The sequence below is a fragment of the Hyperolius riggenbachi genome, chromosome 1, assembly GCF_040937935.1.
Source record: "Hyperolius riggenbachi isolate aHypRig1 chromosome 1, aHypRig1.pri, whole genome shotgun sequence".
In the NCBI taxonomy this organism is placed as follows: Eukaryota; Metazoa; Chordata; class Amphibia; order Anura; family Hyperoliidae; genus Hyperolius; species Hyperolius riggenbachi.
Genome location: NC_090646.1, coordinates 660876653 through 661146421, shown reverse-complemented (window position 1 = coordinate 661146421; position 269769 = coordinate 660876653). Strand labels below are relative to the sequence as shown.

Sequence of the window (269769 nt, the reverse complement as noted above, 5' to 3'; positions counted from 1 at the left end):
TGGGCTTCATTGACGGATCTGTGCGGCGAGAGGTTGGTAAGCCTGTTTTTGGTACCAGCAGTCTCCTTAGGGGCCATAGACTGCTGGTACGCAAGTAGGAAAATATAAGTAAAAATTGTGCTGACATAACCGATGCCGTCACCCTTTACAATTAACGTTCATGAGGGGAGCAATGTCACCAATGAATCTCAGTGCACGTATGATAAAATGTGCATAATATAAACTGGCCAAAATTGCATTCAATTCTAGCTGAGGGGGGGGGATCTAACTTTCCCTCCCCATTACTAATCAGTACACTAAATGTGAAACCTTGCCCAGATGTAGTATTAGATTACTATTAGCAGTATGCAATCCAATTAACCACACCTCTCATGATCCAAACCAAGGTGTGCTGAGTTAAAGGGAACCAGAGATGAAGCACCCTCATGTATTTTATCCATATAGATCAGTGGGAACATTAGAAAAACACCTACCCTGCTTTCTGTTTCATTCTGCACTTCACAGCTTGCTTCCAATCAGCCCTGATAAAATCCCCGACTGAGCATTCAGTCTGGCTTTGCTCAGGAATATTTATAGCTCAGTCTGTGTTCTCTCATGTCTTTTCAAGTCCAAGTCTGCCCCCTGCTGGCTCTGCTTAGGAATCATTATAGCTGAGTCATTATAGCAAAGCCAGACTGAATGCTCAGTCGGGGATCAATCAGGGCTGATTAGAAGCAAGCTGTGCCGTGCAGAATGAAACAGAAAGCATGGTAAGTGATTTCTCTAATGTTCCCACTGATTTATATGGTAAAATACATGAGGGTGCTTCGTCTCTGGTTCACTTTAAAGGAACCTGAGGTGACCAATGTCCCTCCTCGATCCTAAATGTATTCTACCCAGACCACCTGACCCCATGCAATAATATAAACGCCCACAATCACGGTTGCAACATGTTTCGCTTAAATATTGAGGCTTCGGCAGGAAAGACGTAGCTGTAATGGATAGATGGGGTGGTTTGTGTATATTGTGCTCCATAAAGTGGCCAGAAAATGCTTAGACAACACACTGAATACCACAGCATCCAATTACAGATGAACTGCAAATCCCAGCTACACAGTACATTAAATGCAAGTCTCAGGTGTTGCCGTTGGCTGACGCAGCTTAATGAGCGAACACTACACTCCGAGTAGAATACTTACAAGTCTCCACAATGTCTTCAGCAAAGCCAATGAACTACAAGTTCCAGCGGAGTTACAGGCCTCAGAAGGATAGTCGTAGTAGTAAGCTTCTAGCCAGGTACTCGGCCTCAGCTCTCGAGCCCCGATATGCTCAGCAGCTCTCAAGGACTGGGGTCTTCTGACCTGACACATGAAGCCCACCGATGCTCTCCACTGTATCAGGCACAATACATGACCTTAGCTCAACCCCCTGATATTCTACTATCACTTTACCTAACCTATGTCTTAGACTAACCCTCTACATACTCATTAGACTAACCCCCCCCCCCCCCCACACACACACACCCAACACTAACCGTCCCCCAACCTACGCGTAACACTCCCCTACCCCCCCCCCCCCCCCCCCCCCCTCCCTTTCCTACTCCTAACACCCCGCCTAGCCCAACACTATTTGTGCAGATGTGCATTGAATTACTGACACCCACCGATGCTATTTTTCATGATCTGGCACTTTCTGCTCCTCTGGCACCCAAATGATACAGTAGGCACTGGCAAAATTGAGGAAACTCTGGCACCACCACTGCATAGTCCAAGGGAGCAGGAATCACGGGTCTCAAAACATGTATTCAGGAAAGGAGTATTCTGCTACACCAAGGCTGGGTATAAAACGTTTCTTCAACTTCATTTGCACATCAGTAGACAGATACAGTAAGCACCACTATAGCCACAGTTAAAATTGCGGTCCAGGCGGTGCCGCCCCAAATTACCAGCTGCCCTAACTAATCACTCTGGGCTTGTAGGAGCATGTCAAAAGTATGAACTTTTGTTTTGACAGAAAAAAAAAACAATTTAAAAAAGTTCAATGAAAAAACGTCTCTGAACTCTGTAAAATGACTATTTGTTGCAGTATAATTAATATAGAAGATTCAGAACTGTATATACAGTAAAGAAAATAACCAGCCTGTTGTCCAAGACTGCCCCCCCCCCCCCCCCACCACCATTTTCCCAAATCTATTCAACCCCTTTTTGATGTAGCCAGAAACCGGAGGTCGTGGGTCTCTGCTCCCTGAGCTACACTAGCCCATTATGGGACATGCTATGAAAGGGAGGGGGGGGGGGTCCAGAAGAGAGGGGCAGCAGATGTGTGTACCACAGCAAAGTGTCGTTATACTAAGTTTAAAGAAACTTTTTTTTTTTTCTTTTGAACTTTTTAAAATCTATTTTTTCAAAACTTTTTTTTTTTTTGTGGTTTTTATTATGATCTGCTCCTACTAGCTTTTACATAAAATACAGAACCTAACAAAATGGTCACGATAGCATGTATGGGGCCTGGTTCACAAAGCGGTGCAAACTTTTTCGCGGACTTTTTCGCGCGCAATTTGCCGCGATTTGCGCGATTGCGGCAAATTGCGCGCAAAAAAGTCAGCGAAAAAGTTTGCACCGCTTTGTGAATCAGGCCCATAGAGGCTTTGCAATTAACCACTAAATCTACACCATTGACTTATGGTTATACACACACCACACACACACTCACATAATAATCAAAGACTGGTAGTGGAATACTTTCTAAAATACAAGACATGCAGTACCCCCTTCTATGCAACAGAGAACTCACAAAAATTATTGCTTAATTACAAAAATATAAAAATTTATTGAATGCTTCACTACACACACTCGCCCTCTTTCCTGAAATTAGGACGTCCCCTGAAAGTAAGCCCTAGCAGGAATTTCTAGCATGCTTGAACTATAAGCCCTACCCTGAGGGCTGGAACCCACAAGAGCGTTTTTTGAGCATTTTGGCAGCGCTGCGATACGCTAGCGTTTTGCCAAAACGCTCAGCTGATGTTAATGGATGGGGCAACTTCCACAGGAGCGTTTGCGTTTCCCAGAAACGCAAACGCAGGACCTGCAGCATTTTGGGAGCGTTAGCGCTTCAATGTTAAGTATTGAAACGCTCAGAAAAACCTAAACTGAGCGGTTTTGCTAGCGTTTTGCGGTTCAGCACACTGTAACAAAATTAAAAATAATTCACAGGACCAATCAGGATAAAAACGCGAAACGCAAAACGCTACACACCCGCTGAGCAAAAAAATACACTGTTGCAAAACGCGACCGAAAACGCCCATGAATCCGCTTGCAAACCGCTCAGACAAAACGCTAGCGGTTGCGTTTTGCATTTGCGGATTTCAGTGGGTTCCAGGCCTGAAAGTGAGCCGTAGCAGCAGTAAGGAGAAAAAGTATGGCAACTTGTGTTTCTACTGCAGCCCATGGTCTCACGGGCGGGACCATGGCTCCGTCATGGGGCCAATCACTGCACTCGCTGCTACACAGCCAGTGCAGTGATCGGCCCAATAAAAGCCATGGTCCCGCCTACGAGACCATTGGCTCCAGCAGAAACACAAGTTGCCGTACTTCTTCCCCATAGGCTGAAGATCGAGGACACAGCAGCTGGGGGAAGAAGAGGATTAGGGGGACAGCGTGATATGGAGCTGGGGGTAAGAGGAGGATGCAAGGGGACATTGGAGGATACGGGGACATTGGAGAATACGGGGGACACCAGGAGGACATAGGGTTACATGGGACACGAGTTTAGGGGATAGAGGAGGACACTAAAGGTACAAGGGGGACACAGGGACACACAAGAGGTGGCTCCAGCAGAGGAAGAGGTGGCACAGTGGGGAAGGCAGGGGGACACACAGCACAGGAACTTGTGTGTTCATAGAAATATAAGACATCCCCTGAAAATAAGCCTTAGAATAACATTTGATGCAAACATTTATATAAGACACTATCTTATTTTCAAGGAAACCTTATATATTAATGAAACTCCAAATCCTGATGCCAATACTCAGTGCTGTGGAGTTCCCCTTTAAATGCTCAGTTTCTGGGGAGGCCGGCGGGCGCTGGGCGTCCGTTATGGGAGGGCCAGGTAGCTTGGCCTGTCTGGCACCTATTATGGTGCTGCAGCCCAGCCACTGTTAATATCACAGGTCTCTCTATCATGCTGACACTTCAGCCGCCTCCATACATAGAGCACGCTGACTCACAGGCAATGAATAGCAGCAACTGTTTGTGCTGACTTTTTCCATTTTGTACTTGAGAAACATGACAGGTCCTCACTTAGCGTGATTAAAAGCAGAACGATCTGTGCCAGCAGCGAGGCACATTAACCCCGCCAAGAGAGAAGAGCCCGGACTCCAGCGGCGCCGCACAGCATGTCCTGATTTCCACCGGAGTCTCTCTTCATCTTGTCTCTTCCGATTTCGCAAGGGAATCGGTCTATTCCCTGCAGAGCTATTAGCCTCCACTAAAGCTAAACTTCCATCACCCCAAATAACAGCTAATGTTGTTTCTGCTGCAGCTCCGCCTCCTGCTCACTCCCCCCTCCCCTCTACACAGCACAGAAGAGGCTTATTGCTTCTCACTGTGCACTGATCACAGGTAAACTGTCACCCCAAGCAATCATTCAAAATCACTACAGGTGTTATTCATTCCCAGTGTATTTATAACTTAACGGTACATACACACGTGCAATATTGATTGGCCAATTTTTACACCTCTATGTAAAGCAAAGTCCCTAGTATCTGCACAGACGGGGATTGCCGGATACGTGTGCTTGCCAGTTGCCTGAGCAACCAACTGACATACCACAACTCCATCTTCATATGTCTTCCCAGCCACTTTCTGCTCTGTTACTGCTGCCCTTCTCCACCCTACTCCTGCTAACACTAGTGTTGTCCGGATCATGAACGATTCGGATCTTTGATCCGAATCTATTTTGTGAGTCGAATCATCAAAATGAGTGATTCGGATCGCAAAAGGGGCGGGGCCAGGAGCGACACGCCCCCTCTTAGCGGGCAGCGGGGTCCTGGAAGCAGAGCAGGGATGGATCCCTGAGTTGGAGGGGATCCAGCCTTGCAGCCACAGGTAGATGAGAGAGAGGGGACATGGGTGCCACTGCCAGATATGTGTAGAGCACACATACTGGCTATAACAGTGCTGCCCATTATAGGCTGGCTGTTCCTTAGTGCTGCACAGTGATCACATTGGAAACTTTTGGCTCAGCTCAGCACAGCTCAGTAACTTTGCAGGCACTGATTGCAGGGCAATATGATCAGCTGCACTTATCTTCTGGGAATGCTTTCTTTCACAGTGTGCGACGTTTCCATTCAAGGTGTACAGATGAACATATAGGTGAAATATAGGTAAAGCATATGATTGCAGCATGTGGGTATTGTGTGCAAACATTTCTGCTCGCTGCTCGTCCCTCCTCCCTTCTCTGTCCACTCCCTGCCCTCTGTGCATCTTCTCCCCTTCTCTGTGTGTCCACCCCCCTCCCTTCCTCCTGTCCTGCTAGTCATTTCACCCCCGAATGCTTCCCTTGTAAAATGATCCGAGATTCGGATCAAAGATCCGGATCTTTTCAATGATCCGATTCGAATCATCCGGATCATTGAAAAGATCCGAACTTCCCATCTCTAGCTAACACTGCAACTCCACCTTCATATGTCTTCCCAGCCACTTCCTGCTCTGCTACTGCTGCCCTGCTCCACCCTACTCCTGCTAAACACTGCAACTCCACCTTCATATGTCTTCCTAGCCACTTCCTGGTCTGCTACTGCTGCCCTCATCCACTCTACTACTTCTAAACACTCCAACTCCACCCCAGCCACTTCCTGCTTTGCTACTGCTTCCCTGCTCAACCCTACTCCTGCTAAACACTCCAACTCCACCTTCATATTCCTTCCCAGCTACTTCCTGCTCTGCTGCTGCTTTGCTGCTCCACCCTACTCCTGCTAAACACTCCAACTCCACCTTCATATGTCTTCCCAGTTACTTCCTGCTCTTCTGCTGCTGCCCTGCTGCACCCTACTCCTTCTAAACACTCCACCTTCATATGTCTCCCCAGCCACTTCCTGCTCTGCTGCTGCTTCCCTGCTCCACTCTGCTCCTGCTAAACACCCCAACTCCACCTTCATATGTCTCCCCAGCCACTCCCTGCTCTGCTACTGCTTCCCTGCTCCACCCTACTCCTGCTAAACACTCCAACTCCACCTTCATATGTCTTCCCAGCCACTTCCTGCTCTGCTACTGCTTCCCTGCTCCACCCTACTCCTGCTAAACACTCCAACTCCACCTTCATATGTCTTCCTAGCCACTTCCTGGTCTGCTACTGCTGCCCTCATCCACTCTACTCCTTCTAAACACTCCAACTCCACCCCAGCCACTTCCTGCTTTGCTACTGCTTCCCTGCTCAACCCCACTCCTGCTAAACATTCCAACTCAACCTTCATATGTCTTCCCAGCCACTTCCTGCTCTGCTACTACTGCCCTGCTCCACCCTACTTCTGTTAAACCCTCCAACTCCACCTTCATATGTCTTCCCAGCCACTTCCTGCTCTGCTACTGCTGCCCTGCTCCACCCTACTCCTGCTAACACTCCAGCTCCACCTTCATATGACTTCCCAGCCACTTTCTGCTTTGCTACTGTTGCCCTGCTCCACCCTGCTCCTGCTAAACACTCCATCTCCATGTTCATATGTCTCCCCAGCCACTTCCTGCTCTGCTACTGCTGACTTGTCCTTCCCTACTCCTACTAAACACTCCTATGATTTATGGTTATAATTTGCATATGACCCTACGGTATCCATAGGGATGCATTTCCAGTAGCACTTTGCTGTCGTCATTATAACCCGGCACGCGGAGCTTGCCTGGACTCCAGACCTAGCACGTACCCTTGTTGATGCCCCCCGCTGGCCACGGTCGAAATCCGAGGAGTGGAACATTGAGCATGTGAGATATGCTTGCAAATTTATGCAATCATGTACGTGCATTTCTTTTGAAATTTGCAAACTGAATTAAAGGTATTGCACCATAGATGTGCTCTCTTCTCTCTCCTTTTTCTGATATAAACACAAGTCCCACCACTGAGAGCTGCACTGGATGCTACCTTCCTCCTTTCATTGTCTGACAATGGCATTGAAGAACTGATTTACTTTGGACATATCCTCTACTCCTGGCTGTAACATACAGCACCCATACAGTATATTTGTCTATTGTGGAGGCAACCTTCAAACCTGACACAGGTGGAGCAATTATCTCAGGAAAAGCAGATCAAATAACCTGCTGACAGGGTCAAAAGTTTTGAGACTTGAGGAAATGATTGTTGCTTGCCTATGAAAGTTTGAGCAAAAAGATACTGGATTGAGGTTCACATCATCTCCAGAGTCGAAGAGTCTGAGTAATTTTTGGGTACCTGGAGTCAGAAGTTGCATAAGCTAAGGAGTTGGAGTCGGATGATATTTGTACCGACTTCACAGCCCCGATCATTTCCATCCATTCCTTTTTTTATTATTTGAAATATTTGGTTGAGAAAAAAACTTTAAAACAATCTCTGATTGTTGCTAACTAAAGAACTACGATGAGTGCTAGTTGCTTTCGGCAATTTCAAGTTTAGAGTCAGTTGACCATTTTGCATGTTTTCCCAAAAAACCCTGATCTGTAATCAAGATATCTTCCTTATGGGCCACAGTGGATGCTACATGAGTGACCAAGCCATCTGATGCTTCTTCCATGGGTGTCCATGCCACCACTTCTGGTCATTAGAGCTATGGAGAGGTAAGAGGGTGGGTAGCTGCCCTGCCGACTGATGTCCCTTCCTATAGTTCCTTTTACCAGAAGGGATGCTATGCTTAGTCATTTTTAAAGAGAGGTCGGAGGCCCTCCATTGAGGTCTCTGTGGAACTTTGGGGAGAAGAGCACTTTGGGTTACAAAAGAGGATGACCAGAACCATCTGAAATCTTGGAGAGAGGAGATTATGACATCTCTCTGAAGTTAATTTAGTGTATAACGAACAAAGAGTCACTGTAAGAGGTCAGTTATGCATTATTGATGTTTCGCTGTCCATCAGGAGGAGTGGAGGCTGCTCTAGAAAGCCATATATTAGAAGTCATGGACATTCGAGAACTCCAAAATATAGATCTCACCAATAGATAAAATGAACCGGGACCTGATTTAACTGTCTACGATCCACAAAACCCTGAGACGTCAGTCCAGGGTGGACCAGCGCATACAGCTTAGGTTGGACATAGCTGTTATGAAACCAGCCAGGCCCAAGGACAGCATCGTGGCTACCTGTTGACATGTCTCGCTGCAGACGTGACGAGACCCGATGGTATAATTAGCTTTGCAATTCCTGGAGTGTTACAAATAGTAACCGTGACACATCCGAGGGTGGTGGTGGGCATCTCTCTAATTCAAGCTCCACTTCCAGGAAGGGATTAAAAGGTCATCTGCTCACCTAACTTAAAGGAGAACTTCCAGCAGGGAATTCACCATAACATATCCCATACCATCTGGTGTGTATGTTGTCAACGTGAACTGTGCTATGGTGGGTCAGTGGTTGCAACTCTCGCTTGAAACTCTAGAGTCTCCGATTCAAATTCAGGGCTGGGTACTATCTGCTTGGAGTTCCTATAGTCTTCCTATTTGTGGTTTCTTCCCATAAGGTTGGTTATCTTACTTCTCTGACAATTGCCTCTATATGATGACAGGGCCATTAAATTGTGAGCCCTGATATTGTGGTCAATTTTGTTAAGTGGCCATGCCTACCAGGCCCTAAGCATACGCCTAGGTTCCTCATGCTTGAACCGGCTCGGACAGGGTATGGAATAGAGACTTTGTGATGGAAGTTGGGGCTCCTGCTATGTGCAGCTGTGACTTGTTACCTGTGTGGGAAGATAGAGCAGAGATTCCAGGCTTGCAAAGTAATTGCTGATAATTCACTGACATTTTTAGATCTTTTATAATGCACACCTGGAGTGAGAGGGATATTATTATTATTGATTTATAAAGCGCTAACATATTCCGTGACGCTGTACAAAGTAAGAAACGAACATGTGGTACATAATAATACAGACCATAGTGTACACTAATATACAAGACTAGCCAACCCGCGTCGTAGCATACGCCGCATCTATCTATCTAATAGAGTATGTGCCTCAACCTTGAAGCAAGAAGAAGTAGGCTTTCCATGAGAAAATGTATGCGTGCTCAAGAACCAAGTTTAAAGAGAATCTGTATTGTTAAAATCGCACAAAAGTAAACATACCAGTGCGTTAGGGGACATCTCCTATTACCCTCTGTCACAATTTCGCCGCTCCCCGCCGCATTAAAAGTGGTTAAAAACAGTTTTAAAAAGTTTGTTTGTAAACAAACAAAATGGCCACCAAAACAGGAAGTAGGTTGATGTACAGTATGTCTGCACATAGAAAATACATCCATACACAAGCAGGCTGTATACAGCCTTCCTTCTGAATCTCAAGAGATCATTTGTGTGTTTCTTTCCCCCTTCAGCTCTCATCCACTGATGTGTCAGGCTGTTTCTTCCTGCAGAGTACAGACAGCTTTGCCCTTGTCTGTAATTCTTCTGTATGTGAAAGCCCAGCCAGCTCAGAGGAGAATTTATCCAGCTTGTAAAAGATAAGAGAGAAGAGAGAAGCTGCCCTAATCTAAATAATACACAGGCAGTGTGCAGAGAGGGGCCTGAATAGGGGAGATGCATCACAGAACCACAACACTGAAGAACTTGGCAGCCTTTCAGACACAGGCCTGACAAGTCTGACAAGAGAGAGATAAGTTGATTTATTACAGAGATGGTGATAGTACAAAGTGCTGCAGTAAGCCAGAGCACATTAGAATAGCTTTTGGAACATGTAGGATGATAAAAAACAGGATGCAATTTTTGTTACGGAGTCTCTTTAACCCTAGCAAGTCTGGCTTTGCAAATCCGGCCTAATTGGCTATTCTTGAGGCAATGCTCATGCAAATATGCATTTGCTTTCGCATGCCAAACTATGCAGGGTCCAAAAAACAATACCGCAAAGCGATCGCCCTGCGGGTATTAGTTCATGCTACATTAGCACTATCCAGGAGCGCCACGGGGAGGATTCCGAATACCCCCATACAACCGGGGGACTGCGGGGTCCCAGGCTCTCTTACTGCCCGGGATCCACAGTGGCACCCCGGAGGGGGAGGCTGGGTGGCACAGCTGCACCCCCCCCCCCCCCAAGTGTGGTCAGCGCCGGGAAGAGCCATCCGCACCCACCTCCCAATATTAAAAACAGGCACTTACCTTAACGTCCATTGCGTTCTGCAACATGCACATTAACTTGGGGGCACCACATGAGAAAGGAGTGAAGCATGGGTCACCCCGAGCTTTAGAGCTCAGGGCTGGCTCACATACAACCAGAGGCGTATCTAGAGGGGTGCAGGTATGGCTCTTGCCATGGGCGCCACAGCACCATGGGCACAATGTCTGCTCTTGTACTGTGCCACCATACCTGCCCCTGTGCTGTGCCCCATGCCTGCCCCTGTGCTGCGCCCCATGCCTGCCCCCATTCCTTCCCATCATTCAGACCTAAGATTAGATTAAATCTGGGAAACATGGCTACTTAATCTAAGTATGATGGGCGCACTTGGCTTAGTGTTAGAAGAGGATAGAGAGGAAATGAGAAGAGACATTTATAAAAAGGTAACTTTAGCAATGTCCCAAACCAAAGAACACAGGCAGCAATAACATAAGTACACAAGAAAGGATGCTGTTTTCAGAGAGGAAGGGGGCTCTAACCAGGGAAGGGAGAGGGCGCAATTTCAGTGTTTGCCATAGGCTCTATATTACCCAGATACGCCCCTGCATACAACACTCCGGGGTCGGGGGAAGACAGGCGCAGACAACTCACTCCAGGGCTCACACCACCAGAGCAAGCCATCCACCACCTGCCTCCAAAGGATACAACTGCAAAAAATGCTTTCCATGAGAAAAATTTTGCGTGCTCAAACACCAAGTTTAACCCTAGTAAGTCTGGCTTTCCAAATCTGGCCTAATTGGCTATTCATGAGGCAATGCTCATGCAAATATGCATTTGCTTTCGCATGCCAAACTATGCAGGGTCAAAAAAACAATACTGCAAAGTGCTCTCTCGCTGCCTGGGAACCACAGCGGCACCCCGGAGTGGGAGGCTGGGTGGCGCAGCCGCCCCCCCCCCCCCCAAGCGTGGCCAGCGCTGGGGAGAGCCGTCCGCACCCACCTCCTAATATTAAAAACAGCCACTTACCTTAACGTCCATTGGGTTCTGCTACATGCGCATTAATTTTCTCATGGAAAGCATTTTGTGCAGTTTGTATCCTTTGGAGGCAGGTGGTGGATGGCTTGCTCCGGTGGTGTGAACCCTGGAGTGAGTGCGCCTGTCCTCCCCCCCCCCCCCCCCCCTCTGGAGTGCTGTATGTGAGCCAGCCCCGAGCTCTAAAGCTCGGGGTGACCCATGCTTCTCTCCTTTCTCATGTGGTGCCCCCAAATTAATGCGCATGTAGCAGAACGCAATGGACGTTAAGGTAAGTGCCTGCTTTTAATATTGGGAGGTGGGTGCAGACGGCTCTCCCCGGCGCTGGCCACACTTGGGGGGGGGGGGGGTCGTCCACGCCACCCAGCCTCCCCCTCCGGGGTGCCGCTGTGGTTTCCAGGCAGTGAGAGAGCCTGGGACCCTGCGGTCCCCCCAGTTTTATAAAAAGGGGGCATTGGGAATCCTCCCCGTGGCGCTCCTGGAGGCCTGGAGCACACCAAAAACTGCTAGCAGATCCGCAAAATGCTAGCAGATTTTGAAACGCTTTTTCTTATTTTTCTGTAGCATTTCACCTAGCATTTTGCGGTTTTGTAAAGCGTTTTTGGTGTAGTAGATTTCATATATTGTTACAGTAAAGCTGTTACTGAACAGCTTCTGTAACAAAAACGCCTGCAAAACCGCTCTGAACTGCCGTTTTTCAGAGCGGTTTGCGTTTTTCCTATAATTTACATTGGAGGCAGAAACTCCTCCGCAATCCAAAAAATGCCTCACCTCGGGAGTATGCGTTTCAGCAAAACGCCTCCCGCTCTGGTGTGCACCAGCCCATTGAAATACATTACCCAAGCGTATCCGCAGCCGCACATGGATCGCAAAACGCTGCCGAACCGCTCTGGTGTGCACTAAACCGGATAGTGCTAATGTAGCATGTAGCAGGGTGACTGCTTTGTGGTATTGGTTTGTGCATGCATTTGCATGAGCATTGCCTCATGAATAGCCAATTAGGCCAGATTTGCAATGTCAGACTTGCTAGGGTAAGGCCTCTTTTCCATGGACTGTGAATAGGCAGTGAAATGGCTCTCACAACTGCTCACTGCTGCCTGGTAACTGCTCACTGCTGCCTGGTAACTGCTCGCTGCTGCCTGGTAACTGCTCGCTGCTGCCTGGTAACTGCTTGCTGCTGCCTGGTAACTGCTTGCTGCTGCCTGGTAACTGCTTGCTGCTGCCTGGTAACTGCTTGCTGCTGCCTGGTATCTGCTCACTGCTGCCTGGTAACTGCTTGCTGCTGCCTGGTAACTGCTTGTTGCTGCCTGGTATCTGCTCACTGCTGCCTGGTAACTGCTTGCTGCTGCCTGGTAACTGCTTGTTGCTGCCTGGTATCTGCTCACTGCTGCCTGGTAACTGCTTGCTGAGCACACAGCTCAACAGTCCGTGGAAAAGAGGCCTTAAACTTGGTGTTTGAGCACGCATAAATTTTCTCATGCAAAGTACTTCTTCTTCTTGTTTGAAGGTTGAGGCACTTATGCTACGTACACACATGCGACAACGATCGTTCGTTGAGAACGACGAACGAACTTTTAATTGATTAAAGAACGACCTATGTAAAGATAGTTTTAAAAGGTGTGTAACGATCTGATCGTTAGAACGAACGTTACATCATGTAAAGCAACTATTGCGCCTGCGCATAAAAATGAGAAGTTTCACAGAGAAACAGTGAAATGCGCATGTCAAGCCTAGTATGAACGACCGTTTCCAACGATGTACTACTTTTGCAAACGATCGTCGTTGGTTAAAATCCGCCGAGACAGAACTTACTTTTGTAGCGATTTGGCTCGTTCGTCGTTTGCCTTAATAGTCGGTGGTTCGTTTTTTGTAACGATCGTCGTTGGTAAAGATCGGGGAACGATCGTTACAAACGACTATAGTCGCATGTGTGTACGCACCTTTAGTCTATTATATATATAGATACATAATTAGTAACAATATACAAAAATGATATAAAATACAGAATACAGAAGTGGTAATGACAGTGATAAAAGTAACATGATAAATAAAATGTATAATGATTTCCAAGACACAGAAGGGGGAGAGAGCCCTGCCCTTGTGAGCTTACAATCTAAAGGGAATGGTGGGAAACAAGAGGAGGGGTAGAATACAATAAATATATAGAGGCAGTGTGTTTTAGGATACCTAGTAGGAGTGCAATTCGGTCTTAGTACAAAGGGAAGTGGCCTAAGGTAGCGCATATGCTTGTTGGAACAAATTAGTTTTTAGAGAGCGTTTAAAGTTAACAAAGGGTTGGCGAGTGACAGATGTGTTGTGGGAAAGCATTGCAGAGGAGGGGTGAAGCGTGTGCAAAATCTTGTAAACGTGAATGTGAGGAAGTGATTCTAGAGGAGGACAACAGAAGATTATGTGCCGATCTGAGATTGCGATTGGGTTTGTATCTGGAAATTAGTGAGGAGATGTACCGGGGAGGGTATATGGAGGCTGCAATATTTGTGTGGTTTTTTTTTTACACAATGCAGATTGCCTGGCTGTCCTGCTGATCCTCTGCCTCACCCTCTAATACTTTTAGCCATAGACCCCGAACAAGCATGGAGGTCATATTTTCTGGCTGCATCAGATGCATGCAAATTCCACTAATAGAAATCAGGGGGTTTTATATGAACAAAACTTGTCTTTTATTCTTCATTTAATAAATCTTCAAGGTTGTGGACAAAACATGTGGACACAACTACAGTATATGGTATTGATATTTATTTTATATATGCAATTTTTTAGATTGCGGTGATCTATTCTGGGTCTACTGTTGGTAAGATTATGATTTATTTTTCTGGCCTTTGTATCCTGATGTATGCATAGATCTTATATGGTATGTATCACCTTATGCATATTGCAGGGCTGTGGAGTCGGAGTCGTGGAGTCGGGCAATTTTGGGTGCCTGGAGTCGGGAAAAAATGCATAAAATGTTCTATTTCTCAGATAATAGTCATTAAAAATAATGTATAAATACAGTAATAGCTGTGTTTAGTCCACAAAAATGAAATAAACCAATCAAAATTAGTTACTTGTGCTGCTTCAATAAAGCAGTCCCCGTATTTTTAAGGTCAGATATACACATCTGATTGTGACTGTATATATGATGTGTACACATTAATCTCTTATATATACTAAATAACATCTATGCTGTAAGAATAAAGCCTGAGGGCTCGTTTCCACCATAGCGAATCCACATGCGGCGACGAGATGCGGATTCGCTTGTTACACTGAAGTGGCCGGGGCTGTTTCCACATGTGCGGCGTGCGGGAGCGATTTGGCGGCGGGCCAAATCTGCACGACGGGACCCACAGAATTCGCCTGCGTCGGGAATCCGTGCGAATCGCCGCTAATGTATTTAATAGTAAAAACGCATGCGTTTGTTACATGCGTTTTTACCCGCGATTTCGCACCTTTTTCAATGTTATTTTGCCCTGGCAGTGTCATGGTTAATTTCGCATGGCACCCTGCCATGCGAAATCGCACGCGAAATCGCGGGTAAAAATGCATGCGGAAACGCATCCGCATGCGTTTTTACAAGCGTCGGAATGCCGGCGAAATCGCGTCGCAACAGTGGAAACGGGCCCTGATGTGTAGCTGTGTCACTAATAGAGATGGTCAACGAGATGGAAATAATTCTGCATTGATGCTGATTTATGCAAATGTATGCACTCCCTTTGCTGATGAAATCAAATAATTTGATATGTTGTTAAAATTTGGTTTGGTGACTACAAATTAAAGGGTAACTGAGACGGATGAAAAGTAAAGTTTTATACATACCTGGGGCTTCCTCCAGCCCCCTTCAGGCTAATCAGTCCCTCGCTGTCCACCACCCCGATCTTCTGCTATGAGTCCTGGTAATTCAGCCAGTCAGCATGCCGCTCCCACAGCCAGGAACATTCTGCACCTGCGCAATAGTGCTGCACAGGTGTAGTATGCTCCTGGCGGCGGAGTGTGTGCATGCGCACTACGCCCGACTGGCTCAAGTGCCTGGACTAATAGCAGAAGATCCGGGTGGCGGAGGAGGACAACGAGGGACTGATTATCCTGGAGGCGGCTGGAGGAAGCCCCAGGTATGTATAAAACTTTAATTTCATCAGTCTCAGGTTTACTTTGTTACACAGTAGTACTATACTCTACATATGCACTCTCCACAGAGCTGCAGGGAATCCACTGAGAATGCTGTGCACATTGAACACAGAGGTGTTGTCTGTTTACAATCTCCTCATTCCCCTGCTGACTCTGAGTACCTGCACATCGCTCTTACATGTACCCACACTTACATTGCCTAGGGCCTGATAGATGTTCTTTGTTCCGGTTTGTACCTTTTACAAGTACAATTACCAAGGACTAGTTTTAGTCTAAAGGGAATAAATATAGTAGTCTACATATCCTTCACACTTCCGTTGTCTTGTAAAATTCCTAAGCGTTGGCAGTTAGGAGACAAATTTCATGTTACATACTTTTATTCAACAAAATTGTAATATGCAAATTAGAGGAGTCGAAGTCGGTGGAATCCTAAACTGGGGAGTCGGAGTCGGTGGATTTTTGGACCGACTCCACAGCCCTGGCATATTGTACTGTATGTTTTTAACAGATGTGTGTATACTGCATGCCTCTGATGAAGCGGTCTTTGGCCGTGAAACACGTGTCAGGCATTCTCTTTGTATAATTTGGAATTCTGAAGAAGTTGTGTCCACATGTTTTGTCCGAAATCTTGAAGATTTAGTGAATGAAGAATAAAAGACAAGTTTTGTTCATATAAAACCCCCTGATTTCTATTAGTGGAATTTGCACAATTTACCTTGGGGGTGGAACAACACTACCTTTTTTATTGTGATTGTGATTGCATTAGATGCATGCTTGTTTCAGGTGTGTATACCTCCCAACTTTTTGAGATAGGAAAAAGGGATAATTTAAAGGGGAACTGAAGAGAGAGCTATATGGAGGCTGTCATGTTTATTTCTTTTAATCAATACCAGTTGCCTGGCAGCCCTGCTGGTCTATTTCTCTGCAGTAGTATCTGAATAACACCAGAAACAAGCATGCAGCTAGTCTTGTCAGATCAGACTTATAAGTCTGAACCACTGAAACACCTGATCTGCTGCATGCTTGTTCAGGGGCTATGGTTAATAGTATTAGAGGCAGAGGATCAGCAGGGCTGCCAGGCAACTGGTATTGCTTAAAAGGAAATAAACATGACAGCCTCCATATAACTATCTCTTCAGTTCCCCTTTAAGACACGCCCTGCCACACCTCTAACCCCGCCTCCACCACACCCCTCGCCATGCATATCACAAAGAACTCAGAATCAGACGGATGTAGTTTTATCATTCAGATCATGTTGGTCATGTCATCATATATCATCAGTAGTCTGTCTTCAGTTTAACATTTGGAAATAAGAAATATACCAAAGTCAATTTTCAGTAGAAAAATACATATATTAACACATCTGTAAACTAGTCTCATACCTCCCAACTTTTTGAGATTAGAAAGAGGGACACTTAGGCCACACCCCTGTCACACATCTAACCACGCCCCCGTCACACCCCCAGTCACGCAGAGCATAAAGATTTCATACGAAAAATATGCTTATAATCCAAACCACACTGATCCTTTCTATCCTGGTTCATTTTCCTTCATATCAACATATGAAAATAAGAAATACATCAATGTAAAGGATGGAGATCAAGTTTAAACGTCAAACTCATTTTCAGTAGAAAAATACATCTATTAACATAAATCTAGATGTACAGGAGTCCTGAAAGAGGGACAAATGAGGAAGACAGAGGAACAGAGGGACAGCGCTCCCAAAGAGGGGGCGGGGCTTTTGGGCCTCAGTTGCTCGGCAGCGAGAGGGGCAGTTATTTGTCACAGAGGGTATTTGTGTCTCCCAGGACTCATCAGCAGCTCATGAGCTGAATTAAACAGCCTGACGGGCCTGGAAGAGGCAGCAGCTGTATATAGTCAGTCAGTGTGCTGAGAGATACTGGGAGCTGTACATTAGTCAAAGTACATCTCATGAGATCAAACCCTTCTATACATAACCAATGGCAGTCCTCTACCCTCCCCCCTCCCCATCTCTATTATCCCCCTTCAGTCACCCCCCCCCCCTTCCTCCCATACCTGTCTCCTCTATTCACATCCCCCTTCTGTCACCCCCTAAATCTCCCATACCTGTCATACTGTCTCCTCTATTCCCATCCCCCTTCTGTCACCCCCCATCACCACTATACCTGTCATACTGTCCCCTCTATTCCCATCCCTTTTCTGTCACCCCCTCAACCACTCTATACCTGTCATACTGTCCCCTCTATTCCCATCCTCCTTCTGTCACCCCCTCAGTCTCCCATACCTGTCATCCTGTCTCCTCTATTCCCATCCCCCTTCTGTCACCCCCCACCACCACGATACCTGTCATCCTGTCCCCTCTATTCCCATCCCCCTTCTGTCACCCCCTCAACCCACCTATACCTGTCATACTGTCCCCTCTATTCCCATCCCCCTTCTGTCACCCCCTCAACCCCCCTATACCTGTCATACTGTCCCCTCTATTCCCATCCCCCTTCTGTCACCCCCTCAACCACTCTATACCTGTCATACTGTCCCCTCTATTCCCATCCTCCTTCTGTCACCCCCTCAGTCTCCCATACCTGTCATCCTGTCCCCTCTATTCCCATCCCCCTTCTGTCACCCCCTCAACCCCCCTATACCTGTCATACTGTCACCTCTATTCCCATCCCCCTTCTGTCACCCCCTCAACCCCCCTATACCTGTCATACTGTCCCCTCTATTCCCATCCCCCTTCTGTCACCCTCTCAACCCCCCTATACCTGTCATACTGTCCCCTCTATTCCCATCCCCCTTCTGTCACCCCCTCAACCCCCCTATACCTGTCATACTGTCCCCTCTATTCCCATCCTCCTATCACCCCTATACTTGTCATCTTTTCCGATAACCGGCACTGCACAAGTACCACACGCCCTCCCCCCACGAGTGAGATCTGAGCACTGCCACAGCCAGGCTCAGACTCGGCATGTTGCGTTCCTCCGCCGCCCAGTAACGACATCAACGCCTGACAAGTGTGGTGATACAACCTCTGCAATGCCGCTGCATTGAAATTGAACCGAGTTGCACTGGCGGGTGGCAGACAGGATAGGATAACATTAGCAAGAGCTTTTAAAATCAGAGGCGCTTAGAAAAGTTCTTGTAGTGTGAACCAGCCAGCCCTAAGGGCCCCTTCTCATGGGCAGTTGAACTGCGTGCTCAGTAAGCAGTTACCAGGCAGCAGAGAGCAGTTACCAGGCAGCAGCGAGCAGTTACCAGGCAGCAGCGAGCAGTTACCAGGCAGCAGCGAGCAGTTACCAGGCAGCAGCGAGCAGTTACCAGGCAGCAGTAAGCAGTTACCAGGCAGCAGCGAGCAGTTACCAGGCAGCAGTAAGCAGTTACCAGGCAGCAGAGAGCAGATACCAGGCAGCAGTGGGCAGTTACCAGGCAGCAGTAAGCAGTTACCAGGCAGCAGCGAGCAGTTACCAGGCAGCAGCGAGCAGTTACCAGGCAGCAGCGAGCAGTTACCAGGCAGCAGCGAGCAGTTACCAGGCAGCAGCGAGCAGTTATAAGAGTTCGACAGTCTTTTCAATGCCTAGCAACTGCTTGTGTGAAAGGGCCCTAATACACACCTCATGCAGCTTGGAACTTGGCCAGATTCTGCAGGAAGTCTATTGGAATAGCCCATCTCCAAGCTGCTGAGGGGGACCAGTGAGGCACAAGTCATTCAGAGTTGATTCAAATTTTGTGATGATGTTTTGCAAATGTATGCCTTTCGAAAATGGACCAATCAAATGTTACTAGGAGGAGGTAGGCTCTGTTCACATCTAAAATCGCAAAACGTTTTGCGGGAGTGATTTTCCCGCCATTAACGTGGAAAAAATCACTGGAAACTGCGGCGGTTTTGGAGCGATCGCAAATTAGCATGCTATGCATGCTATTTGCGATCGCTAAACGCTAATCGCCGGCAAACCGCTGCATGTAACACGTTTGCGGTTAACGCTAACCGCAAACGCGGCAGTGAGAACTCTGCCATGTGTTACATGCTGCAGCGGTTTTTATAAAACCGCTAGCGATTTGCCTTGAGCTGGAATCGCGCGATTCCCGCTCAACTGAGAACGGGCCCGTAGGGAAGGTCTACTCTAGGAGATGCAAATTAATCCCTAATTTGCATCTCCTAGAGTAGACCATCCCTACCTCCTCCTAGCAGGGCCGACATCTGAAATTTTGAAGCCCCTCACACATCATCAGGCCTGGCCCCCCCCTCCCTGGACCCACCCACTGGTTGCTGTGCCCGCCCACTAGCCACCCCACCCATGTGTTCGTGCGCGAAGAGTGCTGCGGAGAAAAATGTTCATGGCTCCGACACTGAAGAAAGCGGCATGCACAGTGTGATGCGACATACAGGTAGTCCCCAGTTAACAAATGAGATAGGGACTTGTAGGTCCGTTCTCTTTTATCCCCCTCTTTTCTTCCTGTGCCTCTTTTGTCCCCCTCTGTCTCACCTCAGTTTGTGCCTCTTTTGTGTCCCTCTGTGTGACCTCATGTTCTCGTCTCTTCTATTTTCTCCCTGTGCATCTTCTGTCCACCTCTGTTCCCCCTCTGCCTCTTTTATCCCCTTGTGTTACCTCTTGTCCCCTTCTGCCTTAGCTCGTCCCCCTGCCCTAGCCAGGTATAGGTGCCCCCAATATAGGTAGCCATGTTTAGGTTCCCCCAGTATAAGTAGCCAGCAATAGGTGGTGCCCCCAGTATAGGTAGCCTGGTGTAGATGCCCCAGTATAGGTAGCCTGGTATAGCTGGTGCCCCAGTATAGGCCAGCAAGATACAGGTGCCCCCAGTATAGGTATTCAACTATAGGTGGTGCCCCGGTATAGTTGCCCCAGTATAGGTAGCCTTGTATTGGTGGTGCACCAATATAGGTTAGCCAGGTACAGGTGCCCCCAGTATAGGTAGCAAGCTCTAGGCGCCCCAGTATAAGTAGCCAAGTATAGGTGGTGTTCCAGTATAGGTAGCCTGGTATGGGTTGTGCACCAGTATAGGTTAGCCAGGTACAGATGCCCCCGGTATAAGTAACAAGGTATAGGCGCCCCAGTATAGGTAGACAGGTACAGTTGGTGCCCTCAGTAAAGGTAGCCAGGTATAGGTGGTGGCCCAGTATAGGTAGCCTGTAGCCAGATATAGGTGGTTCCCCAGTATAGAAAGTCCGCTGTAATGAGCTCACTCATCTGCTCTCCACGTTCAAGCGCTGATGTCACTCTTCTCTCAGTGCTGGAACGTGGTGTGCTGGTGAGCAAGCCACAGGCCCGCAGCCAGCACATGCGGCCTTTTCAGCACTTTGGGGGGGCCCAGGGTCCCTCACTGCAGTATCAGTTGTCCTCCCCTGATGGCTGCCCTGCCTCCTAGGATCAATGAGATGCAAATAATTTCAAGTTGAAGTATTATGCAAATTTTGTATGCAAATATATGCAGCTTGAACATGAACCAATCAAATCCTGCTGAGGTAAACTTTGATTGGTCAGTTTCAAACTGCATACATTTGCATGCATAATTTGCATAATACTGCATCAACACAAAATTATTAGCATCTTATTGACCACCCCTAATGCAAATAATTCCACATTGATGTAAGATAATGCAAAGTCTGTGTGCAAATTTATGCATCTTGAAAACTGACCTATTAAAGGACAACTGAAGTGAGAGGTATATGGAGGCTGCCATATTTATTTCCTATTAAGCAATACCAGTTGCCTGGCAGCCCTGCTGGTCTATTTCTCTGCAGTAGTATCTGAATAACACCAGAAACAAGTATGCAGCTAGTTTTGTCAGATCTGACTTTAAAGTCTGAAACACCTGATCTGCTGCATGCTTGTTCAGGGGCTATGGCTAATAGTATTAGAGGCAGAGGATCAGCTGGGCTGCCAGGCAACTGGTATTGCTTAATAGGAAATAAATCCTGCCTGGCAGTCCTGCTGATCCTCAGCCTCTAATACTTTTAGCCATAGCCCCTGAACAAGCATGCAGCAGATCAGGTGTTCCTGACATTATTGTCAGATCTGATCTTAGCTGCATGCTTGTTTCTGGTGTTACTCAGACACTACTTCAGCCAAATAGACCCGCAGGGCTGCCAGGGAACTGGTATTGTTTAAAAGGAAATAAATATGGCAGCCTCCATATCCCTCTTAGGCCTCTTTTCCACAAACTGTTTCTAGGCAGTGAAATGCCTCTCAAACTTTCACAACTGCTCACTGCTGCCTGGTAACGCAGCAACTGCTTACTGCTGCCTGGTAACTGCTTACTGCTGCCTGGTAACTGCTCACTGCTGCCTGGCAACTGCTTGTTGCTGCCTGGTAACTGCTCACTGCTGCCTGGCAACTGCTTGCTGAGCACACAGCTCAACAGTTCGTGGAAAAGAGGCCTTACTAAAGTTGTCCTTTACGGCCTCTTTTCCACAGACAGTTGAACTGTGTTCTCAGCAAGCAGTTACGAGGCAGCAGTGAGCAGTTACCAGGCAGCGACAAGCAGTTACCAGGCAGCAACAAGCAGTTGTGAGAGTTTGAGAGGCATTTCACTGCCTATCAACAGTCCGTGAAAAAGAACATGAACTGTTGAGCTGTGTGCTCAGCAAGCAGTTACCAGGCAGTAGTGAGCAGTTACCAGGCAGTAGTGAGCAGTTACCAGGCAGTAGTGAGCAGTTGATAGCATTTGTGAGGCATTTCACTGCCCATCAACAGTCCATGGAAAAGAGGCCTTAATCCTACCAAGGTGAAATTCAATTGGTCAATTTTCGAGCTGCATAAATTTGCATAATCTACTTGGACTTATTTGCATCTCACTGACCATCCCTAGAAGCTGTATACAACTTGCATATCATTTGCATGCAAGCCAGAATTAGCATCTCACTGACCATCTCTAGAAACTGTAAAAAATTTGCATGCCAGCCAGAACTAGCATCATCTCTAAACATGCCAGCCAGGGAACATGTATTCTCAGAATGGGGGCAGCAGCATTGTCTATACGGAGCTATGCTGCTGATCCCAGTCCTGGAGCAGAGACTGATCATCAGCTCATCTGTCTGCTGGGTGACCCAGCTCCCTGATCCGTTCTCCGGGTTTTGGGATTGGTGTTGCCTGTGCTCTCTCCCCTCCCCCATCTTTCCCATTCCAAATAGTAAAGTGTCCAGCAAATGCAATGGTGTCCATCCCTCCCTCAGTGTTTCCCTTAGCCAGGGGGGTCCCTTCCTCCCATGATGCTCCACTAGTAGAGGGTAGGTTGCCCTTGCAGCCCTCTCTGGCTCTTCTTGTTTTTATCCTCATCCCTTGTGTGCTTCTGCTGTTTTTCCTCAACTGTTTCCTTCTGCTCCACCGCCTGCCGATCCTTTCCCTGAAAAAGCGGGACAAGCGGAGAGGTGGACAGAGAGGCAAATCTCCCTGGCCCAGGACAACCCAAGGTCCGCGCAGCAGGGTGCCGGCTGGCTGTCTACCTGCTCCCAAGCCACTGTGTGATGGGTGCTATAGTAGCATCAGCCATGGTTTGGAGGCCACCCTGGCGCTGGGCGAATGTGCTAACGTGTCCCAGGAGAGGATTCAGTCCCGAGATTGGTTCCATAGACTAGAGGAGACCCCAGAACGTCCTTCCTCGCTGCACCCGCTCTGGGCAGGATCCAGCAGGCCTTGCTCCTTGTCCCGGTCTTGTGGCACACCTCAGGACAGGGGCAGAAGCTGGAATGAGGTGGAAGATGATGGAGGAGGTATGAGGTCCTCCAGTGATGAAGAAACCAGGTGTAATGTGGCTCCTCCAAACACACCATCGGCAGCCCTGGCTAAGAAGGTGAGTCCACCATTTCTCCAGAGCACCTAATGAGAGATTACTGATGGTTGTGTTGGTGTGGGACACACTGGTGGTCCAAACTAAGGGCTTAAAGGGAACCTAAACTGAGAAGGATATGGATTTTTCCTTTTAAAATAATACCAGTTGCCTGACTCTCCTGCTGATCATGTGTTTCACGTCAGAGCTTGCGTTGGAGAACGCTCAAAGCATACGTTTTAATGCATTTTGATATGCGTTGCACTGCAGTGAGTGTGCGTTTTCAATGCGTTACAGCACAGGTAATTTTTTTTTTTCTTTTTAGTTTTCAACTTTCTACATTGTTCCTCTGTTGCATTCTGGGACTGATTGCCTGCGTTACCGGTTTAAAAACACGCATAGTGTGCGTTTTGCATTGACTAACGTTGTAATGCATAAAGCTAGCGTCGGCTGAAAAACTGTGCCTGGGTGCAGTGTAACGCAACGCACAAAAACGCAGCGTTATATGTGAAAGCTAAAATGAAAGTCTATGAGCTTTCATTTTACCTTGGGTAACGCAAACTTTACCCGTTGCGTTGAAAATCTGCCCTAATGTGAAAGAGCCCTAATACTTTTAGCCACAGCCCCTCAGCAAGCATGCAGATCAGGTGCTCTGACTGCAATCAGACTGGATTAGCTGCATGCTTGTTTCAGGTGTGTGATTCAGCCACTACTACAGCCAAAGAGATCAACAGGACTGCCAAGCAACCGGTATTGAAAATCGCTCCTAATGGGTTCCAGTCCTAAAGCTGGGCACACACATGAGATAAAAGTCTTTGGAAAATGAAAGATTACAGGCCATTTTTACTATCTCCATGTAGTAGGAGAGCCATACTCTAGTCTACACAGTCTATTCTATTGAGCTGAGTACCTCCATCAGATACAAATCTTTGCAAACTAAGGAATGTATCTGCCACATAGGTCTGTCAGGGAGGTTTGTAAGACTTTTTAAAGATGCTGTACACCTGCAAAAATTCAGTTCCTACAAAAGATCAGTTCCTGCAAAATGCATTCATAGGCTATCATTCATAAAGCATTACCTCATGCGGTAATGCTGAAAACAGCTGACTTTACTGAGAGCACTTAGCAAAATGTCAATTCATAAAAGCTGTTTCCGCATGAAAAGCTCAAATTACCGAGCAGTGAGGTAAATTACCGCCTTGTGATTATCTCAACACATGTTCCTAAATGTCAAATCATAAATCTTAGAGCAGGCGGTATTGGGATGGAGAATACCGCTTGCTTTGAAGATGTGATAAGCATGCTGATAACAACAAAGTTAATGGAGACAGATCTCTGACAGCAGCTAGAGCAGAACAAAAACGGCTTTCCATAATACCCAGGCTGTGTTTTTTTTAACCTCTTGGGTACCTGTTTTCATGTGTTTGGTTTATTTTACATCAGAAAGCCTGCATGTGTAACACTTGAACTTCTTCTAAGCTGCAGCAATTAAATAGATTGTTTAGAAAGACTAATAGCAGATTCAGAGAAGATTCAGGGCAAGGAGAGGCAGTTTAAAAAAAAAAAAATAATGCACATCTAAAGGGAAGCTGGGGATGCCTCTCTTATTGTAAGGCTGTCTCTGCACAGAGAAAATGTATCCACTCAGGCAGCTTCTCATGTTACCGCCAGCCTAGTTCACCGAACTTCTATCGCATTCGCAACTGTAAACATTTTATGAATGAGCACACAGAAGTCTAAAATTACGGTAATGCGGTATTTTCCCGCCCAGATTTTTTTACCGAACACATTTTTATGAATGATAGCCAATGTCTATAATATCTGGAGATCTCATACACACTCAGACATTCATCGGCAGATCAGATCCACCAGGCTGGATCTGAAAGATCGAGCGACAAATATCTTTCATCTGGATCTTTTGAGGTCTTTTGTGAATTTTTTTTTTTTTATGAAGATTATCTGCAGATTTATCTTTGATCTTTCAAAAACTTTAATCTCGTGTGTACTCAGCTTTAGTATTCAAAATTTGCTGGCCCTTCTACTACTATATGGATGCGGTAAAATTGGCCTTTCATCTTTTATTTTCCAAAGACTTTTATCTCGCGTGTGCCTAGCTTAACTGAATATCACAACTAGACATGTTATCAGATTTCCAACTAGTCTTATTATCGGAAAAATGCATGTTTTATTACAAGCGGCTTGCAGTCGGGCCAGCAAAAGTCAGCACCAACTGCATTTTATTGTTCCAGGTTTGCATCACATTCAAAACTTCGACACTAGTCTAGTTTAGTGGACTCAGCAAGGAAATCTTATAGGAAACAGTTCACCAATTGCAGCTCCCTCTACAGCATGAAGTGATGTGATTGGTGGGATCGTGTGGGCGTAGTTTACTACCACCTATTGGAAACCTGGCAGTTCGAGAGGGTGCTGTCAACCCAATCATGTTAGCGGAATTTCCAGATGAGGTTTCCTGCTAGGTCCCCTAAACTAGACTAGTGGCAAGGACAAATCAGTAGAGAATAGCACCAATTTTAACAATTCCCAGAAAATGGAATGCAACAAAACTTACTGACCCGGGCGATTGGGCTGTAAAATCTTGTTCTGTAAAAAGCGGAACTCCAATGGCTCTGTCGGGTGCAAACATTCGGTACAGGCAATGCAGCCGCGCCCCTCCTCTGCATGTACATCTGGGTGCTAGTCCAAGTGACCAAGCAGGAAATTCAGCTAACCTGATTGGAAGCTTATGAGGTTTTAAAAGGGCAACATTTCTTCAAAATACCACGGCAAACTTTTGCAGTACATAAATGTTTTTTTTTTTTTTTTTTTAAAACCTCATAAGTGTTTAAAAGTGGGTGTAGTGGATTACCCTATTAAGGATTAAGTAGTTTTAGCCCTTCCCGTTGAAAGGAGTCTTCCCAACAAGGCCGTTTCTTGAGCAGGGCGAGCGCCCTGGGCTCAGACAAGGTAGTAGAAGAAGGTGGGTGCAGGCAGAAGGACATAACCGCTAGGGAGCTGGTGACACATGGTGCAGCCAAATGGAAGAAGAAAAAAAGATTACGAGCGATCACCTTCCTTGACTCCTCCTGGGCTGCCTGCGTCAAACGTCAAGTCATCATCACGTCACCACCGCCTGAGGACACCTGATGTCCTGTATCGGTACTGCAGGTTGTCAGTGCTCGGCGCCCATGGAGGAGTCGGCTTGCCGGGGCTCTATTCGCCTGTGTGTTTTCCTGGTCCCTGCACTGCTTCCTCCTGGATGAGCGGCTGGTCACTAGTAAGTAGGCAGATCTAACTCGTGACCTGTGGCTGTCCCTAAAGAGTAAGGGTTCCTGAGTCTACAGGGTGGGGGGGGGGCACAGTTTTTACAGCCTTGCCGTGGGTACAATTTAGCCTAGAAACTGCCCTGCTTCCCGAATACATAATTTTACAAATGTGATTGGGTGGGCGGCATCCTCTCAAGCTGCTATGTTTCAGATAGGTTGTAGTAAACTACGCCCACACTATTCAGCCAATTACAAGGCTTTATGCTGTAGAGCAGGGGTCTCAAACTCAATTTACCTGGGGGGCCGCAGGAGGCAAAGTCAGGATGAGGCTGGGCCGCATAAGGAATTTCACAATCGCGGCGCATCGCCGCCTTTGCCTGCCCCTCTCACTCTTCCTTCACAGAGAGGGGCGGGGAGAGGCGGCGATCCGTGCGGCGATTGACATCAGGAGGGGCAGAGCTGAAGCTGAAAGCTCTGTCCCTTCCAGGAAATGCCGGCGGATTGCCCCCGGGCGATTTGGGGGCTCTGCAGCCCTCGTTTAGCGGCGGGGATGCGGCGGATTACTTGGGAGCACTGAAGCGAACTATAAGGAAGCTTTTGCCAGCGAGGGCCACAAAATATTGTATCGAGGGCCGCAAATGGGCTGCGAGTTTGAGACCCCTGCCGTAGAGGGTGCTGTGATTGGAGAACTGTTCCCTATAAGGTTTTCTGCTGGGTCAACCAAACTAGATAAGTAACTTGTATCTGGGTGGGGTTTCTTTCTCTAATGATGTCCAGGAGAACTACAGTAGATCAGGACCTTTGTGTTTCATATACGAGTCTTGGGTTCTAGGCCTCTCCTGCTGACCACTGTACTTCCTGCTGCCCACCATGCCACCAGAATGTCTCCGGGTTGCTTCTATCTCCAATGATCACTCCTGAATAACATGGCTGATGATTCGAGCTAGCAGCCAATCCACCAGTACTGCACATATCTCCTCCATATCTGTGCAATCGAAATGTATTGGCTGAAGTTTGCATTTTATCTTTTGCATGCAAATGGTATACAGCTTGGGCATTGGGCCAATGAAATTACTCCTGGTTTTTTTTTTTGTTTGTTTTTTTTTTTGTTTTTTTTAACTGGCCCAATTCCAAGCTGAAAAAAATGGAGCTAGTATGGTTAGGAACCGTTGTCCAATCACAGTCCCCTCTGCAACTTGAAACGTTGGAACTGGTTGAATAGTGTGTGGCAGTTGTAATCACTACAACCTAACATTTCTACAGGGTGGTGTCATTGGAGAACTGTTGAAACAGCAACAGATCACATTACCGGAATGTCCCTATGAGTTTTCCCACTAGCGCTGGGATAATTTGTATATCATTGATCCTCTCTAATCATGCGTCTGTTTTATTCTAGGCGGTAACGCCGAAGGTCAAGTTTTCCCGTAAGACCAGTACTCAGAGGAAACGTCCTCCTGAGATCAGGACCTTCACTCCACTGGGCTCTGCCATGTTTGAGAATGCCAGTAGCATCCTATCGGGGGACACGTCCACTCTGTTTTCCCCAAACAGCAGCTTACCTGGCCCAGGACTGGACAGCGACTTTGGGGTCAGTGCAGGTCAGTATTTAAGACCAGAGACAAAAACTTTTACTTCTATAAAGTCTCTATTGAAACAAGTCCAAGGTGTAACAACTAATCCTGCATAACTGGCAAGAGTCCCCTTCTCTTCTGTCCAGTAGTGATGGGCTCAGAAAAGTATCCAAATTCATGATCCTAATGAGGCTTAATTGCCTCAGGTGTGCGGCTGGGAGAGAGGGGGTTAATTACCAAGATGTCCGGGGGCTTCTATGCGTATCACTCTTGGACGCGTCCAAGGGGATGCGTTCCACGACTCAATACCGCGCACTTCCTCCTTCCCTGTTGAGTTGTGGAATGCATCTCATTAATCGCGTCCAAGAGTGATACGCATAGAAGCCCCCAGACATCTGGGTAATTAACCACCTCTTTCCCAGCCGCACACCTGAGGCAATTAAAGAGACTCTGAAGCGAGTCTAAATCCGCGTTTTTAACTTCTATTTATGTAAAGCACTATAGCTAGTGCTAAAACGCTGCATCCCCGCGGCAAAATGAGAGGTTTATACCCCCAAATCCCCTTGTCTAATTGCGGGGAATGCTTCCTGCTTGAGGCAGAGCTTAGGGCTGTAGCTCTGCCTCTTCTCGCATCAATCCCCGCTGATTGCCGCCTCTCCCTGCCCCTCTCAATCTTCCTTCACTGAAGCAGGGAGAGGCGGAGGACCGCGGGCAGATTGACGTGCATGGAGGCAGAGCTGCAGCTCAAAGCTCTGCCTCCCGGGGCAGCAAAATCTGCTCTCACCGCCAGGGCCGGCGGTATCATTAAGGCAAAGAAGGCAGCTGCCCCAGGGCCCCAGAGCTTGTAGGGGCCCCCAGTGGCTACAAGAGGGAAAAATGTTTTTCAAATCGGCCTTATAGTTTTTGAGAAAATCGATTTTAAAGTTTTAAAGGAAAAAAAAAACACATTTAAAAACCTGCCGACTTTAATGGTTAATAGCAAATCCACCTTAAATGCTAGAAACCCTAAATTTGCAGGATATGTTAAGGAGATCATTAGAAATAAGAGGAAAAAACAATTTTTCAAAAAGACCTTATAGTTTTTGAGAAAATCGATTTTAAAGTTTAGACGGAAAAAAGTATAGTTTTTAAATGCGGTAAATGTAACTTTTAGTAGCAAACCTAACTGTAGTGTCATTTTACATGTATCAAACGAAAGCGCAATCAATTTACTGACGGGGTTTCCAGGGGATCTATACGCAGCCGCAGCGCTTTGGCCAGGGATCGCTATACAGCCGCAATATGGCTGTATGAAGATCCCTGGAATTTTTTCCTATTTTCCCCCCAAAAAATTTTATGTTTAGAGTGTGGGAATTTTTTTTAAAAAAAAAATTGTGGGGTCCCCCCTCCTGAAACTTTTTAACCCCTTGTATCCCATGCAGGCTGGGATAGCCAGAATGTGGAGCTCTGACCGATTGGGACTTCACACCCTGACTATACCAGCTGCAAAAAAGGTCCCCTAATGCCGATTTTTGTTCCGGGGTATATGTTGGGGGGGGGCCCCCCAGGTTTATTTTGCCCTAGGGCCCCATTGTTGCTTAAACCGGCCCTGCTCACCGCTGCCACTAAACTCCAAGGCGGTGTTAAATACTATTGCCACAACTCGGAGGCAGATGTAATTTGGGGTCTGGCAGCCGCCAGTGCCCTGAATTACCGCTACGCGCCCCGCGCAGCATAGCATTGCTGCTATGGGGCGCCCAGTTTCGGCACTCGGCTTTCAGGTCCGCACGCCAAAATCAGCTGATCCGGTCTCTATGGTTAGAACGCCCTCTCTCAACACATGGGAGAGGCCACTGTAGTCATGGAGACTGCAATGCCTGGAGGCCGTAGTTCGCCAATGGAGCCTGGAAAGGTAAGTCACTTCTTCTTATGCTCCCCTGCCCTGCATCTGAGGGGCGAGGCCCAGCCGAGGGTGTCCACGAGGCCCGCTGTGGACCTCTGGCCATGGGCCACTCACACTATGGGCCCCATAGCAGCTGCTATGGTGATCCCTATGCCACTGATGTGGCATCTGGACTGTTACATCTGGCTCACGGGACTGTTTGCTAGTGTGGCTTGTGGTCTGGCCCTTGTGCGGAGTAGGCGGTACACACGTCAGATCATGGCTATGATAAAGCCAGCTCTTAAAGGACAACTGAAGAGAGAGGTATATGGAGGCTGCCATGTTTATTTCCTTTTAAGCAATACCAGTTGCCCGGCAGCCCTGCTGACCCTCTGCCTCTAATACTTTCAGCCATAGACCCTGAACAAGCATGCATCAGATCAGGTGTTTCTGACATTGTCAAATCAGCTGCATGCTTGTTTCTGGTGTTATTTAGACACTTCTGCAGCCAAACAGACCAGCAGGGCTACCAGGCAAAAGGTATTATTTAAAAGGAAATAAACCTGGCAGCCTCCATAGTCTTCTCAGTTCAGTTGCCCTTTAACATGCGGACCCATCTCCCCATATGCGTGTTTGAGTGTGTGGTGTATGTGGGGTAAGAACCTCGTGCTGTGGAGCTCTCTATTGCTTTCTGGACATACTTTCAATTAGTTTAAGTGAAGCAAGCACCATTCATGGCAACCAGGGCATCTCAATAGCATATTAAAAATGCATGCCAACAATGTGGCTTGTTTAAAAAAAATCAGTTACCTATTTTTAGATTTAAAAGTTTAGCAGAGGCCTTTGTTGCCCAACTTCTGAGGACTGCAGAAATTTCAGGAAGATAAGAACTAATGCAATTTTATTGCACACATTACCGTAAAGCAGACAAAACCTTTTGGGGGTATACTTTTTTTCTTTAACATTTTACTATTAATAAAGGGAAACCTATTTCTACTTTTCCATTGTGTTGAGCTGCTCCAGTCTTTTTCTATTGGCTCACTCTGTCTTGTGGTTACAGTTGATAACATAGAATGGAAGAGTTGTTTATAAATCATTTTGCAGTGATGGTCGTGGTGAGTGGAGACTGGTGGAGGGGTACTGGTGGTGAGAGACTGGCTGGTACAGATAGTGGTAAGTTGTGGTGGTGACCTAAAGGTTGTTAGTGGAGGTAGCTGGTGGGTGAAGTGGTGGAGATGGCTAGTAGAGATGTGTTGCAAAATTTGACTAGGCAGCTTCTTCTGCTCTACCAAGAGTTTGCACTCCCCAAACACTGAAGCCTTGAACACACTATGAATTTATAATTGGCCAATGATTGGCCAATTGTACCACCTCCAGGTAGTATGGGAGCTTACCTGCAGTCTGCTCATAGTATTTAAAATCTTTTGGCCCTCATACTGCATGGAGGTGGTAAAATTGGCCAATCATTGGCCAATTATAATTGCTAGTGTGTACAAGGCTTAACTGATACTTGATTAATCAACTGTCAGGTAATGAATAGATTCCAAATCGCATCAGCCCCGTACAGAGCTCTGGTTCTGCCCATAGACTTTCTGCATCCTTGGTGGTTGAGGCAACTACCTGTATGTAATGAGGTTGAGATGGAGACAGTGGTTGGCACCTAGGGCTGCCATAATGGGGTCTAGGCACATTTTCTGAGATGTTGGTAACCGCTGTGGTCAGAAACTGAGGATGAGGTGTTGGTGGCAGCCAAAATCAGAGGCCAGAGCTGAGATCTTGGAACAGCTGTGGTCAGATTCCCGGAGAAAAGGTTGTGATAACAGCTGGAAATAGTGGTGGTAATATTTCGGTGCTAATGCAGAGGATGCTTCTAAGCTGGTCATATTATGAATCCTCTTTGGTGGACTGAAGACCTCTTCTTGAGGTGACACTAGAGGCAGGATGATGAGGTGAATGCCGGGGCTCAACCACTAAAGCTTCAGGCATTATACAGATAGTCTAAGCATCTTTTCTTCTTCTGCAGGTATCTCTCTGCACATCCTGTCCTCGGACAGCGACTCTGGCTCTCACTCCTGGACCTCGGGAATGGAATGGGACTACTACGACCCTTGTTACATGCGCAAGAACCGGCTCCGCATGGAGAAGAGACAGAACCAAAACCTCCCAGTCATCTGCAGCAAGCAGTACTGGGTCTGACTGGAGAACTATGTTCTGAAGAGCAATACCGACATGTGCAACCACCCGGGTTTCACCTACACTCCTACCTCCCATCTAACTCTACCTTGTATTGTCCGGTTTAAGAGAACCTGTTGTCAAACATATCCTACATCCTCTCACGCTACACCTCTCTGACCCAAACAATGTTTTTTCCATTGATTCTATACACACTCAACACTCTATTCCAACTCTGTCTTCTAGAAGTTCCCTACACTCTTCCTTGTCCTCACCTGCTGTCCCACCACACAAAATGAACACTTTGTGAGCTCCTTACAATGACCTAACCTATAAGGACATCTCTTTATTACATAACCCTTTTTGCTCCCACCACACAGTATCCCTTATTGACCCACCACATATTACCACACAAGATTTACTAGCTAGAAGAATAACTTTTTGATGTTTGCGGAACCCAGTCCTCCTGAATCTCTGCACAGCTGGGAGTTCTCAGAGCACCCCTATTTCTATGTATAACTTGCTAAGGTCCTCAGTCTTCACCTCTATACTCACCTCACCAGACTTGTCCCTCCACAAGTATTTATCACTGAATCTTCACTTTTCCATTCACGCCCTGACATCACTTGGTGGAATATTACATTTGTTCTTATACTCAAATATGTTTAGATGACTCCTGACTCTCATCTTCACGTTCTGGATTAACAGTCCACCTGACCCCTCTATTTTCCACTGATCCCAACCACTTATGGTGACCTTTGGCCAGCCTATCAATGTCACCCCCCCTTTCATTTAATAGAAGCACTTGCGTTACCCTGTTGCACAATCCCACAGTCTTCCCTATCGCCCAATTGCATATTTCACCCTATCCATCGCTGCTTTTTTACCCTGTACCCCTGTACCTGTTACTAACACTTACAAGTCACATTCTAATCTGCACAGCTGATGCCTCCAGCCTTCTATGGAAATTGCACTTCGACAGTTCTGTCTAAAAATAACGCCTATATTCATGTTGGGTGGAATACAGAAGGGTTAGAATCTCTCTCGGGTTTTTATTGTGGTCTAACGCCATTGAGAAGAATTTCCTTCACTTCCCCCTCTCTCTCCTGGATGTCTAAACAAGGGTTGGCCAGAGCAGGGCTGTAATATCTACTTTATACTTACTCTGAAACCTCTCTGAGGATCCGATACAAAGAGATGAATATTAGTAACTTTTATTTCCTCTGAGTGTCATTTATAGTGGTTCCTATCCACAATATTTCTTCAGTAGATTTGGCCTCTGCTTGACGCATACCATTCTTCCAGGGAATTGTGAAGTTCAATGGCCTTACATTTTAAGATGTGGAGCGAAAGGGAGAAACTTTCTCGATGAGGTAGTGATGAGCAAAATATTAGCACAACATGCAAATTTTAAGTTTAAATGGGCAGGGCTAATCAGAATTGGGAACAGGTGATCTATACCTTGGTAGCCTCAATTAACTGACAGTTGCCATTTAATTGAGGCTACCAAGTTCTAGATCACCAGCAGTTCTCGAACCTGGTTAGCCCCTTACATGTGTCTGAAGTAAAACTAAAATTGCATTTATGAGTCATATTCTTGCTCATCATCACTGAGGAAATGGATACATTTTACTTTATGTGACACTTTGTTGGGTAGTCCTGACTTTTTACGTGTAGTTGAAAGAAACAAATCTATGCAGACTTTAAATCTGTGAGCTTGTGTTAAGTCTGTGTAATGGTCACTGTAGAAATGTCATGTCATTGTTTTTATATGCTTATTTTATATATGAAGTGTCTGTATTTTACTTTGGCTTGCATGGTTAGGCAAAGTACCCACAGTAGCCAATCATAAATCTTCATCCAGTGAGGTCACTTCCTCTGGTGACGTCCAAATTTTGTGTCCTCCTTAGGTGACACCGTACAGCGGATTTGGATACCTTGTATAGGACTGGACAATGATTTGCAATTCCGAGTTGATGCAGGAATTGCAGCTTGAAAATGGATCCATTGAATTCCGTCAAGGTGGAATTAAACCATTTTCCAGCTCCATTAATTTTCATACAACATTTTTGTAATCAATCTTGCTTCAAATTGGAATTATTTTTTGCATTTAACCAACTTTCTTGGGAACAGGGATTTCTGATACGTGTAGTTCAGCAGCCAGCCAAATTGTCTCTTTTAGACGAGTGTTAGAGAAGAAAAAGAAATGATCACATTGAACTGTTTGCAATCTTTGACAATGTATTAAGTATTTTATGTTCTTAATCCTCTCTGAACTTTTCTGACTTGTCTTTCTGTCACCACAGCTGTAACGGGCACGGGGAAGTAATATGAGGGACGTACACATCAGATATTGACCTTATTGCTATGCACATCAGCTCACTGACTCTACCCATATAGATGTAGGTTTCCCAACACACACTGGAGTATTATCCATCTGAAGTGACATCCATTTTTCAGTTGCTAAGTACTAAAAGTTCTTAGCTTGGTGAGGCATGCTCGGAGTTGTGGTGACTCTAGGTAAATGGCTACAGCTTTATCCTAACTTTCACCAGCTTGCCCATCCTATTTTGCCTCTTGAAACTGGAGGAACTTGTCTCTTGTCAGAGAGCCACAGCAGAGCAGTTAGTCTTATCTTGTTCCCAGCTAGTCTGTTGCACTTCCTCCTGTGGTTGTCTTTATTTCTGTGTTATGTGAGTAATATATTTGTTTCACTTGTTCTGTTTGTTTTGTGGATTTATATGTCATTCTGTATATATGTCACAGTAGGCTGGCTTTAGGATCTGTGAAAAGGCTCTTAATTCTGGTGTATTAGATGTCTTATTTATAGTACTTTTTATTAAAGATTCTGGAATTCTTACTTGATGTGATTTACTTCTTTTTTTTCTTTTTCTTTTTCCATTAGTCACAGATGAGGGGGGATTAGCAGGGCCGGCCCTAGACTTTTTGCCGCCTGAGGCAAATTTAGGATAAAATTGCTGCCGCCCCCCCCCCCCCCCCCCCCGTCCGTCCGTCCGTCCGTGGGGGGGCGCCGAGCCGGAGGGGTAGCGGGCAGGTCGGGGGTATTGGGCCTAGCGGTGGGGAGGGGGGTCGGACCCCCCCTCCCTCGCCTGGGTCCCCCGATCTGCGCTCCCCTCCAGCTGTAATTAGGAAGCAGCCGCTTGCAGATCGTAAGAGGCAATGGGCGGGGAGGACTCACCTTATCCGCGTTCCATCGTGCGCTCCACTGACGTCACTTCCTGCATCGCCGTCCACTTACAATACAGTGGGCGGCGATGCAGGAAGTGACGTCAGTGGAGCGCTCGCTGGAACGCGGAAAAGGTGAGTCCTCCACGCCCGTGCCTCTTACGATCTGCAAGCGGCTGCTTCCTAATTACAGCTGGAGGGGAGCGCAGATTGGGGGACCCAGGTGAGGGAGGGGGGGGTCCGACCCCCCCCCCCCCCCCTCCCCTCCGCTAGGCCCAATACCCCCGACCTGCCCGCTACCCCTCCGGCTCGGCGGCCGGCCCCTAGAAGTTTGCCGCCTGAGGCAAATGTTTCACCCCGCCTCATGAGCGGGCCGGCCCTGGGGATTAGACAGGCGAAACTCTCTAAACACATACAGGGTGAATTTCTCTCTGTTTTCTGGCAAAAAAAAATGACGGGTAGTTTAAACAACGTACACAACACACTCCAAAGGATTATATTGTTCGAAAACTGGGCCAATTGATGCACGTGACATGACCAATTTCAGTGTGAAATTGGTTGCACCGTTGATCAGGCTTGCTTTAAAGTGTACCTGCTGAGACAAGTAAAAAAAAAAAAATTATACATACCTGGGGCTTCCTCCAGCCCCGTTCAGGGTGAATGGTTCCTCGTCCTAATTTCGCAAATTGGTGCAGGGGCTTCCCCATCACGCTCCCACGGATGGAAGCACACTGCACCTGCGCAATAGAACTCTTCTAACCCGCCGCGCCGCCCCCCCCCCCCCCCCCAGACCCCTTGTGCAGCCTGGCCTATCAGCGCCAGGCAGCACTGAGGGGTGGATCGTCTGACGATCGTCGCCATGGCGACGGCGGAAGCCAAACAGGAAACCCTGTTCTGAACGGGATTTCCTGTTTGCGCTGATCGCCGGAGGCGATCGGAGGGGGTGGTAGATGCCGCTGCACAGAGGCTATCATGTAGCTAGCGCTAGGCTAGCTACATGATTTAAAAAAAAATAATTGCAGTGCTGCGCTGCCCCCTGGCGGTTTTAATAGACCGCCAGGGAGGTTACGTTGTCCTTTAAATCTTCTCATGGACACTTTAAGTTGCTGCAGATTCCAGAAGCTCAGCAGGTGAGGTAAATGAGGTGCTAATTTTGGGTTGATGAAAATTTTTATTTAATGCAAGTAGATCAAAGGTGCCCATTATTGGTACAATCTCCTGATCGATCACATCAGGTACTGTTAATGGTGCTGGTCAACTACGAACAATAGTTCTATCAATCGTTCCCTTGATCCGAATTTGATTGGATTGCTTATCATTTTCCCCTCCATTGGCGGGCTAGAACAATCGTTTCCAATCTATCGCAATGATAGTCGATCAAATGATACCATAAGGGGCAACTTAAAGGAATCATCAAGGGAAAAAAAAAGGTCCCCCCCAGCTCTACTTACCTTCCTCCAGCCCCTTGCAGACGACATGTTCCTCGCTGCATCTCTGCACCCACCTGCGGCCCAGTGTCCCAGCCAGTACAGAGGCTGACCTCGGGGTCGCCATCGTATTGTGCCTGCACGAGTGCCGCTGTCAATCGAGGCCACGTTGTCCGCAGCCAGTGTACTGCGCAGGCACAGTAAGAGGAGGTCAGTCTCTGTACTGGCTGGGACACCGGGCCGCAGGTGGGAGTGGAGATGCAGCGTGGGACATGTTGTCTGCAAGGGGCTGGGGGACCTCCTTCCCCCCCCCCCCCCCCTCTTGATGAGTCCTTTAACCAGTTCACCCCCAAGGGTTTTTATCCTAACGGACCAGAGCAATTTTCACCTGTCAGTGCTCCTCCCTTTTATTCCCTAATAACTTTATTACTACTTATCACAAGAAAATGATCTATACCTCGTTTTTTTCGCCACCAATTAGGCTTTTTGTGGATAGTACATTTTTGCTAAGAAATGTTTTATTCTAAATGAGTTTTAATGAGAAAAACAGAAAAAAAAGAGAAAAAATCATTATTTCTCAGTTTTAAGCCATTATAGTTTTAAAATTAAACATTCTCCTGTGGATAAAACAAACATGTTTTATTTGCCCAGTTTTCCCGATTATTAAACCGTTTAAATTATGTCCCTATCACAATGTATGGCGACAGTATATTATTTTGAAATATAAGTGTTATTTTTCTGTTCTGTTTTTTTTTTTTGTTCTGGCCATAATTACAAGCCCCTATGTAATAAATTAAAATTAATTTTCCTCCATAAAATATAGATTAAAAAAGCTGAGTCCCTAAGGTAAGTATTTTTTTTTTTTAAGCTGATTATTTTTTTTATTTTTTTACAAGTGTTTTTTTTTTTGGGGGGGGGGGGGGGGGTTGGAAGTGTAATTTTATTAATGAAGTGTATGTACTTGAAAATGTATGTATTTTGTAGATGTAATTTACTTTTTGGCCACAAGATGGCGCTAGTGAACACTTGTTATAGGAAGTGTTCACTTTTTTTTTTTTTACACACTTTATTTAATTGTTACATTTCCTGTTTATGTGAATGGACGTAGCCGCTGTTCGCGGTCACGTCCATTCACTCTAGGCACTGCGATTGTTCCCCAATCACTCAGCACGGGATCCCGATGGAAACAGCGGCGGTAGCGGCGCGCACATGGCGGTAGCAGCGGCGGGAATGCGCGACGTATTAAAACGTCATGTTGCCATTAATAGAGGTAAACATGACGTTTTAATACGTTAGGATGGCGGTAAATGGTTAAAGGATACCCGAGGTGACGTGACATGATGATAGACATGGGTATGTACAGTGCCTAGCACACAAATAACTATGCTTTTTTTTTTTTTTTTTTTCCCTTTCTCTGCCTGCAAGAGTTAAACAGCAGGTATGTAAGTGGCTGACTCAGTCCTGACTTAGGAAGTGACTACAGTGTGACCCTTGCTGATAAGAAATTCCAACTATAAAACACTTTCCTAGCAGAAAATGGCTTCTGAGAGCAGGAAAGAGATAAAAAGGGAAAATAGTTCATAGATTTTAGCTCTGGCATACTTCAATGAATGTGTCATTGAGCAACAACAATAAAACAGTTAAAACTTAAAAAGTAGATTTAAACTCATTTTTCTCTTGAATTGATCATAATGGTACATGCTAGGCTGGCTTCAGCATGTAGTGTGGTTGGTGGTATAGGGGTTTAGTCAGATACCTACCACACACTGAGACCTGGGTTCAATTCCCAGCCCAGCCTGGGTTCAATTCCCAGCCAAGGTATGTAAGCTGGCTTTTGAAATTCTACAATTCCCTGGAAGATGAGATGGAGAGAGGAATATAAGGAACAATTAGCTAGGAACAAGCCTAACTAAACTCTCCCTAGCAGTCTGTCAGCAGCTGTCCCTTAACTAATTAGTGTAGGCAGGCTAGTGTGTAAAACGGCACAAGGACCTTGCCTTGTATAAGGGGGTGGGGTGGGGGGGGTCTCCAGGAGTGCGTGCATTCTAATTGGTAACAATGTGCCTGCTGACTGTGATGTAGAGGGTCAAAGTTTTGCTTAATAGAGCATTATGGGGCGAATAGTACTTCTGGGAAAGTTCGCCTTCGCAGGTGAATGCGAACCACCCAAAATTCGTCTGGGTTCGCCGGCGAACCGTAAGGGATATCTCTATTGACCATCTGTACTCTGTATAGGATGGTTTTGGTTCCTATTTTCCTTTTCATTTTGTTCTGCTTACAAAATCCACATTTTTCTCCCCGATTATATTTATATAGTTATTTTGGTTTAAAAAAAAGATATACTATATGTCCGAGTTCAACCAGAAAATAGTACAACATCTATTTGTAGCTCCCTCACATATCCCCAGGCCTGGATTTACATCAGAGGAGCCTATAGGCACAGATGTCCTGGCACCTGAGCCTTCACTGTCCATGAACCTACAAACCCCGCCAAACTGCACTGCAAGTATGCTGGCTGGCCCAGGTGTCACTTCTACCTTACTACGCCTGCCCATTATAGGTAGCTACAGGTGCCTAGAGATATCTAGAGATGCCTCCAAGTATAAGTTAGCTAGAGGAATCTCAGTAGTAAGTAGCTAGAGGTGCCCCTGACTGAAGAGTAACCTCTCATTTACACTCTCATCAGGGCTCTGCATAGGGAAGGAAGAAGTGAGGCGCTTGGGGAGGGAATTGAGCCGCCTTTCCATCAGGTGCCTGTAGGCATGTGCCTACCGTGCCTTATGGTAAATCTGGCTCTGCATATCCCTGTTGATCCAGAGGAAAGTGAAAAACTCTTACAAAGCAAGGCATGGTCCATTTAGCTCCAAAGGGGAGGAAAAAACATCTTTGCTGGTTCCAGATGGCAATCTGATAAAATCCGTGGATCACCACCAGCAGGCATGACCTAGTAATTATAGCCATGGATGATCTTCAGTACAAGGAAAGCATCTAAGCCCCCCTTAGGGCTCGTTTACATTGCGTTTCGCTCGCGTTGGGCTTTTTTTTGTCACCATTTTTTTTTCCGATTCTCGGTGCTTGGGTGGGTGTTCTGTTTTTGTGAAAAGCGCTTTTCTAAGCACTCTTCCCGAGCAAGTCAGGAAGTGAACTCTTTGACCCGGAAAAAAATAAACACAATGGCTATCATTCATGAACAGGCTGTCGGTAAAGAGAATCCGTGCGGGAAAACACCGCTGGCGGATTTTTAGACTTCTGGGTGGGCATTCATAAAGATGTTTCCATGTGCGGAAGCAGTGCGGAGATTCCCCGAGCTAAGCTGGCTGTAGGCAGGTGGTAGGCTTGCGGAGACATGGAAGCTGCCGAGTTGATACATTTCTCCGTGTTCCGCTCTGCTGCAGCTGCCTGGGAGGTCTGTGTGTCTCCATTCACTTACATTGTTATCGCCACATCAGAGGGAGCGGTACTTCCCGACCTCACACCGCTTGCGGTGATCTTTATGAATTAACATTTTGCTACATTTGTTCCGATAATCGCCGCACAAGGCGGTGATTTATCACGCTGCTCGGTAGTGTCATTTTTCCATGCGGAAAGAGGCTTTATGAATGCTGACTTTGCCGAGTGGTCGGTAAAGTCAGCTGTTTTAAGCATTTCCGCATGATAGCCAATGTATTTATTCTTAAAAATGCGAACGCAATTGCTGCACAAATCGATTTTGTGAGCGTTTGCGGTTTCCTATACCTTCTATTGAGGCTGATTCATCTCAAAAATAGTCCAGGCACTGCTTTGCTGCCCGCACAGTGCACTGACCGCGCTGATAATATGAACCTTCTCATAGAGATTCATTGCACAAGCGGTTTGTGGGCGATTTTTAAAAATTGCCTGCGTGTGAAAAAAGTCCGAAAATGTCCCTAGTATGAGTGAGTCCTTAAAGAAAACCTGAGGTGGGAGTTATATGGAGGCTGCCATATTTATTTCCTTTTTGAACAATACCAGTTGCCTGGCAGCCCTGCTGATCCTTTGCTTCTAATACTTTTAGCCATAGACCCTGAACAAGCATGCAGCAGTGTTTCTGATGTTATTGTCTGAACTGACGAGATTAGCTGCATGCTTGTTACGGGTGTTATTCAGACACTACTGCAGCTAAATAGATCAGAAGGCCTGCCAGGCAACTGCTATTGTTTAAAAGGCAATAAATATGGCAGCCTCCATACAGGGTTGGATTTGTACTCTTCACCACCCAAGGCCACTGTTACCAGCCTCCCTCCTTCAGTATAGGCAGCCAGATGACCCCTCCCCCCTTCCCTCCAGTATAGGTAGCCAGATCACCCCCAGTATAGGTAGCTAGATGATCCCTCCCCCTTTCCCTCCAGTATAGGCAGCCAAGAGACTCCCTTAATCCCTCCTTCCTCGCCTCCCCCTTTAGTTTAGGTTGCCAGCTCACCTTCACACCTCAGCAACAGTCAGTGGCACTCATTTCTCCACTCATCTGCAATGCAGAAGCTTCCTTTTTCTCTCAGTCTCCAATGTTGCCCAAGTCCATAGCCACCGGCCACAATGCAAACGTGCAGAGAGAGCAAGGTGGCTGCAGAGTATCGCGGTCAGGCGCTTGCCTGAACTCCCTGCATTGCTGCATTTGTAAGCTTGCAAATGCTGCACCTGTTTAGCTTGCTGCTGTGGTGCCCTAGGCCGTGGCCAGTGGCCTAAACCCGGCTCAGCCTCCATATCGCTCTTACCTGGTTTTCCCTTTAAACGCAGATATAGAATTTGCCATAACTACTTCCTTATTTTATGTAAATTTACATTGTGTACATTTCAGCTTGCAGAGAGTGTCTATGTCCAAATTCAGCAATGATTCTGCAGGAATTTATAGAATATAACTAATGACCTCTTAAAATAATAAATTGTGTCACTGTATCTCATTTCTTCTGAATTCCCCAGAAATGGAGTCATCAGATTTGTGTTATTTCTGGGCGATGTAAGGGCTAAAAATAGTCATACAGCCAATCATCATGTGGTAAGGTCGGGACAGGCTGTTGGGATCATGTAAGGTTTGGTTGGGTTAAGTCGGGACATGTTGTTGGGATGATTGTGGGTTTGAAACTGAAGAACCACTAGCTTGGCTCAGAGATAGACCTCAGCTTTATGCAATGCTACAGTATAAAGTTCTGTGTAGGCACACTGCCCACTACTGGGCATAATAGGATAAGATGCAAGATGCTGAATACAGATGAAACCTGAAAAATTAGATTATCGTGCAAAAACTCATTTATTTTAATAATTCCACTTAAAAGGTGAAACTAATATATGAAATAGACTCATTACATGCAAAGCGAGATATTTCTAGCCATTATTTATCATTTTGATGATTATGGCTTACAGCTTATGAGAACCCAAAGTCATAACCTTGGGCAATTAGAATGTCGTGAAAATGTTCCATATTCTAGAGCCAAAAAGTGTCTTATCAGCTAATCAATCCAAAACACCTGCAAAGGGTTCCTATTTCCTATGAAATAAATGAACTTTTGCACGATGTTCTATTTTTTTTGAGTTTCACCTGTAGTAGGGTTCACACTTTACATGTAAATGTGTAACAGCTTGTTTACCTCACATCCAGGCCAGGGCTTGCTCTGGACATTTTGCTGCCTGAGGCAAACTTGTGAGGATGTGCAGCCAATAATCCCCTAGTGTTAGTGAACCATGGTTTAGTCGGAGACTTTCTATACAGAGTTTCTCTTTAAAGGGAACCTGAGACGAAGCACCCTCATGTATTTTACCATATATATCAGTGGGAACATTAGCGAAAACACCTACCATGCTTTCTGTTTCATTCTGCACTGCAAAGCTTGCTTCTAATCAGCAATGATAAAATCCCCGACTGAGCATTCAGTCTGGCTTTGCTCAGGAATATTTATAGCGAAGTCTGTCTTCTCTGGTGTCTTTTCAAGTCCAAGCCTGCCCCCTGCTGGCTCTGCTCAGGAATCATTATAGCTGACTCATTATAGCAAAGCCAGACTGAATGCTCAGTCAGGGATTATATCAGGGCTGAAACAAGCAGGCTGAGCAGTGAAGGATGAAATAGAGAGCATGGTAGATGTTTTCTCTAATGTTCCCACTGATATATATGGTAAATACATGAGGGTGCTTCATCTCTGGTTCACTTTAACCACTTGAGGACAACAGTGGTAATCCCCCCTAAAGACCAGTCCAAGTTTTACTAAAATTGCCACTGCAGCTTTAAGGCCAACACGAGTGATTCTGCCGCTGCTGTTTTTTTTTTTTTACCATTTCTTTATTTTTTTTATTTTTTACGAACCCCCTCCCTCCACCCAGCTGGCCAATCCTGTCGATCAGCTGTCATAGGCTTCTGCCTGTGAGAGCCAATCGCTCTTTAGTGCCCCAGGGGGACAGTCGTGTTACATGGCTGTCCCCAGTACAGCGCTGCTGTGGATCGCAGCGCTGTACTTCGTTCAAAGACGTCATCTTTTCGCCGTCTAACAGCAGTGATCGCCACTCGGAGACTGCAGGTGAGGCGGAGCTCTGCCCCTCAAGCAGGGGATGTGTTCACACCCTGCGCACGTTCTCCTGCAGTAGCCAGCCCCAGGACTTGATGCTAATTGGTGTTAGGTGGTACTGGGGCTGCGGCCACGCCCTTTGGCGTGACGCAGTTGTTAGGTAGTTAACCACTTGAGGACCCACCCTTTACCCCCCCTTAAGGACCAGCGCTGTTTGAAGGGATCTGTGCTGGGTGGGCTCTGCAGCCCCCAGCACAGATCAGAGGGCACGCAGAGCGATCAGATCGCCCCCCTTTTTTCCCCCCTACGGGGATGATGTGCAGGGGGGGTCTGATCGCTCCTGCGTGCAGGCTAGTTGCGGGGGGGGCACCTCAAAGCCCCCCTCCGCTGCGACATTCACCCCCCTCCCTCTCCTACCTCTCCCTCCCGGTGATCCGGGCTGCACAGGACGCTATCCGTCCTGTGCAGCCAGTGACAGGACGTCACATGGAGGCGATCCCCGGCCGCTGATTGGCCGGGGATTGCCGATCTGCCTTACGGCGCTGCTGCGCAGCAGCGCCGTACAATGTAAACAAAGCGGATTATTTCCGCTTGTGTTTACATTTAGCCTGCGAGCCGCCATCGGCGGCCTGCAGGCTATTCACAGAGCCCCCCGCCGTGATTTGACAGGAAGCAGCCGCTCGCGCGAGCGGCTGCTTCCTAATTAATCAGCCTGCAGCTGGCGACGCAGTACTGCGTCGATGGTCCTGCAGCTGCCACTTTGCCGACGCACAGTATAAACGTGCGGTCGGCAAGTGGTTAAAGAGAAGTTCTCTAAGGCCCAGTGCACACCGGGTGGATCCGCCTGGCTAATGTAATTGAATGGGCTGGTGCACACCGGCGGTTTGAGGTTTTTAGCAAACTGCAAACGTGCCTCTTGCTGCACGTTTGCGGTTAGCTAAAAACCTCAAACCGCCGGTGTGCACCAGCCCATTCAATTACATTAGCCACGCGGATGCTCAGGTGGATCACATGCAAATCCACTCGGTGTGCACTGGCCCAAATCTCTGTCATCCGCACCCAAAAACGCTAGCGTTTTGTGGATCTGCTAGCGGTTTTGGTGTGCACTGGGCCTTAGAGAGAAATAGAGACATTGCAAGAAGCACAATGTTCAGTAGAGTATTGTGTGTGTCTAACACAAGGCCGGAGCGCGGTATCCGCTCAAGATGTACCGGCGTCTAGGCTGCAGCGGGGTAGACATCAAGCGGTTTCATATTTCCTAAAGGTAAACAATGGCCAGGGAACAGAAAGCAATGCTTTCCTAAGAATAAGGGAACAGGTTACTGGAAAAGGGGATTTGCAGTAAAGCTTGTGCTGGTCATTCCATCACATGATCCTGCCAGCCTACCAAAGGCTGAGTACCTGATTGACAGTGGACTCCACCTACTAGGGGTGGACCCCAGGGTTAACCCTGGCTGTTTAGAAGGAAATTACTCTTTCTACTTCCTGACTTTCACTGCTAGGCTCTTCTAGCTTATAATTCCCCGTCTGTATGCTGTACATAGGCCTAAATGCTGTCTTAGGGCAACATAGCATAGATCTTCATAAGAGGAAGCCTGGGCTAGTCACAAGGACTAGCTCAAGTGCAGGAAATGCTTAAGATGACTTACTAATGATCGATTGCTTTGCTGAGGTATTGAGCATGTAATGAAGATAACTGATGCACACACCTGTATCTATCTTGTCAAACTTCTTAAAGTTTGGAGACTGCTATCATTTCTATCTCATTTGCTGCTACTGTGACGAGTGTCAAGTAATCACAAGTTCTGTGATATGGTGCCAAACAAAGGTGTGGTGTTAATGCCCATAGCAACCAATAAGTATTTATTACATGGAGGTCTCGTCTGCATTTATTTCCTGGGTCACCACAGGCTAGATTATCACCAGCATTAACCCATTGGGAGACAGGGTACTATATGGCGAGGCAGGAAAAAAGGCCGCAGGACATTTGGACGCCACCATAGACTATATAATGTTAACTATAGCGGTACTCAGAGGGCAATTTAGGTGCCGGTAAAATACGGAGCCCAAATTACAAAAAAAAAGGTTCAATTTGGCCGCCAGCAATAGCTGGGAAATGGCTGTGAGGCAGAGACTAGTGCACCACTCACCAATCCGCGGTGCACTAGCCTCTGCCTGACGGCGATTTAGCTCGTCAGAAAGAGTGAAACGGCCGTCAGGCCCGAAGAAGCTTCAATGAACGAAACAGTCTCCTGCAGTTTATGACTATCTTTTGTTTCCGGTCCAGAGCACGCGATTTTCAGCCAGTGGTGGTCGCAGATCGGGGACCTCATCTGGTATTGCCTCGGCCATGCACTGACACCTGATGCATGGCCGAGGCTGTACAGTCTCGGGGTTCAGTGATATGGGGGGGGGGGGGGGGTATGTGCAGGCAAACTGGGGCTCAGCTGCCTCTCCTCCCTCCCTTTGTGCCACACTTTCCCTCTCCTTGAGGATATATGGATTAATATAGCACTAGCAGACCTAAGCCCATTTAAAAACAGGCTCTAGGTCACCCTCACAACCCCTCTCCCCTACCGCCTATACCCCTGCTCCGCCTGCCTGCACGCAACCACCCACTCCCCGTTCTCAGCAGACACAGGGGTTTTATTAGGTAGGAATACTGATCCAGTAGCCAGTTACTCTAAAGGCTCATACACACATCAGACCATAGTCTTTGGAAAATGCAAGATCACAGACCAATCTTACCACCCTTCCTGTAGTATGAGAGCCATACTCTACACAGTCTTTTCTATGGAGCTGAACTCCACATCAGACAGGAATCTTACCACCCTTCTTGTAGTATGAGAGCCATACTCTACACAGTCTTTTCTATGGAGCTGAACTCCCCATCAGAAAAAAACCTTTGCAAGATGCTGCACACAAAGATGCTGTACAGACACAAAAGATCAGTATCTGCAAAAGATCTGTTCCTGCCAAAAATCCATTCCTGCAAATTGCAATGATAGTCTATGAGATCTGCAGATCATCATATACACATGATTTAACTGACATTCATCTGCATATCTGGCAATCATCTGCAGATCTGAAAATCCATCCTGGTGGATCTGATCTGCAGATGAGTGGCAGTTAAATCATGTGTGTATGATGATCTGCAGATCTCATAGACTATCTTTGCAATTTGCAGGAATGGATTTTTGGCAGGTACAGATCTTTTGCAGATACTGATCTTTTGTGTCTGTACAGCATCTTTGTGTGCAGCATCTTGCAAAGATCTCTGTCTGATGGGGAGTTCAGCTCCATAGAATAGACTGTGTAGGTATGGCTCTCATACTACATGAAGGGGGGTAAGATTGGTCTGTGAGCTTTCATTTTCAAAAGACTATGGTCTGATGTGTGTATGTGGCCTTAGGGACCTTTCCCACTGAAAATTGTTGCAATATTTTCATGATTTGGTCATGATTGGCAGTGCATTTGTGTTCTGCACCAGTGGAAACAAGGCTCTGCAAGTATGGGCAGCACGGTGGCGTACTGGTTAGCGCTCTCACCTTGCAGCGCTGGGTCCCTGGTTTGTACTCCAGCCAGGGCACTATATGCAAAGAGTTTGTATGGTCTTCCTGCGTCTGTGTGGGTTTCCTCTGGGCACTCCAGTTTCCTCCCACATCCCCAAAACATACAGATAAGTTAAATGGCTTCCCTCCATATTGGCCCTAGACTACGATACATACATAGACATGACTATGGGAGGATTTGATTGTGAGCCCTTCTGAGGGACAGTTAGTGGCAAGACAATATACTCTGTGCAGCATTTCATGTTGATTTTCACCACATACTGCGTGGTTTTCTGTAGCATTTAAAGAGATACTGAAGCAAAAAAAATGATGATATGATTTGTATATGAAGTACAGCTAAGAAATAAAACATTAGGAGCAGAGACATAAGCCTAATATTGTTTCCAGTACAGGAAGAGTTAAGAAACTCCAGTTATCTATGCAAAAGAGTCACTGAGCTCTACTTTCAAAGTCGCAGAGAGCTCTATCTTCTGAAGCTTATTATCTCAAGTGTCTAACTGTATTGTTTTTTTCCTGCAGAGAACAGGTCAAAAGTACACTAGCCTGCTCTGTAAAATCGTTTAGAATGCGGAGTAGGGTGTAAACTACAAATATTAGAGAATGATGCAATGTTATAAAAAACACTATATAACAAAATAAAAATATGAGAATATTTTCTTTGCTCCTTATGTTCTAGTAATTATCCGTACTACACAACCAATTCATTATATCATTTTTTTTTCGCTTCAGTGTCTCTAAATGGACCTGAACTCTTGCACAGGACAGAAGGAAAACACAGAGAAAGGCACCCTGTACGTATTTAGAGAGTTTAGCCTAATTCCCCTTCATCTGTGACTAATCGCCATTGTACTGTGTCAGCTCAGGAATCTTAGCAGAGCAGCTAATGTGTAAACACAGGATGTTAACCCTATGTCTGCTTCCATGAAAGCAGGAAGTAGACATACTGCAGATTTATATCAGCTGTAACAAATAAATGTTTTTCTGTGAAGGTCATTATGCTGTTGCTTATCTTTTAGAGCAGAGAGGAAGTTCTGAGTTCAGGTCACCTTTAAATCGTAAAAATCTGATCGAATGATTGCATCTGAGGAAATGATTGTACTGTTACTGGGCATCTTTAGGATTCTAATCTATTGGAAAACAACCAGCGACGGTTGGTGTAGAAAGTAAAGGGAAAGGAAGCCCCATCTCAGAATTACACAATGAAAGAGGCGGAGAGAACAGATACATCCCTTCATGCAAAAAACACTCCATAATACAAAGCGTTTCTGGCAAATCATATATATTATATGTCACAAGGCATGATAAAAAAAACATCCGGGGAGGGGACTGTCTGAGGGGATCCAGGATTAGCTCTGGTTCTGCTCCTCTGTCTCTAGGTATCGGCTGACCGGCGTGTTGGCTTCAGCCGGGCGACTCTTCGGGGGTTTCTGAGGTAAGTTTTTGGTCAGCGTGCCGTAGATTCCCATAGCCTGAGTAAGAGAAAAGGAAGATGAGGAGTACGCCGAGCTGCAGATACACGCCTCGTGCTGAGAAGGCGGGGCACTCACCTGCGTCACCATACTGCTGATGTCACCTGTGTTTGTGGGCAGGAGGATCGTGTTGGACTCTTGCGCCAGTTTGGAGAAGGCCGACACATACTGCTCCGCTATCGCCAGAGAGGCTGCGGCATCACCGTACTGGAGAGAGAAATACAGCCGTCAGTGCCGGGAGAGCCAGAGAAACGCTTAAACTGAGGGTGAGGGGAGTCACATGACTGCATCATAAAATGGGGTTAAACTCACTAATATCAGTATTATGCAACTACCCTGCATTAAAGGGAAGGTTCAAGCAAAATAAAAAAATGTGTTTCGCTTACCTGGGGCTTCTACCAGCCCCATGCAGCCATCCTGTGCCCTCGTAGTCACTTACTGCAGCTCCAGTCCCCCGCTGGCAGCTTGCCGACCTCGGAGGTCGGCGGCCCGCATTGCGTACGTTTTTTACGCATTCCCGCTAGTGCAGGAACATTAACACATACATTTTTACACGTTACTGGTTTAATGCGTAAATTTTTATGCATTGAACCAGTAATGCGTAAAAATCTATGTGTTAATGTTCTTGCACTAGCGGAAATGCGTAAAATGTACGCAATGCGGGCCGCCGACCTCCGAGGTCGGCAAGCTGCCAGCGGGGGACTGGAGCAGCAGTGAGTGACTACGAGGGCACAGGACGGCTGCATGGGGCTGGTAGAAGCAGAACTAGCTGCCAGCGGGGGACTGGAGCAGCAGTGAGTGACTACGAGGGCACAGGATGGCTGCATGGGGATGGTAGAAGCAGAACTAGCTGGCGGTGGGGGACTGGAGCAGCAGTGAGTGACTACGAGGGCACAGGATGGCTGCATGGGGCTGGTAGAAGCCCCAGGTAAGCGAAACACATTTTTTTATTTTGCTTGAACCTTCCCTTTAAAGAGTTCTAAGCCCAAAAAAGACAGCAATCAAAATAAGTAAATATAAACAGTACAAAAGCAAAAAGCTGGGCAGGATTTGTGTTTCATGGACTAAATATGCTGCAGCTACAGTACTGCTTGCTTCCTCTCCTCTGAGTACAGCAGGTGGGCAGGTCTATGTGACATTCAAAGCAGGAACAATAGCTACCAGACTACATTTTCCAACGTCCCTGCATTAAAATAGACAGTGTGCCCCGTCCAATTCAATTTTCTCCTAAGTTTTTTTCCTAGGAGATACGTTTTCATCTTCTGTAAAAGTACCAAAAAGTAGGTGAAAAAGTACTGTCGAAATTATTTTCAGTATTTTCTTGCTTGCTGGCAGCTTAAAGAGACTCTGAAGCGAGGATAAATTCTATTTTTTAATTTGTATTCCTGTCAATGAGTATAACAGTTGCTAAACCGCCGAATCCCCGCGGCAAAACGAGGGGTCTTTACCCCCCAAAATGCCCCCTGCAAAATCCACAACTTTCTTGGTCGTGGATTTTGCTCCTCCTGGAGGCAGAGCTTTCGGCTGCAGCTCTGCCTCCATGTGCGTCAATCTGCCCGAGGATCTCCGCCTCTCCCCCGCCCCTCTCTGTGAAGGCAGATTGAGAGGGGCGGGGAGAGGCGGTGATCAGCCGGGATTGACGTGCTGAGAGGCAGAGCTACAGCCATTAGCTCTGCCTCATTCAGGAAGCGGTCCACGGGCACCATGGAGGGGATTTGGGGGGTATAGACCCCTAGTTTTGCCGTTTAGCAGCTGTTATGGTCATTAACAGGAATACAAGTTAAAAAATAGAATTTATCCTCGCTTCAGAGTCTCTTTAAAGGCATTTTATTGACAAGGTGTAAAATTATCTCCTAGGAAAACACGTGAATTGGATTAGGCCCAGTGTGTCTACTTGCAGGTCAGGAAGTAGGTGGAGAGCCTCAATCTGCTAAGAGGAAGCTAGACAGACAGACCGAGGTCTGAAGACCATGGATGGGCGCACAGCTGCAGGGAAGCAAAGCTACACAATGTTTTCTTCTTCTTCTAATTTTAACCACTACAGATTCTTTGATGTGACTTATTGACCACCCTGAAAATTTGAGGATGAGATCCTCCCATCCAGCACTAAAAGCCACCACCGTGGTCGTGCACCCATACAATAGTGAATGACTGCTGCCATAGCAGCACTCAATCTTCAAAGTTTTTTTTTTTAAACTTTTTTTTTTAAGTGACGAAGTTGCATTAAAAAATACATTTGTTTTTTTTCTGTAGTCAGTGTTAACATCTACCTAACTAATGACCCCTATGTGTCACACCTATACTTGGCCTTCAAGCGTACCAGAGATGAGATTACCTAAAAGTTTTATACATACCTGGAGCTTTGTCCAGCCCCATCCACACGGATCGCTCCCACGCCGCCGTCTTCAGTCTTCTCCAGCTCCGGTACCGGGTCTCGTAACTTCAGCCAGTCTGCGCAAGAGAAGAGCTGCCGCTGGAGAGATACGTACAGGGACCACTTCTCTTGCGCAGACTGGTCGCGACTGGCTGAAGTTACGGGACCCGGTACCGGAGCTGGAGAAGACTGAAGACGGCGGCGTGGGAGTGATCCGTGCAGATGGGGCTGGAGAAAACGCCAGGTATGTATAAAAAAACTTTTAGGCAATATTAGTCTCTGGTTTCCTTTAAAGATATTGTCAAGTAAAATTAAAAAAAACAAAAAACAGTTGCTTAAGGAGAAGGAAAGCTCTGGGTCCTATAGAGCCTTCTGGCTCCTCTCACGGTCCCCTCGTTGCAGCGCTGTCATCTCATTCCAATCTGCCACCACGAGAGGCATTGGAAGTCTTCGGGAGCCCGAGTTCTTGTGAAGATGGGTGTCCCGTACTGCACATGCGGGAGCGCGCACATCTTTGGGAGCACTCTTGCTCCTGATGCCTCCAGCGGAGGCACAGAGCAGTATTCGACCAAATACTGCTAATGGGAAAGTGACAGGGCTAAACAAGGGGACCATTAGAGGTCTATAGTGCCCAAAGCCTTCCCTCTCCATAGGTATTTTTTTATTTCACTTTACTGTAAAGAAAACCTGTAACAAAGAAAAGTTTCCCTGGGGGGTACTCACCTCGGGTGGGGGAAGCCTCCGGATCCCATCGAGGCTTCCCTCATCCTCCTGTGTCCTACGGCAGCGGCGAAAAAGCTCAGAGAACGGCGGGGATGTAAACATTTACCTTCCTGGCTCCAGTGCAGGATCAGCTCTCCGCTCGGAGATAGGCGGAAATAGCAGATCGCTGTCGGCCTGCTCTCCTGCGTCGTGCAGCTGACCCGACAGAGATCGGCTATTTTCGCCTATCTCCGTGCTGAGAGCCGCAACAGCGCCCCCGCTGGAGCCAGGGAAGGTAAATCAATCAGCGCTTACCATGCTTGTCGAGGGAGGATTGCCGGAGACTTTGGGGGAGCCAGTGCTGGATTGCCTGCAGCTACAGGGGAGGGGGAAGCCTCATTGGGACCCTGAGGCTTCCCCCTCCCGAGGTGAGTACCCCCAGGGGAACTTCTTTATTTTTTGTTAGAGTCTCTTTAAGATTCCTGGACACCTGTAACGGCTGCCACCCATAGCAATCGGTTGCAATCCCTAAACCGACAGTTCGGGGACCTAATGCTGTATACTTACATCAGTAGGTTGTTGCCTAGCAATGCATCTATACAGCACTGGGGTCCCCAAACTGTGCACTTTAGAGACTGCATGCAAACGCTACAGAAGCACAGGCTGGTGAGAACGGTACAAGCCAGGCTCTTATGCAAATGTAATGTCATTGGCATCTATTGGCCCAGATCTAAGCTGCATACAATTTGCATTAGCCTTGCATGGAATGGCATTATTAGTAGGTCGTCGACTACCTGTATTAGCAAGCTGTATCACTTCTTATTACTTCGTATTTATATAACCGTGACCTCTTTTGCAGCACTTTACAGAGTACATAGTTATGTCAGTGAGCTCACAATCTAATCCCTACCACCTGACCTATGTCTATATCAGGATTGGAACCGGGGACCCAGCGCTGCAAGGCGAGAGAGCTAACCTCTACACCACCGTGCTGCGTACTTGTCCAGCAATTTCCTAACCTCCCCTCTACCTGGGGAAGACAATGGGCAATGCTAGGACTGAATTATTCCCCCATTGTTAGTGCTAATCTTTGCCCCTCAGTGACTCACCAATGAAACATGGACTTCTGCACATCTGTAAATACTGAGAGGTCACTCTGATAATGTGGAGGAAAAAGTGAACGGAAAAAGAGAACGGTTCTTCCATTATGTCCATGCGTTGCGTTACCTGCTCTGTCAGTGAGTCCGCCACCAGGCGAATGGCTTCCCCGCGAGCCTTGGCCTTCGCCAGAATAGCATTCGCTTCACCTATTATGAGACACAGAGGAGGAGATGTAAGCTCAGTATCCTGGGGAGGAGCTCTGACTGCCACAGCTACAGACTGCAATCTTCTCGCACAGCTCAGTCTGGGCCCCGCCTGCTGGACGCACGCACGCGCAGCCCCGCCTGCTGGACGCACGCACGCGCAGCCCCGCCTGCTGGACGCACGCACGCGCAGCCCCGCCTGCTGGACGCACGCACGCGCAGCCCCGCCTGCTGGACGCACGCACGCGCAGCCCCGCCTGCTGGACGCACGCACGCGCAGCACAAGTATACAGAGCGTCCTTCCAGCACTTCATTGTTTCCAGTGTGCTGGGGAGGACATGGGGGATCTGGAGGGTCTACCTCCTCACACTTGATCTAGAAGGTGACCTGGAACCGGTGGCGAAGAGCAGGATCAGTGCTAGCCCACACGCTGTAGCTCTGTTATTACAAGGCACTGTGTTCTCCTGGAGGGAGTCAAAGTTCAACACACTGATCCACATACGGGGACCAGATCTGGCAGCGGCGTCCCTACAACAAGCCCAAATGCACCCACGTTATATTTACTTTATGCGGTGCAGCGGTGGGGGATGGGGCCGCCAGCGATCAGAGCGTCAGACTCTGTCCAACAGTTTGATCTGAAGAGGATGATGCTGTGCTTGATTTTATTGGCAACAGTGCCATCTACTGGTAGCCACTTTTTTTCTGCTTTCCTATGGTGCATGGAGGAAAAAAAGCAGTGCATGCGCGTCTTCATTCTACTGAGCCTGTGCAGACTGCCCTCACACATACACAGTACTGACACGCTTGTTCAAGGCTGCGCTTGCGCTCACATATACACAGTACTGACACGCTTGTGCAAGGCTGCGCTTGCGCTCACATATACACAGTACTGACACGCTTGTGCAAGGCTGCGCTTGCGCTCACATATACACAGTACTGACACGCTTGTGCAAGGCTGCGCTTGCGCTCACAATCTAATCCCTACCATAAATATGGCAGCCTCCATATCCCTCTGACTTCAGGTTCCCGTTAATGGCCTCTGAATGTTGTGGCGTCAGATCTGCTGCTGCTATATTGTAAAGCATGATGGGAGATATTTTTCTGTGTGATCGCCATGTCTGAAATACGCCGCCTATACCCTCTATTTCTTTGCACTTTTGTTTTGGTAGCTGCAGCAGAGTAGGTAGAGTCACCCAACATAACACTGTCTCACACATAGGATTTCCACCAGTAACTGCAGAGCTGCGCTGACAGCCTGTGGCCAGTAGGGGGGGATTAGTAGAATAGACAGGCTGAGCTACCCCAGCCATACGCTCTGAGTGTTTGGGCAGGAATTATGGGACGGCCATTCGCAGAACAGGGTCAGAACTTACCAGCAGCTTGGTTTATCTGTTCAGCTTTCTCAGCCTCAGATGCCAGGATCTGGGCCTGCTTCTCACCCTCCGCCACATTAATGGCCGACTCCCTGGTCCCTTCAGACTCCAGCACCATGGCCCTCTTCCTCCTCTCTGCCTCCACCTGCAGGACAAGAGCGGAAGCCTTACACACAGAATTCAATTCAAGGCACCGGGGGAAAAGGAAAGCTGTCCAGAAACTGCAGCAGAAGGTCCACACTCTATGCAATAAAAAAAAAATGTAAATTCTTTGTTTCCATCAAAGTTTTGGCGTGCTCTAGTAATCCTTCATCTAGACTTATGACCCGAGACCTATGAAATGAACTCTTGTATTCCCCGTTCCTTATAAATGTCAGTAAATGATTTACACTGCTGGACACCAGAATTTATCTATACATGGATTTAAACGATCTACTTGATTTCAAAGTGAACCTTAAGTCTGCCCAAAAAAAAATTGAGATTTACTCACCTGGGGCTTCCCTCAGCCCCCTGCAGCCGATCGGTGCCCTCGCCGTGTCTCGGAGATTTTCCCGTCCTCACCGGCGACCACTTCCGGTTTCGCCGTCAGGACCCGACAGGCTGGGAACGCGAATGATTCTTCGCGTTCCCAGCCACAATATCGCCCCCTATGCTGCTATTGCGGCTTCCTGGCCGCATAGGGGGCGATATTGTGGCTGGGAACGCGAAGAATCACTGACGGCGAAACCGGAAGTGGTCGACGGCGAGGACAGGAGGATCTCCGAGACACGGAGAGGGCACCGATCAACTGCAGGGGGCTGAGGGAAGCCCCAGGTGAGTATATCTCATTTTTTTTTTTTGACTAGTCCATTTCTTCATGGGAGACTCTGTATTTAATTTATTCTTTACAAAAAGTACTCCCTGGAAAGGATCTATACAAAGATGCATCTTACTTAGAACAGAGGAGAACACAGAATTAATAAAGGGAAGAATTCCATAGAGATCATCATCACATTTCACAGATAGTGACCTCTTGTGGTTGTCTTACTATATTGCAGTTTAAGTAATAATCCTGTTGATACTTCCAACACCCTATACTGTGGGGATAGAGTAGTAGGGAGGTCTCAGACACAGGAGACAAAAAAAGCGGGAGCCCAACAGAGCAATATGTTTTCCTATACGGGATATCAACGGGTAAAGTAATTGTACAACTCACAAAGGTGGGTTGCAGAGGAGCAACTGACCACAGGAAGCAGGTGGAGACAACAAACCCGACTCCACTCAGGGTGGCCCAGCCGGACCTGGGTGTGGTCGCTCTCCTTGGTAATAGTGACAGATTATTATAGCTATGGTTTAAACCATGTGTGGTCTGTCTAGACCCGTCTAACAGGGTATGCTGGAGTACATAAAGCACAATTTGGGTAAAGAGGCGTCCCAGTGTGAATAAAATTGGATTTAAAACAAGATAAAATCGAAAAAAAAAAATGGTGGCTCACCTCAATGATAAGATCTTTGTATAAACAAAGAAATATTTATTTCGCACAGGCAACGCGTTTTGCGTGTCTAAGCCCGCTTCCTCAGGCCAATAACAGTGCCAATTGCAAATAAGCTTTGCTTTGCTGATCGGCTATTTGCAACTGGCACAGTTATTGGCCTGAGGAAGCGGGCTTAGACCCGCGAAACGCGTTGCCTGTGCTAAATAAACATTTCTTTGTTTATACAAAGATCTCATCATTGAGGTGAGCCACCTCATTTTTTTCGATTTTATCTGGTTTTTAATCCAATTTTATTCACACTGGGGCACCTCTTTACCCAAATTGCGCCTATACTAGGGGGCTACCTGGAGCACAAAAGTACCTGTCCTCGGGTATCTAGCTATGCCCCGCCCACAAGGATGGCGCTCCCCACACTGCATGAGGCAAGGTATAACATGAGGTGTGACAAGATGCAGCATTACTCTGCAGTAGGCGAGGCACGGGGTTAGGCCACATTACACAAGACACGACGTTACTCTGTGTTACATCAGTGGTGGAATTCTGCAGATTACTCCGGGTTACATCAGAGGCAGCACAGAGATCCAGATCTTCCCAACACTCAGCAGCAGCCACAAACACCTGATACTAATTAATGTCTTACTAGTCCCATAAAACAGCAGCACAAGAGCTGTGGCTGGGCGGTTAACCCTTGGCTGACATGCTGCATTCCTCTATCTGCAGAAGTACAGACGGCCTGGAAAACAGCTCAGGGCAGGAGGAAGGGAGGAAGACACCAGAGAATGCGCTGGCGGTGAACACAGAGACATAACACAGGTCTTGTTACACAAGAAGGTCCAGTTATGTCACATGCGTCTCACTCAGGCAAAGGAAACTCATGTATTTTACAAAAATACATTTTTTCCCCAAAATCTTCCCAAAAAAAAACAAAACATGTAGCTGCAAAACATCTGCTATCCACGGCCAATCATAATGCTGCATTCTCCTTCACGCTGCTGTACAATGTACAGGAAATGTGGTGGAACTGTAATCACCCACACTGGTCTCTCAGTAACTGCTCTTAAAGTAAACATGAAGCAAAAATAAACTTATGAGATAGTGAATTAGCTCTGCTATTAAAGAGAACCAGAGATGAAGCACCCTCTTGTATTTTACCTTATAAATAAGTGGGAACATGACAGTAAACACCTAATCTGCTCTTTGTTTCATTGTTCTCTGTTTAATCTGACTGTTATCACCTCTGATAAGAATCCCCGACTGAGCACTTAGCCTAGCTTCGCTACAGAAAGATTATAGCTGAGTCTGTCTTCTCTGGTGTCTTTTCAAGCCCAAGCCTGCCCCCTTGTGGCTCTGCTATAATGACTCAGCTATAATCATTCCTGGCAAAGCCAGACTGAATGCTCAGACAAGGATTCTTATCACAGCTGATAACAGACACTTTTAGCAGTGAGGATGAAACAGAGAGCATGGTAAGTGTTTTCTCTAATGTTCCCACTGATATATATGGTAAAATACACAAGGGTACTTCTCTCTGGTTCACTTTAAATCTAGAACATTAGCAGCAAAGAAAAGAGTCTCATATTGTTTCCAGTACAGGAAGAGTTGTAAAACTTCAGTTATCTATGCAAATGAGCTTCTCTGAGCTCTCAGACCCAACATAGAGTTGAATAAAGTCCTGCTTTCTGAAGCACTTAATATCAACCTGCCTCTAACTGTTTCTTGTTTGTTTAAGGTTTTACTGCAGGAAAGTTCAAAGGGTCATTAGCTCTGCTCTGTTTCATCATTTAAAACGCAAAGTGTGATTTGTAAATGGCAAATATCAATGAATCATGCAATATTATTAAAAAAAAAAAAAGAAAAAAGCTATAACACTGAAAAAAAAAATATGAGATGCTTTTCTTTGCAACCAATGCTCTATTCATTAACTATACCACACATACAATTCATTGTATCACTGTTACTTATAACTATACTTTTATTTGTAGGTACTATTATATTTTTCAATAAAATTCCATGTTTGTAAAAAAAACAAAAAAAAAAAAACACTTGCAGTGTGAAATGACTCTGGCTGCAGGAGGGCTGGCCTCTGCAACTCCAGGGGGATGCTTCAGGAGACAGCCAGGACTTGGCGAGTATGGAATGGACACCTCGACCGACCTCCACCCAGCGCCATCATACAACACCAAAGTGGAGATCTTTCATAGCTTCATTACTTATCTACTGCAGCCAAAGTTGAGCTTACAGCATCAAGCTGAGTCAAAAAAGATGATTGCTTGAGGTGACGTGCATCTTGCTGTTTGACAGCACCACTTTCTTATTTCAGCTTAGCCACTTGAGGACCACAGCGATTAACCCCCCTAAAGACCAGGCCTTTTTTTTTGTGAAAATGGCCACTGCAGCTTTAAAGAACACGCGACACCCATGCTAACCTAGTAGTAAAAAACACATATATAAGTAGATAAATACTACTCCTACTTACATAACAGATGTATTGTGCTATCCACGTAATGATTCCTGTGAATTTTATAAAGGAAAAGCAGAAAATCGTATTGCAGGCAGTGGCCATTTTGCCAAGCTAATGCTGACATCATATCCTCCCTGACTCTTGTTTTCCCCTCTCCCTTCTCTTGCTCATTGTGCATTCATTAGCTGCCCTCCTCCCACAGTTTTTTTTTTTATTTTACATATCCAATCACTAAGTCACCTCAGCCTTGCTTGTAAACACGTGATCAGCTAGGCAGGGAAATAAATGGAAGAGGAGGAATATATTATAGATAAAGAGAACACCCAGCATTCAAAAGAACTCCCAGCATTCAACTTTTTGGCACTAGGGCCAGTGCTCCTAAAGTATGTGATAACTCCAAACCTTAACAGCAGAAAAAGTTTTGAATGCAGGATTAGCATCTTTATCACTTAATACACTCAGACCAGCTGCTGTTGAAATTTGATTTTTACGGTGACAATAACGCTTTAAGGCCTAGCTGTAGGGCCGCACAACATAGCACACAAGTGATCCCCCCCCCCCCTTTTCTCCCCACCAACAGAGCTCTCTGTTGGTGGGGTCTGATCACCCCCCAGATGTTTTTTTTTTATAAATATTTGTTTATTTTATTATTACATTCCCCATCACTCCCTATCCCAGTCAGCCAATTATAGCGATTGGCTGTGATGGGCTTCGATCACCACTCGGAGACTAAAGGCAGGGCGGAGCTCCGCCCCCAATTAGGAGATGTGCGTGCAGCTTGTGCGTGATCTCCTGCAGTAGCCGGCTCCAGGACCTGATGCCAATTGGCGTTGGGCGGTCCTGGGTTGTGCCGCCGCGATCACGCCCATTGGCGTGATGCGGTCGTTAGGTAGTTAAAGAGAACCAGAGACAAAGCACCCTCATGTATTTTACCATAATATATCAATGGGAACATGACAGTAAACACCTACTCTGCTCTTTTCAAGCCCAAGCCCACCCCCTGCTGGCTCTGCTTTCCTGCTAAGAGGATACATAGCAGAAAAGCAAAGCCACAAGGGGGCAGACTTGGGCTTGAAAAGACATCCCAGAAGACTGACTCCGCTATAATCATTCGGGGCAAAGCTAGACTGAATGCTCATTCGGGGATTCTTATCAGAGCTGATAACAGGCAGATTTAGCAGAGAAAAATGAAACAGAGAGCAGAGTAGGCGTTTACAGTCATGTCCCCATTAATATATATGGTAAAATACATGAGGTTGCTTCGTCTCTGGTTCTCTTTAAATCTGAGATAATATTGGCAGTTCACAAAAACAACGGTTCTCAGAGATGTTCAGTATCAGGAGTCCAGAATAGCGCCCCCTCCTGGACTCACCTGCATCTGCATGGCCTCTCGGACTTTAGGTGGCACATGGATGTCTTTGATCTCGTAGCGCAGACATTTGATCCCCCAGTAATCGGAAGCCTGGTTTATGGCGTCCACAATATTGGCGTTCAGTGATTCTCTTTCCTGAAATGAAGAAAATATGTTGAAAGCCAAGTTCCAGAAATTATTTTTAACTCACAATCTGATACTCCCCTCAACGTCACCCAACCACCACCACCAAAAACATTGCAGCTATCCCCCCAAACATACCCCTACTCTAGTTTGGTGGTCACATGACACCTTCATTCTAACGTCATTGCAAGCTATATCTTGTGTCAGCGTGGGATCCTGGCTTTCTGCTTGGACTCCGCCCCAATCCCACAGGCCACACCTCCATGGGCAGGAAAATACTGGAGCGGAAAAGAGGCACCCTCACAATGCAACTAAATTCTATCTACACCAATGACATTATTTGCATCATTATATGCTTTACAGACTACCGTATTTTTCAGCATATAAGACACTCCGGACTATAAGACGCGCCTAGGTTTAGAGGGCAAAAAATATATATGCTAAACCTGGTGAAGCCATGGTCCAGGATTGTCTTGTAGATGTTCTCCCCCAATTATTGTGTCCTCCATGTGTCCTCCTCTGCCCTCGTGTACAACTATCAGAAGTGGCAGCATGACTCACCTAATCCAGCGGCGTTCAGAGACCTCCTCCCGCCCTGCAACCATAGTGCCGGCTTCTGCTGATCGTGTCATCAGCAGAAGCCGGCAATAGAGGAGTCGGGAAGCAGAGGAGAGGTCTGTGATCGCCGCTGGAGCCAATGGATTAGGTGGGGACTTCCTGTATTCAGCATATATGATGCGTCTTATATGCCGAATACAGGCGCATCTTATATGCTGAAAAATACAGCACCACAAACAATTTACACCGAGGGCTATAATCCACCGAGTGCATTTTGTGATTCGATCACAAAACACTAGGTACACTTTGAAGTTTGAACTAATTGAAATCGTGCAGCGATGTTTCCATCAGTGTTCTGCGTCTGCAATGTGATTTTTTCCCCCCATCGCAATCCTCGTCATGCCTGCAGCACTTTTTGTGCGATTGGCTTCCTATACAAAGTATTGGAGCACAGGGGGGAAAAAAATTAATAAATAAAAATATCACATAGCAGTAACACCGCCATGCGATGTTTCCATGATTCTGCCAGTCTTTTCCCCTCCTATCCCAAATCTCAAATACACCATAATCGCACTGCATACCCGACAGATCACAACGCAATTGCTGTAGTGGAAAACGTGAGTAATGTGATCGAAACATTGTGTGATCACAATTCTCAGTGGAAAAAACAGCCTGTAGTGCAGGGGTCTCAAACTCGCGGCCCATTTGCGGCCCTCGATACAATATTTTGTGGCCCTCGCTGGCAAAAGCTTCCTTATAGTTCGCTTCAGTGCTCCCAAGTAATCCGCCGCATCCCCGCCGCTAAACGAGGGCTGCAGAACCACCAAATCGTCCGGGGGCAATCCACCGGCATTTCCTGGAAGGGGCAGAGCTTTCAGCTTCAGCTCTGCCCCTCCTGACGTCAATCGCCGCCTCTCCCCGCCCCTCCTGACGTCAATCGCCGCCTCTCCCCGCCCCTCTCTGTGAAGGAAGAGTGAGAGGGGCGGGCAGAGGCGGCGATGCGCCGCGATTGTGAAATTCCTCATGCGGCCCAGCCTCATCCTGACTTTGCCTCCTGCGGCCCCCAGGTAAATTGAGTTTGAGACCCCTGCTGTAGTGCATCTCAGTGGGCTCAATCTATAACAACCACACCACAGTCTAGGAACAACATTAGGTAAGGCCAGTTGGGCGGTAGTGATGGTCATGTCTAGGAGAACTCATGGAGAAGCATGTGATTTGTTTGATAAGCTGATTGAGACTTACATATCTATCACCTGACCAAACTGATCACATGCTTCTCCATGACTTCTCCAGTCAGCCCTCCACTCTCTGGTGAGGATATTGTACTATGAGCCAGTGATCAAATCTGCTGAAGATTGATGCCCGAACATGTCACTTGACTGTGATTTTGATGAATAACTAGCATAAAATGACCAACATTACCAACCAGACAGGACAGTTTCTTGCTGGTTGGTGTCCAGTCCTGTCCTGTCAGTTTCTGATAGTTGACATCAGTTTTCTATGGCTGTGTTCACACGTAAAAAGGTGTAAAAGTTCCAATCCTAAGAACAGAAGATGTCGGCACACCAATAAGCTGAAGTGTGCAATTTTATTGTAATATAAAAATCATAATCCTCAGATGATGATTTTTATATTACAATAAAATTGCATACTTCAGCTTATTGTTGTGTCGGCATCTGTTAGGCTGCGATAGATCTGTCTCGGATCAGATGTCAGTCAGAGAGGAATCGATCTTTTGGGCACGTTTGGATAAAGTCTGCTCATGTATAGCAAGCTTAAAGGACACCTAACAGGGATATGGGGGCTGCCATATATAGACAATGCCAGTTGCATGGCTATCCTGCTGATCAGGGCTGTGGAGTCGGTACAAAAATCAGCCAACTCCTCAGTTTATGAAACCACCGACTCCGACTTTAGGTACCCAAAATTGCTCCGACGCCACAGCCCTGCTGCTGATCCCATGCCTCTAATACTTTTATCCACAGCCCTTCAACAAGCATGCAGATCAGGTGCTCTGACTGAAGTCTGACTAGATTAGCTGCATGCTTGTTTCAGGTGTAAATCAGGCGCTACTGATGCCAAAGAGATCAGCAGGACTGCCAGGCAACTGGTATTGTTTAAAAGGAAATAAACATGGCAGCCTCCATATGCCTCTCACGTCATATGTTCTTTAAAGCGGACCTAAACTCAGAACTTCCTCTCTGCCCTAAAAGATAAGCAACAGCAGGATAACCTTTAAAAGAAAAACATTTGTTTTACAGCGGATAGAAATCCTGCCAGGAATCTGTAGTGTGTCTACTTCCTGCTTTCAAGGAAGCAAAGGGTTAATATCCTGCGTTTACAAATTAGCTGCTCTGCTGAGGCAGCCAGTGGACATCGCTGAGAGATCATATTACACTTGTGATTAGTCACAGATGAGGGGGAATTAGACAGGCTAAACCTTCTAAATACATACAGGGTGCATTTCTCTAGGTTTTCCATCTGTCCTGTGCAAGAGTTCAGGTCCACAAGGAAACCAGAGATGAATGCTTTGGATACAAAATAAACATCTCCCCCGATAGATTTTACTAAATAAATACTATACCTGGTATTTTCATCGTTCTGGAATGCAGTTTTTTTTTTTTTTTTTACTAAAACTCCATGCAAGACACAGTTCATCAGAAAAGCATATTATTTAGTGGGCTGTGTGCAAAAATGAAATCGCCATTTCTAAAAGCCTCTTATGACAAATAGATAAAAAACTCCTTCCTCTGCACCAGCAGCTCCTCCCATCTCATCACAGCTCTCTGCGATGCTGCAGTATACAGAAAAGGAAAGCAGAGCCAGCAGGGTTGGGCTTGAAAAGACATCAGAGAAGACTCAGCTATAATGATTCCTGAGCAAAGCCAGACTGAATGCTCAGTCGGTGATTTTATCAGGGCTGATAACAAGCAGGCTGAGCAGTGAAGGATGAAGCACGGTAGGTGTTTTCTCTAATGTCCCCACTGATATATATGGTAAAATACATGAGGGTGCTTCGTCTCTGGTTCCCTTTAGGCCTCTTTGGACAGCCATGTGATTTGTTCATTGTTCTTAGTAAAGCGCAGGAGAGAATGTTAGCACCATAAACATGTATAACATAAGTAAATACACCTTCCTCATACATAGCAAAGTGTGATTTCAGGATCGGTGTTTCTACATAGGGGGGACAGCTCATTAATACGGGCAAGATGTGTAAACCTGGTGAAAGCACAAACTCACCCGGAACACCTTATCCAGCGACAGTTTCCCCAGTTCAGAGCGCATGGTGGTCTGCGCTAGCTGCGTCACCGCGTATTCCGGGTCCTCCACCCCGTAACTGGCCTGTGCACAGAGAGGAACAGAGAGAAAGCATAGAGAATTCATCATAGATCAGCATACTAACAGACTACCACACATTTTATTCTTATCACAAACACTGATTTGCACGACAGCCGGGGGCTAACTGCAACACACACAAGTGCTCACTCCCAGCTAAAGCAATTTCCTACCTTTATTTGGTCAGCAGGCGGCAGTCAATCAGGTGTACTGTCATATACCCTTTGCCTGCCGTACTAAATCTGGCAGGAATTGCATAATTTAGGTAGCATTCAGGTGGGAGGCTTTGGTTGGACGTAATCGTAGATTATGCCGCTAGCAGGACCGCCCCGTGCAGGCATCCCTCCCACAGGGGTCCCTCCCTAACCACTCACCTCTCACCCACATCCTGGAAGCTGCAAAAAAGAAATTAAAATCAAACACTGGTTCGCAAGACCCCGACTGTTGTGCGAACCAGCGTTTGTGACGTCCAACCGAAGCCTCCCACCTGAATGCTACCTAAATTATGCAATTCCTGCCAGATTTAGTATGGCAGGCAAAGGGTGTATGACAGTACACCTGATATAACAGTGCACCTGATTGGCTGACTGGCGCCTGCAGACTAAATAAAGGTAGGAAAGTGCTGTAGCTGGGAGTTAGCACTTGTGTGTGTTGCAGTTAGCAATAGTCTTCATTCTTGTCACAGCACTGTCACCGATCTCGTGATAACAGGATACCCAACGCTTGGCTATATATATATATCACAGAATCTGGGAAAGTTCTGCAACATTTAACCACATTGAGGCACTCTAGATTTACTTACTTTGTAAGGGTCCATGATACGCAGGTACAGCACGCCGTCTATCTGTAAGGTGACGTTATCTGTAACACGAGATACAAGACAAACCTTAGTCAGTGCTACTTTTGTGCAAATGCTGCTTGAAATCCCACCAATCAAATGCAGCAGCTGCCGTGACATCACACAGGCAAGGCTCTGCACACAATCAATTCATAGTGCAGTATTCAAAATCTGCTGTCCCTCATATGACAGGACTATGGTAAAAATGGCCAATCGAACCTGAACGTGAGAACGCACCCTAAAGCCAGGTACTCACCTTCCATATCTATCTATCTATCTATCTATCTAGTTTACCTACACAATCTGTTTGTAGTATGGCCCTCAAACTACATGTGAGGTGGTAAAACTGACCAATCAAAATTGAAGGTGTGTATCAGGCTTTTGTGCATGGCCAATTTTACCACCTACATGTAGAATGAGGTCCAACAGATTGTGGATACTACTGTATAAACAGATTGTTCAGGAAAGCTCTCACTACTTGGAAGTGGGAAAAATTGGCCACTCAAAATTTGATATGCGTACTCACCCTAAAGCTAGACACACATCGAATTTTACCAGGAGAATCGATCATTTTGATTGAATCTGCCAGTTATCTATGATGCAACGAGGCACATTGATCGTAATTATTTGTGCGTGTGCGCTGGGGGATGAAGGGGGTGGGGGGGGAATTCGATCCATCTTTGATCAGGTCAGAGCGGTATTGAACTGTTTGCCACATTGGGTGGCAATCTGAACGTGTATGGCCAGCTTAAAGGGAATCTAAGGTGAAGGATTTCTATGTGTAGTACAGCTAAGAAATAGAACATTAGTGGCAGAGATATGAGTCTTATATTCTTTCCAGTACTGGAAGAGGTAAAGAAAATCTGTAATGAAAAAAAACTCCCCTGGGGGGTACTCACCTCGGGTGGGGGAAGCCTCCGGATCCTATTGAGGCTTCCCTCGCCCTCCTCGGTCCCACGGCGGCAGAGAAAATCCTCCCGGAGCGGCGGCGATGTAAATATTTACCTCTCGGGCTCCAGCGGAGGCGCAGTATCCGCTCTTCCCACGGAGATAGGCGAAAATAGGCGATCTCCGTCGGGCCGCTCTGCTGCGCAGGCGCAAGTCTCCTGTGCAGTAGAGCGGACCCGACAGAGATAGGCTATTTTCACCTATCTCCGTGGGAAGAGCCGTAACAGCGCCCCCGCTGGAGTCTGGAAAGGTAAATATTGCACAGGCTGTCGGATTTGTCACCTGTGCGTTCCGGGGGCTGCAGCGAGACCGCCGTGGGACACAGGAGGACGGGGGAGCCTCGATAGGGTCCAGAGGCTTCCCCCTACTGAGGTGAGTACCCCCCAGGGGAACTTTTTCAGTACAGGTTTCCTTTAAGAAACTTCAGTTATCTATGCAAAAGAGCCTCACTGAGCTCTCTGATCCAACTTGGGTCGCTCTTTTCTGAAGCACGTATACACCAAAGAAACAGTCAATGATAGATTTAGGTAACATTTGTAGTCCTGGGAAGTTGAAAGGGTCATTAGCCCTGCTTGCGTTTTAAGTTTAAAATTCAGAGTGTGGCTTGTAATTAGAATTACTATATATATATATATATATATATATATATATATATATATATATATATATATATATATATATATATATATATATATATATATATATATATATATATATATATATATATATATATATATATATATATATATATATATATATATATATATATATATATATATATATATATATATATATATATATATATTCTTTGCTACTATGTTCTATTGATTATCAGTACTACACATACAATTCATTATATCATACGCTTCTCCTTTAAAGGGAACCAGAAATGAACGTTTCACACAAAATAAACATATCAGTTGATAGCTTGTAAAGAATAAATGCTCTACCTGATAATTTCGCCGCTCTGATGTGCCTTTTAGTGTTTTTTATCCATTATTGCTCCAGGAAAAATCCAATATGGCCGCCGGCTCATGTCCCTTCTGCTTCCGGGTTATGAGTTATTCTGGATGTGCTGTCTAGGCTATATGAGAAAGGCTGCTGCAGCCTTTCATCTGTGTGCTTTCATTTTGGTATGATGTGCAGCTGCCTGAAGGAAGTGTCTCTCATAGGAATGAAACTGCAGTCATCATTATCTATGCAGACAGAGTGCACACAGGGATCATATTGCATATTGCTCTGAAATCTTGTCTGTTTCAGAGATTCTCTCTCAGCAGAAGCAGCCCCTCCCATGTCATCACAGCTTTCTGTATGCAAAGCAGGAAATCTAAGCCAGGAGGGGGCAGGCTTGGGCTTGTAAAGACTCCACAGAAGAGTGACTCATCTATAATGTTTCCAGGTCAAACCTAGACTGAAGGCTCAGTCGGGGATTCTTATCACAGCTGATAATAGACTAATTAAGCAGATAAGAATGAAACTAAAGCCCCATCTACACGATACGATTCTTTGTGCGATTCGATTACGATTCTATTTACAATCCGATTAAATCCGACATGTCCGTTCGGGATTCGATTCAATGTGATTTGCCATTGTTTTGCAATGGCAAATTAAATTGCATCGAATCCTGATCGGACATGTCGGATTTAATTGGATCGTAAATAGAATCGTAATTGAATCGCATCGTGTAGATGGGGCTCTCAAGCAGGGTAGGTGTTTACTGTCATGTTCCCACTGATAAATGTAGTAAAATACATGAGGGTGCTTCGTCTCTGGTTCTCTTTAAGCTATGCGATTGATCTGGATGGATAAGTGATTAGGACAGTGCTGATGGATTTTCCGACACCATAGTCTGCGCAGTGATATGGAGTTACAATCACTCACCTAGCGAGACAGCTGACTGCTCGGGCACATTGATGACGATCTCTTTCAGGCTCTGCACATAGCGGATTCGGTCCAGGACTGGAATGAGAAAGTTCAGACCCTGCAGAAGAAAAATCGGACAATGTGGAGGGCGATTGGACAACCAACTTCTGATCATTCCACAAACTGCTAACTACAGTTATTAAGTGCTGCTGTACAGGCTGAGATACCGACATGGGTGGGCTACAAGATGAGTACATCTGTACCGCGCAGACACAAACCTGGACTCAGCGGCGTATCTTGAGGGGTGCTGGCATGGCTTGTGCCATGGGTGCCACAGCAACATGGGCACCAAGCATAGTTAAAGTACACCAGCGTCATAGCCAGATACATGGACTCATAGCAGGACTTGAGCAGCATGCCGGAGACACTTGCTAAAGCAAGAGACGCAGCTTAAAAGACACCTGAAGTGAAAGGGATATAGAGGATGCCATATTCATTTCCTTTTACACAATACCAGTTACCTGGCAGCCCTGCTGACCTCTTTGGTTGCAGTAGTGTCTGAATCACACACATGAAAACAAACATGTGGCTAATCCACTTCAGTCAGAGCACCTGATCTGCATGTTTGTTCAGGGTTTAGGGCTAAAAGTATTAGAGGTAGAGGATCAGCAGGCCAACCAGGCAATATGCATTACTTGAAAGGAAATCAATATGGCAGCGTCCATATACCTCTCAATTTTGGTGCCCTTTAATACACTTATCACAAACCAGAAAAAGCAATATCCAATATCTGGAGCACGGATAGGGCAGATTATATGCCTGCCTGAAGTGGTGAGCTTTGAGGGTGTGCTTTAAGGTTTCAAGGGTTGGAGAGTGATGGGATGTACAAGGAAATTCCAGAGCAGGGGAGAGGCTTGTGAAAAGTCTTGGATGTGAAAGCATGAGGGGGTGATCAGGGCCGGGCCGAGGCATAGGCTGGAGAGGCTCCAGCCTCAGGGCGCAGTGTAGGAGGGGGCGCAGAATTCATTCAGCTGTCATTCCCCTATTGTGTTTGAAGCAGAAAGAAATAAGAAAAGGGCATACATGGCTGTGGCTGCAAGCCAGATAACTAGATATTAAGGTGTTGGGGAGGTTGTGGGCCCTGTGGCCCTCTTAGTATAATAGTCAATCAGTGTGTGACGGCTGGGGTGGGAGGGATGGAGGGGCGCACTTTGCTGTCTCAGCCTTTGGTGCTGGAGGACCTTGTCCCAGCTCTGGGGGTGATCAAGGTGGAGGACAGAATACTGAAGGTTGGGGTGGTATCTGGAAGTGTGTGAGATGTATGGGGGGGGGGGGGGGGGGGGGTAGCAGAACTGGATACAACTGGGGGTATTAGCAGATTGAAGCAGCATCAGAGCAGCACAAGGAAAGGTGATGGACCAGAATGGCTGAGTTCAGTAGGAGTGGCTACAGTCTGTTAGCTGATCTGCCACACAGGAAGTCCAGTGCAAAAGTCCAGACAATATACTGGACTTCCTGTTTGCATTTTTGCAGCATTGTGTGTGACTAATAGACAGGTGTATTTATATAGCTAGTGGTAGTGTCTGCCCAGTTCAGTAATCGGATGTCAATGAGTAGATCACAGTGATATCTTCACCTATCTATGCTCAAAACGTACTACCCCATAAGTGTCTTTTCCCCACATCATTGGAGAGGGTTTTCAGTAGGGGGCAGTCAGCTGCCTCATCGGTTTTCTAGTGAAGGGAGCAGTACAAATATTCTTCCAGCCATGGATTCCTCCAGACACACATGGTTATAGGATGGGAACTTACCGGCTCCAGTATCCTGTGGAAGCGCCCCATGCGCTCTATCACCCAGGCCTCCTGCTGGGGTACAAACAGCACCACGGTGTTCATCGGCTGCCCGGAGGCCAAACGCCGCACCTCTGAGTTCCACACTCGGGGGGCTGTAATCTGGGGGGCCTGAGGAGAAAGAGAAAGTGAACACTACTGCAGCAATGGCTGAGGCTGCTGATACCCAGGCAGTAGCCAGAAAAACAGAAGCCATGGCTGTGCTGTATGGCTGTCCACCAGGTATGTGGTCACTAATGCTTAGTCAGAAATCAGTGTGGAGTCAGCACTCAGCGTCAGAGGTCAGCCCGGAGCCAGCACTCAGCGTCAGAGGTCAGCCCGGAGCCAGCACTCAGCGTCAGAGGTCAGCCCGGAGCCAGCACTCAGCGTCAGAGGTCAGCCCGGAGCCAGCACTCAGCGTCAGAGGTCAGCCCGGAGCCAGCACTCAGCGTCAGAGGTCAGCCCGGAGCCAGCACTCAGCGTCAGAGGTCAGCCCGGAGCCAGCACTCAGCGTCAGAGGTCAGCCCGGAGCCAGCACTCAGCGTCAGAGGTCAGCCCGGAGCCAGCACTCAGCGTCAGAGGTAAGCCCGGAGCCAGCACTCAGCGTCAGAGGTAAGCCCGGAGCCAGCACTCAGCGTCAGAGGTAAGCCCGGAGCCAGCACTCAGCGTCAGAGGTAAGCCCGGAGCCAGCACTCAGCGTCAGAGGTAAGCCCGGAGCCAGCACTCAGCGTCAGAGGTAAGCCCGGAGCCAGCACTCAGCGTCAGAGGTAAGCCCGGAGCCAGCACTCAGCGTCAGAGGTAAGCCCGGAGCCAGCACTCAGCGTCAGAGGTCAGCCCGGAGCCAGCACTCAGCGTCAGAGGTCAGCCCGGAGCCAGCACTCAGCGTCAGAGGTCAGCCCGGAGCCAGCACTCAGCGTCAGAGGTCAGCCCGGAGCCAGCACTCAGCGTCAGAGGTCAGCCCGGAGCCAGCACTCAGCGTCAGAGGTCAGCCCGGAGCCAGCACTCAGCGTCAGAGGTCAGCCCGGAGCCAGCACTCAGCGTCAGAGGTCAGCCCGGAGCCAGCACTCAGCGTCAGAGGTCAGCCCGGAGCCAGCACTCAGCGTCAGAGGTCAGCCCGGAGCCAGCACTCAGCGTCAGAGGTCAGCCCGGAGCCAGCACTCAGCGTCAGAGGTCAGCCCGGAGCCAGCACTCAGCGTCAGAGGTCAGCCCGGAGCCAGCACTCAGCGTCAGAGGTCAGCCCGGAGCCAGCACTCAGCGTCAGAGGTCAGCCCGGAGCCAGCACTCAGCGTCAGAGGTCAGCCCGGAGCCAGCACTCAGCGTCAGAGGTCAGCCCGGAGCCAGCACTCAGCGTCAGAGGTCAGCCCGGAGCCAGCACTCAGCGTCAGAGGTCAGCCCGGAGCCAGCACTCAGCGTCAGAGGTCAGCCCGGAGCCAGCACTCAGCGTCAGAGGTAAGCCCGGAGCCAGCACTCAGCGTCAGAGGTAAGCCCGGAGCCAGCACTCAGCGTCAGAGGTAAGCCCGGAGCCAGCACTCAGCGTCAGAGGTAAGCCCGGAGCCAGCACTCAGCGTCAGAGGTAAGCCCGGAGCCAGCACTCAGCGTCAGAGGTAAGCCCGGAGCCAGCACTCAGCGTCAGAGGTAAGCCCGGAGCCAGCACTCAGCGTCAGAGGTAAGCCCGGAGCCAGCACTCAGCGTCAGAGGTAAGCCCGGAGCCAGCACTCAGCGTCAGAGGTAAGCCCGGAGCCAGCACTCAGCGTCAGAGGTAAGCCCGGAGCCAGCACTCAGCGTCAGAGGTAAGCCCGGAGCCAGCACTCAGCGTCAGAGGTAAGCCCGGAGCCAGCACTCAGCGTCAGAGGTAAGCCCGGAGCCAGCACTCAGCGTCAGAGGTAAGCCCGGAGCCAGCACTCAGCGTCAGAGGTAAGCCCGGAGCCAGCACTCAGCGTCAGAGGTAAGCCCGGAGCCAGCACTCAGCGTCAGAGGTAAGCCCGGAGCCAGCACTCAGCGTCAGAGGTAAGCCCGGAGCCAGCACTCAGCGTCAGAGGTAAGCCCGGAGCCAGCACTCAGCGTCAGAGGTAAGCCCGGAGCCAGCACTCAGCGTCAGAGGTAAGCCCGGAGCCAGCACTCAGCGTCAGAGGTAAGCCCGGAGCCAGCACTCAGCGTCAGAGGTAAGCCCGGAGCCAGCACTCAGCGTCAGAGGTAAGCCCGGAGCCAGCACTCAGCGTCAGAGGTAAGCCCGGAGCCAGCACTCAGCGTCAGAGGTAAGCCCGGAGCCAGCACTCAGCGTCAGAGGTAAGCCCGGAGCCAGCACTCAGCGTCAGAGGTAAGCCCGGAGCCAGCACTCAGCGTCAGAGGTAAGCCCGGAGCCAGCACTCAGCGTCAGAGGTAAGCCCGGAGCCAGCACTCAGCGTCAGAGGTAAGCCCGGAGCCAGCACTCAGCGTCAGAGGTAAGCCCGGAGCCAGCACTCAGCGTCAGAGGTAAGCCCGGAGCCAGCACTCAGCGTCAGAGGTAAGCCCGGAGCCAGCACTCAGCGTCAGAGGTAAGCCCGGAGCCAGCACTCAGCGTCAGAGGTAAGCCCGGAGCCAGCACTCAGCGTCAGAGGTAAGCCCGGAGCCAGCACTCAGCGTCAGAGGTAAGCCCGGAGCCAGCACTCAGCGTCAGAGGTAAGCCCGGAGCCAGCACTCAGCGTCAGAGGTAAGCCCGGAGTCAGCACTCAGCGTCAGAGGTAAGCCTGGAGTCAGCACTCAGCGTCAGAGGTAAGCCTGGAGTCAGCACTCAGCGTCAGAGGTAAGCCTGGAGTCAGCACTCAGCGTCAGAGGTAAGCCTGGAGTCAGCACTCAGCGTCAGAGGTAAGCCTGGAGTCAGCACTCAGCGTCAGAGGTAAGCCTGGAGTCAGCACTCAGCGTCAGAGGTAAGCCTGGAGTCAGCACTCAGTGTCAGAGGTAAGCCTGGAGCAGGCGTGGAGCTAGGGGGGGTCGGGGTAGGACAAGTGCCCCGGGGCGCCTGGTCCCCGAGGGCGCCCTCAGCCTGGCTGAGCTGCGGGGTATTTTTTTTTGCGGCGGAGGGGAAGGGGGCCAGAGCTGTGCGGACGGTGGGGAAGGGGGGCCATCTCCCCCCTCCTTCCCTCACCTTAGGTGCTCTCCCTCCCTCGCTGTCCCCTCCAATGTCCTCCGGGTGGCTGGCCTGGCAGCGGCGGGCGGAACTCACCTCCGTCTCGCTCCAGCGCCGGCCGGAAGTTCGGGTGCGCAGCCGCTGCTCTGGTCTGGACCAGACCAGAGTAGTGGCAGATCCATCCGGCGCTGCGACGAGACGGAGGTAAGTTCCGCCCGCCGCTGCCAGCCTGAGCCACCCGAACATTGGAGCGGAGAGCGAGGAAGGGAGAGCAGCTCTTCTCTGCGCTGCTCCCCTCCTGCTGGGGAGGGGGACACCTGACCTGGCTACCTACTCTGGGCACATATACCCTTGGCTACCTACTCTGGGCACATATACCCCTGGCTACCTACTCTGGGCACATATACCCCTGCCTACATATACTGGGCATATACCCCTGGCTACCTACTCTGGGCACATATACCCCTGGCTACCTACTCTGGGCACATATACCCCTGGCTACCTACTCTGGGCACATATACCCCTGGCTACCTACTCTGGGCACATATACCCCTGGCTACCTACTCTGGGCACATATACCCCTGGCTACCTACTCTGGGCACATATACCCCTGCCTATATATACTGGGCATATACCCCTGGCTACCTACTCTGGGCACATATACCCCTGGCTACCTACTCTGGGCACATATTGCCTGGCTACCTACTCTGGGCACATATACCCCTGCCTACATATACTGGGCATATACCCCTGGCTACCTACTCTGGGCACATATACCCCTGGCTACCTACTCTGGGCACATATACCCCTGCCTACATATACTGGGCATATACCCCTGGCTACCAACTCTGGGCACATATACCCCTGGCTACCTACTCTGGGCACATATACCCCTGGCTACCTACTCTGGGCACATATACCCCTGGCTACCTACTCTGGGCACATATACCCCTGGCTACCTACTCTGGGCACATATACCCCTGCCTACATATATTGGGCACATATACCCTTAACTACATATACTGGGCATATATACCCCTGGCTACCTACTCTGGGCACATATACCCCTGGCTACCTACTCTGGGCACATATACCCCTGCCTACATATATTGGGCACATATACCCCTAACTACATATACTGGGCATATACCCCTGGCTACCTACTCTGGGCACATATACCCCTGGCTACCTACTCAGGGCACATATACCCCTGGCTACCTACTCAGGGCACATATACCCCTGGCTACCTACTCTGGGCACATATACCCCTGGCTACCTACTCTGGGCACATATACCCCTGGCTACCTACTCTGGGCACATATACCCCTGCCTACATATATTGGGCACATATACCCCTAACTACATATACTGGGCATATATACCCCTGGCTACCTACTCTGGGCACATATACCCCTGGCTACCTACTCTGGGCACATATACCCCTGGCTACCTACTCTGGGCACATATACCCCTGCCTACATATATTGGGCACATATACCCCTAACTACATATACTGGGCATATACCCCTGGCTACCTACTCTGGGCACATATACCCCTGGCTACCTACTCAGGGCACATATACCCCTGGCTACCTACTCAGGGCACATATACCCCTGGCTACCTACTCTGGGCACATATACCCCTGGCTACCTACTCTGGGCACATATACCCCTGGCTACCTACTCTGGGCACATATACCCCTGCCTACATATATTGGGCACATATACCCCTAACTACATATACTGGGCATATATACCCCTGGCTACCTACTCTGGGCACATATACCCCTGGCTACCTACTCAGGGCACATATACCCCTGGCTACCTACTCAGGGAACATATACCCCTGGCTACCTACTCAGGGCACATATACCCCTGGCTACCTACTCTGGGCACATATACCCCTGGCTACCTACTCTGGGCACATATACCCCTGGCTACCTACTCTGGGCACATATACCCCTGCCTACATATATTGGGCACATATACCCCTAACTACATATACTGGGCATATATACCCCTGGCTACCTACTCTGGGCACATATACCCCTGGCTACCTACTCTGGGCACATATACCCCTGGCTACCTACTCTGGGCACATATACCCCTGCCTACATATATTGGGCACATATACCCCTAACTACATATACTGGGCATATACCCCTGGCTACCTACTCTGGGCACATATACCCCTGGCTACCTACTCAGGGCACATATACCCCTGGCTACCTACTCAGGGCACATATACCCCTGGCTACCTACTCTGGGCACATATACCCCTGGCTACCTACTCTGGGCACATATACCCCTGGCTACCTACTCTGGGCACATATACCCCTGCCTACATATATTGGGCACATATACCCCTAACTACATATACTGGGCATATATACCCCTGGCTACCTACTCTGGGCACATATACCCCTGGCTACCTACTCAGGGCACATATACCCCTGGCTACCTACTCAGGGAACATATACCCCTGGCTACCTACTCAGGGAACATATACCCCTGGCTACCTACTCAGGGAACATATACCCCTGGCTACCTACTCAGGGAACATATACCCCTGGCTACCTACTCTGGGCACATATACCCCTGCCTACATATATTGGGCACATATACCCCTAACTACATATACTGGGCATATATACCCCTGGCTACCTACTCTGGGCACATATACCCCTGGCTACCTACTCTGGGCACATATACCCCTGCCTACATATATTGGGCATATACCCCTGGCTACCTACTCTGGGCACATATACCCCTGGCTACCTACTCTGGGCACATATACCCCTGGCTACCTACTCTGGGCACATATACCCCTGGCTACCTACTCTGGGCACATATGCCCCTGCCTACATATACTGGGCACATATACTCCTAACTACATATACTGGGCATATACCCCTGGCTACCTACTCTGGGCACATATACCCCTGGCTACCTACTCTGGGCACATATACCCCTGCCTACATATACTGGGCACATATACCCCTAACTACATATACTGGGCACATATACCCCTAACTACATATACTGGGCACATATACCCCTAACTACATATACTGGGCACATATACCCCTAACTACATATACTGGGCATTTATACCCCTGGCTACATATACTGGGCACATATACCTCTGGCTACATATACTGGGGACACATACCCCTGCCTACATATACTGGGCACATATACCCCTGGCTACCTGTTCTGTGGACATCTCTACCCCTGGCTACCTGTTCTGGGAACATCTATACTGCTGGCCACCTATTCTGGGGACACCTATAGACCTGGGGCTACCTATTTTTGGGCAAGCACTGCTGTCAGATTGAGTGTATTTTGGGGAACTGCTGCCAGGTGAGAGGTGTCTACCATATTAAGGGGACATTCTGCCTATTTATGTGAAATGCTGTCTATTTATGTGCCTCATGACTGCTGAATTTGTCTTGTTGGGGGCCTCATGGTTACTGAATTTGTCTTGTTGGGGGCCTCATGATTTGTTGGGGGCCTCAAGATCGCTGAATTTGTCTTGTTAGGGGCCTCATGATTGCTGAATTTGTCTTGTTAGGGGCCTCATGATTGCTGAATTTGTCTTGTTGGGGGCCTCAGGATTGCTAAATTTGTCTTGTTGGGGGCCTCATGTTTGCTCATGATTGCGGAATTTGTCTTGATTGGGGGGGGGGGGGGGGGGCTCATGATTGCTGAATTTGTCTTGGAACATGCTGGAAGGTACATACTGAGGGAGGGTGGGTGAGCGTGAGCCTGCTAACCTCCATGTACATTTGAAGGGGCGTGACCAAATGTGGAGTACCCATAACCACGCCCACATTTGGTCACGACCCTTCACCTTAGGGGGCGCATTAATAGTCTTTGTCCCCGGGCGCTGAAAACCCTAGCTACGCCTCTGGCCTGGAGTCAGCACTCAGTGTCAGAGGTAAGCCTGGAGTCAGCACTCAGTGTCAGAGGTAAGCCTGGAGTCAGCACTCAGTGTCAGAGGTAAGCCTGGAGTCAGCACTCAGTGTCAGAGGTAAGCCTGGAGTCAGCACTCAGTGTCAGAGGTAAGCCTGGAGTCAGCACTCAGTGTCAGAGGTAAGCCTGGAGTCAGCACTCAGTGTCAGAGGTAAGCCTGGAGTCAGCACTCAGTGTCAGAGGTAAGCCTGGAGTCAGCACTCAGTGTCAGAGGTAAGCCTGGAGCCAGCACTCAGTGTCAGAGGTAAGCCTGGAGCCAGCACTCAGTGTCAGAGGCCAGTGTGGAGTCAGCATTCAGTATCAAAGGCAAGTATTAAGACAGCAGTCAATATCAGAGGTCAGTGTGGAGTTAGCACTCAGTATTAGAGGTAAGTGAGGGCTTAGATGTCAGCATGCGAGGTGAGTGTGGGGCCAGCACTCAGTGTCAGAGGTCAGTGTGGAGTTAGCACTCGGTATCACAGGTCAGCAGTTAATAGAGGTCAGTGTGGAGTCAGCAGTCAGTATGAGAGGTCAGTGTGGGGTCAGCAGTCAGTATTAGAGGTCAGTGTGGGGTCAGCAGTCAGTATGAGAGGTCAGTGTGGGGTCAGCAGTCAGTATGAGAGGTCAGTGTGGGGTCAGCAGTCAGTATGAGAGGTCAGTGTGGGCTTAGCAGTCAGTATGAGAGGTCAGTGTGGGCTTAGCAGTCAGTATGAGAGGTCAGTGTGGGCTTAGCAGTCAGTATGAGAGGTCAGTGTGGGCTTAGCAGTCAGTATGAGAGGTCAGTGTGGGCTTAGCAGTCAGTATGAGAGGTCAGTGTGGGCTTAGCAGTCAGTATGAGAGGTCAGTGTGGGCTTAGCAGTCAGTATGAGAGGTCAGTGTGGGCTTAGCAGTCAGTATGAGAGGTCAGTGTGGGCTTAGCAGTCAGTATGAGAGGTCAGTGTGGGCTTAGCAGTCAGTATGAGAGGTCAGTGTGGGCTTAGCAGTCAGTATGAGAGGTCAGTGTGGGCTTAGCAGTCAGTATGAGAGGTCAGTGTGGGCTTAGCAGTCAGTATGAGAGGTCAGTGTGGGCTTAGCAGTCAGTATGAGAGGTCAGTGTGGGCTTAGCAGTCAGTATGAGAGGTCAGTGTGGGCTTAGCAGTCAGTATGAGAGGTCAGTGTGGGCTTAGCAGTCAGTATGAGAGGTCAGTGTGGGCTTAGCAGTCAGTATGAGAGGTCAGTGTGGGCTTAGCAGTCAGTATGAGAGGTCAGTGTGGGCTTAGCAGTCAGTATGAGAGGTCAGTGTGGGCTTAGCAGTCAGTATGAGAGGTCAGTGTGGGCTTAGCAGTCAGTATGAGAGGTCAGTGTGGGCTTAGCAGTCAGTATGAGAGGTCAGTGTGGGCTTAGCAGTCAGTATGAGAGGTCAGTGTGGGCTTAGCAGTCAGTATGAGAGGTCAGTGTGGGCTTAGCAGTCAGTATGAGAGGTCAGTGTGGGCTTAGCAGTCAGTATGAGAGGTCAGTGTGGGCTTAGCAGTCAGTATGAGAGGTCAGTGTGGGCTTAGCAGTCAGTATGAGAGGTCAGTGTGGGCTTAGCAGTCAGTATGAGAGGTCAGTGTGGGCTTAGCAGTCAGTATGAGAGGTCAGTGTGGGCTTAGCAGTCAGTATGAGAGGTCAGTGTGGGCTTAGCAGTCAGTATGAGAGGTCAGTGTGGGCTTAGCAGTCAGTATGAGAGGTCAGTGTGGGCTTAGCAGTCAGTATGAGAGGTCAGTGTGGGCTTAGCAGTCAGTATGAGAGGTCAGTGTGGGCTTAGCAGTCAGTATGAGAGGTCAGTGTGGGCTTAGCAGTCAGTATGAGAGGTCAGTGTGGGCTTAGCAGTCAGTATGAGAGGTCAGTGTGGGCTTAGCAGTCAGTATGAGAGGTCAGTGTGGGCTTAGCAGTCAGTATGAGAGGTCAGTGTGGGCTTAGCAGTCAGTATGAGAGGTCAGTGTGGGCTTAGCAGTCAGTATGAGAGGTCAGTGTGGGCTTAGCAGTCAGTATGAGAGGTCAGTGTGGGCTTAGCAGTCAGTATGAGAGGTCAGTGTGGGCTTAGCAGTCAGTATGAGAGGTCAGTGTGGGCTTAGCAGTCAGTATGAGAGGTCAGTGTGGGCTTAGCAGTCAGTATGAGAGGTCAGTGTGGGCTTAGCAGTCAGTATGAGAGGTCAGTGTGGGCTTAGCAGTCAGTATGAGAGGTCAGTGTGGGCTTAGCAGTCAGTATGAGAGGTCAGTGTGGGGTCAGCAGTCAGTATGAGAGGTCAGTGTGGGGTCAGCAGTCAGTATGAGAGGTCAGTGTGGGCTTAGCAGTCAGTATGAGAGGTCAGTGTGGGGTCAGCAGTCAGTATGAGAGGTCAGTGTGGGCTTAGCAGTCAGTATGAGAGGTCAGTGTGGGCTTAGCAGTCAGTATGAGAGGTCAGTGTGGGCTTAGCAGTCAGTATGAGAGGTCAGTGTGGGCTTAGCAGTCAGTATGAGAGGTCAGTGTGGGCTTAGCAGTCAGTATGAGAGGTCAGTGTGGGCTTAGCAGTCAGTACGAGAGGTCAGTGTGGGCTTAGCAGTCAGTATGAGAGGTCAGTGTGGGCTTAGCAGTCAGTATGAGAGGTCAGTGTGGGCTTAGCAGTCAGTATAAGAGCTCAGTGTAGGGTCAGCAGTCAGTATTAGAGGCAAGTATGGGCTTAGCAGTCAGTATTAGAGGTCAGTGTGGGGTCAGCAGTAAGTATGAGAGGTCAGTGTGGGGTCAGCAGTCAGTATTAGAGGTAAGTGTGGGCTTAGCAGTTAGTATGAGAGGTCAGTGTGGGGTCAGCAGTCAGTGTGAGAGGTCAGTGTGGGCTTAGCAGTCAGTATGAGAGGTCAGTGTGGGGTCAGCAGTCAGTATGAGAGGTCAGTGTGGGCTTAGCAGTCAGTATTAGAGGTGAGTAAGGGCTTAGCAGTCAGTATGAGAGGTCGGTGTGGGCTTAGAAGTCAGTATGAGAGGTCAGTGTGGGGTCAGCAGTCAGTATTAGAGGTAAGTAAGGGCTTAGCAGTCAGTATGAGAGGTCAGTGTGGGCTTAGCAGTCAGTATGAGAGGTCAGTGTGGGCTTAGCAGTCAGTATGAGAGGTCAGTGTGGGCTTAGCAGCCAGTATGAGAGGTAAGTATGGGCTTAGCAGTCAGTATAAGAGGTCAGTATAAGAGGTCAGTGTGGGGTCAGCAGTCAGTATTAGAGGTAAGGGCTTAGCAGTCAGTATAAGAGGTCAGTATGAGAGGTCAGTGTGGGGTCAGCAGTCAGTATGAGAGGTCAGTGTGAGGTCAGCAGTCAGTATGAGAGGTCAGTGTGGGGTCAGCAGTCAGTATTATTATTATTTATAAAGCGCCAACATATTCCGTGGCGCTGTACAATGTAAGAAAACAAACAAGGGATACATAATGATACAGACAATGATATACATCAAATATGAACACTGATACAAGATACAGCACTGCTGATTACAATTTGATTTAACATGATGACTAAAATGTATAAATGTCTAACAGTGTGCAAGAAATTAAATTAATAACATTCCATGACACAAACGGGTGAGAGCCCTGCCCTTGCGTGCTTACAATCTAAAGGAATGGGGTGGAAACAAGAGGTGGGGAAGTATACAGTATATGTACCGGCAGTGCGCAATTAGGTTATTTAGTGGGTGCATGGCCTAAGCTAGAGAATATGCTTGTCGGAAAAGGTGGGTTTTGAGGGAGCGTTTAAAGATCTCAAAGGTGGGAGAGTGGCGGATGTGTTGTGGAAGGGCATTCCACAGGAGGGGTGAGGCACGTGAGAAGTCTTGTACATGTGAATGTAAGGAGGTAATTGTAGAAGAGGATAGAAGAAGCTCGTGTGCAGATCTGAGATTGCGGTATTAGAGGTAAGTAAGGGCTTAGCAGTCAGTATGAGAGGTCAGTGTGGCGTCAGCAGTCAGTATAGGAGGTGAGTAAGGGCTTAGCAGTCAGTATGAGAGGTCAGTGTGGGGTCAGCAGTCAGTATTAGAGGTCAGTGTGGGGTCAGCAGTCAGTATAAGGGCCTTTTTCCACTAGCCTGCGATTTGCGATTTGATTCTGATCGCAAATCGCAAGGTACATTAAACTAATGGAAACTGCAGCAGCAATTTCCATTAGTGCAATCTGATTGCGATGCGATTTTGGGCAAAGCGCAATCGTCATTCTGCCGCGTTTTGTATGCGAATGAGCTGTACTATGAGTATAGTAGCGCAATCGCATGGTGGAAATTGAAACGCGATTGCAATCGCGATCGGAATCATAGTGGAAAAAAGCCCTAAGAGGTCAGTGTGGGCTTAGCAGTCAGTATGAGAGGTCAGTGTGGGGTCAGCAGTCAGTATTAGAGGTGAGTAAGGGCTTAGATGTCAGCATGCGAGGTCAGTGTGGGCTTAGCAGTCAGTATGAGAGGTCAGTGTGGAGTCAGCAGTCAGTATGAGAGGTCAGCGTGGGGTCAGCAGTCAGTATTAGAGGTGAGTAAGGGCTTAGCAGTCAGTATGAGAGATCAGTGTGGAGTCAACAGTCAGTATTAGAGGTAAGTAAGGGTTTAGATGTCAGCATGCGAGGTGAGTGTGGGGTCAGCAGTCAGTGTCAGAGGTCAATGTGGAGTCAGCACTCAGTATCACAGGTCAGCAGGTCAGTGTGGAGTCAGCAGTCAGTATTAGAGGTAAGTGAGGGCTTAGATGTCAGCATGCGAGGTCAGTGTGGGGTCAGCAGTCAGTATAAGAGGTCAGTGTGGGGTCAGCAGTCAGTATTAGAGGTAAGTAAGGGCTCAGCAGTCAGTATGAGGGTTCAGTGTCAGAGGTCAGCACACAGTATTAGAGGTAAGTATGGGCTTAGCAGTCAGTGTGGGCTCGGCACTCGGAGTCAGAGGCCGGTGTAGCCCCTCTCACCCGCAGGAGGGCTCCCCCGACCCGGCTGGCAGCTCTCAGCATCTCCTCCGCTGTCAGTGCAATCAGTGGGCAATCCCCTCCGCCGCCTGCCAGTGACGTCGCCCGGCTGAGGCTGCAGCAGCGTGTCTGGACGCGCAGTGATGACGACACTGGAGGACGTTTCATAATGAGGCTGGCGCGGCCATGATGTGGCTGGCAGAGGAGCGTCATCGGCTCCATATTGTGGATGGCAAAAAGAAAGAACCATCCCGAGACGCTTCCTAGGGGACTCCGTGTATTATTCTGCGTATCCCCCCCACCCTGCTGTGTGCTCAGGAATATTCCACCGACAGCTGGGATTACTGACGTCACACATGCCTCAGCAAGCACGTGCTGAACCAGAATAATAATGTCCAGTGATAATGGTGACCCTCGCTGCTGTCTGTGTCCCATCATGTGGGGGAAGTGCCATCACTTCCTCTAACAGGGCCAAAGACAGCAATAAAGCCTATAGAAGGGTGGTAAGAAGTTAGATCTTGCAGAACCTAGTATTGCTGCCCCATCTCCTGTCCCCAGGGGCCCAGCACAGCCAGCAGGGGTCCAGGGTCAGTAAGGGCTCATTCATGGTGATGACATGGCGGTTTTCATACATTCAGCAATATGTGCGGTGCAATTGAATTGCAATTTTTGTGAGGTGTTGGTGAGGCTGCACAACACATAGGGAAATTGCATAGTATCTCGATTTTCCTGAGCTTCCATTGGTTGTACCTAAGCGCAATCGCGCACAAACTGTAGCAGGCAGTGCGATTGCGGTTTTGTAAAAAATGTCAACGCATGCAGTCGCCACAGTGGAAAATGGACACCACAATTATTGTGTTAATCACGATGTCCCTGCAATTTACCGAGCATCACAAAAGCACATGCGATCTGATCTTCGGATTGGAATGCGCCTGGTGGAAAAGGTCTCTTAGTATACATTAAAAACAGTGCAGGGGAAACCATTGTATATTTTGCAAATTTGTCAAAGGATGTCCTGTCTTAGCCCTCTTTCAGATGGGAGGCTGTACTGCGTGTTTGCCAATTCAGTCTCCCGTCTGCCTCCCACCAGTGCGATTCAGGGGCAATTTATATGCAGCTGATTTGCAGTGGTTGTAACACCACACGTGTCAATCGCTTATACGCATGTCACGGCTGACCATGGCGGTGGCTGTGCTCAGATCGGACTCAATGGGGGAGGATGGGGCAGCCTGCTCTACGTCAGTATAGAGTGCTAACAAGCGCCCAGCCGGTGCGGGAGAGCAGCTGACAGGAGGTGAATTTACAACCTTCAGCTGCCCGTCTGAAAACCAAGGGAGAGGGATATATGGATGCTGCCATATTTATTTCTACCAGTTGCTTGCGTGGCTATCCTGCTGATCCTCTGCCTCTAATACTTTTAGCCATAGACCCTAAACAAGCATGCAGCAGATCAGGTGTTTCTGACATGATTAGTTGCATGCTTATTTCCGGTGTGATTCAGACACTACTGCAGCCAAATAGATCAGGGCTGCCTGGCAACTGGTATTGTTTAAAAGGAAATAAATATGGCAGCCTCCATATTCTCACTACAGTTTTCCTTTAAGGCCCTGTTCACAGTGCTCAGTTGGGTTGCAGAATAATTTTGCATGTCAACTCATTGCCCATACAGCTCTATGGGCCTGTTCACTGCGTTGTTACTGATCACATTAATCTAACTTGGTGCATGCAGGCTTTGTATTAGGGCTCCACCACACCAGAGCTGATTTCCAGCGTTTTGACACAAACGCTGGAAATCGCTGGTTGCATTAACCTCGGTAAAATCCATAGACTTTCATTTTTCCTTTCACATCCAACGCTGCGTTTTGGCACATTGTGGTTACGATGCAGCCAGGAGCTTTTAATCCTCAGGCATCGGCATTTTCCCGTCGGGTGAATTAGAACTACCGCTGCTAATCAGGGTCGCACCTCAAAATCCCAACGTCCACGCCGCAGATCATAACGCTTGCAGGAAATCGGCTCTGAAAGAGCCCTTAAAGTCTATGTCTATGTCCAGTCTCCTTTGCAGTTCACACTCATGATAACGCATTTGCTATGCAACTGACCACTATAACCCAGCCTAATATGTTTATCATCAAAGGTTCAGAGTGTGGGAAAGGGGCAGAGTGTGGGAAAGGGGCAGAGTGTGGGAAAGAGGCAGAGTGTGGGAAAGAGGCAGAGTGTGGGAAAGGGGCAGAGTGTGGGAAAGGGGCAGAGTGTGGGAAAGGGGCAGCGTGTGGGAAAGGGGCAGAGTGTGGGAAAGGGGCAGAGTGTGGGAAAGGGGCAGAGTGTGGGATAGGGGCAGAGTGTGGGAAAGGGGCAGAGTGTGGGAAAGGAGCAGAGTGTGGGAAAGGAGCAGAGTGTGGGAAATGTATCAGCGGCAATAAATCTTCATAGACAAAAGAGAAGTACAGAAAAATATTGTTTACGCACTTTTTACTTATTTATGTTTAACATATTTATTTGGTTATGTGGGAACAGTTGTTCAAAGCTCCCGTGTTTTTTTTTTATATTTAAAAAATTTTATTAGATAAGATAATAAAGGCTCATAACAAAATTGTTTCCAATTTACACTTGTACAAGAGGTTACAGTGCAATAAAACACAGAACATACCAAGACTCTTATCTGTTTGGGTAACTATCTAATAATAGGCATTTTCTGTAAACTATTATATAACATTCTCAGCAGAGTTCCACGTTACCCTTCAGCGTATACTATTGTGGTAGTGGAACCGAAAAATTATAAAGTTTGAGCCTCGTGAGGCCTAGTGGTATTCAAAAGTTAGGAGAGGGTGTCTACCCAGACACTCCCCGCCTATCCCCGTAGATCAGAAAAGAGAAGAAGATAGAGAAGAAAAGTTAAGAGAGGAGTCAACCATGAGACCATTACCTATTCCAGGTAAACCTAAAAGCATAACATTCAAAAGGATATATCACCCCACACCTTATTGAACACATGCATTTTACCTGTATTCTAGCAGTCAAATATTCCAGATTATATACATATTTAATTCTTGCTTGAAATTCTGACATAGTGGGAGGCTGTGCATCCTTCCAATGCTTAGAGATCAAACAGCGTGCTGCTGATAAGAAATGATTTATCAATCTGGATGAGTTATTTTTAATTTTGGGCATGGGTTTGGCAAGCAAACAGATCCATGGATCCAAAGGGACCTCAATTTCAGTAAATCTTTTGATGAAGGCCAGAACTTGTGTCCAAAAGGGTTGGATTATCGGGCAATCCCACATGATGTGGTGTAACGAACCAGTGTCTCCACAGTTTCTCCAGCATGCCGGGGATATTGAAGGTAGCCATTTGTTAAGACGCACCGGAGTTTTATACCACAACATCATAATTTTGTAGATATTTTCCTTAGTTTGTATGCAAATGGATGTTTTTGCTGCGTTCTGCCAGATCTTTAGCCAGGATTCTGGTGTAGTTGTTGTGTGAAACGCTTGGTCCCAATATTGCATATATTTATGTTGAAGATCCGGGTGGTGTCTCTTGGGGTCATTTAGCCACGTGTAGAGCATGGAGATAAGGCCTTTTTGTTTGGGGCCTCCTTCCCAAATTGATTCCAGTTCCGATTTTTGTGGGAATTCCACGGAGGAGGACACAGTGCATATAAAGTGGCGGATTTGTAAGTACTGTAAATAGTAAGAGTCAGATAGATTTAATTTTTCTTTTAGTGTGTCGTATGAGTACAGTTTTCCGGTGAAGGGGTCTAGAAGGTCCCTTATGCACAGAATGTTCTTGGTCTTCCATATTGAGGTTGTTGCTATTTTTTAAACCTGGGGTAAATGCAGGATTGCCGAATATAGGGATGTAGCTGGAGTTCCTAGTAAACAAAGTGATTCGTTTCCCTAAAGAGAACCATAAGCGAATGTTAGAAGACACAGAAGAGTAAATTTTGTATGGTAAATAGCTGTTTCCTATCTGATTCCAGAGTAAGGCACTTGGATGATATGGTTTGAGGACCTGAAACTCTATCTGAGCCCATCTAGCATGTGGGCCACGTTCCCACCAGGCCACCATCTGTCTAAATTGCCCAGCAACATAATAATTGTATAAGTTTGGCACTGAGAGTCCACCGGCATGTCTTTGGAGTGTAAGTATAGGTCTGGCAATGCGGGGGGGTCTGCAGTGCCAAATAAATCTGAACAATGCTCTCTGTAGTGGAATCAGAAATGATTTGGGGATCCAAAAAGGAATTGCTGAGAATACATATAACAGCTTGGGGAGAGAATTCATTTTGAATGATGCCATACGGCCAAACCAAGAAATATGATAATCTTCCCATCTATGGAGATCCGAGATTATTCTGTTTATAATGGGAGTAACATTGTGCTTTATAAGATTTGAAGTAAGTGAGGTAACCTGGATACCAAGATATTTTATAGTAGACTCTTGCCATTTATATGAGAAGCTAGATTTTAGGGTATTCATGGTTTGTGGCGTTAAGTAAAAAGGAAGTATTTCCGATTTAGTGGCATTTATTTTGTAGTTTGATAGCTGGCCGTACCTGGAGAGCTCTGCATGTAATACAGGGAGGGAGATTATAGGATTTACAAGGGACAGAAGGACATCGTCCGCGTATAGTGAAATTTTAAAGGTGGACCTACCTATTGTGATGCCCATTATGTCAGGGTTGTCCCTTATCCTTGCAGCCAGTGGCTCTATGGATAAGGCAAAAAGCAATGGGGACAGGGGACAGCCCTGCCTGGTTCCATTGGAGCTATGGAAATAATTATTAGGATTGGTATACGGAATCTTTATAGCTACTTTAGGATTTGAGTATAATTTATGGATAGCGTTTAGATAAATACCTCCTATACCCATTTTATCCAATGGTTTGGAACAGGAAATCCCAACTTAGCCTATCAAAGGCTTTTTCTGCGTCCAAACCAAGGAGGACAGTTGGAAGTTTATAGAAATTGATATGATCAATTAGGTTAACTATTCTGCGGATGTTATCTCCTGCATATCTCCCAGTTATAAATCCGACTTGGTCGGCATTAATTAAGGATGGCATCATGGGGGAGAGCCTGTTGGCAAGGATTTTTGAGAATATTTTCAAATCTGCGTTCAGGAGAGAGATTGGTCTATAATTTGTCATCTCTAGTGGGTCCCTATCAGGCTTGGGAATAAGTACCATATGTGATTGTGTCATGGTCTCTGGGATATTTTCTGCCCCCATGAAGCCATTAAAAAGGGTAGTCAGTTTGGGTGTGAGGATTGACTTAAATTTTTTATAATAGGCCACTGAGAAGCCATCGGGTCCTGGCGCTTTATGTGGTTGTAGGTTTTTGAGAACCTCAAAAACCTCTTCATTGTCTATCTCTTGGTTGAGGGCTTCTAATTGGGCCTGAGAGATGCGTGAGAGCTTACAAGATTCTAAATAATTAGAGATGTCAGTTAACGCTGGAGAATGTTGACCAGTGGAATCAATTAAATTGTATATAGATTTAAAATAGTTTTTAAATAAAGTTGATATGACCCGTAGATCGTAGTGAGTAGTGCCTCTTTTATCCTTGAGTGCAAAGACTGCATTTCTAGATTTTATGTCCCTCAGTTTCTTTGCAAGGATTGTATGTGCCTTGTTACCCCTTTCATAGAAAAGCTGTCTAGTGAATAAAAGTGCTTTTTCTATCCTGACATATTGCAGTTCAGCCAATTCTTTGCGTTTTAATTCCAATTGGGCCAGGGTGGTTTTTTTCGGGGATTTTTTGTGGCTTTCTTCTATTTCCATAATATTATCCAGTAAAACTTTAATTTTCTGGTGATATTCCCTGTTTTTTGCGCTAGCTATACCAATTAATTTCCCTCTAATACAGGATTTATGGGCTTCCCAAACTGTGGAAAATTGGGGGACCGAACCTTCATTAATGTCGAAATAATTTTTAAGGCTTTCTTCAACACTAAGAACTGTTTCCTCATCCGTTAGTAAACTATCATTCAATCTCCAGACTGAGGGAATCTGAGGGTTACGTGCTAAATTTAAGATCAGCTCCACCGGGGCGTGATCTGACCAAGTTATTGGACCAATCTTAGAAGAAGTTAAAGTCGAGAGTAAGTTTGGAGAAATAAAAAAATAATCAAGTCTGGAGTATGAGGACGAAGTGTGTGAAAAGAAGGTGTAATCTAATTCCGTAGCATGCAGAGCTCTCCAGGCATCTATATATCCAAATTGTTTTAACAGGGTCCTAAATTGGCGAGCTACTTTACAGATTGAGGAGAATGAGAGCGGTTGAAGATCAGATTTCCTATCTTTAGTAGGTGAAATTATTAGATTAAAATCACCACCCAAAATGATGTTAGGGCACCTCAGTTTTTCTATTTTCAAAAGGACCTTTTCTACAAATTGCAATTGATGGTCATTGGGGGCATAGATGGAGGCTAAAGCTATCTGAATGCCGTGCAGGGAACCTTCCACTATCAGATAGCGTCCCTTGGGATCGCTGTGCACTTTAGAAAGTATGAATGGACATTTGTGATGTACTAAAAGGGCTACCCCCGCTTTTTTAACATTGGCACTAGCTAAATAGGCGGTAGGGTATGTTTTGCTTTTTAGGTAACCAGGTTTCTGGGAGGAAAATCTAGTTTCCTGTAGGAATATAAAATCTGCTTTGGAGCGTTCCAGATCCTTTAAGGCTAGATATCTTTTACGCACAGAATTTAACCCTTTGGTATTTAAGGTTAGTACTTTTACCATTTTGTATTATAGTGGAGTGTAGCTGAATGAATGCCTGGATCCCAAGGGAGGCTTAAGGCAGTATAGGTATTATATGTTTGGCAGGCCCCATGGTTGACAAAGGAGATAGAAGAGAGAGGAGTGAAGCTAAGAGAAGAAGATAAAGAGAAAAGAATACCCTGGGGGTAAATTACCCCCTGGATTAACACGCTTAGTCTAATACATTTGCTAACTGCATTCAAACCTGTAAAGTGAAAAAAGATTAATTGCAACAAGCAAAGAGCAAATAATGCAGTGAAAACAGCTATAATATTAAGTATTGCAAGGGTGCCAGCACTCCCTGCTTGGGCACGACCCACTTCGTGCCACATAGGGGGTAGCATGAGGACTACGTCAGAGTCAGGCCTTTCAGGCCCACCGCGGCGGGGCCGCAACTACAATAGGAAAGAGAGGAGTTCCCATCACATTTATGATTAAAGAGCGTCGTTATTGATGATCGGATCCAGCAGTATAGCTCAGTCAAATGTGTGGTTTGGAGATCTATTTGAAGGAAGAATCGGAGACACATTTCCTTTCGGTGTAGGAGATGTTGCTTTTACTGTCTTCGGCATTTTTAGACCCAGTCCTTTTAAGAGATCCGGTGCGTCTGAAGGGTCAGCTATAGCATGGTAGGTGCCCTCTTTAACTGCTATTAGCTTGAAGGGGTATCCCCAGCGGTATTGAATTCCTTTATCACGCAGTAAAGTGGTTACTGGTTTTAGCTTGCGGCGTTTAGCCAGCGTGATTGGGCAAATGTCACTAAAGATCTGTAGATCGTGGCCTTTAAAATTGTAAGAAGACATGTTCCTTATCGCAAAGGATATAGCATCTTTTGCCTCAAAATAGTGGAAGCGGGCCACTATGTCTCTTAATAAGGGAGCTCCCTCGGGTCTCGGGCCTATCGCTCTATGCGCCCGATCAAAGCGCCACATAGATCGGTCCATATCCGGGCAGATTGTGCTGCAAAGCTCTGTTAAGTATGTCTTAATGTCCGCAGGTTTGACTGTGTCCGGGACCCCCCTGAATCGTAGATTGGACCTACGGTCACGATTCTCGTGGTCTTCCTGGGCCCTTTGCATGTCTGCAACTGTGTCAGTCAGCTTACCGTTCTCCTCCTCGAGCTTGGTGCAGCGTTTCTGAAGGTCCTCTACATCCAGCTCAACTTTTGAGGTGCGGTTCGCTACCAGGGAGACTTCGGACCGGAGGTCAGCAAGTGCCGCAGCCACTGCTTCCTTCACGGTCGAGGAGATCGTTTTTTAAAAATCCGCCAGGCAGGCTTCAAGGACTGGTTTAGTAACGTAGTCCACGGATTCGCCCTTCTGTGCTTTGGACGCCATCTTTGATTGCGCAGTAGGTTGTACAGGCCTCAGGAAGTATGAGTCTAGTTTGCGACTTTCAGGGGCGGCCAGCCGTTTAGAACGTCTCATGCGGGATCAGCGGGTTGTCACAAGCCCGAATCCGGAGGATTCAATCCTGTTGCGCGGGTTTTGAAGCTGAGCACAGGCTTTATAGAGCGGCCACGCCACGGAGCACTTAGCCTAAGCAGCCATCTTCCTTCGCGCCGCGCATGCGCCCTCCAAAGCTCCCGTTTTTATTTATGTGGAAATATGCAGATGAGTTCCTGCAAGAGTTTTGCAAATGTGAGCTTTCTCAATGAGGAATCCTATGTGCTGTTCAAAAAAATAGTGCTGGTTGTACCTTTTTTTTTTAAACAGTATATAAGATTGCAGATGCCTTCTAAAACCACAGCCGCCCCATAGGCATAAGTTGCGTTTTTGCATGCGATTAAGCATTGAGGCAAAAAGCCTGCGGTATCAACAAGTGTGACCCTGGCTGCCCAGCAGTCATAAGAGTGCGCTTTGCACTGCAAAAATTCTTACTTCCTGGTGAACCAAGTTTTTATGTAATGATGAACTAATCACTCGGTTTGGATTTATCAGATATCAAGTGAACAGTTGGCTCTTTTAAAGTGGACCTGAACTCAGAACTTCCTCTCTTCTCTAAAAGTAGCAGTAGGGTATTGTACAGTGTTGGCCATCAGTAAAAGCAAGAAGTTTTACATCAGGATGATACCATTTATTGGCTAATTCTTTTTAGTTAGCCAATAAATGGCATCATACTGATTTAAAACTTTCTGCTCTAAAATATAAGCAACAGCATAATAACCTTTAAAGAAAAACATTCCTTTGTTACAGCTGATACAAAACCTGCAATCAATCTGCAGTGTGTCTACTTCCTGCTTTCATGAATGCAGACACAGGGTTAACATCATGCGTTTACAAATTAGCAGCTTTGCCATGGCAGTCAGCTGACACAGCTGAGAGTTTAAATTACACTTGTGACTAGTCACAGAGGGGGATTAGACAGGTTAAACTCTCTAAATACATACAGAATGTATTTCTCGGTTTTCCTTCTGTCCTGTGCAAGAGTTCAGGTCCACTTTGTGATGGATTTGTGTTGGAAGCAGGGAAAAAAAAGAAAGAGTAAGGATCTAAGGGACAAACTCTAAGGCTAGAAACGCACTAGGAGAGCTTTTCTGAGCGCTTTGTGATTTGAAAAGCTCTAGCTAAGGTAATGCTATGGGTGTGATCCCACTTGAGCGATGTGATTTTATAAAAATCCCCCATAGCATTGCATTACCAAGAGCTTTTTCAAATCACTCACGCTTACAAAGCGCTCCTAGTGGGTTTCTGGCCTGAGGGTCAGAGGAAGAGGATCTCCAAAATAGCAGGTCTGAGGAGTTCCTGGTATCAGTGGTACCTACTAAGTCCTATTTCACATGGCAGGATGAAGGTGGTGATTTCACCGCCTGTCAGTGGCTCACATGCACAGCCACCGCATGCAGTCACGTTTGAGCGTGGCTGCACTCGCACACAGCGTGATGCGTTTTTTTTTGCTGATTGGTAACCGCACCATGCACAGCTCCCAACTGTCCTACTTACGGATCCAAATCCCTCTGTCCTTCTTTCAGGACTGATGTACACATCTCTGTAATGGTGGCCATACATGGTACAATTTTTTCTTACAATCTTACCATTTCTTTGTAGTATAAGGGTAAATTAAGTGAATATACTGAAAGGAAAGTTTAGGCAGGTCCCTTATACTACATAGAATTGGTAAGATTGGATGAAAAAAATGTACCATGTATGGCCATCATAAATGAATTTATCTTTCTACTGAAAAATATGTTTAACTGACTCTAACCTTATTTCTAATTTCCAAATGGTAAAGGACCACTATCGCGAAAAAGTAGGCAGTTAAAATCTGACAGAACCGACAAGTTTTGGGCCAGTCCATCAGTTTTCAACAGCATTTCCTGAACAGCAGTTTAACTACCAAAATCGTAAGATACCAGCCAGCCTCCCTAATCACTTGCACACTAATTTGTCAGTTAGGCCCTGTTTACACTTTAACATATAGTATATATACAGTTATAACTGAGGGGACAACTGATTTTCAAAGTAAGTCCCATATTTTCCTATGACACCTTTCACACTTAAAGAAAACCTGAACTGAACATTAAAAGTCAAAATAAACATACACAAGTCATACTTACATCCTGTGTAGTCTACTCCTCAATTTCTTGTTCCTCTCCTGCGTCCTGTTTGTCCACTGTGATCAATGGAATTCTCCGTCCTCCATTTTGAAAATGGCTATTACCCCATAACAGCTTCCTGGTCAGCACACTGTTAAACTGTAACATCGCCCACTTGAGCCATGGGGAAACATGGACACATCAGTTCTCCTCTCAGCTATAACTGACAGCAACTGATATATAACTGACAGCAACTGATATATTTCAGATCTGACAAAATATTGTCAGAACTGGAAGGGATCACTGTCAGAAGAAAATGGTGAGCTTCTGAGAGGAACTGATGGCAAGGTAACTATGTAATGTTCATTTGAAGTTACCTCATGTGTTTATTTTAAATAATTTTACTCAGTACAGGTTCTCTTTAACGCGTTTTAACTGAAATATTTTTCACATTGCACTGCTATGGAGAAGGGAAAAAAAAGTGTACCACCTGATTAAGTGGGGCCTTAAAGTGAGTGTCCAGGGAAAAAAAAAAAAAAAAAAAGGAGATCCACTTACCTGGGTCTTTCTCCAGCCTGTGGCAGCTGTCCTGTGCCCTCGTTGCAGCTCCGGAGGCTTCCGGTTTTCTCTGCTGCAGAACCCAACCTCGCCAGGTTGGGTTCCGGGCTACGGCGAGGGCACAGGACGGCTGCCACAGGCTGGAGGAAGCCCCAGGTAAGTGGATCTTTTTTTTTCTTTCCTTGGATGTTTCCTTTAAAGCTTTTCCTAAACAGCAGTTGCAAAGTCTAAGGCCCTACTTCTGGGGCAGGGTCCTCCTCATGTGTCCTACCTAATCACGCATGTCCATTACCATACACCCATCAACTCCACTTGCCTAATCTCCATGCTCCCATCCAGTGACTAAGCATTACCTGGTACTCATACTGTGCTGTGTGATCTCCATGCTCCATCCAGTGTCTAAGCATTACCTTGTACTCATACTGTGCTGTGTGATCTCCATGCTCCATCCAGTGACTAAGCATTACCTGGTACTCATACTGTGCTGTGTGATCTCCAAGCTCCATCCAGTGACTAAGCATTACCTGGTACTCATACTGTGCTGTATGATCTCCATGCTCCCATCCAGTGACTAAGCATTACCTTGTACTCATACTGTGCTGTGTGATCTCCATGCTCCATCCAGTGACTAAGCATTACCTGGTACTCATACTGTGCTGTGTGATCTCCATGCTCCCTCCAGTGACTAAGCATTACCTTGTACTCATACTGTGCCATGTGATCTGGTTTTCTTGTATTCCTGTATTGTCTTATTGCTGTATGTCACCCCTAAATATTGTCTGTAACCTAAACTAATGTCCAGCGCTGTGTAACATGTTGGCGCTTTATAAATATAACAAATAATGTCACTGTGTTGACAGGCTATCCACATCACATGACACTAGGCCACTCCATTCTATCGTAGTTATATTACTGGGAACCTTAAAGGACAGCTGAAGTGAGTAAACTATAGAGGCCGACAGATTTATTTCCTTTTTAACAATACCAGTTGCCTGCCAGCCCTGTTGATGTATTTGGCTGCAGTAGTGTCTGGATAACTCCAGAAACAAGCATGCAGCTAATCATGTCAGATAATGCCAGAAACACCTGATCTGCTGCATGCTTGTTCAGGGTCTATGGCTAAAAGTATTAGAGGCAGAGGATTAGCAGGATAACCAGGCAACAGGTATTGCTTAAAATGAAATAAATATGGCAGCCTCCATATCCCCCTCTTTTCAGTTGTCCTTATCTCATCTCCTCCCACAATCCTCTGCTCCTAGATTTAACCTAACGTCTGCACGGGAAATAATGAGATCAGCAATACAGGAACCAATAAAATAGGACATTTTAATAGAAGACTCTTGGTTTTAGTATACAGAAAATAAAGACTGAGTAAGACAGTCAAGTGTGTTCATATAGCCAGAAACTTAGAGCAGCAATTTATCATCAGGCAGAGGAGGGGCCTGTCAGAGGGGAGGGGCTTGTGACAATTTCTCCAATGCGAAGTAAAGTAAGGATGGGTCAACCTCCCTAGGGCTGCAATGCAGGCAGGAAGAGCTCATAAGCACCAGAGGTGGGGTAACAGTGCCTTTAGTGTAAGGCAAACAGGCAGTTGCCTAGGGCTCAGGGAAGATGAGGGGCATAACATAAAAACTGAGGTAGGGGAATGACATCTGTGAATGAGGCAGATATGTTAATACAGAGATCTGGTGAATCTTGGCATCATTTAAAATACATCTTGTTCAAAAAAAAAAAAAAAAAAAAAACATTATCAAGAAAGCAGGCTGAACACATGGATGTCCAAATTAACATTATCTATAGTCCTGTGCAGAAGTCATGAGCAAATTAGAATTTATGACTACTTCATGTTGAAGCCGTCCATGACAGAATATGGCCACTTATGTACAAAGTGGTAAAAAAAAACGAAAAACAAAAAAACAAAACTGTTTTGCATGGCGGTCAATTGTACATGAAAGGCAGAGGTGACACAGAGCTGCAAGATACAAAAAATACTGTGAAATCTCCCTGACCTGTACATAGTGCTGACGTCATTGGCAAGGTGGCCACACCCATGCAGTAAAAAAAACAGGCAGCAATTCAGCCAATGGGAGAAAGTATGATCAAAGCATTCCAAATGCTGGGAATGCAACATGAGTTTTTTTTCAGCAGATAATAGATGGCTCAATAGATCATTTCCGACAGGTCCAATCTGATTTCGATCATTTTTCTGATTAATTTTCTACAGAATTGAATGGAAATCGATCAAAAAAATCAATGGAAAATCGATCGTCCAGGAAATCTGCCAAAAAAACTCATTGTGTATTCCCAGCATTGGGTGAAGGCCTGCTTTAAGAACACCTTGACAGAGCATTAGGAGGACCACATTTGAAAACCACCGGCCTGTTTGCCCCATGGTTTCACACACAACAGAGTGGGCAGTTGTGATTGTCATGCCTAGGAGGACTCCTGGAGAAGCATGTGATCAGGTTGGGCAGGTGATAGATAGATATGCTAGTCGTGATCCTGTGCTAAAGCAGCATGTGATCACAGCAAATGAGAGCTTTGCAAATCTGTCAGATGATGAAACATCACATGTTCCTCCATGACTTCTAGACATGACCATCACTGGTGGGCGAGGTCCAAATCTGCCCTGGTCACCTCCGCGTGATATGAAGACAACTGGATAATGATGATTGGATTTTCCAATTAGCACCTTGGTAGAGATTCTGACTGCTTCCTATGAAGAACGCTACAGCTTGTATTGTGTTTTGTGTAGGTTTGTTGTGAAGGGGGTGGAGCTTGTCATGTACTTCCTGCTGTCAGAGGCACTGCTGAAATCTGCCCTTGCTTTCTGTGCTGTGGGCCTTCACCTTAGGCGGGTTCCAGAGTGGTATGGTTGTAACTGCTAAAAGATTGGGAGATACTAGCGTAGCACATTTCAGTGACAACTGTGATAGGCAGCATTTCCTCTTCCTTTTGCACCCCACTGACAGTCATAATAACCTAATAGAAGTTTTAACCCATCCTCATAATCATTAACTCAAAATAAAATAGACTTGCACTGACTACGTTTAAATGAACGCCTACTTTAAATCCCCAAATTGGGATACAACAAAAAAAAAGTAAAATTCTGCATTGTATGGAAATGGATCAGTGCCCGCTAAGGTTTTTATTGTCGTCTGTGTCCCCATCAAAAATAATTTCACTTGCTTGCTGCTTGAGTTAATCAACGAGATACTAGTCATTAAAGAGGACCTGTAGTGAAAATAATGTAATAAATAAAATTGCTTATTGTTTTACAATATTTATTTATAGATTATTTAGTCAGTATTTGCCCATTGTAAAATCTTTCCTCTACCTGATTTACATTCTGATATGTATCACTCGTGGTGACAGCTTACGTCCTGTCAGGTGCAGTTGTGCAGAATGTTTGTGTATCCTAACATCTCCTCACATTTTGTTCTGAAGCCAGTAGAAAATATACCTGGTCTCCCAGAATGCTGTGTTGGAGAATTCCGCATAATAAACAGCTTAGGCTGCATCATCACTGGGAGGGGGATAGAGATATAGGAGGCGTTTCTGATGCTGAAACTAGGATAATTGAGATTAAAATAGGTATCCTGAATAATTACCTTCATTCTACTAATGTTACTACTAGGCCTGTTTAAAGTGGATTCGAGATAAACTTTTACTCATTGCATAATTGTGTTCCTTTCATATAGTTTATAGGGCATTCCTCAAGCCAAATACTTTTTTTTTGTTTTAATACTCTAATTCCCTATATGCTAAACAAGCCTCGCCCAGAGCTCCTCCAGTGCCTTGGCACTTTCAGACTCATGTAGCAAGGGCTTATGGGAGCTCAGTCTGGGCAGGAGGTGGTGTTGCTAGTCAGAGATTTCAGAGGCAGAGGGGAGGTGGAGAAGGGAGTGAAGTTTTCACAGGCTGAGGGCTGGAGATGCAGAGCAGCTTGCCCGTGTGTCATGTTTAGTAGCAGAAGAAATAATCATAAACTGTTAAAGCTGTTTGCAGCTACATTTGCTGTGTAAACTATCTAAACTTTAGATAAGATATATAGACAAGTTACTTGTTATAGTTTGTTTTTCATCTCAGATCCGATTACATGCACCTTACAGGAAGTGGAAAACTCTCTCCAAACAAGGAGGACACAGACAGCAACAAAAACCAAGTTTTTTTTCCCTTCCCTCGTTTCCAGTCCTTGGGGCTGCTGGGGTTGATATGAAAGCCATGCAGGTTCCAGGAACAGGAGAAGAGGCAGAATCTGGTCAGAAAGGTAACAGACTGCAGTAAAACCACTAACAGTGTCTTTAATGGCCACACGAGTCTGGATTTGAATGCAGCTGTCTTCATTTAAAATAATCATGAAATAATCTGCAGTTGTTGGATTCCTTCAAAAAACGATCAATGCAATCGATCCAATAACATTTTTCAATATTTTCCAATCGACAAAAATATCAGAATTCCTCTATCATTACTCTATCATTCTTAAACAGTTAGAGCACTTAATGTTTTGCAATGAGGCCTTGATAAATAACACAATGTAGATTTAAGTACCATTTTATAATCCTGGCATATCACCCCTAGTATGTACAGTATAAACTGTTACTCTTGGTCTATCTATACTGATAGTAAAGTAGCTGCAGTGTGTGCTGATCTCTGCTACCTCCAGTATGTACAGCATAAGCTGTTCTCTGGTGCCTGTGCTGATAGTAAACTAGCTGCAGTGTTTTCTGGTCTCTGCCAGCTCCAGTATGTGCAGTATTATTATTATTTAGTATTTATATAGCGCAGACATCTCACGTAGAGCTGTTCAGAGTATATATAGTCTAGTCACTAACTGTCCCTCAGAGGATCTCACAATCTAGTCCCTACCATAGTCATATGTCTATGATACATGTACTACACGATACATACATAGTCTAGGGCCAGTTTAGGGGGAAGCCAAATAACTTATCTGTATGTTTTGGGGATGTGGGAGGAAACCGGAGTGCCCGGAGGAAACAGACACAGGGAGAAAATACAAACTCCATGCATCTAGTGCCCTGGCTTGGATTCGAACCGGGGACCCAGCGCTGCAAGGCGAGAGCGCTAACCACTGCGCCACTGTGCTGCAGTATAAGCTGATACTCTGTGCCTGTACTGATAGTAAACTAGCTGCACTGTGTGCTGGTCACTAATACCTCCAGTATGTACAGTATAAGCTGTTACTCTGCGCCTGTAACGATAGTAAACTAGCTGCAGTATGTAATCTGTTTTCCATTTGTTTTGTCTGTCTGCACAGCTGAGTATAGAGTATTGAACTAGTAATGAGTCATTTGTAAGGCTTAAGCCTGGTACACACCATGCAATTTCCCATCAGATAGATAGGTCAAATAGATAATTTCCGACAGGTCCAATCTGATTTCCTAATTTCTGATCGATTTCTATAGTAAGTAATGAGAAAATCGATCAGAAAACGATTGGTAGTCCAATCAGATCTGTCGGAAATTATCGATCCATCTATCTGATGGGAAATTGCATGGTGTGCACCAGGCATTCGTTCACACTACTTAAATCCCAGCTGATTGCATTTTTCAGCCCAGCGGATAAATACCATGCTTGTTCTTTGGGGGGGGGGGGGGGGGGGGGTCGCACACCTGATCAGAACAGTGTGAGTTGTATGCCAGTATTTTAAAACAGAGCTAAAATGAAATAAAAGAATAATGCATTATTCATTAGAGCCTCAGTTTAAAACATTTTAATTACACTTAAGTGCTTGAGCACTAAGCTTATAGCCTGACGTTGGGTAGATGTGACCGCTGCCCGACATTGGGTAGATGTGACCGCTGCCCGACATTGGGTAGATGTGACCGCTGCCCGACATTGGGTAGATGTGACCGCTGCCCGACATTGGGTAGATGTGACCGCTGCCCGACATTGGGTAGATGTGACCGCTGCCCGACATTGGGTAGATGTGACCGCTGCCCGACATTGGGTAGATGTGACCGCTGCCCGACATTGGGTAGATGTGACCGCTGCCCGACATTGGGTAGATGTGACCGCTGCCCGACATTGGGTAGATGTGACCGCTGCCCGACATTGGGTAGATGTGACCGCTGCCCGACATTGGGTAGATGTGACCGCTGCCCGACATTGGGTAGATGTGACCGCTGCCCGACATTGGGTAGATGTGACCGCTGCCCGACATTGGGTAGATGTGACCGCTGCCCGACATTGGGTAGATGTGACCGCTGCCCGACATTGGGTAGATGTGACCGCTGCCCGACATTGGGTAGATGTGACCGCTGCCCGACATTGGGTAGATGTGACCGCTGCCCGACATTGGGTAGATGTGATTGCTTCATTGAACTGATCGTTTCGTCCTACCTCCGCTTCTCAACTAGAATACACAGCTGAAGGATAACTGAAGTGAGATCAATATAGAGGCTGCCATATAAATTTCCTTTTAACCAATGCAGATTGCCTGGCTCTCCTACTGATGCTCTGCCAGTAGGTGGGCACAAACGATACAATAAAATGATCCGATTTTACAGAAATTTGATAAAAACGATTGGTTGTACAGAAAAGTCACAAGTTTTTTTTTCCCCTTCTATTTCAGTGGAAAATCTAATCAGAGTTCCCATTTGAAAATTGGATGGTGTAGGGCAAAGTGTCAATTTCTTAATGTATAGATGCTTTTTTTAGCGTTTTCAATCTTTTTTTTCATAGCTGGGGAAAAATTATACACACGTGTGTATGTGTGTGTGGTACATTGTATTATTTGAAAAATCTGACCAATCAATCAAAAAAAATCAATAAAACAAACAAAAAAAATTAATTTTCTATTCAGTTCAAGAATTACAAATTGTACGGTGTGTGGCCACCTTAAGCCATAGACTGAACAAGCATGCAGCAGATCAGGTGTTTCTGACTGGATTAGCTGCATGCTTGTTTCAGGTGCGTCATTCAGACACTACTGATGCATAAAAGATCAGCAGGACTGCCAGGCAACTGGTATTGTTTAAAAGGAAATAAATATGGCAGCCTTGACATCCCTCTGGTGTCCTTTAAAGAGAACCAGAGATGAAGCACCCTCTTGTATTTTACCTTATAAATCAGTGGGAACATGACAGTAAACACCTAATCTGCCCTTTGTTTCATTGTTCTCTGTGTAATCTGACTGTTAGCACCTCTGATAAGAATCCCCGACTGAGAAGTCAGGCTGCTTCGTCTAGCTTTGCTACAGAAAGATTATAGCTAAGTCTGTCTTCTGTGGTGTTATTTCAAGCCCAAGCCTGCCCCCTTGTGGCTTTGCTATAATGACTCAGCAATAATCATCTCCAGCAAAGCCAGATTTAATTGCTCAGTCTGGGATTCTTGTGACTGCTGATAACAGACACGTTTAGCAGTGAGGAGGAAACAGAGAGCAGGGTAGGTGTTTTCTCTAATGTTCTTACTGATATACATGGTAAAATACACAAGGGTGCTTCGTCTCTGGTTCCCTTTAAAAACCAACTTCAAAGTATGGTAGCCCTCTGCAACCAATGAGAGTTCAGGACATTCTAAGCCATATCCCTAAATGCTGCAATTTGATTGGCTGATTGATGGGATAAGGTTCCTGGCTTCTTGAACTTATTAAATCATGGCTCTATCTAGCCAGCTCTCTCAGCGCACACAAAATCTACATCCTGGTTCATTCCCATGTTTTGTTTTTTACAAACGTCATCCCTCTATTTTTTTTTATAGCCACACCATGTTTGGATAACATATCTATACATGAATCAGTATGACGAACAAAATGATCCTGGTTTCAGCAAAGGAGGATTATTTTTCTTTCTTTTCTCCATTTTAGGGCTCCAGCTGAGAGGATTTGGGGCTCCGCCTACAGAGAGGCGGGTGTCATGGCGGAGTTGGGGGCATTGCCTGATTTCCCATTCTTTCTTGGGAGACAGCAGGAAAGGCATCAGCTGCAGAGTTCCGGGGCTGGGAGAAGCAGGGGGGAGGGTAATAAATAAGGGGGTGTGCAATTTGTGGGGTAGGCGGGGCTGCAGTCTTATAAACGGGGCAGGATCGGGAGTCTCGTTCCATCGCCCCGCGCTCCGGTCTCACGCCCGCGGGGAATATTTGGGGTTCTTGGGGGCTTCCGTGAAGGATTTGAGTTCGTAGGGGATGCCAGTGTCCAACTCGATGGATTTGCGAGAAAACAGCAAGCGAATGTCTTCGTTGAGGTAAATTTTTCCAGATTTTGACCGCTGAAACCTTCAATAAAAACACAAACGCAGCGTTAGTAATCGGCAAATGCTAAAAAGGACAGTGACATACTTGGCAGTAGAGAGACTGAGGCTAAGTTCACAGTTGACGTTGCGTTTTTGGTGCGACGTTAAGGTCGCACCACAGGTCGCAGGTTTATAACTGTATACAGGCAGCCCTCGCTAGGCCACCAGCACTGCAGCATGTCTCTCAGGAAGCATTCAGCAAGCCAGAACGATCTGTCTCATCATGGCAGCCCTCCTTATTATACAGTGGGGCTAGCCAGTGTTCCTTTCTGTGATTGGTTGCTAGGGCTTCTGCTGGGAGCCCTCTGATTGGCTCCAGGACGTCATCACCTTAGTTACAGTATTTTGGTTTCGGATATCCACGGATATCCGGATCATGCATCAAACTATCCGCAGATAGCTATGCGGATTTCTATAGCTATCCGGGATCCGGAATCTGATCCGGATAGCGTAAAAATGGTCGGATATCCGGGTTAACCCGGATTCCGGATGAGCATCACTACTGAGCGTTTTATTTGTACAGCGCTTTTCTAAGCAATTCTGTTTTTTTTTCACTTCCTGACGTTAGTCAGGACGAGAAATCTTTGACCGGGAAAAAATTAATTACAATGTATTTATTGATGAAAGCGCTGGGGAAATCGCTATACAAAGCACTCTTTCAAGTGTTTTGCTATTTCCCTATACCTTCAACTGAGGCGAATCGCCCTGAAAATGGTACAGGCAGTGCTTTGGTGAGCGGATCGGAAAGGAACCGCTCAGATGTGAACCCTCTCATAGTCATAGGGAATCGCTGCACAATCGCTTTTAGACGATTTAAAAAAAAGGCCGTTGCTTAAAAAAAAAAAAACCCCAAAAGCGCCCTTATTGTTCCAGTTCAGTTATAAAAGAACTCAAATGCAGCAGAATCTCATTATGGGCAGCACAGTGGCAAAGTGATCAGCACTCTCGCCTTGCAGCGCTGGATTCCCGATTTGTATCCCAGGGTACTATCTGCAAGGGGTTTGCATGCTCTCCCTGTGTCTGCGTGTGTTTCCTCTGGCACACCTGTTTCCTCACACATCCCAAAAACATACAGATAAGTTAATTGGCTTCCCTCTAAATTGGCCCGAGATCACAATACATACATTACACCATACATGCATAGACATAGGACTGTGGTAGGGACTAGATTGTGAGCTCCTCTGAGGGACAGTTATGTGGCAAGACTATATACTCTGTACAGCACTGCGGAAGAGGTCAGCGCTATATAAATACTAATAATTATTATAGTAAACTCTGATTATGGTAAATAAATATCGTAACCTCAGTCCTCAGGTCCCGGACATGCTCCTGTATGAATATACAATATATGACCAATCCTGACATAGCAAACTTATTTAGTAAGCTAATTGACCAGGGCCCTTGACATTTACTATAAGGAGATTTTACTGTAGTAAGTTTTCTGGGGACCTGACCTAAAGATCTAAAAGATAAGCAACAGGATAAAACCTTAAAAGAAAAAACGATTATTTGTTACAAAGGAATGTAAACAAAAAAGATAATGCCATCACCCCTGATGCAGCCAGAAGCTGCCCACTGAAGCAAGGAGCTCTCCACTGAAGAACAAAGTGCTGTGTTTAACTGTTTGAATGCTGTTCTGCATTGTAGTAGATCTTATGCTGTAAATAATCTTTTAGAGCAAAGACGAGATGCTGAGTTTCATACAACGTTAAAGAGAGTCCTCTTTTTATTGCCCACTTATCTTAAGCATTAAGATCAAAGTGATTCACCGCATCCCAGCGGCAGAACGAGGTATTAATCCCCCCCCCCCCCCCCCTAAATCCCCAGGGCAGAATTCTGCTTCCTGGTAGAGGCAGAGCTGTGTGCAGTAGCTCTGCTTTTGCTCCAGTCATTCTCCGCCTCTTCCTGCCCCTCTCAGTGAAAAAAGACTGAGATTGGCGGGGAGAGGCGGAGACTGACTGGACTGGAGGCAGAGCTACTGCACACAGCTCTTCCTCTCCCGGGCAGCTAAATCTGCAACTTCAAAAGTCGTGGAATTTTGCCCCGGGATTTTTGGGGGCCAAATACCTTGTTCTGCTGCGGGGATGCAGCGAATCAGCTTTGATCTTAAAGAGACTCTGTAACAAAAATTTCATCCTGTTTTCTACCATACTACAAGTTCCTAAACCTATTCTAATGTGCTCTGGCTTACTGCAGCACTTTCTACTATCAGCGTCTCTGTTATAAATCAATGTATCTTTCCCCTGTCGGACTTGTCGCCCTGTGTCTGGAAGGCTGCCAACTCTTCCGTGCTGATCTGTTATGCACGCCCCCCCTCCAGGCCCCTCTATGCACACTCCAGTGTGTGTGTTATTTACAGAAACCAGCAGCGTCTCTGCTCTCTGATATCAGTGAGAGAAGAGAGCTGGATAAAAATCCTCCTCTGTTAGGCTGTGAAAGGAGCTGGCTGACACATACTGAGGAATTACAGACAGGGCAGAGCTGTCTGCAGGAAGAAACAATCAGCCTGTCACTAGTATTCAGTGGAAGATAGCTGCAGGGGGACAGAAGGTAAACACACAAATGATCTCTTGAGATTCAAAAGGAAGGCTCTAAACAGCCTGCTTGTGTATGGATGTATTTTCTATGTGTGGACATACTGTACATCAACCTACTTCCTGTTTTGGTGGCCATTTTGTTTGTTTATAAACAAACTTTTTAAAACTGTTTTTTGACTACTTTTAATGCGGCGGGGAGCGGCGAAATTGTGACAGAGGGTAATAGGAGATGTCCCCTAACGCACTGGTATGTTTACTTTTGTGCGATTTTAACAATACAGATTCTCTTTAATGCTTAAGATAACTGGGCAATAAAATAAGGTAAATTAAATGGCTTCAGACTCTCTTTAAATAGTAAAAAAAATATATAAATCTATAAACAGTAGTAATTCCTCACAGCCACCACTAGGTGTCACTGTAAGGCATGTCTGACCTCAGGTGCATGAGGTAGCAGAGGATCCTCTTAGCTTTCTCCTTAGCAGCATCGCCATTGGCGCTCTCCTGTCCGCCATTTTCCTCTTGGCTCTCCTGCACAGGCACTAGGAAGATGCGGTGACGCAGGAAGGTGACGTGGTTCACTGGCATGTCCTTGAAGTCGTACGTGACGAGGAACATCTTCACCACAGTCTTGTTGGGGTTAAATAAGGTCTGGGAGGAGAAGAGAGGTTCATAACGTTACACAAAACACTTCTACTGAAAACAGAGCTGCAGTTACACAACATGATCTGCTGGCGCGAACGTTTGATGCCTTCTCACCCCTCCCCACCACAGATACACACCCCTAGTGCAGACCCCCAAACCTCAGCCAGTGGGTTCATCTGCCGGTATGATGCTCCCTACCAATAACAAGTGTTGCTCCAGCACTTGCTATGGCAGGGGAGCCTGAAATAAGACGGGAGATGAAGGACTTGGCCAACTCTAGGACCCCCGTGACTGCAAGGGTCATCCACCTCTGGCCAAAAGTACAGCCTAGAGAAACCAGGGCCATTCTTTGGCACAGACAAGCTGGGTGGCTCCCTAGGGCATCACCTGCTGGATAGGGGTACCTGAGAACACGACACGCACTTTTCTTAACATCTTCCGGACGCAGGTAACTAAAATCTATGCCCTGTTCGGAGACACTTATTCCTATCAAGGGTGGAGATTTCAATGTCCCGTTGCCAGACACATCCATCACCATTGACACCGCTGCACTCCGTTGTCTAATGACAGTGGTACACCTCACATTTGGGCCTAAAAAAAACTGGGCAAGTGCAGTGAACCACTGATAGGCTCAAACTCCATCTGTTGACCCTAGCCTTCCTATGCAGAGTGCGCATTTGAAGCGTACTGGAAACCACATGACAGTAAGCCTGGAGCCATCACTGCGGTCACATGACCGTGAGCCTGGAGCTATCACTGCGGTCACATGACAGTGAGCCTGGAGCTCTTACTGTGGTCACATGACAGTGAGCCTGGAGCCATCACTGTGGTCACACGACAGTGAGCCTGGAGCTCTCACTGTGGTCACATGACAGTGAGCCTGGAGCTCTCACTGCGGTCACATGACAGTAAGCCTGGAGCTCTCACTGCGGTCACATGACAGTGAGCCTGGAGCTCTCACTGCGGTCACATGACAGTGAGCCTGGAGCTCTCACTGCGGTCACATGACAGTGAGCCTGGAACTCTCACTGCGGTCACATGACAGTGAGCCTGGAGCCATCACTGCGGTCACATGACAGTGAGCCTGGAGCTCTCACTGCGGTCACACGACAGTAAGCCTGGAGCCATCACTGCGGTCACATGACCGTGAGCCTGGAGCTATCACTGCGGTCACATGACAGTGAGCCTGGAGCTATCACTGCGGTCACATGACAGTGAGCCTGGAGCTCTCACTGCGGTCACATGACAGTGAGCCTGGAACTCTCACTGCGGTCACATGACAGTGAGCCTGGAGCCATCACTGCGGTCACATGACAGTGAGCCTGGAGCTCTCACTGCGGTCACACGACAGTAAGCCTGGAGCCATCACTGCGGTCACATGACCGTGAGCCTGGAGCTATCACTGCGGTCACATGACAGTGAGCCTGGAGCTATCACTGCGGTCACATGACAGTGAGCCTGGAACTCTCACTGGGTCACATGATAGTAAGCCTGGAGCTCTCACTGCGGTCACATGATAGTGAGCCTGGAGCTCTCACTGCGGTCACATGATAGTAAGCCTGGAGCTCTGGTGGCGAGTTCCAAAACTGCCGGGCAGACACAAGGACTGGAGCGAGGAGAGGTAGCTAGAATTTCCACTATGTTTTTACAGGGCGCTCTGCATATGGGGGGGGGGGGGGGCAGAGGAATGAAAAGGGTGTATGTGTGTATATCGTCTGCACGGTTGTACCAGTGAGCAGCATTAGGTTTCGCCAGCAGGTCATGTGATCCCAGTTCAGCTGCTGATTGGCCTTACCACTTGTATGGTTCCTGTGCTGGGGACGTTGTACCCCTTCCTGCCGACACCGTCCAGATCGATCACACCCTGTAGGCAGAGAAGATGCATCATGTGATCTGTACCAGCCATTCACCGAGTGCTACAATGCAGTCCTACTGCCACACAAAATGCCATCCTACACATGGAACTTCAGCAAACTTTTGTTTTATTTTTTAGTTTAAGTTTTTGAAAAGGGAACATTTGAAGAATGTCAGCATTCAGGTTTATATTTTCATGTAAAGACAAAACCCTCTTCCCACATTCTTATCTCAGCTGCATTTCGTGCTATCACCATCACCTATTGTGGCTAAGTAGTTAAAGGGAAACTTAAGTCAAACAAAAAAAAAAATGAGTTTTACTCACCTAGGGCTTCCAATAGCCCCCTGCAGCTGTCCGATGCCCTCGCCGTCTCCCTGCGATCCTCCTGGCCCCGCCGGCAGCCACTTCCTGTTTCGGTGACAGGAGCTGACAGGCTGGGGACGCGAGTGATTCTTCGCATTCCTGGCCACAATATGCCATCTATGCTGCTATAGCATGTATCATATACCATATAGCAGCATAGAGGGTGCTAATGTGTCTGGGAACACGAAGAATCACTCGCGTCCCCAGCCTGTCAGCTCCTGTCACCGAAACAGGAAGTGACTGCCGGCGGGGCCAGGAGGATTGGAGGGAGACGGCGGAGGGCACCGGACAGCTGCAGGGGGCTATTGGAAGCCCCAGGTGAGTAAAACTCATTTTTTTTGTTTGACTTAAGTGTCCCTTTAACCTTTCGCCCCAGCCCTTACAATTGTAAAAATGCGGCTTCTGGCATCCTGGGAGCTCTATTGTAAATGTTAATTCACTAAAAAAGCTTGCCTTATTAATGTGCAGGTTTAAGTTTTTACGGAGAGCATTATCTTATCACTCCAGTCCTTAAAAGATCACTGTTGCAAAAATGATAACATTTAAAATGCATGTAAACGCATACAAATAAGAAGTAGGTTTCTTCCGGAGTAAAATGAGCTGTAAAATACTTTTCTCCTATGTTGCTGTCACTCAGGCTGCTTTCACAGTGGGACGTTAAAGTCCCACGTTACAGCAGCCTGTATCGCAGCACAACACACAGCAAATAAAAATCAATGTGCTGTTCACAGTGCCCATGTTGCATAGGAGTATAACGCTGCACGTTAAATGAAAGTGCAGCATGCTGTGCGTTATACTCCTATGTGGCTGCGTTAGACTGCTTGCACATGCTCAGTAATGTATGTCAGGAGAGGAGGAGGGGAGAGTCGCTATTGTGTCTAGCTACATGGCTAATATTCACTGCACTGTAGTGTTGTCCAGATCATCAACTATTCGGATCTTTGATCAGGATCTTTTTTGTGAGTCGAATCATCCGGATCATCACAATGAAGGATTCGATTCACAGTGGATGTCTGGAAGAAACAGGAACTGCAGCTTCTGTGCACAAGCACAATCTTCCTGCTGCATCTCTCCCTTCCTCAATGTGCCCTCATTCTCCTGCACCTCTCACACTGCTGCACTCCTGCTTCCCTAGTAAAATGATTCAAAGATCCGGATCTTTGCAATGATCCAATTCGAATCATCCGAATCATTGAAAAGATCCGGACGTCCCAGGATAGAACGTAAACGGCGCACCAAGAGCCACATAACGTGGCTCAATCTGACGTCCAACTTCAACACCACCATGCGTTGCGTTAGGGGCACGTTATGCAACCATAACGTCCCCTAAAACGCAACGTCTTGGTGTGAAAGAGGCCTAACAGTAGGTAGCAGAAATCTGACAGAAGCGACAGGTTTTGGACTAGTCCATCTTCTCAAGGTTTTGTTTATTTTCAAATGCACTTAGAGAATGGCAGTTGCTCCGTTCAACTGCTAAACAAGTGTGCAGTGAGCAGGGAGGCTGGCCAGCATATTTACATAAATCCTTTTCAAGGAGTGTCCATATAAAGAATAAAGGCCATGGCTGAGAATCCCTCATGGAGACATGGACTAGGCTAAAACCTGTCGGTTCTGTCAGATTTCTACTACATACAGCAAATGTAAGATGGGAGAAAAGTAATGTATGGCTCATGGTAATCTGGAAGAAACATTTTCAAAACTGACAGTACCTTTTCACCTACTTTTTGGTACTTTTTCAGTTGCAGAATGCTGAAAAGTAATTTTAAATAGAATATGAAAAATGATCTCCTAGGAGAAAACTCAGGAGAAAAAGTTAATTGCAAATGGGCCCCGGTCTTTAAGTTTAGGATTCAGTCGTTAATTTAAAGTGAACCAGAGACTAAGCACCCTCATGTATTTTACCATATTTATCAGTGGGAACATTAGAGAAAACACCTACCATGCTTTCTGTTTCATTCTGCACTGCACAGCTTGCTTCTAATCAGCCCTGATAAAATCCCTGACTGAGCATTCAGTCTGGCATGGTCAGGAATATTTATAGCTCAGTCTGTGTTCTCTGGTGTCTTCAAGTCCAAGCCTGCCCCCTGCTGGCTCTGCTCAGGAATCATTATAGCTGAGTCATTATAGCAAAGCCAGGCTGAATGCTCCGGCGGGGATTTTATCAGGGCTGATTAGAAACAAGCTGTGCAGTGCAGAATGAAACAGAAAGGATGATAGGTGTTTTCTCTAATGTTCCCACTGATCAATATGGTAAAATAAATGAGGGTGCTTCGTCTCTGGTTCCCTTTAAAGATACAATAGGTAACTTTAGGAATCACTCCTTAACTTAAGGGGATCCTTATTTAAAGGGAACCTAAACTGATCAGGATGTGGATTTTTCCTTTTTAAAATAATACCAGTTGCCCGACTCTCCTGCTGATCCTCTGCCTGTAATGCTTTCAGCCACAGCCCCTGAACAAGCATGCAGATCAGGTGCTCTGGCTGAAGTCAGACTGGATTAGCTGCAGGCTTGTTTCAGGTGTCTGATTAAGCCACTACTGCAGCCAAAGAGATCAGCAGGACTGCCAGGAAACTGGTATTATATAAAAGGAAACATCCATATCCCTCTCAGTTTAGGTTCCCTTTATGGATTGCATGAGATAAATTGCTTTGCGAATGCTAAATGATTTACAACCATGGTGATAACAGTAAAAACAGCTTAGAATGGTTATTTAAGACAGGAGATAAGCTTTAGAGAATTGTGGCCAAAACCTGACATAGGAGAGAAGTTAATACTCCCCTTTCTCAAGTACTGGATTCCCAGATTCAAATTACCGCGTTGCATGGGGTCCATTTGCATCCGCTTCATTTAGTTCCACTAAGCGCAGCGTTTCTATGCTAGTGTGAACCGTGCCTTATGAGCCCTCAATGCAGTACTGTGTCTTACCAGGAAAGGTGAGGGGGCGCTGTGCTCGGAGATGTGAAAGTAGGTGACCTCCACCGGGAGGGTGACATGCTGGGGACAGTACGAGCCGCTGGCTCCGATCTCCGCTGTAAACCCTTCAATCTGACCAGACGGGGCGAAGCGGCCCTTCAGAATGGATTCCTGCCAGAGAGAAGACAGAGGATGTGGAATAGTAACACGGAACATTCTATGTACAAATTCTGACTTTCTTGGCATTAAGTCCTTAAAGTGACACTGAAGCGGAAAAAAAATGTAACGGTATGATATAACGTAATGATAACTAATAGACCATTAGTAGCAAAGAAAAGCGTTATTTTTATGTTCAGTTACCCTTTAAACGTCTCTGCAGTAAAATCTTATCTGAAGTTGTCTTTCATCGTTTCTTTGATGAATAAGTGCTTCAGAAAATAGCACTGCTCTCTGAATTAGTCGAAGAGCTCAGAGAAGCTCTTTTGCATAGTTAACCATTTAAGCCGCCCAGCCGTGAAGCTCACGTCCGGGCGGCTGCTGTGCTGCGCTCCCACTGTTCGGCGCGTGGTGTCCCCCGGTAGCCCTGGGATCAGTGAAAGGGAACATGGTTCCCGATCACCGATCCCTGTCCCCCGCAGAAAAAACGAAGCGCTCACGCGTGAGGCTTCAGTTCTTCTGCCCGGAAAAATTTCTGCCTCCCCCTTGTGCTTCCGCTTAGCGAGAAGTACAAGGAGGGAAAACAAATGCGAAGGTGGCCAACTTGTGGCCAAATAGTAAAACTACATCTACACATTTTTTCCATAACAATTTACACATTTAACAACATTAAAAATGACCTGTTTATGTCCCACACCAAAATATTACCCAAATAAATGTTTTAATGAAAAAAAAAATACAATTAAAAAACAAAACAAAAACAAATTGTTACCTAAGGGTCTGAACTTTTTAAATATGCATGTGAAGGGGGTATACTACAAACATTTTTTAAATGATAAGCTTGTAAATAGTGATGGACGCAACAAGGAAACAATGCACCTTTATTTCCAAATAAAATATAGGTGCCATACATAGTGATGGGGACAAAATTTAAATGGTATAATAACCGAGACAAATGGGCAAATAAAATATATAGGTTTTAATTATGGCAGCGTGGATTATTTTAAAGCTATAATGTCCAAAAACTGAGAAATAATGATTTTTTTTTCCATTTTTTTTTCTTATTAATCCAGTTAAAATGCATTTATAAATAAATAATTCTTAGCAAAATGTACCACCCAAAGAAAGCCTAATTAGTGGCGGAAAAAAACAAGATATAGATCAATAAACTGTGATAAGTAGTGATAAAGTTATTGGCGAATGAATGGGAGGTGAAAATTGCTCTGATGCAGAAGGTGAAAAATCCCCGCGGGCTGAAATGGTTAACAAGTGAGGTTTCTTAACTCTACCTGTACTGGAAACAATAGGAGACTCAAACCTTTGCTACTAATGTTCTATTTCTTAGCAGTACTACACATACACATCATTATCTCATAAGTTAATTTTCACTTCAGATTCCCGTTAAGAAGCAAATGTAGTGAAAATAACGCACTAATATTCATTTATAAATTAGTCAGCATTAGTAACATCTTTCATCTCCCTGATTTACATTCTGAAATGTATCACAGGTGGTGACTGCCGGCATGCTGCAACCCTGCAGAATGTTGGTTTAATGAGAATTCTTAAAGGGCACATGCAAGCAGCTTTACAAAAAAAAAAACATCTACTTACCAGGGGCTTCCTCCAGCCCCTTGCAACCACCCTTAGCCCTTGCTGCAGGCCTGGGGTCCCCTCCAATGCAAGATGCCCACTGCGCCTGTGCAAGATGCTCTCTGAGTCGCGCTGATGTCATCCGGACTGTATTGCGCAGGTGCAGTAGTTCTGTACAGTAGTTCTGCACCTGCGCCGTACAGCCTGGTGACGTCAATGCGACTCCGTGAGCCGCACGCTGCAGCGCAGGAAGATGCCGGCCTGGCAGCTGCGGGCGAGACCACATACATTTTTGATTTTTAATTTCCCTGGACCTTCCCTTTAAGCCAGTACAAATAATACCAGGTCTCCCAGAATTCTCTGGGGGTAGAATCCAGCATAGTTAAATAGCTTAGACTGTGACATCACTGGGAAGGCGGAGCTACATATCAATAAACAGCTATATATAGATATAGGAAGTGTTTCTGATGCTGAAACCAGGAAAATTAACATATAAGTGACTATCATGAATTAATTTAGTACATTCTCCTGTATTCTACTGTATATACTTTGCTATAGTTGCCTCTTTAGGTGGTGCAAAACAAAACATTTGCAATTTACAAACAGTTCTTATTTACGGTTTGTTGGATTTCCATTATTTTGTGTTTTTAGTAAGATAAATACAGAATGAGATAGAGAAATATATGGTGGAGGCCTGCGACCTTCACGTTGGTTCCTGCTCTTTGTTTCTTCGTCTATGACCCCTGCTGGCCCAGCTACCAGGCAGAGACACACCCACCATGCTTGGAGAGCCCCTCTTATCATTTACCTCAAAGTTCCCGAGGAGAGCCCGGCTCACACAAGACGTCGCCCAGTTCCCAGCGCAACTCCGGCCCGGCGACTTCCTCAGACTGCGCAATGTTCTCCTACACACAGAGGGAAAGAGACAAGAAGAAAAAAAAAAAAAAACACATATTACATACAATATGTATATAATAAAAAGGCAACCGACTGAATACACATATGCACATTACCTCAGTCAGGGCCGCCTTCAATAAGTGCAACTTGTACACTGCACAGGGTGCCATGCACACAACTGAAGGAGGAAACAACCCCTGGCTTCCTAGACAGTAACATGAATGCTCCCTTTGAAAAGCCACCACCTATTGTCACCAGCCCACAATGCGCTATGTGCCTTTTGTTTGCAGTTACTGGTCTGTTGCTTCAGTATTCACTAAAACATCCCTCATAAAGAATGCAGGATGACTTGCTTTGTGCTCTATCAGGGCAGCAGCGGCACCTGGTGGATGGAAACGGTACAGACAGGGGAGTAGCACCTGCGATTACAGGGGGCCCAGAGCAGTGAAGGGCCCCAACTACTACTTTACTCCCTCTGATACAGGAGTCCCTCCTCCAGATCAGGTGTTTGTGTGGCTAAACTTGTTATGGGTGTGAAGATCACGATGACCACACTTGTGATATGTCCTTTGCAAGATGACCCCCCACCCCCCCAGACTGTGATGGACACTGAAGCGGCTCCATCAAAGTTTTGCTGGGGGGGGGGGGGGGGGGGGAGGGGGGAAAGGGGCATGATTTGTAGTTACGCCCCTGGGGTAGAGACCCGTTAATAACTACACTGCGGGTGCCCCACGCAACTGCGAGCTCCTCTGAGGAGGACAGTCAGTGACATGACTATGTACTCTGTAATGTGCTGCAGAGGATGTCAGTGCTATATAAATACATAATAATAATAATATGGTAGGACATTAGCCTATAACTATGGTAGGATTAGAGTGTGAGCTCCTCTGAGGACAGTCAGTGACATGACTATGTACTCTAATGTGCTGCAGAGGATGTCAATGCTATAGAAATACATCATAATAATATGGTAGGACATTAGACTATGACTATGGTAGGGATTAGATTGTGAGCTCCTCTGAGGACAGTCAGTGACATGACTATGTACTTTGTAAAATGCTGCAGAAGATGTCAGTGCTATATAAATACATAATAATAATAATAATAATAATAATAATATGGTATGACAGACAATGGCTATGGTAGGATTAGACTGTGAGCTCCTCTGAGGACAGTCCGTGACATGACTACATACTCTGTAAAGTGCTGCAGAAGATGTCAGTGCTATATAAATACATAATAATAATAATATGGTAGGACATTAGACTATGACTATGGTAGGATTAGATTGTGAGCTCCTCTGAGGACAGTCAATGACATGACTATGTACTCTAATGTGCTGCTGGAGAGGTCAGTGCTATATAAATACATAATAATAATATGGTAGCACATTACATTGGATTGTGAGCTCCTCTAAGGACAGTGCCATCACTATGTTAAGTGCTTAAGTGTTACGGTATAAAAAAGCGTCAGCATTATCAAATCAAGCCATAGAAAGCCCGCCTCTCTCTCGAGTTCCTCCTAACCTTACAATCATCTTCAACGCACATCTGAAGTGAGAGGGATATGGCGGCTGCCAAATTTATTTACTGTTAAACAATACCAGTTGCCTGGCTGTCCTGCTGATCTATTTGGCTGCAGTAGTGTCTGAATCACCCACCTGAAACAAACAGGAGACTTGGGACCCGCTGTGCTTTTCTAATAAGCGATGTGATTTGTAAAGCTCTTGCTAATGTAATTCTTGGAGGAATTTAAATCAAAACAAAACAAATAAAAAAACTCACACCCCTCAAGTGGCGTCCTACACATAGCATTACATGACATTGGCAAGAGCTTTTCAATTCACAAGCACTTAGAAAAGTGCTGCTAGTGGCTCCCAGTCTTGAGGAAAATCCAATCAGACATCAGTCAGAAACATGTTTCAGGTGTGTGATTCAGACACTACTGCAGCCAAAAGAGATCAGCAGGGCTGCCAGGTAACTGGTATTGTTTGAAAGGAAATAAATATGGCAGCATCCATATCCCTCTCATTTCAGGCATCATTTAAAGTGAACCAGAGACGAAGCACCCTCATGTATTTTACCATACATATCAGTGGAAACATTAGAGAAAACACCTACCCTGCTCTCTGCTTCATTCTGCACCGCACAGCTTGTTTCTTATCAGACCTGATAAAATCCCCGACTGAGCATTCAGTCTGGCTTTGCTATAATGACTCAGCTATAATGATTCCTGAGCAGAGCCAGCAGGGGGCAGGCTTGGACTTGAAAAGACATAAGAGAACACAGACTGAGCTATAAATATTCCTGAGCAAAGCCAGACTGACTGCTCAGTCGGAGATTTTATCAGGGCTGATTAGAAACAAGCTGTGCAGTGCAGAATAAAACAGAAAGCAAGGTATGCCTTTTCTATATTGTTCCCACTGATATATATGGTAAATACTGTACATGAGGGTGCTTTGTCTCTGGTTCCCTTTAAATCGCATCCTTTAAAAAGACCACTGTTGCGAAAATTAAAAATACATGTAAACACATACAAATAAGTATATTTCTTCCAGAGTAAAATGAGCCATAAATGACTTTTCTCCTATGTTGCTGTCACTTACAGTAAGTAGTAGAAATCTGACAGAACCGACAAGTTTTGGACTAGTCCATCTCTCCATAGGGGATTCTCAGCATGGCCTTTATTCTTTATAAAGTCACTCCCTGAAAAAGAGTTATACACTGATGCTGGCCAGCCTCCCTGCTCACTTTTTTTTAGCAGTTGGACGGAGCAATTTCTAATTCACTAAGTGCTTTTGAAAACAAAGAAAACCCTGAGAATTCCAATGAGGAGATGGGCTAGTCCAAAACCTGTCAGTTCTGTCAGATTTTTTCTACTTACCATACTTGAGAGCATCATAGGAGAAAAGTAATTTATGTCTCATTTTACTCTGGAAGAAACGTACTTATCTGTATATGTTTACATATATTTTAAATTTTAAGATTTTTGTGACAGTGGCACCTTAAATGCGGCAAAGACTGGAGAAGCCACGTGTGGACAGGCAGTAATGTCAGAGTCGTAGCATTAGAGACTGCAGGCAGAACATAGTGTTCCCAATCCCTGCTGGGAGACAGACCCCTTCACTTGTCTCAGATTAGGAGGTCTGTCTGTGATACGGAACCTGCATGCCGAGCTGCAAATAGGTCTCTCCATACAAACAAGGACTTTAAAACCTCAACTTATAAGATTATTTATATTAAGCTGATCTCTCTCATCCGCTTCACAGAGATAATACATGGATGTTAAGAATGTATTCCAATGAGAAAAGAAAAAACAGATTGTAGAGCTGGTTACACAGACTGCAATTGTTTACTTTCAAGGCCACAAACACAACTAATCAGCAATTCAAATATCAATTCCAGGGGTTCTGTGGGGTGGGGGCATGGTTTGAAAATAAAAACGGACACTTACCTGGGGCTTCTATTGGCCCCCTGCAGCTGTGATGTCCCGCCTACGATCCTCAGTTCCCCCTCCACCGGAGGATCGTTGGAGGATGGCGTGGGACATTACAGCTGGAGGGGGCTGGTAAAATCCCCAGGTAAGTGTCCATTTTTTTTTTCAACCTACCTACCCCCCCCCCCCCCCCCATCCAACCCTTTTAAAGCAATGCTGAAGCTACCCTAAAAAATAGACAAGACGCCTGGTGGACTCAAACCGTCCGAGGTGCAGCCACTAGGACACGCTCTATAGGCAGTAGCAGTGTTAGGAAGTCTAGTCCAAGGACTCCTTACTGAGTAGGTGCTGGCTTACTGAAAAGGAAGAGTTGAGATTGGAACTCTGGTCGCCTGTGTCAGAGGCGGAGACCTTACCCAATTCACCATCCAGCCATTGCAAGGTAGCCCTTTGTCAAATGTTCCACTGTGGCCATATATCAAGTGCGCCATTTGGATCATTCCACAAAGGACCATCTTGCTTGACGTGTGTGTATGGTCGATAGCATAAACGGGGTCACTTACGATTTCAGTCGCAGTCCTCGCTTTAGCCTCCGGCTGGTGCAATCTGATGGGGTCTGCAAACAACAAGGACGAAATGTTAGTTTGCAGCAAGCATGGTAGCAAGGAAAAAATCCGCCATGGCGGCATAAAACGCTGCCCCAGTATAATTATAAAGATGCTAGTGACATCATCACAGCGCTAGAAAAATAGAAGAACCAACCAGTGTAGCTGCACTCAAAAAGAGAATCTCTATGGCAAACATCTGCATACATAGCTAGTCAAGTGAATAGTAACCCAAAACTAAGGGTAAGCCTTGCCTACATTTAAAACAATGAAAAGTCCACATGATAACTGCACCTACCTCTAGGCAGATCCAGGATAATGGATTAACCCCTCCAGTTCAAAGTGGCAATAATGACATCTCAATCCAGGGAATTCAAATTCAAATCCCCACACCCCGGCAAGAAGATAGTCCATCCCAGTAAAAGTTTACAAACCGAAAGTAAATCCACAACCATCCTACCTGATAAAAGGCAAGTGTCCCTGTGTCCCATGTCCCCGTGTCAGTGCTTCTGCGCTACTGCGCATGTCCTGCACTGACCGCTGTTGGGACAGGACGCAGGACGGCTGGGCGTGTGCGGCCTCGCGGCAGGCGGGCGCGCTGTAATATGTTGGCGGCGACAGACCAGAGCCCGTTTATAAACAGGCTTAGGTCGCCTAGTATACTATAACAGCTCTTCCACAATGTAAACAGATATGGTATTATAGCTAGTCCTTTACATTTGGCCCCCAAGATAAGGATAAGTAGTGCAAATCTGCGGGGTGCCGGCAGGCATGACCACTTATAGGCCTCTTGCACACTACATGCAATTCCCCCAAAAAATTTTTAAACTATCCGATTTTTTATTCCGATTAAAAAAAGTACGGCATGCTGCTATGTTTTTTTTTAATTGGAATCAAAAATCAGATCGTATCAAAAAAAAAACAAAAACAAAAAAAAAAAACACCTCATTATCTACACTGGGGAGGGGCTAATTATACTGAGGGACACCTCATTATCTACACTGGGGAGGGGCTAATTATACTGAGGGACACCTCATTATCTACACTGGTAGAGGGGCTAATTATACTGAGGGACACCCCATTACCTATACTGGGGGGGGGGGGGGGGGGCTACTTACTGTATACTGAGGGACTCCTCATTACCTGTCCTATACAGATATACTTGATTTTTTTATCTGTGATTTTTTTATATGGGACCGATTTGTGCCTCTGAGGACATAAATTCTGATAGTTGGGTAACCCAGCTGCTTAATTCTGGTATCTAAGGAAAACACAAGTAACTTCTGCAATAATCCGCCCAAAACAGCTAATAATGATGAATATATGCAAGAAAAGAAGCTGTTATTATTTATGGAGCAAGGGGGTCTTACTGGAGGGGAGTGGGCAGTTTAAGAGTTTGCCACAGGCGCTAGATTATCTGCAAGGACATCCACAGTATGAGAGATATAAGCAGAGGAGGGGAACCATTTGTTAATGATTACTACAATTCAAAGCATATATAGAAGTGATCATTACCAGCATAGCACCATTGCAGAGCTAAAGAGAAACTGTCGCGAAAATCTTAAAATTTAAAACACATACAAAATGAGAAGTACATTTCTCCCAGAGTAAAAGGAGCCATAAATTACTTTTCTCCTATGTTGCTATCACTTACAATAATAGGTAGTAGAAATCTGACATTACCGACAGGTTTTGGACTAGCCCATCTTCTCATAGGGGGGTTCTCAGGGTTTTCTTTATTTTTAAAAGCATTTAGTGAATGGCAGTTGCTCCGTCCAACTGCCAAAATAGCGTGCAGCGAGCAGGGAGGCTGGTCAGCATCTTTGTAATAATCATTTTCAGGGAATGTCTTTATAAAGAATAAATGCCATACTGAGAACCCCCCATGAAGAGATGGACTAGCCCAAAACCTGTCAGTTCTGTCAGATTTCTACTACCTACTGTAAGTGACAGCAACACAGGAGAAAAGTAATTTATGGCTCATTTTAGTCTGGGAGAAATGTACTTCTTATTCGTATGTGTTTTAAATTTTAAGATTTTCGCGACAGTTCCGCTTAACCACTTGCCGACCGCCTACTTCATATTGGCGGCGGCAAAGTGGCAGCCCCAGGACCACGTAACGCAGATTGGCGTCAGGTCCTGGGGCACTCTCTGGCCGGGGATCGCGCGCTGGGATGCGCGCGCATCCACCGGCAATAGGCTCCGCCCACCCGCGCCGTCAACCCGCCGGCCAATCGGAAGCGCCGGCGGGTTGTTAACCCGTCGATCGCCGGATAGGAAGCGTATAATACGCTTTGTAATGTTTACAAAGTGTATTATACAGGCTGCCTCCTGCCCTGGTGGTCCCAGTGTCCGAGGGACCACCAGGGCAGGCTGCAGCCACCCTAGTCTGCACCCAAACACACTGATCTGCCCCCCCCCTGCCCCCTGATCGCCCACAGTACCCCTCAGACCCCCCCCCTGCCCACCCCCCAGACCACCATTTGCACACAATCACCCCCCTAATCACCCATCAATCACTCCCTGTCACTATCTGTCAACGCTATTTTTTTTTTTAGTCCCTAAACTGCCCCCTGCTCCCTCCTGATCACCCCCCACCCCTCAGATTCTCCCCAGACCCTCCCCCCCCCTGTGTACTGTATGCATCTATCCCCCCTGATCAACTGTCAATCACCTGTCAATCACCTGTCAATTACCCGTCAATCACCCCCTGTCACTGCCACCCATCAATCAGCCCCTAACCTGCCCCTTGCGGGCAATCTGATCACCCACCCACAGCAATAGATCGCCCGCAGATCCGACATCAGATCACCTCCCAAATCCATCGTTTACATCTATTCTCTCCTCTAAACACCCACTAATTACCCATCAATCACCCATCAATCACCCCCTATCACTGTTACCCATCAGATTAGACCCTTGCGGGCACCCAATCGCCCGCCCACACACTCAGATTGCCCTCAACCCCCCCCCCCCCTTATCGATTCGCCAGTGCATTATTTACATCCGTTCTTCCCTGTAATAACCCACTGATCACCTGTCAATCACCCCCTGTCACTGCCACCCATCAATCACCCCCTGTCACTGCCACCCATCAATCAGCCCCTAACCTGCCCCTTGCGGGCAATCTGATCACCCACCCACACCAATAGATCGCCCGCAGATCCGACATCAGATCACCTCCCAAGCGCAGTGTTTACATCTATTCTCTCCTCTAAACACCCACTAATTACCCATCAATCACCCCCTATCACCACCTGTCACTGTTACCCATCAGATTAGACCCTAATCTGCCCCTTGCGGGCACCCAATCACCCGCCCACACCTCAGAACGCCCTCAGACCCCAGCCCTGATCACCTCGCTAGTGCATTGCTTGCATCTATTTCCCCCCTCTAATCACACCTTGAGACACCCATAAATCACCTCCTGTCACCCCCTAGCACACCTACCCATCAGATCAGGCCCTAATTTGCCCCGTGTGGGCTCCTGATCACTCGGCCAAACCCTCAGATCCCCCTCAGACCCCCTTCCGATCACCTCCCCAGTGCATTGATTGCATCTATTTTCCCCTCTAACCGCCCCCTGAGACACCCATCAATCACCTCCTGTCACCCCCCTAGCACTCCTATCCATCAGATCAGGCCCAATACATCCTGTCATCTAAGAGGCCACCCTGCTTATGACCGTTTCCACAAAATTTGCCCCCTCATAGACCACCTGTCATCAAAATTTGCAGATGCTTATACCCCTGAACAGTCATTTTGAGAAATTTGGTTTCCAGACTACTCACAGTTTTGGGCCCGTAAAATGCCAGGGCAGTATAGGAACCCCACAAGTGACCCCATTTTAGAAAGAAGACACCCCAAGGTATTCTGTTAGGTGTATGATGAGTTCATAGAAGATTTTATTTTTTGTCAAAAGTTAGTGGAAATTGGATTTTTATTGTTTTTTTCACAAAGTGTCATTTTTCACTAACTTGTGACAAAAAATAAAATCTTCTATGAACTCACCATACCCCTAACGGAATACCTTGGGGTGTCGTCTTTCTAAAATGGGGTCACTTGTGGGGTTCCTATACTGCCCTGGCATTTTAGGGGCCCTAAACCGTGGGGAGTAGTCTAGAAAACAAATGCCTCAAAATGACCTGTGAATAGGACGTTGGGCCCCTTAGCGCACCTAGGCTGCAAAAAAGTGTCACACATGTTGTATCGCCATACTCAGGAGAAGTAGTATAATGTGTTTTGTGGTGTATTTTTACACATACCCATGCTGGGTGGGAGAAATCTCTCTGTAAATGGACAATTGTGTGTAAAAAAAATCAAAAATGTGTCATTTACAGAGATATTTCTCCCACCCAGCATGGTTATATGTAAAAATACACCACAAAACACATTATACTACTTCTTCTGAGTACGGCGATACCACATGTGTGACACTTTTTTGCAGCCTAACTGTGCTAAGGGGCCCAAAGTCCAATGAGTACCTTTAGGATTTCACAGGTCATTTTGAGACATTTGGGTTCAAGACGACTACTCACGGTTTAGGGCCCCTAAAATGCCAGGGCAGTATTGGAACCCCACAAATGACCCCATTCTAGAAAGAAGACACCCCAAGGTATTCCGTTAGGAGTATGGTGAGTTCATAGAAGATTTTATTTTTTGTCACAAGTTAGCGGAAATTGATATGTATTGTTTTTTTTTTCACAAAGTGTCATTTTCCGCTAACTTGTGACAAAAAAAAAATCTTCTATGAACTCACCATACCCCTAACGGAATACCTTGGGGTGTCTTCATTCTAAAATGGGGTCACTTGTGGGGTTACTATACTGCCCTGGCATTTTAGGGGCCCTAAACCGTGAGGAGTAGTCTAGAATCCAAATGCCTCAAAATGACCTGTGAATAGGACGTTAGGCCCCTTAGCGCACCTAGGTTGCAAAAAAGTGTCACACATGTGGTATCGCCGTACTCAGAAGAAGTAGTATAATGTGTTTTGAGGTGTATTTTTATACATACCCATGCTGGGTGGGAGAAATCTCTCTGTAAATGGACAATTGTGTGTAAAAAAAATCAAATAATTGTCATTTACAGAGATATTTCTCCCACCTAGCATCTGTATGTGTAAAAATACACCCCAAAACACATTATACTACTTCTCCTGAGTACGGCGGTACCACATGTGTGGCACTTTTTTGCACCCTAAGTGCGCTAAGGGGCCCAAAGTCCAATGAGTACCTTTAGGACTTCACAGGTCATTTTGCGACATTTGGTTTCAAGACTACTCCTCACGGTTTAGGGCCCCTAAAATGCCAGGGCAGTATAGGAACCCCACAAATGACCCCATTTTAGAAAGAAGACACCCCAAGGTATTCCGTTAGGAGTATGGTGAGTTCATAGAAGATTTTATTTTTGTCACAAGTTAGCAGAAAATGACACTTTGTGAAAAAAAACAATTAAAATCAATTTCCGCTAACTTGTGACAAAAAAAAAAATCTTCTATGAACTCACCATCCTCCTAATGGAATACCTTGGGGTGTCTTCTTTCTAAAATGGGGTAATTTGTGGGATTCCTATACTGTCCTGGCATTTTAGGGGCCCTAAACCGTGAGGAGCAGTCTTGAAACGAAATTTCTCAAAATGACCTGTGAAATCCTAAAGGTACTCATTGGACTTTGGGCCCCTTAGCGCAGTTAGGGTGCAAAAAAGTGCCACACATGTGGTATCGCCGTACTCAGGAGAAGTAGTATAATGTGTTTTGGGGTGTATTTTTCCACATACCCATGCTGAGTGGGAGAAATATCTCTATAAATTGACAATTGTGTGTAAAAAAAATTAAACAATTGTCATTTACGGAGATATTTCTCCCACCCAGCATGGGTATGTGTAAAAATACACCCCAAAACACATTATACTACTTCTCCTGAGTACGGCAATACCACATGTGTGGCACTTTTTTGCAGCCTAACTGCGCTAAGGGGCCCAAAGTCCAATGAGCATCTTTAGGCTTTACATGGGTGCTTACAATTAGGCACCCCCCAAAATGCCAGGACAGTGAACACATCCCACAAATGACCCCATTTTGGAAAGTAGACACTTCAAGGTATTCAGAGAGTAGCATAGTGAGTCCGTGGCAGATTTCATTTTTTTTGTCGCAAGTTAGAAGAAATGGAAACTTTTTTTTTTGTTTTGTTTTGTTACAAAGTGTCATTTTCCGCTAACTTGTGACAAAAAATAAAATCTTCTATGAACTCACCATGCCTCTCACTGAATACTTTGGGATGTCTTCTTTCCAAAATGGGGTCATTTGGGGGGGATTTGTACTATCCTGGAATTTTAGCCCCTCATGAAACCTGACAGGTGCGCAGAAAAGTCAGAGATGCTTGAAAATGGGAAAATTCACTTTTGGCACCATAGTTTGTAAACGCTATAACTTTTACCCAATCCAATAAATATACACTGAATGGGTTTTTTTTTATCAAAGACATGTAGCAGAATAACTTTCGCGCTCAAATGTATAGGAAATTTTACTTTATTTGAAAAATGTCAGCACAGAAAGTTAAAAAAGTCATTTTTTTGACAAAATTCATGTCTTTTTTGATGAATATAATAAAAAGTAAAACTCGCAGCAGCAATCAAATAGCACCGAAAGAAAGCTGTATTAGTGACAAGAAAAGGAGGTAAAATTCATTTAGGTGGTAGGTTGTATGACTGAGCAATAAACCGTGAAAGCTGCAGTGGTCCGAATGGAAAAAAAGGCTCTGGTCCTTAAGGGGTTTTATGACTGCAGTCCTTAAGTGGTTAAAGGGAACCTTAACTGAGAGTGATATGGATGTTTCCTTATAAACAATACCAGTTGCTTGGCAGTCCTGCTGATCTCTTTGACCAAAGTAGTGGCTGAATCACAGACCTGAAACAAGCATGCAGTAATCCAGTCTGACTTCAGTCAGAGCACCTGATATGCATGCTTGTTCAGGGGCTGTGGCTAAAAGTATTAGAGACACAGGATCCGCAGGAGAGTCAGGCAACTGGTATTGTTTTAAGAGGAAATATCCACATCCTTTTCAGTTTAGGTTCCCTTTAATGCTGCACTTGAGGGGGTGGCCCAGGTGGGCTCCTATGGTCCAAGGGCCCCGCTGCGGTCACCTCTGCATCCCCTGGTTCAAACAAATGAAAAATGTAGCAAGACGGTGACTGAAATTGGGAAAATATCACAACGCAAACGCAGTGCACTGATGGAAAAGCTTGCTGTGAATTCCATCGGTTTTACTGTACCAAGCGTTGTGTGATCCGCAAGCAGTCGGAATCTGATTGCGAAGCGCTGGATGCTTGCCCTGCACGTGACAAAACTGGAGCCCAAAGGTGGCCCCACACACACGATACAATAAAATGATCAGATTTCACGGAAATTCGATTAAAAAAAAAGATCGGATTTCCTGAAAATGTTTTATTTGAGCAAGAAATCCGATCGGATTTCCCATTTTATTCGATAAAAGTTGATCGGGAATGGTGGATTATTCTGATTAATTTTTATGAAAATTGAATGTGGTAGATTGTCAATTTATTAATTTGTATATAATATTTTTATTGAGGACAAATAGAACATAGGTGTGTGGTACATTGGTCAGATTGTTGAAATGTTACAATCAGCCAGAAAAATGTATTGCTATTTTTTGAATTGAACAGATATTTTTTAAAAATTGTATGGTGTGTGGCCACCCACCATACAATTATTTACATTTATTTTCAATTCAAGATTTACAATCGATTTTTTGAATTGTAACATTTCAAAAATCTGACCAATGCACCACACTCGTGTGTTAAATTTTTCCACAATTATGTAAAACTCTGAAATTGCTTGCTTCTCTACATTACAAAATGGTCTACCACACACCATACAATCTTACAAAAAAAAAAAAAAAAAAAATTATCAAAAATTTCTGCCACTCCCCATCGGAAAAAAAAAAAAAATAGGAAAAAAAATATGGAAAATCCAAATGGAATTTTCACTCGAATAAAAAAAACTTTAGATTTTTCTGTAGAAACGATCGTTTTTATCGAATTACTGTAAAATCGGATTAATTTTATTGTATCGTGTGTAGCCACCTTTAGGAACGAGGTTTCTAAAAACAAATTTAAAAAAAGGTTTTTTTTCTGTCTGTGTCTCTTTTACCTCTAACTTTGTCTCTAGGACTTCCTTGGAGCTTTGCGAGTGGTGATCTCAGAATCAGGATACAAGACAGCAATGAAAACCTATGAAAACTTTCTGGGGATTTTAACTCATTCTCATGCTACAGTATAAAAAGCTTGACTTTTTTTTCCATTTCTGTTACAGCATGAAAGATATCTCCACTTTCTGTGTAAAGAGGAAGTGAGCAAAAGTCTGCCAGCCCAGGAACACAGCTTCTCTCCCTCTATCTGATGTGTCACCTTATTTCCCATACTAAGGGACTGGGAGAAAAACTTCACAACCAAACATGGAAAAAAAATCAAAACAGAACAGCAATAAAAACCTGGCCATGGTTCTTATCCTTCTCAATTGTATCCAAATTTAACAACTGAATCTTTAGCTGGAGTTCCCCTTTAAACCTTAATTATCCGGAAATGAAAATTATGTATATTTGTCAGTAATTCCAGGCTGAATATTTCAGGAGTGATATGAGGGCATAAAAAGCACCTACCAGATGCAGCTCCATGGTTTGGGGTTTCTGGCGACGTCCACAGCAGGCCGCACCGCAGCAGCAATTCCTCATCAGACAGGGCCACATGCCAGAGGAGACCCCCTGCATCAGACAGCCTTGCTAGCTCACCCTGATCCGCCCCCCTGCTGAGCAGGACTGTAGGTTGTTCTGCATTATGCTGACATACCTGCCCACCACTCACACACCTGTGACATGGGGAGGGGGAAGCTTCCAGGGGAGAGAGGACAATGGGGACAGGCCTATAAATGCCCAGCACAGGACAGCCTGTGACAGCACAGATAGGGAAGCTAAGCCTCGACTGTCTCTCTCTGTGCCTGACACATTGGTTTTATTAGCCCTTTAAAGTGTACCTGAGATGTACAACAAAAAAATATATACATACCTGGGGCTTCCTCCAGCCCTGTTCAGGCTCATCAGTCCTTCACCGTCCTCCCGGGCTGCCTGGATCCCCTGCTAGGGGCGTGCTCCCTGTTGCGTCCTTTGACTATGCAGTAGTGCTGCGCATGCGCAGAACGTTCCTGGTGACAGAAGTGCCAGAGGGGGACATGTGTGCAGCTGAGCCTCGCATGCACAGTTCCCCCCGACTGGCTGAATTACTGGGCTGACTAGCGGAGAATTCAGGCGGCGGAGGAGGATGGCGAGGGAGCGAGCAGCCTGAACGGGGCTGGAGGAAGCCCCAGGTATGTATGTATATATTTTTCTTTTTTTTAATCTCAGGTTTACTTTAAGGCAGCCATACATTGCGAGATTTTGCGGGCCGATCAACATTCTGATTGGATAATTGTATTCGGGGGAGGAATCCCAGTCTTGCCATTGCAAATCCAGGCCTCCTTCTCCAGTGACAAATGACACTAGCGGGATAGTGATGTCACTGCATGCTCTGGTGTCACATGGTACAGGCACTCGTCGCGACGCTGGACACCTGTGGAAGGTGGGGTTTTTGCCAGCGTGCCACAGGTGAGCCTTCAGCACTGCACACTGGCACAGGGACGACACGCACACTGGGGGTTGTCACATGTATCCATCAGACATGCTGCAGGACGTCAGGCCATTGTGGTCGGTCAGGTGCGGCGGTAATGGCGAGGGATATAGGTGTGAGCGACAAACCTGACTAAACCCCCCGCATTGTCAAATGTGCTCCCGATGCAGTATACCTTACCTGTCCGTGTCTGCAGCTGGCTTCACCCACAATCCACATACACCTGCCCCATGTGGTTGCCGGAACCTAAACTGAGAAGGGTATGGATTTTTCCTCTTTAAAATAATACCAGTTGCCCGACTCTCCTGCTGATCCTGTGTCTCTAATACTTTTAGCCACAGCCCCTCAAGAAGCATGCAGATCAGGTGCTCTGACTGAAGTCAGACTGGATTAGCTGCATGCTTGTTTCAGGGTGTGATTCAGCCACTACTGCAGTGAAAGATTAGCAGGACTGCCAGGCAACTGGTATGGTTTAAAAGGAAACATCCATATCCCTGTCAGTTTAGGTTCCCTTTAAAGGGGAACTGAAGAGAGAGGTATATGGAGGCTGCCATGTTTATTTCCTTTTAAGCAATACCAGTTGCCTGGCAAACCTGCTGATCATCTGCCTCTAATACTATTAGCCTTAGCCCCTGAACAAGCATGCAGCAGATCAGGTGTTTCTGACATTATTGTCAGATCTGACAAGACCAGCTGCATGCTTGTTTCTGGTGTTATTCAGATACTACTGCAGAGAAATAGACCAGCAGGGCTGCCAGGCAACTGGTATTGATTAAAAGGATATAAATATGTCAGCCTCCGTATACCTCTTACTTCAGTTCCCCTTTAAGGGGAACAGCGTCGGGCTGGTGAGGTGGCGGAATGCAGCATCACAAGGCCAATTCACAATCGATTCTTGTGCGATTGAGAAGCGGCTTGTGGTCTATGGGCAGCCGACAGATCTCTGTAATCCAATTCGATCAGACAGAAAATGTATCTCTTGGTTGAATCTGCCCATCATTGCTAGATGTATGGCCACCTTTAGACTGCCAGCTAATTTTTTATGAAAATGTGAATGTTTGTGCAAATCGAAAGTCAGTCAGCAGGTCATGCTGGGAGTAACAGATTTCTAGTAGGTTAGACCAACTGGAAAATCGATACACAAGACAGCATGACTTGCTTAAAGCGGATCCAAGATGAAAAACTATCTATAACAAGTAACTTGTCTATATATCTTATCTAAAGTTTAGATAGTTTACACAGCATATCTAGCTGCAAACAGCATCAACAGTATATGATTATTTATTCCTGTGATACAATGAGGGCAGCCATGTTCTATTGTCACATTTTCACAGGCTGAGGGCTGGAGATGCTATCAGCTTGCCTGTGTGTAAATTCAGTCCCCTCTCCTCCTACCCTCTGCCCCTGAAATCAATGGCTAGTAAGCCCTTGCTACAGCGCCAAGGCACAAAAGGAGCTGTGGGCGAGGCTTGTTTAGTTTATAGGGAATTAGAGTATTCAAGCAGTATTGTCACCATAAAAATCAAATTTCAACAGCAACTGGTCTGAGTGTATTAAGTGATAAAGATGCTAATCCTGCATTCAAAACTTGCAAAACTTTTTCTGTTATGATTTGGAGTGATCACATACTTAAGGAGCACTGGCCCTTTAGTAGTCAGTGCCAAACAGTTGAATGCTGAGAGGTTTTTTTCTATAATATATTCCTCTTCCATTTATTTTCCTGCCTAGCTGCTTATCTGAAACACCCTCTGATCACTTGTGTTTACAAGCAAGGCTGAGGTGACTCAGTGATTGGAAGAGTAAATAAAAGTAAGTAAATAAAGGACAGTGCAGTTCCTAGTACACACCTCAGTGGGAGTGTCTGAAGACTCTGGGAGGAGGGCAGCTAATGAATACACAATGAGCAAGAGAAGGGAGGGGGAAAACAAGAGTCAGGGAGGATATGATGTCAGCATTAGCTTGGCAAGATGGCCACTGCCTAGAATAGGATTTTCTGCTTTTCCTTTATAAAATTCACAGGAATCATTATGTGGACAGCACAATGCATCTGTTATGTAAGTAGAAGTAGTATTTATCTACTTTTATATGTGTGTTTTATTTCTAGGTTAGCATGGGTGTCGCTTGTTCTTTAAAACAAGTATTTAGTTTGAGGAATGCCCTATAAACTATATGAAAGGAACACAATTATGCAATGAGTAAAAGTTTATCTCGGAACCACTTTGAGGACCTGTAGTGAAAATAACGTAATGAGTAAAATTGCTTATTTTTAAAAAAATATTACTTAAAGGGAAGGTTCAGGGAGGGGATTAAAAAAATAAAAATAAATTTCCACTTACCTGGGGCTTCCTCCAGCCCGTGGCAGGCAGGAGGTGCCCTCACCGCCGCTCCGCAGGCTCCCGGTGGTCTCCGGTGCCCGACCCGACCTGGCCGGCTGCCAGGTCGGGCTCTTCTGCGCTCCATTTCCTGGCACTTCTGCGTCCCACGCCGGCGCGCTGACGTCATCGGACGTCCACCGGGCTGTACTGCGCATGCAGCTACTGCGCCTGCGCAGTACAGCCCGGCGGACGTCCGATGACGTCAGCGCGCCGGCGTGGGACGCAGAAGTGCCAGGAAATGGAGCGCAGAAGAGCCCGACCTGGCCGCCGGCCTGGCCAGGTCGGGCACCGGAGACCACCGGGAGCCTGCGGAGCGGCGGCGAGGGCACCTCCTGCCTGCCACGGGCTGGAGGAAGCCCCAGGTAAGTGGAAATTTATTTTTATTTTTTTAATCCCCTCCCTGAACCTTCCCTTTAAAGTGACACTGAAGCGAAAAAAAATGATGATATTATGATTTGTATGTGTAGCACAGCTAAGAAATAAAACATTAAGATCAGATACATCAGTGTAATTGTTTCCAGTACAGGAAGAGTTAAGAAACTCCAGTTGTTATCTCTATGTAAAAAAGCCATTAAGCTCTACGACTTTCAAAGTCATGGAGAGGGCTGTCTTCTGACTTTTATTATCTCAACTGTTAGTTAATTTTTTACTTTTCCTCTGGCAGAGGAGAGGTCATTACTTCACAGACTGCTCTGAAAGAATCATTTTGAATGCTGAGTGTTGTGTAATCTGCACATATTATAGAATGATGCAATGTTAGAAAAAACACTATATACCTGAAAATAAAAATATGAGAATATTTTCTTTGCTGCTAATCTTCTAGTAATTATTCATAGTACATAACCAATTCATTATATCATATTTTTTTTCGCTTCAGTGTCTCTTTAATAGAGATGATTTAGTCAGTGTTTGCCCTGTGTAAAATCTTTCCTCCCCCTGATTTAGGCCCAGTGCACACCAAAACCGCTAGCAGATCCTCAAAACGCCCCCCACTAATGAAAGCATTTATTTGCTCTCTGCTAATGTGTGCAATAAAATAATTTACATCAGTCCTTATCTGACTGGTACACCTGTGATCAGGCAGGTCTCAGAAGCAGGGTGAAAAGCCTCTGTAAGCTTAATTAAATGTAAAAAGAAGAGGTAAAGGTGAAGTTTTGTTTTAATGAGCCACATTCTTGGCATGCATTTTTAAATTAAATGGAGCTTGGTTGACTAAAGGGATACATATACAAGTGCCACCTATTGTCAATCTCAGGGGGGTGCTCATCTAGTGCTCTCATCGGCTTTCAGCTCAGCAGTTTACAGAAATAGGGCAGGAATGCGTCCCATGTGGCCAGACTAAAGGCCTATTATTATTATCAGGGCAGTGGAGTCAGTACAAAAATCCACCGACTCCGACTCCTCAGTTTAGGATTCTACCGACTCCGACTCCTCTAATTTGCATATTACAATCTTGTTGATTGAAAGTATGTAACATGAAATTCGTCTCTTAACTGCCAACGCTTAGGAATTTTAAAAGACAACTGAAGTGAGAAGGATATGGAGACTGCCATATTTATTCCCTTTAGTCATAGACTAAAACTAGTCCTTGGTAAGAGTACTTGTAAAAGGTATAGACCAGAACAAAGAACATCTATCAGGCCCTAGGCAATGTAACTGTGGGTACATGTAAGAGTGATGTGCAGGTACTCTGCAGGGGAATGAGGAGATTCTTCCTCTATTACACATTCTTCATGCACAATCTGAACAAGGTTTATGGGTGATAGACAACACCTCTGTGTTCAATGTGTACAACATTCTCAGTGGATTCCCTGCAGCTCTGTGAGGAGTGCATATGTAGAGTATAGTACTACTGTGTAACAAAGTAAACCTGAGACAGATGAAATTAAAGTTTTATACATACCTGGGGCTTCCTCCAGTCGCCTCCAGGCTAAATCGGTCCTTCGCTGTCCTCCTCCGCTACCTGGATCTTCTGCTGTGAGTCCAGGTACTTGAGCCAGTCTGGCGTAGTGCGCATGCACACACTCCACCACCGGGAGCGTACTACACCTGTACAGCACTATTGCGCAGGTGCAGAATGCTCCTGGCTGTGGAAGCGGCATGCGGCCGGACTGCGCTGACTGGCTGAATTACCAGGACTCATAGCAGAAGATCCAGGTGGCGGAGGTGGACAGCGAGGGACTGATTGGTCTGAAGAGGGCTGGAAGAAGCCCCAGGTATGTATAAAACTTTTCTTTTCATCCTTCTCAGGTACCATTTAATTCGTAGTCACCAAACCAAATTTTAACAACATATCAAATGATTTGATTTCATGAGCAAAGAGAGTGCATACATTTGCATAAATCAGAATCAACGCAGAATTATTTCCATCTCATTGACCATCTCTATTAGTGACACAGCTACACATCAGGCTTTATTCTTACAGCATAGATGTTATTTAGTATCTATAAGAGATTCCTGTGTACACATTATATATACTGTAAGTCACAATCAGATGTGTATATCTGACTTTAAAAATACGGGGACTGCTTTACTGAAGCAGCACAAGTAACTAATTTTGATTGGTTTATTTCATTTTTGTGGACTAAGCACAGCTATTACTGTATATATAAATTATTTATGATGACTATTATCTGAGAAATAGAACATTTTATCATATTTTCTATTTTAATTACAGTTTAAATTCATTAGGAGTCGGAGTCGGTGCATTTTTTCCCGACTCCGACTCCAGGCACCCAAAATTGCCCGACTCTACGACTCCGACTCCACAGCCCTGATTATTATTACACATTGCATCAAAATGTCCGCATGGGTTTAGAACAGACATTGCTGTATGGGTGTCCTCTTTCCTCCTGCCTGACCCCGCTGGCTGCCTGCTTATGCCAGGTGTGACTCAGACACTAAGCATAGCCCTGTAGTCAGCACAGCAGTTGGGCAGATGGCAGATTTTATATGGGAGTAAAAATGGCCCCTTCCCTATCTCTTTCACTTCAACCTAAAACGTACGATATAAGTAGTCCGCTGGTTGGCTGTGTGGGTCTGCTGGGATTTGTAGTCCCTCCGGTGGTTGGGGAGCCCCGTGCAGCTCTATACACTTGGCCGTGGCGGCAGGGCAGTGGTATGGAAAGTTCAGCCAGAATTCACGGAAAGCGGATTCTTCTAACTGCAAACAGATGTCGGATCAGAGATGAGAATTCCTTATTGTTCCTGTGTCAGGGCCGAGTGTGCCCAGAGTGTGCTCCATGTCCTTGCCAGAGGGGGGCAGCAATGTGCCCAGAGGGGCCGCTCCATGTCCTTGCCAGAGGGGGGCAGCAGTGTGCCCAGAGGGGCCGCTCCATGTCCTTGCCAGAGGGGGGCAGCAGTGTGCCCAGAGTGTCCTCCATGTCCTTGCCAGAGGGGGGCAGCAGTGTGCCCAGAGGGACCGCTCCATGTCCTTGCCAGAGGGGGGCAGCAGTGTGCCCAGAGGGGCCGCTTCATGTCCTTGCCAGAGGGGGGCAGCAGTGTGCCCAGAGGGGCCGCTTCATGTCCTTGCCAGAGGGGGGCAGCAGTGTGCCCAGAGTGTGCTCCATGTCCTTGCCAGAGGGGGGCAGCAGTGTGCCCAGAGGGGCCGCTTCATGTCCTTGCCAGAGGGGGGCAGCAGTGTGCTCAGAGTGTGCTCCATGTCCTTGCCAGAGGGGGGCAGCAGTGTGCCCAGAGGGGCCGCTTCATGTCCTTGCCAGAGGGGGGCAGCAATGTGCCCAAAGGGGCCGCTCCATGTCCTTGCCAGAGGCGGGCAGCAGTGTGCCCAGAGGGACTGCTTCATGTCCTTGCCAGAGGGGGGCAGCAGTGTGCCCAGGAGCTGGTATGGCCTTACAGAACACGGATCAGTCTATCCACTGAGGGGACACTGTCACCCAGGTGGCTGGGAACACAGTGCGACAGGCGCTCTGTGACATGACATCTATCCATGTGATAGGGGGACACATGTGACATGCACTGTGACAGCCTGAGCCCATTCCAGAGAGAGACAATCATACAGTAAACAAAAGATGGCATGAGAGAAGGAGGGGACCCTAGAGTAACAAAGAGGACAGGAGACCGCACAGGCAGCAGGGGACATGAAGGGGAGGGGCCCCCCAGCAGTCTGAAGTATAGTGACAGAGGGGACATGAGGGAGAGGGGACCCTGGAGTGACAGAGAGGACAGGAGACCGCACAGGCAGCAGGGGACATGAAGGGGAAGGGCCCCCCCAGCAGTCTGAAGTATATTGACCCCTGCACTAGAGTGACAGAGGGGACATGAGGGAGAGGGGACCCTGGAGTGACAGAGGGGACAGGAGACCGCACAGGCAGCAGCGGACATGAGGGGGAGGGGACCCTGGAGTGACAGAGGGGACAGAACCCTGGTTGAGAAAGCCTGCCCCAGGCACTCTCCGATCAGCATAGCAGAGGTACTTATGGCAGGGGGGTGAGCACAGCATTGTGTCAGGGCTGTGCACAATGAGAGACAGCATGCAGCGTGCTGGATTGTTGGGGTAAGGGATAATGTCACTGAGGAACAATGCGGCCCGGGGACAGTGAGGTATGAATGGCGTTTCTAGGGCTGGCTCTATGAATGGCGCTGAACTCGATAGCCTTGCTGAGCACAGCACATGCGAACAATACTGTGCGACCCCTGTGTGCCCTTTAACCCCAACTCATGCTATGACCTCTGTGTGACCCCTGCGTGTCCTTTAACCCCAATGCTATGACCTCAACTAGGATTCAGCACACTGCAGACCCCTCACCGGCGTATTCTACGCGGCACTGCAGGCGATTGCATGGCACAATTGCCCCTCAGTTGAGACATTCAATTTATCATCTTAGTTGTGACTATCTAGGTGGCCACATATGTTACAATTTTCTGTTTGATTCCACCCCAATTCGATGAAAAGGATCGGTTGTACAGGAAAATCCAAAGGCTTTTTTTTTTAATTTGACCAAGAAATTTGTAATCTCTTAATTTTTGAAACATTTTTGTTGGAAAATTCAGACCAACTTCCCCAAGAATTAGTGTGTGGTGGTTTGACAAATTGTATCTAACCTATGCGTTAACCACTTGAAGAACGCAGTGTTAAACCCCCCTAAAGAACAGGCCATTTTTTAACAAATAGGCCACTGCAGCTTTAAGGCTCGCTGCAGGGCCGTCCCCCCTTTTCTGCCCACCAACAGAGCTCTCTGTTGGTGGGCTCTGATCACTCCCCCAGTGTTTTTTTTTTTTTTTTTTATAAAATGTATTTTTTTTTTTTTTTTTTTACCTTTCCCCTCCCTCCACCCGCCAGCCAATCCGCGTGATCGGCTGTCATAGGCTTCAGCCTATGACAGCGGATCACTTCTGCAGTTACAGAGGGGTCAGCCGTGTCACACAGCTGTCCCCAGTACAGCACTACCTTAGATGGCAGCGCTGTACAGGTTAATTAGACTGCGATTTTGCCATCTAACAGTCTCCCAGCGGCGATCACCGCTGGAGGACTGATGGTGGAGCTCAGCTCCGTCATTCATGCAGAGATGTGCGCGCCCATCAGCATGACGCAGTCGCCAAGCATAGAAAAAAATACAATACAAACGTTATTTTTTGTTTTCAAAGCGGCAAACGACAGCCGCTGCACATGTCCTTAAAAGGAATCTGGACTTACCTGGGGATTCCTCCAGTCCCCTGTAGTCCTCAAGGTCCCCCGGCGTCCTTTTTGTCCCTTCCATGGTCCTGCTGCCAGCTCCTGGTGATCTGGTGACTTCAGCTGAAGGCACACAGCCTGCAAGTCATCACGCCGGTCGCTGTAAGAAACCTGCCCATCCGAGGTTCATTCTTTAGAGACCACGGAAGTGAAGAAGGGGGCGCTGGGGGACCTTGCACGCTATGGGGGGGCTGGAGGAAGCCCCAGGTAAGTCTGGATTTCATTCTTTAGCTACTTCCTTTAAAGAGGAACTCCGGTGAAAATAATGTAATAAATAAGTGCTTCATTTTTACAATAATTATGTATAAATGATTTAGTCAGTGTTTGTCCATTGTAAAAGCTTTCCTCTCCCTGATTTACATTCTGACATTTGTCACATGGTGAAATTTTTACTGCTGGCAGGTGATGTCAGTGGAAGGAGATGCTGCTTGCTTTTTTTGGCAGTTGGAAACAGCTGTTATTTCCCACATTGCAACAAGGCTCCCACAGTGTGATTTCAGCCCCATGGTCCTGACATCACACTGTGGGAGGGGTTTCAGCACAATATCAGCCATACAGAGCCCCCTGATGATCCGTTTGAGAAAAGGAATGGATTTCTCATGGGAAAGGGGGTATCAGCTACTGATTGGTTTCTCTTTAAGCACTGTCCATTCAAGCTGATCGCTTCTACGGAGAGGCGCAGCAGCGCGAAATAGCCGTCAGGCTCAAGCTCCTCCCCCTGCACCCACCTGAATGCTCTGCTGATTTATGGTATGTGACTTTTCTTTGATGACTGTAGCAGTGTGTCACGTATTGCCGATTTAGGATTAAAGCACCATGACAGCAAAGCCGACCCTTCCTTCTTCTTCATTGAACTAGCAGGTATCGTTACCGAGTCAATAACGATAAGAAGGGTTAAATTAGGTGTCAGTAAAGCCTTGTACACACGTAAGAACACTGTTGTCCAATAGGATTGGGATGCAATCTCTCGGGTAGCAATTCAAGGCAGGCTTCTGTACAGACAGGTCACTTGCCTGGAGGCTAGCGATAAGTCTTTTGCTTTAAAAGGGGAGGAGCTATGACTTGCGGCACACAAGGCAGTGGCTTCCGGCAAGCGGGGTGAGTAGGGGGACAATGCACTCAGAGGGTTGACATGCCGGATCATTAGAAGGCATGGGGGGGGGGGGGAGAGATTCTCAGAGGTGGTCTTTATTGGCTGCCCTGGGTGAGTTTACTCTAGTGGATGTACGTAGCTTTATGCTTAGCACAGACCATGCAATTTCCCGTCGTCAGATAGACGGGTCTAATCGATCATTTCTGGTCCGATCTGATTTTCAATATTTTTTCTGATCGATTATGCATAGAAGTAATTGGAAAATTGTTCAGGAAAACCATCGGAAATCAGATCGGACGTGTTGGAAACTATTGATTCAACCGTCAATCTGACGGGAAGTTGCATGGTGTGTACCAGGCATTAGGATAGTAGAAGCTGGTCAGCTGGTTATGCTGACTTTTATGCATATTCAGTACAAATCGCAGGCAGCTAGGAACTGGGACAAATACTCTTACTGACAAATGTCATTGGCCAAATTCCAATCTGCCTACAATTTGCATTACATACAATTTTGCATGCAAAGCAAAAGGATTAGCATCTCATTGACCCATCATTAAAAACTTAAAGGGGCACTATGGCGAAAAATTTTAAATACGTGCAAACATAGACAGATAAGAAGTACGGTTTTTCCAGAGTGAAATGAGCCATAAATAACTTTTCTCCTATGTTGCTGTCACGTACAGTAGGTAGTAGAAATCTGACAGAAGCGACAGGTTTTCGACTAGTCCATCTCTTCATAGGAGATTCTCAGCAAGGCTTTTATTCTTTATGAAGATACTAGTAGACCCAGCCCGTTTAAAAACGGGCTCTAGGTCTACGGCCGCCGCCAGTGCGCATGTGCGCGCACGCAACCGCCGCAGGCGTGCCCCCGCCCACCTCCCTGGTCCCAGCTGTCAGTTACTGCGCACATGCGCAGTAACAAAAATCCTGGGACACAGGGACAAAACTGCTGGACGCAGCAACACTTAGCTTTTATTAGGTAGGATTCCCTGAAAAGGATTTAAACAATGATGCTGGCCCACTTCCCTGCTCACTACACAGTTTTTTGGCAGTTGGACAGAGCAACTGCCATTCACAAAGTGCTTTTGAAAATAAATAAATCCCTGAGAATCCCCCATGAAGAGATAGACTAGTCTAAAACCTGCCGCTTCTGTCAGATTTCTACTACCTACTGTAAGTGACAGCAACATAGGAGAAAAGTAATTTATGGCTCATTTTACTCTGGAAAAAACGTACTTAATATTTGTCTATGTTTGCGCATATTTTTAATTTTACAATTTTTCACCATAGTGCCCCTTTAATAGACACGATGCAACTAGACGTCAGATCGATGGATCGATTTGATAATTTGCGACCGGTCAGATTTGATTTTGGGTAGTTTTTAATGGGAAATTGATCGCACTATTGATCGGAAGCAGTTTGGATCCGATTGACTGGATCTGACCGAAAATTGCATTGTGTGTACTAGAATTGAAGGATACCTTCAAAAACCGGAGCAGGCATGTGCAGGAAGCTGCCCTCATGCCCCCTAAATAAAAAAAATAAAAAAAACACCCATACTGAGCATGTGCAAACAGTCTAACGCGGCTTAGCCGCGTATAAAGTACTGCATGCAGTACGTTGTCTTGACGTGAAGCGTTACTGTGTAACGCAACGTGGGCACTGTGAACAGCCCATTGATTTTTCATTACTGCGAGTTGGGCTGCGTTACAGGCTGCTCTAACGTGCGCCTGTAACGTCCCACTGTGAAAGCAGCCTTAAAGGACAGTTGGGATGCAGTTTTTTAACTGATAACATCAGCAGCTCCATGGAATCTCTGATCCTAGAGGAAGTCTTTTGCGTGCGTACCCCTGACTTCCTGTTTGTGTGGGGCTGAAGGACTCTGCAGACTGACTTGGAAGCCTGATAACAGATTACAAAGGCTTGCACTCTGCTATGGAGGAAAGGTGAACGCAGGCTGTAAAATGTGGTGAATGGCCTCAAGGTCAGGAAATAATGAACAGAGAATACACCCGTTCATAATGACAAGGAATCTAATGCCTGGTACACACACCATGCAATTTTCCGTCAGACCGACTTGTCGAATTGATCATTTCTGTCAGATCAGAAAAACGATAGGAAATAAGAATGGACCTATTTTCCAATCACTTCTGTACAAAATAGATCATAAAAATAATCAGAAATAAGATCAGACCTGGTGGAAATGATAGATTTGACCTGTCGATCTGACAGGCAATTGCTTCGTGTGTACCAGGAATAAATAGCTTCCCAGGTTAGAGTGACACTAGAGGTGGGTACCCGCATAAGATAAAAGTCTTTGGAAAATGACAGATCACAGACCAATTTTACCCCCTTCCATGTAGTATGAGAGCCATACTCTACACAGTCTATTCTATTAGGTTGAACTCCCTATTAGATAAAAATCTTTGCAAGATGCTGCACACATGCAACAGATCAGTATCTGCAAAAGATCTGTTCCTGCAAAAGATCCGTTCCTCCAAAATGCATTAATAGTCTATGAGATCTGCAGATCTCATACACACCTTGTTTAACAGACATTCATCTGCAGATCAGATCCAACAGGATTGATCTTCAGATAATGGTCAGATCTGCAGATGAATGTCCGTTAAACAAGGTGTGTATGAGGAACTGCAGATATCATAGACTATGAATGCATACCTCCCAACTTTGTAAGATGAGAAAGAGGGACACTTAAGCCACGCCCCCTGTGCAGCCTTAAGCCACACCCTACATTTTTCAGAAGGGTGGGAGAGGGTGACAATGGGCGGGATGAGGGTGGGGAGGAGGGTGCTAGTGGGTAGGAGGAGGGTGCCAGTGGGTGGGCAGTAGGGTGTCAGTGGGTAAGGAGGAGGACGGTCCCACTCTGGGTGGGTGGGGATGAGGGTGCCACTCTGGGTCGGGAGGAGGGTGCCACTCTGGGTCGGGAGGAGGGTGCCACTCTGGGTCGGGAGGAGGGTGCCACTTTGAATGGGTGGGTAGGAAAGTGCCACTCTTGGTGAGAGGCTAGGAGGGTGCCATTCTGGGTGGGTGGTTAGAAGGGTGCCACTCTGGTAGTGGGGAGGAGGGTGCAACTCTGGGTGGGTAGGTGGGTATGAGAGTGCCACTCTGGGTGGGTAGGTGGGTATGAGGGTGCCTCTCTGGGTGGTTGGATAGGAGGGTGCCACTCTGAATGGGTGGGTGGTTTGGAGGGTGCCACTATGAGTGGGTGGGTAGGAGGGTGCCACTGTGGTAGTGGGGAGGAGGGTGCCACTGTGGTAGTGGGGAGGAGGGTGTCATTGTGGGTGGGTAGGAGGGTGCCACTCTGTGGGTGGATTGGAGGGTGCGACTCTGGGTGGGTGGCACTCTGTGGGGGTGGATCGGAGGGTGCCAGTGGGCAGAAGAGGAAAAAAATAAAGTGTACTAATGCGGCGGGGAGCAGAGCCGACATCACTCCTTCCTCTCTCCCTCTCCATCATGGCCCCCCTCGTGAGTCCCTATGAAAGGCCGAGATCGTGCGCAGCGAGCGTTTAGTTTACATTACTGTTCTGGCGGCCGGCTTCCTACTTCCTGTTTCGCGTCATGGGAAACAGGAAGTAGGAAGCCGGTCACCGAACGGTAATGTAAACTAAACGCCCGCTGCGCACGATCTCGGCCTTTCATGGGGACTCACGAGGGGGGCCATGATGGAGAGAGAGGGAGGAAGGAGTGATGTCGGCTCTGCTCCCCGCCGCATTAGTACACTTCTGCGGCTGTCCGCGGCTGGTGCCTCGATCTTTTTTTTTCTCTCCTCTGCCTGCCAGGACACAAGGGGGGGTGGCCTGGGATAGCGGGACCCCTCCCCCAACCCGTGACCATCCCGGGACGGTTGGGTGCTATGTGAATGCATTTTGCAGGAACGGATCTTTTGCAGATACTGATCTGTTGCATGTGTACAGCATCTTTGTGTGCAACGTCTTGCAAAGATTTTTATCAGATGGGGAGTTTAGCTCAATAGAATAGACTGTGTAGGTGTGGCTCTCATACTACATGGAAGGGGGTAAGATTTCTGTCTGATGGGGAGTGCAGCTCCATAGAATAGACTGTGTAGGTGTGGCTCTCATACTACATGGAAGGGGGTAAGATTTCTGTCTGATGGGGAGCTCAGCTCCATAGAATAGACTGTGTAGGTGTGGCTCTCATACTACATGGAAGGGGGTAAGATTTCTGTCTGATGGGGAGTGCAGCTCCATAGAATAGACTGTGTAGAGTATGGCTCTCATACTACATGGAAGGGGGTAAGATTTCTGTCTGATGAGGAGTGCAGCTCCATAGAATAGACTGTGTAGAGTATGGTTCTCATACTACATGGAAGGGGGTAAGATTTCTGTCTGATGGGGAGTTCAGCTTCATAGAATAGACTGTAGGTATTGCTCTCATACTACATGGAAGGGGGTAAGATTTCTGTCTGATGGGGAGTTCAGCTCCATAGAATAGACTGTGTAGGCGTGGCTCTCATACTACATGGAAGGGGGTAAGATTTCTGTCTGATGGGGAGTTCAGCTTCATAGAATAGACTGTGTAGGTATTGCTCTCATACTACATGGAAGGGGGTAAGATCTCTGTCTGATGGGGAGTGCAGCTCCATAGAATAGACTGTGTAGAGTATGGCTCTCATACTACATGGAAGGGGGTAAGATTTCTGTCTGATGGGGAGTGCAGCTCCATAGAATAGACTGTGTAGGTGTGGCTCTCATACTACATGGAAGGCGGTAAGATTTCTGTCTGATGGGGAGTTCAGCTCCATAGAATAGACTGTGTAGGTGTGGCTCTCATACTACATGGAAGGGGGTAAGATTTCTGTCTGATGGGGAGTGCAGCTCCATAGAATAGACTGTGTAGGTGTGGCTCTCATACTACATGGAAGGCGGTAAGATTTCTGTCTGATGGGGAGTGCAGCTCCATAGAATAGACTGTGTAGGTGTGGCTCTCATACTACATGGAAGGTGGTAAGATTCCTGTCTGATGGGGAGTGCAGCTCCATAGAATAGACTGTGTAGGTATGGCTCTCATACTACATGGAAGGGGGTAAGATTTCTGTCTGATGGGGAGTGCAGCTCCATAGAATAGACTGTGTAGGTGTGGCTCTCATACTACATGGAAGGGGGTAAGATTTCTGTCTGATGGGGAGTGCAGCTCCATAGAATAGACTGTGTAGGTGTGGCTCTCATACTACATGGAAGGGGGTAAGATTTCTGTCTGATGGGGAGTGCAGCTCCATAGAATAGACTGTGTAGGTGTGGCTCTCATACTACATGGAAGGTGGTAAGATTCCTGTCTGATGGGGAGTGCAGCTCCATAGAATAGACTGTGTAGGTATGGCTCTCATACTACATGGAAGGGGGTAAGATTTCTGTCTGATGGGGAGTGCAGCTCCATAGAATAGACTGTGTGGGCTGGAACCCACAAGAGCGTTTTTTTGAGCATTTTGGCAGCGCTGCGATACGCTAGCGTTTTGCCAAAACGCTCAGCTGATGTTAATGGATGGGGCAACTTCCACAGGAGCGTTTGCGTTTCCCAGAAACGCAAACGCAGGACATGCAGCATTTTGGGAGCGTTAGCGCTTCAATGTAAAGTATTGAAACGCTAGCAGAAACGCTCAGCAAAACCTAAACTGAGCGGTTCTGCTAGCGTTTTGCGGTTCAGCACACTGTAACAAAATGAAAAATAATTCACAGGACCAATCAGGATAAAAACGCAAAACGCAAAACGCTAGGCACCCGCTGGGGAAAAAAATACAATGTTGCAAAACACAACCCAAAACGCGCATGAATCCGCTTGCAAACCGCTCAGACAAAACGCTAGCGGTTGCGTTTTGCGTTTGCGGTTTTTAGTGGGTTCCAGGCCTGTAGGTGTGGCTCTCATACTACATGGAAGGGGGTAAGATCTCTGTCTGATGGGGAGTGCAGCTCCATAGAATAGACTGTGTAGGTGTGGCTCTCATACTACATGGAAGGGGGTAAGATCTCTGTCTGATGGGGAGTGCAGCTCCATAGAATAGACTGTGTAGAGTATGGCTCTCATACTACATGGAAGGGGGTAAGATTGGTCTGTGATCTTTCATTTTCCAAAGACTTTGATGTGTGTCCCCACCTTAAGCCTCATCTACACGGGTAGATGAGGCTGCAATCCGGCGGCTCGATTAGCCGCCGGATCGCTTCTTCCACGTCCCCGCTTGCGCCGCATTCGATTCCCCACTCGTCCCCGCCAGCGCCGCTTATCTTCCGCTCGATTCCCTGCCATTGTCCCCTTGCGGGGAGCGAGCAGGTAATCGGCGGTGGGGAGATCCGTCCTGTCGGATCTTATCAATCGAGCCGCATCAGCGGCTCGATTGATAAGGAACATCGCGGCCGCATCTACGCGTGTAGATGCGGCTTAAGGTCCAATAAAGGACTATCTTCTGTGACAGACACGTCAATGGATCCTGTGTCATCTATAAGATCCGTTCAGACACGCCCGTTTTGAACATGTCCTCTGTGGTGGTGGAATGCATAGTCCCATCGCATATTACCTTTCTGGACACACAGAATTCAGATAAGATAGCATGGTATCTCATAGCTCCCAACTGTCCCTCTTTCTTCCTCATTAGTCCCACTTTCAGAACAGATGTACAAATTATGTAAAGATATGTAATTTTTCTACAGAAAAAAAAATGTGTTTAACTGAGTCTAATCTTTATTCCCATGCTTTCAATTCATATATTTCTTATTTTCAAATGTAACTATGAAGGAAAATGAACCAGGATAGAAGGGGACCAGCGTGGTTTGCATTATAAAACAACACTTTTCGTATGAAATCTGTATAGTATAGGTGACTAGGGGTGTGCTGGGGGCGTGGTTAGAGGGGTGGCAGGGCTGTGGCTTAAGTGTCCTTCTTAATCTCAAAAAGTTGGGATATATGTGTTATCTATAGGCCTGTACACACGCTAGATTTAAAGCGGAATTTCAGTGAAAATAATGTAATAAAAAAGTGCTTCATTTTTACAATAATTATGTATAGATGATTTAGTCAGTGTTTGCCTATTGTAAAATCTTTCCTCTCCCTGATTTACATTCTGACATTTATTACATGGTAAAAATTTTACTGCTGGCAGGTGATGTCACAGGAAGTAGCTGCTGCTTACTTTTTTGGCAGTTGGAAACAGCTGTAAATAGCCATTTCCCACAATGCAACGAGGTTCACAGACAGGAAACTGCCAGGACCATGGTCCTCACAGTTTCCTGTGGGAGGGGTTTCACCACAATATCAGCCATATAGAGCCCCCTGATGATCCGTTTGAGAAAAGGTAAATATTTCTCATGTAAAAGGGGGTATCAGCTACTGATTGGGATGAAAGTTCAATTCTTGGTCACAGTTTCTCTTTAAGTTGGCTGAGGTGGCCAATAATAAGCAGCTCTGTCGATAATCCGGCATGTGTATAGCAGACCTCGACCCCAGCCAGTGATCCACCAAATGGATCTACTTAATTCATGCACTCTCCCAACTGACACCCCCTGATCTCCCTCAGCCACCCCCCTGCGGAATACGCGCACAGAAGGAACTGTCACCAGCTGGCCACGCAGTACCACATGTCACCGTACAGTATGTCTGCTTTGCACAAGATAGTCCTGCCAACCTGAACTATGAACTGCTGCTGTCTGTTAAACTGACGTCTGGGCGTCTCTGTAGCTAAGAATCTGTACCATGTGTTGTTTGCCAATTGCTGTCACTGTCTGTCAAACTGCGGTTGTGTCTATGTAGCCATTATCTGTACCATGTTGATGTTGCTTTTTATGCCAATTGTTTTTGATGCTTTTTATGCCAATTGCCGTGTGTCCACAAAAAATTCCGGGTGCGGCTCCTGCCGCACTTGGCGAATAAAGTTGATTCTGATTCTTCAGCAGAGCGCCCCCCCCAACCCCTTAATTGTAACAGAACGCAATGTAAGCCTATAGGCCCATAATGCATCTGTACAGCCTTTGCCCATAATGTCGCCTGAGGTAAGGGGTCCCAATTCCAGTTGGGCAACATTAATCTAATCTAGCGTGCCTACGGGCCTTAAAAAGAAACCGTAACCAAGGATTGAACGTCTTCCCAATCTGTAGCTGATACCCCCTTTACCTTTTCTACAATAGATTATCAGGGGGATCTCTTGATCTGCCAAAAATAGAATGTAGGTGAATATAGGCAGGCTGGACAGTTTCTTTGTATACATCATTTCTAGGGAGGCTTTTGTAAATAATAAAGAAGATACTGAAAATTCCCCATGAGGAGATGGCCTAGTCCAAAACCTGTCAGATCTGTCAGTATTTTACTGCCCACTGTAAGCGGCAGCAAATTAGGAAAAAAGTAATTTAGTGCATTCTACCCTGGGATTTATGTACTTTGCGAAAATTTTACTTGCAGATCTGTGATCTGTAATAATGTCTGAGAGGCGTGTCCTTCACATTCCTTCCTGTTCCATTTTGTGCCCAGGAAGGAGGAGGAGGAGGAGAAGCACTGACAGGAAGTGGATGGAGAACACAGAGGAATGATCAGACCTGGTGTAGAAGTCATAAGAAAAGTTTTCACACAGGAATAGTGATGGCTAACCTTGGCACTCCAGCTGTGACAAAACTACAAATCCCATCATGCCTTTGCAATACCTCATGGGACTTGTAGTTCCACCACAGCTGGAGTGCCAAGGTTAGCCATCACTGCGTTGTTGTGAAAGAGGAATATCAATAAACGATTGGCAGTCGGGATCTCTCACAACTCCTCAAGGAAGTTAAATCAGTCATTTATTGGAATTACACTGCTGGTAGGGGAGCAGCAATAGGAAAAAAATACATTTATGTTCTTTTGAAAGCACAGATGTCGAACTCCAGTCCTCAAGGGACATATCCATGCCAGGGTTTAGAATGGACTGAGAAATGGAGAAATGTATTCTACCCGATGGACCACACCTTTCAGTGTTCAGTTCCATCAATTAATTGCCATCAAGTGGTTGCCAAAAAAACCACCTCAGCCCTTGAGGACTGGCGTTCGACTTCCCTGCTTTAAAGTGTACCGGAGATGAAAGATATCTCAGCTACTAAAGTAACCTAGGGCTTACTTAAGCCCCCTTGAGGCCGTTGAGTCCCTTTGCCGTCTCCCTGGGTGGCTCCTGTCCCCAGCAGTATGGCCTGGTAGCCTGTCCGTGGGATCGTTCTGTGCCTGCGCAGGCACATATCGCTCCCAGGCGTGGGAGCACAATGGCGAGTGCATCTGGCAAGACCGTGCATGCACAACGAAGAGTGCCTTGGCCAGGCTTTCAGGCAGTATTGCGGATGACAGGAGCCACCGGGGGAAACAGCGAGGGACTCAACGGCCTCAAGGGGGCTTAAAGAAAACATGTAACATCAAAAAGTTCCCCTAGGGGGTACTCCCCTCAGGAGGGGGAAGCCTCAGGGTCCCAATGAGGCTTTCCACGCCGTCCTCCGTCCCTTGGGGGTCCCGCTGTGCCCCTCCGAACAGCGGCGATGTAAATATTTACCTTCCCGGCTCCTGCGCAGGCACTGTGGCGGCTCTCGGCTCCGGAATAGGCGGAAATACCCGATCGCCATCAGGTCTGCTCTACTGCGCAGGCGCAAGTCTCCGGCGCCTGCGCAGTAGAGCGGACCCGACTGAGATCGGGTATTTCCGCCTATTCCGGAGCTGAGAGCCGCCACAGCACCCCCGCTGGAGCCGGGAAGGTAAATATTGAACAAGCTGACGGATCTGTTGGGCCGCTGTTCGGAGGGCTGCAGCGAGACCCCCGAGGGACAGAGGACGGCATGGGAAGCCTCATTGGGACCCCGAGGCTTCCCCCTCCCGAGGTGAGTACCCCCCAGGGGAACTTTTTGATGTTACAGTGTCTTTTTTTAAGAAAGCTCCAGGTAAGTATGGAACCTGAGAGGTCTTTCATCTCGGGTACACTTTAAGGAACAGTCCAGAACAATAGTATTGCACAGTGGTACTGAGAGCATAGCTTACCTTCTGAGCATTCCTTGATGATGGCAAAAGATGGTTCCAGAAAGGAGCTCCTTTAGAATCTGTGCTTCTGCAAGAGCCATGCAGAGCCCGACAACTCTCTCCTCCTCTCCATCTCTTTCCAGGAGCTTCATCTTCGGAACAGGATTCTCCAGTCTCAGAGGATGGGAGCAGCTTTCTCTTCACGGCAGCACCACTGCCTCCAGGGGCACACAGGCGGGCTACCCCAGGTGGAGTCCTCTCTAAGGAAGCAAGGTCTTCCACAGAAGCGGCAGCCTGCAGCTTCCCATCTTCTACACAAGCCGTAAAGTGTTCTTTAGATGTTCCTCCATCATCTATATTTCCATTGGCACAGCTATGACTGCTACCAGGGCTGTCCTGGTCTACTCTTCCCACCAATGTCTCTGTACGTGCAATGTTGTGCAAATCAAGATCAAGTATGTGCTGGTTGCTGGTAGAAGCCCCTGAAGGCCTTGGGTCAGTTGAAATACTATTCCCATTGGTCTCAGAGGCCGCTGACAGTCCTTCAGAGTTTCCCAGTTGTCTCTCTTTTGGGCTGTTAATGTGCAAAGTGGTGCAGGGCAGAGGAGCACGGTGTTCAGTCCTTCTACTACCAACCTTAGGAAGGGGCGGCGAGGTCAACCTCCTATCAGGAGCATCCTTGGAAGCAAAGCCCTCTGCTCTGTGTTCAATGACTCGTAGTCCGCTGTGGGAGAAATGCTGAGCGGAACTACACATTGGCATCTCTTCAGAAAGCAGCCCATCCTCAAATATGTCTTGATCGTCTTCATCATCCATGAGGGAACCACTAGGATATTCTCCATGTCCAGGAGGAACGTCGCTTTTGGACGGCCCCCACATGGCCCTTCTTGGGCTTCTTGCCGGCTCTGGAGGTGGGTCTGGAGCACTTCTTTTCAAGGCTTGACGGCAGATGGCTTTAGGCCCTGGCATGTCAGATGATATAGAGACATGATAGACTTTTTGGAGTTTGTGTTCCGTCTCTGGGTACCCAACAACAACCCTACAGTCCTGGGCAACGTTGAAAACTCCAGCCTGGCCTGCAAACAGTGAGTCAACAGGGGCAGGCTCCCCGTTCTCTCCTTCCGCCTCCTCCTTGGGTGAGGTGTCCATCTGGATGTGCCTCATGGATCCAACACAGGTGTGCCTCCGAATATTGGGGCGAGCAGGAGAAACAGACAAGCTCCAAGGAAGCTGGCCACGAGAGGATGGGACCAGTGGGCAGCCTCTTTCCAGTGGCTTACACGAACCCCAAAGACTCCAGAGTGATCTGCATCTTAAGACAGAAGAAACAAACCTTAATAAGTCTACTTTATTATAAAAAACACCTGTGCATATAGACATTTTCATACAATATTATGATTCAAAGGACTTCCAGGGTATTCTAGTCTGGTGTGAGGATGTGGCCCATTGCTTGCGTTTGGTGCAACCAATCTACTTATTGCCACTTTTCCAAATACCAATGGCAAAGCATTGTTGACACTCTGAGTCAATCATAAGACCCCTCAGTTTGCAGCACAGAATAGTGCGCTGCCACGTAACATTACTGTGCACCAATTCTTATGACATGACCCACAACCCAACATTGACCCACAAGCCAACATGTTTCAAGCCATACGGGAAGTTTTGGCGTCTCAGTAGCAGATACAGAGACTGGCCTAAACTTTTCTATGTTCAGATGTTGCTTGTCACTTCTTAAAGAGAACCCGAGGTGGGTTTGAAGAATATTATCTGCATACAGAGGTTGGATCTGCCTATACAGCCCAGCCTCTGTTGCTATCCCAAATCCCCCCTAAGGTCCCCCTGCACTCTGCAATCCCTCATAAATCACAGCCACGCTGCTGACAAACAGCTTGTCAGAGCTGGTTGTGTTTATCTCTATAGTGTCAGTCTGCTGCTCTCCCCGCCTCCTGCAGAACTCCAGTCCCCGCCTGCATCCTTTCCCTCCGTGCTGATTGGAGGGAAGGGATGGGGGCAGGGACCGGAGCTATGCAGGAGGCGGGGGAGCAGCTGAGACTGACACTACAGATGTAAACACAGCCTCACAGCATGGCTGTGATTTATGAGGGATTGCAGAGTGCAGGGGGACCTTAGTGGGGTTTGGGATAGCAACAGAGGCTGGGCTGTATAGGCAGATCCAGCCTCTGTATGCAGATAACATTCTTTAAACACACCTCGGGTTCTCTTTAATGCACCTGATACAACACCCGTGAGGAATCCCCTCATTGTGGGGCGAAACATGTTGAATTCTGAGTCATGTCAATAATTGTACAGTACTGTACTTAAACTGCCTCTCCTGATGCATTCAGATTAGAGTCTAAACTATGGGCTGAGATCTTAAAGGGATCTTTGCATTCCTTCCGGGACTAGAGATTATATTTTTATTAATTCCATTTGATAAAGGGTGGTAATTTATCCCCACCCTCGAAAGAGTGCCTGTCACACGCCTTACACCTCAGAGGAACCTAATCTAGCCGAGGTGTGTGTCTCTCTCGATAATCCCTAGATCTCACCCCAGCCCCAGCTCTTACCCCTGTGTGTTTGTGTGCTGCCAGCGGCAGTGTGGTGCCCCTTGTCTGGCAGCTAGAACCCTCCTTCCATGGCACATCTAGCTGGTGAGTCCGGTCATACTGGCACCTACAGCTGCGAGAAAGGCGCAGGCTCAGAGCTTGCCTCCACACCATACCGGAGAGGGAACCTCCAATCAGAACCAGCGCCAGGGAGCTCCGACACCTGCAGAATGAACACAAAGAGCAAAGCAGTGAGATTATAATATTATCAACGTATCCAAATATAAAACAGCTGAATAGTGCAAATTGTACTAATATACTGTACATATAAGTCAGAAATACCAAGATACAATAGGAGAGAAAGCCCAGCCTATACAGGAATACAGGGGTACATCAAACCATTTATAAAGGGTCAGGAAACAATCCTATGTAAAGAGAAGGGAAAGGACAGGCAGGAGGCTACATGTGCAGTCCTACAGAGAGGACTGGAAAGGGGGGGGGGGGGGGGGAGAAGAGGACGAAGGCTGCATGTACTGGCCTATGGAGAAGGGAGGCTGCATGTACTGTCCTATGGAGAGGGGAGGAGAGGCTGCATGTACTGGCCTATGGAGAGGGGAGGAGAGGCTGCATGTACTGTCCTATGGAGAGGAGAGGCTGCATGTACTGTCCTATGGAGAGGGGAGCGGAGGCTGCATTTACTGTCCTATGGAGAAGGGAGGCTGCATGGACTGTCCTATGGAGAGGGGAGGAGAGGCTGCATGTACTGTCCTATGGAGAGGGGAGGAGAGGCTGCATGTACTGTCCTATGGAGAGGAGAGGCTGCATGTACTGGCCTATTGGAGAGGGGAGCGGAGGCTGCATTTACTGTCCTATGGAGAAGGGAGGCTGCATGTACTGTCCTATGGAGAGGGGAGGAGAGGCTGCATGTACTGTCCTATGGAGAGGGGAGGAGAGGTAGGAGGCTGCATATACTGGCCTACGGAGAGGGGAGGGCAGGAGCGGCAGGAGGCTGCATGTACTGGCCTATGGAGGGGAGGAGGGTGCAGGTGAGAGAGGAGTCTGCATGTACTGTCCAATGGAAGGGGGTAGGAGAGGTAGGAGGCTGCATGTACTGGCCTACGGAGAGGGGAGGGCAGGAGGCTGCATGTACTGGCCTATGGAGGGGAGGAGGGTGCAGGAGAGAGAGAGGAGTCTGCATGTACTGTCCAATGGAAGGGGGCAGGAGCCTGCATGTACTGGCCTATGGAGAGGGGGCAGGAGGCTGCATGTACTGTCCTATGGAAGGGAGGGGGGGGGGGGCAGGAGAGGCAGGAGGCTGCATGTACTGTCCTATGGAAGGGGGGGGGGGGTGCAGGAGAGGCAGGTGGCTGCATGTACTGTCCTATGTCTGCCAGAAGTAAAGATGATGACCCGCAGGCTCTCAGAGGACAAAACAACATGAACAAACTACACTGCAAATATGAATCATTTCTTCATCTGTCTTCTACTTTTAAACTTCTCACTTTACAATGTATTTATCTATTCTCCCCTTTAGTTCTATCTTTTGGTTAAGTCCCTCGGAAAGGCTGCGTGGTGGTTTTAAATTGGCGTCCGCATTTATCCAATCACATTTCAGCAGAGTCCCCCCCCCCCCCCCACACACACATACACTTTTGGATGGGAGCAGCGAGACTTGCGGAATGTCATACATTAGACTTGCTGATTTCTTAAATACACATTCAGCTATGTGAAGTATGTATGGCCTGAATAGCACAGCTGTGCCGCGACTGAGGAGGGTGTGCGCTGCACAACAGCGAATCGCATTGAAGATCCTGCCCTGTAATTGGCCGCCGTCCAGAGCTGGAACAAGATGCGGATAATTAATTCTAATGAGCAAATGACAAACATAAACTAAAGTCAAACAAAGAAACCTGCACAGCAAACAGAAGCCGCGGTATTAATGATCTATAGCTCGGGTATGACAGAAAGTCTCTCGTACACATTCCTGGCCCTTGTGCGAGTTCACTTCAAATGCTTGAAAGCCCCAGTTCTCCTCCCATTTTGTAATGTGCTGTCAGAATAGGTTCAACCACGGGGCATGTGTACATAGAGCACCAAATCTCAGCGACTCTCCGCAGAGCACCAAATCTCAGCGACTCTCCGCAGAGCACCAAATCTCAGCGACTCTCCGCAGAGCACCAAATCTCAGCGACTCTCTGCAGAGCACCAAATCTCAGCGACTCTCCGCAGAGCACCAAATCTCAGCGACTCTCCGCAGAGCACCAAATCTCAGCGACTCTCCGCAGAGCACCAAATCTCAGCCACTCTCCGCAGAGCACCAAATCTCAGCGACTCTCCGCAGAGCACCAAATCTCAGCCACTCTCCGCAGAGCACCAAATCTCAGCGACTCTCTGCAGAGCACCACATCTCAGCGACTCTCCGCAGAGCACCAAATCTCAGCGACTCTCTGCAGAGCACCAAATCTCAGCGACTCTCTGCAGAGCACCAGATCTCAGCGACTCTCTGCAGAGCACCAGATCTCAGCGACTCTCTGCAGAGCACCACATCTCAGCGACTCTCCGCAGAGCACCAAATCTCAGCGACTCTCTGCAGAGCACCAAATCTCAGCGACTCTCTGCAGAGCACCAGATCTCAGCGACTCTCTGCAGAGCACCAAATCTCAGCGACTCTCTGCAGAGCACCACATCTCAGCGACTCTCCGCAGAGCACCAAATCTCAGCGACTCTCTGCAGAGCACCAAATCTCAGCGACTCTCTGCAGAGCACCAGATCTCAGCGACTCTCTGCAGAGCACCAAATCTCAGCGACTCTCTGCAGAGCACCACATCTCAGCGACTCTCCGCAGAGCACCAAATCTCAGCGACTCTCCGCAGAGCACCAAATCTCAGCGACTCTCCGCAGAGCACCAAATCTCAGCCACTCTCCGCAGAGCACCACATCTCAGCGACTCTCCGCAGAGCACCAGATCTCAGCGACTCTCTGCAGAGCACCAGATCTCAGCCACTCTCCGCAGAGCACCACATCTCAGCGACTCTCCGCAGAGCACCAAATCTCAGCGACTCTCCGCAGAGCACCAAATCTCAGCGACTCTCCGCAGAGCACCAAATCTCAGCGACTCTCTGCAGAGCACCAGATCTCAGCCACTCTCCGCAGAGCACCACATCTCAGCGACTCTCCGCAGAGCACCAAATCTCAGCCACTCTCCGCAGAGCACCAAATCTCAGCGACTCTCCGCAGAGCACCAAATCTCAGCGACTCTCCGCAGAGCACCACATCTCAGCGACTCTCCGCAGAGCACCAAATCTCAGCCACTCTCCGCAGAGCACCAAATCTCAGCCACTCTCCGCAGAGCACCAAATCTCAGCCACTCTCCGCAGAGCACCAAATCTCAGCGACTCTCCGCAGAGCACCAGATCTCAGCGACTCTCCGCAGAGCACCAGATCTCAGCGACTCTCCGCAGAGCACCAAATCTCAGCGACTCTCCGCAGAGCACCAAATCTCAGCGACTCTCTGCAGAGCACCAAATCTCAGCGACTCTCTGCAGAGCACCAGATCTCAGCGACTCTCTGCAGAGCACCACATCTCAGCGACTCTCCGCAGAGCACCAAATCTCAGCGACTCTCTGCAGAGCACCACATCTCAGTGACTCTCTGCAGAGCACCAAATCTCAGTGACTCTCCGCAGAGCACCAAATCTCAGCGACTCTCCGCAGAGCACCAAATCTCAGCGACTCTCCGCAGAGCACCAAATCTCAGCCACTCTCTGCAGAGCACCAAATCTCAGCGACTCTCTGCAGAGCACCAGATCTCAGCGACTCTCTGCAGAGCACCACATCTCAGCGACTCTCCGCAGAGCACCAGATCTCAGCGACTCTCTGCAGAGCACCAGATCTCAGCCACTCTCCGCAGAGCACCACATCTCAGCGACTCTCCGCAGAGCACCAAATCTCAGCGACTCTCCGCAGAGCACCAAATCTCAGCGACTCTCTGCAGAGCACCAGATCTCAGCCACTCTCCGCAGAGCACCACATCTCAGCGACTCTCCGCAGAGCACCAAATCTCAGCGACTCTCCGCAGAGCACCACATCTCAGCGACTCTCCGCAGAGCACCAAATCTCAGCCACTCTCCGCAGAGCACCAAATCTCAGCCACTCTCCGCAGAGCACCAAATCTCAGCCACTCTCCGCAGAGCACCAAATCTCAGCGACTCTCCACCGAGCACCAGATCTCAGCGACTCTCCGCAGAGCACCAGATCTCAGCGACTCTCCGCAGAGCACCAAATCTCAGCGACTCTCCGCAGAGCACCAAATCTCAGCGACTCTCCGCAGAGCACCAAATCTCAGCGACTCTCCGCAGAGCACCACATCTCAGCGACTCTCCGCAGAGCACCAGATCTCAGCCACTCTCCGCAGAGCACCAAATCTCAGCCACTCTCCGCAGAGCACCAAATCTCAGCGACTCTCCGCAGAGCACCAAATCTCAGCGACTCTCCGCAGAGCACCAAATCTCAGCCACTCTCCGCAGAGCACCAAATCTCAGCGACTCTCTGCAGAGCACCAAATCTCAGCGACTCTCCGCAGAGCACCACATCTCAGCGACTCTCCGCAGAGCACCAAATCTCAGCGACTCTCCGCAGAGTACCAAATCTCAGCGACTCTCCGCAGAGCACCAAATCTCAGCGACTCTCCGCAGAGTACCAAATCTCAGCGACTCTCCGCAGAGCACCAAATCTCAGAGACTCTCCGCAGAGCACCAAATCTCAGAGACTCTCCGCAGAGCACCAAATCTCAGCGACTCTCCGCAGAGTACCAAATCTCAGCGACTCTCCGCAGAGCACCAGATCTCAGCGACTCTCCGCAGAGCACCAAATCTCAGCGACTCTCCGCAGAGTACCAAATCTCAGCGACTCTCCGCAGAGCACCACATCTCAGCGACTCTCTGCAGAGCACCAAATCTCAGCGACTCTCTGCAGAGCACCACATCTCAGCGACTCTCTGCAGAGCACCAAATCTCAGCGACTCTCTGCAGAGCACCAAATCTCAGCGACTCTCCGCAGAGCACCAGATCTCAGCCACTCTCCGCAGAGCACCCGATCTCAGCGACTCTCCGCAGAGCACCAGATCTCAGCGACTCTCCGCAGAGCACCAAATCTCAGCGACTCTCCGCAGAGCACCAAATCTCAGTGACTCTCTGCAGAGCACCACATCTCAGTGACTCTCTGCAGAGCACCCGATCTCAGCGACTCTCTGCAGAGCACCAGATCTCAGCGACTCTCCGCAGAGCACCAAATCTCAGCGACTCTCCGCAGAGCACCACATCTCAGCGACTCTCTGCAGAGCACCACATCTCAGTGACTCTCCGCAGAGCACCACATCTCAGCGACTCTCTGCAGAGTCACAAATCTCAGTGACTCTTTGCAGAGCACCAAATCTCAGTGACTCTCTGCAGAGCACCAAATCTCAGGCCCAGTGCACACTGGGCGGATCCGCCGGCCGCATCCGCCTGAAAATCCGTATGGCTAATGTATCTCTATGGGCTGGTGCACACCGGTGGTTTCAGGTTTTTAGCAAACCGCAAACGTGCCTCTTGCTGCACATCTGCGGTTTGCTTAAAACCTCAAACCGCCGGTGTGCACCAGCCCATAGAGATACATTAGCCATACGGATTCGGATGTGGCTGGTGAACACCCGGCGGATCGCATCAAGATCCGCCCGGTGTGCACTGGGACTAAATTCTGTCATCCGTACCCAAAACCGCTAGCATTTTGTGGATCTGCTAGCGGTTTTGGTGTGCACCAGATCTCAGCGACTCTCTGCAGAGCACCAGATCTCAAAAATCAATAAGATCATTTGCACTTCAAGTATAGGATCACCGTAGAATCACTTTTTTCCCATCGCTGTACAAAGTGATTTTGCATCTCTTTTACTAACCAAAATCACTGGCTGTACCCATAAAGCTTTGCACTAATGAAAATCGCAAAACCCAGCTGCTATACACATTTCTAGCACTAAATTCAAAAAACACTTCAAAATCGCTCCAGAAAACACTGAAAAAATGTAGCCTGAAGTAAGAGGTATATGGAGGCTGCCATATTCATTTCCTTTTAAAACAATACCAGTTGCCTGGCAGCCCTGCTGGTCTATTTCTCTGCAGTAGTACCTGAATCACTCCAGAAACAAGCATGCAGCTAATCTAGTCAGATCTGACAATAATGTCAGAAACACCTGATCTGCTGCATGCTTGTTCAGGGTCTATGGGTAAAAGTTTTACAGGCAGAGGATCAGCAGGACAGCCAGGCAACTGGTATTGCTTAATAGGAAATAAATATTGCAGCCTCCATATCCCTCTCATTTCAGATGTGCTTTAAAGTGAACCTCCGGACTAAAAATCGACCCAGCAGCACTGAAAAGGCTTGGTGTTTCTTTAACAGTTTCACAGCATCAGAACTTTGTTTCTCTTATAGAAGCCTAATTTTTAGCTGCACAGAAGAAAACTGCCCGGGCTTTTTTCCCCTGATGCTGTGCAAAGCATGATGGGATTTCTGATTTTGTTGTTCTCATTCTGCTGTTTTGGTGTAATTTTTTTTTTTTACATTTTGAATTTGACATTTGAAGCCTAGCGTGTGCAGCTGGGAGGGGTAATCAGGACACAGGACAGTTGGAACTGTGTCTCCTGCTCCTTGTCACCTCCTTTCAACCAAAAAGATGGCTGCCCCCATGACAAAGATGGCAGCCCCCATGAATCACAAACATTCGCCTGTTCTTTTAAAACAGGGTGGGTAACAGATTCAGTGTTCTCCCCAGGCTCTTTTAGCCGGGTGCTCCACCCGGCTAGTTTTGGTGACCACCCGGCTGTCATCTGCTCAACTCCTCCTCTGCTATAAGCAGAGTGGCTCACAGAAGCACTGGCCCTGCATTCTATCATCTCGCCCCACCCGGCTACTTTTTCATGCCACCCGGCTGGAAAAAATTTCTGGGGAGAACACGGAGATTATATTACTTATCTATTCTTATTAACATAACTAATGTAACTTGATGACAGTATGTTTGTTTAGGCTGAAGTTCCCCTTTAAGCCACAACCGTAACACACTGGAAGTTCATGAAAAATGAGAACGTTAAAGAGGAACTGTCGTGAAAATGACAATTCATAAAATTGCTTATTTTTTACAATATTAATTTACAGATTATTTAGTCAGTGTTGCCCATGGTAAAATGTTCCTCTCCCTGATTTGTATTCTGAAATCTATCACTGGTGGTGACATCTTTAGTTCTGCCGGTTGATCTGTACGGAATGTTCGTTACTGAGAGTTCTATGCACAGAGGGAGATATTGCTTACTTGTCAGTTGGGATAAGCTGTCATTCCCCACAATGCAATGTGGTGCACAGAGAGGAAACTGTCAGAACCAAGGTCATGACATCACACTGTGGGAGGAGCATCACTACAATATCAGCTATACAGACCCCCCCCCCCCCCCCCGATTATCTATTTGAGAAAAGGTAAAGATTTCTCGTGGCAAAGAGGTGTCAGCGACGTTCAGTTCTTAGTTAAAGCTCCTCCTTAAATCATCTTGGTTTTCCCCATTCCAGTATCCCCAGCCCACCTCTGCACAGCTCCCATTTTTTTAAACAACAGCGTAAATAAATCTAAGTGGCTGGCGGTGAGATTTGTGTAAGGAAACATGTAAGAGGCGTGCCGGGTGTATATTTGGCCAGAGTCGGTGCTGCTGATTATTGCCAGGAAAGGAAGTGATACATATATAGATGTGAGCGAGTCAGGCAGTGATTCAGAGGAGACGAAGCGTTCCATCACCCCAGCCGGGGCACTGCGGGGGGCACAGCAGCACAACGGCCTCCAGAGAGATGATAAGGGGTGCCTAGGGGGTCTGACAATGCATGCAAGATGATCACCAAATAACTGAGCATCACTATTGTTACTGTGCATTTATATAGTACTGACGTCTTCTGCAGCACATTACAGAGTACATAGTCATGTCACTGACTGTCCTCAGAGGAGCTCAGTTTAATCCTACCATAGCCATAGTGTAATGTCCTACCATATTATTATTATGTATTTATATAGCACTGACATCTCCTGCAGCACTGTACAGAGTACATAATCATGTCACTGACTGTCCTCAGAGGAGCTCACACTCTAATCCTACCATAGCCATAGTGTAATGTCCTACCATATTATTATTATGTATTTATATAGCACTGACATCTTCTGCAGCACATTACAGAGTACATAGTCATGTCACTGACTGTCCTCAGAGGAGCTCACAATCTAATCCTACCATAGCCATAGTCTAATGTCCTACCATATTATTATTATGTATTTATATAGCACTGACATCTTCTGCAGCACATTACAGAGTACATAGTCATGTCACTGACTGTTAGCAGAGGAGATCAAAATCTGATCCCTGCCACAGTTATAGGTTATAACAGGCCAGTTTGTTTTCATGTAAGTAGGGAGCCAATTAGCCTACCAGTATGTTTTGGGGAATATGGGAGGAAACCATTGTACCCAGAGGCAACCCAAGTACATGCACGGAGTACATACAAACTCCATGCAGATAGTGTTCTGGCCCAGATTTGAAGTGAGGATGTTAATGCTGCATGGCGAGAGTGCTATATGCTATGCCACCATGCCATCCAGACTACACTGCTGGACAGCTATCATTTCAAAAGGTATCTGTCGACTAGCCCAGGCCAGGCCATCCCAGCAAGTCCGGCCCGGGAGCAGAATGGCCGACCCCAGAGCAGCAAGTCCGGCCCGGGAGCAGAATGGCAGGCCCGGGAGCAGAATGGCCGGCCCCGGAGCAGAATGGCCGGCCCCGGAGCAGAATGGCCGGCCTCGGAGCAGAATGGCCGGCCCCGGAGCAGAATGGCCGGCCCCGGAGCAGAATGGCCGGCCCCGGAGCAGAATGGCCGGCCCCGGAGCAGAATGGCCGGCCCCGGAGCAGAATGGCCGGCCCCGGAGCAGAATTCAGGAGACTTAGAAACACCTTGGAAACCTAGAATATCATCACGAGCGACACAAAGGCTCTGCCTTCCACATGGAAGACCTGGGTTTGAATCCTGGCTAAGGTCAGTGCCAATCTAGTAAGGAGTCCTTTGGCAAGACTCCCTAGCTCTGCAGGGTGACCTGTTGAGCAGGCCCCTAGTGGCTGCAGCTCTTCAGCATTTTGAGTCCAACAGGAGAAAAGCGCTATGCAAATGTCAGGATTATTATTAAAGAGAATCTGTATTGTTAAAATCGCACAAAAGTAAACCTACCAGTGTGTTAGGGGACATCTCCTATTCCCCTCTGTCACAATTTCGCCGCTCCCCGCCGCATTAAAAGTGGTTAAAAACAGTTTTAAAAAGTTTGTTTATAAACAAACAAAATGGCCACCAAAACAGGAAGTAGGTTGATGTACAGTATGTCCACACATAGAAAATACATCCATACACAAGCAGGCTATATACAGCCTTCCTTTTGAATCTCAAGAGATCATTTGTGTGTTTCTTTCCCCCCTGAGGGGGGAGTGCATAGCAGAACCACAACACTGAAGAACTTGGCAGCCTTCCAGACACAGGCTGACAAGTCTGACAAGAGAGAGATAAGTTGATTTATTACAGAGGTGGTGATAGTAGAACGTGCTGCAGTAAGCCAGAACACATTAGAATAGCTTTTGGAACTTGTAGGATGATAAAAAAACGGGATGCAATTTTTGTTACGGAGTCTCTTTAAGTAAAGAACAGAACTTTGGAAAGGCTAATTTCTAGTCAGACAAGGCAAGCAGAGTAATTTGGTCGGCACTTTTGCAAATGCACCCATGTCATTTGGCGAGTACTGCGCCCGTTGCCATGGACACGTGGCAATCTTTACCGGCAGCCAGCGGGACACTTAGGAGTACCAGAGCTGCGGCGAGGGAGCGAATCACTGCTATCGTAAGAGCTGGAGAAAAGCCCCAGGTAAGTGATAATAGATCAAGGCATCGCATATCCTTTAAGATACAATCATCTTTTGCAACTTGCACAAAGGCTGGAATTCTACTTTAAAGAGGGACTGTAGTGAAATAAATTTACAGATAAAAAAATTTGGCCCTAGTTTTCTACATACCCATTTCCTCCCCCGATCTTGGTTGGCATTACCTGCTGGCATTTGTAGTTCCCCGGTCTCTGGAGCCCTGTATAGACTGGCCTTAGACAGAGGATTAGCGAGTAGGCAGTAACCCAGCAGCCCCAGGGCCTCAGTAAGAAGCTTATCTGAGTGCTGCACAGAGGCAGAGCAGGCAGTGTGGGGATGCAGCATGGCTGATAGAGAGCTGGCAATCAGCACACAGGGAATTCCTAGCGGCTGAGATAAGCAGAGGCAGAAATAACTTCATATAGAAAACAAGGCAACCGCAGGCCCAGCAAGCCAGCCGTACTGCACAGGCCGCGTCACCCAGAGCTGCTGCTGTATGCTAACACTGAGAGCAGGCATTACAGGGACCTAAATAACTTCATATAAAAAACAAGGCAACCGCAGGCCCAGCAAGCCAGCCGTACTGCACAGGCCGCGTCACCCGGAGCTGCTGGCTGCTAACACTGAGAGCAGGCATTACAGGGACCTAAATAACTTCATATAGAAAACAAGGCGACCGCAGGCCCAGCAAGCCAGCCGTACTGCACAGGCCGCGTCACCCAGAACTGCTGCTGGCTGCTAACACAGAGCAGGCATTACAGGGACCTAAATAACTTCATATAGAGAACAAGACGACCGCTGGCCCAGCAAGCCAGCCGTACTGCACAGGCCGCGTCACCCGGAACTGCTGCTGGCTGCCAACACTGAGAGCAGGCATTACAGGGACCTAAATAACTTCATATAGAGAACAAGACGACCGCTGGTCCAGCAAGCCAGCCGTACTGCACAGGCCGCGTCACCCGGAGCTGCTGCTGGCTGCCAACACTGCAGGCATTACAGGGACCTAAATAACTTAGAAAACAAGGCGACCGCAGGCCCAGCAAGCCAGCCGTACTGCACAGGCCTCGTCACCCGGAACTGCTGCTGGCTGCTAACACTGAGAGCAGGCATTACCGGGACCTAAATAACTTCATATAGAGAACAAGACGACCGCTGGTCCAGCAAGCCAGCCGTACTGCACAGACCGCGTCACCCGGAGCTGCTGCTGGCTGCCAACACTGCAGGCATTACAGGGACCTAAATAACTTAGAAAACAAGGCGACCGCAGGCCCAGCAAGCCAGCCGTACTGCACAGGCCTCGTCACCCGGAACTGCAATTGGCTACCAACATTGAAAGCAGACATTACTGGGACCTAAATAACTTAGAAAACAAGACGACCGCTGGTCCAGCAAGCCAGCCGTACTGCACAGGCCGCGTCACCCGGAGCTGCTGCTGGCTGCTAACACTGAGAGCAGGCATTACCGGGACCTAAATAACTTCATATAGTAAGGCGACCGCAGGCCCAGCAAGCCAGCCGTACTACACAGGCCGCGTCACCTGGAGCTGCTGCTGGCTGCTAACACTGAGAGCAGGCATTACAGGTACCTAAATAACTTCATATAGAAAACAAGGCAACCGCAGGCCCAGCAAGCCAGCCGTATTACACAGGCCGCGTCACCCGGAGCTGCTGCTGGCTGCTAACACTGAGAGCAGGCATTACCGGGACCTAAAAACCTTCATATAGAGAACAAGACGACCGCTGGTCCAGCAAGCCAGCCGTACTGCACAGGCCGCGTCACCCGGAGCTGCTGCTGGCTGCCAACACTGAGAGCAGGCATTACAGGGACCTAAATAACTTCATATAGAAAACAAGACGACCGCTGGCCCAGCAAGCCAGCCGTACTGCACAGGCCACGTCACCCGGAGCTGCTGCTGGCTGCTAACACTGAGAGCAGGCATTACAGGGACCTAAATAACTTCATATAGAAAACAAGGCGACCGCTGGCCCAGCAAGCCAGCCGTACTGCACAGGCCGCGTCACCCGGAGCTGCTGCTGGCTGCTAACACTGAGAGCAGGCATTACAGGGACCTAAATAACTTCATATAGAAAACAAGGCGACCGCTGGCCCAGCAAGCCAGCCGTACTGCACAGGCCGCGTCACCCGGAGCTGCTGCTGGCTGCTAACACTGAGAGCAGGCATTACAGGGACCTAAATAACTTCACATAGTAAGGCGACCGCAGGCCCAGCAAGCCAGCCGTACTGCACAGGCCGCGTCACCCGGAGCTGCTGCTGGCTGCTAACACTGAGAGCAGGCATCACAGGGACCTAAATAACTTCATATAGAAAACAAGGCAACCGCAGGCCCAGCAAGCCAGCCGTACTGCACAGGCCGCGTCACCCAGAACTGCTGCTGGCTGCTAACACTGAGAGCAGGCATTACAGGGACCTAAATAACTTCATATAGTAAGGCGACCGCTGGCCCAGCAAGCCAGCCTCACTGCACAGGCCGCGTCACCCGGAGCTGCTGCTGGCTGCTAACACTGAGAGCAGGCATTACAGGGACCTAAATAACTTCATATAGAGAACAAGACGACCGCTGGCCCAGCAAGCCAGCCGTACTGCACAGGCCGCGTCACCCAGAGCTGCTGCTGCTGGCTGCTAACACTGAGAGCAGGCATTACAGGGACCTAAATAACTTCATATAGTAAGGCAACCGCTGGCCCAGCAAGCCAGCCGTACTGCACAGGCCGCGTCACCCAGAGCTGCTGCTGCTGGCTGCTAACACTGAGAGCAGGCATTACAGGGACCTAAATAACTTCATATAGTAAGGCAACCGCTGGCCCAGCAAGCCAGCCGTACTGCACAGGCCGCATCACCCGGAGCTGCTGCTGTATGCTAACACTGAGAGCAGGCATTACAGGGAACTAAATAACTTCATATAGAGAACAAGACAACCGCAGGCCCAGCAAGCCAGCCGTACTGCACAGGCCGCGTCACCCGGAGCTGCTGCTGGCTGCTAACACTGAGAGCAGGCATTACAGGGACCTAAATAACTTCATATAGAGAACAAGACGACCGCTGGCCCAGCAAGCCAGCCGTACTGCACAGGCCACGTCACCCAGAGCTGCTGCTGCTGGCTGCTAACACTGAGAGCAGGCATTACAGGGACCTAAATAACTTCATATAGTAAGGCAACCGCTGGCCCAGCAAGCCAGCCGTACTGCACAGGCCGCATCACCCGGAGCTGCTGCTGTATGCTAACACTGAGAGCAGGCATTACAGGGACCTAAATAACTTCATATAGAGAACAAGACAACCGCAGGCCCAGCAAGCCAGCCGTACTGCACAGGCCGCGTCACCCGGAGCTGCTGCTGGCTGCTAACACTGAGAGCAGGCATTACATGGACCTAAATAACTTCATATAGAGAACAAGACAACCGCAGGCCCAGCAAGCCAGCCGTACTGCACAGGCCGCGTCACCTGGAGCTGCTGCTGGCTGCTAACACTGAGAGCAGGCATTACAGGAACCTAAATAACTTCATATAGAAAACAAGGCGACCGCTGGCATAGCAAGCCAGCCGTACTGCACAGGCCGCGTCACCCGGAGCTGCTGCTGGCTGCTAACACTGAGAGCAGGCATTACATGGACCTAAATAACTTCATATAGAAAACAAGACGAACGCTGGCCCAGCAAGCCAGCCGTACTGCACAGGCCGCGTCACCTGGAACTGCTGCTGGCTGCTAACACTGAGAGCAGGCATTACAGGAACCTACATAACTTCACATAGTAAGGCGACCGCTGGTCCAGCAAGCCAGCCGTACTGCACAGGCCGCGTCACCCGGAGCTGCTGCTGCTGGCTGCTAACACTGAGAGCAGGCATTACAGGGACCTAAATAACTTCATATAGAAAACAAGGCGACCGCTGGCCCAGCAAGCCAGCCGTACTGCACAGGCCGCGTCACCTGGAACTGCTGCTGCTGGCTGCTAACACTGAGAGCAGGCATTACAGGGACCTAAATAACTTCATATAGAAAACAAGGCGACCGCTGGCATAGCAAGCCAGCCGTACTGCACAGGCCGCGTCACCCGGAGCTGCTGCTGGCTGCTAACACTGAGAGCAGGCATTACATGGACCTAAATAACTTCATATAGAAAACAAGACGAACGCTGGCCCAGCAAGCCAGCCGTACTGCACAGGCCGCGTCACCCGGAGCTGCTGCTGCTGGCTGCTAACACTGAGAGCAGGCATTACAGGGACCTAAATAACTTCATATAGAAAACAAGGCGACCGCAGGCCCAGCAAGCCAGCCGTACTGCACAGGCCGCATCACCCGGAGCTGCTGCTGCTGGCTGCTAACACTGAGAGCAGGCATTACAGGGACCTAAATAACTTCATATAGAAAACAAGGCGACCGCTGGCCCAGCAAGCCAGCCGTACTGCACAGGCCGCGTCACCTGGAACTGCTGCTGCTGGCTGCTAACACTGAGAGCAGGCATTACAGGGACCTAAATAACTTCATATAGAAAACAAGGCGACCGCTGGCCCAGCAAGCCAGCCGTACTGCACAGGCCGCGTCACCTGGAACTGCTGCTGGCTGCTAACACTGAGAGCAGGCATTACAGGGACCTAAATAACTTCATATAGAAAACAAGGCAACCGCAGGCCCAGCAAGCCAGCTGTACTGCACAGGCCGCGTCACCTGGAGCTGCTGCTGCTGGCTGCTAACACTGAGAGCAGGCATTACAGGGACCTAAATAACTTCATATAGAAAACAAGACGACCGCTGGCCCAGCAAGCCAGCTGTACTGCACAGGCCGCGTCACCTGGAACTGCTGCTGGCTGCTAACACTGAGAGCAGGCATTACAGGGGCCTAAATAACTTCATATAGAAAACAAGGCGCCCGCTGGCCCAGCAAGCCAGCCGCACTGCACAGGCCGCGTCACCCGGAGCTGCTGCTGGCTACCAACACTGCAGGCATTACCGGGACCTAAATAACTTCATATAGAAAACAAGGAGACTGCAGATTTCCACCTCATGCGGTATTGCATTGCTGGGAAATGGATGAGAGATGTGATACAGGCAGCATTGTTTATTATACTGACAAGTAACGTGCAAGTCCAGGCTGCGTAAAACTCACAAAAAAATTGTATCGGCACAAAACCGTTAGTAGCTTATTAACCTCTTCTGGCCCTTGATGATTGAAATCTACGCCTCGTTTACATCCAGTTATTCCTGCCAGGGCGTAGATTTCAACCATCCCCGCCACGCGATTTCACTGCACACGCCGTGATTGCCATTAGCCAATCACAGTACTGAAAAGGGCACAGGCGGTCTGGTCCGGAAATGGTTAACCATTGTTGATTACTACATTATAATATTGTGAAATTAGGGAAATACTTTTTATTAAAGAGACACTGAAGCAAAAAAAAAAATATAATACAATTAATTGGTTGTGTACTACGGATAATTACTAGAACATTAGTAGCAAAGAAATACTCATTTTTATTTTCAGCTATATAGTTTTTTATATAACATTGCATCATTCTCAAACATTTGCAATTTACACACTACTCAGCATTCTAAATGATTTTTCAGAGCCGTCCAGTGAACTTTTGACCTGTCCTCTTCTTTTTTACTGGAGAGAAAAAGAAAATACAGTAACTGACAGTTGAGATAACAAGCTTCAGAAGACAGAGCTCTCTGCTACTTTGAAAGCTGTGGAGCTCAATGGCTCTTTTGCATGTATATCAACTAGAGCTTCTTAACTCTTGCTTTACTGGAAACAATATTAGACTTATGTCTCTGCTCCTAATGCTTTATTTCTTAGCTGTACTACACATACAAATCATGATATCATCATTTTTTTTTAGTGTCTCTTTAACTTTCCTATTTTCTGAATAGTTTAATCAGTTTTTCTCTTATCTCTGCTCTGTTTCCTCCCTTCTATAACCTTCCGAATGGCTGTTTGTTAGTTACTGACAGCTCCAGGCTGGAGACACCGAACATCTCACTTGTGTTACCGCATGTGATAATCTGTGTGAATTGACCGCACAAGTCGGTGGTGAAGAAGTCCAAATCCAAGAAGGGAGATTTCAGTTTGAAACATGAAATGGTGACCATACACCTAAAGATGGCCACCAGATCGACTATCAGGTAGATCCATCTCTGATGGCATCAGATGAGGGATCTCTTGGCTGCCCACAGTTTTCCAATCAATTTCAGCGTTAAATCGATTAAAAATCTGTGGAATCACGGCTGCCTGTTCCCCTAACTCCACAAGCCCCTCTCCAGCAGAGCTCTCACCTCTCCCACTGGCGGTGTCCTCTTGTGCCTGGTGGTTTATGCCGCGGGTCTCCTCCCTGTGTCTTTTCTCCCTGTCATGTGACACAAGCTGCTGTTCACACACTAGAGGTCCGGCGTGTATGCTGCCGGCGTGTATGTAGCTGGACCTCTAGTGTTTAAACTTCAGCTTGTGTCACATGACCAAGAAGAGAAAAGGTCACAGGGAGGAGGAGACTTGCGACATGCAGTAAACCACCAGACACGGGAGGATACGCGCCAGCAGGACAGGTGAGAGTGCTGCCAACACAAACGCCCAACCTGCCGCCAACTGGGCAAAATTTTCTGTCCTTGAGATTGACAGAATCCACCGATTTCGGACAGAAATCGATAGGGCAACGTTTGCATTAGTAATTTCTAGGAGATTCAATCACAGTGATCGAATCTGCCGTATACAGACAGGTAAAATCATCTTGTGTATGGTCAGCGTAAGCTCAGGCGGTACAATAGAGAGACACACTGGGGCCCAATAAAAGCGGATAGAGCAATAAGATGTGGCAGGACAGCAGAGTTAAGGATGGGGTCAGGACACACAAGTTTATTGGAAAAAAAAAAAATCCAAATTGCCCTAGTTCTCCAAAAACCCACATCCACAGACACAGCCAATGTGCCGAGCCTAACCCTGCAGACGCTGGCTGGGTGCCCGGGCATGCCTTTCCACTGCCAGGGATGCCACCCTGTGCCAGGCAGACGGGGTATAGCCTGCCAACCTGACGAATGCCCAAACCCTCTTCATCGCCGCCAAGCATCAGTTATCACACCAGGCCTATGCCAGGACATGCGATTACCGATGTCACCGTGAGACAGGCAAAAAAGCGGCATACGTTTCAGCTTCCTGTCACTAGCGGGCCTCTGCTGCACTGCATCCTGACAGCAAAAGACAAATGTTGTTCAGTCGCTATTAAGTCGTGTCCAACTCGGAACACAGCCCACCAGCCCCCTCCACCCTCTACTGCTTCTCCAAGCTCATGTTCCATGAACCTTCTGAGCCCTCTCATTCTCTGCCGCCCCCTCCTACTTTTATCTTCTCCAATGAATCCTGCCTTCTTATTATGGCTGCATCCTGCTAACTATTCTCCTGTTAAAGGGCAACTAAACTGAGCAGTATATGGAGGCTGCCATATTTATTTACTTTAAAGCGAACCTCCAGACTAAAACTCTACTCAGCAGCACTAAAAAATCTTGGTGTTTCTTTAACGGTTTCGCAGCATCAGAACTTTGTTTTTCTTACCCAAGCCTCATTTTTAGCTGCACAGAAGAATTTTTCCCCTGTTGCCATGCAAAGCATGATGGGATTTCTGATGTTGTTGTTCTCCTTCTGCTGTTTTGGTGCTGTTCTCCTTCTGCTGTTTTTGATCACCCCTCCCAGCTCACGCAGCTGGGAGGGGTGATCAGCACACAGGACAGTTGGAACTGTGTCTCATGCTCCCTGTCGCCTCCTTTCAACCAAAAAGATGGCTGCCCCATGACAAACATGGCTGCCCCATGAAATCACAAATATTTGCCTGTTCTTTTAAAACAGGGTGGGTAAGAGAGGATATTACCAATCTATTTTAACCTATTTTGGTTCCTGGACATAGAAACTACGTCCAGGAACCATGCACGCTACCGCACGCACACTCGCGCGCCCCCGGCCCGCGGTTCGTTAGCCAGGCAATCAGTGAAACGGGCTATGGTGCCCGATCACTGATTCCTCTCCCCCGCTGAAAAAGCGACAGCTTCTCTCGGAAGATGCGCCTTTTCTGGCTGTTACCTCCCCCATGCGTCGCTCTAAGCGTGTGTTACGCTTAGAGTGACGTCATGTAAACAAACTCATGGCCGCAATCTTGTGGCCAAAAAGTAATACTACAAGTAAAAAAAAATGAAAATCAACACACATTTACATTATAACACTACTGTTTACCTCCCACAACTACTCAAATAAAATGTTTAATATAAAGAAAAAAAAAAAAAATACAACAGGTAAATATTTACCTAAGGGTCTAAACTTTTTAAATATCAATGTAAAGATGAAATATTTCTATATATTTTTTATTTTGAACTTGTAAATAGTGATGGATGCAAAACAGAAAAATTGCACCTTTATTTCCAAATAAAATATTGTCGCCATACATTGTGATAGGGACATAATTTTAACGGTGTAATAACCGGGACATATGGGCAAATACAATACGTGAGTTTTAATTATGGAGGCATGTATTTTAAAACTATAATGGCTGAAAACTAAGAAATAATACATTTTTTCAGTTTTTTTCTTATTCTTCCTGTTAAAATGCATTTACAGTAAAGTGGCTCTTAGCAAAATGTACCCCCCAAAGAAAGCCTAATTGGTGGCGGAAAAAACAAGATATAGATCAGTTCATTGTAATAAGTAGTGATAAAGTTATAGGCTAATGAATGGGAGGTGAACATTTCTCAAGTGAAAACGACGGAACGCGAATGGGTTAATTAACATATCTAATGAAACTTAATGACAGTATGTTTGTTTAGGCTGAAGTTCCCCTTTAAGCAATACCAGTTGCCCGCCTGAACTGCTGATCCTCTGCCTCTAATACTTTTAGCCATAGCCCCTGAACAAGCATGAAGCAGATCAGGTGTTTCTGATACTACTGCAGTCAAATAGATCAGCAGGGCTGCCAGGCAACTGGTATTGTTTAAAGGGAAATAAATATGGCAGCCTCCATACTCCTCTCAGTTTAGTTGTCCTTTAAAATGGGCCTGAACCCTTGCACAGGACACAAGGAGAACAGACAGAAAGGCACCCTGTATGTTTTTAGAGAGAAGAGCCTGTCTAATACCCCCTCATCTTTAAGTAATTACAAATGTAATTTGATCTCTCAGATGTGTCAGCACAGAAATTCGACAGTCCTCGACAGACACAGCGAATACGTACGTAAGCCAGGATGTTAACCCTATGTCTGTTTACATGAAGGCAGGATGCAGACACACTACAGATGTATTTCAGGATGTGTATCAGCTGTAGCAAAGAAATGTTTTTCTCTAATTATGCTGCTACTTATCTTTTAGAGCAGATCGGAATTTCTGAGTTCAGGCCCGCTTTAAAAGGGACCCAAGCACCTGAAATGAGAGGTATATGGAGGCTGCCATATTTATTTCCCTTTAAACCATGCCAGTTGCCTGGCTGTCCCGCTGATCTCTCAGGCATCAGGAAACTGCTCTGGCATCACTGTACGGATTCTGTAGAAGATACAAGCAGTTATTTCCCAATAAAAAATAAATATTTTTAAAATACACTTTTTAGTATTAAACTCAGGCCCGGATTTACATCACAGGAGCCTATAGGCATAGATGTCCTGGCCCCTTAGACTTCGCCCTCCATGGACCAACAAACCCCGCCGAACCATACTACAAGTGTGCTGGCTGGCCCAGCTGTCACTTCCCTTGTCCATCATAGCTAGCTACAGGTGTCCTCCTTAGCATTAGGTAGCAAGAGGTACCCTCAGTATTAAGCAGCTAGAGGTGCCCCTGACTGAAGGGAGATCTGGTCAGAGGAATGCAGAGAGCTGGGTGAGTAAGCTCTCATCTGGACTCTGCATATGGAAGGAGAGAGGGAGGCACTCCGGGAGGAGAGTGAGCCGCCTCTTCATCATCAGGCGCCTGTAGGCAGGTGCCTACAGTGCCTTATGTTAAATCCCGCCCTGATTTAACTAGTAAATAAAGATGAAAATAATGGGAGGGCAATCCACACGCTAGCCTCTCATTCCAAGCAGGGTATGGGAGTTGTACTCCATCTTCTCTGCTGTATACTCACCCTCCATAAAGATACAAGACTCCAATAAAAGTCCTTCCACGTCACGCAGAGGTGTGCAGAGAGTCCGATGGCCGGTCACCTGCTGCAGCTTTATAGGCTTGTAAAGTGTAACATCTACAGGAAACCAGAGACAATGATAGCAAGAGGATTTATACTCACCTAAGGCTTCCTCCTCCCTCTGCAGTCTATTAGCTCCCTGCGTGTCCATCCGGTCCTCTGCGTTCTGCCGTTGTGGAGTCCGCTATCCAGCTGAGCTGCCGGCCATTGCGCATATCCGGGAGCGTCCAGTGCAAGAGCAGTAACAAGCTTAACCCTCTGGGCGATACAATTATATCGCCCAGGAGGTGGCGCAGCACTATTTTTTTAAATTTTTTATTTTTTAAATCATGTAGCGAGCCCAGGGCTCGCTACATGATAGCCGCAGCCCAGCGGCATCCCCCCACCCACTCCGATCGCCTTCGGCGATCAGAGTAAGCAGGAAATCCCGTTCAGAACGGGACTTCCTGCTGGGCTTCCCTGGTCGCCATGGCGACGGGGCGGGATACGTCACGGACGTCGTGACGTTGGAGGGAGTCCAGATCCACCCCTCAGCGCTGCCTGGCACTGATTGGCCAGGCTGCGCAAGGGGTCGGGGAGGGGGGGGGGGAGACTGCACGGCACGGCGAGCGGCGGCGATCGGAAGTTACACGCAGCTAGCAAAGTGCTAGCTGCGTGTAACAAAAAGAAAAATTATGCAAATCGGCCCACCAGGGCCTGAGAAATCCTCCTGCGCGATATACCCCGAGCTTATTATCGCTCAGGAGGTTAAAGGAATACTATCGATTCACATATTTTTTTCAATTGACACAGGAATGGTTTGGGAAGTGCTGCTAAGTACTGGTGTATACATTTTAGTAGCAACTTCTTTGTTTACTGTTATCAAAATACATTCAATCTTTAAGGCTGACTGAGCCATGAGGAGAGGGGAAATTCCCCTCACACTTGATCAGTGAACTCTATGGGCTTGATTCACAAAGCGGTGCTAACCTACTTAGCACGTCTAAAGTCTTTAGACGCGCTAACCAGGGTGCTAAGTAGGTTAGCACCGGATTTCTCAATCAGATCGTGCGCTAACTTTGCGCGCGCAAAGTTTTACGCGCGCTAAGTCCCATAGGCTTTAATGGGCACTTCGCGTGGTGCGCCCTGTGCTCTGTGCAGTACGCGCATAAAGTTTTACGCGCATAAAGTTTTGCGCACGTAAAGTTTTATGCGCGAAAAGCTTGTTTAGACGTGCTAAGGGGGTTTTCACAGGCGTGCTAACAGTTAGCACCGCTTTGTGAATCAAGCCCTATGTGTAGCTCTGTGTGTGACAGAGAAGAGAGCTCCCAACAGCTGCAGCTCCTTGTGTCCTGTGTTTCTGACTGACCTGTCTGAAGAGAGCAGAGGAAATGTAACTAATTGTCACAGCTTTTTCATACTGTTTTTGCTTTCAGAGTTTGATATGTTTGATATTTGCTTTCTGTAGTCTGATATGCAACTCTGGCTGTGCATTGAAGCAGACACCCCTTCTGCAATTGATTTGTCCCAATATAGCTAAATCCTAACCTCAATTACAGCTTTTGCCTCTGATATTTAACATGAAAAGTAGGAAAATGTTTACACAGCTACTTAGACATTATTTGCACACTGTCATTTTAGAACACTTGGGTATCGATAGTATTCCTTTAACGAAATGTGCATGTGCAAAACTGTCCCGCCCACAAGAGCGCAAACAGGGGATGCGCACGGCTAACATGCACAGTCGGGGACCTTACTGGGGCTGGCAGCGGAGCAATGGAGCTGACCAGGAGGAGGGCGGGGGAGCAGACGAAATACAGTGGGCTGGAAGAAGCCCCAGGTAAGAGTAAATCCCTTTGCGTTCAATGTCTCAGCTACACGTTAAAGAAGAACTCTGAACTTCAACTGAATACAGCCCGCGTGCCAGAGTGCTACAGGAATGTATAAATTAAGTTTGCTTTCTCCACAATCCAAATGGAGCAGCGGCGTCGTTTGTGACCCAATTTACAAAAAAAGTTTTTGTTTCAATGGTACGTAGTAAGAAAATACATAAAGTGTAACTGCAATTACAGAAATCGAGAGTACAGCTTTTGCTCCAAATGTTTTCTTTTCAAATAGTTTGGTCTTAAATTCTGAAGGGTTGGGGAGGAGTTAGATACTCACCTCATCAGAGGGAAGCCCCGCCTTCTGGCTTAGCTCCTGGCGGAAGATGCTCTCCTGTGCCCAAGTCAATGTATTGCTTCAGGCGGCAAAAATGTGACCCTCTGGTCTTCAGTAATCTCACTGAGAAGAGCAATGTTATTACCCAGCAATCATCACTACACAGAGAGGTTTCATCTCTCGCCTCTGCAGCTGTGAAAACTTTACATATCACTATTGTTACACAAATGAAACTTCCCCAGTTTCAACCCAAAGCTCATCTATAAACAGAAAAAAAAAAAACATTGCCTGGGGCCCCACATCTCCATCTTTTACTGTTTTTGTAAAAAAAAAAAAAAAAAAAAAAAAAAAACCCGCTTAGTGCATGATTGCATTGCAGTCAATGGCACAGCAACAATCTTTACCGATTGTTGTGGTAGCGGTGCAGCGTACTAATGCATAACGGCGACGTCATGTGACACACTTCCCGTCAGGAAGTGCACACGTGAGGATAGCCAGGCAACTGGTATTGTTTAAAGGGACTCCGAACACCTCTAATGGGCATGCCTTTAAGACAGATGACTTCCAAAGTCGTGCTATTACCCCTCTGGAGGAGCCTCTTGCAATGATCATGCGTGTCACTTCCTCTTCCTGCTTCATTCAGTGATGCACTTCTCTAACAGAGAAGACAGGGGTGACCCGGAAGTTATAACATAGCCAAGATGGCAGCCGCGATTTTTAAACTGAAATCGAACAAAAAGTATTTGGTGTAGAACGGCGATTCAGGCATCAAATGAAAGAGGAGAGCACAAGCTACAGAAAGGTATGCATCTTTAAAGAGGAGCTGTCAGCCATACTATCTCAGGAAAAAAAACAAATATATAAGTAGATAAATACTTGCTCTACTTACATAACACATGTATTGCACTGTCCATGTTATGATTCCTGTGAATTTTATAAAGGAAAAGTAGAGAATCCTATTCTAGACAGTTTCCATATTTACTGTGGCTATTTTGAAGCCAGTCCTGATGTAATAGCCGTTTTTAGGCCTAGTCCACAGTAGGTCTGGAAACGTATCCGTGGCTCAGTTTTTAAGCCCTGATGAAAAACGGAGTCCCGGATACTAATGTTAAAAATAGCAGCCATCCTCACCAAGAAAAAAAACGAATCTGTCTGCGTTTGCAGGAACACGGTTTCAAAACCTGAACGGAAGGTCCGCAACTGCTGCATTTTTACGGACCATGGATACACGGATGAGTAGTGAAAAGCAATGGGAAAACGCAACTCCATCTCCACAGGCAAAATAGCACCCAAAACGGATGAAAAAACGGATAGCTTGAACTTCCTTTTTCTCCCCAAAACTCCTCTCACTACCTTCCTAATGGCCAAATTCCCATAGAGACGTTTTCTGTCCGTTTTTTGGGGTAAAAAACGGAACGGAAACTGATGCAAAACTAATGCACTTTTTTTTTTTAAAACGGATCAGTTTGCGGTCTGGTGGTACTTCCCCTGATCCCGGACTGCAGCGGCCGTCCTGGAACCGTGCCTAGTGTGGACCTATCCTTATGCTGCGTACACACTGGCGACTATGGTCGTTTGAAACAGCTCATTAACGATCGTTCCGCCGACAATCGGGGAAAGAACTTTACCCAACGATCATTAACACTAACGACATCGAGAAGATGGAAATATCTAACCTGACGGATCATATCTACTGACAATCGTTACAAAACTATAGTGTGTACAGACATCGGCCGAGAACGATCGTTCCAAGGGCCAATGCGCCTGCGTTGAATTCTGCCCAGCTTCAGTACTTCCTTTGTAGCGCGGCCGTAAAGATTGTTACATTTCAATTAAACTTTGTTTTCAAGTTAACGATCATATATTTGTATCTATTGTAACTCCAGGTTAGTGTTTTTTTTTTATTTTATATAAATATGTACGCAACATTTCCTTCTGATCGTTCTTTTCTGCGAGAACTATCGTTAAAATGTGTATGATGATCGCTGCATCCCATCGTTGCATACCAATCTTTCAAATATCGTTCGTCTGGTAACTATCGTTCTTTGCAAACGATAGTTATCGCAAGTGTGTACAAAGCATTAGTCTCCTCTGCCTGATTTGCCAGCCCTTCACTATAGAAAGTGCATTTTTTCAGCCTGAGAAATGTTGGCCAATCAGAGAGGAACAGAGGTGTGGGAGGGGAAAACAGGAGGGAAAAAGGCTTCAACCAATCGGGCTGCATTAGTTAAGTCTGAGGGGAAGTAGAGAAGCAAAAAAAAAAAAAAAGACAACCCAGCATGCCCTGCAACTTTTCTTTTGTGTACCAAATTTTCTGTGTACCACATAAGAGTCAGGTAAACTGGGGAATGATAATTTATTAACAGGAAAAGTAATAGTGATTTTAACTTTTGGATTGCCTGGTTAGCATCCTTATTACTTGTTTACCAGATGAAAATAAAGAATTGATTTTTTATTTTATGCCCGACAGTTACTCTTTAAGTACTTTGCAGTACTGGTCAAGGTCTTAAAGATATGCCTGTGAGGGGTGCTTGGAATCCCTTTAACCTCCCTGGCGGTTTGATTCCCGCGGCCTTGGGAGGGTTTTTTTAACCTTTTTTTTTTTTTTTCCCAGCATGTAGCTAGCCTAGCGCTAGCTACATGCTTCCCTCCTCCCTGCAGCGTCCCCCGTATGCGCCGATCACCGCCGGCGCGTATGCCCATCCAGAAATCCCGTTCTGAACGGGATTTCCATGAGGGCTTTCCCAGTCGCCATGGCGACACGCGCGATGACGTCAACGACGTCGTGACAGAGGGAGTCCCGATCGACCCCTCAACGCTGCCTGCCACTGATTGGCCAGGCAGCACACGGGTCTCGGGGGGGGGGGGCACCCTTTGATGCACCCTCTGATGCCTCGGGTAGCGGCGAATCGGCGCGGGGCAGCGGCGATCGTGAGTAACACGCAGCTAGCAAAGTGCTAGCTGCGTGTATAAAAAAAAAAAAAAATAAATAAAAAAAATTATGCAGATCGGCCCAGCGGAGCCTGAGAAATCCTCCTGCGCGGCTCACCCCGTGTCCAGTACGGGGTTACCGCTAAGGAGGTTAAAAGGAAATAAATATGGCAGCCTCCATATCCCTCTCGCTTCAGTTGTCCTTTAATGAATCCACAACACTAAAAAATCCAAATGACTCCCGATATCGAGATCAGTAGCGCATCTATGAAAAAACTCTCTATGCCGATCCACCAGGTCTTCGAACAAAAAATAGATATTGCGATTGCTCAGGAACAATTGGGCTGAAGATCAATTGATCGTTTCCATAAATACAATCTAAATAATCTGATTCAAAATACAATTGTTCACAAAAATAGTACCATTAATTAGTACCTTAAGGCTTCTTGCACACCAAGACGTTGTGTTAGGTGTCACGTTAAGGTCGCATAACGTGCACCTAACACAACGTATGGTGCTGCAAAAGCCGACGGTAGAGTGAGCCGCGTTCGGCGGCTCGATTCCTATAATGTCTCCCAGAGTGGCGCTGATTGGCCAGCGGGACCACGTGATGCGGAGCGAGACACTCCGCATCACGTGGTCCCGCCGGCCAATCAGCTGCCGCCAGTGCAGTGAATATTAAGTAGCCATGTGCGCGGCTACTGTAGCTGGCTCTCCCCGCCTCCTCTCCGCCCCCCACTGCGCATGTGCAAACAGTCTAACGCGGCTATAGCCGCTCCAACGCCGTAGCATGCTGCACTTTGCGGAGAACGTGCAGCGTTACATGTAACGCAACGTGGGCTGTGTGAACAGCCCACTTGTGTTACATTGCTGTGCGTTGGGGGAGCGTTACAGGCGCACTAACGTGCGCCTGTAACGTCTTGGTGTGTAAGCAGCCTAAAGCTAGAAATTCAATCCCTACTACAGATCTCTCGCCAAATCAGGCCACTATCACCCTGCACTTGCCTGGGGTTTAGGTGTCCACACATCTAGGGATTTGGAATCGAGCGATGTTAGTGATTGACTATAGCACTCGATGTGAAATTGACAATTAAGGCCCAGTGCACACCAAAACCGCTAGCAGATCCGCAATACGCTAGCGGTTTTGGGAGCTGATTTCAGAGCGATTCTAGGTATGTTTAGAGAGGTTTTCTAAACATACCTAGCGGTTTTGTGTGCGTTTTTGTGTAGCAGATTACACATATTGTTACAGTAAAAGCTGTTACTGAACAGCTACTGTAACAAAAATGCCTGGCAAACCGCTCTGAACTAGCGTTTTTCAGAGCGGTTTGCGTTTTTTCCTATACTTTACATTGAGGACGAAACGCTTCCGAAAACCGCAAACGCGCAGCAGGAGGCGCGTTTGCGGCTTGGCAAAAACCGTAAACCGCCGGTGTGCACCATCCCATTGCAATACATTAGACAAGCGTTTTTAGAGGCGGATGCGGCCGGCGGATCGCTCCAAAAACCGCTCGGTGTGCACTGGGCCTAAGTCTGAATCAAACAGCGGGACGCATCCCCAAAAAACTGTGAATTTAAATTACCCCCATGGTCAATTGTGTGTTTGATCAATACAGTATAGTTTCTATAAAAAAAAAAAAAAAAAAAAAAAAAAAAAAAAAAAAATCGATAAAAAATGATCACATTCCTAGGAAGTTGTACATTAGGGAACACTCATCAACGCGATCTCACAGCCATTTTGTCATCTCTGTATCGTGCTGCAGTTGCATTTTTGGTTATCATTCGCAGTTTTTGTTTTTCTGGCAAAATACAATAGAATTGTTAACGTGTGTAATATGTGTAAAAAAAAAACAAAAAAACACAGAAGCAAAACAGAAAGCTGTCCGATTTTTAAAGGATACCAGAAGTGACATGTGTATGTACAGTGCCTAGCACACAAATAACTATGCTGTGTTCCTTTTTTTTTTTCCTGTGTCTGAAAGAGTTAAATATCAGGTATGTGATAGTGGGTAAGTGGCTGACTCAGTCCTGACTCAGACAGGAAGTGACTACAGTGTGACCCCCACTGATAAGAAATTCCCCTTTTTATCTCTTTCTTGCTCTCAGAAGCCCTTTTCTGCTAGGAAAGTATTTTATAGTTGGAATTTCTTATCAGTGAGGGTCACACTGTAGTCACTTCCTGTCTGAGTCAGGACTGAGTCAGCCACTTACATACCTGATATTTAACTCTTTCAGGCAGAGAAAGAAAAAAAGGAACACAGCATAGTTATTAGTGTGCTAGGCACCGTACATACACATGTCTATCTCATCATGTCACTTCGGGTATCCTTTTAACTGGGCATGAAATGGAACATGGACGGATACAAATCCCCCAATTCCTGAGCAGCATATTTGTTCCATTGCGCGTTTCACGCTATAAAGCAAAACGACCAGGTTTGTAATAGGTTTACTCCCCGCCTTAAGATCCGTACCCACGCCACGATTCACGATTTTGCAACCATGGGTACGTTCTTGCAGATGGACAAGCATTTTTTCGCAATGCGCAGCGATCGTGACCATCATGACTGTATTGTGGACAATCGCTCTGATCCCCATAGACTGCCATGCAGAGTGCCGCATGGGGAATGATCGCTCCTCGGGTCGGTATAGGTTCCCCGATCATCTTCTGTTCGGTCTTGTGGTGAATAGATAGCTGAAGATTTCTAGTACATTTGATTGAAACAATTGAACAAAGGTAAGATCTGCCGTTTGCAATAGACTAGTCTATGGTGTGCGTACCCGTGTGGGCAGCCATTGTACAGCAGCATTTATCGGATGAAAGGCAGCGGCCTGACAGATGAGCTGATGCGGCGTCACCCCCCCCCCCCCCCCCCTCCCTTTCCCCCCAGCACAGGGTGTGACAGGCGGCTGTGTTTTTTGGGATCTTCATGCTGAATCCCAGGGCCTGGCTGAGGCAGGGTAACATTCAGTCACTCAGCAGGGCGGAGCCGCTGTCATATTAAACAGGGCCTTTTATCCTGAGAGCGACCAATCGCTGAGCTCTCCAGCGGCTGTCACACACTGCAGCACAGCGCTAATCTCTCTCCAGAGCCAGCTGTCCTCCTCGTCCTGCGCAGCACTCAGCAGCAGAGCCCAGGTTACTGCAGCCCCTTAATGAGCCAATGTAAAATAATTCCATATAACAGCATTAAACCAGGAGCCCCAACACCAGCCACTTACTGCAGCCCAGACTCCAGAGCTTCAGGCTGGGCTCCTTTCAGGCAGGTTCTACCTATGCCCCACCCCCTTACAGCCAGAAGGATTCCCTGCTCACAGAACTGCCATTATTACCTTCAGCTGTGCTGCTTCAGCTCATACAACCAAATATTTTAAGTGGACCTGAACTCTTGCACAGGACCGAAGAAAAACGCACCATTTATGTCTTTAGAGAGAGTTTAGTCTGTCTAATTCCCCCTCATCTGTGACTAATCACAAGTGTAATTTGATCTCTCAGCTGTCAGCTGGTTGCCTCAGCAGGGCAGCTAGTTTGTAAACACAGGATGTTAAACCTATGCCTGCTTCCATGAAAGCAGAAAGTTGACACACTGCAGATTTATTGCAGGATTCGTATTAGCTGTAACAAAGAATTGTTTTTTCTTTAAAGGTTATTCTGCTGTTGCTTATCTTTTAGAGCAGAGATGAAGTACAGAGTTCAGGTCCACTTTAAAAGGGAGAGTGAGAGTCATATGGAAGATGCCATATTTATCTTCTTTTAAACAATACCAGTTGCCTGGCTACCCTGGCAACTGGATCTATTTGGCATCAGTAGTGACTGACTCACACACCTGAAACAAGCATGCAGCTAATCCAATCAGACTTCAGTCAGAGCACCTGATCTGCATGCTTGTTCAGGGTCTATTGCTGCGTACACACTGGCGACTATGGTCGTTTGAAACAGCTAATTAACGATCGTTCCGACGACAATCGGGGGAAAAAAAAAAAAAAAAAAAAAAAAAAAAATTTACCCAACGATCATTAACACGAACGACAAAAGAACGACATCGGGAAGATGGAGATATCCAACCTGACGGATCGTATCTACCGACAATCGTTACAAAACTATAGTGTGTACAGACATCGGCCGAGAACGATCGTTACAAGGGCCAATGCGCCTGCGTGGAATTCTGCCCAGCTTCCGTACTTCCTTTGTAGCGCGGAGGTAAAGATTGTTACATTGCTCATTTCAATTAAACTTTGTTTTCAAGTTAACAATCATATATTTGTATCTATTGTAACTCCATTTTAGTGCGTTTTTTTATTTTGTATAAATATGTACGCAACATTTCCTTCTGATCGTTCTTTTCTCCGAGAACGATCGTTAAAATGTGTATGATGATCGCTGCATCCCATCGTTGCATTCCTATCGCTGCCGTATCATTCGTCTTTCAATTAACGTTCCTAGCGAATGATCGTTATCGCAAGTGTGTACGTAGCATTAGGCTGAGGATCAGCAGAATAGCCAGGCAACTTGCACTGAAATAATTATGTCAGCATTCATATCCCTTAAATAGTATTTTTAGCTGCAGAAGCCTCATTCAACACTAAAATTGATTACTAGGCAACCCGGGTGGAGCATTTGAAAGTGCACCTGAAAATAGAATTGTAAATATGGCAGGTCAAAGTTAGTGCGTCGTCTGGTGCGCCACTCGTTAGGTTCAAAATTCATTAAAATTGTACAGAAATATGAATACTGTATATCTGACCTATTTGAGCACTGAATATAGTAAATTATAAAATGGACCCTAAACCTATCAGCAGGTGACTTAGTAGTAATGCTCAAATGTCATCTTTTTGTGTCACAGGGCGTCTGCACAGCTGCTAATAAAAAAAAAAAAATGCTAAAGGCAGAAGTTCAGTCTACCCTTTACTAAATACATATCATTTGCATCAATTGGGAATGCACAACGTTTTGTATGTTGTACCTTTGTACTTTTTGCTATACATATAATACATTTTCCTGCCTGGCAACATCCAGTAGCTTCCTATTGGTGGAAGAGTTGGAGTTCCCTCCCTCCAGAGCAGATCACCTGACCCTGCCCGACTCCTCCCACTTCACTCTCTGCAGCCAGCCCTGCAACTGCACTGCCTCTCCTAGTGGGTAATAAAAAGCATTTACCACGTCCCACATCCTTCCCAGTGTGTTTATACAAAGCCTGTTTGCCTGTCATGCCCCTGCCCTGCCAATTATTTCATTTTTTTTATAAATAGACACTGGGAAGGATGTGGGAGGGGATAGTACCTTATTACATATGGAGCAGGGAGGAACCGGACTAGAAGTTATTCTGGGTTTCTACAGAGCTGCAGGAACCGCTAAGGTGTCAGCCTTGTGCTTACAGTGAAAGACTAGCTGGTCCCCCTCCCAGCTACGCCCTAAATAACTTGTGTGGGTGGGTATTGGATAGGAGGAGGAGTTTGCACTGTTCAAAGACTGCTATACAATCTAAGTGAGCTGCATCGGACACTGGCACAGGAAGTCAGGTTTGCAAACCCAGGTAAAAAATAAACAAAAATGCAACAGGATTTAAGTGCAACGTAGTAAACTTTGCAAACTACAATTTATGGCATGCTCAACACAATATGCATAAAAAACAACCCTGATGTAGGGCAGAAGGTGGTTTTGTGATCTGAAGCATTTCAGCTTAAAGGAGGAGCAAAATTAGAACTAAAAGATGGCAACAAAAAAAAAGGTTAAAGCACATGTAAACTCGAAATTCTTGAATTTAACATAAAACTAATAGTATTCTTGTTAAAATTAAACGAAAACTCAACTTCTTAACCTGATGGTCAATGAATTTGTTTAGTAGCGATTTAAAGGACACCTGAAGTGAAAGAGATATGGAGGGTGCCATATTTATTTCCTTTTAAAGAGAACCTGAGGTGGGTTTGAAGATTATAATTATCTGCATACAGAGGCTGGATCTGCCTATACAGCCCAGCCTCTGTTGCTATCCCAAACCCCCCTAAGGTCCCCCTGCACTCTGCAATCCCTCATAAATCACAGCCACGCTGCTGACAAACAGCTTGTCAGAGCTGGCTGTGTTTATCTCTATAGTGTCAGTCTGCTGCTCTCCCCGCCTCCTGCAGAACTCCAGTCCCCGCCTGCATCTCTTCCCTCCCTGCTGATTGGAGGGAAGGGACGGGGGCAGGGACCGGAGCTATGCAGGAGGCGGGAGAGCAGCTGAGACTGACACTACAGATGTAAACACAGCCTCACAGCACGGCTGTGATTTATGAGGGATTGCAGAGTGCAGGGGGACCTTAGTGGGGTTTGGGATAGCAACAGAGGCTGGGCTGTATAGGCAGATCCAGCCTCTGTGTGCAGATAACATTCTTTAAACACACTTCGGGTTCTCTTTAAGCACTGCACATTGCCTGGCCTTTTAGGCAGCTCGATAATGTAGTGGTTAGCCCTCTCGCCTTGAAGCGCTGGGTCTCTGGTTTGAATCCCAGCCAAGGCCCTATCTGCTCGGCGTTTGTATGTTCTCCCTGTGTCTGTGTGGGTTTCCTCCAGGTTTTCTCCCACATCTCAAAAACATACAGATAAGTTAAAGTGGACCTGAACTCTTGCTCAGGACAGAAGGAAAACGTAGAGAAATGCATTTAGAGAGTTTAGCCTGTCTAATTCCACCTCATCTGTGTTTAATCACTAGTTGTAATTTGATCCTCCCGGTGTCACATGACTGCCAATGGCAGATAAGCAGATAAGCCCATGTGAAAGCACAGGCTGTAAACAATATGTCTGCTTCCATGAATCAGGAAGTAGAAACTGTGCAGATTTTAGGATTTGTATCAGGTGTAACAAAGAAATGTTTTTGTTTAAAAGTTATTATGCTGTTGTGTATCTTTTACAACAGAGAGGAGTTCTGAGTTCAGATCAGGGCTGTGGAGTCGGTACAAAAATCTTCCGACTCCAACTCCACAGCCCTGGTTCAGATCCACTTATAACAGAAAATTGTATGGTGTATTTCCAGCATGAGAGCTCACAGCACAGTGGGGGTGTGTCTTGGCTCATCAGAGTTTAAGGGGGCGGACACAGACAACTTTCCGTGAAGCCTACAGCTTGGACCCGAGGAGGTCTGTAACGCAGGAGATCCTGACCAGGTGAGATTTATTTGAAATCAGCTGATCCAGGAGCTTCTATACAGACAGAAGCAAGCTCTGATACACACTGAGGGTTGGGACACACTAGGGCGATTTTGGCGGTGCTTTTGGAGCGCCAACAATCACAGGCGATTACAAAGAAACGCTTTGCCAATGCAGTGTTCTTCCCAGGCTCTTTTAGCCGCGTGGTCCACCCGGCTAGTTTTGGTGAGCACTAGGTTGTCACCTGCTTGCTGCCTCTTCCTCCTCCTATGCTGTAAGCAGAGTTGCACTGACCCTGCAATTCCTCCCATCGCGCCCCACCCAGCTACTTTTTCATGCCACCCGGCTGGAAAAAATTCCCGGAGAGAACACTGCAATGTATTTAAATCTACAGGAACTCACTATAGCAATTGCTATTCGGATTAATCGCAATCGCAGGACATGCAGATTTTGAGCGCACTTACGCTCAATGCTGTGTACTGAAGCACAGCAAAATAGTTTCAAATTGCGATTTTGCAGCGATCTGGGAGCCGAGCATTTAGAATTTAAAATAAAGTTAGAATAAAGAAGAGGTCGCAGGCACTTCTCTGATTGGTCCAAAAGAAGCACCCAAAGCCTTTTCCATTTGGGGGCGGGGCTACGGACAGACTTTAAAAACTTTATTAAAAAAACAAATGGAAAAAAATACACTAATCGGAACTAAATTGTACAGCGTAAGTGCAATCAGACACAGCGCTTACGCGATTTAAAAGCCTAGTGTATTCCAGTCATGATACACATTTCCCTGGAGCTGGGCTTTAAACAAAAGTAATGGCTGCACAAGAACAATTTACTCCCGAGTACAACCCTGACTTGGTATTTCCCAGCTGGCATACAGTATACAGACATGTACAGCGCAGAGCAGTGCTAGCGGCGCCTCTCCTATACACCAGTAACCTCTGCGCTGGAAGCTATGCCGGCTCCACACCCAGCTACACAGCCCGATATCAGGCAGCCAATATACACACTGACATGCCAAACTACTGCTGTGCAAGCAGGCTCTATACAGCACCAGTGACTACATGCTGCATAGTGCAGTGCAATACAGCCAAAGTACAAAATACAGCGCATAGTGCAGTGCAATACAGCCAAAGTACAAAATACAGCGCATAGTGCAGTGCAATACAGCCAAAGTACAAAATACAGCGCATAGTGCAGTGCAATACAGCCAAAGTACAAAATACAGCGCATAGTGCAGTGCAATACAGCCAAAGTACACAATACAGCGCATAGTGCAGTGCAATACAGCCAAAGTACAAAATACAGCGCATAGTGCAGTGCAATACATCCAAAGTACAAAATACAGCGCATAGTGCAGTGCAATACAGCCAAAGTACAAAATACAGCGCATAGTGCAGTGCAATACAGCCAAAGTACAAAATACAGCGCATAGTGCAGTGCAATACATCCAAAGTACACAATACAGCGCATAGTGCAGTGCAATACAGCCAAAGTACACAATACAGCGCATAGTGCAGTGCAATACAGCCAAAGTACACAATACAGCGCATAGTGCAGTGCAATACAGCCAAAGTACACAATACAGCGCATAGTGCAGTGCAATACAGCCAAAGTACACAATACAGCGCATAGTGCAGTGCAATACAGCCAAAGTACAAAATACAGCGCATAGTGCAGTGCAATACAGCCAAAGTACACAATACAGCGCATAGTGCAGTGCAATACAGCCAAAGTACACAATACAGCGCATAGTGCAGTGCAATACAGCCAAAGTACACAATACAGCGCATAGTGCAGTGCAATACAGCCAAAGTACAAAATACAGCGCATAGTGCAGTGCAATACATCCAAAGTACAAAATACAGCGCATAGTGCAGTGCAATACAGCCAAAGTACAAAATACAGCGCATAGTGCAGTGCAATACAGCCAAAGTACAAAATACAGCGCATAGTGCAGTGCAATACAGCCAAAGTACACAATACAGCGCATAGTGCAGTGCAATACAGCCAAAGTACAAAATACAGCGCATAGTGCAGTGCAATACAGCCAAAGTACAAAATACAGCGCATAGTGCAGTGCAATACAGCCAAAGTACAAAATACAGCGCATAGTGCAGTGCAATACAGCCAAAGTACACAATACAGCGCATAGTGCAGTGCAATACAGCCAAAGTACAAAATACAGCGCATAGTGCAGTGCAATACATCCAAAGTACAAAATACAGCGCATAGTGCAGTGCAATACAGCCAAAGTACAAAATACAGCGCATAGTGCAGTGCAATACAGCCAAAGTACAAAATACAGTGCATAGTGCAGTGCAATACAGCCAAAGTACACAATACAGCGCATAGTGCAGTGCAATACAGCCAAAGTACAAAATACAGCGCATAGCGCAGTGCAATACAGCCAAAGTACAAAATACAGCGCATAGTGCAGTGCAGTACATCCAAAGTACAAAATACAGCGCATAGTGCAGTGCAATACAGCCAAAGTACAAAATACAGCGCATAGTGCAGTGCAATACAGCCAAAGTACAAAATACAGCGCATAGTGCAGTGCAATACAGCCAAAGTACAAAATACAGCGCATAGTGCAGTGCAATACAGCCAAAGTACAAAATACAGCGCATAGTGCAGTGCAATACAGCCAAAGTACACAATACAGCGCATAGTGCAGTGCAATACAGCCAAAGTACAAAATACAGCGCATAGTGCAGTGCAATACAGCCAAAGTACAAAATACAGCGCATAGTGCAGTGCAATACAGCCAAAGTACAAAATACAGCGCATAGTGCAGTGCAATACAGCCAAAGTACAAAATACAGCGCATAGTGCAGTGCAATACAGCCAAAGTACAAAATACAGCGCATAGTGCAGTGCAATACAGCCAAAGTACAAAATACAGCGCATAGTGCAGTGCAATACAGCCAAAGTACAAAATACAGCGCATAGTGCAGTGCAATACAGCCAAAGTACAAAATACAGCGCATAGTGCAGTGCAATACAGCCAAAGTACAAAATACAGCGCATAGTGCAGTGCAATACAGCCAAAGTACAAAATACAGTGCATAGTGCAGTGCAATACAGCCAAAGTACAAAATACAGCGCATAGTGCAGTGCAATACTGCCAAAGTACAAAATACAGTGCATAGTGCAGTGCAATACAGCCAAAGTACAAAATACAGCGCATAGTGCAGTGCAATACAGCCAAAGTACACAATACAGCGCATAGTGCAGTGCAATACATCCAAAGTACAAAATACAGCGCATAGTGCAGTGCAATACAGCCAAAGCTGGAGAAATATCACCTGAATCACGCTGAATACGACCGCGAAAGATGGATCGGGGGATATGCGACGTCGAAAGATCCAATGAACAATTGTTCCCCCGAAATATTACGCAATTGTGTACCACGGGAACAAAACAAAGGGCGCAAACACGACTTTGAACGATGGCAGTAATTAGCGTGGGGGTCAATGAGGATCGGAACGTCCATCCGTCATGGTGGTCGTTCAAAATGAACAATTGTCGCGGGTAATTGGCCGTTGTTGGCAAACATTTGTTCGTCATTAACGAATCTTCTGGTGTGTATGAGCCTTTAAAAACTTTAGTCTTAAAGTGAAACTTACAACAGAAAACAAGATGCTTACCTAGGTAGAGGGAAGCCTCTGGCTCCTCCTTCCCATGTCCCCCTCAACCCTTACCGCCGCTGCCCAGGGCCCTCGTAGCCATTCTCCTCATGCATGAGCGGTTCCCGCCCCTCAGACGCAGCAGTATTCTCACAGGCACAGTACAGCCATGCTCATACATGGCAGGCAACAGTAGGGGAGGACTCAGGAAGCCTCTGGCTCCTCCTTCCCATGTCCCCCTCAACCCTTACCGCCGCTGCCCAGGGCCCTCGTAGCCATTCTCCTCCTCATGCATGAGCGGTTCCCGCCCCCCAGACGCAGCCGTATTCTCACAGGCACAGTACAGCCATGCTCATACATGGCAGGCAACAGTAGGGGAGGACTCAGGAAGCCTCTGGCTCCTCCTTCCCATGTCCCCCTCAATCCTTACCGCCGCTGCCCAGGGCCCTCGTAGCCATTCTCCTCCTCATGCATGAGCGGTTCCCGCCCCTCAGACGCAGCCGTATTCTCACAGGCACAGTACAGCCATGCTCATACACGGCAGGCAACAGTAGGGGAGGACTCAGGAAGCCTCTGGCTCCTCCTTCCCATGTCCCCCTCAACCCCTACCGCCGCTGCCCAGGGCCCTCGCAGCCATTCTCCTCCTCATGCATGAGCGATTCCCGCCCCTCAGACGCAGCCGTATTCTCACAGGCACAGTACAGCCATGCTCATACATGGCAGGCAACAGTAGGGGAGGACTCAGGAAGCCTCTGGCTCCTCCTTCCCATGTCCCCCTCAACCCCTACCGCCGCTGCCCAGGGCCCTCGTAGCCATTCTCCTCCTCATGCATGAGCAGTTCCCGCCCCCCAGGCGCAGCCGTATTCTCACAGGCACAGTACAGCCATGCTCATACATGGCAGGGAACAGTAGGGGAGGACTCAGGAAGCCTCTGGCTCCTCCTTCCCATGTCCCCCTCACTCCTTACCGCCGCTGCCCAGGGCCCTCGCAGCCATTCTCCTCCTCATGCATGAGCGGTTCCCGCCCCTCAGACGCAGCCGTATTCTCACAGGCACAGTACAGCCATGCTCATACACGGCAGGCAACAGTAGGGGAGGACTCAGGAAGCCTCTGGACTATACCCTCTACCTAGGTATGTATCTGTTTTTTTCTCTTGCAGGTTTCACCTTGGATACACTTTAATAGCCAGGCCCCGCCCATTTCAAGTATAGTTAAACGATGTTACACGATCTTGTGAAAATGACCGTCACGGGAAAATTTCCGCACAAAAAAAAAATGCATTGTGGGTGCAAGCCTTAAGGCTCATACACACGTCCAACATAATGCACAACCAACCGTACAACATGACCAACCGCACAAGTTGTCTACACGACAAGTACGTATACAACTCTACTGCCCGCGCAAGTGAAACGACAACCTGCACATCATGTCCGCATTCAAAAACGACACAGTTGTTCAAAGGCCTTTACAAGATAGTTGTGCAGGTTGATCTGCCGGATGGAGGGCTGTGGAGTCGGTACAAATATCATCCGACTGACTCCTCAGTTTATAAAAAAAAAAAAAAAAAAAAAAAAAAAAAAAAAAAAAAAAGACTCCGAATCCAGGAACCCAAAGTTGCTCCGACTCCAACTCCTCGGCCTCTGAATTTTTACAAAGGCTACGGATTTGGTAAATAAAAAAAAAAAAATCATCCGACTCCTCAGTTTATGAAACCACCGACTCCGACTCCAGGTACCTGAAATTGCTCTGACTCCTCAACTCTGACTCCACAGCCCTGCTGGCAAACCACCTGTTATCAGTTAGTGGTCTTGTTTGCCAGCTGTGCACACGCCCAACTGTCTTCCAACAGAGCAAGTTTAGATGATAGTTGGGCAGATTGATTGGACGTTAATACGAGCCTTTAAAGAGGAACTCCAATGAAAATAATGTAGTAAAAAAAAGTGCTTTATTTTTTACCATAATTATGTATAAATGATTTAGTCAGTGTTTGCTCATTGTAAAATCTTTCCTCTCCCCGATTCACATTCTGACATTTATCACAGGGTGACATTGTTACTGTGGGCAGGTTATGTAGCTGTTCCTAGCTGTTCTGGCTGCTACAGACAGCTGTAAACAGCTAATTCCTGTCTGTGAACATTGTTACATTGTGGCAGTTTGCCCAGAGTACCGCAGTACCAGAGCCTCTTGTGGGAGGGGTTTCAGCACAAAATCAGTCATACAGCGCCCCCTGATGGTCTGTTTGTGAAAATCATTATATTTCTCATGTAAAAGGGGGTATCAGCTACTGATTGGGATGAAGTTCAATTCTAGGTTGGAGTTTCTCTTTAAAGAGACACTGAAGCGAAAAAAAAAAATGATGATATTATGATTTGTATGTGTAGCACAGCTTAGAAATAAAACATTAAGATCAGATACATCAGTCTAATTGTTTCCAGTACAGGAAGAGTTGAGAAACTCCAGTTGTTATCTCTATGCAAACAAGCCATTAAGCTCTCCGACTAAAGGTGCACATACACTCGTCAGATTGGCAGCAGATAGATAAGAAATGCATCTGATGATCTATCTGATGCGTTTTTAGAAAAATTTTTACCAGGATAGAATTCCAATAGATTTCAGTTTAAAATCTATTGAAATTCGATCTGATAGCATTTTTTTGCCATCAGATTTCCATTAAGGCCAATGCAAACTGATAAGCAATCTCCTCAGACCGACCTAAATTTTCCACCCTGCCAGTTCGATGGAAATCCATCGAAATCGGCCATCGATCGGTCGATTGGCCAACCGATTTGCAAACGATTAATCGATCGATCGATATCGATCGGTCGGCCAGAAAATCGGCTGAGTGTATGGGCCCCTTAAGTTAGTAGTGGAGAGGGCTGTTATCTGACTTTTATTATCTCAACTGTAAGTGAACTGTTTACTTTTTCTATGCTAGAGGAGAGGTCATTACTTCACAGACTGCTCTGAAAGAATCATTTTGAATGCTGAGTGTTGTGTAATCTGCACATATTATAGAATAATGCAATGTTAGATAAAACACTATATACCTGAAAATAAAAGTATGAGAATATTTTCTTTGCTGCTAATATTCTAGTAATTATGCATAGTACACAACCAATTCATTATATCATATTTTTTTTTTTCGCTTCAGTGTCTCTTTAAGGAAATGCCAGACTGATAAGAAGCCCGTGGTCTGCTGGCTGTTTGAGATTATGATGACATTGTGCTAGAGGCAAAGCACATAATGGTTTAGGAGTTAACTTCCCCTGTCCCACCTTCATCCTCTATTGTTCCTCTTTTTGGCCTGATGAACAAACCTGCATAAAAATAAAATCTTATCTACTAAAAAGTAGTCACACTGTGCAGAGATTTAAGGTGGCCATACACATCTAGCGACTAGGCGGCCATTTTCCTAATCCACTGCTTTGTCAATTAAGTTATTTAAAGAATAATGCGGTTGCTTCAGTCGAACAAGTTTTGTTTAAAGGTAAATTGCTATATTTTTCTTTGGATACACCATAAAACTTAAATACTAAGAACCTTTATGGAAAGACTCAGTCAGGCCTCTTTCCCAAGGGCGGCTGAACTGCTCGCTTGTCAGGTAGTTCAGCCTCCTGAGCTGCCGGCCACAAGCGCCATCCGGTTGCAATTACATGCAGCCAAATGGCAGCGTTCGGTAACACCGCATGTGTCACCTTCGACTAAACTCCATCTCATACTGCGTCTTTAAATGTAACGTCATGGGGGTTGCAATTGTCCATCTGACAGGAGGTGAATTCACTGCCTTTAGCGGCTTGTGGAAAACAGACCTTACGCTGAGGAAAAAGATGGCCGTTTGATTAAACACTCTTGTAAGGGCTTTTAGGTTTTGGGTGGATCCATGCTTTGTGCTGGATGCGCGTATTCTTTAAGTGTTTACCCTTTAGGACAGCGGCCCGGAACCCAGCTCTCAGAGGCGCTCCTGCTGGAAGCCGCTTTCTTTGTTACGCTTGTTAATGTTTACTCGTAACTCGTGTTTTGATGATGTCATGCCGTTTATCCTGGAATCTGTGACTAGAAACCGCCCAAATGTTTTACAGTTCTCTGTCACGGCTTATTATTACCTCAGAGATCCCTTCAGTAATGGGAAGGAAGCCCGGGCCGGCCTACTCGTCTGTCAGGAAACATCTAACTTAAAGATTAAATAATTACCGCTCAGAATAAACAAACCTAACTGCTAAAAAGAACCTAGAAATTTAGTGTCGTGAATTCTGGCTTATCTGCTAACTGCCACATGGAGAGGAAGCCTGGGAGTCGAGCCTCGGGAACCAAAACATATACTTACCTAAGTAGGGGAAGACTCTGGATACTATGGAGGCTTCCTACACATCACCCTGCCGCCACAAACTCCTCCCCCCCTCCACCCCCGCCTAGCGCAGACTCCCCAAAAATTGAGGCGGATTGAACTTGATTCCAATCAGTAGCTGATACCCCCTTTTACATGAGAAATCTATTCCTTTTCACAAACGGATCATCAGGGGGCGCTGTATGGCTGATATTGTGGTGCAACCCCTCCCACAGAGTGATGTCATGACCATGGTTCTGACAGTTTCCTGTCTATGAACCACACTGCATTGTGGTGGAATAAATGCTTTTTCCAACTGCCAAGCAAACAGTATCTCCCTCTGTGCATAGAACTTTCAGAAACGAACGTTCCGTACAGATCAGCTGACAGGAATAAAGACGTCACCATCAGTGATAAATGTCAGAATGTAAATCAGGGAGAGGAAAGATTTTACAATGGGCAATACTGACTAAATCATTTTATAAATTAATATTGTAAATAATAAGCTATTTTATTCATTATGTTATTCTCACTACAGTTCCTCTAACAATTTTAGCAGAGAGGTCATACAAGCCTTCCCCCAGAGACAGATGGTCAGTGATGGTCGATGAGATGATTAAGTTCCCAGTTTGCTTGCAAATTTCATGCAAGTTGTACACTGCTTGGAACCAAGCTAGTCAGACGCACTTTCTGCTGATTTTGATTGGCCATTTGCACAAACTCTGCAGGCAAGCTAGAACTATAAGGCGGCCATTGGCCACCACTAGTGATCATGTGACGCAGTGTGCCAGTTCTGTACCCTCAGAAGAGCCACATGAGACCAGGCATTAGTGGGCGGCACCTAGAATGGATTACTTCTAGTAATGTGCGCCCTGTGGTAACTATTGCCAAATGCAGGGAGTAGCAATGGAAGTAATGAGGAAAGTAGCAGGGTGGCAATAGTAAGGGGGAAACAGTAGTTCATCAAAGTCCTCATTATCTGGAACTAAGGCAACCTGAAGTCTCAACTAACCGTCATGCCTGAGGGATAACAGGATTACGAGTTTGCAGGGGCTTTGGAGGATTCTAGTGGGTTTGAGCCCTTAAACCGTTATATCGCCCACTTGAGCCATAGGGAAACATGGACATTACCTTGCTCATCAGCTGTCCTTTCAGTTATAACTGACAGCAACTGATATGATTCAGTTCTGACAAAATCTTGTCAGAAATGGAATGAATAGTTGTAAGAAGAAAATGGCGAGCTTCTGAGAGGAACGGCAGCGATTTAAGTCTGTAATATTCATTTGCAAGTACATCGTGTGTTTATTTTAAATAATTTTACTCAGTTCATGTAGTTCGGGGTAAGCCGCGCAGGAGGTTTTCTCAGGCCCTGCTGGGCCGATTTGCTTAATTTTTTTTTTTTGCTGCCCGCAGCTAGCACTTTGCTAGCTGCGTCATCACACCGATCGCCGCCGCACCGCGCTCGATCGCAGCTATCCGTCGCGCCCCCCCCAGACCTCGTGCGCTGCCTGGCCAATCAGTGCCAGGCAGCGCTGAGGGGTGGATCAGGACTCCCAAGGACGTCCCGACGTCATCCCACCCCGTCACCATGGCGACGGGGGAAGCCCTCCAAGAAATCCCGTTCTTTGAACGGGATTTCCTGATCGGAGATCGCTGAAGACAATCGAAGCGGGCGGGGGGATGCCGCTGGGCTCGCTACATGATTTAAAAAAAAAAAAATTTTAAAATGCTGCGCTGCCTCCTGGCGGAATTCTTTAGACCGCCAGGGGGGTTGAACACTGCCGCTGTCACCAATCAAAAATCAATCAATGGAGGCCAGCATTTTTGAACAATTTTTTTGAGATGTCTACCAAATCTAACCTCTAATTGTTTTGAAAAAAAAATATGCGCAGTGGGTGGCGTGGTCTTTGCAGCACCAGGCAGGACGCCATCGTGAGCAGAAGTTTCCCTGGCCGTGCAGAGACAGGTAAGCAGCTAATCTAATGGCTTATGTTAGGCTGTGTTATGTTTGTTACTCTGGTTCAGCCCATTGCCTGCAACTTCTGGTAACGCAACACAGGACATCCTCCCTGTGTGTGGAGAGACAAGCCCACACAGCAAGGCTTCCCCTGCACAGTGCGCAACGCCGCCGCAGCTGCCTCTGACATCCTCCCTGTGTGTGCAGAGACAAGTCCACACAGCGAGGCTTCCCCTGCATGGTGCGCAACACCGCCGCAGCCTCTGACTCACCTCCCGAGGAACACAGATACTACAGATCTCACTATACCACATGCTGCTCCTCCTGAGGCACACAGATACTACAGATCTCACTATGCCACAGAGCTGCCCCTCCTGAGGCACACAGATACTACAGATCTCACTATACCACAGAGCTGCTCCTCCTGAGGCACACAGATACTACATATCTCACTATACCACATGCTGCCCCTCCTGAGGCACACAGATACTACAGATCTCACTATACCACAGAGCTGCACCTCCTGAGGCACACAGATACTACAGATCTCACTATACCACATGCTGCCCCTCCTGAGGCACACAGATACTACAGATCTCACTATACCACATTCTGCCCCTCCTGAGGCACACAGATAATACAGATCTCACTATACCACAGAGCTGCACCTCCTGAGGCACACAGATACTCCAGATCTCACTATACTACACAGCTGCTCCTCCTGAGGCACACAGATACTACAGATCTTACTATACCACAGACCTGCACCTCCTGAGGCACACAGATACTACAGATCTCACTATACCACAGAGCTGCCCCTCCTGAGGCACACAGATACTACAGATCTCACTATACCACAGAGCTGCCCCTCCTGAGGCACACAGATACTACAGATCTCACTATACCACAGAGCTGCCCCTCCTGAGGCACACAGATACTACAGATCTCACTATACCACAGAGCTGCCCCTCCTGAGGCACACAGATACTACAGATCACTATACCACAGAGCTGCACCTCCTGAGGCACACAGATACTACAGATCTCACTATACCACAGAGCTGCCCCTCCTGAGGCACACAGATACTACAGATCTCACTATGCCACAGAGCTGCTCCTCCTGAGGCACACAGATACTACAGATCTCACTATACCACAGAGCTGCCCCTCCTGAGGCACACAGATACTACAGATCTCACTATACCACAGAGCTGCCCCTCCTGAGGCACAGAGATACTACAGATCTCACTATACCACAGAGCTGCCCCTCCTGAGGCACACAGATACTACAGATCTCACTATGCCACAGAGCTGCTCCTCCTGAGGCACACAGATACTACAGATCTCACTATACCACAGAGCTGCCCCTCCTGAGGCACACAGATACTACAGATCTCACTATACTACACAGCTGCTCCTCCTGAGGCACAGAGATACTACAGATCTCACTATACTACACAGCTGCTCCTCCTGAGGCACACAGATACTACAGATCTCACTATACCACAGAGCTGCCCCTCCTGAGGCACACAGATACTACAGATCTCACTATACCACAGAGCTACCCCTCCTGAGGCACACAGATCTCACTATACCACAGAGCTGCACCTCCTGAGGCACACAGATACTACAGATCTCACTATACCACAGAGCTGCTCCTCCTGAGGCACACAGATACTACAGATCTCACTATACCACAGAGCTGCCCCTCCTGAGGCACAGAGATACTACAGATCTCACTATGCCACAGAGCTGCCCCTCCTGAGGCACACAGATACTACAGATCTCACTATACCACAGAGCTGCCCCTCCTGAGGCACACCGATACTACAGATCTCACTATACCACAGAGCTGCCCCTCCTGAGGCACACAGATACTACAGATCTCACTATACCACAGAGCTGCCCCTCCTGAGGCACAGAGATACTACAGATCTCACTATACCACAGAGCTGCTCCTCCTGAGGCACACAGATACTACAGATCTCACTATACCACAGAGCTGACCCTCCTGAGGCACACCGATACTACAGATCTCACTATACCACAGAGCTGCCCCTCCTGAGGCACACCGATACTACAGATCTCACTATACCACAGAGCTGCACCTCCTGAGGCACACAGATACTACAGATCTCACTATACCACAGAGCTGCCCCTTCTGAGGCACACAGATACTACATATCTCACTATACCACATGCTGCCCCTCCTGAGGCACACAGATACTACAGATCTCACTATACCACAGAGCTGCCCCTCCTGAGGAACACAGATACTACAGATCTCACTATACCACAGAGCTGCCCCTCCTGAGGCACACAGATACTACAGATCTCACTATGCCACAGAGCTGCTCCTCCTGAGGCACACAGATACTACAGATCTCACTATACCACAGAGCTGCCCCTCCTGAGGCACAGAGATACTACAGATCTCACTATACCACAGAGCTGCCCCTCCTGAGGCACACAGATACTACAGATCTCACTATACCACAGAGCTGCCCCTCCTGAGGCACACAGATACTACAGATCTCACTATACTACACAGCTGCTCCTCCTGAGGCACAGAGATACTACAGATCTCACTATACTACACAGCTGCTCCTCCTGAGGCACACAGATACTACAGATCTCACTATACCACAGAGCTGCCCCTCCTGAGGCACACAGATACTACAGATCTCACTATACCACAGAGCTACCCCTCCTGAGGCACACAGATCTCACTATACCACAGAGCTGCACCTCCTGAGGCACACAGATACTACAGATCTCACTATACCACAGAGCTGCTCCTCCTGAGGCACACAGATACTACAGATCTCACTAGACCACAGAGCTGCCCCTCCTGAGGCACAGAGATACTACAGATCTCACTATGCCACAGAGCTGCCCCTCCTGAGGCACACAGATACTACAGATCTCACTATACCACAGAGCTGCCCCTCCTGAGGCACACAGATACTACAGATCTCACTATACCACAGAGCTGACCCTCCTGAGGCACACCGATACTACAGATCTCACTATACCACAGAGCTGCCCCTCCTGAGGCACACAGATACTACAGATCTCACTATACCACAGAGCTGCCCCTCCTGAGGCACAGAGATACTACAGATCTCACTATACCACAGAGCTGCTCCTCCTGAGGCACACAGATACTACAGATCTCACTATACCACAGAGCTGACCCTCCTGAGGCACACCGATACTACAGATCTCACTATACCACAGAGCTGCCCCTCCTGAGGCACACCGATACTACAGATCTCACTATACCACAGAGCTGCACCTCCTGAGGCACACAGATACTACAGATCTCACTATACCACAGAGCTGCCCCTTCTGAGGCACACAGATACTACATATCTCACTATACCACATGCTGCCCCTCCTGAGGCACACAGATACTACAGATCTCACTATACCACAGAGCTGCCCCTCCTGAGGCACACAGATACTACAGATCTCACTATACCACAGAGCTGCCCCTCCTGAGGCACACCGATACTACAGATCTCACTATGCCACAGAGCTGCCCCTCCTGAGGCACACAGATACTACAGATCTCACTATACCACAGAGCTGCCCCTCCTGAGGCACACAGATACTACAGATCTTACTATACCAGAGCTGCCCCTCCTGAGGCACACAGATAATACAGATCTCACTATACCACATGCTGCCCATCCTGAGGCACACAGATACTACAGATCTCACTATACCACAGAGTTGCCCCTCCTGAGGCACACAGATACTACAGATCTCACTATACCACAGAGTTGCCCCTCCTGAGGCACAGAGATACTACAGATCTCACTATACCACAGAGCTGCCCCTCCTGAGGCACACAGATACTACATATCTCACTATACCACAGACCTGCCCCTCCTGAGGCACAGAGATACTACAGATCTCACTATACCACAGAGCTGCCCATCCTGAGGCACACAGATACTACAGATCTCACTATACCACAGAGCTGCCCATCCTGAGGCACACAGATACTACAGATCTCACTATACCACAGAGCTGCCCCTCCTGAGGCACACAGATACTACAGATCTCACTATACCACATGCTGCCCCTCCTGAGGCACACAGATCTCACTATGCCACAGAGCTGCTCCTCCTGAGGCACACCGATACTACAGATCTCACTATACCACAGAGCTGCCCCTCCTGAGGCACACAGATACTACAGATCTCACTATACCACATGCTGCCCCTCCTGAGGCACACAGATACTACAGATCTCACTATACCACAGAGCTGCTCCTCCTGAGGCACACAGATACTACAGATCTCACTATGCCACAGAGCTGCACCTCCTGAGGCACACAGATACTACAGATCTCACTATACCACAGAGCTGCTCCTCCTGAGGCACACAGATACTACAGATCTCACTATACCACATGCTGCCCCTCCTGCGGCACACAGATACTACAGATCTCACTATACCACAGAGCTGCCCCTCCTGAGGCACACAGATCTCACTATACCACAGAGCTGCCCCTCCTGAGGCACACAGATACTACAGATCTCACTATACCACAGAGCTGCCCCTCCTGAGGCACACAGATCTCACTATACCACAGAGCTGCCCCTCCTGAGGCACACAGATCTCACTATACCACAGAGCTGCCCCTCCTGAGGCACACAGATACTACAGATCTCACTATACCACAGAGCTGCCCCTCCTGAGGCACACAGATACTACAGATCTCACTATACCACAGAGCTGCTCCTCCTGAGGCACACAGATACTACAGATCTCACTATACCACAGAGTTGCCCCTCCTGAGGCACACAGATACTACAGATCTCACTATACCACAGAGCTGCCCCTCCTGAGGCACACAGATACTACAGATCTCACTATACCACAGAGCTGCCCCTCCTGAGGCACACAGATACTACAGATCTCACTATACCACAGAGCTGCCCCTCCTGAGGCACACAGATACTACAGATCTCACTATGCCACAGAGCTGCCCCTCCTGAGGCACACAGATACTACAGATCTCACTATACCACAGAGCTGCTCCTCCTGAGGCACACAGATACTACAGATCTCACTATACCACAGAGCTGCTCCTCCTGAGGCACACAGATACTACAGATCTCACTATACCACAGAGCTGCTCCTCCTGAGGCACAGAGATACTACAGATCTCACTATACCACAGAGCTGCCCCTCCTGAGGCACAGAGATACTACAGATCTCACTATACCACAGAGCTGCCCCTCCTGAGGCACACAGATACTACAGATCTCACTATACCACATGCTGCCCCTCCTGAGGCACACAGATCTCACTATACCACAGAGCTGCACCTCCTGAGGCACACAGATCTCACTATACCACAGAGCTGCTCCTCCTGAGGCACACAGATACTACAGATCTCACTATACCACAGACCTGCACCTCCTGAGGCACACACATACTACAGATCTCACTATACCACAGAGCTGCCCCTCCTGAGGCACACAGATACTACAGATCTCACTATACCACAGAGCTGCCCCTCCTGAGGCACACAGATACTACAGATCTCACTATACCACAGAGCTGCACCTCCTGAGGCACACAGATACTACAGATCTCACTATACCACAGAGCTGCACCTCCTGAGGCACACAGATACTACAGATCTCACTATACCACAGAGCTGCACCTCCTGAGGCACACAGATACTACAGATCTCACTATAACACAAAGCTGCTCCTCCTGAGGCACACAGATACTACAGATCTCACTATACCACAGAGCTGCACCTCCTGAGGCACACAGATACTACAGATCTCACTATAACACAAAGCTGCTCCTCCTGAGGCACACAGATACTACAGATCTCACTATAACACAAAGCTGCTCCTCCTGAGGCACACAGATACTACAGATCTCACTATACCACAGAGCTGCCCCTCCTGAGGCACACAGATACTACAGATCTCACTATACTACACAGCTGCTCCTCCTGAGGCACACGCCGCGCAATTTTCTCCCTGGAGAACGTCACGTACCACCAGAAAAACACGCTCGGCGGAAACCATTTAGGCCCCATTCACACTAGGGCCCTTTTTGCCAGTGATTCACGCTTTGCTGATCGCCGGTGATCGGTGAAGCACTGCTGCACGAGTAATGTTATGGGATTACTCTCAATGCAGCGATTACGACACGTTAGCAATGATCGCCAATTGCAAACACCCTGCATGCAGCATTTTGCCAGCAATTGCGGAGCGATTATCATTTACTAGAAGGATCACCCAAAAAAGTAAATGCAAAGATTGCAACTGCGTTTACAAGTGTGAACAAGGCCTTAGGCTCCATTCACACGGCCGGCTGCAAGCGCCTCATTTTGCTGTAGCTAAACGTTTTTCTACAACCGAGCAGAGTAGGGGACCTGAACTAAACTCTGCTTACAAGATAAGCAACAGCATAATAAAATAAAACATTGTTTCACCTGATACAAATCCTGCAATAACTCTGCAGTGTATCTACTTCCTGTTTTCAGGACAGCAGACATTTTGTTAACATCCTGTGTCAGCTCTCTACTGTGGCAGTCAGCTGACACACGGGAGAGATCAAATTACAACTTCTAATTAGACACAGATGATGGGGAATTAGGCTGAACTCTCTAAATACATACACGGTGCATTTCTCTAGGTTTTTCCCTTCTGTCCTGTGCAAGAGTTCAGGTCCACTTTAAAGGTCACCTGAAGTGTAAGGGATATGGAGGCCGCCATATTTATTTACATTTTAGGTGCTCTTAGTGGATTGGCCGCATGCTTGTTTCACGTGTGAGAGTCAGACACTACTGATGCAGGAAAGATTAGCAATGGCCGTGAGAAAATACACATGGCAGCCTCCATATCCCTCTCACATCAGCTGCCTTTAAAGGGCCAGTTCACACAGACGCTTGGCGGCGTCCTCTGGCCTTTCGTTCTGCGTCGTCACGTTCGTGGGGTGGCGCTGGGCTTTCCGCAGGCGGTTGTCGGCGCCCTGATCGGTTTTTAACCCTAGAAGCCGCATGAGGTTTCTATACCTGCCTGAAACAACGTGAAAAATCACAACACCGCACTTGTGCAATCGATGGTAACCACGCAATGCTAAACGCTCCCATTTACTTGAATGGGAACGTTTAGCCGACAAGTCCCAGACACTTAGCGGTAAAAGCTGCTAAGCGTCCATGTGAACTGGCCCTATAAATAATAACAAATAATAAGGGTTTTTTAACCAATCTTGTTTGCACAAACGACAGACATTTAATGTTGTTACTTTTCTACGGATACCTGTTGTATCTCTTAGGCCCCGTTCATACAGCACGCGTTTCCAGTCGCGTATTTGGAAACGCGTGCAGGAGGCAAACACGCACGACATCAGACAGTGCATAGAATCTGATGTTCACACTGCATGCGTTCCGGACCTGTGCGGTCCGGGAACGCATGCTGCACGCATTTTTGCAAAACCGCGTGGCTGTCCCATTCACTTTTCAGCGATGGGATCAGCCACACAACGCACACAAACGCGGATGGCGTGCGTTCGCATGCGTTGCGTTCCGCACGCATGGCCATCCGCGTTTGTGATGTGAACGGGGCCTTACAAGCCGGGTTTAAAGAAAACACAAGGCATCTTCAGTATCAAAAGATTCTCTTCAATCCCGAGCGGCTGCAGCTTACTGTGCAGGCGCAGCCAAACTTGTACAGGCACAGTACAATCCCGCCCATGCTTGAAGAAGAGCTCTGGTCCAATCAAATTAACGACAAGCCTTTGTCAGTGTTTGGAGGGTCCACGCAGTGGAGTAGCAATACAGGGTGCAGAGGTAGCGACCGCATCGGGGCCCTTGGGCTAGAGGCGCCCACCCCTCAAACACAGTATTAGCTCTATATTGGTCCTGTGCTGATAATATTCACTTCTATAGATGATTGGAATAGTAGTGATCATTAACACACAGTTTCCCATCCCCTCATCGCACCTCTGACACTGTAGCTGTCCTTGATTGGTTTTGGTGTGATGTATCAAACGTTATCTATAGCATGCTTGGGGGGGCCCAATGCTAAACTTGCACTGGGGCCCACGGGTTCTTAGCTGCGCCACTAGGTCCACGAGTGGCAACGGGGGGGGGGGGGGGGGGGAGGGACGGCATGGGGAGCCTCGTTAGTATCCAGAGGCTTCTCTCTTCTGAGGCAAGTATGCGATTTGGAGCTTTGGCTGGGGAATCTCAAACTAAAAGGGACAGATCCTCCGGGGAGTTTTATTTCTGTCTGGCTCCCTATGGAAGTTTTCTGCTTGTCCAAGTTCCCTCCAACTGTGACAGAGACCAATAAAAAAAACAAAAAAAACTTTTTTCTGGGCTGCTATCAGTGGCGTAACAATAGACCCTGCAAGGAATGCATCCGCAGGGGGCCCGTGTGGGGAGAAGTTAGAAGTTTCTTTTCCCTGTCCTGAGAGACTGACAACTAAGAGCACAGACAGAAAAAGCTTTCTACTCTCTGCACAATTGTTTTAAGGACTGCATCTGCTCAGCCACGGATAAAGATTCATACAAAATTTTGTAGACAAAGATTTGTAGACAGTCCCTATTCAGTGTGCAGCAGGGTCTTGTGTACTGCCCTCACCCTCTCCCTAAGTGCTCTGTACATATACAAGTGTGCACTAGCCAATTGTATAACATTGGCCCTCACTTTACCTGTGCAGAAAGCAATGTGGGGGAGGGGGGGGGGGGATTTCTTGTTATGCCCCTGACTGCTATAACACTGATTAGACCCTACTTCACTTTTCTTTAGTTTAGGATTCATTTGGGAGGAGTCAGACAGGAGCAGGAAGTTAGAGGACAGGAAATCCCACCTGGACAGCGATCACCAGAACTGAGACCCGTCCGATTCCTCCTCACTGTGTTATAAAATCAACAAGCAGAATAGTTGTAGCCTGCTGTGATAATTCGAAGCAGCGACGGCTCTGTATGTTGGCGGCAGAAGGCTTCTGTGGAATGGCAGGGAGGAAGCGGCCTGGGTGCAGCAGAAGAGTCTATCAAAAAAGGCACATGGAAATTTGGGCCCACCGTAATGCCAATAGTGAAATATCGGAATTTATAACCATTGATTTACTATGGCTAAACCTACTCTCACACCAATAGCTCCCCCCCCCCCCCCCCAACCTTCCCCCTAAGCTATCTGCCTGATGCCTAACCCCGGTCACAAGCTTCTTACCTGATTCCTAACCATCCCCCTGCACAAACTACTTCTCTATCTGTTGCCTTACCCGAAACCCCCCATCCCCACACACACTACCTGTCTGACGCCTAACACACACACACACACACACACAGTACACACACACACACACACTGTACACACACACACACACACACACACACACACACGTAAACACACTGTACACACACTGTACACACACTGTACACACACTGTACACACACTGTACACACACTGTACACACACTGTACACACACTGTACACACACCTGTTGATGCATGGAAAGTTCTCTGGAAAATTCTACGCAGTTCTCTGAAGTGTTATCGTACTGTTCTTCACAGAAAGCAAATCCTTATACAAATGTGACATTAGTGCAAAAAGACACACATGGTTTACAGGGAGTGGGGCAGATTTAGCACAGAGCGCCAGGAAAACTGGAGCTGGTGGAAAAGTAAACAGATTGTTATTGACTGCAGTAATCTTACCGGCGATGTCAGCCCTGTGCGTAGAACAGGGCAATTTGCAGTCATCTGAAACCATTAACCTCCTGGGCGTTACCAGTCACGCCGCAGGGCACTGCTCGGGCCCTGGTGGGCCGATTTGAATACATTTTTTTTTTTTAAACACGCAGCTAGCACTTTGCTAGCTGCATGTTTCTCTGATCGCCGGTAAGAAAGAGGGCCCCTCCCCCCGCAGACCCCGTGCGCAGCCTGGCCAATCGCTGCCAGGCTGCGCTGTGAGGTGGATCGGGACTCCCTGCGATGTCACAACGTCGATTATGCCATTCCGTTTGTCGCCATGGCGATGGGGGAAGTACTGAAGAAAATCCCGTTCAGAACGGGATTTCCTGATGGGCGTGATCGCCGGTGGCGATCGGAGGGGTGGGAGGGATGCCGCAGGGAAGGGGGGGGGGGGTAATCATGAAGCTAGCGCTAGGCTAGCTGCACGATCAAAAAAAAAAATTATGTTAAAAAAGAACCACCTGCGGCCGCACGGCCATGGGAATCAAAACGCCAGGGAGGTTTAAAGGGAACCCGGGGTGTGAGGTATATGGAGGCTGACATTTATTTCCTTTTAAACAATGTCCATTGCCTGGCTGGCCTGCTGAGACTTCTGGCATCAATAAACGTCTGAATTACACATCTGAAACCAGCATGTGGCAAATCCAGTCAGAAACCTCTGATCTGCACTCTTGTTCAGGGTCTACTGAGGGTAGCAGAGTTTAGCACACACTGTAGCTAGTTTACTACTATTATTATTATTTATTTTTATATTATTTTATATAACGCCAGCATGTTCCGTGGCGCTGTACAGTAGCATACAGGGGATAACAATACAAAGTATACAATAGAACAGTTGATTCAAGACAAGAAGGTATAACAGCTAATGCATTGCAGCTAGTTTACTATCAGTACAGGCACAGAGTTACAGCTTATACTGTACATACTGGAGGTAGCAGAGATCAGCACACGCTGCTGCCAGTTTACTATCAGTACAGGCATAGAGTAACAGCTTACACTGTACATACTGGAGGTAGCAGTACAGACACAGAGAGTCTGCTTATACTGTACATACTGCAGGCAGCAAAGATCAGCACACACTGTAGCTAGTTTACTATCAGTACAGGCATAGTGTAACAGCTTATACTGTACATACTGGAGGTGGCAGAGATCAGCACACTCTATTGTAGCTAGTTTACTATCAGTACAGACACATAATAGCTTATACTGTACATGCTGGGGTAGCAGAGATCAGCACACGCTGCAGCTAGTTTACGATCAGTACAGGCACACAGTAACAGCTTATACTGTACATACTGGAGGGAGCAGAGATCAGCACACACTGCAGCTAGTTTACGATCAGTACAGGCACAGAGTTACAGCTTATACTGTACATACTGGAGGGAGCAGAGATCAGCACACGCTGCAGCTAGTTTACTATCAGTACAGGCACAGAGTAATAGCTTATACTGTACATACTGGAGGTAGCAGTACAGACACAGAGAGTCTGCTTATACTGTACATACTGCAGGCAGCAAAGATCAGCACACACTGTAGCTAGTTTACTATCTGTACAGGCATAGTGTAACAACTTATACTGTAGATACTGGAGGTGGCAGAGATCAGCACACACTGTATTGTAGCTAGTTTACTATCAGTACAGACACATAATAGCTTATACTGTACATGCTGGGGTAGCAGGGATCGGCACACACCGCAGCTAGTTTACTATCAGTACAGGCACAGAGTTAAAGCTTATACTGTACATACTGGAGGGAGCAGAGATCAGCACACGCTGCAGCTAGTTTACTATCAGTACAGGCACACAGTAACAGCTTATACTGTACATACTGGAGGGAGCAGAGATCAGCACACACTGCAGCTAGTTTACTATCAGTACAGGCACAGAGTAACAGCTTATACTGTACATACTGGAGGTAGCAGTACAGACACAGAGAGTCTGCTTATACTGTACATACTGCAGGCAGCAAAGATCAGCACACACTGTAGCTAGTTTACTATCAGTACAGGCATAGAGTAACAGCTTATACTGTACATACTGGAGGTGGCAGAGATCAGCACACACTGTATTGTAGCTACCTTACTATCAGTACAGGCACAGAGTAACAGCTTATACTGTACATACTGGAGGTAGCAGAGATCAGCACACACTGCAGCTAGTTTACTATCAGTACAGGCATAGAGTAACCGCTTATACTGTGCATACTGGGGGCAGTAAAGATCAGCACACACTGCAGCTAGTTTACAGTCAGTATAGGCTCAGAGTCACAGCTTATGCAGTACATACTGGAGGCAGCAGAGATCAGCACAAACTGCAGCTAGTTTACAATCCGTACAGGCACAATATAACTGCTTATACTGTACATTCTGGAGGTTATAGAGATCAGCACACACTGCAGCTAGTTTACAGTCAGTATAGGCTCAGAGTCACAGCTTATGCAGTACATACTGGAGGCAGCAGAGATCAGCACAAACTGCAGCTGGTTTACTATCAGTACAGGCACAGAGTAATAACTTATACTGTACATACTGGGGGCAGCAGAGATCAGCACACACTGCAGCTAGTTTACAATCCGTACAGGCACAATATAACTGCTTATACTGTACATTCTGGAGGTTATAGAGATCAGCACACACTGCAGCTAGTTTACTATCAGTACAAGCACAGAGTAACAGCTTATACTGTACATACTGGAGGTGGCAGAGATCAGCACACACTGTATTGTAGCTACCTTACTATCAGTACAGGCACAGAGTAACAGCTTATACTGTACATACTGGAGGTAGCAGAGATCAGCACACACTGCAGCTAGTTTACTATCAGTACAGGCATAGAGTAACCGCTTATACTGTGCATACTGGGGGCAGTAAAGATCAGCACACACTGCAGCTAGTTTACAGTCAGTATAGGCTCAGAGTCACAGCTTATGCAGTACATACTGGAGGCAGCAGAGATCAGCACAAACTGCAGCTAGTTTACAATCCGTACAGGCACAATATAACTGCTTATACTGTACATTCTGGAGGTTATAGAGATCAGCACACACTGCAGCTAGTTTACAGTCAGTATAGGCTCAGAGTCACAGCTTATGCAGTACATACTGGAGGCAGCAGAGATCAGCACAAACTGCAGCTGGTTTACTATCAGTACAGGCACAGAGTAATAACTTATACTGTACATACTGGGGGCAGCAGAGATCAGCACACACTGCAGCTAGTTTACAATCCGTACAGGCACAATATAACTGCTTATACTGTACATTCTGGAGGTTATAGAGATCAGCACACACTGCAGCTAGTTTACTATCAGTACAAGCACAGAGTAACAGCTTATACTGTACATACTGGGGGCAGCAGATATCGGCACACACTGCAGCTAGTTTACTATCAGTATAGGTACAGAGGAACATAGCTGTATGTGCTGGGGCTGAAGGGCAAGTATCCTAAGCTTACTATTGCAAGTTAACTTCATTAATGCTCATCACTGTATTTTAAGCCATAGTGACCACACTAGAAGTTAAATATACCAAAGTGTGACGTTTCATTTTCCTGAAGCAGAGCGAAGTCATACAGAGATAATGAGAGTTCCTGGTTCTCTCACATCCTGGCTCGCCTCAGAGTAGGGGGGGGGGGGAATATGGGACGCAGTGACCACCTATGTGAATCCACAGCATGTGTAAGCCCCTCCCACTCAGGGCCCACCAATCACAGTCTTTGTTTACTATGAGGGGGCCGGACATTACCCTGTTGTACTGCTGGTGAGACGGGTCACATTAAGTTTACAAACATATTGCGACATTCTCTGGATAATACTTGTCTGCGGCTACAGGGGAAACAAGAGATACAGGCAAAAACACACAGCAGCAATATGGTCATAAGTAGCTGAAGATTGGAACCTCTGCTGGATAAATATACTACCATAGTCATAGCCTAATGTCCTATCATATTACTGTATTATTATTATGTCTTTATATAGCAGTGACATCTTCTGCAGCACTTTACAGAGTACATAGTCATGTCACTGACTGTCCTCAGAGGAGCTCACAATCTAATCCTACCATAGTCATAGTCTAATGTCCTACCATATTATTATTATGTATTTATATAGCACTGACATCTCCTGCAGCACGTTACAGCGTACATAGTCATGTCACTGACTGTCCTCAGAGGAGCTCACAATCTAATCCTACCATAGTCATAGTCTAGTGTCCTACCATATTATTATTATTATGTATTTATATAGCACTGACATCTCCTGCAGCACATTACAGCGTACATAGTCATGTCACTGACTGTCCTCAGAGGAGCTCACAATCTAATCCTACCATAGTCATAGTCTAGTGTCCTACCATATTATTATTATTATTATTATGTATTTATATAGCAGTGACATCTTCTGCAGCACTTTACAGAGTATGTAGTCATGTCACGGACTTTGCTCAGAGGAGCTCACAATCTAATCTAACTAGTAATAATCTAATGTCCTATCATATTACTGTATTATTATCCATATATATAAAATCGTGTGTGTGTGTTGTGTGTGGTCGAAAACGCCTTGACCAATTTGAACGAAACTTGGTATACAGATTCCTTACTACCTGGAATGATATGTTCTGGGGGTCTCACAGCCCCCTGCACACGTGGGCGGAGCTACAAACAGCCAATCAGATTTTACCCATTCAAGTCAATGGAAAAAAATGTAAAAGGCTGCCATTCTCACAGTAATCAAGCCAGAGTCCCCACACTTGGCACAGTTGGTCACTTGGTGACCGAGGTTACAAATCCAGGAAAAGTGGGCGGAGCATAAAACAGCCAATCAAAGTTTAGCCATTCATTTTAAATGGGAAAATGTAAACTGCAAACATTCTAATGCTAGGTACACACATGCGACAACGATCGTTCGTTGAGAACGACGAATGAACTTTTAATTGATGAAAGAACGACCTAAGTAAAGTTAGTTTTAAAATGTGTGTAACGATCTGATCGTTAGAACGAACATTACATCACGTAAAGCAACTATTGCGCTTGCGCAAAAAAATTAGAAGTTTCATGGAGAAATATCGAAATGCGCATGTCAAGCCTAGTACGAATGACCGTTTCCAACGATCGTTTTTAACGATCTAGCTCGTCCGTTGTTAGACTTAATGATCGTTGGTTGCTTTTTTTTTTTAAACGATCGTCGTTTGAAACGATCGGGGAACGATCGTTTCAACCGACTATAGTCGCATGTGTGTACGTGAGCAGGGTTCTCAAACTTGCCACAGTTGGTCACTGGGTGAATGCGATTAAGATTCAAGAAAGTGGGTGGAGCCTACAACAGCCAATTAAAATTCGCCTATTGCTTTTCAAGGGGAATATTTAAACTGCTGCCATTCTTACACTGTTAACGGCAGAGGCTTTAAACTTGCTACAGTCTGTATTCGGGTGACTGCGGTCCAAATTCACTAAAGGGGCGGGGCCACAAACAGCCAATCAGATTTCCTTGGTGGATAAACTGCTTCCATTCACACATTTTTGATGCCAGTAACCTGAAAGCTCACAAACTTGGTCATTGAGTGACTGTGTGTCCAGGTTACACAGAGTGGGTGGAGCCAAAAACAAATTTGACCAGGAAAATATAAAGTGCATCCATTCTTACACCGTTAATGGCAGGGTTCTCAAACTTTGCACAGTTGGTCACGGGTTGAATGAGATTAAGAATTTGGAAGGTAGGTGGAGCCTACAAAAGCCAATAAAAATTCACCTTTCGATTTTCAAAGGGAATATTTAAGCTGCTACCATTCTTATACTGTTAATAGCAGATGCCTCAAACCTGGTACAGTTGGTCACTGGGCGACTGGGGTTCAAAATCAGAAAGGGGGTGGAGCCACAAACAGCCAATCAGATTTGTTTATTTTTCAATGGGAATATACAAAGTATTGATACCAAGGACCCCAAAGCTGATAAACTTGAAAGAATGACTATATGTCAAGGTTAGAAAAAGTGTGCGGCGCCAACAACTTAATTTTTTACATGGCAGGGTTCCCAAACTTGACAATTGGCCACTGGGTGACTGGGATTAATATTCAGAAATGTGGGTGGAGCCTAAAAATAGCCATTCAAAATTCACCTATTGATTTTCAAGGGGGAACATTTACATTGCTACCATTCTTACACTGTTAATGGCAGAGGTCTCAAACCTGATACAGTCAGTTATTTGGTGACTGGGGTCCACATTCACTATAGTGGGTGGAGCCACAGCCAATTAGATTTTTTAGATTGATTTCAGCCATTCTGTTATTGGCAGGGTTCTCAAACGTGACAGTTGGCCACTGGGTGACTGGGACTAATATTTAGGGAAGTGGGTGGAGCCTACAGCAGCCAATCAAAATTCACCTTTTGATTTTCAAGGAGAATATTTACATTGCTGCCATTCATGCACTCTTATTGGCAGAGGCCTCAAATCTGGTACAGCCAGTCAATGGGAGACTGGGGTTTAAATTCTGAAAAGGGAGTGGGCCAAAAACAGCCAATCAAATTTGTTTAATTTCAATGGTAAAATGCAACTTATTGATGCCAAAGACCACACAGCTCATAAACTTGGTCATTGAGTGACTGTATGTCAAGATTAGAAATAGTGGGCAGAGCCAAAAACAACTTTTTACAAGGGAAAATATAAATTGCAGCTATTCTTACATTGTTAATGGCAGGGTTCTCTAACTTGACACAGTTGTTCACTGGGGGACTAGGATTAATATACAAAAAAGTAGGTGGAGCCTACAAGAGCCAATCAAAATTCACCTATTGATTTTCAAAGGGAATATTGATACCGTTGTCATTCTTACACTGTTAATGGCAGAGGCCTCAAACCTGCTACAGTCGGTCATCAAGTGACTGTGGTTCAAATTCACTAAAGGGGTGAAGCCACAAACAGCCAATCAGATTTGCTTTTTTTGGATAAACTGCTTCCATTCACACAATTTTGATGCCAGGAACCCGAAAGCACACAAACTTGGACATTGAGTACTGACTGTGTGTCAAGGTTACAAAAAGTGGGTGGAGTAAAAAAACAGATTTTTCTGGGAAATTGTAAACTGCAGCCCTTCTTCACTGTTAATGGCCGGGTTCTCAAACTTTGCACAATTGGTTACTGGGTGACTGGGATTAATATTCATAAAAGTGGGTGGAGCCTAAAACAGCCAATCAAAATCACCTGTTGATTTTTTAAGGGGAATATTAAAATTGCTGCCATTCTTGCACTGTTAATGGCACAAGCCTCAAACCTGATACAGTTAGTCATTGGGGTTCAAATTCAGAAAAGAGGACACAGCCACAAACAGTTTCATTTCTTGGGAAAATACAATTTATTGATGCCAAGGACCCCAAAGCTCACACACTTGATCATTGAGTGACTTTGTGTCCAGGATACAAAAAGTGAGCGGAGCCAAAACCAAATTTCACTGGGAAAATGTAAACTGCAGCCCTTCTTACACGGTTTATGGCAGGGTTCCCAAACTTTGCCCAGATGGTCACTGGGTGACTGAGATTAATATTCAGGGAAGTGGGTGGAGCCTATAATAGCCAATCAAAATTCACCTGTTGATTTTCAAGGGGAATATTTAAATTGCTGCCATTTTCACACTATTAATAGCAGATGCTTCAAACCTGCTATAGTTGGTCATTGGGTGACTGGGGTTCAAATGCTGGAGAGGGGCACAGCCACAAACAGCCAATCTGATTTGTTTAATTTCTATGGGAATATACAAATTATGCTAAAGACCCCAAAGCTCACAAACTTGGTCATTGAGTGTTTGTGCGTTAGGGTTAGAAGAAGTGGGCGGAACCAACACCAGTCAAATACATACCCGGGCAACCAGTGGGTGGAGACAAATACAAATTTCACTGGGAAAATGTAAACTGCAGCCATTCTTACACTGTTAATGGGAGGGTTTTTAAACTTTGCACAGTTGGTCACTCAGTGAATGGCATTAATAATCAGAAAAGTTGGTGGAGCCTACAAAAGTGTATAAAGCTTCACCTATTGCTTTTCAAGGGAATATTTAATTGCTACCATTCTTGCACTGTTAATGGCACAGGCCTCATACCTGGTACAGTTGGTCATTGGGTGACTGGGGTTCAAATTCAGAAAAGGGGGTGGAGCCACAAACAACCCATCGGATTTTTTCATTTTAATGCAAATTATTAATGCCAAAGACCACAAAGCTCATAAACTTGGTCATTGAGTAATTGTTAGGGTTAGAAAAAGTGGGTGAAGCTGACACCAGCCAAATACATACCCGGGCAATCAGCTAGTGTATTTATATAGCGCTGACATCTTCTGCAGCGCATTACAGAGTATGTAGTCATGTCACGGACTGTCCTCAGAGGAGCTCACAATATAATCTAACTAGTAATAATCTAATGTCCTATCATATTACTGTATTAGCATGTCTTTATATAGCGCTGACATCTTCTGCAGCGCATTACAGAGTATGTAGTCATGTCACGGACTGTCCTCAGAGGAGCTCACAATATAATCTAACTAGTAATAATCTAATGTCCTATCATATTACTGTATTAGCATGTCTTTATATAGCACTGACATCTCCTGCAGCACATTACAGAGTATGTAGTCATGTCACTGACTGTCCTCAGAGGAGCTCACAAACTAATCCTACCATAGGGCCAGTGCACACCAAGAAGCGCCAGCGTATCGCAAACGCTCAGCACTTTTTGAAGTGATTTTCTAGGCATGTGCCTAGCGATTTTTGGAGCGTTTTGTGTAGAGCTTTTCATTTTTTTGTTACAGTAGAGCTGTAACAGAACAGCTTCAGTAAAAAAAAAAATAAAAAAAAAAATTCGCTCTGATCTAGCGTTTTTCAGAGCGATTTTCCACTTTCATATACTTAACATTGAGGCTAAATCAGAAATCAGCAGAAATGCTGCAGGACCCACGTTTGCATTTGAAATAAAAGTCGCATCGCTCTGGTGTGCACCATCCCTTTCAAATATATTAGCCAATCGCTTTTCAAAGCGCTGGCGTTTCTAAAAGTGCTCAGAAGCGCTCTTGGTGTGCACCAGCCGTAAGGACTCTTTAACACTACAGGCAGCGGTAAAAAGGCTAACGCTGCGTTTTGGCTGCACGTTTTGAAGGCGTTTTAACGCTAACACATTACTATCAATTCATTGTAATGAGAAAGGCCGCGGTCATCCCTAAAAAAAGCTCCTGGGAGCTTAAAAACCGCAACGCTCAAAAACGCAGCGTTAAGTGTGAAAGGTAAAATGAAAGTCTATGGACTTTCATCTTACCTTGGAAAACGCCAACTATGGCCGTGGCGTCAAAACGCCGAAAAAGGCCTCTAGTGTGAAAGGGCCCTTAGTCACAGTTTAATGCCCCAGCTTATGCATTTATATAGTACTGACATCATCTGTATCTGTTTACAGAGTACATAGTCATGTCACTGACTGTCCTCAGAGGAGCTCACAATCTAATTCCTGCCATAGTCATATGTAAATTTTGAGGCGAACCAATGTAAGGGAACCTGAAATTAAAGCAATACGGAGACCGCCATCTTCATTCCCTTAAACAACAATCAGTAACCCCTAATTTAGATCGTGTCCTGGCCCCGATTTGCGCAAAGAACTCAATTGTCACAAGGCAACATCGCTGCCCACTGCACCGCCATGCCGCCAAACACGCCGACTCTATACACTGGGCTCAATTAAAGCCTTAACAGCAACCTGAGGTGTAAGACCTATGGAAGCTGCATTATTTATTTATTTCCTTTTAACCCTTTCAGAACTGTCACATGTAAATTCTACGCCGCACTTGTGGCTGTCCTAAGCTGATGCAGCGTAGGTTTTACGCCAAACGCAGTTTCCGCTCCCAACGCGATCGTGCGCACCCGAGAGGGGAGATTAAGCTGTCATATGACAGCTGGCATCTCCCCTCAGTGATCAGGAGCTATCACGTATGGCTGCTGATCACGTGATCACAACGATCGCCGGCGGATCATAGTGATCACTGTTAGTGATGCAGCGGTAGGGAGGAAAGAAGAGGATCCACTCACCTTCCTGCCATTACCCCGGCGCTCCCCTCCGCTCTCTGTGACGTAAGTGTCTAAGTGTCGGCTCCTGACTTGATGATGTCATCAAGCCGCGACCCGGAACTTAACATCAGTACGAGCGGTGATGCCGGCCAGAGCGGAGGAGTCCACAGCTGCTCATCGCTGGAGCCTGGGAGGTAATGGCTGCTGGCTATAGGGGGACACCTGGCTACACAGGGGACAACATACCTACCCAGCCACACTGGGGATCCGGCTGCCTGACCCCCGCAAAATAGTCGGGTCCTTAAAGAAGATCTGTAACGACAAAAAGTTCCCTGGGAGGGGGGGGGGGGGGGTACTCACCTCTGGTGGGGGAAGCCTCCGGATCCTGTCAAGGCTTCCCCCGTCCTCCTGTGTCCTACAGCACTCCTGGCCCTCCGAACGGCAGGGATGTAAATATTTACCTTCCCGGCTCCAGCGCAGTATTGGCTCTCCGCTTGGAGATAGGCAGAAATAGCAGATCGCTGTCGGGCCACTCTACTGCGCAGGCGCAAGTCTTCTGCACCTGCATAGTGGAACGGAGCCAACGGAAATCCGCTATTTCCGCCTGTCTCCGAGCTGAGAGCCGCAACAGCGCCCCCACTGGAGCCAGGGAAGGTAAATATATCATTCCTTGTCAGGCTTGTCGGGGAGGATTGCCGGACACTTCGGGGGAGCCAGTGCTAGATTGCCTGCAGCTATAGGGGAGGGGGAAGCCTCATTGGGACCCTGAGGCTCCCCCTCCCGAGGTGAGTACCCCCCCCCCCCCCCAGGGGACTTTTTTTTTGTTATAGGTTCTCTTTAAAGAGACTCCGTAACAAAAATTGCATCCTGTTTTTTATCATCCTACAAGTTCCAAAAGCATTCTAATGTGTTTGGCTTACTGCAGCACTTTCTACTATCACAGTCTCTGTAATAAATCAATGTATCTTTCCCCTGTCAGACTTGTCGGCCTGTGTCTGGAAGGCTGCCAAGTTCTTCAGTGTTGTGGTTCTGCTATGAACTCACCCTTCCAGGCCCCTCTCTGCACACTGCCTGTGTGTTATTTAGATTAGGGCAGCTTCTCTCTGCTCTTATCTTTTACAAGCTGGAAAAATCATCCTCTGAGCTGGCTGGGCTTTCACATACTGAGGAATTCCAGACAAGGGCAAAGCTGTTTGCAGGAAGAAACGAGCAGCCTGAAACTTCAGTGCATGAGAACAGGGGGAAAGAAACACACAAATGATCTCTTGAGATTCAAAAGGAAAGCTGTATACAGCCTGCTTGTGTATGGATGTATTTTCTATGTGTGGACATACTGTACATCAACATACTTCCTGTTTTGGTGGCCATTTTGTTTGTTTATAAACAAACTTTTTAAAACTGTTTTTAACCACTTTTAATGCGGCGGGGAGCAGCAAAATTGTGTCAGAGGGTAATAGGAGATGTCCCCTAACGCACTGGTATGTTTACTTTTGTGCGATTTTAACAATACAGATTCTCTTTAAGGGGGTTTAGTCAGCCGGTCCCCAAAAGGTTAAACAATACCAGTTTCTGGTCAGTAATGTCTGAATCACACACCTGAAACAAGCATGCAGCTAATCTTTTCAGATTTGTCATAGACATCTGATCTGCATGCTTGTTCAGGGTGTATAGCTTAACCTTCCTGGCGGTAAGCCCGAGCTGAGCTCGGGCTATGCCGCGCAGGAAGATATCTCAGCCCCTGATGGAGCGATTTGCTCCATTTAAAATGCTGTACGCGCAGCTAGCACTTTGCTAGCCGCGCGTACAGCTTGATCGCCGCCGCTCTGCGGCGATCGCCCGTACGCAGCGGCGCAAGAGGGCCCCCCCCCCGCCAGAGCCCTGCGCTGCCCGGACCAATGAGTTCCGGGCAGCGCTATGGGCTGGATCGGAGGTGTCTGACGTCAGGACGTCGGCTGACGTCCATGACGTCATTCCGATCGTCGCCATGGCGACAGGAGAAGCCAAACAGGGGAGCGCGTTATATACGCGTTCCCCTGTTTGCTATTGATGCCGGCGACGATCGCACTAGAGGGACACATGCGCCCTCTAGTGGTGTTTCATGTAGCTACCACTCTGGTAGCTTTACATGAAACACAAAAAAAAAAAAAATTTAAAAAAAAAGGATTTTTGCCATTTTGGCAAAAAAAATTAACCGCCAGGAGGGTTAAAGTATTAGAGGCAGAGGATCAGCAGGGCTGCCAAGCAACCTGCAAAATAAACATGTCAGCCTCCATAACCTTCTCACCTCAGGTACCCTTTAACGCATGCGGTGAAGCAGAAAACAGCGGATTTCACCAAACATTTTGTGAAATTTCAATTTACTAAGGATTGTTACCCCATGAAAACTGAAATGAGTGACTTGTGAGGTAAATTACCTCAATAATGTAAATTCACAAAGATTAGAGCGTGCGGTAGTGAGATATGTGGTAACACAACTGAGATGTTCGGTATCTCCAGCCTGGAGCTGCCAGTAAGATAAACAGCCATTCAGAAGGTAATAGAAGGGAGGAAACTCCGCAGAGAAAAGGGGAAAACTAATGACACTATTTATTAATTACTGTATTTATAAAGCGCCAACATATTACGCAGCGCTGGACATTAAAGGGGCACTATCGCGAAAAATTTTAAAATTTAAAATTTGTGCAAACATAGAAAAAATAAGAAGTACGTTTTTTACAGAAGGTAGTAGAAATGTGACAGAAGCGACAGGTTTTGGACTAGTCCATCTCTTCATAGGGGGATTCTCAGGGATTTATTTCTTTTCAAAAGCACTTAGTGAATGGCAGTTGCTCTGTCCAACTGCCAAAAAACTGTGCAGCAAGCAGGGAAGCGGGCCAGCATCATTGTATAAATCCTTTTTAGGGAATATCTTTATAAAGAATAAAAGCCTTGCTGAGAATCCCCTATGAAGAGATGGACTAGTCCACTAGATTTCTACTACCTACTGTAAGTGACAGCAACATAGGAGAGAAGTAATTTACGGCTCATTTTACTCTGGAAAAAAAATACATACTTATTTGTCTATGTATGCACATATTTTAAAATGTTTCGCCATAGTGCCCCTTTAAAGAGAACCTGAACTGAAAATAAAAAGTCAAAGTAACCATACACAGGTCATACTCACCTCCTGTGTAGTCTACTCCTTAATCTCTTTCTCCTCTCCTGCATCCCATTTGTCCACTGTGATCAATAAAATTCTCTGTCCTCCATTTTAAAAATGGCCATTACCCCATAACAGCTTCCTGGTCAGCACACTGTTAAACTGTAATATCACCCACTTCAGCCATGGGGAAACATGGACACTACCTTGCACATTCAGTTGTAACCGACAGCTGCTGATATATAACTGACAGCAACTGGTATAGTTCAGTTCTGACAAAATCTTGTCAGAACTGGAAGGGATCACTGTAAGAAGAAAAATGTTGAGTTTCTGAGAGGAACTGACGGTGAGGTTAGTATGTAATATTCATTTGCAGCTACGTCATGTGTTTATTTTAAATAATTGTACTCGCTTCAGGTTCCCTTTAAGGTCACAGACAATATTTAGGGGTGCCATACAGCGATAAGAGAATACAGCAATACATGCAAACCAGATCACGCAGCGCAGTATGAGTACAAGGTAATGCTTAGTCACTGGAGGGGAGCATGGAGATTAGGCAAGTCATGTTCACTCAGGCCTAGTGCACACCAGAGAGTTTCCGCTGCGGTTTGCAATCCGCTTGCGGGTGCGGATCCGCTAGGGTAATGTATTTCAATGGGGTGGTGCACACCAGAGCGGGAGGCATTTTGCAGAAACGCATACTCCCGGGCTGCTGCAGATTTTGGATTGCGGAGGCGTTTCTGCCTTAATGTTAAGTATAGGAAAAACGCAAACCGCTCTGAAAAACGGCACTTCAGAGCGGTTTGCCAGGCGTTTTTTGTTACAGTAGCTGTTCAGCAACAGCTTTACTGTAACAATACATGAAATCTACTACACCAAAACCGCTACACAAAACCGCAAAATGCTAGCTGAAACGCTGCAGAAAAATAAGAAAAAGTGTTTCAAAATCTGCTAGCATTTTGCGGATCTGCTAGCGGTTTTTGGTGTGCACCAGGCCTCAGATCCATAGGATGGGTGTACAGTAATGGAGGTGCATGATCAGGTAGGAGACATAAGGAGGAGGGCCCTGCCCAAAGGCTTACAATCTAGAGGCCGAGGTAGGGACACGAAAGGTAGTAAGAGAGTCAATAACAACATATTCCCTAATTTGACAATATTTGTAGGTAATGATTAAAAATGGTTAATAAGATACTAATGGTTTTCTGATACAAATGTTATGGTAATTGTATGCAGCTTGGACTTGCTCTTTGCTCACATCCCAAATGTAATACCACATGAGGTAAAAATCTAGGTGAGGCCTCAAACCCACTTTTCTAATCACTAGTGATGTGAAAAAGCTCTCACTAATGCAATGTTATGGGGGATGTTTATAAAATCACATCGCTCCAGTGTGATCACATCCATAGCATTACATTAGCAAGAGCTTCTCACATCACAAAGCGCTCAGAAAAGCTCTGCTAGTGGGTCCCAGGCCTGAATTGCCATGCAGATTTACGCTAATTTATCGAACAATTACCACGGGGGAAAATATTGGTCAATTTGGGGGGGGGGGGGGGTCTAAAACGCTGCATGAGGAAAAAGAGTTGACGTTAATGTATACAGGACGTGTCTCAGTGACTTGCAGCCGGCGCCTCTATTCACTGCTATTACAATGTGTCTTGGTCACTTCTGGTTGTAGTTACAATACAGCAGAAGCAGAGAGCGCAGCAAGGGTTAATGTGAGGAATGCAGCGCTACTGCAGCCGAGGTGACACAAAGGACTAAATTTATGCCAGAACTCCTCAGTGAACCATCACACAGGCGCCACATTAACCCCTAATGTGCTGGCCCCGGACCACCGCAATGCATTAACCCCCTTTGTGCTGTCCCTGGACCACCATGATGCATTAACCCCCTCTGTGCTGGCCCCGGATCACCGCGATGCATTAACCCCCTCTGTGCTGGCCCCGGACCACCGCGATGCATTAACCCCCTCTGTGCTGTCCCTGGACGACCGCGATGCATTAACCCCCTCTGTGCTGGCCCCGGACCACCGCGATGCATTAACCCCCTCTGTGCTGGCCCACTCTGCTGTGTCTATGGGTGCAACATTAACCCCCTCTGTGCTGTCCCTGGACCACCGCGATGCATTAACCCCCTCTGTGCTGGCCCCGGACCACCGCGATGCATTAACCCCCTCTGTGCTGGCCCACTCTGCTGTGTCTATGGGTGCAGCATTAACCCCCTCTGTGCTGGCCCACTCTGCCGTGTCTATGGGTGCAGCATTAACCCCCTCTGTGCTGGCCCCAGACCACAGCGATGCATTAACCGCCTCTGTGCTGGCCCCCTCTGCTGTGTTTATGGGTGCTGCATTAACCCCCTCTGTGCTGCCCCCTCTGCTGTGTCTGTAGGTGCAGCATTAACCCCCTCTGCGCTGGCCCAGTCTGCCGTGTCTATGGGCGGCGCATTAACCCCCTCTGTGCTGGCCCCCTCTGCTGTGTCTATGGGTGCAGCATTAACCCCCTCTGCGCTGGGGCCAAGACTGCCATATCCACGTTTAGACTGACTATGTAGGTCACGGTGTGGAAAAGTGCAGCGTTTCAGACCCGACATTGGAAGTCTAACTCTGAAAACAACTGACCTGAGAAATTCCAAGCACCGCTTGTAACGCGATCCGCCTCATGTAACGCTACTAGGGCTGGCGTGACGCCGGCGATATCCGCATGATGTATAGATGGCGAGTATCAGCATGGAGGGCAGATGCGATGCTTCAATCGGCCAGAGCATCCAATCAGCTCCAAACACAAAACGTTTATCACAACTAAAGATCTCCTGCGGCCTCTGAAACCCAACCATCGCGGGAAACTGATCCATCCGGCAGGGAACGGCAAAAGTCCGTCTACCGCCGCTACTTCCCCTACCATGTGCTAAACAGGTACAACTCCACTTATTCACACCAGTAACCCCCCAACAAATCATTAGCAAAAATGCTTATTGCACATGTAAAGCTTACCAGCCTCCTCCCCAATTCTGATTCCCCCTCCTCCACTGAACTGAGGGCCGGTTCACACTTGAGCGCTTTTCAGCGCTTTCTTAAACACTGGCGATCAGCAAAGCGCTGTTGCTAATGTATCCCTATGGGATCATTCTTACAGCAGCATTTGTGATTCGCATAAATCACAAACGTGCTGCATGCAACGCTTTGGGGGCAACTGCGATGCGAATCTTGTTCTGTTGAGTGGGATTCACAACACAAATCACTGTAAAATTAGAACGCAAAATCACAAAATTGTGATTCACGCCTTGCGTTTGTAGTGTAAACCGGTTGCCTGGCTGTCCTGCAGATCTCTTTGGCTGCAGTAGTGGCTGAATCACACACCTGAAACAAGCATCAGGTGCTCTGACTGAAGTCAGACTGGATTAGCTGCATGCTTGTTCAGGGTCTATGGCTAAAAGTATCAAATGCAGAGAGTCAGCAGGCAATGCGCATTGCTTAAAGGACACTTAAAGTGAGAGGAATAAGGAGGCTGCCATATTTATTTTCTCCTACACAATTATATCGATATCTGTCCCATTCAACCATCATGATTAAATAGGCCAGATATCGATGCTGAAAGTCGAGTAATGCATGAGCTCCCTTATGCCTGGTACACACAATGCAGTTTTCTGACAGATTTACCGTCAGATCGATCATTTTCAACATGCCCAATCTGATTTACGAATTTACTTTGCTTCTATAAAAAAAAATAAAAATAAAATGTAAAAACAATCGAAAAAGACATGTTGGAAATAATCGATCTGACAGTAAATCTGTCAGAAAATTGCATCGTGTGTACCTAGCATTGGATCTTCACTATGGATATAGAAATGCACAGATCTGGGGTGTGAGTTCCAACCAAATCACTGGTCTATCAGCTCACACTGGTAGAACATCACTTTACTACACCTCCTGCTTAGACCCCCCCCCCCCCAACTGCACGCTTGCTGTGTCAGAAACTCAGCATATACTACTATAGCTCCGCCTTCATGAAATAATTAACTTCAGGAATTGACTGGTAAAGGTAAGATTGACAATTTCTTGATGTACAGACCCAAGCAATTTTATTTTCTGAGTTTGCAATATTTTTTTCATAATTGTGGAAAAATTGAACATATGTACCGGTATGTGGTACATTGGTCAGATTTTTAAAATGCTACAATCAGTCAGAAAAAAATGACTGCAATTCTTAAATATGCGTGTCCGCAAATAAATGTACGTGTTTGCAGCTGGCCGGCATGTGCATCCACATCCAGTGACGTCAGACCTGGCTCCGCCCTACGCGTTTCGTCCATGCTGACTCATCAGGGGCTGCAGATGAGGAGTCCGCACAGATGAAACGCGTAGGTAGGTGCGTCTGATGTCACTGGATGTGGTGGCACACCAGCTCCAAACACGGATATTTATATGCGGACACCGCAGTGGAAGCAGGACGCCGATATCACACAGAGGGAGTGATACCGCTGGGCTATTCAGCCCATGTAAGTGCGCTGGATAGCGCAGGCCAGTGTTGCTTGTTTTTACGCTATGAGCAATTTTATTGTTATTTTTTACATGTGAATACTGGATTAAATACTTGTCATTTCTTGCTGCGGAAAACGCTAGACCCACCTGGATATGAGGTGGATGTCATCTGGTGAGCGGTTAATATAAAGTGAAAGTTTATGGTTGCATACACAGAGTGGAGCACATGTGGATCACCAATCACCTGGGGTGTATGTTTTATGATCTTAATCCAGCAGTAATTGTTTAAATCCTGCTGATCAAAATTATCTGATCGCGCAAAACGATTTTTCGCTAGAAACTGTATCGTTTGTGGCCACCTTAAAACAGTGCAGTTTATGCACTTCTGTTGCCCTTGCGTGTCGCACACCATACGCTTCGCCGAAATGACTACGCCTATAGTATAAACAAGGCCTATGGATCCGAAGAGTGATGGGAGGAAAGGGAGTGATGGGAGGAAAGGGCGTGGTTAGTGCAGAGAACAATGCTCTTGGCTGTCGCTCGGCCAAAGTGATGCGCCAGGGTGGAGCTCTGGCTGATCGGTCAGGAGGGATCGGGCTGCTTTACACACGCTAGATTTTTGGCAGATGTGGTCTTTATTGGTCGCCTTGGTCAAGTTTTATATTAAAGCAGTAGGATCAGCCATACTATGCCAGAGAAAGAAAAAAAAAAAACACATATAAGTAGATAAATACTTGATCTACTTACTTAACACATGTATTATACTGTTCACGTTTTGATTTCAGTGAATGTTATATAGTAAATTACGAGAATTCTGTTCCTGGTGGGGGCCATGTCTTTTGCCCACAGTTAAGGCTAACTCGTAATGTCATTTCTGCCCTTTACTTTTTTTCTTGTCTCCTCCAATCGCTGAGTCGCCTCAGCCTTGCTTGTAAACACAAGTGAGTAGGGGATTAGGTTTCAGATAAGAAGCTGGCAGGGAAATAAAGGAAAGAGGAGGAATAGATTATAGATAAAAAGAACCCCCAGCATGCAATACTTTGGCACGACTACTAAAGGGCCAGTGTTCCTTAAGTATGTGATAACTCCAAATCATAACAGCAGACAAAGTTTTGAATGCAGGATTAGCATCTTTATCACTTAATACACTCAGACCAGTTGCTGTTGAAATTAGATTTTTATGGTGAGAATACCGCTTCAAAGAAATACTGTAGGGGAGGGGGGGGAGAGGGGTTGTCGGGGAAAAAAAAAGTTGAACTTACCTGGGGCTTCTAATGGTCCCCCGCAGACATCCTGTGCCTGCTGGCCTAGTATGGTCTGTGCCTGCGCAGCATGCTCCTGGTGACATCAGCGGGAGCGAGGACACGGCAACGCAGGCGCAGTGGTTTTCCAACTTAAAAGTCGCAAATTCCGTAAGTGAAAAGGAGGCGGGGCCAGAGCATCGGTGAGTGGCTGCGTGGGCACAGGACGTCTGCGTGTGACCATTAGAAGCCCCGGGTAAGTTCAACTTTCCCCCCCCCGAGCCCCCTACAGTAGTCCTTTAACGGATTACATCTGTGCAATTTGGCAGCGTTTTTTTTACAATGTGAAAACGCATGTAATGATTTTCTGTGGGACTGCTGAGTTTTCAGACGGCATCTGCGATTCTGCATAGCGGTGAAAAAAGAAAAAAAAAAAAAGTTATGGAGCCTGCACTTCTTTGCTGCACAATGCATGGGACTCCTCATTGAAATGACTGGCTACACAACGCTCATATCGTGCAGTAAAATGCTTCTGCAGAATTGTCAATTCTCACAGTCACAAGTGTGATCTCAACCTAAAGGTGGCCACTAATTATACAATCTTGATTGTACAATCTTAACAAATCCAAGCAGAACAAGAGTAAAAGTGGGCATACATCAGGCAACTTGGCTGGAGATCGACCATCTCATTCCATAATTATTGTCGAATTGGATGAATATCTCAAGAGCATGCCCGATTGACAATGGGATCAATTTTGAGCCGAAATTGGTCGCACATATCAATCAGACATGCTGCAAGATGTAAAGCTGACTTGATTGACCGGTTGCGCATCGGTAACGGCATGCAATATCGGGACGAGGTACAAACGCGACAGAACCCACAGTGCTGTCCGTACTACATAGCCGCATCGCACCACGGGTGTCCTGAAACCAATGCACGGCAATGGAACAGTTACCATTATGTGCAGAGTGATCCGAGAACCTGCAGCAAGCATCCGCCCGCCGTCCCCTCCATACACTTACGTATCTCCCGATACGGAAGTGGCGCGGCCAGCAGTGGAAGTGATGAGATGCAGCGAGGTAGCTGCACTCGCATCACTCCACAAATGGAAAAGGGCCCTTAAAGCGGAACTGAATAGTTAAACCCAAGGTGTTTCACTTACCTAGGAATTCCGCCAGCCCCATGCAGCCTTCCTGTCCCGCGCCGGTTCTTCACGTTACTCCGTTCTCCTGCCGCCAGCAAGTTTCAGTTCGGTCGACGAGGCAAGTGCGCCGGCGGGCCACACGTATCTTTCTTCGCGTTTCCGCCCACAAGTGTCCTGCGCTATTAGCCCCAGTCAATTATTCATCTAACAAGACAAATAATGCACGCTCCCGCTCGCGTCTCCGGGAGCTTACTGCGCAGTACGAGGTTTTCTTATACTGCGCAGTAAGCTCCTGGAGACACGAGCAGGAGCGCGCAGCCACAGACGCGTGACACGCGTAATTAGACCGGGACCGGCGGCAGGAGTGAGTGATCGGAGGAGGTCGGCGTGGGACATGACAGCTACAGGGGGCTGATAGAAGCCCCAGGTAAGTGTCTACTTTTGTTTATTGCAGGACTTCACAGAACCCCTTTAAACAGAATGAATAAACTTAGAAAGGATAGGTAGTCACTCATACGACATAGAAGCAGTAAGATTGTACAATCAAGATTGTATCTTTAGTGGGGACCTTCAGCATTTCACCCACCAACTCTGCCCTCGTGTCACCCAAATAACTGAAATTCAAAAAGTTAGAGGGTTTTTTTTTTTCAGTCACACAATCAAAGCAGAATAAAACAAGATGACAAAAACTGACAGTAGTAACTGGCCCATCCCTGTAATCGCTGTGCCCATCTGCACAGATCAGAGCATTACCAGTGATGGGTAAGCAAGGGTACATTGTGGCCTGCCAGTCACCCGACATGACTGGCACTCAGACACACAGCCTGTCCTATAGGCCTCTATAGTGCTGACAGGCTCCATACACAGGTCTGTGGGCATGCTGGGCATACAGAATATCAGATATATATAAGATGGCAGGGGTAAAGCTGGTGTATGCCATAGTGTCTGCATGCATGACTCACTGACATCTGCACAGCCTGGAAATATCCATACGTGTAATGACAGTGTATTCTATATATATGTCCTCTGCTAATACATCAGGATGGGCAAGTTGCCTGATGACAGCTCTAGCCTGGTATCATCACCACTTATGGTATCTATACAAGACTGATACCACCCCTCCCCCCCCCCCCCCCCCCCAAATGCCACCCCATTGCACCCCAGCCCAGCCCAGCCTTACCTGTGCTGACACAGTGACTCACACTTCCACACAGACAAGTGACTGATACTGGGTGCTTATGTCACCAGCTGTCACCTCTGGCAGGAGGCAGGGCTCATACAGCGCACGCAGGAGGACACAGCTTATTTTTAGATTGCAAGCCTTTAGGTCAAGGCCCAGCAGCAGCAGCTGACTGTGAGTTCCAGCACACAGCCCTGACTCATCCACTCCCCCTGCTGCCCCTTTCCCAGCCCTCCCCCTCCACAGCAAAGCAAAAACAACACACTTACCCCAAACTTTTCCAGGGAGGGCAGCAGCAGTGTCAGCAGGAGGGGAGGAGGGGGGCTGCAGGTTGGGGAGGGGGCTGAGCACAGAGTGAGGGGGGCTCTGCAGGCAGCACTCGGGGGTCAGGGGGGATCCAAGCAGAGGTAGGGGGGCGAGAGGGGGTGATGACGTCACAGCTGGGTGTTGGGGGGTTCAGGCTGTGCCCCTTCTCTGCACTCACTGCTGCCAGCTGATTGTGCTTCTCCCTCAGGCCCCGCCCCACTCCCTGATTGGTGCTCGCTCCTCCTGAGCGATTGGAGGCCGGGGATGCCAGTGCGAGACTGATCCCGCCCCTCCCGGCTGCCCCGCCCACCCCGTTCACCTTGCAGCATTAACCCCATCCCTGCCAGCTTCAGAAACATCAAGTGTTAACCCCATCCCTGCCAGCCCCATAACCACCCAGCATTAACCCCATCCCTGCCAGCCCCATAACCACCCAGCATTAACCCCATCCCTGCCAACCCCATAACCATCCAGCATTAACCCCATCCATGCCAGCCTCATTACCACCCAGCATTAACCCCATCCCTGCTAGCCTCATTACCACCCAGCATTAACCCCATCCCTGCCAGCCTCATTACCATCCAGCATTAACCCCCTCCCTGCCAGCCTTATTACCACCCAGCATTAACCCCCTCCCTGCCAGCCTCATTATTACCACCCAGCATTAACCCCATCCCTGCCAGCCCCACAACTACCCAGCATTAACCACATCCCTGCCAGCCTCATAACCACCCAGCATTAACCCCATCCCTGCCAGCCCCATAACCACCCAGCTTTAACCCCATCCCTGCCAGCCCCATAACCACCCAGCATTAACCCCATCCCTGCCAGGCCCATAACCACCCAGCATTGACCCCATCCCTGCCAGCCCCATAACCACCCAGTATTAACCCGATCCCTGACATCCCTATAATCAGCTAGCATTAACCCCATCCCTGCCAGGCCCATAACCACCCAGCATTAATCCCATCCCTGCCAGCCCCATAACCACCCAGCATTAACTCTATCCCTGCCAGCGTCATAACAACTTAGCATTAACCCCCTCACTGCCAGCCCCATAACCACCCAGCATTAACCCCCTCCCTGCCAGCCCCATAACCACCCAGCATTAACCCCCTCCCTGTAAGCCTCATTACCACCCAGCATTAACCCCCTTCCTGCCAGCCCCATAACCACCCAGCATTAACCCCCTCCCTGCCAGCCCCATAACCACCCAGCATTAACCCCCTCCCTGCCAGCCCCATAATCACCCAGCATTAACCCCCTCCCTGCCAGCCCCATAACCACCCAGCATTAACCCCATCCCTGCCAGCCTCATAACCACCCAGCATTAACCCCCTCCCTGCCACCCTCATAACCACCCAGCATTAACCCCATCTCTGCCAGCCCCATAACCATCCAGAATTAACTCCATCCCTGCCAGCTCTATAACCACCCAGGATTAACCTCCTCCCTGCCAGCCCCATAACCACCCAGCATTAACCCCATCCTGCCAGGCCTATAACCGCCCAGCATTAACCCCATCCTACCAGCCCCATAACCACCCAGAATTAACCCTATCCCTGCCAGCCTCATAACTACCCAGCACTAACCAAAGGAGAGACCCCCTTCCCCATCTCTCCTTACGAGGGCTGGATTTACTGTAAGGCACTGTAGGCATGTGCCTACAGGTGTCAGATAATGGAAAGGGGGCTCACTCCCCTTCCCTAGTGCTTCCCTTCCACCTTACCTATACAGAGTCCTGATGAGAGGGAGAATGAGAGGTTACTACCCCGGGTCTCTGCATTCTAGTGACCAGACCTCTCTTCAGTCGGGGCCACCTCTAGCTCCCTAAATACTTGGGGGCACCTCCAGCTAAAATTCCCCTATTGTGTGTGAAGCAAAGAGAAATCAGAAAAGGGGATACATGGCAGTGACTGCAAGCCATATAACTAGAGATTAAAGTATTGGGGGGCCCTGGGGAGCCTCATATGGTGCCCATACACGATACAATAAAAACATTTGATTTTCCAGTTTTTTCAATCTAAATGATCGAATCGAATGAAAGTAGAAAATATTTTTTTTTCGATCAAGAAATTCGAACGATTATCCAGTTTTTTGGGGAAAAAATCTGATCGGACATGATGGAAAAATCTTTATATTCGACCTAACGGAATAATCGAACTAAATTATCTAATCGAAAAAAAATGATAAATTGTATCATGTATGGCCACCATTAGGGTACGTACAGACATACGATAACGATCGTTCGTTCTGAACGACGAACGATGTTAAAGGAGGTATCGGCCGATGATCGTTTGAAGAAAGGCTACTTTGAACATCTTTCGTGTACGAACGATCTTGGAACGAGCGTTGCGTGCGCAACATGATGTATAAACTGATTTCAAACACAAGTGTCAAAAAGAACTGTTTGAGCATGTGCAAAGCTTTGAGAACGAACGATCAACGACCGATCGTTGTACAGACATTACTTTTTGAACGATGGTCGTTGGAAAAGATCTGGCAGAATGGATCGTTCTTTACCAACGACATATCTCGTTGGTCGGTCGTTTTAATGATCGTTTGTGCACTTTTTACAAACGATCGTCGGGCAATGCCGTCGGTAACGATCGTTTCAAACGACTATAGTCGCATGTCTGTACGCACCCTTAGTCTGATAGCAATCAGTGTGTGACGGCTGGAGTGGGAGGGATGGAGGGGCGCACTTTGATGTCTCAGCCTTGGGTGCTGGAGGACCTTATCCCGACACTGCTATCCACCAGTGGTCATTCAGCAAGTGTGGCCACCATGACTCCTCCCACCCATAACAAGTGTGACCACCATGACTCCTCCCACCCATAACAAGTGTGACCACCATGACTCCTCCCACCCATAACAAGTGTGACCACCATGACTCCTCCCACCCATAACAAGTGTGACCACCATGACTCCTCCCACCCATAACAAGTGTGACCACCATGACTCCTCCCACCCATAACAAGTGTGACCACCATGACTCCTCCCACCCATAACAAGTGTGGCCACCATGACTCCCCCCACCCATAACAAGTGTGCCCACCATGACTCCTCCCACCCATAACAAGAGATGGCCCGAATCGTTTGCAGTATTCGGCGAGCACATGGCGCTATTCAACCCGCCCCCATACAACATCATTGAGCTAAACTTTGACCCCTTTCATCACAGTCAGCATGCACATGGCAGCCAATCAGCCTTCACTCCCTCACAGACCCCACGCCCCCTATTAATACGCTGCAGCGCCCGCCATGATCCAGTCTGTCTCTGGCTGGAATAGAGAGAGGAAGGGAGCTGCTTTGCTTTGCTGGAGATAGAGAAAGCAGTAGTGAGGCTTGTTTATTTTCATCCTTGTTGGCTGATAGCAGTTTAGCCACTTTACCCCCCGCGGTACGAATTTCTCTGTTCCTTCCCCCCCCCCCCCCCCCCCCCCTAAAAAACCAAGGGACGGAGAAATCTGTACCTCCCGCGCTCCCGCCACTGTCCGCGTTCCCGCCGCTCGTGCACGCCGCCGCCCGCTCGCCCCGGAGATCAATGAACAGGAAAATCCATTCCCGTTCGTTGATCTAAGCCCCCGCAATGATCTGCTGCTTCTACGAGAAGCAGCGCGTAGAGTTGGGCCGAACGGTTCGCCTGCGAACGGTTCCATGCGAACTTCAGTGGTTCGCGTTCGCATCCCGCAGGCGAACTTTTGCGGAAGTTCGGTTTGCCCCATAATGCACAATGAGGGTCAACTTTGACCCTCTACAACATCACAGTCAGCAGGCCCAGTGTAGCCAATTAGGCTACACTAGCCCCTGGAGCCACTCCCCCCCTAATAAAAGGCAGGCAGCGGCGGCCATTAGGCTCACTCGTGTGCCTGCGTTAGTGAGAGTAGGGCGAGTTGCTGCAGACTGTCTCTCATAGGGAAAGATTAGTTAGGCTTAGCTTGTTCCTGGCTGCATACCTGTTCTGTTGCATACCTGTACTGTGAACCCACCACTGCATACCTGTACTGTGAACCCACCACTGCATACCTGTTCTGTGAACCCACCACTGCATACCTGTTCTGTGAACCCACCACTGCATACCTGTTCTGTGAACCCACCACTGCATACCTGTACTGTGAACCCACCACTGCATACCTGTTCAGTGAACCCACCACTGCATACCTGTTCAGTGAACCCACCACTGCATACCTGTTCAGTGAACCCACCACTGCATACCTGTTCTGTGAACCCACCACTGCATACCTGTTCTGTGAACCCACCACTGCATACCTGTTCAGTGAACCCACCACTGCATACCTGTTCAGTGAACCCACCACTGCATACCTGTTCAGTGAACCTGCCACTGCATACCTGTACTGTTCAGTGAACCCGCCACTGCATACCTGTTCTGTTCAGTGAACCCGCCACTGTATTCCTGTTCAGTGAACCCGCCACTGCATACCTGTTCTGTTCTGTGAACCCGCCACTGTATTCCTGTTCAGTGAACCCGCCACTGCATACCTGTTGTGTTCAGTGAATCCGCCACTGTATACCTGTTCAGTGAACCTGCCACTGCATACCTGTTCTTTGAAGCCGCCACTGTATACCTGTTCTGTTCAGTGAACCCGCCACTGCATACCTGTTCTGTTCAGTGAACCCGCCACTGCATACCTGTTCTGTTCAGTGAACCTGCCACTGGATACCTGTTCTCGCCATGGTGCGCACCAGTCCAGCACGGCCGTCACTACACAAACAGCTGTTTGCGGTGCGTTACACGGTGAGTTTGGTGTGTCAGTGTGAAGCAGTACCTTAATTACACTACCTCATTGATGTATACACATGCAAGATGTTTTAAAGCACTTTAGGCCTGTCATTTAGCATTCAATGTGATTTCTGCCCTTAAAACGCTGCTTTGCGTCAAATCCAGATTTTTCCCGGGGACTTTTGGAATGTATCCCACTCCTCCACCTGGGGGTCCAGGTGTTAGACCCCTTGAAACATCTTTTCCATCACTTTTGTGGCCAGCATAATTTTTTTTTTTTTTTCAAAGTTCGCATCCCCATTGAAGTCTATTGCGGTTCGCGAACTTTTACGCGAACCGAACCTTACGCGGAAGTTCGTGAACCCGGTTCGCGAACCTAAAATCGGAGGTTCGGCCCAACTCTAGCAGCGCGATCATTGTGATTTTCCCAGCCTCGTACTGCTTACTGTAAGCGTCCTTCCGGACGCTTACAGGCCGCATGACAACAAACTCACTGTGGCCATCTTGTGGCCAAATAGCAAAACTACACCCTAAAGCATTTTACATATACAAATACATTAGTTTTACACAATAAATGAACTCATTACCTCCCACACACCCCAATTTATTTATTTTTGTGATTAAAAAAAAATACAATAAAAAAAACATAAATAGTTACCTTAGGGACTGAATTTTTTAAATATTTATGTCAAGAGGGTATAACACTGTTACTTTATAAACTATCAGTGGTGAAGTGGCTAATCTCCTCAAACAGCCCAGGGCTACTTCATCCTTCTGCTTTTTTTTAGTGTGTGTGACACTCCACAGCCCACAGGCACCCACCATCATTGTGCCCAGTGCCCACTACAAGCACAATAGTGCTCCAGGGCCTGTGTTATTATCACTGTATAGTATTAGAATACTGTTGCAGCATTCTCAGTGTCTGTGTGATGATAGTGCACAGACAGCACACTGGCACACAGCCGCACACGTGTCCACTTACAGTGATATCGAATTGTGCACCATATAAAAGCACCTTTTTTTCCACAACTGCTGCAGGGCCTCTGTTATTGTCACTAAATTGTGTTTAAAGTGTTGCAGCATTTCTCAGTGTCTGTGTGTCTGGGATCACACTGCAGAACCAGTGTTTTCTGGGTCACTTCACTGTCATTGAGCTACCTCAGCCCGACCATAGGGGCTGGAAAACTGCCATGGCCTCCACTCTCGCCAACGTGCGCACATTAGCACAGCAACAACCACTACACAAAGATTGTGGCCGAGAGGACTAACGTTTCGGTCCTGAGAGTCTCACCTAATAACAATTCTTTGCGGTGCATTAAATGCCGAGTTTGGTCTGTCAGTGAGAAGCAGGCATAGCCCTTACATTACATCTCTGGACATTTTAAAGCAGCCCTTTTCCTCAAATGGGGGAATGTACTGTGATTTCTGCCCTTTAGAGATTAAAGGGACTCCGAGCTCTGAATAAAAACAGAAATTGATACTCACCTGGGGCTTTCGGCAGCCCACCGTAGGTCGGAAGGTACCACGGCGTCCATCTGGCTTTTCTCCCAGGGCCTGGCCAGAAATGGCTGCGTGGTGGCTCCTGGCGACACTGGGCTCGAGTGTCGGGCTCCTTCTTCCTGATACGTCACTGCTGTCGTCACCACGTCGGCCTCCTCACGTCATCACGGCGGCCGGCGTGACAGTACTGCGCATGCGCGGTTTAATCGCGCATGCGCAGTACTGTCACGCCAGCCGCCGCTGTGACGTTTGAGGAAGAAGGAGCCAGACACTTGGGCCCAGTGTCGCCGGGAGCCGCCGCGCAGCCATTTCTGACCAGGCCCTGGGAGAAGAGCCAGATGGACACCGTGGTACCTCCCGACCTACGGTGGGCTGCAGAAAGCCCCAGGTGAGTACCAATTTCGTTTTTATTCAGAGTTCGGAGTCCCTTTAAAACCCAACTCTGCATCAACTCCCTAATTTTTTGGTGGGAGTTTTGGCATGGATCCCCCTCCTCCATGCCCCTGTCCAGGTGTTAGAGTCTTTGAAACTAGTTTTCCATCACTTTAGTTGCCAGAAACAGTCTTTGTAGTTTCTGAAATTCGCTTGCCCATTGAAGTCTATGGAGGTTAGCCTGGTTCGCGCGAATCCGATCTTTTTCAGGAAGTTCGGATTTGACGTTCATGAACCCAAAAACTAATGTCCAGGACATCTCTAATAACAAGTGTGGCCACTATAAAGCCATCCATCCACACGGCATTACAGTGCGCATAACAGTGTCCCTTACAACAAGTATCCTAAATTGTCTACTGCCACAATTTAAAGGATACCCGAAGTGACATGTGACATGATGAGATAGACATGTGTATGTACGGTGCCAAGCACACAAATAACTAGGCTGTGTTCCTTTTTTTCTTTCTCTGTCTGAAAGCGTTAAATATCAGGTATGTAAGTGGCTGACTCAGTCCTGACTCAGACAGGAAGTGACTACAGTGTGACCCTCACTGATAAGAAATTCCCCTTTTTATCTCTTTCTTGCTTCTTTTTCTGCTAGGAAAGTGTTTTATAGTTGGAATTTCTTATCAGTGAGGGTCACACTGTAGTCATTTCCTGTCTGAGTCAGCCACTTACATACCTGATATTTAACTCTTTCAGACAGACAAATAAAAAAGGAACACATCATAGTTATTTGTGTGCTAGGCACTGGACATACACATGTCCATCTCATCATGTCACATGACACTTCGGGTATCCTTTAAGGAGTACTCCACCCACAACCAGCCTCTCCATTCTGGGTGGGCATTACTGGGACAAGCTGTCAGCTAGCTTTTCAGATCCCTTGAGTTCTGCAGTGGTGAGACCCCCCTCCACCCCAGAGTGTTATATCCGCTGCCTCCCATAAGACCTCAATGGAGATGTTGTGCTCTTGTTGGAGGACTCCGTAATTAGCGGTTTATGCTGCATTATTCAGGCTGAAAGGGGGGAGGGGGGGGGACACACCATCATTGAGTCCTGTGATTACCACGGCAGCTGGGCGGATCTAGGAATTCTGGTGGGACTCTCTCCTCGCCTGAATCCCTGCCTGAGACATATGAGAAGCCGACATGTGACTCAACTTTGCCACCAAACATGCAAAACAGGAAGATCAGTTTTGGGTGGAGCGACATTCTAGTTTCTCCTCTGACAGCTGCCGCACTCCATGTGTACGCCTTGCCTGGCCGCAGCGTCCTGCGAGCATTAACCCCTACCATGCCTGCAGTCTCTTCCTGCTCTGATAGCTGAGCCCTATGGGTTGTTTAACACCGAAAAGTGCTAGCGGTTAGCGATTTGGAGCACTCTTAGAGACCATTCCAACTCCAGCAATTTTCGGGCGTTTACTGCCGGTCGCTTGTTGATCGCTAGCGTAATTAAAAGTATTTGGCAGTGATCCCACTGCCGTGATCGCCGATAATTCGCGGAAAATGCAGTACATGCAGCACTTTGTCACAAATTTTATAGCGATTGCATTTGAAATGTTAAAAAAACGTAAATCGCGATTGCACGGGATCACTCTCACTGCAGTGTTTACAAAGTGCATAATTCGCAAACATGCCGCATGCAGCTCTGTGGGGGCGACTGCGATGTAATTCTAGTTCTGTTGAACGAGAATCACAATGCAAATCGCAGCAAAAATTGCGATGTGCGATTGCAATAAGCATTTTGCGTTCGTAGTGTGAACCGGCCCTTGTAAAAGTCTGCCTTCTTTCAGCAACACGTTACTGGCACTTCCAGAGATAAACCAGCAATGCGTTGGCTTTGGACATTTATAGTATGCCACTTGGATTTCTCTCTAGGGAATGTCCCCCTGTTATCGTCAGAGGTCATGTGGCCAAGTGATTCGCTAATTTACAGTCACTTTTCTTTCGCCACAGTGTGAAAGGGCCCTGAATGATCTTCAATTTCTTAGTTAACAGACCCTAGCAATTTTTATTTTTGCATAATCGAGGGGGGGAAAAAACAATATCCACTCGAGAGATACATCGGTCAGAAGTTTCAAAAGATGTGTTAAAAGTTACAACCAATTAGAAAAAAATCTACTGCAATACACAAATTGGGCTTAAAGGATACCCGAAGTGACATGTGACATGATGAGATAGACATGTGTATGTACAGTGCCTTGCACACTAATAACTAGGCTGTATTCCTTTTTTTCTTTCTCTGTCTGAAAGAGTTAAACATCAGGTATGTAAGTGGCTGACTCAGTCCTGACTCAGACAGGAAGTGACTACAGTGTGACCCTCACTAATAAGAAATTCCCCTTTTTATCTCTTACTTGCTCTCAGAAGCCATTTTCTGCTAGGAAAATGTTTTATAGTTGGAATTTCTTACCAGTGAGGGTCACACTGTAGTCACTTCCTGTCTCAGTCAGGACTGAGTCAGCCACTTACATACCTGATGTTTAACTCTTTCAGACAGAGAAAGAAAAAAAGGAACACAGCATAGTTATTTCTGTGCTAGGCACTGTACATACACATGTCTATCTCATCTTGTCACATGTCACTTCGGGTGTCCTTTAAAAATATTGTATATTGCATGCCCATCTTTAGGATTAGTAAAGGTGGTGCATCGGAAATGCAAAAGTGCCCATTAACAATCCAATTTCCCAGAACGATCAACTGGAAACGTTTGTTAGGGCCGACCAACGGAGGAGAAAATAATAAGCAATTCGATCAGACTCCAGCTGGTGCACACATAACAGAGCGTGAAAGGTTGCGTTTTCTGTCTGTCATCTGCGTTTTTTTGTGTGCGTTTTTAATGCGCTTTTTCCGCAGATGCGTTTTTCAAGCGTTTTGCGTGCGTTTTTATGCATTTGCATTTCACATATCCAAAATGCATATGCGTTTTTGATGCATTTTTCAATTGCGTTTTATACTAATCGCTAGAAAGACAACATGAAGCGGAAATACATCACAAAAAGATAAAAACACGCATATAAAAATACATGGAAAACACATGAAGAACGCAGTCGTATACCATTGCGTTCCCATTGACTTTCATTATGTGCGGTAATTGTTGCGTTTTTTTAATATTATGCAGAAAAACCTGAGTTTTTAAAAAAGCGTGTTTGAAGAAGCATAGAAAACGCATATGCATTTTTTATATGCGTTTTTTTCCTGCGGCCCATAGACTTCCATTAGTGGCATAAACGCAGCGTTTTCTGCAACGCTAGCGTTTCTGCTATGTGTGCACCCAGCCTAAAAGAATTGTTCGAAAATTTGGAATGACAACGATCCATAGAACAATTTTTTTGTCATCAATTAACAGCACCTGACAGAGCAGGATCATCCACCAGGCAAGCTAGGCAGGTGCTTGGGTCGTAGTGGGTTTCAAGGGGCTCACCTACCACCTTCTCTGACCTGTCTCGACTTTATCTTACCAAAAGGACCACAAGGGGGCGCCAAATCTACTACCTTGCCTAGGGCCCCATTACATCTTAATCCATCTCTGGCACCTGATCTGATCAATCAAACAGTCGGTTGTTCGGGAGATTGAACCGTTAGACAGTGAGAGGCCATTTAATAGCCGCACCTCATCACGCCTCTGTGAGGTCACCGGTTTCCTAGCTGTCACCGCTTGTTGCCACTCAGCGTCACCTTCAGCTGACGTGATCACAAATAGACGCTCTGTCACCGAGACACTAGACAGAGGAGGTCACATGACCCTTGTCAGCACATGTGGCTGCTTTATGTGATGTCCTGAGGGCTGTTCCAGGGAATCTGTGCTGAACTAATTACCCTTCCCCTGACTCCACTCACATGTACAGGAAACACACTGCGCCCGCCAGTGGCGTAGCTAAGGAGCTGTGGGCCCCGATGCAAGTTTTACATGGGGCCCCCCAAGCACTCTATACATAACAATTGATACGGCGCACCAAAACCTGCCAATGGCAACTACAGTGTCAGAGGTGCAAGTAGGGGATGGGGAACAGTTTGTTAGTGATTACTACTATTCACAGCATCTATAGAAATGATTAATATGAGCACAGGACCAATAGAGAGGTAATAATGTAGATGAGAGAGAGCCCTTCAGGGCCCCTCTGGCCCAAGGGCCCCGATGCGGTCGCTACCTCTGCACCCCCTATTGCTACGCCCCTGGCGCCCGCTAACCAAAACACGACGCTACAATCCACCGCCAGTGTTTACTGCGCACACCCAGCGCTTAGACCTGACGCCAAGTGTATGATCTCTGCTCACAGTCACAGGACAGTCCTCTTGGGTTATTCATAGACATTGCTTTCAGTCTGTCCTGCAGTTGTGATCCTGGGGGTTGCTGTACTTACAGCAGACCTGAACTGAGAACTTCCTCTCTGCTCTAAAAGATAAGCAACTGCATTATAACCTTTAAAGAAAAACATTTCTTTGTTACAGCTTATAGAACTCCTGCAATAAATCTGCAGTGTCTCTACTTCCTCAGGGGACAGAAGGAGGCACAAAGGGGCACAGAAGGAGGCAGAGGTGGCTGAAGGAGGCACATGGAGAGAAAAGGAGGCACAAAGGGAGATAGGAGGCATAAAGGGAGACAGAAGGACAAACAGGGGGCCAGACATGGCACAAGTGACTGAAGGAGACAGAAGGAGGCACAAAAGGGACAGAAGGAGGCACAAAGGGGGAAAAAGGATGCACAAGGCACAGAGGGACACAGTGGCAGCTGCCTGCAATTTATGCTAAGCAGGTGCAGCAGAAGCACGTAATAGAACACCCATGGGGCGAGGCTTAGTCAGGGGGCAGGGCTTTATTAAGGGGACGGAGCTTAATTCAGCAACATGGCGCCCCCAGGACCAATGGCACTCCAGGCAATGGCCTGTACTGCCTATGCCTAGAGGCGCCCCTGACTTCCTGCTTTCATGGAAGCATACAAAGGGTTAACATCTTGTGTTCACATATTAGCTGTGTCTGCCGAGTACTACTGGATTTCTGTGCTGACACAGCAGAGAGATCAAATTGCGTATGTGATTAAGGGGGATAACCCGATAAGGGTGATTAGACAGGCTTTTCTCTCTAAAAAACACAGGGAGCATTGCTCTTTGTTTTCCTGGTGTCCTGTGCTAGATTTCAGCATAGCTCCCAACAGTCTCTCTTTTGGAGGGACAGTCCCTTTTTGGGAACCGAACCCCTCTGACCCTCTTTCTTCCTGAACAAGCATGCAGATTGAGGCTAGGCGCACACTTAGTTTTTGCCGCTAATGCAAGTGAATGGGCCGCATGAAATAAAAAAGCATATAAAAAGAAACGTATGTGCGTTTTGTATGCGTGCGTTTTTAAAAACTCTGGTTTTGTTGTATAATATTCAAAAACGCACCTAATGAAAGTCAATGGGAATGCAGTGTGTTACGTTTTTCATGCGTTTTTATATGCATTTTTTTTTAAATAGTTTTGTGATATTTCTGCTTCCTAGTGATTTGCATAAAAATCAATGTAAAAATGCATCGAAAACACATACAAAACGCATATGCGTTTTGTATATGTGAACAGCAAATGCGTAAAAATGCGCGCAAAATGCTGGAAAACTGCATATGTGGGAAAAAAGCGCAACCGCACTAAAAATGCAATGCAAATAAAAAAAATGCACATGACAGAAAACGCAACCTTTTACGCGCTCTGTTATGTGTGCACCAGCCTTAAGGCTCATACACACATCAGACTATAGTCTTTGGAAAATGAAAGATCACAGACCAATCTTACCACCTTTCATGTAGTATGAGAGCCATGCCTACACAGTCTATTCTATGGAGCTGAACTCCACATCAGACAGAAATCTTACCCCCTTCCTGTAGTATGAGAGCCATACCTTCACAGTCTATTCTATGGAGCTGAACTCCACATCAGAATAAAATCTTTGCAAGATGCTGCACACCAACATGCTGTACAGACACAAAAGATCAGTATCTGCAAAAGATCTGTTCCTGCCAAAAATCCATTCCTGCAAATTGCAATGATAGTCTATGAGATCTGCAGATCCTCATACACACATGATTTAACTGACATTCATCTGCAGATCAAGCAATCATCCGCAGATCTGAAAATCCATCCTGGTGGATCTGTTCTGCAGATCAGAATCAGAATCAGGTTTATTTCGCCAAGTACAACGGGGTTGTAGCCGGAATTATTTTTGGCTCAAACAGGGTCGGAGATGGTACAAACACATGCATGCAATCCAACATACACAGTCAGGTACAGTAGTACAAAGTAGCATATACCTATTTGTGTCTGTACAGCATCTGTGTGTGCAGCATCTTGCAATGATTTTTTTCTGATGTGGAGTTCAGCTCCATAGAATAGACTGTGTAGAGTATGGCTCTCATACTACATGAAGGGTGGTAAGATTGGTCTGTGATCTTTTATTTTCCCAAGACTATATTCTGATGTGTGTATGAGTCTTAAGTGTTTCCGGCAATATCGTCAGATCTGACAAGGTTAGCTGCATGCTTGTTTCTGGTGATATTCAGACAATACTGCAGCCAAATAGATCAGCAGGACAGCCAGGCAACTGGTATTGTTCAACAGGAAATAAACATGGCAGCTTCCATATTCTCCTCCTCCATATTCTTCTCACTACAGTTGTCCTTTAATGATCAAAATAGATGATAGTTGATCAGCTTCTCTGCGATTCTGTGAGAAGGATTTGAGCTCATTAGTTTTTTCCTTGTTCAATACAGTGATGTCATTTATTGGTTACTTTTGTTGTGATGCTTGGTGATGTAAAATGTCTCCATAATCAACGTGGAAGTAAACGCTGATTGAGCTTTGATCAAATCTTGTTGTCAGGTCTGATTCATTCCTCAATCCTGATGTATCCTATTTGAGGCCCAGTTCACACCGGGCGGATCCGCCGGCTGAATCCGCCTGAAAATCCGCGTGGCTAATGTATCTCTATGGGCTGGTGCACACCGGCGGTTTGAGGTTTTTACCAAGCCGCAAACGTGCCTCTTGCTGCACGTTTGCGGTTTGCTTAAAACCTCAAACCGCCGGTGTGCACCAGCCCATAGAGATACATTAGCCACGCGGATGCGGCCGGCGGATCTCATACAAAATCTGCTCGGTGTGCACCCGGCAAATATCGTCTCTCTGCTCCCAAAACCGCTAGCGTTTTGACGATCTGCTAGCGGTTTTGGTGTGCACTGGGCCTGACTGTCTGTCAAGGCCCACTGCATAACTCCCAACAGAGGGACACTTAAGCCACGCCCCTGCCACACCTCTAACCACACCCCTGACACGCCCTTAGTCATGCATACCATAAGATTTAATTTAAAAAATATATATATAATTCAAACTAGAGATGGTCAAGTAGATGCAAATAACTTTGAGTTGATGCAAATTTACGCAATTTTTTTATGCAGCTTGAAAATGAACCAATCGAATGTTACCTCAGCAGGATTTGATTGGTTCATTTTCACGCTGCAGAAATTTGCATACAAATTTGCATACATTTGCATCAACGCGAAGGTATTTGCAGCTACTTGACCATCACTAATTTAAACAACACTGGATCTTTTCATATTCAAAATTTTAAAATAAGAAATATCTCAATTTAAAGGATTAAACACCTTTTTCTGGTGTGTGTGTGTGTGTGTGTGTGTGAGGCGAGAGAGGCTCCAGCCTCAGGGCGCAGTGTAGGAGGGGAGCGCAAGGCGGGGCTGAGGCACAGGTGAGAGAGGCTCCAGCCTCAGGGTGCAGTGTAGGAGGGGCGCACAACTCACTCAGCTATCATTCCCTTATTGTGTGTGAAGCAGAGAGAAATAAAAAAAGGGGATACATGGCAGTGACTGCAAGCCAGAAAACTAGAGATTAAGGTGTTTGGGGGCCCTGGGGAGTCTGTTAAGGTGGCTATACACTTATAGATTTGCAGCAGATTCGACCATCAGATAGATTTCTGTCAGATGCCTATCAGGTCGAATCTGACAGGAATGTATACGATGTGTGCCACACAGTAGGAATCGAATTTCAATAGATTTCAGAATTAAATCGATTGAAATTCGATCGAAATGCAGTGTTGCAACATTCGATCCAATGCAACCCTATGGGCCATCTGGCAGCCGATCGACCCAGATTTTCCGTCCGGACCGATCGATGATATCAATTGAAATTGGCCGGATATCAATCGATCTGCCGATCAATCATGCTTTCTGCTGCATCGATTTGTAGCCGATTCGATCAAAACGGTTGAATCGACCGTCGATCGATGGCTAAAATTGACCAGTGTATGGCCTGCTTTAGTCTAGTTGCAATCAGTGTGTGACGGCTGGAGTAGGAGAGAGATGGAGAGGCGCACTTTGGTGTCTCAGCCTTGGGTGCTGGAGGACCTTGTCCCAGCCCTTCGTGCGTGCGTGCGTGCATGTGCGCGCGACAATCATCTTAGCAATGTCGGCATTTGCAGCCACACGTGTGGTTTGCCATTATCGGTCCTTTGCTCAATCTTGCACACGTTCTGCTGTGTGTATGGGCAAATGACCGATCAGTGTAGTAATGTGTCAGAATCAGAGCCCTGCGAGATGAGAAGTTACTTACAAAAAAAATTGGTTCAAAAAATGCCATTGCGTATGTGCGTACATTGATTCGACATTCCTGATCTACCAACAATTGGAATATTGATCAAAATAATAAATTGCCTGAAGGTCTAGAAACGCATTGCTTCGTGTGCACCGGGCCTAAGCACTGTTTTGTTTCCTTACAGAAGATATTTGCAAATATCACTGCCTCATGCTGAAGAAGCAGAGATGTTTGAGGCGGGGGTCACATGATATGACACAGCGTCAAAGGCTGCGTTTTATGTCCTGTTGTATGTTAATGTTGAGTGCTTTTATTTATAATTTTTACTGCATTTTTGGTGCATTTGTGATGCGTTTTTATGCATTTTGCGTGCGTTTTAATGCGTTTGCGGTTCACGTTTTAATATTTCATTCATACAAATCACTAGGAAGAATACAGGAAGCATAAATACAGCAAAAAAAAAAAAAGCATATAAAACGCATGAAAAACGCATACCATTGCGTTCCCAAACGCAGGTTTGAAAACATATACACATTTTTTCCTGCAGCCCATAGACTTCTATTAGATGCAAAAATGCAGCATTTTCGCCAATGCTAGCGTTTCTGCTATGTATTCACCCGGCCTCACTTCAGGCGTCTTTCAAGTCTGACTGGATTAGCTGCAGGCTTGTTTCAGGTGGGTGATTCAGATGCTACTGATGCATGAAAGATCAGCAGGACTGCCAGGCAACTGGTATTGTATAAGGCTGGTTTCACAGTGAGACGTTACAGGCGCACGTTAGAGCAGCCTGTAACGCACCCCACCGCACAGCAATGAAAAATCAATGGGCTGTTCACATTGCCCACGTTGCGTTACGGTGTAACGCTGCGCCATAATATAACGTACTGCATGCAGTACATTGTAAGCGGCAGAGCCACGTTAGACTGCTTGCACATGCTCAGTAGTGTTGAGGAGGAGCGGAGAGCGGCCGGGCACATGGCTAATTAATATTCACTGCACTCAGTGACGTGCAGTGTTTACTTCCTGGAGCGGCCGCTCTGTGCGGCGATTGGCCGGCGGGACCACGTGATGCCGCATGCGTCCAAGAGTGCGCATCACGGCATCACGGACGCCAAAGTGAGCTGCACAACGTGGCTCACTCTGACGTCCAAAGCAGGGAGCACCAGGTGTTGCGTTAGGGGCACATTATGCGACCATTACTTCCCCTAAAACGCAACGTCCTGGTGTGAAACCAGCCTAAAAGTAAATAAATATGGCAGCCTCCATACTCTTCTCATGTCAGGTGTCCTTTATTGCATAGCTTTGGGACGGTGGACTGACGGGTCATGCACATAATTTCTTTATATTCTTGTAAGCCAAACATACATCTGAAGGGACAAGGACATCACAGGTGACTTATTAGAGGCACAATGACCAAGAGATAGAGCTGTACAAAGTGTAACAAGCTGCCACTGTTTGCTGCTATTGTCAGAAAGGGCCTCGTGTGATAAGTTCCGGGGACAATGATGTGCGGAGTCTGCAGAGAAGGACTTTGTAGTCTCCACTCAACCACGGGTCATATTTATACGCGTCTTATTCTCGGGGCCTCCGCCCAGCCCAGGCCTTCTAAATAAATACTTTGCCTGTATTTACAAACTTCTGTTCTGCTTTGATGGGCAGTGTGGGGTCTCCTGCCTCTAATGACGATTTTTCGTTCACCTCTATTGAAAATCAATCGGAAATAAAATTGGACATGTTGGAAATAATCAGTCTGACAGGAAATCTGTCAGCTAATTGCATCGTGTGTACCTAGCATAATTGAGGGCTCGTTTCCACTGTTGCAGTGCGGAATCGCCTGGATTCCACCGCTGATGAAATCGCATGCGGATGCGATTCCCCATGCGTTTTTGCCGCGAATTCGCATAGGTGAGGGTATATGCGATTTTAACCATGTCACTGCCTGTGTGAATTTACATCGGTACCTATGCGAATTCGCGGCAAAAAACGCATGGGGAAAACGCATGCGATTTCCCTATTAAATACATTGCATGCGATTCGCATGCATTCCACTCTCAGGCGAATTCGTTGGCTCTTTTGTGCATTTTTTCACCGCTCAAAAAAACGCACATCACCAACGCAACAGTGGAAACAGGCCCATCCACTTGCATACCATGTGCGTTGGACGCATGCGGATTCGCGATAGTGGAAACGAGCCCAAAGTGGTTATGACACTTTTGTTTTCATGGCACCCATTGGAGAATACAAGTACTTAAAGAGGAACTCCAGTGAAAATAATGTAATAAGTAAAAAAGTGCTTAATTTTTACAATAATTATGTATAAATGATTTAGTCAGTGTTTGCCCATTGTAAAATCTTTTAAATCCCTGATTTACATTCTGACATTTATTACATGGTGACATTTTTACTTCTGGCAGGTGATGTAGTTGCTGCATGCTTTTTTGGCAGTTGGAAACAGCTGTAAACAGCTATTTCCCACAGTGCAACAAGGTTCACAGACAGGAAACTGCCAGGAGTCCAGCGCCCCCTAATGGTCTATTTGTGAAAAGGAATAGATTTCTCATGTAAAAGGGGGGTGTCAGCTACTGATTGGGATAAAGTTCAATTCTTGGTCGGAGTTTCTCTTGAAATGCTGTTATGACCTAGCAGCTGTTAGTATTTGTTCTGGTAATGGTATAGGTTACAATGCCCTCCGTGTCCCACATTAGGCAGTATTCTCCCTACCTGAATCCAGTGACCCCATTATTATCATTATTTAGTATTTTATATAGCACCATCATATTCCGCAGCGCTGTGCAGAGTATATTGTCTTGTCACTAACTGTCCCTCAGAGGAGTTCACAATCTCTAATCCCCCATCCCCCCCCCCCCTCCTTCTGCACCTGCCTGCTGCTTGGCCCGAGCCCCTGGGCATCCCTAGTCCCATTCCTGATCTCTGTACCTAGCTCTCTTGTTGCAGAACCTTGCATTCTGTCCTGATGTTGCTCCTTGCCTGCTGCCTTCTGTACTGCACCTGGTTGTATGTTTGTCTATATTTGCTGTGTATATGTTTGGTTAGTTACATAATCAGGTTCACTGGGGTTTGTGTGCACACTGCATTGTCATTGTATTTGTTATCCGTTCATACATGTTATATATAGGGTGCTTGCAGTATTCACTATTGCACAATATTTCTTGTCTCAGTATTTGTTTTAATCTGTGGTCATCCACTGGTCCTCTGTCCAGTGTTGTAACACCTCCCTATATTCAGGCAGCATCATTGTAAGTGACCTACAGGGGCGTTCCATCCATTGGATGCCAGGGGGGACGTGGCGCTCCTGGTGACTGACAGGTAGGGAGGTGTCAAAAAGGCCACACACAGAGGCCATGAGCAGGAGGGTGAAGCAGCGCAAGAAGGAGGGGCAGTGGGGACAGCGGCGGGGGAGGAGGGCCAGACCCCCCCCCCCTCACCTGGGTCCCCTCCTTCCGCACTCTCCCCCTCAAGATCTACGGAGGCAGGCAGGCATGGTGGACGGGAAGTTGGGGAATGACTCGCCTATCTCCTGCGTGTAGGTCACCTGCCCCCAGTTTAGTATAGTTGCCCCCAGTATAGGCAGTATAGTTGCAGTATGGGGAGCTTGGAAGGAGGAGGGGTCTGGCCCGCCTCCCCGCTGTCAACTATACTAACTATACTGGGGCAACTATACTATGGGCAACTATACCTATACAGTAGGCAACTGTACTAGCTACCTATACTGGGGCAACTATACTTCCTATACTGGTACAACTATATTACCTATACTGGGAGCTACTATACTAGCTACCTATACTGGGGCAACTATACTAGCTATACTGGGGCAACTATGTTACCTATACAGTGGGCAACTATACTAGCTACCTATACTGGGGCAACTATACTTCCTATACTGGTGCAACTATATTACCCATACTGGGAGTCACTATACTAGCTACCTATACTGGGGCAATTATACTAGCTACCTATACTGAGGCAACTTGTACTACCTACACTGGGGCAACTCTACTATGGGCAACTATACTAGCTATACTGGGGCAGCTATACTACCTATACAGTGGGCAACTATACTAGCTACCTATACTGGGGCAACTATGCTACCTATACTGAGGGCAACTATACTAGCTACCTATACTGGGGCAACTATATTACCTACCTATACTGGGGCAACTATGTTACCTATACTGAGAGCCACTAGACTAGCTACTGGGGCAATTATACTACCTATACTGGGGCAAGTATACTAGCCAGGGCTGGCCTTAGGTTTCACAGCACCCTGAGCGAAACCTGATCTTTTTGTGACACACACACACACACACTTTTTGGGACAGGGGTTCCCAACCTTTTTGACGTTGTGACACAAATGCTCAGATCTCCGTGACACGTCACGTATGTATAATAGAAAAAATACTATTAATAACCACGAATGGATGGAAAGAGTGCATTATCCTGAATACACTTAAAAATGAAGGCTAGAACCTTTCTGGAATACTAATAAAAACAATCAGTGGGACAGCCGCCCCCCATTTAGAATGATAGCACAGCACAACAATTTGCACCACACATTATAGCCACAGTGCATCCCCCCCCAAAAAAATGCCCTCAGACTCAGTATAGGTAGGTAGCCAGGTATAGCTGCCCCCAGTACAGGATTTCATGTGTAGGTGCCCTCAATACAGGCAGCCAAGCATAGGTGCCCCCAGTATAGGAAGTCTGGTGTAGGTCTCCATCCCCCCATAGGTAGCCAGGCGTAGGTGCCTCCAGTATAGGTAGCCAGGTGTTGGTGCCCTCAGTAAACGTAGACAGCTATAGGTGTCCCCAGTACAGGAAATCAGGTGTAGGTGCCATCCGTATAGGCAACCAGCTATAGGCGCCCCTTTGGAAGCTGGCGCCCTGAGCAACCGCTCCGGTCGCTCAGGTCAAAGGCCGGCTATACTAGCTGCCTATACTGGAGCAACTATACTACTTATACTGGGGGCAACTATACTAGCTACCTATACTGGGGCAACTACTCTGGGCCAACTATACTACCTATACTGGGGCAACTATACTACTTGTACTGGAGGCAACTATACTAGCTACCTATACTGGGGCAACTACACTGGGCCGACGATACTACCTATACTGGGGCAACTATACTAATACTGGGGCAACTATACTAGCTACCTATACTGGGGCAACTACACTGGGCCAACTATACTACCTATACTGGGGCAACTATACTACTTATACTGGGGGCAACTATACTATCTGCCTATACTGGAGCAACTATACTACTTATACTGGGGGCAACTATACTAGCTGCCTATACTGAGGCAACTATACTACCTATACTGGGGCCACTATACTAGCTACCTATACTGGGGCAACTATACTACTTATACTGGGGGCATCTATACTAGCTGTCTATACTGGAGCAACTACTCTGGGGCAACTATACTACCTATACTGGGGGCAACTATACTACCTATACTGGGGGCAACTATACTACTTATACTGGGGCATCTATACTAGCTGTCTATACTGGGGCAACTACTCTGGGGCAACTATACTACCTATACTGGGGACATCTATACTAGCTGTCTATACTGGGGCAACTACTCTGGGGCAACTATACTACCTATACTGGGGGCAACTATACTACCTATACTGGGGCAACTATTCCAGGCTACCTATACTGGGGGCAACTATATTCGCTACCTATACTGGGGCAACTCTACTACCCATACTGGGGGCAACTATACTAGCTACCTATGCTGGGGGCAACTTTATTACATATACTGGGGCAGCTATACTGGGGGCAACTCTATTACCTGGGGGCGCCTATAACTGGCATTACCTGCCGTGGCGGCACTTAGTATTCCGCACTCACTCCTTTTACTTTATTTGGGGGGGGGGGGGTGTCTTTTAATACCCAGCAACAGGTGTCAAATGCCCTAGGTATGTCACTGCTGACCCTCATCAGCTGGGCAGCTATTTTCTTACCACTCCAGGCCAAGGTGTGCTGATCCATTGCTCCACCCCATTACCTTGACCCTCATGCTCCTCCTCTTCTTCTGACGTTCGACTTTCTTCCGAACCACCGGGGAGTGCTTGCGTGAGAATTTCATGCACATTGTACACAGCTTGGAATCTGACCAATCCAAATTGGAAGGAAATAAATTTGGCCCATGTCTAAGCTGCACGCAATTTGCATTTATGTGAAACTGAAGTGAAAAAAATACTTGTGATATAATGAATTGTATGTATAGTACGGATGATGAATAGAACATTAGTAGCAAAGAAAAGATTCTCATGTTTTTATTTTCAGTTATATAGCTTTTTTTTTTTAAATAACATTGCATCAATCTGTCACCGCCGTTTACAAACTACACTCTGTATTTTAAACTATGAAACTGAGCAGAGCTAAGGACCTTTTGAACTTTGCTGCAGTAAAACCTTATACCAAGCTGTCTCTCACTGTTTCTTTGATATATAAGTGCTTCAGAAAATAGGACGATCTTCCACTGACTCAAGAGTTTATAGAAGCTCTTGTGCATAGATAACTGAAGTTTCTTAACTCTTCCTGTACTGGAAACAATACGAGACTCTTTTCTTTGCTGCTAATGTTTTATTTCTTAGCTGTACTACACATAATTCATTATCTCATAAGTTTATTTCTGCTTCAGGTTTGCTTTAAATAACAAAACATGGGACCTAACTACGTTTAGACTTCCTTCTCCCAAGCTCCATAGTGACAGTCACAGCCAAGAGACTTTCTGCCAGGGGTTGTACAGGAAGTGTGACCCCTGTGATTTCCTCCTCCCGTAACCGTACGGCTATCATGACTCCTCCCCAATAACAAGTAGGGCCACAATCAATAAAGATACACATGCTAGATGGTTCCGGGCTGCCTCTGTGAGAATCCAGATCAACCAGCCCTTCCCTCCCTCTGATTCTTCAGTGAGCGATACCTCGGGGGAACGACTCAGGGGAGAGCAGGCCAATCCTGTTGTTCTCCTACTCGCTTTGCCCCCACTCTATCATGCGCAACACTATTGGCTCTTTGTCCCCCTCCAGCATCAGACCCCAAACTGTCCCTCGAGGGATCAAGTTGCAATCCTAGCGTGAGAGAGAATTTGAAGGAGTGTGCACACATAACACCTGCTCTGCTGACCTCATTGATAGGTTTGATGCAATGAATGTGTTTGCATGTCTGCACTATGCATGTTACAGGGCTAGAGTTAGGACACATATGTTTACCTGGGTACTTCTGCGCAGTATAGGTGACTAAGCATAAGAATGCATTCTTCTGTGAACTAAAACCCTGGCTTTTAACTTAGCTGTAGGGACAACAGTTGTGCCTGGATGAGTGAATCTGTGAATGCATTTGTTTGAACATTTGCATGTGAGTGCGAAGGGTTAATAGATTTTTTTTTTTTTGTATTTAAAGTTTTTTTTTTTTTTTTTCAAGTAGAAAAAATTATACAACATACAGATTGTTTGGGCATGTTTTAGGTGATGGGTAGAAAAGATCAACACCAAATTACAGGCAGTATAATCACAGTATCCATTAACGGTTAAGTAGAATATTGTTATCATTTCTTATCATTTCTAACCTGGCCATTGGTCTGATAGTCATGTGATAAGAGGGGGGATCGCTGGGTGCGGGAGCATATCGCACTCTCATACCAGCAATTCCCCCTGCCATTGTTATCCATGGCCTATCCCTGTTGCAAATGACCAAACCATGAGGTATTGAGTTTAGAGAGAGATTTAGATTAGACAGAAGATAGGAAAGAAACAAGTGTAGAATAAAGAGTAGAGCAGAATAGAAAAGAACTGATGCGAAGTACCAGTTTCCGCATCAGGGAAAAAGGAAATAGGAAAGAGGTCAGGGTGGATATATGGCCAGGTGTCCCATTGCCATCTCTAAATGGAATGAACAATCAGAGGGTGATCTGCAACGCCATTTAGATAAAAGCATGGAAGCTAGATACGCCCCAAATTTTATCAAATTGTAACTGCTTATCTGCTAATCTAGCAGTAAGCAATTCCATCCTATAAACATGGGCCAACTTAACCAAAACCTCAGCTCTGGATGGAATATGGGGGTCTCTCCAGTGTTTGACTATTAAACATCTAGCTGCTGTCAAGTAATGATTTAACAAACGTTGAACATGTGGTTTTACTTTTGGAATGGGTTTTGCTAAGATACAATACCAGGGGTCATTGGGGACCACTATATTAGTATGTTGGAAAATAAGTTGGATAACTTCTGCCCAAAAAATCTTAATTTGAGAGCAGTCCCATAAGATGTGGAATAGTGATCCAAGCTCGCCACATTCCCTCCAACAAGATGGGGAAACCGATGGAAACCACTTATGTAGCTTAATTGGAGTCCTATACCACATCAACATTATTTTATATATATTTTCTTTTGTAGTGACGCAGATGGAGGTTTTGGCTGCGTTGACCCATATCTTAGACCAAGATTCCAGGGTAGTTTGAGTGCCGCATACATCATCCCAGTACTTCATATAGTTATGACAGTAATTAGCTTTTTTACGAGTAGGAGCATTTATCCAAGTATAGAGATTAGAAATTAGGCCTTTTTGTTGTGGGCCCATTTCACATATTGCTTCTAACTCCGATTTTTTAGGGAATGTTAAAGTTGGTGAAAGCGAGCGCAGGAAGTTCCTTATTTGCATATATTGCAAGAAGTAGGAGTTGTCCATTTGGAATTTTTCCTTTAGAGAGTCAAAAGAAAATAGTCGATAGTATGTGGGGTCCAGAAGATATTCTATAAAGCTGATGTGGTTGGTGTGCCATTTGGAGTCTGTCCTGAGAATAAGTCCTGGGGTGAAGTCCGGAGAGCCAAAGACCGGACGAAGTGTGGAGTTTGGAGTAAAGAGTTCCAGTTTCTTTTGAAGAGAGTGCCAAAGTTGAATATTCGTAGTGATTGAAGAGAAAATCTTTGTAGATTGAGGAATAAGCTTAGTGTTTTACCAGAGAGCAGAGCTAGGGTGCCATGGAGCAAATTGATGGAATTCCATCTGGGACCAAGAGGCATGGGGGTATTTAGAGAGCCAGGCTATCATTTTTTGGAGTTGAGAAGCAATATAATAATTATAGAGGTTGGGAACTGATAGGCCCCCATATTGTCTTTGATGTAATAGGACTGATCTAGCTATCCTGGGCGGTCTATGACGCCAGATGAATTGGAATACTTTACGTTGTAAAGGAATAAACATATGCTTTGGAATATCTAGAGGCATAACTGACATAACATACAACAACTTGGGGAGAGAGTTCATTTTAAAAGAAACCATTCGGCCTATCCATGAGATGGGGTAATCTTCCCACTTGTTTAAATCAGCACAAATTCTCGAGAACAGAGGGGAAATGTTGTATTTGACCATCTGTGATGTATTTTTAGGGATTATTATTCCTAAATACTTCAAGGACTCTTGTTGAACTCTATATGAATACCCCGACAAAATTGAGGATACTCTGCTGTCAGGGATGTTTAGGGGTAAAACCTCATATTTAGAGTCATTTATCTTATAGTTGGATAGATCCCCATATAGATTGATTTCAGACCTCAGGGAAGCTAATGAAATTAGTGGTTGTGAGATAGTGAGTAAAACATCATCAGCGAATAGAGACAGTTTGTATTCCTGGCTGCCAATCGTGATGCCATGTATATCAGGGTTGCCCCTTATCCTGGAAGCCAAGGGCTCTATTGAGAGAGCAAAAAGTAGTGGGGACAAGGGGCAACCCTGACGGGTACCATTAGAGATCCCAAAATAATCATTAGAATCTGTGTATGGAATTTTTAGTGCCACCTTGGGGTATGTATATAGCTTTTGCAGGGTGTGAAAATAGGAACCAGTAAAGCCCATATAATTCAAACACTGGAATAAGAAGGTCCAGTTTAAGCGGTCAAACGCTTTTGCTGCATCTAAACTTAATATAAGTGATTCAATCTTATTATGATTAATATAATCAATAATATTTATAGATCTTCTGATGTTATCTCCCGCATATCTACCGGTGATGAATCCCACCTGGTCCAGATGAATTAACGACGGCATTAAAGGGGAGAGGCGATTTGCTAGAAGTTTAGAGAGAATCTTAAGGTCAGTATTAATTAGTGAAATGGGTCTGTAATTTTTGTAATCCAAAGGGTCCTTATTGGGTTTGGGGATTACCACCATGTGTGAGTTCAGCATTGAATTTGGGATTTGCTCTTGGTCCATAAAGGCCCGAAATAATGTAGTCATTTTAGGTATGAGTATATCTGAAAATTTCTTATAATACGCCATCGTGAATCCATCTGGACCAGGGGCCTTGTGGGGTTTGAGGGGCATTAAAGTTTCTTTGATTTCCTCTTGTGTGATTATCATATTTAAAGAAGCGGCCTGGGTCTGGGACAGCATGGATAATCCACATCCCCTTAGGTATTTGTTTATCTCATCAACGTGAGAATGTGATTTTTCTGCTTGTTCATTCAGATTATAGAGCGAGGTAAAGTATGACTTAAATATTGCGGCTATTTCTCTGAGATCGTAGTGGGGGTCCCCCTTTTATCTTTTAGAGCGAACACTGCGTTGCGGGTTTGAATTCCTCGTAATTTTTTAGCTAAAAGGGGGTGGGCTTTATTACCCTTTTCATAGAATAGTTGTTTAGTAAATGCTAAGGATTTCTCGATTTTTTGGAAGTGAAGTTCTGAAAGGGATTTACGCGTTTTCTCTACTGCTCTATATCTTTCAATGGTAGGGTGTTTTTTAAACTGTTCGTCCTCTAAGATCAGCTTATTATACAACTCTGAAAGTTGCTTGTTATACTCTTTTTTACGATTGGAGGCGATAGCTATGAATTTTCCTCTAATGGTTGCTTTATGGGCCTCCCGTACAATAGCTTTAGATCCCACCGAACCCTCATTAATTGTAAAATATTCCTGTAGTGTCTCACTTATATCTTGTACTATATCTTCATTTATGAGGAGGCTGTCATTCAGTCTCCAGCTTGTCCTAATAGAAGGGGTATGGGTCAGGTTAAACGAAGCCTCTAGCGGGGCGTGGTCGGACCAAGAAATTGGACCAATTCGAGAATCCAATAGACTGGAAAGGAGAGGAGGAGAGATAAATATATGGTCTATCCTTGTAAATGTGCCGCATGTGTGGGAATAAAATGTATAATCCTTGTCCAGAGGATGTTGGATCCTCCACGCGTCCAAGAGACCATGCCGCTTCAAAATATCCCAAAATCTGTGTGAAGATGTGTAGTACAGGAAACCAGCACCATCCATTATGTATAGCTCTTTTATTTGCTTTTCAAAGGCATAACAGCAATCAGTGCGACGTTTCAGGGCAACCGCCCCTTTATCAAGCTATGCTGTGCAGAAGACACTTTACAAATGGATTACACCAAATATATATACCCCAGCAGCATCCCAGAACAACCAATCATATCTTCCCAACCTAACTAACCAATTATGGGGTCTCACCTTATGCGGACCTGATGGGAGACTTACGCTCTAGTGATGCTATTGGAGGATTCAAAACGGAGTTCCCAGCCACCCCTCCTACTTCTCCAACGGATGCCTCTGTTCCGGCACACCCCTTGCGCTGTGACCACTCCCACCAGGCCGTCACTCCGGCGGACCTGATGGGGAACTGGCCAAACGTGACGCGTAGAGCGGAAAAGTTTCCGCCCACCCCGTCACTCAGCGATGTCAGACGCAGGCGGCGTTGTCAATGCCGCTCTGCGCTGTGGATGTAGCTAAGGGGAAGCGCCGGCCGAGACAGCCAATAGGAGGAGATTTCTATATTAACTCTCTAGCGCCTGACATAATATTGCAACTCGTATACTCTGCATAATCATGTAAACCTTTCAGCGGGGGGCACCCAAAAGCCTAAGTGGCAGACATGTCTAGCATATATAATAAACATAAACCAGAAACGTTAGAAATAACAAAAAAGAGAATGGAAAAACTGTATCAGTAAAGATAACAGGTAATGATTTCAGCGGTATCTATATTCAAAACCAACACTGCCAACATGAATCATGTAGGCAGCAATAACTCTCACCCAACCTCAATGTTTAGGTGAGACACAATGAGGACGTACACCACACATAAAGCTGGGCACGATGGAACAACAGGACCTATTGACTATAACTAAATAAATGGCAATAAATCAAATTCTCTATTGAGGCCTCTTGGTTCCATCGTGTCCAGCTTCCTGATCCAATATGCTTCTCTGTATAACAGTTTTTTTATTCTATCACCTCCTCTCCTAAGTGGGCTGACCTGCTCTATAATCATAAATCTCAATTGGCTAACATGATGTTTGGCCTGAAAAAAATGGTAAGCCACTGCCTGATCGATTAGAGACTCCCTGATCGCATGTTTGTGCGATGACAGTCTTTTCTTGATCTTTTGTGTAGTCTGTCCTACATATAACAGGCCGCAGGGACATTTCAGTGCATATACCACAAAGCTAGAATCACATGAATAGCATCCGTTAATTTTAAATTTAGTACCTCTGTGGGGGTGTACTATGTACTCACCCCTAATCACAGAATTACAATGAACACAGTTCATGCACGGAAACGTCCCTTTGCGAGTAGATCTCGTCTGATCTGTTAGACTAGTGTCTGCGTGAACTAAGCGGTCACGCAGGTTAGGAGCCCTCTTATAGGAGATAAGTGGGGGATTTTTAAAGTGTCATATATCAGGGAAACTGTCAGAGAGCAAATACCAATGTCTTTTAATAATTTTTGCTATATCATCACTTTGAGTATTGTATCTGGTGACAAAGGGTATTCGCTCTCGGACATCCCCCCTCTGTCTTCCACCCTCTGAACTACCATCGACCACCCTGGATCTAGCTGTCTGAACCACATCCCCAGGGTACCCTCTACTCGTAAATTTCTGCTGCATCTGATCCATCCTCTGGGCTCTAACCCCATCTTCTCCAACTATCCTATGTATCCTTTGAAACTGTCCAACCGGGACGGATCTCCTAGTAGCCCACGGGTGGAAACTCCCAAAATGCAATAGGGAGTTCACATCCGTGGGCTTTACATAGAGATCCGTGACCAATTTCTGATCCCTGCACATGACCATTGTGTCCAAAAAACTAATCTGTTCACTGGAACTGTGTATGGTAAGTCTGATATCTGGGCATTTAGTCATTAACTGATCAACAAATTCCAACAGGGTCGAATGTGGCCCCGCCCACACGCAAAAAATATCATCTATATAACGGAACCATTGCATGGCATATTTCTGAAAAAATTCACTCGGATAGACAAACATCTCCTCATAGACGCCCATATAAATATTAGCGTAGGACGGGGCCACATTCGACCCCATAGCTGTACCCCTAACCTGCATATAAAACTGCTCCTCATATCTAAAATAGTTAGACTTAAGTACTATTTCTAACAGGGACAGTAAAAACTGTATCTGTTCCTTAGAATGATCCGATGCAGTCTCCAACATATACTGAACAGCTTCAAGTCCGCTTTCATGCGGTATAGCTGTATATAAGCTTTCGACATCCATTGTGACTAAGAGCCACCCCTCCTCCATGGGAGGCATATTTCTCAAGATATTCAAAAACATTTGCGTATCCTTGAGATACGATTTAAGTGAAACTACATATGGTCGAAGGATCTGATCTAAATATTTAGAGATGGGAGCCAAAACCGAATCAATCCCGGCGACTATTGGTCGACCGGGCGGATTGTCCAGTCTCTTGTGTATCTTCGGGCAGATGTATATGACAGGAACAATTGGATATGGCTGAATCAAAAAATCTGCCAACTTTTCATCAAGGACATCATGAGCCTTAGCCGAAGTCACAATATCCAGTATTTTCCCCTGTATCTCTCTTGTAGGGTCATATGCGATTGGTCGATACGTTGTATCATCCGCCAGTTGTCTTAAGACCTCCTTACGATAGTCCTTAGTATCCATGACCACTATGGCCCCGCCTTTATCAGCGGGTTTGATTGTGATATTAGGGTCATTGGTTAGCTCCTTAATTGCCAATCTTTCCATTTTACTAGTATTTAATCGAACACGGATGTCTCCATAGCTGACCTGTCTCATCAAAGAATCCACTTCTTCTTGTACTTTTTTGATATATATGTCTATCATTTGACATGAAGTTGGTTGAAATTTGCTTTTAATACGTAGAGTGGTATCTTGTAAACTGAGACATTCAGGTTGTATAGATGGAATACTCCTGGCATCATCCACTCTAGGAGTAGAGAAAAAATACTTCAATTTAATGGACCGAAAGAAGCGTTGTAATTCAATGTCCACTTCAAGTGGGTCTGGAAAATTAGTAGGTGAAAAAGAGAGGCCATAATTGAGAGCGGACAGCTGGGATGGGGTCAGTTCCACTGATGATATGTTGACTACGATTGTTTCTTTGGTTGTCTCGGTTGTCGTGACCGTAGACGATCTCTCATGCTGCCACCTCCTCCTCCTCTTTCGGCCGCCCCGCCGCGTCCTTCCTGATTGTTTGATGGGTCGGAAAAACCCTCTTGTGAGGAACTGCTGTATGCTTCAGACGTATCTGGCTGTGAGCCACCTTGTGGTCTTTTTCCATTTGGGCCAGGTCTGGGTCTTCGGATAGGTCTCGGCCTACCTATTGGTCTCTGCCAGGAATATACAAAACCAAGGCTATAATCATACTCATCTCGTTGGAACTTGTCCCTTTTGATGCCTTCTATCTGCTTTTGATGTGTTTCAAGTATTGTCATCAGTTCCGATGAGAACTGTTCATATTCATCATTAGATATCAGTGTTTTGAGTTTGTCCTTCAGGGCAATGCGTTGTGTAGTAAGCCTTGGTAATTCTTCCTGTATTTTTTCAATCGTGAGTGTCATTGCGTCAAACGACGCCTTATTCCATATGAGGCTCCACCGGTGGCAGAATATCTTATCAGTCGGAAACATAATAGGTGCAATATTGGAGCGCATGCCCCGAGGTATCCTTTTGACTCTATGGTACTCGGCCAATGTCATAGCATGCAGTTCCAGGGTCGTATGCAACTTGGCTACTTTGATTATTTGTTTACGTATATTCTTGTCATTGGCTGCATTCAAAAAGGACACTTGGGTAGACACCTGTGCCATGATCCTAGATGTCTCCTCAGGAGTGTAGGTAAAGGTAGGTGAGTCCACGTCAGCCTCCTCCATACTAGTAATCGTTAAGGGTGCTCAACACACTGTGCAGACAGCAAATCTTGTTCAAAGTGGTTGTGGAGCACTCCTCAAAATAGAGCGGATGTGCCTCGGTATGACCAGCTGCACCCCGGTCAATCAGATGTGTAGTACAGGAAACCGGCACCATCTATTATGTATAGCTCTTTTATTTGCTTTTCAAAGGCATAACAGCAATCAGTGCGACGTTTCAGGGCAACCGCCCCTTTATCAAGCTATGCTGTGCAGAAGACACTTTACAAATGGATTACACCAAATATATATACCCCAGCAGCATCCCAGAACAACCAATCATATCTTCCCAACCTAACTAACCAATCATGGGGTCTCACCTTATGCGGACCTGATGGGAGACTTACGCTCTAGTGATGCTATTGGAGGATTCAAAACGGAGTTCCCAGCCACCCCTCCTACTTCTCCAACGGATGCCTCTGTTCCGGCGCACCCTGCAGCTGGTCATACCGAGGCACATCCGCTCTATTTTGAGGAGTGCTCCACAACCACTTTGAACAAGATTTGCTGTCTGCACAGTGTGTTGAGCACCCTTAACGATTACCAGTATGGAGGAGGCTGACGTGGACTCACCTACCTTTACCTACACTCCTGAGGAGACATCTAGGATCATGGCACAGATGTCTACCCAAGTGTCCTTTTTGAATGCAGCCAATGACAAGAATATACGTAAACAAATAATCAAAGTAGCCAAGTTGCATACGACCCTGGAACTGCATGCTATGACATTGGCCGAGTACCATAGAGTCAAAAGGATACCTCGGGGCATGCGCTCCAATATTACACCTATTATGTTTCCGACTGATAAGATATTCTGCCACCGGTGGAGCCTCATATGGAATAAGGCGTCGTTTGACGCAATGACACTCACGATTGAAAAAATACAGGAAGAATTACCAAGGCTTACTACACAACGCATTGCCCTGAAGGACAAACTCAAAACACTGATATCTAATGATGAATATGAACAGTTCTCATCGGAACTGATGACAATACTTGAAACACATCAAAAGCAGATAGAAGGCATCAAAAGGGACAAGTTTCAACGAGATGAGTATGATTATAGCCTTGGTTTTGTATATTCCTGGCAGAGACCAATAGGTAGGCCGAGACCTATCTGAAGACCCAGACCTGGCCCAGATGGCAAAAGACCACAAGGTGGCTCACAGCCAGATACGTCTGAAGCATACAGCAGTTCCTCACAAGAGGGTTTTTCCGACCCATCAAACAATCAGGAAGGACGCGGCGGGGCGGCCGAAAGAGGAGGAGGAGGTGGCAGCATGAGAGATCGTCTACGGTCACGACAACCGAGACAACCAAAGAAACAATCGTAGTCAACATATCATCAGTGGAACTGACCCCATCCCAGCTGTCCGCTCTCAATTATGGCCTCTCTTTTTCACCTACTAATTTTCCAGACCCACTTGAAGTGGACATTGAATTACAACGCTTCTTTCGGTCCATTAAATTGAAGTATTTTTTCTCTACTCCTAGAGTGGATGATGCCAGGAGTATTCCATCTATACAACCTGAATGTCTCAGTTTACGAGATACCACTCTACGTATTAAAAGCAAATTTCAACCAACTTCATGTCAAATGATAGACATATATATCAAAAAAGTACAAGAAGAAGTGGATTCTTTGATGAGACAGGTCAGCTATGGAGACATCCGTGTTCGATTAAATACTAGTAAAATGGAAAGATTGGCAATTAAGGAGCTAACCAATGACCCTAATATCACAATCAAACCCGCCGATAAAGGCGGGGCCATAGTGGTCATGGATACTAAGGACTATCGTAAGGAGGTCTTAAGACAACTGGCGACGTATCGACCAATCGCATATGACCCTACAAGAGAGATACAGGGGAAAATATTGGATATTGTGACTTCGGCTAAGGCTCATGATGTCATTGATGAAAAGTTGGCAGATTTTTTGATTCAGCCATATCCAATTGTTCCTGTCATATACATCTGCCCGAAGATACACAAGAGACTGGACAATCCGCCCGGTCGACCAATAGTCGCCGGGATTGATTCGGTTTTGGCTCCCATCTCTAAATATTTAGATCAGATCCTTCGACCATATGTAGTTTCACTTAAATCGTATCTCAAGGATACGCAAATGTTTTTGAATATCTTGAGAAATATGCCTCCCATGGAGGAGGGGTGGCTCTTAGTCACAATGGATGTCGAAAGCTTATATACAGCTATACCGCATGAAAGCGGACTTGAAGCTGTTCAGTATATGTTGGAGACTGCATCGGATCATTCTAAGGAACAGATACAGTTTTTACTGTCCCTGTTAGAAATAGTACTTAAGTCTAACTATTTTAGATATGAGGAGCAGTTTTATATGCAGGTTAGGGGTACAGCTATGGGGTCGAATGTGGCCCCGTCCTACGCTAATATTTATATGGGCGTCTATGAGGAGATGTTTGTCTATCCGAGTGAATTTTTTCAGAAATATGCCATGCAATGGTTCCGTTATATAGATGATATTTTTTGCGTGTGGGCGGGGCCACATTCGACCCTGTTGGAATTTGTTGATCAATTAATGACTAAATGCCCAGATATCAGACTTACCATACACAGTTCCAGTGAACAGATTAGTTTTTTGGACACAATGGTCATGTGCAGGGATCAGAAATTGGTCACGGATCTCTATGTAAAGCCCACGGATGTGAACTCCCTATTGCATTTTGGGAGTTTCCACCCGTGGGCTACTAGGAGATCCGTCCCGGTTGGACAGTTTCAAAGGATACATAGGATAGTTGGAGAAGATGGGGTTAGAGCCCAGAGGATGGATCAGATGCAGCAGAAATTTACGAGTAGAGGGTACCCTGGGGATGTGGTTCAGACAGCTAGATCCAGGGTGGTCGATGGTAGTTCAGAGGGTGGAAGACAGAGGGGGGATGTCCGAGAGCGAATACCCTTTGTCACCAGATACAATACTCAAAGTGATGATATAGCAAAAATTATTAAAAGACATTGGTATTTGCTCTCTGACAGTTTCCCTGATATACGACACTTTAAAAATCCCCCACTTATCTCCTATAAGAGGGCTCCTAACCTGCGTGACAGCTTAGTTCACGCAGACACTAGTCTAACAGATCAGACGAGATCTACTCGCAAAGGGACGTTTCCGTGCATGAACTGTGTTCATTGTAATTCTGTGATTAGGGGTGAGTACATAGTACACCCCCACAGAGGTACTAAATTTAAAATTAACGGATGCTATTCATGTGATTCTAGCTTTGTGGTATATGCACTGAAATGTCCCTGCGGCCTGTTATATGTAGGACAGACTACACAAAAGATCAAGAAAAGACTGTCATCGCACAAACATGCGATCAGGGAGTCTCTAATCGATCAGGCAGTGGCTTACCATTTTTTTCAGGCCAAACATCATGTTAGCCAATTGAGATTTATGATTATAGAGCAGGTCAGCCCACTTAGGAGAGGAGGTGATAGAATAAAAAAACTGTTATACAGAGAAGCATATTGGATCAGGAAGCTGGACACGATGGAACCAAGAGGCCTTAATAGAGAATTTGATTTATTGCCATTTATTTAGTTATAGTCAATAGGTCCTGTTGTTCCATCGTGCCCAGCTTTATGTGTGGTGTACGTCCTCATTGTGTCTCACCTAAACATTGAGGTTGGGTGAGAGTTATTGCTGCCTACATGATTCATGTTGGCAGTGTTGGTTTTGAATATAGATACCGCTGAAATCATTACCTGTTATCTTTACTGATACAGTTTTTCCATTCTCTTTTTTGTTATTTCTAACGTTTCTGGTTTATGTTTATTGTATATGCTAGACATGTCTGCCACTTAGGCTTTTGGGTGCCCCCCGCTGAAAGGTTTACATGATTATGCAGAGTATACGAGTTGCAATATTATGTCAGGCGCTAGAGAGTTAATATAGAAATCTCCTCCTATTGGCTGTCTCGGCCGGCGCTTCCCCTTAGCTACATCCACAGCGCAGAGCGGCGTTGATAACGCCGCCTGCGTCTGACGTCGCTGAGTGACGGGGTGGGCGGAAACTTTTCCGCACTACGCGTCACGTTTGGCCAGTTCCCCATCAGGTCCGCCGGAGTGACGGCCTGGTGGGAGTGGTCACAGCGCAAGGGGTGCGCCGGAACAGAGGCATCCGTTGGAGAAGTAGGAGGGGTGGCTGGGAACTCCGTTTTGAATCCTCCAATAGCATCACTAGAGCGTAAGTCTCCCATCAGGTCCGCATAAGGTGAGACCCCATGATTGGTTAGTTAGGTTGGGAAGATATGATTGGTTGTTCTGGGATGCTGCTGGGGTATATATATTTGGTGTAATCCATTTGTAAAGTGTCTTCGGCACAGCATAGCTTGATAAAGGGGCGGTTGCCCTGAAACGTCGCACTGATTGCTGTTATGCCTTTGAAAAGCAAATAAAAGAGCTATACATAATGGATGGTGCCGGTTTCCTGTACTACACATCTGATTGACCGGGGTGCAGCTGGTCATACCGAGGCACATCCGCTCTATTTTGAGGAGTGCTCCACAACCACTTTGAACTAAATCTGTGTGAAGAGGAACAGATGGATTTAAAATTTAAAGGGAGGATATCTGATTTCCTATCCATTGTAGGTGAGTATATTAGATTGAAGTCTCCTCCCAATATTCTATTATTAGTCCCTGTATTTGAAATCTTAGACAGAACTTTTTCTAGAAATTGTGTTTGACTCTCATTAGGTGAGTAGATTGTAGCTAATAAAAGTTCGATACCATGTAGCGTCCCCCTGATTATAAGAAAGCGTCCCCCAGGATCCCTGCACACATCTGTCACCATGAAGGGGCAAGAATGATGAATCAGAATAGCCACGCCAGCTTTTTTTGAAGAAGAACATGAAAGATAAGTTGTTGGATAAGCCTTACTTTTCAGGTAACCTGGCTTTAATCTGGAAAATCTAGTTTCCTGTAGAAATATAAAGTCAGCCTCGGAGCGTTCAAGGTCGCGTAGGGCTAGGTGGCGTTTCCTGATTGAGTTTAAGCCCTTAACATTTAAAGTAAGTACTTTAACCATCATTTATCTAAAGTAAGTAAAGGAGTATCTGTACTTGATGTGCGCAAGATCCCAGGGGGCGCCCTCCCGAACATCACTGATTCAAAACTGACTTGGCCATCCACCTCTGACGTAGAAGAGAAAAGGAAAGGAGAGAGAAAGTAGAATATAGAAATAGAGTACAAGAGAGAGCAGGAGTAAAGAGGAACTCCTTTCATTGATCTGATTGACTTGCTAGAGGTTCTAACATATTGTAATATTATTATCAAAATTAAGAAAGAACTATTATAACCACAAAACATCTCAGTCTGAGTGACTCGTGCACCCAGACAGGGTGTGACCCGCCTCACACCACTTTTGGGTAAGCAGACCCAGCCCAACCCAGCGGTAACAGTAAAAAAGGGTGCAGGAGGCTAGTGGACAAATCGGGCGCCGCCATTCACTCCCATAATAAATATCGTTTAATGGGCGCCCGATAGGAAAAAAGGGCGCCGGAGAAAAATAACGTTTTAAAAGCGGCGCCCGGAGACTTAATGTTTTATTACTGCTTCTCATGATTACACATTATTTAATGATTTATACATTTTTTAATATTATTTTTAAACGAAAAACAGTACAATATTTTTTCAAACATTATTTTTAAACGAAAAACAGTACAATTTTTTTTTACATTATTTTTAAACGAAAAAACCGCACAATATGTTTTTGAAACTTTAATAATGCTTATCACAGGGGGGTCTTAGGTTTAGGCACCAACAGGGGGGTCTTAGGTTTAGGCACCAACAGGGGGGTCTTAGGTTTAGGCACCAACAGGGGGGTCTTAGGTTTAGGCACCAACAGGGGGGTCTTAGGTTTAGGCACCAACAGGGGGGTCTTAGATTTAGGCACCACCAGGGGGGTCTTAGGTTTAGGCACCAACAGGGGGGTCTTAGGTTTAGGCACCAACAGGGGGTCTTAGGTTTAGGCACCAACAGGGGGGTCTTAGGTTTAGGCACCACCAGGGGGGTCTTAGGTTTAGGCACCAACAGGGGGGTCTTAGGTTTAGGCACTAACAGGGGGGTCTAGGGGTTAGGGGTAGGTACAGGGAGGGTTACTTAGGCACCAACAGGGGGGGTCTTAGGTTTAGGCATCAACAGGGGGGTCTAGGGGTTAGGGGTAGGTACAGGGAGGGTTACTTAGTAATTTTTTTTTAAACGTTATTATACGTTTCACTATTTAAACGAAAGATTAACGTTTTTACAATTGCCGATTTAATGCACATTATTTAATGATTTATAACTTTATAAAACATTAATTTTAAACGAAATACAGTACAATACATTTTTATCCATGCTTATCGTTTAAAACCCCGCGCCCTTTTTTCCCAGCGCCCCTTTTTAACGTACGCCAACCCGGCCACCCAAATGCTCCAAAATCCACCCCCCCCCCCCTCCCTCTCCCACCACTCATGTCGTATCTAAATGAATATCAAACATATAAAAGAAAAATAGGCAACATTATTTGGCATCAAAAGATAGAAAATAAACTATAGCCTAAATGATATAAACGGTGTTTATAGTCACGGGGATGGCACCCTAGCTGTCTCCCTCTGCTCTTTAGGAGGTATTGAAGCAGGTCGTTCATGAGTAGGTCCAAATTCTGAATCCTCTATCGTCGTGGTAGCTTTTTTGGGAAGTTGCAATCCTAGACCCTTCAGCAGATCGCCGGAGTCTTCTGGGCAGGAGATGGCATGTACCCTACCGTCCTGAGTTGCAATTAACTTAAAGGGGAACCCCCAACGGTATGGGATACCTTTTTCCCGTAGCAATTGTGTTACTGGGCGCAGTTTCTTTCTTTTTCCTAATGTGATAGAGGAGAGATCATTTAGAATTTGAATGTCCGTTCCTTGAAATTTATATGAGAGCGTATTTCTAGTAGCTAAAACAATCAGTTCCTTTGCTTCATAAAAATGGAAGCGGGCGATAATATCGCGCAGTTGAGGTGCCCCTACCGGCCTGGGACCGATGGCTCTATGTGCTCGGTCAAACCTCCACATATCTAAAGGTGTATCTGGAGATATAGTTGTGCAGAGGTCTGTGAGGTATTTCTTGATGTCCGTTGCACGGACAGTGTCAGGCACCCCTCTGAAGCGTAAGTTCTGCCTGCGGTCTCTGTTTTCGTGATCTTCCGCGGTGCGTTGTAGTTCCGCCACTGAGTCTATCAGTCTGGCGTTTTCTTCTTCCAGATAGTCGCATTTCTGCTGTAAGTCAGCTACGTCTTTTTCTAACGATGTCGTACGAGACAGGGCAGAGGTTATGTCAGCTCTGATATCAGTAAGGGCCGTATTGATAGTCTCTTTCATCGAGATCGTTACCTTTTTATGAAGATCCGTTAGACAGGATTCCAAGACCTCTCTTGTTACGTACGCCACAGCCGTATCAGCTTTGGATCCCTTAGCCGCCATGACAGGCTTTCCGGGTTGCGTTGCGGATGTAGGCCTGAGAAGGTATTTATCCAGTGGTTTGCTCTTGGCTTGCTTCGTTTTTCTCCTGCCGCCCATAGATCGGACCTCCGTCTACTCCTGAGTACAGGGTGCTATAAAAAGGGTGCCTATCTCCTGTGAGTTCGCCGCTATTGTGAGTGGCGTTGGAGCGAGGTGCGGAGCTCGGGGATTAGGTGGCCATCTTGGATCGCGCCGCGCATTCGCCCCCAGGGTTAATAGATTTTTGCTGTTTTCTAGCCACACCCCCTTCAGCACCTCCCTTTCCTTAACTTATATAATGTCCTAACTAGAGGCGATGTGCCTGGATATATGTATTTTGTTCTTGTCACTGACCCCTGTGGCTAGGGTCCAATTCGGTGCACTCCCCCTTCCCCTGTATGTTTGTCAGCATGCAGACAGCTTATGCTGGTGTATGCGCATTGTGCACATGGACACATAACATTAGCTCCCTTGTGCGATTGGTAAGATGCACTGTCTGTCCCAGGAGAGGACGTCAGGATGTGTGCTCCTAATCCATTGATAGGTTTGATGCAATGAATGTGTTTGCATGTCTGCACTATGCATGTTACAGGGCCAGAGTTAGGACACCTATGTTTACCTGGGTACTTCTGAGCAGTATAGGTGACTAAGCATAAGAATGCATTCTTCTGTGAACTAAAACCCCGGCTTTTAACTTAGCTGTAGGGACAACAGTTGTGCCTGGATGAGTAAATCTGTGAATGCATTTGTTTGAACATTTGCATGCGAGAGTGCGAAGGGTTAATAGGTGTTTGCTGTTTTCTAGCCACACCCCCTTCAGCACCTCCCTTTCCTTAACTTATTTAATGTCCTAACTAGATGTGATGTGCCTGGATATATGTATTCTGCTCTGCAGGGGTGGGGCCAGTGTTAGAGGGCGGGAGGGTAAGAAGCTCTGGCTCTCCCTGTAGTTACCGCTCTGTGTTCAGTCAAGTCAGACAATCTCATTGTCCCTCTCTGAACACTTTGACATCACCCCATTATGTAGGTCAGATGGTTACAGCTAGTGGTAAAACACAACATTCTGTGTGTGGCCTTTTAGGTACTCTCTACTTTAATGACAGGTGAGCTTCATTTCTGGCTTTCTGTGCAAATTCCATGCAAATATACACTGACTTGAAACAGAGTCAATCGAGGCGTTTAATTAACCATTTCCTGGATAACTAATCCTCCTCTACTGGGCTTGATTAGCTCCATAAGTCAGTAGTGGACTTTTGCATAGAAAGCTGGATTTGAAGATCATCTCTGTGATGATTGTCCATACCGCATAATGTACAGTAACTGCTGGCAGGAGGATGAAGTCCCACAATCCTTTGGCTTTCCTCAAAGTAGAAGCAGTAGAGTGTTGTACCGTGTTAGCCATCAGTAAAAGCAAGGAGTTTGGAATCAAGATGATACCATTTATTGGCTTACTTAGAGATGAATAAACAGTGAGCTTTCGGCTTATAAAAAGCCTTTGTCGGACTTGGTTCCAGGGCCGGATTACTGACCAGGCAACAAAAGCAGTCGCTTGGGGCCCCATTCAGAGTCAAAGGGGCCCCATTAGCACATAAACCAGCCCTTGCCATCCTGTCAGCGGTGGTTGGATGGTATAATGGTTAAAGGGACTCTGAGCAGTGCAGTAACTATGGAAAGATGCATATCATTTTAAAGCTCTCTTTCTCCTCTTTCCAATGATATCTAAACGGCTGCTCTATGCCTTTTAGTTTTCGATATTTTCGCGATTGAAATCGCGGCCACAGGACGACTTTTCTCCAAAGTCAGCGGTGGCTGGATGGTATAATGGTTAAAGGGACTCTGAGCAGTGCAGTAGCTATGGAAAGATTCATATCATTTTAAAGCTCTCTTTCTCCTCTTTCCAATGATATATAAACAGCTGCTCTATGCCTTTTAGTTTTCGATATTTTCGCGATCGAAATCGCGGCCACAGGACGACTTTTCTCCAAAGTCAGCGGTGGCTGGATGGTATAATGGTTAAAGGGACTCTGAGCAGTGCAGTAACTATGGAAAGATGCAAATCATTTTAAAGCTCTTTTTCTCCTCTTTCCAATGATATATAAACGGCTGCTCTATGCCTTTTAGTTTTTGATATTTTCACGATCGAAATCACGGCCACAGGACGACTTTTCTCCAAAGTTGGCAGCTCGATTCAGCACAATGCAATGAAATATAAGGAACCCAGGGGGATATAATTACAAACATCATGCTGGTAGGTGTGAGGATGTAATGAATTAGTTGTGGGTATGCTTAAAGGCATATCCACAGGCACTGCTTGGAGTCCCTTTAAGGGCTCTGCCGCTGACACAGGAGACCAGGGTTCGAATCTCAGCTCTGCCTGTTCAGTAAGCAGCACCTATTCAGTAGGAGACCATAGGCAAGTCTCTCTAACACTGCTACTGCCTATAGGGCGCGTCCTAGTGGCTGCAGCTCTGGCGCTTTGAGTCCACCAGGAGAAAAGAGCGATATAAATGTTATTTGTCTTGTCTTGTCAAATGATGCCGTGCGCTGCTGATTGTCTTCAGAGCCAGGCTCTCCTCCTAGGTCCCCCTCCTGCTACTGTGCGCTCTGCCGCTGCCCACTCCACCCTCCCTTCCCACAGAGAACCACAGCTGCAGCAAGAATGATAGCAGCAGATGGCAAACGCTCACTCACCTATCCATGATCCAAGCAATAGAGATCCCGTCATCTGAAACCCATCTGTCTCTTCTACAGTGCAGCCGCTCGCTCTGAACTTCCTGATTCTCAGATCAGACATGAAGTAGGAAGTAGTAATAGTAGTAGTAACAGAGCGGCAGCACTCTAGAGGAGATAGATGGGCTCCGGATGACGGGACCTCTATAGCTTGGATCGCAATAGGTGAATGTGATTCATCTGGTGCTGTCATTCTCCCCCACTGCGGCTGCCTTCTCTGCTGGACTATCATATTCACTGGGATGGAGGCTGCATGGTGGCTGTCTAGTTTGGGAGGAAATTGGTTGTTCGGTGGTGAGAGTGGTTATGTAATTCTGTCTGGGGAACGGCTTCCGGTTTGGCGGTGTCCAGAGCTTTCTGCTATTGCCAGGCTGGAGATGCAGGGGGAAAGTGCTGCTGCTGTGATATCTGGCGCCCTCTTCACAGGGGTGCCCCAGCCCCTGAGTGCAAATGTCCCAGCCATTCATCTCTCACTCTGCATTTTGCCGCTGCTATTCCCTGCATTGTGCACCCACAGAGGAAAGCGTGCTGTTGCCCATAGCAACCAGTAGCTCGGCTGCCCGGTGTGTGCGGCATGTTGCTGTGCAGCTGCATCTTCTGATTCTATTACGACATGATGGGGGGGCCCAAATCAGTTACTTTGCTTAGGGCCCCATTTAGCCTTAATCCGGCTCTGCTTGGTTCCTGACATTCGGTCAGGAACCAAGTCCGATGAAGGCTTCTTATAAGCAGAAAGCTCACTGTTTATTCATCTCTAAGTTAGCCAATAAATGGTATCATGCTGATTCCAAACTCGTTGCTTTCTTCAAACATAACCTATATTGACCCTAACCTAGACACAAGCATATTTAATAGAAGAAGAAACAACGGAGCGCTCCTTGGTGCATTAACTTTTTAATCTTGAAAAACACGCAACATAAATACACTTACAGTGTGTTGATGAAAAGTGCGCTTGTCAGGCCTGCGGGCGGTCCTCTCTCTGCTCCTGTGCCTGGCCGGGACAGCAAGAGCGGTGGTATCGGCGGGAGTGACACGCGGTGAGCGGAGCCTGGTGCGCTGGAGCCGTATGACGTCATGACGCGTTTCGGCGTAACCACGCCTTCGTCAGGTGACGCTACGGTCCATACGGCTCTTATTTATACTACCCAAAGTGGGAGTGTTTGGGAGTATTGAATTGAAGGACCCCGCCTATATGGCGTGTCCTATTATTAAGCAGGTGTGCTTTTTTGAAACAGGGAAACTTTATTAGTTTAAGGACAATTATAAGGGCAATAAAACGCCTTTATTAAAATAAAACGAAAATTAAAATTACGGGCGGTGACATTGCACTCTGCCCACTGTGCTGTAAATATAAGTGATAAATATAAGTAATACGTGTGTGTTGCTCGGGCAACATTTATGTCCCAAGTAGTGGTGTCTCAAACCATTGGATGCGGGGTCTGGGTGTGATGCCGCCTCAATGGGCTATACAATGGCTCCCCGGTGTCCTCAATCAAATTAATTGATGCGACGGGAGAAGTGCATATCTGCTAGATGTACAGCAAAGGTGCGGCTGCAGATGCGACAATAAAGTTGCATCGGTGTCCAGCGCTGGAGGGGTATGTGGCTAACAGATGCATAAATGCAAAGCTAGCGTAATCATTATGCGACTGGGTTGCCGTGGTTAAGGGCTTAGGCATGAAGATATATGTTACTAAAACATCAGGTGTTCCAGTGATGCTGTTGCAGGGTGGGGTAACTGTCAGACAGTACTCGTTAAGTATAAATTGGGCTAAGAGGTGCCCCCTAAGGGTGTGTGTTTTATGGACTTGCTTGCAACAACTGCCCTAAAAATGCACAAAAATGCTCTAAAAATGCCTAAAAAATGCCTAAAAAAAATGCCTAAAAAATGTTTGAAAAATGCCTAAACATTGCATAAAAGTTATAAAAATTATAAAAATCACAAACCATAATGGGAAAAACACATGTTAAATTAGTATAAGAGCAACTGGCTTTCGTAATAATCCAATAATTCCTGGGATGCGTAGACAGTCCTTTTAGAGGGGAGGGGTAGGGGGGTGTGATTTTTATAATTTTTATAACTTTTATGCAATGTTTAGGCATTTTTCAAACATTTTTTAGGCATTTTTTTTAGGCATTTTTTAGGCATTTTTAGAGCATTTTTGTGCATTTTTAGGGCAGTTGTTGCAAGCAAGTCCATAAAACATACACCCTTAGGGGGCACCTCTTAGCCCAATTTATACTTAACGAGTACTGTCTGACAGTTACCCCACCCTGCAACAGCATCACTGGAACACCTGATGTTTTAGTAACATATATCTTCATGCCTAAGCCCTTAACCACGGCAACCCAGTCGCATAATGATTACGCTAGCTTTGCATTTATGCATCTGTTAGCCACATACCCCTCCAGCGCTGGACACCGATGCAACTTTATTGTCGCATCTGCAGCCGCACCTTTGCTGTACATCTAGCAGATATGCACTTCTCCCGTCGCATCAATTAATTTGATTGAGGACACCGGGGAGCCATTGTATAGCCCATTGAGGCGGCATCACACCCAGACCCCGCATCCAATGGTTTGAGACACCACTACTTGGGACATAAATGTTGCCCGAGCAACACACACGTATTACTTATATTTATCACTTATATTTACAGCACAGTGGGCAGAGTGCAATGTCACCGCCCGTAATTTTAATTTTCGTTTTATTTTAATAAAGGCGTTTTATTGCCCTTATAATTGTCCTTAAACTAATAAAGTTTCCCTGTTTCAAAAAAGCACACCTGCTTAATAATAGGACACGCCATATAGGCGGGGTCCTTCAATTCAATACTCCCAAACACTCCCACTTTGGGTAGTATAAATAAGAGCCGTATGGACCGTAGCGTCACCTGACGAAGGCGTGGTTACGCCGAAACGCGTCGTGACGTCATACGGCTCCAGCGCACCAGGCTCCGCTCACCGCGTGTCACTCCCGCCGATACCACCGCTCTTGCTGTCCCGGCCAGGCACAGGAGCAGAGAGAGGACCGCCCGCAGGCCTGACAAGCGCACTTTTCATCAACACACTGTAAGTGTATTTATGTTGCGTGTTTTTCAAGATTAAAAAGTTAATGCACCAAGGAGCGCTCCGTTGTTTCTTCTTCTGTTACCTAGGATTACTGGCGCCACCCAGCTAAAAGGAGCAGCACCCTTACACCTTCTTAGTACCAGCACAGCGCAGGTTACTTTCTACCTTTGAACAAGCATATTTAATAACTGTAGGAACGCCAAGGAGGAGTAACCAGAGTGTGTGGAGGCGTGCATGAAAAAGAGGCGCGAGGAAAAATGGGCGCCCGTTTTTGTTAATACATTCATCATTAATATCTGCTGATATTCTTCGTTTTTAAAGTGTAAATATTATAAATTATCGTAACAAAATATTGGCATATATTAACAATATTTCACATACAACTTTAAGGGTCTTGGGGTTAGGCGTCAGGAAGGGGGGTTTTAAGGTTAGGCAGTAGTTAGCAGGGCTGTGGAGTCGGTCCAAAAATCCACCGACTCCGACTCCGACTCCTCAGTTTAGGATTCCACCGACTTCGACTCCTCGACTCCTCTAATTTGCATATTACAATTTTGTTTATTAAACGTATGTAACATGAAATTCGTCTCTTAACTGCCAACGCTTAGGAATTTTACAAGACAACTGAAGCGAGAAGGATATGTAGACTACTATATTTATTCCATTTAGACTAAAACTAGTCCTTGGTAAGAGTACTTGTAAAAGGTACAAACCGGAACAAAGAACATCTATCAGGCCCTAGGCAATGTAAGTGTGGGTACATGTAAGAATGATGTGCAGGTACTGTGCAGGGGAAAGGAGGAGATTGTAAACAGACAACACCTCTGTGTTCAATGTGCACAGCATTCTCAGTGGGTTCCCTGCAGCTCTGTGGTGCATATGTAGAGTATAGTACTACTGTGTAACAAAGTAAACCTGAGACAGATGAAATTAAAGTTTTATACATACCTGGGGCTTCCTCCAGCCGCCTTCAGGATAATCAGTCCCTTGTTGTCCTCCTCCACCACCTGGATCTTCTGCTATGAGTCCAGGTACTTGTCAGTCGGGCGTAGTGCGCATGCACACACTCCGCCGCCGGGAGCGTACTACACCTGTGCAGCACTATTGCGCAGGTGCAGAATGTTCCTGGCTGTGGGAGCGACATGCGGTCGGACAGCGCTGACTGGCTGAATTACCAGGACTCATAGCAGAAGATCCGGGTGGTGGAGGACAGCGAGGGACTGATTAGCCTGAAGGGGGCTGGAGGAAGCCCCAGGTATGTATAAAACTTTACTTTTCATCCGTCTCAGTTACCCTTTAATTTCTAGTCACCAAACCAAATTTTAACATATCAAATTATTTGATTTCATCAGCAAAGGGAGTGCGTACATTTGCATAAATCAGCATCAATGCAGAATTATTTACATCTCATTGACCATCTCTATTAGTGACACAGCTACACATCAGGCTTTATTCTTACAGCATAGATGTTATTTAGTATATATAAGAGATTCCTGTGTACACATCATATATACAGTCACAATCAGATATGTATATCTGACCTTAAAAATACGGGGACTGCTTTATTGAAGCAGCACAAGTAACTAATTTTGATTGGTTTATTTCATTTTTGTGGACTAAGCACAGCTATTACTGTATATATACTGTATATATACATTATTTTTAATGACTATTATCTGAGAAATAGAACATTTTATCATATTTTCTATTTTAATTACAGTTACAAATTCATTAGGAGTCGGAGTCGGTGCATTTTTTCCCGACTCCGACTCCAGGCACCCAAAATTGCCCGACTCCACGACTCCGACTCCACGACTCCGACTCCACAGCCCTGGTAGTTAGTGGGGATTTATGGTTAGGCATCAGAAATGGTAGTTCTACAGTTAGGCGTCAGGAAGAGGAGTTTTAAGGTTAGGCGTCAGAAAGGGGGGTTTTGGAGTTACGCGTTAGGAAATGTGGTTTTAGGGTTAGGCGTCAGGAAGGGGGGTTTTAGGGTTAGGCGGTAGTTAATGGGGATTTATGGTTAGGTGTCAGAAAACGTGGTTCTATGGTTAGACATCAGGAAGGGGGGTTTTAGGGTTAGGCGTCAGGAAGGGGGGTCTAGGATTAGGCGTCAGGAGGGGGGGGGGGGGGGGTTAGTGTTAGGCATCAGGAAGGGGGGGTTTAGGGTTAGGCGTCAGGACGGGGGCTTTAGGATTAGGCGTCAGGAAGGGGGGGGGGGGGTTAGTGTTAAGGTGGCCACTAATGATCCAATCTTTTTCATCCAATCTTACCATTTATATGTAATATAAGGTAACTGCCTGAAGTATCCATTCAGTATATTCACTCAATTTACCCTTATACTACATAGATTTGGTAAGATTGGATGAAAAAGATTGGATCATTAGTGGCCACCATAAGGCATCAGGAAGGGGGGTTTTAGGGTTAGGCGTCAGGAAGGGGGCTTTAGGATTAGGCGTCAGGAAGGGGGGGGGGGGGGGGTTAGTGTTAGGCGTCAGGAAGGGGGCTTTAGGATTAGGCGTCAGGAAGGGAATATTAGGGCTAGGCTTCAGGAAGGGGGTAAGGAGGTCAGTCATCGCTTCCCCGCCCGCTGCCTGATACTTGTACACTGCGCAAATAGCTGGAGGGGAGCGCAGACTGGGGTGAGGGGGGGGGGTCTGCTGCTCCCACTTCCTGGCTCCTACCCCCTCCAGCTTGGCTCCGCCCACCCCACTTCCGCCGCCTGAGGAACCTGCCTCTCCTCATGGGCGGCCCAGGGCTGCAGATCAGGTGTTTTGTGGCTACACTTGTTATAGGTGTGAAGAAGGAGATGGGCCCCCAGGCTGTGAAGGGCACTAAGGGGAGGCAAGGAAAGGGTGGGGTGAACATGGGGGGCCCAAAAAGTTTAGCTGGGGGCCCTATGAATTGTTGCTACGCCACTGGCTCATTGTGAGCCCCTCAGGTCTAGGGGCCCTGGTGCAGCCACAACCTCTGCTACTACGCTACCTGCAGACAGCCAACATTAAGATTACCATTGTTTTGTGAAGGTACTCTTTGGTGCTGAGCTGTCAGAATCACATACACGTGGGCGGGCAGAGAAAATATATGATTGCCCCTTTCATTCCCCTCCCCACTGCTCTGACCAATGACTCGCTGGCACCAGAGATCACAGTGACCCCTCATTGGCTAAAAGCTGGAGGATTCCTACATCTGCCTACTGGGGACCCAGAATCTGCCACTGTGCCACACTACGTGCCAATACCTGGTGGCAAAAAAAACCAAACCTGTGTTTCTCACAACTTTCAAAATCACTTTATCATAAATAGAGCTAAACAAAAAAAAAATCAAATACAACAGGAACTGTTCTAAACAATACAATTATAATGCACATAGTGCCATCTAGTGGATAAATTCAGAATGCAGCTAAGGAATCTTTTTCCCTCAGCACTATAAAGAATGTATCGTTAACATTTTTATGAACTCCAAGCAGGGCCGGGTCTAGACTTTTTGCTGCCTGAGGCAAACTTGTAAGGATGTGCGTCCCCAACCCCCCCCCCCCCCCAACCACACCCCCATTTGGAATGATCGTACAGCACCCGACATTTTACTCTGCTTCATTTAATATTCTCACATGACATGCTGCAGCTCAACACACACTGGCTGGCTGTGAGTCTGTGACATACAAACTGCTCGCCCTCCATTCCTCCTCAGTCAGGACAGCAGTGCCACCTCCTCCCTTCTGCTGTGCAAGTCAAATGAAACACTGCTGCTCTCCTGCCTCCCCCTCCTCACTCACTGTCAGTCTCCTCGCACAGCACAACAAGCTGCTTTTCCCCAATGCTGCTCTCCTGCCTCCCCCCTCCTCACTCACTGTCAGACTCCTCACACAGCACAACAAGCTGCTTTTCCCCAATGATGCTCTCCTGCCTCCCTCCTCCTCACTGTCAGGCTCCTCACACAGAACAACAAGCTGCTTTTCCCCAATGATACTCTCCTGCCTAACTCCTTCTCACTCACTATCAGACTCCTCACACAGCACAACAAGCTGCTTTTCCCCAATGATGCTCTCCTGCCTACCCCTCCTCACTCACTGTCAGACTCCTCACACAGCACAACAAGCTGCTTTTCCCCAATAATACTCTCCTGCCTCCCTCCTCCTCACTCACTGTCAGTCTCCTCGCACAGCACAACAAGCTGCTTTTCCCCAATGCTGCTCTCCTGCCTCCCCCCTCCTCACTCACTGTCAGACTCCTCACACAGCACAACAAGCTGCTTTTCCCCAATGATGCTCTCCTGCCTTCCTCCTCCTCACTGTCAGGCTCCTCACACAGAACAACAAGCTGCTTTTCCCCAATGATACTCTCCTGCCTAACTCCTTCTCACTCACTATCAGACTCCTCACACAGCACAACAAGCTGCTTTTCCCCAATGATGCTCTCCTGCCTACCCCTCCTCACTCACTGTCAGACTCCTCACACAGCACAACAAGCTGCTTTTCCCCAATGATGCTCTCCTGCCTACCCCTCCTCACTCACTGTCAGACTCCTCACACAGCACAACAAGCTGCTTTTCCCCAATGATACTCTCCTGCCTCCCTCCTCCTCAATCACTGTCAGACTCCTCACACAGCACAACAAGCTGCTTTTCCCCAATGATACTCTCCTGCCTCCCTCCTCCTCACTCACTGTCAGACTCCTCACACAGCACAACAAGCTGCTTTTCCCCAATGATGCTCTCCTGCCTCCCCCCTCCTCACTCACTGTCAGACTCCTCACACAGCACAACAAGCTGCGTTCCTCGATGATGCTCTCCTGCCTCCCTCCTCCTCACTCACTGTCAGACTCCCTGCACAGCACAACAAGCTGCTTTTCCCCAATGATGACCTCTTCTCCTTGCTCTGCTCTCGCTTCTCCTCCTACTCTGACTGCATGCTGTAAGTGTAAACACAGTACAAACATGCTTCCCCTGTAATCTCTGCACCTGATGCTAATGTTTCACCTTGCTTCATGCGTGAAACGGCCCTGCCTCCAAACAATTTCCTAACATGCTAAAATCATCATCACTGCTGTTTTGGGCACTGTTAGAAGATGGTCACTAGTTTGGCATTTTTTGTCAGTGACTGGCTCTTCTGATCATCATACCATAATTTATCCCGCTGGTTGTGCCATTGATAGAGAGCTGGACATGTCTGGCATTTTATATGTATTTTTATGTAATATTTATTTAACTTTATCAGTTAGCCATTAAAAGGTATTACTTTTACAAGACTTTGTTTTTTTTTCTACCTATGTAATATTTTTCTAATATGTAATTTTGCATCAGAATTTTGGAATCTAATACATAATTTGGCCATTCTTCTTTTCCCATGGACTTTAGTTCTGTGTTATTCCCAATTTCAAAATTCCCCCTCTCCACCCCAGCGCTCGCCCTAACATGGTGCCGAATGCCATAACAGACATTGCATAGAAGCGGGCTTTGTAAATGAGGAATAGGGATGGTCAATGAGATGTAAATAGTTCCAAGTTGATGCAGGATTATGCAAATATTGTAAGCAGGAGGCCAGGATTTTCTCCAGCATGACATGTGAGCCCACCCTATTACACACAGGCATGGGGGACACACAAATGTACTTGGGGGACACCGCCCAGCGGTCCATTGGTTGTCAGGATATAAAACGCCATTGCCACTGCCCAGGGCAGTTTCTAGCCATTTTGGTACCTCAGGCAAAAAATCCTGTCCCCCCCCCCCCCCCCCCCTCTTATTTTCTCACAGGGTGGTCTGACAGGGACAGCCCTGGACTCTGGCAGGGAGGCGAAAGCACAGCTTCTGCTGAGCTGTACTCTGTATTTATACACTGCTGGGCTGGGGGAGTGCAAGACGGGGGCTGGGACAAATACTGGCACAAGGGAACAGAAGGAGGCACAAAGGGGTACAGAAAGAGGAACAGTGGGACAGAGTGATGCACAAGGGGGGCAGAAGGAGTTACAAGGGGGACAGAAGGAGTTACAAGGGGGACAGAAAAAGGCACAATGAGGGACAGAAGAAGGCACAGATGGATAGAAGGAGGCACATGGGGGGGGGGGGGGGGGGCAGAAAGAGGCACAAGGGGGGGGGGGCAGAAGGAGGCACAGAGGGTGGCAAGGTGGCACGGGGGCAGGAGGCACAAAGGGGGGCAGAAAGAGGCACATGGGGACAGAAGGAGTACAAGGGGGACAGAAAGAGGCACAATAGGGGGGGGAGCAGAAGGTGTTACAAGGGGGGGGGGGAAGGCCCAATGGGGGACAGAAGGAGGCGTAGAGGTATAAAAGGAGGCACAGAAGGTGGCACA

General features: G+C 46.7%; 3 protein-coding genes across 4 annotated transcripts; 1 reads left to right on the top strand and 2 right to left on the bottom strand.

Annotated features, from left to right (window-relative positions):
- Positions 1 to 22550: 22550 nt before the first annotated feature.
- LOC137544068 (protein huluwa-like) lies at positions 22551 to 32107 on the top strand. The gene is made up of 3 exons (XM_068265134.1): positions 22551 to 23189; positions 27825 to 28026; positions 31884 to 32107. Exons 1-3 carry the CDS (start codon positions 22551 to 22553, stop codon positions 32054 to 32056), a joined length of 1014 nt encoding a protein of 337 aa, XP_068121235.1. The 3' UTR covers positions 32057 to 32107.
- A 15881-nt stretch (positions 32108 to 47988) lies between these two features.
- On the bottom strand, positions 47989 to 80842 carry STOML2 (stomatin like 2). Its single transcript, XM_068272052.1, has 10 exons — positions 80720 to 80842; positions 68734 to 68883; positions 66941 to 67040; positions 64076 to 64134; positions 63178 to 63279; positions 59257 to 59391; positions 53949 to 54093; positions 52499 to 52578; positions 48274 to 48402; positions 47989 to 48195 (listed from the first exon to the last, which is right to left on the bottom strand). Exons 1-10 carry the CDS (start codon positions 80759 to 80761, stop codon positions 48073 to 48075), a joined length of 1065 nt encoding a protein of 354 aa, XP_068128153.1. The 5' UTR covers positions 80762 to 80842; the 3' UTR covers positions 47989 to 48072.
- A 12034-nt stretch (positions 80843 to 92876) lies between these two features.
- Positions 92877 to 219888, bottom strand: ATOSB (atos homolog B). Of its 2 annotated transcripts, none has more exons than XM_068252422.1 (9): positions 219629 to 219888; positions 146212 to 146413; positions 143666 to 144956; positions 114781 to 114833; positions 110694 to 110790; positions 108152 to 108310; positions 104803 to 104871; positions 102799 to 103013; positions 92877 to 99811 (listed from the first exon to the last, which is right to left on the bottom strand). In XM_068252422.1, exons 2-9 carry the CDS (start codon positions 146286 to 146288, stop codon positions 99658 to 99660), a joined length of 2115 nt encoding a protein of 704 aa, XP_068108523.1. In that variant the 5' UTR covers positions 146289 to 146413; positions 219629 to 219888; the 3' UTR covers positions 92877 to 99657. The 2 variants fall into 2 exon arrangements, with proteins under 2 accessions (XP_068108523.1, XP_068108529.1); XM_068252428.1 differs by lacking the exon at positions 219629 to 219888 and adding an exon at positions 156333 to 156351.
- Between the last annotated feature and the right edge of the window lie 49881 nt (positions 219889 to 269769).

What these genes read in the sequence shown, in the direction of transcription:
- ATOSB (XM_068252422.1), bottom strand. Translation starts at nt 146,288, where the DNA reads ATGTGCCATGGAAGGAGGGTTCTAGCTGCCAGACAAGGGGCACCACAC. An exon ending in CTCTCCTCGGGAACTTTGAG is followed by an intron (nt 108,311 to 110,693) that starts GTAAATGATAAG and finishes TCTCTCTGGCAG; the next exon opens with GAATCCATTCTGAAGGGCCG. An exon ending in GCACAGGAACCATACAAGTG is followed by an intron (nt 103,014 to 104,802) that starts GTAAGGCCAATC and finishes TTCTCCTCCCAG; the next exon opens with ACCTTATTTAACCCCAACAA.
- LOC137544068 (XM_068265134.1), top strand. Translation starts at nt 22,551, where the DNA reads ATGGTGTCCATCCCTCCCTCAGTGTTTCCCTTAGCCAGGGGGGTCCCT. An exon ending in CGGCAGCCCTGGCTAAGAAG is followed by an intron (nt 23,190 to 27,824) that starts GTGAGTCCACCA and finishes GTTTTATTCTAG; the next exon opens with GCGGTAACGCCGAAGGTCAA. An exon ending in CGACTTTGGGGTCAGTGCAG is followed by an intron (nt 28,027 to 31,883) that starts GTCAGTATTTAA and finishes CTTCTTCTGCAG; the next exon opens with GTATCTCTCTGCACATCCTG.
- STOML2 (XM_068272052.1), bottom strand. Translation starts at nt 80,761, where the DNA reads ATGCTGAGAGCTGCCAGCCGGGTCGGGGGAGCCCTCCTGCGG. An exon ending in TCGGGGGAGCCCTCCTGCGG is followed by an intron (nt 68,884 to 80,719) that starts GTGAGAGGGGCT and finishes CTTTCTCCTCAG; the next exon opens with GCCCCCCAGATTACAGCCCC. An exon ending in GTATCATGGACCCTTACAAA is followed by an intron (nt 63,280 to 64,075) that starts GTAAGTAAATCT and finishes CTCTGTGCACAG; the next exon opens with GCCAGTTACGGGGTGGAGGA.